General features: G+C 54.9%; 10 protein-coding genes and 1 non-coding gene across 17 annotated transcripts; 7 read left to right on the forward strand and 4 right to left on the reverse strand.

The window, feature by feature from the left end:
• The first annotated feature begins 27,075 nt into the window (after window positions 1–27,075).
• Window positions 27,076–41,257, forward strand: PRR35 (proline rich 35). Of its 3 annotated transcripts, none has more exons than XM_068699476.1 (3): window positions 27,076–27,597; window positions 35,183–36,994; window positions 37,722–41,257. In XM_068699476.1, the coding sequence occupies exons 1-3, from the start codon at window positions 27,386–27,388 to the stop codon at window positions 38,653–38,655; spliced, it is 2,958 nt and encodes a 985-aa protein (XP_068555577.1). In that variant the 5' UTR covers window positions 27,076–27,385; the 3' UTR covers window positions 38,656–41,257. The 3 variants fall into 3 exon arrangements, with proteins under 3 accessions (XP_068555577.1, XP_068555578.1, XP_068555579.1); XM_068699477.1 differs by having other exon boundaries at window positions 35,186–36,994; XM_068699478.1 differs by having other exon boundaries at window positions 35,283–36,994.
• A 4,359-nt stretch (window positions 41,258–45,616) lies between these two features.
• Window positions 45,617–49,941, forward strand: NHLRC4 (NHL repeat containing 4). Its single transcript, XM_068698796.1, has 2 exons — window positions 45,617–46,214; window positions 47,841–49,941. Exon 2 carries the CDS (start codon window positions 47,857–47,859, stop codon window positions 48,910–48,912), a length of 1,056 nt encoding a protein of 351 aa, XP_068554897.1. The 5' UTR covers window positions 45,617–46,214; window positions 47,841–47,856; the 3' UTR covers window positions 48,913–49,941.
• Window positions 49,942–49,988: 47 nt separating this feature from the next.
• On the forward strand, window positions 49,989–84,097 carry PIGQ (phosphatidylinositol glycan anchor biosynthesis class Q). 3 transcript variants are annotated; one of them, XM_068698791.1, is made up of 11 exons: window positions 49,989–50,312; window positions 53,338–54,038; window positions 59,660–59,791; window positions 61,003–61,123; window positions 66,253–66,379; window positions 67,389–67,542; window positions 70,696–70,807; window positions 72,595–72,675; window positions 73,596–73,710; window positions 78,037–78,098; window positions 81,812–84,097. In XM_068698791.1, the coding sequence occupies exons 2-11, from the start codon at window positions 53,365–53,367 to the stop codon at window positions 81,962–81,964; spliced, it is 1,731 nt and encodes a 576-aa protein (XP_068554892.1). In that variant the 5' UTR covers window positions 49,989–50,312; window positions 53,338–53,364; the 3' UTR covers window positions 81,965–84,097. The 3 variants fall into 3 exon arrangements, with proteins under 3 accessions (XP_068554892.1, XP_068554891.1, XP_068554890.1); XM_068698790.1 differs by having other exon boundaries at window positions 50,163–50,294; XM_068698789.1 differs by lacking the exon at window positions 49,989–50,312 and adding an exon at window positions 51,064–52,816.
• A 6,030-nt stretch (window positions 84,098–90,127) lies between these two features.
• Window positions 90,128–118,127, forward strand: RAB40C (RAB40C, member RAS oncogene family). Its single transcript, XM_068698797.1, has 6 exons — window positions 90,128–90,506; window positions 105,198–105,258; window positions 107,364–107,424; window positions 115,272–115,349; window positions 115,825–116,047; window positions 117,401–118,127. Exons 1-6 carry the CDS (start codon window positions 90,365–90,367, stop codon window positions 117,679–117,681), a joined length of 846 nt encoding a protein of 281 aa, XP_068554898.1. The 5' UTR covers window positions 90,128–90,364; the 3' UTR covers window positions 117,682–118,127.
• A 4,547-nt stretch (window positions 118,128–122,674) lies between these two features.
• Window positions 122,675–126,265, forward strand: WFIKKN1 (WAP, follistatin/kazal, immunoglobulin, kunitz and netrin domain containing 1). The gene is made up of 2 exons (XM_068698792.1): window positions 122,675–123,723; window positions 124,578–126,265. Exons 1-2 carry the CDS (start codon window positions 123,487–123,489, stop codon window positions 126,066–126,068), a joined length of 1,728 nt encoding a protein of 575 aa, XP_068554893.1. The 5' UTR covers window positions 122,675–123,486; the 3' UTR covers window positions 126,069–126,265.
• A 213-nt stretch (window positions 126,266–126,478) lies between these two features.
• Window positions 126,479–129,264, reverse strand: METTL26 (methyltransferase like 26). 2 transcript variants are annotated; one of them, XM_068698798.1, is made up of 6 exons: window positions 129,024–129,261; window positions 127,918–128,080; window positions 127,709–127,768; window positions 127,215–127,282; window positions 126,907–126,985; window positions 126,479–126,831 (listed from the first exon to the last, which is right to left on the reverse strand). In XM_068698798.1, the coding sequence occupies exons 1-6, from the start codon at window positions 129,215–129,217 to the stop codon at window positions 126,784–126,786; spliced, it is 612 nt and encodes a 203-aa protein (XP_068554899.1). In that variant the 5' UTR covers window positions 129,218–129,261; the 3' UTR covers window positions 126,479–126,783. The 2 variants fall into 2 exon arrangements, with proteins under 2 accessions (XP_068554899.1, XP_068554900.1); XM_068698799.1 differs by lacking the exon at window positions 127,709–127,768 and having other exon boundaries at window positions 129,024–129,264.
• A 258-nt stretch (window positions 129,265–129,522) lies between these two features.
• Window positions 129,523–129,593, reverse strand: TRNAG-CCC (transfer RNA glycine (anticodon CCC)). Its single transcript has one exon. It is a non-coding gene; the product is annotated as a tRNA-Gly (tRNA).
• A 1,265-nt stretch (window positions 129,594–130,858) lies between these two features.
• Window positions 130,859–134,878, forward strand: MCRIP2 (MAPK regulated corepressor interacting protein 2). The gene is made up of 5 exons (XM_068698800.1): window positions 130,859–131,018; window positions 131,172–131,250; window positions 133,784–133,911; window positions 133,988–134,089; window positions 134,405–134,878. Exons 1-5 carry the CDS (start codon window positions 130,967–130,969, stop codon window positions 134,461–134,463), a joined length of 420 nt encoding a protein of 139 aa, XP_068554901.1. The 5' UTR covers window positions 130,859–130,966; the 3' UTR covers window positions 134,464–134,878.
• ABCA3 (ATP binding cassette subfamily A member 3) lies at window positions 134,522–161,837 on the reverse strand. Its single transcript, XM_068698769.1, has 31 exons — window positions 161,720–161,837; window positions 157,518–157,610; window positions 155,317–155,581; window positions 154,570–154,697; window positions 154,279–154,444; window positions 152,840–153,099; window positions 151,878–151,994; window positions 151,445–151,565; window positions 150,823–150,996; window positions 149,972–150,153; window positions 148,906–149,052; window positions 148,247–148,376; window positions 147,723–147,877; window positions 147,360–147,515; window positions 146,834–147,044; window positions 146,375–146,525; window positions 145,672–145,770; window positions 144,789–144,981; window positions 143,696–143,999; window positions 143,160–143,433; window positions 142,716–142,920; window positions 142,068–142,287; window positions 141,683–141,841; window positions 140,721–140,893; window positions 140,144–140,278; window positions 139,802–139,996; window positions 139,017–139,204; window positions 138,725–138,895; window positions 138,427–138,614; window positions 138,263–138,336; window positions 134,522–137,710 (listed from the first exon to the last, which is right to left on the reverse strand). The coding sequence occupies exons 2-31, from the start codon at window positions 157,569–157,571 to the stop codon at window positions 137,579–137,581; spliced, it is 5,127 nt and encodes a 1,708-aa protein (XP_068554870.1). The 5' UTR covers window positions 157,572–157,610; window positions 161,720–161,837; the 3' UTR covers window positions 134,522–137,578.
• Window positions 161,838–167,643: 5,806 nt separating this feature from the next.
• On the forward strand, window positions 167,644–176,905 carry VRK3 (VRK serine/threonine kinase 3). Of its 2 annotated transcripts, none has more exons than XR_011101555.1 (11): window positions 167,644–168,173; window positions 169,298–169,350; window positions 171,174–171,240; window positions 172,053–172,137; window positions 172,630–172,729; window positions 173,093–173,185; window positions 173,526–173,658; window positions 174,370–174,490; window positions 174,794–174,911; window positions 175,752–175,900; window positions 176,575–176,905. XR_011101555.1 is itself a non-coding variant. In XM_068698795.1 (11 exons), the coding sequence occupies exons 1-10, from the start codon at window positions 167,651–167,653 to the stop codon at window positions 175,898–175,900; spliced, it is 1,386 nt and encodes a 461-aa protein (XP_068554896.1). In that variant the 5' UTR covers window positions 167,647–167,650; the 3' UTR covers window positions 176,575–176,905. The 2 variants fall into 2 exon arrangements, 1 of the variants encoding a protein (XP_068554896.1); XM_068698795.1 differs by having other exon boundaries at window positions 167,647–168,173; window positions 174,794–174,855.
• Window positions 176,906–177,222: 317 nt separating this feature from the next.
• CCNF (cyclin F) lies at window positions 177,223–189,869 on the reverse strand. Its single transcript, XM_068698788.1, has 17 exons — window positions 189,607–189,869; window positions 187,884–188,038; window positions 187,351–187,457; window positions 186,372–186,439; window positions 185,392–185,585; window positions 184,987–185,040; window positions 184,346–184,450; window positions 183,678–183,755; window positions 183,109–183,260; window positions 182,419–182,583; window positions 181,628–181,751; window positions 181,104–181,284; window positions 180,566–180,653; window positions 180,104–180,203; window positions 179,671–179,801; window positions 179,329–179,498; window positions 177,223–178,959 (listed from the first exon to the last, which is right to left on the reverse strand). The coding sequence occupies exons 1-17, from the start codon at window positions 189,617–189,619 to the stop codon at window positions 178,496–178,498; spliced, it is 2,349 nt and encodes a 782-aa protein (XP_068554889.1). The 5' UTR covers window positions 189,620–189,869; the 3' UTR covers window positions 177,223–178,495.
• Between the last annotated feature and the right edge of the window lie 18,025 nt (window positions 189,870–207,894).

A 207,894-nucleotide genomic window follows, 5' to 3' on the forward strand; every position in this document is an offset into this window, starting at 1 on the left:
GCTGGGGCTATGAAATGTTGAGTGCTGGGGACACCAGGGCGTGCTTCGTGGGACAGAGAGCACCAGGGAAGCTGCAAAGGGCACACTGTCCCCCCACGCTGCCTGCCCAGTGCTGCCCATCGCCCCGATGCCAGCCCCGTCCTCTCCACGCTCACGGCAGCCCCAGGCCCTGCGCTGCTCTGGCATTTGCCATCCCATCGCTGCGCTCCCCCTCGGCAAGGGCGGCCGAGCCCATCCTCCCTCCACCTGCCGAGCCCGGGGGGGGTCTTCCAGGTGGAAGCGAGGGTCCTTCTGCATCCCCACGTGCACCACGAGGTCCTGGCCGCTCGTCAGGACCTGGCACCGCCACCACCGCGGCTCCTGCGGCCGTGCCGGGGCTCGCGGGGTCTGTGCAGGGAGGGGGCTCACCGGGGAGCGCGGGCTCGAGCGCTCTCCGTGATTCACTCTGACTATAATGGGAGCTGCTGGTGAATATTTTATGGCTCCCACAGGGCAGATAGAACATATTGTGCATTTTACGCCACAAATCTCCGCCTAGAGACAAGAGGGAGGCTTGAAAAGAACATTGCCAGCGCTGCGCTGGGATGGAGGGGGCAGAGCTGCAGCGGCTGTGTGGGAGCGGGGCTGGTGCCGCTGCAAGGGCATCGCCGGGCGTCCTCTCGGGGCCTGCAGCTGCCCGTCCCCGTCCCCCATCCCCATCCCCGTCCCGTGCCGGGCCAGGTGGGCGCTGTGCTGCCGCAGGATCTCCTTGCTGCTGCTGCTCTCTGCGGTCGCTGCGGCTCTGCCTGCCCCGGGCTGGCCGGGCTGCTCTGCGGCTCTGCGGCGCAGGCAAAGTGCTTTGCCCGCGGCTGCGTGCTGCAGGAGGGGCCGCTGCCCACGCTGCCTGCACCGCGGCCTGCCTTCCCCTTCGTCAATAATGCAGGCCCTGCCCCGCACTGCCTGCCGGCACTGCCCGCAATAATGGATCGGGGACGGGAGCCATCGCCCCGGCTCAGCCCAGCACCCCCGGCCCCCTCCTCATCCTCGGCTGAGGCCGGTGCTCTGCCCAGAGCATCGCTGCGGGCTCTGAGCCGCACGGCGGGGTTTGGAGGGAGTGGGTGCTGCCGGGAGCACAGCTCGGGTCTGGTCCAAGCAGCAAACACCGCACGTCTGGGCTAATAGGGTCATGGACTGGGGGCGGCATGGGAACCAGGGCTTCTGAGTGCTGGTAGCAGGGTGCCAGGAGAAATCCCACGTCTCTGCTTCCCCTGGAGTCCCCAGGTGGGCAGCAAACTCCTCCCAAATTAAATATGAAGCCCGCTGCAGGGCAGCTCAGCCCCAGCGCTGGAGCTGGGCAGTGGGTTTGGGGGCTGAGCCCCCACAGAGCTTGCGGGAGGGGACAGCGACACATGGCCCTGCTGGCACCGGCACCGCAGGGGCTCCGTGCTCCAGGCCAGCCACTCAGGCCAGAGCTCCCACCCTGCAGCCACGTATTTGTGGGGCTGAGCACTGTGCCGGGCACCCAGCCCTGCTGCCCTCAAGCCCACGGGCTGTCCAGCAGGCAGGAGCCATTAGGGACATTGCTGGCAGCTGCCCGCACCGAGGAGGTCTCAGCGGGATGCAGGAGGCATCTCAGAGCATGGCAGCAGGGAGGTTGGAGACTGTGAGGCCCTGCAGGTGCTGAACACCCCTGTGACCCCAGCTCCCCATGCAGCTGTAATCTGGCATGTTGAGGACCCGATGCTGGGGGCAGCCAGACCCTCAGATGGGGGGCCTGGGTGCGCTGGAGCCCGGCTTTGCCTGCCCTGGGCACCCCCAACTGCCTTGGGGGTAAGTCCCCAGCCCCACAGCACAGCCTGTGCCCTGTCCCCAGCCCTGCCTTGTCCCCATCAACGATGGCAGCGTGAAGCCTGCCAGCATCTCCCTCTGACCCCTGCCACAGCACCCTGAGCGTGCTGGCAGTGCCACAAGGCTGGGTGACTTCACAGCATGGCCACAGTGGCATCCTGGCGGCTGTGCTCTCCCTGTCAGCATCCCAGTTGGGTTTCAGGACCACGAGCAATGCCCAGGCAAGCACAGCAGCATGGCCAGGCTGGGGGAAGTTTGCCAGGTTGGGAAGGAAAAGCCCCAGCCCGGTGGGGTGGCCGGGCAGCCCCTCAGCACCTCCTGCCCCGCTCGGTGTGGGGACGCGCTGGGACGGGGCTGGCTGGCACAGCTGCGGCTGCGGCCGCCGCATCGCCGGGGCTGTCACGGGCTGGGCTATCGAATCTGAAAGCAATTAAAGCCATCATCAGTGCTAGCTCGGGGCTGGCTCCAGGCTGCAGGGAAGCTGCCACAACAGATCATGCGCTCGATGCTGCTGGCCCGAGGACCCGGCTCAGCCCGCGCCTGCTCCCACCCGCGCCCGCGCCGTGGGGCAGCACCCCGCAAAGCACCAGCATCGGCCACCCCGGTGAGCACCCAGCGGGCGTCTGGCCCTGGGACGGAGCTGCTCCGGTCCCCACCAAGCTCCCAACCCAGCGGGGACGTGGCACTGCGCTGCCCTCCCAATGCCACCCAGCTCCTGCCACCAACAGGCACGGGGGCCTCTCCGCCAGGTTCAGCCACGCTCTCACTGCAGGGCTCGGTGTGCCAGGGGGGTGGCAGTGGGGTGGGTACCCCAAGGGTGCTGGGGGGGGGGGGCTCGGCTTCCTTCAGTCTCTCCCCAGGACCCCCAGCTGCTGGGGAACACCCCCCAGGTGGTGGGACAGGAGGGGAGGTGGGGGCAGCCCTGGGGGTTTGGGGGAGGCTCCCAAAGGGCAGGGCTGGCACCAAGCCCCCCCAGCCGCTCCCTGGCACCCCCAGCGCAGGGGTGCGACGGGTTCCCCCCCCCGTGCTGAACAGTTAAGCAGAAGTTTGCTGGTACGGAAGTTGAACATTGTCTTGAGGCACATTTTCTGTTTTTTCACTTGTGAAATATTTCTGTCAGAACCAGTTAATGTACAAATTAGCAGCGGTGGTCTCTCTTACGTCTTCTGACTCACTAATTTGACAGGGGGTGTTGCGGTGCCGGAGCTCGCTCTTGACAGGCAAATGGGAGGTCAGGGCTGGCGGCTGCCGGGCAGGGACCCGCGGGTCGGGGAGGCACCGAGCGGCCTCCCTGCGCCTCTCCTCCTGCCCACCGCCCCCTGCTATTCAGCCCCAGGTGGAGGAGTTTTGTCCCCAGAAAAAGAATAAAATTAAAATAAATTCCCCACAGAAGGCTCCTGTGCTAGGTGAGGGGCTGGGGAGGGAGCTCAGGGTGGGGGCTATGCCTTTGGGGTCCTGGGGACACGGGCACGGCCTCCTCCCTCGTTCCTCCTGGGCCAAGCTGCCCCTGGGGACCCGGCTCTGCGTTTACAGGAGCAGCCCCCTTACTCCTCCTGCTTTTTGGGGAGAAATGAGTTCATCTGGGCACACATCCCCTCTGCACAGAGTTACGGGTGGGTCGTGCTGGCCCTTTTATCTCTGGGGTTTATCTCTGGGGTTTGTGAGGGGGCAGGATCAAGCACCGACTGGGAGCTGGGGAACCTTTCTTGCCCAGCCCATGGCTGAAGGCTGCTCCATCCCTGCCCCTAACCCCAGCTGTGGGGCTGTGCACCAAGGGGTCCTGGCTGGCAGGGGCTGGAGACGAGCCCAGGAAGGTGACCGCCACCATGGTTTGTGCAGCTCCAAGGCACGCTGCTGCAGCCCAGGGTTTCCCCATTTCCCCTCTTTCTGCTGATGTTTCCCGGCAGCTGAGCTCTCCCAGCTCGTCCAGTTTACTCCTAAAGACACCAAATCCACCGGGTGCTGGAGTTGTACCCAGTGTGTCTGCATCCTGTGTGTACCAGCCCCCTGTGAAATCCTCCCCTTTGGGGTCAGATGGGTACCTGGCTGTTGTTTTGCAGCATGAGGGCAGCAGCCTGAAGAGTTTTGAATGGCTGCATCCTTCAAAGGCCTCACACCAGCCAAGCTGTGTGGTCCTTGCCTCTCCCGAAATTCCACTCCAGTTTGACATATTGCCCTTATCCCAAAAAATCGGAGCAACAGTTGAGGCCGCCAGTTTCACTTCATGCTGCGTGGAAGCAGCAGCTCAGCCCAGCTCGTGGTCTCCAGCACGGCCACCCGATGGCAAGGGCAGCCACCCTAACCCTTGTTGGCTGGTCCACAGTGGTGTCGTGCATCACCCAGCACCTGCTGGGGCCCGGCAGGGCTCAGCACCCTGAAGATGTGGAGCAAGCCCACCTCCAGGAGGGCCTGGTGTGGTTGAAAGGCAGATCTCCCCAACCCCAACCCTTCTGCACGGATGGCTGTGAGGAGTCCCATGGTCCTGGGCACCCCAAGGTGCACTTTCAAGGCTGTGGCTGTGAATGCACCCCTCACACCACCCGGGGCCCGGCACTGCCCGGTGGCCTCATCCCCCGGCATAGTCCAGCCCCGTGCCCACCACCTCTGCATGCAGCCCTGGGGCTCCCGGGGCTCACGGCAGGGACGGGAGCAGGAACAGAGCTGGTGGCACCGGGTGCCAGGAGCAGGACCAGGGCTGGTGGCACCGGGTCCCCGCTGGCCACCCCGGCTCGGGGCCGCAGGAGCAGCGAGCGCGGAGCAGCAGCCTCGCCGCTGCCTGGGAGGGAGCCGCCGCAGTCAGAAGCGGCCGGGGCGAAGCAGCTCAGGCAGCACAAATCGACTGTGACAGCCCCAGAAAGGCTGAGCCCGGGGGTGCGGAAAAATACAAGTTAGTTTCCTTTTCCTTACCATATGCTCCCCTTCAGCTGTGGGCGGCACGGTAATTACTGCCATCCACCATGCTGGTCTGCCTTGTCACACAGCCTGCCGCCTGCTCCGCACGCAGCCAGCGCTCAGCCTGCCTCCACGGCCCCCTGCAGAGCCCGCCCTGGCCCCGCTCACGCTGGGGAGTGGGATTTGGGTGCTCGGACCCAATTTTGGCCATTCCCGGCACGTGGCGGGGCATCAGCCTGGAGGCAGGAGGGCTGGCAGCAAGCTGCGGGCCCCGCTTCCCCCAGCGGCATCTCCCAAGGGCCGCTGCCACCCTGCTGCTCACTTTGGGTGCTGCTGCTTCGTCTCCAGCTGGATGGCAACACCTCTGCCCCCACAGCCCGGGAATCAGGGAATCGCAGGGTTTGGGTCAAAGGGAACCTTGGTGCCCACCTGGTTCGGATCCCTGCTGTGGGCACGACCCCTGCCCCCAGCCTGGGCTGCCCAAGTCCCCATCCAGCCTTGGGCACTGCCAGGTTTGGGGCACCCACGGCTCTGCCAGGCAGCTCGAGCGGGTGCAGGAGCACCGAGGGACCTGTGGTCTCCCTGCACGCACCTCTCTGCCTGTGCTGCCCGAGCATCCAGCCCCTGCCTCAGTTTCCCCATCACATCCAATCGCTCCCATGGCCTCAGTGGCACGTGGTATGGTTTAGCGGAGGACTTGGTCGTGTTAGGTCCGAGGTTGGACTCGGTGATGTTGGAGATCTCTTCCAACCTAGTTGATTCTGTGATTCAGTGACTCTGTGATCCCACCTGTCCAGGGAGGTGCAATGCGGAGGGGACAGCTGCAGCTGAGCTGCTGGAAGAAGCAGCAGCTGAGGAATTAGCCAGATTTGGGTGATTTTCCCGGGATGCCCTCAGAGGCTGGGATGCGGAGGGGCGGGTGGGCCACCCTTCACAGCAAAGCCACACGTAGGAGATCCGCAGCCCCTCAGGAGCCACAACTCGAGGAAGGAGAACATCCCACATGCCAAGCAAGGTCCTCGCCTCCCCTTCAGCACCTCCAAAGGGAAAACAACCCTCACCCACGCCTCCTCCTCCTCCTCCACCATGCCTGGGGGTGCCAGCACCCGGCGGTGACCGCAGGGCCACGTCTCGGTGCAGCCTCTCCGGTGAATCACCGGCTCCTCGAAGCCTTGTGCAGCGCAGGGGCCTTCACCCAGCCGTGGTGTGGGCCCGACGCTGATGCGATGTGATGGCCGCCCCGCGCACCTCCCCAGCCATGGCCGCTCGGGGCCGGGCCCAGCGCCTCACCAGTGCCGGCGAGCGTGTGGGGGGCACCCACCCGTGGGGCCGGGGGGGTTGGGGAATCCTCCACCAGCACCCGAGTGACCCCTGACGTCAGGGGAAGGCGGTTTCATGGCCGCCGATCACACGGAAAATCGCGTGTTTGGCCCCAGAGCCCTCCTCTTCCTCCCCCCCGGCCGCCTGTCCTATTTTGAAGGGCTCATTTCCTCGGCGCTAATGAAAGCGACAGCCGTGCAGGGCTGGTATTTGGGGTTATCACTGAGAATATTAATGGCTGGCACTCGGAGTTAACTCTTTGAGTCCAGCCAGAGGCCACAGCAGGGCTGCACCACTCAGCCGTGATGGAGCTGGGTGTCCCCAGCACCACGCCAGGGGCAGGGCTGGTGGCCGCGTCTCCGGGAGGTTTAATTGCCAATTTTCCACCTGGAGGGAGGCTGCTGACCCAGCTGCCTCCTGCTGAGGAGGCCAGCAAGCAGGGAGCTGGAGGCCGCAGGGCGAGTGGAGGCTGCAGCAGCGAGACAAGGGCTGGGGCAGCCGGGGAGGCTGGGACCCCCCCAGGTGGGACCTCCCCAGAGACACCAGCCAGGAAGCCTGAGTATGTTCATGGAGTCTGTGGTTGGCTGGGATGCAGAGATCCTCATGATGGCTTTGGGAACATCTGTGTGGGACCTCAGAGTCCCTCCTGTGACACCCCTTTCTGTCCCTCCTTGGCTCCACTGTTGCCATCTCATCTGTGTCACATAGCTTGGGACACTTTGAGGCACTGAGAGCAGTGTGGGCAGCAGGGCAGGGAGGGGATTGTCCCCTTCTGCTCTTATGAGACCCCACCTGGAGCCTGTGTTGTCTCCCTCCAACACAAGATGGACACAGACCTGTTAGAGCAAATTCAGAGGAGGCCACGGAGATGATCAGAGGCTGGAGATCCTCTGCTGTGCAGCCAGGCTGAGGGAGCTGGGGGTGTCCTATCCCCGGCAGTGCCCAAGGCCAGGCTGGGTGGGGTTTGGGCAACCTGGGCTGGGGGAGATGTCCTTGCCCATGGCATGGGGTTGGAATTGAATGACTTTTAAGGTCCCTTTCAACCCAAACCATTCTGTGATTCTCTGAATCTCTGACAATGCCAACGGAGCAGCCCACGTGCAGTCAGCCAGCCACCAGTGCCAGGGGGGACATCAGTGTCCCTTCTGGTCACCAGTCCCGTTGGGAAGGGGCTTGTTGCAGTGGTGAGAGGGGGCTTGTGGTGGCCTCCCCGCAGCGCCCAGCCTGCAGAGGACACCCACTCATGATGCCCCTCGGGGCGAGCACATCTCCCCAGCCACGTCTCAGGGTACCCCTGCAAAAGGAGAGGGGAAGGGGAGGTGGGATGCGCCCAGAGACTCCCGGCAGCACTTACAGCAGCTTCTGGGGAGGCCTGGGACTGGCATAAACAGGCTGGAGAAAACACAGGCCATGGTTTGGTGTAGGCACCTGCCCAAGCTCTGTGTGTGAGTGCTCAGGTGCTGGTTTCTTGGTTCTGCCACCGCTTGTGCCGGTGCCAGGTGGTGACACCAGGCAGAGCAGCCCAGCATCGTGCTGAGGGGAGGGTCGTGCTCACCAGAGGAACAACAAGACACCACCGGTCTTCAGCTCGGACATGAGGTTTTTTGGCAGGGCCCCGCGTGGTCAGGAGCTGACTGTCCGTCTCTAAAGCCCCCTCTAATTGGATGCATTTAAAGATGCCTCCCGAGCTGTCTTTGTCTCCTTGCGGCCAGCAGGACACACGTCCCTAAAATGACACCAGCTAATTAAGGCCGTGGAAGCCCAAGAACTCTTCTGTGCCTTGTTTGTTATCTGAGAGCCTGAGGCAACACTGAGGCCAACAGGACCCTGACAGGCAGCTGGGGAAACCTGGTAATGACAGGGCCACCAAACCAGTCAGGGAGAAAGAGGCAGAAGAATACAAAAATCAGCAACGACAATAACAACCAGCCACTCTAGCGGTGCCGAGGCTCCTACTGCGCCTTGGAGAGTTGGGATCAATGAACCAGAGAGCTTCTTCCCTGCTCCTCACCTTTTTCCAGGCACCTCCAGGCTAAAAGTGATGGAGGGTGGGGGTGGGAACGGGAGGGCGCTGGGGATGGAGGCTGCAGCGTGGAGGCCAGGAGATGAGTCCCTTACCGGCCCGTTTCATGCCTGCTAGGAAAACACGGCAGCACCTTTCTGGTTTGACTGGGGACCTGTCCCATCGCCAGCTGCCTGGCCTGGGAGGCTGCTCTGCCTTCAGAAGCCACAGCCCAGGGCAGGAGGTGTGTGCTTAGTACACACATACGCAGGGCTGGGCCTGGGACAACCGTCCAGGAGAGGACACCACCTACTTCCCCTCCCTGGAACATCTCACCCCTGCCATTATTCAGCCTCTGTGTGCCCACCCTGCTGGCCCTTGTTAACGCACTGCCTCCAACGTGATGGGTTTGGGCCTTCTGAGAAGGGTTCTCCAGTGGCATCTCACAGTCAAGAGGTGCTTCTGGATCTGTGCCCGGGTGGTTCTGCAGAGACATCCAGGGTGACGAGGGCAGGAGTGGGTCATCCCTGCTCTGATCACCTAAACCGAGCACTTCGGGTCTCATCTGGGCAGAGGCTGGATGTGGCAGTAGCTGAGGTGGTGCCTGTTGTTATCATGGGTGCTATCAGCCTGGAACAAAAGTACCTGGTGAGCTCCTTGGGTGACAAGGCAGCTTGGTGCCCAGAGGTGGGAAGGAGGGGCTTTGCTGTCAGCCTTGCCCTGCCTCAGCAGGGGCTGAGCCTGTGTGCCAGCATTTCCCCTGTTTTCAGCCAGCGTGAGGAGCATCCTGGCACTCAGCGCTGCTTCCAAGAACTGTTTCCAGCGATGGCTTTCTGGCCTGAATTGTTGTTTGAACCCATACCCATGGCAGGGTGGAGAGGAGGAGCCATTAGATTCAGTGCTGGCCAGGTCAAGGTGCTCGAAATGCCCAGCTCATGGGCTCTGCAGCTGGGTCATCCCACGGGGGTGTTGTGCAGTGCTGGGATGCTCAGAGCAGTCACGGTAGGCAATGCACTGCAGGGCACCAGGAGCTGCAGAGACCTGATCTGCCATAAATCAGTCCATTGGTTTATAATTAATAAAAAATAAAAATCAATTTTGGTTTTTAACCTTTATTTTTTTTTTCCTAGCAGTAAGCAAGTGGGGTAAAATTGTGCGCTCGGGAGCAGCAGATAACAGAGAGTCACCACTGGCACACGGGGCTGTCCCGGCTCTGTGTCAGCCCTGTGCTCCTGGAGATGCTCTGGGGAGAGCAGCGCAGAGCCTGCAGCTCGCCGAGGGACCAGGTGACACTTTGCTTTTCTCCCTCCAGTGACTTACGATTGTCTGAGCAGCCAAAGCCTGGAGTTTACATTATATGACAGGACAAAAATGTCCTATGGGCAAGGATCTAGGAAATCACACAAATAGCAATTTACTAATTTCATGCTGCCCACAGAAATGCTGAAGGCCTGGGGGTCTGGGAATGGGACGTCAAGCTTTTCTCATTTTGGGCAATTAGTTTCAATCCAGCCTTTCTAATGGGTGAAAATCCTTCCTCGCCTGAAGGCATTTCAGTAGCCTACAGGAAAAGGGCCAGGGTCTCTGTGTCGTCAGGTCTATGGATCACCAAACCCATCTCTATGGGTTGGGCTGCTATGGGCCAGCTCAACGGGGTTCCACCCTTTAAGCCAACAAAATGATTTGTGATGAAGACGGGGCAGGTGGGCAGTGGTACGGAGAAGCCTCCAAAGTTTCCATGGACATCATGGTACTAAGTGAGATTACAAAGGATGTTCGTGGGCTGCAGGGATGCTACAAGCAATTTTCATCCAGGCTGGGCCAGGCACAGCCAGAAACCACAGCCCAGCCAGCAACCAAAGTGATTCACCCAAATAAATGAGGATGTTTCTGTGCCAGGCTGGTGTCCCCTGCTCTGGGGCTGGCGAGGGTTGAACATTTGCCTGAGTGAAGACACAATAAAGACCCTAGGATCCTCAGAAAACATTTGGAAGTCTTCCTGGGGGCTGTCTGACGTGTGTGACCTGAGATTTTGGCCTAAACTGCCAGGGAATTGTCCCTGTGTGAGGCTGAGGGCAGACCTCAGGAGAGGCAGTTCTTCCTGGGGGGAGCGGGGGCTTGTGCGGAGGAGGGATGGGGGCACTGTCCTCCCATCGACTCAACCCCTCCTGGAGCAGCAGCTCTTGTTCCTCTCCACCAAATCCCATCAGAAAAAGCACTACAGGGCACTCCCTGCCCAATACCTCAGCAACCAAATCCAAGAGCATTCGTGCTTTGTGGCTGCAGTTTTGCTCTGCTGGCTCCTCCAAGCATTTTTCCTGTGGCTTTTGCCAGTAGGAAGGTCACGCTGCAAGGAGGCTGGGGGTGACCCTGGCAGCCCCACAGTGCCGGTGCCACCACCCCGGAGCTGCAATGTGCCACACTGGGGTGTCCTGGCCATGGACAGCCCTGACCTGCAGCCTCCCCATCTGCCCCACTGAGCCCTGGCACCTCCTCCCAGGGCAAGGCAGGGACAGTGTGAGGGTTCCCCCCGACATCTCCTGTCCAAACCCAGCTCCAGCTTGCAGCTCCTCCCATCTGGTGCTTTCTCCACACATTTGCTACAGCAGCTACTGAAAGAAACTCCACATTGTTTATGGACGCGCTGGGTGGACGAGGGAAAGGCTGTGGATGTGGTCTACCTTGACTTCAGCAAGGCTTTTGACACCGTCTCCCACAGCATTCTCCTCAAGAAACTGGCTGCTCTTGGCTTGGACTGGCACACGCTTCGTTGGGTTAGAAACTGGCTGGATAGCCGAGCCCAAAGAGTCGTGGTAAATGGAGCCAAGTCCAGTTGGAGGCCAGTCACTAGTGGCGTCCCCCAGGGCTCGGTGCTGGGGCTGGTCCTCTTTAACATCTTCATCAATGATCTGGATGAGGGGATTGAGTGCACCCTCAGTAAGTTTGCAGATGACACCAAGCTAGGTGCGTGTGTCGATCTGCTCGAGGGTAGGAAGGCTCTGCAGGAGGATCTGGATAGGCTGCACCGATGGGCTGAGGTCAACTGCATGAGGTTCAACAAGGCCAAGTGCCGGGTCCTGCACCTGGGGCGCAATAACCCGAAGCAGAGCTACAGGCTGGGAGAGGAATGGTTGGAGAGCTGCCAGGCAGAGAAGGACCTGGGAGTGATGGTGGACAGTCGGCTGAATATGAGCCAGCAGTGTGCTCTGGTGGCCAAGAAGGCCAACGGCATCCTGGCTTGTATCAGAAACAGTGTGACCAGCAGGGCTAGGGAGGTGATCGTCCCCCTGTACTCGGCTCTGGTGAGGCCGCACCTCGAGTACTGTGTTCAGTTTTGGGCCCCTCGCTACAAGAAGGACATCGAGGTGCTTGAGCGGGTCCAAAGAAGGGCGACGAAGCTGGTGAGGGGCCTGGAGAGCAAGTCCTACGAGGAGCGGCTGAAGGAGCTGGGCTTGTTCAGCCTAGAGAAGAGGAGGCTCAGGGGTGACCTTATTGCTCTGTATAAGTACATTAAAGGAGGCTGTAGCGAGGTGGGGGTTGGCCTGTTCTCCCATGTGCCTGGTGACAGGACGAGGGGGAATGGGCTAAAGTTACGCCAGGGGAGTTTTAGGTTAGATGTTAGGAAGAATTTCTTTACTGAAAGGGTTGTGAGGCATTGGAACGGGCTGCCCAGGGAGGTGGTGGAGTCACCATCCCTGGAAGTCTTCAAAAGACGTTTAGATGTAGAGCTTAGGGATATGGTTTAGTGGGGACTGTTAGTTTTAGGTCAGAGGTTGGACTCGATGATCTTGAGGTCTCTTCCAACCTAGAAAATTCTGTGATTCTGTGATTGTTACGGAGCTGAGGGCAAGGTCTCAACCCCCTGTGTTTTGTTTCTTTGTCTTTGCTTTGTGTGGATTGCCAGCAGTCTGAGCCTTGCCTTTAACTGATGAGTTTGGCAGCATGATTGTCTTGATACAGCTGGAAGCGTCTTCTCTTCTGGAGCACTTGCCCTGTGCAGAGCAGTTTTGGGTGAGAAGCAAGAGAAATGGTGTGCGTGTGCCTCACGGTGGAGGGTTTTGCCTCAAAGGCTTCAAGGAGCCCAGCTTTCCAGCAGAGACCCAGGCAGGATACGTGGTCCTGTGGTTGGCAACAGCATGGGAACACCCAGCCAAGTGAGAGCCCTCGGGGCAAAACTCACCCAAACAAAATCAGGGCCCAGCCCCTGGCTCTTGGGACAAAAGGTCGGTCTGATGGTCTCCTCCAGAAAGTCCCGCTGGCCTCTCCAAGCTGCACCTGGACCATTGCAGAGGACAACCCAGCGAGGTGCCCCCCTGCACCATCCCCATTCCTTTTCAGCAGCTCCCATCCCAGTGCTCTGCTGCCTTCCCCACTGCCACCCCACACTCTGCACCCATAGGGTGCCTGAGCCCTGTCCCCGTGCATCCCTGCCCCGCGAGCATCCTGCCCGCTCCCTGTGCCACCCCATCCCCACGTCCCCGCTGGCACGGGCGCCGCCGCCGCCGTCAGCCCCGGCCGTGCTGATGGGCCCTGACAGCGCTGCTCGTTTTCGCACCGGCGGCCGGCCGCCCGCGGGAGCGGCACCGCACGGAGCAGCTGTTCCCCATCACATCGCGGCGCGCCTCGCGGAGCTGGCAGCGGGTGCAGCGCGGCGGAGCTGCCCTGCTGCTGCAGGATGGAGCCGCAGGAAGGTTTCCCTTCCCAGGGCTTCCCTTCCCAGCCGGGTCCTCACGCCGCTTGGCCCCCTCGTTCTCGGTGCCTTCCTTCGGCAGCAGCGCTTCCCGTCCCTCACTGCGAGGGAAGGCCGGTGCTCAGCTCTCCTTATCCATTTTTAAAGAGCGAGCCTCATAAATACTTTGTAAAGCACCTTCTAGCCAGTGTGGGTTTTTTGATTATTTTTGTTCTTCCCCGGCTGCTTGGAAGGGATGTTCGCTCTTCTGCCTTTCTGGGCTGCAGCTCTCGCAGCTATCTTGCATGAGCTCTCTACTTTGAAGGCCGGCTCGCTGCCTCCAGTGCTCAAGCTGAGCTCTCTGCATGGTCGTGGGGAAAAAAACACCAAGAGCAGAGTTGGAGCCGGGGACACAGCCCCAGGACACGGCCAGAGCTCCCCTCCCGTGGTCCAGTGAAAGGGTTGGGTGCCCCCAGGGGTGGGTCACTGCTCCGGTGCTCCCAGACCCTGACAAGGCCTGAGAGGATGTGGGAGGGCTGAACAGGAGCATTTTCCCCACCTGGCGGGTCACAGAGAAGGAGGAGAGTGCTTCTCTCCACTCCCTGCACCCTTCCCAGATGTCTTGGGGTTGGTTTCTGTGACCAGTTTAAAAGGAAGATGAGTGGTGGACCAGGAGAAGACAGGCCAGGAAGATGCTTCCCTGCCTGGGAGATGTTCCCAAGCTGGGATTTGGCTGGTTCGATGTGTAACAGGTTATTCTCCTCTTTCCCTCTTTTCTGAACCAATTTGTTGCCTGGTACCAGGTCGGGCACTTCCCAAGCAGCCTGCCACAGCGCTACTCCTAGCACCAGCCAAACCTTCAGTCCTCTCCAAAAATGTGTCAGGTTAGCCGAAGGAAGTCTGTTCTCCCCAGATCGTGTCAACAGGCCTGGACTCGTCTTCAGTTCCTTGCTGCCCAGCTCCAGCAGCCCTCGACTCCGCCAGGTTTTGGTGCCAGAGGAGCAACCCAGCAGCTCCCGGCTCCTGCTTGCCTCCCGGCCCCTCTTCCAGCTCTAACCCAGCTCCGTGTTACCAGCTGGCTGCTGTAAAAGGGCGAGAGCCAAGTCCTCCAGCTTCCCACGTTCTTGGTCACATTTCAACCAATTTGGACAAAATAGTCAGTCTCAAAAGCGGTAACAGGTTTTGTGAAGCTTCTTGGCTTAACCAGAGGGACAGACCCAAAGAGCTGCCCTGCGTTCCCCAGGGAATGCTGCACCGGTGTGCCAAGGGACTGCCAGCCCACAGCAAGGGCTGGTGACGGGGACAGGGAGGTCCCGCTGAGAGCTGGGGCCAGTGGGATGGATGGGGCTGGAGGGAATGGGATGGAGCATCCTGGGGGCACAGAGGGAAAGCGAGGTAGGGTGGGACACGCACCCAGGGAGCACCCCAGGAGCTTGCGCTGCAGCTTTTTCCCTTCATTACAGCCACCTCCGCCAGCCTCCAAGCCTGGTTGCTTCTCCCTACCCCCATGGTAAAACCTCCCATGCAGTCTGTAGGGGCTCTTCCCATTTCTCTGCTTCTCATTTGTTTTTTCCCTGCTGGCTTGGCCCCCCCAGCCCCACCAGGACTTTCCCAGAAGTGAAAGGGTCGGCTCCTGCGCCTTTTTCTTCTGGCTTTCTCCCTGCCTCGGTGTTAATGGCTCTTGAAGGCAGCCCGAGCCCATAAGGCAGCGCAGAGTAACCTGTGCATTGAGCGGACACCCTCGCCCCCGGGCAGCACCCGCATGCGTGCGGCGGCGGCGCTGCTGCTGTCACTGCGAGGCAGAGCGAGGGGCTGGCCCGGTGACACAGGCTGCTGGTGGCAGCGTCAGCCCTCCGCCAGGTGAGCTGGGGAGGACGGGATCTGCTGAGGGCATGCAGGGCTCCGGGCTGCGGCTTTCCTCCCGCTTGGCTGCCCACCTGCCGTGCCTTTCCTTGGGTTTGGGGGTGCCCAGCCGGTGTGTGCTGGTCAGCCCCTGAAAACTGAGTGTGGGGGAAAAAATTAGGAGCAAGGGGAGCACACGCAAGCAGCAGGTGAAAGGAGATGCGGCAGAGCATCCTGATCAGGCGGGGACATCTCCCTCCAGCTCTGGAAGGGGAAGTTCCCCTTCTGCTCCGTCAGGTTTGGGGCTGGCGAGGAGATCCCTGGAAGAAGGGGTTGGAAATGAGCACTTGGAGCAGTGCACTTGTGTGTGGCTCTAGGATCTGGCCAGGTTGTCCCCTAGGAAGGGCACTTTGAAAAGAAGAGCGGCGAGACCCCAGCTGAATCCCTCTTTAGGAAGCTGAGCTGTGTGAGATCAACACGCCCGGTGTGGGAACCAGAGCAAAAGGAGGCTCAGTTCTGGTTGAAGCCTGGGTGTTCACCCCCAGGACTGAGGAAAAGCATCTTTCCCAAAAGTGCATCCATGGGCACGGTGCTCGCACCCATGGGTGCAGAGCCAGGCGGTGTGACCGAGTGCGGTCCCCCCACGGCTGGTCCCGGCCACAGCAACCAGCATGGCCAGCGTGCAGGGACAGCGTCTGCACGGGCTGGAAGGAATCTGACTCCCACCCCCCAGAAATGAAATCGGGCAATTGCCATCTTTGAAGATGTAGGAAAAAAAATAGAGAGAGAAAGAGGGAAACAGGGAAGGAAGGAAGGAGGGAGGGAGGGAGGGAGGGAGGGAGGGAGGGAGGGAAGGAAGGAAGGAAGGAAGGAAGGAAGGAAGGAAGGAAGGAAGGAAGGAAGGAAGGAAGGAAGGAAGGAAGGAAGGAAGGAAGGAAGGAAGGAAGGAAGGAAGGAAGGAAGGAAGGAAGGAAGGAAGGAAGGAAGGAAGGAAGGGGCAGGAGAGTGAGGCTGGCCCACCCTGCCTCCTGCTTGACCCTGGCTCTTGTGCAGAGCTCCAGCCCCTGCCCCTTCCAGGCACTGTGGTGCCAGCGGTGTCCCTGTCCTGCACAGACACAGGGTCAGCCCCATGGTGTCCTGCAGGCTGAGGCTCCATCTCTCCTGGCTGCCAAGAAATAGCCAAGCCACCCAGCATAGACCAAAGCTCAGTCCTGGGAGAGTTTTAGGGAGAAAGGCAGAACAAACAGTTAAAAGACCTGCCAAGAGGAGCGTTATTTATATGCCAGTCACGTGCCCCTGTGAAACTCTGCCAGTGAAAGACCTGTGGCAACCAGGACATCTGTGAAAGGGTTTAACAATGATGAACCAGAAGATTATGCAGGCAAAAATGCTTCAGATCTCCCTACCCAGCCCCATCTTTTGGAAGACGTGGTGCGAGCGGCCAGGCAGCCAGGTGAGCCGAGCTGGGAAGGCGCAGGGTGGCTGCGAGCGGCTCCTCTCACGGCTCCCCCGCTCCTGGTGGGCTCCCAGACCCCAGCCCCTGAACAAAACCACAAACCCAGCCGTTCCTCTCTCCGAGGCACTGGGCACGCCTGCAGCCACGCTGCTGATGTGCCTGCCAGGCAGGTGCCTGTTCTTTGTGGCCCAGATTTGGCAAGGAAATAACTCTGGCCACTTGTATTGGAGGTAGGTACAAGGTAGGGCAGCTTCAGGCAATCAGAGTGAAGATTTCAGCTTTCAATTTACACTACCCAGATCATCAGCAACACTTTTACTCAATTTTGGTGTCCCAGAGACCTTTGATTAGAGCAGCTCTCACTTTATTGATCTGAGGGGCACCCTTCCTCTTCAGTGCTGCTGCTCTGGCCTCATCCTTCTGCTCTGTTCTTCAGGTTACGGTGCCGTCCACTGCTGGTTTGGGAGCCCTTTGAAAATCTGCATGAGTATTCTGTGAAACACCTTTGGGAGCCACCTTTGGGAGCAGCATCCCGCTGATTCAGTCCAGCCCGGCTCTCCCGTGTCTTGCCCCTAACGCGATCATTTGTACTTGTTCAAAAGGGCGAGGATGAGGCACTCCTGCCACTGAACGTGGGCCCAGCAGTGAGAGAAGCTGCAGTCTGAGCGGGATGGCTTGTAGGAGAGCTGGGCACCCCAAGTAAATTCAGCACACGTCAGACAGGAGCTTTATTAATTGCAAGAGCTTTCAGGCAGCATCTCCCCTCTGCTGCCCTGTTCTCTGCTCAGGGATTGCAGAGACCCAGCCCGTGCTGCTTCAGAACAGCAACAACAGCAAAATACATAAAAATAATAAAAAAATCCAACGTTAATGAAGCTAGGCATCCACCCCCAGGAGGGATGGACTCCAAACTTCCCAACTACCCTGTACATGTTATCGAGGCCAGGTGATGGCACGGAGATGGCCGTGGTGGAGCTGGGAGCAGTGGGGCACCCGCTGTTATCTGAGCTCAGAAGTGAGCAGCTGGAAACAGCCACAGAGTGCTTTTAGTTGAAAGCAACGGTCTTTTAGTCAGGATAAACTTCTCACCAGACCTCTCAATTCTTAAATATTATTAATTTTACCACCTCAGGAGGAAGCCGTTTGTTTAAGGGTTGATTCACGGTGCTGTGTTTACTTGTGACATCTTACTCCAGGACTATATTTGGTCCTGCTCTCACCTTCCCACGTTTCCTTGGATAATTTTTAATTCACGGCTTTCTTTAACTCCTCTGCCCCGATTTCCAACTGTCCCTAGCTGACTGCTAAATAAGAAATACAGCATTAGCCTTCCTGTAGCTTGCTTTGCTTTTTCAATTCATGTGTCCCCTCCGTTCAGCACTGCTGGGAACCCCCTCCCTGTTCTGTCACTCAGTCACTGACCTGACCCCGGCACCTCTTAGTGCACTTCTCCTTCCCACCAGCCCACGTGTGGGAAACCAGCTGGGAATTAGCCAAGCACCTTTGCTGTGCTTCCCCTACAGAAACACGTTCCTCTGCCTTTGCTGGCTGACAAGCTCTTGAGTCCTCGACAGGTGATTACAGCTACGCCGATTGCTTGCTTTGGCGTTGAGCGATGTTTGAAATAAGCAAGACCACAGGGGTTACTGCTCAGATCCATCAGGAACGTTACTTCACTTACCCCACTATTTCAATCAACACCTAACGAGCTGCTGTGAGCTGCAGTTTTCGGCATCTCGTGTGACTTTGTGCAGCCCTCTGAGCTCACCCAGCGGCACCTGCTGAGTGGGAGGTGTCACTGCCTGCACCTGGGGGCTTTCTCTCCAGTGCCGAGATGTAAGGGAGATGTCCAGCTCCTTCTAACTGGTGCCAGGGATTTCACGCCTCTTTAGTTGGAAAGTTTTCCTTGAACCTCCAGTGAATTTAAAGGAAAAATGAGCTTCTGCTTGCTGCAGTCCCTGGTTCCTGATGTTGAATGTTTGAAAGTGCTGGAGAGCATAGGAAGTGCCTTGTGGTCACTGGGAGCACAGGACGTCCCCCTGGATTTCCAGGAGTCTGCACCAAGTCTGGGACCTGGGATGGGAAACTGGTACAACTACAGCAGCAGACACAGAGCTCGATCTCCTACACATCCTCCTAATTCTGTCCTCCTACCTCCACCAGAAAGAGGTAAGTCTTCTGCCCCCCTACACCTAGTTTTTGTCCAGAAGTGAAGACTGGCCTTTAAGCTACAGGGCAGCTCATTTTGTTGCTAATTTGCAAGGCAGGATGGTGACAAGACAGGTTTCTGCTGGGGGGGCTGTGACCAGTAGACCGGGATTTCCAGTTCCTTGGTTTCTGGGATCACACGCATCATGTCCCAAGGAGCTTGCTGGAAGGAAGACCGGATTTAGTTGGTAGCTCTCCAAAGCTGGTACAATAATCCCAAGGTTGGTTTGTGCCCATGGTAAATTTGCATTAGGGGACCTCAATGGGTTTTACCTAAAGAGTGAAGGGTCCGTAGGTACCAAGTTTCTTCCATTTCAAGAAATTACCTCTCCAAGAAAGACTGAACTGGATGAGTGGGGAAAGTAAAGAGAAGCTGTGACTTCTGCCAACCGTACTGCTCCTGCTCCAGAGGGGATGTGAAACTGCAGCACTTCCCTTGCCTGTGATTTGCCAAGTTCACCCAGGATGAAAAATTTGGCTGGAGAGAATGGACAAGAAGGGAAGAGAAGAGAAAAGAAAAGGGGAAGCTGCTATGTGTGGAAGGAGAAGAGGGCACAGAGTTGCTGTCTCACCATGTCCTCAGTGCCTGCCCCGTTCCTTGGCTGGGGATGCCTGCCTCCTCCTCCCAAACCTGCACCTTCAGCACGGTCTCAGCAAGTCCATGTCACTGTGACACCGTCATCGCTGCTACCACCTGCTGAGACAGCCTCATGGCCTCGTTCATGTCTGTGGAGAGCTTTGAGGTTCTTGGATTGGGAGGGCAAAGGGCTGGTATTTACTGCACAGCAGCCCCTTGCCTCTGTCTTCCAAGACCGCTTGGGACCCTCGGCCTTGCTGAGCTGCACGTTGCCGGTCTTCACCCCTGTTGCTGCCGCTTTCTTCCCCTCTCCCTCGCTCTCACTCCCCCTTTCTCTCTCTCCTCCTCCTCTCCCCGGCTCCGTAGCAGTTTCCTCGGGAGTGTTCAGCTAGCTGACACATTTGCCACAGATGGATGGTGCACACGGAGACAGCTGTCACTCCCGATTTGTGGTCTGCTGTGTGACAGCGGGACTGATGCCTTCTGAAAGGCCGTCTCGCGGAGCACATGCACTCTGACATTCTTCGAGATGAGCCCTACAGACACCTCTCAGTGGACCTCGGGAGAAGCTGGCAAGCTCACCCGTCCCGCTCCCCCCCCTCCCCGAAGCAGCCTGCAGGCTGGAAGAAAGACGCACGCCGGTGTGCGCACACACACACACACACACGGCCGGGCTCCTCGGGTGGTTGTGTGCCACCACTGGCCTGCCAGGTCCCAGCCCGGCTGTTTGCTCCTGGTGCTGGTGTATGAAGTCAGGCGGGCTGAGATTTGCAAGAGGGAAAGGTCACCAGCGGAGCTGCTCTGTTCCCTTTTTCCTCCTTTTTTAATCTCAGGAGGGAGGGACGTGGGGTTTCATTCTGCCGGAGCAGCTGCCTCCAGCCTCCGGAGCTCCCCTCTCGCAGCAAAAGCTGACGGATTTCCCAGCACCAGCCCCTCCAGGCTCTGTCTTCTCCATCACTCATGCTGATTTCCATCTCTGAAGATGGTCTCCACCACCGATGATGGGCTCCATCATGTATGACCCCCCCAGGATGGGGTCGCAGAGACATGGAAAATCCCTCCCAAAGCAGAGGGTTTCCTCCCAGCTCTCCTGTGCAGGTTCATCTCACCAGCTTGAAGCCAGCTGAAATGCAAGGTTTAGGCAAGGCTGGTTCCTCTGGGAACTCAGCCCCCTGCCCTTAGCCAGGCTGAGGTTCATGGCTTTAGGTTTAGGCCACCCATACCTGTCCTAAGCACCGAAACGTAGAAGCCAGATTTTGCAACACGTTGCAGAGCCTGCAACAAAGCCCTTTTAGTGGGACCTTCAGTTGGACAAAGAGAAGCAGTGGAAACAGTCTTCAGCTCCAGGCAGAAGGACAAAATCTTCCAGATGCTTGACTCAATGGGAGTGGGAACTGGTCCTTTCTTTAGTCCTCAAACAGAGAAAAACCTTCCTCCTGGAGAATGGATACGAACAGCTGACCACTGCCCAGCTGACTCGAGGGAGGTTGTGGTCAAGGGAATTGGTTTTCCCAAATGGAAACAGAAAGCTTGAAGTACAGCTGGAGAGTATTGTCTAGGGTCTTCTGGAACTGAAAGTGACCTGAGACATCTCCCTCGTGTTCAGCATCTGAGCCTTATTGAAGCCAGTAACTGCACAGGGTCATGCCAAAAGCCCTTCTGATGTGATTCCTGGGTGGTGTTCAGCAACAGAAACACAGAGAAGAGCAGAAAAGCAGAGTAAACGTGTACTAGACTTCACCTTTCAAGCATCCAACCAGACACACCCTGAGACTTTCTGAACCAGACGTGATTTCTCTGTATTTAGTGACTCTTGGTGAAGTTCTCATCCCAGCAGTGCCCGGCTAGGTCTGCACAAGCATCCCGTTCCCAAATCTCTATAAGCAAACAGCAGTGAGGGTGCACACAGCTGCAGGGACACAGTTGTGTAGGAGCAAGCCCAGGAAGGCAGCCAGAAGGACCTGGTGCATCCCAGGTACGTTGGCTTTGAGTTTTAAGGCCGAATGCAGCTCTGTTACCTGGGCAAGGACACTTTGGGCTCAGTGGGAGCTCGTGCCAAGCCAGCATCCGCACAGGATGGAGGCTCCTGCTGGTCCTCCTGGAGGAAGGTTGGAGCATTCACCTAGTGAGAGAGCTGGCACAACAGCTCCCACCATGGCAAAGTATCAGGAGAAGTAAGGAGGCAGCAAGGAACTGCAGCACAAGAACTGCACGTTCAGGATTGCTGGAAGAGTCATCGGAAGCCTGAAGAGGTTGAAGTGGACCCAAATGTCATTGAAACTAAGGAGAAAAAAGCATTTCCCTCATGAGGAGAACTCCCCACTTCGCACACAGAAAAATTCACCTGAACCGTTTCATCAGGCTGACCCTAATGGTGCTGTCTGACCCAAGATGGGACCTTCCCAGTCAAATGCTACCAGCAGCAGCCACAAGAAGGTGGCCCGAGAAAGGTCTGTGCTCCTCTCACAGCAGCACAAAGCTGTTTTTTTTTTCCCCGGGTATTTTTCAAGGAAGTGGCATTGCAGGTGAGAAAAGGCACAGGTTTGTGGGCAGGATCTCAGACCTGCTGAGCACACCATCAGGTCCCTGTGTGCAGAATGGCAGAGCAGCCCGTCCCGGCTGGGCTACTGGGGAAAGGGAGACAGTGAAAGAGAAGGGAGCAAAATTAACATTATATTGCATGAAAAATGCTTAGGTTTTGAGCCTTAACAAGATAAAAGAAAAAAAAAAAAAGAAGAAAAAAAAAAAAAAAAACAGAAATACCACATTCATAAGAAAAACAGGATCCGGTAATTATGGACAGAGAAATGATTCAAGGGCAGAGAAGCCACCAGGTGAAACTTGGTGGAGAATAATGTAAAACGGGGTTTTGTGCCTGTGAGAAACCATCCTCAGCACCACCTGGTATGGCCCCTGGCTGCAGGGGATGGAAGAGGGCACTTTGCCCTCGAGGAGAAACATCCTCGACCCTCCAGGACCCCCTGGCACCCACTGGGTGCAGCTGCGTCCTGCTGTCCTCAGTGCTCCCCGAGGTGCCCCCCACCTCGGGCGGGTGGAGGCGGCTGCCTCGGTCCCAGGAGGTCCACCCAGGAGCTCGATGGCCCTGAAGCCACAGGACCCGGGGCTGGGGAAGGATGGTTGGAAAGCCCCGGGTGCAGCCCGCTGGCCCCAGCTGTGCAGCAGGCAGGGGCAACGCAAATATTTTGCAGTCGGAGTGCCTGAAAGTGAGTCTGCGGCCCCTCACCTGCTCCGGCGGCGAGGCAGGCGCGGGATCAAGGCGAGCTCGCCTTCACATCTGGAGGCCTTGAAGAGCACATGAAAGGGGGCCGCTGGGAGCCACGATCACAAACGGAGAGCGGGGAAAGTTCGGGTCAGGCAGGGATTTCTGGCTGGTGGGTTTTGCACTGAGAAATTCTCTCTGTCTCTTTCGTGCTGATGAAGATCCTTTTTAATTTCCTTCCCCCTTTCTCCTCGCCGTCTCCCCTTCGGCCAGGCAGATAGCTGGGAGCCGTGCAGCATGTGATGCTGCCTCCCATCTAGGGGCAGGAGCAGAGCAGGACCAACGGATGGACGCCCTAGGGCCAGACTTGCAGACAATATATAACCTACTGCACGATCTAAAACGCTTCCCACTTCCACAGAGCGAACATCAGGCGGAGCAGAGCGGCGGCCGGGAGAGCAGCCCTCGTGCAGGTGAGTCCCCGCGGCTCCTCGCCTGCAGCCCGGCTCGGGAAGGGGAAGGTGCGAGGGACTCGTGCCAGCAGCAGCACTTCTGGGGTCGGGGGGTGATTCTGGAGGGGGGGTTTAATCCTTTTCCGTGCCCGTGCGAGTCAGCCGAGGAGGTGAGGAGCGGGTGTGCGGCAGAGCCCAGGCTCAGCCCCGCTCCCTGCAGATGCCGTCAGCTGCGGAGCATCCCGAGCATCCCGAGCAGCTCCGCTCGCTCCCATTCCTTGTGCCTGGGACACCCGCGCTGCTCTGGGACATCTCCAGGCATCGGGGCTCCCTGCACCCTGCCTTTTCCAACAGAGCAGAACAAGAGCAAACAACTTTAAAAAGCACTTTTTTTTTTTTTTCCTTTTTTTTCCTTTTTTTTTTTCCTAAGCCTGAATCCTTCAGCGCCTGCCTGGATGCCTTCACCTTCCTGCGCTGGAATTTCCTTTGCAAAGGAAACTGTTCCCAGCTGGGGCTGAATGGGGGATGTGGGCTGGAGATAACGCGGTGAAACGGCGAAGCAAACAAAGCACCCAGTGTCTGTCTGTCTGTCCGTCTGTCTGGGCGCGGGGGGGTCCCTGCAGAGCACCTGCTGGGGCTTTCCTTGTGCCGTGTGGCTGTTCTCACACGGGGGGCACAGACTTCGTGCCTGGGATAGTTTGTGCCCTGCTGAATGGCAGATATTCCTAGCAACAGCTCCACGCTCTCGATGCTCGTGCAGAGTTCTTGTTGCTTTTTTTTTTTTTTTTCTTTTTTCTTTTTCTGCCGTTCATTGGGGTTTTGGCTGTGTCTGACCGCGGGGTGGGGGCTGAGGAGCCCGGGCTGCATTCGGGGCTGGGAAACCTCGGTGAACTTCCAGAAACTTGAGCAAGCTGCCGCGGTCCCAGGCAGGCGGCTCTCATTGTGAACTGGTTAAAGAGGGGCAAAAAGGTTAAATTGAACACAATTGTGGATTTCTGTTTATATGTGCTAAAATTTGTGTGAGTGGAAAAAAGGAGAGGGGGCTAAGTTGAACCCGAGGAGATGCTCCTGTGCCTCAGTTTCCCCCCCTGCTCACTTCACCGCGCAATCCCAGCCCGTGCTGCGCAGCCCTGTGCCTGCCCGTGCAGGGATGGCATTTCTCGTTCTTTGTTGGGCAATCAGAAATTAGATCATAATTAAAGCTGCACTGCCGAGAGGGGACTCGGAGGACCCTGCTGGACAGGGACAGCCGGACACTGCAGGAGATGGCGCCTGCGGGGTGCTGGGGGCTCGTGGGACCTCAGCAGTCCATGCGGGGCGTCCTGCGGTGCCATCAATTTGGGCCAAACTCTCCATCATCTCCCTGCTGCCGGGAACTTTTCCTGGCCATAGGTGGAAATCCAATTCCCTTCCATAGCTCAGCACCACCAGGAAGTGCTGGGGAGCCCCTTGCCCCCCGCTCAGCCCCCCTTTCTTCTGCCATTCTGGCTTCACTCTGCGCCCTGCCAGCGGCAGCACATTCCCCTCTGCAAAGTCAGCCAAGCTTGGGTGACAAGCACATGCCACACAGGGTGCCACAGCAGAGATTTCGGGGTCCCGAACCTTGTGTTACACCCTTTGACAATCTGCAATTCCCATATCCAGCCTGCCCTGCTGTGGGAGAATTCCGGCTTTGGCAAAAGCTCTGCTTGCCCTCAGAGGGGTTAAAAACCCCAACCCGCAGTGCTGATTCTTCGCTGCCCACCAAGAGGGACATCAGCACGGACATCAGTGGGGATTTTTTTCCCCTCCCTGCCCCTCGCTGCTCCCTGCCACCGATCCCACGGGACTGATGCTGTGACCGAGGGGACCCGTGGCACAGACCCAGCTCCAGCCTGGTTTGGGGGCCTGCGACGTGCAAGGAGCCGCTGACGTGCTGCAGCGGGGCTGGCGGATGGGTCTTGGTCGGCACAGGAGGCAAAGCACTCGCTGGGTATTAGGTCCTTATGGTGCTGGCACTGCTTGGGGACACAGCCCCCAAATCCCACTGCCAAGCTGGGAAAAGGGCCCGAGCCCCCTTCTGACGTGTGCAGATTTCTCCATGGGGAGAGGCAGGCACAGCTGGGGTCCCCCAGGGGATGTCCCCCTCCAAGCCCCCCCCCAGCCTTGCAGATCTGACCCGGGGGCAGCAGCAAGTGACAGGAGGAGAGAAGCCACCCCAAAGGAGCCCACCAGGGGGGCGGGCAGGGGCTGCGGAGGCACTCGGCTGCCCCTGGGTGCCGGCACCTCTCGGTCCCCAGCCCCGGCACAGCAGCGAGCGGCGGCAGCGGGGCTGGCACAGCTGTGTGGCTTTCAGAGCTGCTTGATCGATAGCTGCTTCCTCGCGCTCCCCCATTCCCCCAATCCCCACATGCATTTTTCATGCTAACCCCTCCTGGGCAAAGGCTGTCTGCGCAGGAAACAAAACACCGCGAAACAAAACAAAACACAACCCAAACCCACTTTTGTTTCTTTGGTCCCCGGAGGTTGTTTTAGTTTAAGGGCCAATCTATATAGGTTCGGGGCTGGGAATATCTTTGCTCCACGAACAAAGAGGCATGAGAAAGCTCCCCAGGGCTTCTCTTCAGCCTCTTCAGGTTGGCCCAGAGCTGTGGAAGGCCGGGCTTTGTACAGCCAGCCCAGGCCTCTCAGGCAAGGCAGGGAAGGGGAGGCTGAAGCTGGGCTCCTCCTGGGCACCTCCTGCCGGCCCCACGGCCCTGCTGCCCCGTGCCAGGCTGAGCTGGCTGGGATGGGGCAGAGCCACCCCGAGCTGCGGCCCTGAGCACTTCAGGGGCCCCGTTGGAGCTGCGTGTGCTGAGCTGGGCTCCGACAGCTCCCGGGGCAGCAGCAAACCTGCGGGTCCCTGCCCGGCCAGCAGCATCTCCGACACACCGACTGCTCCCCGCAGCTGCACGAGCATCCCCCGGGAGAGGCTGGAGATGAAGGTTTGGGCATTTTCCAGAATCAGGGGGAAAAAAAAACAACGCTGTGTTTGGGCAAAGAGCAATTTTCAGGGAGAATCCCCTTTTCCTGCCCTGTTGTCCATGGGGAGGGGAGAGGTCCCTTTCTGCTCCCTGGTTTTGGGTGGCAGCAGGAAGATGTGGGATGGTTTGTGCATCGTTGCCAGCACCCCCTGACTCTCCCTGCTGGTACCGGTGCTGGCCTGGCCGCTGCAGGGAGGCTGCCACACATCTGTGCTGAAGGACAGGGCCCTGGGTGGGGGCTGGTGCAGGGACCCCCCCCGACCTGTGCTCCTCTTTGTGTCCCCAGCACCGGGCACCCCATGGGCTCAAACCCCATGGGACCAGAGCAGGGAACCCCAGCCACATCACCCCACACTGCTCCCAGCCCCGAGCTGGCATTCCCCAGCCCTCCCAACGCACCCCGGGGATGCGGCTGCACTGAGACATCTCGACCGGGTCCGGCGTACGGCAGCGAAAGGGCAGGGGCCAGGATTAGCACGGGGAGGAGGACACCTTGACCTTTCCAGCAGCTGGTGACGAAGAAAAGTTTCCGGCGACCTGTAGCAAGGCACCGGGCAGGCTCTGTTATCATCTCATCAAAGGCCAGCGTGCCGGCCAGCAGCGGGCGGCCACTGCCGCAGCGCCGTGGGGCTGGGAATTAACTCACCGGTGCCCGGCTCGGCCAGGAGCTCCTGGGATGCCGAGCTGGGACAGGCAAGAGGACAGACCACAGCCGTCCCCGTCCCCTCTGCTGGCTGGCACCCAGCACCCCCAGGGGGCTCAGACCCCATCAAACCGTTCCCATGGTTGCAGACCCATGGAGAGGCTCGCATGGGGGCTGTCGCCGTTCCCCTCACCAGGTGCCGGCACCCTGGGGTGCGGGGAGGCAGCCGTGCCCCAGAGCCGCCCCAAGCTGTCCCTCTGCTCACTGGCCCGGGGTGGGGGGTGGCAGCCGGCTGTCCCCGACCTTCCCGCGCGCAGATGGCACGGGCAGCCAGCACAGGTGGCCCTGTGCCGCGGCAGATTGGGGCCGGCTGCCTGCTACGCGCCCGGGAAGGGCTGCGTCCCCGCCACGGCTCGGGGACAAGAGCGAAGGCAGGGAGCGGGGAGCTGAGGGGGCAGCAGGGACAGCTGCAGGTCCCCACGCTGCTGTGCCCGCCGTGCACGGTGCCAGACCCGGTACTGGCACCAGAGCCCTGCTGAGCTGTAAAATGCTGAGCCGAGGACACAGCCCGGTGATGGGGAGCCTGTGGGTCAGCAGCGAGAGGGGATGCAGGGTCCCCTTGCTCGGCCCCAAAGAGACAAGCCAGGCCAGAGCAGTAGATGATTTGGGGAGGGTCGGATTTTCAGAAATTGCATTAAACTATGCACAGGGGTCCCAGGGCACAAGCTCTAGGATGATGGCAGGGCTGTCCCAGTACGAGGGGCTGCGCAGAGGGGTCATCCTGCACCGCTGGAGGCACGGTGCACGAGGCATCAGGGCACGGGCTGCAGCAGGTAAATGATTAATGCCGCAGAGAGCCAGCCTGGCACCCTGCCCATCGTGTGTTGATGGGAGAAGGTGACGCCAGGAGGGGAATTTTTGCACCCAGGGCTGCCCACGCCACCCCACGGGGGCGAGGGCTGGTGCAAGGAGCCGGCCCCGAGCTGCTCACGCACCCAGCCCCAAACCCGTGTGCCGCGCTGCCTCCCGAGCACGTTCTCCTCCAGCCCAGCTGGTTTTGCTCCCAGCCTGCTCCGTCTGCGCGCATTAAAGCTGTTTCTAGGTCTGAACTGCTTTTGGCAAGCCGGGCTCCTGTTGGCCTGTCCCTCTCCCCACCGCCCTCCCCAGCCCCGGCACTCAGCCCCACGCCAGCCCCCGGCCGCTCCCCCTCCCTGGCCGCAGCTCTGCCAGGGCCATGGCAAATCAGAAAGAAGCCTGCGGGGCAAATCGGTACAAATGAGACCGAGCAAGAGGGTGGGGAGGGACGGTGAGGGAGGGGGGAATGACTCCTGGGTTCGCGCTTCTGTTCCCGAGTTTGATGTTGTCTGCAAACAGCCCTGTAAATGCTCGGGAGCAGCATCCGCAGGCACCTGCCCCGCTCCTCTCCGTCCCAGAGCAGAGCAGGGGCCCGGCCGGACGCTCAGCGCAGGCGGGGAGCGGGCTGAGCTGTAAGTCCTGCCGATTCGGGGCCCGTCGGGGCGGGAAGGGGTTGGTGGACAAGGGGGACGAGGGGCAGGGGTGACCCCGAGGACAGCACCCCACTGAGGACCCAGAGAGGGAAGCTGTCCCGAGGCGAAAGCTGCCGTATCCCCCTGGTTTGCATTGCCCCCAGAAATCATCCCAGTGAAAACGGGGAGCCCGGCAGCGTGAGCTGGGGCTCAGGTGCCAAAGGGATGTGTGGGTGCTGGGAAAGGGCTGAGCAAACTGTAGGGACGGGGGCACTGCGGGGAAAGACACCGCTCGGCACGGGGCTTAAATCATTTCACAGCGCTGCTCTTTGATCCAGCCACCGAAATTTTTGCAAAGTGTCGCCGCTCCATCTTATCAAAGGCGCTCGGCACCGGGAGGTCATATGGGGCCTTTCTGCTTGGATTGCTCTCCTAATGACATGTCCAATTGCCTTTGCCGGGAATTTGCTCACGCGAGTCTTTGACAATAGAAAGTTTGTGGCGGATTTTGGACGCTTTCCCCGCTGCCGTGTGGCGTGCTGCGGAGGGCTGACTTTGCTCCCGACTGGGAAGCGAAGCAACGTGTCGGGGATCAGGCTGGGCACGCACAGGGCACGGATTCATTTGGCGTGCTCTTTCCCAAGGACTGCATTTTCCTCTCCGTGATCACAGAAAAATCAAGAAGAGCAATTTGTTTTTTTAGGCTTGGAGATGTGATAAATGTTTGTAATCGCAAAAGACAAACACAAACGGAGGGAAGGTATGAGACTTAGAAGTAAGACAATATTATCCATATTACCCATCTTTTTCCCTCTAAATTCTTCCTAACGGGAGCAAAAACTAAATGTAGGCTGAGGTGCTGAATTTTGAAGGTTAGTTACTGCGATGTTTAATGGTGCCGGATAGAGATATACCAGAGAATTCATACCAGAGAATGAATGTTTGCAATAATTTTGACAATTAAATCAATGGATCATGTAATGAAGAGCATTTCACAGCACACAGCATTCTCAGGCTCTTAAAAAAAAAAAAAAAGGGAGTAAAGAAATGAGGTGGGTAGGTCCCAAATGTGTATCAGCAGTGGCAAAGCCCAGGACCGACACGGGGCAGGCTTGGGGCACTGCCCCTGGGTTTTCTCACCCCTTCTGGTGTTTCAGAGCCCAGCAGTGCTGCGGTGCAACCCTGGTTTGGAGGAGGGAGGCACAAAATGACCCCTCCGGAGCCGACATGCGGTGCCGGACACACAAAAATGCGGCTCCATGGCTATTTTCCGTGGTCCCACGGCACAGAAGAGGTTAAAAAGCTGCCTTCCCAGCTTTACACCGGTTAATAACACCCAGCATCCAGCCCCAGTGGCTCTGCCTCAGGCCGTTAGCCTTCCCGGTCATTACTTGGCCATACAGACCCGGCTGGGGCGCTGTTGGAGGCAGGGTCACCTCCGGGCCCCAGCGATGCCGAGGGCGCGGGGTCCGGGCTGGGAGCTGGGAGCTGGGAGCTGGGAGCGGGGCGGCCCCAAAGGAGCAGGGAGCTGCCTCTATCCACGCTGACACAGACCCAACGTCCTCACCAAGGAGCAGAGCGGCTGCTGCTGCCTCCAGGGGAGCAAGTGGCCTGCAGCGCTGCAAATGTTCCTGCCCAGGACTAAATGTGCGTTTTGGGGGAGAGCCGCCCGCAAAGCGGCTGCGGGGAGCGGTGCCACCTCTCCTGCACAGCTATTCCCTGCTGGCACCGTGTCCCCTGGTGCTCTCTGCTGACAGCCAGCACTTCCAGCACGTTATCCCCCTGGAAAAGACTCATTTTAATTCTGTAGAAGGTTCTTTGGGGTGTCCCCCCCTTGCTGGCCCGGAGTCAGGGTGATCCCATGCTCCTGGCTGCTTCATCTCCTGCACCTCCAGTGGGGTCGGTCCCTCCCGGCCCACACCTTCCCTCGCTGCTCCCACTGCCCCTTCAGACAGCAGAGCACCACTTGCCATTCCGTTATTTATTCAGCAGCTGGAGGAGATTGGGCTGGATTTTGTGGGATGTGGTCTCCAAACTGCACCGGACCCTGCCCTTGAGGCTGGTGCTGCAGTCCCTGCTGCGTGCTGCAGAGCTGGAGCAGCACCTCCCACACCCCCCTCAGCTTCTGCCTTGAATATTGCCAGCCCAGGCACAGCCAGGGTGGATTTACCTGCTGCGAGGAGAAAAGGGGCTGTCTGCACAGGGGAGAGATGCAATGTTTATGGGATTTAGCAGGGTCTTTGGCTGTGGTCTCCATAAGGCAGGCAAGGAGCACGTCTGGGTGCGAGGCAGCCAAGAAGCCAGGTCCATGACACGAGATTGGGAAAGATCCTGAAGGGAGCAGGAAGCATCAAATGGGGACGGAAAGGCAGGGACGGGGAAAGCTGAGGGCAGCGTTTGTGATGTCCATGCGTGGAGAGCCTCTCCTGGAGCAGAGGGAAAGGAGGTGAGGGTGCAGCAATGGACGCGTGCAGGAGCAGAAGGAACTTGGGCTGCGAGGCAGAAGGTGGGCTGGGAGAGGAGGGGTGAAGGTTTCGTGCCCCAGTTCTCAAAGGAGATTGCACGGAGTTGAGCTGGAATACGCTGAATTTTCTGGTTGTTAAATGGAGAATGATTCAGAGGAGCAGGACGCATGAGCAGATCATACAAGCACAGCGGGTTCTTCGTGGGAGAGAGCTGGCTGAAGCACGGGGTGAGAGCAGGGTTGTATCGACAAGGGGACACCTCTGGGGTGCCTTAAGGTGACACTGTGAGAGCTGCCCTCTGCCAGCCCAGCAAAAGCGAAGGAAGGAGGAGATCTCCTCCACTTCTTACCCTCCCATTCCCAGTGCATTTAAAGAGCGTGAAATGAGTACGTGGAAAGTGGAAAGGAGGAGAAAGTGTCTTAGTATTGGTGCTCAGGGACTTGAGCACAGAAGTTTCAGAAGGTTGTGGGGCCTTCTGGAGGGTCCAGGGGAGATGAAATGCACCCCGTTGTAGGACAGAGCTCACTGCTCTGCAGGGGAGGTGGTGGGGTGCGTTGTGTCCCCAGCCTCGTGGGGACCCGGGCTCATAAAGGGTATAGAGATGGACCACCAGCCCCAGAGGTGGGCCAGGGGGAAGGCTGCGAGGACATCCCCAGGGCAGGTGGTCCCAGGCTGTGGGACACCAACGTGGGGCTGTCAGACCTCACATCAGGCCAGCGAGAGAAGAAGAAACCTGGGGCCACTTTCCCCTCTACCCAGCCACACATTTTCATCTGGAGACTGATGTTGCCTTCACATCTCCAGCTCTGTGTGCAATTGAGCCACGAAATCCACGGCGGGGTGCCCGTGCTCTCCTGGGGCTCCACGAGCAGGTGGAAGCAGAGGTGGAGGGAGAAGCAGGGAAACCCTGCGGTGGGGCCCAGACACGAGCTCGTGCGGGTGGCTGACGTGATGTGGAGAGACAGACTCACATCTCCTCAGCAGGACCTGCCTCCTGCCCTGGGGGGCTGCGGCACGGAGGGCTGCGGGAGGAAAGCCTTTTGTGGTGGAGAACGCTCGCCTCTATGGGGAGTAGCCTGGAGGCTCTCGCGGCCTCGTCTCATCTCTCCTGGAGCCTGTGAGCTGCGTGGCACGGGCGGAGGGCAGCAGACAAGGCTCCGACCCAGCGGCGCTTGGTTGAACGCTCGCCACCACGCCGCTTTCCACGGGGTTGCCTCGGGGGGACTTCAGGCTAAGTGAGGCTCAGGGAGAGACGGCTGCTTTCTGGGGACGGGCTGGAGGCAGAGAGCTCAGGAGAGGTGAGGGATGTAGAAACGCTTCTTGAACAAGGGCACAAGAGGGAGAAGAAAATTTGGACCCAGGAGTAGGGAAGGCACAAAGGTGCTGTGGCTCGTGCACGCAGCAGGGAGCGGGTTCATCATGGGGCTTGCAGAACTTGCTCCAGAAGGTAGCAGTGCTCACCGAGACGGAGCCACCTCATGTCATGGGCTGGTGTTTGGGGTCAGACTGGCTTGGGGGCTGCAGGCGGCCCTCACCAAAAGCTCTCCGTAGACACGAGCTTTCCAAAGCAGAAACTCCGGATCCTCCAAAATGCTGGAAATCTAAAGGTTGGGAATCCAAACGCGACCAGATTTTTAGGCAATTGGGTTTGGACATTTTGCCTGTAAAGCCGTTTGGGCTGCATAAAGGTGAAAAAAATATTTAGAGATGAGTGCTGTCAGCGGAGACCAAGCAGGAGGAAGGCAAACATCCAGGTGGGCATTGTCCCAGATCTGTTGACACAGGGACCCCAAAGGATGGCCTCACGCCGTTGTTTTATGGCACACGAGAGCAGTTCAGCTCTCAGCCCCCACACGGGTTGAGGTTCAGGGTGGTTGGGAGCTCCTGGGCCCCACGAGGCTTCCCCCCTCGTCCCAGTGCCTGCTGCTTTGCCATGGCCAATTGCCCTCACCCCAGCCTCTGATAAACGCTTAAAAGCTCAAATCACACAACCTCAGGCTATGAAAACAAAAAAAGGACCCGATAGCCGCTAATAGCCAAGTAGCCCCTGCAGCAAAAGCATGTAGTGTAGGGAAAGTGGTTTGCATTGATCGGCGGCTCCCCGCTGCCACCCGCTCCCTGCAAAGCCTCTCTGCCGGCTCCAGGCTCGGCACTGCTGAAAATGGGATAAAACCCCCCAGAAAGCACCAAATTGGTGGGTTCTGGGTAATGGCAGGAAAGGGAGGGTTTGTGGGGCTGGATCAGGGTAAGTGGCACATCCCACATCCCCTGCTGCAGGAAATGCTGCTGGCAAATTGCCCCGCAGGGACCACAGAGGTAGTGGCGATGCCCAGACCCTGGAGCACGAGTGGTTTAGACACCAGCGTGTGGGGATGTGTCTGGCCCCTGCGGTTGTCCCTGACACACAGGGTGACAGCTGTGTAGGGTGGAACCAGCTCACGAGACCACAGGACCCTCAGCCCTTCTCCCATGGCTCTTATTCCTTGTCATGTCCTGTGGGAAAGGCTGATGGCTACCGATTTCCATGGTGCTGTGGCTCCCTGGCAGCCTACGCACTGCGTTGGAGGACTTTGAGGGCAAAGGGAGGACAGCAGTTTGAGAGTGGGCTCCTTGCTCCAGCCAGAAAAGCTCTGAGGTGTCTGCAAAGACAGGTGTCAGGGCAGGTTCTCGGTGGCAGGGCTTCTCCGATGGACGTGCTGTGAAGACCTCTTTGAAGCAGCCCCCTCCACTTCAGCAGTGCTTTTGTCTCTCCCTTCCTTGATCAGGGTGCTCGGATATGGCTATGTAAGGGGGGAGAGGGCTGCAACGGCTGGCCCCGTGTCCAGCTTCAGCCTGGAAAGAAGGTGGTGAAGCAGGGGTGTGATGGCGAGCCTCAGACTCCCCCCACGAGGTCAGGGACTGTGGTCGCTGTCCTCTGCAGCCGAAATATTGGGGGGCATCGAAGGGAACTTGGGGGAGGAACCGGCTGAGGAAGCAGCACGGTGTGCAGGGAACTCCCTGCTGCAGGATGTTTTGGGGGCTCAACATTCCCGAGGCTTCAAGAGAAGCCCCTGTAGTTTCGTGGAGTGGGTGCCCCAGAAGCACCGTGTCTGCCCTGGGGATGAGCTGCGGTGGCTGAGGTTTGGGGAAAATTGGAGCAGTACCGTAGATGCTTGCCCTACATCCTGGGCATCTGTTTCAGTTGTTATTAGAGGCGTGAGCCGGGTGGGCTGCTGATGCGATCCAGTCCAGCTGTCCTTAATGTTGCATGGATCGCTTATAACCCTGCAGCTCAGGCTGGGTCTGAGATTTTTTAAAGCGCTGGAGCACCAGAGACTGCGTAGCTCTTTCCTGAGCATCTCTCCCTTCTTCGCTCCCTTTGTTTCTCTGTCTCTTTCTTTTCCCCTTGCCCCTCCGCTCCTTCCATCTGACCGTGCCCCCCTCCCCGCATCCTGGGGAGGAGAGCAGGGATGCTGCAATTCCCAGGCACAGGTGCACAGTCCCTGCCGCGCGCTGCCCCCAGGCACGGCCCCGCACGGCCGCAGCTGACAGCCCACTGGAAATAATGCGTTGTGGCAGAGCGAGACTCAGCAGACCACGAAGATCTGCTGGTGCGGGAACTGCTCAGCAACCAGGAGCCACAACGCCTGGCTCCCGGCTCCGCAGGGCCTGATCCAGCTCTGGAGATGCCTGCACTGCGCCCAAGCCTTCCTCCCCGACCCCTGGCTCTCAATCGGGGCATTTTCCCACCCCATCCCCGTCTTTTCTTCTGCTCCCCCCTTTCCGTTCCTCTCCGTTGTGCTGGGAGGTGGGGGTGGCCATGTCTCCCTGTCCCCATGCTCTGTGCTGTCCCCACAGCACCAGATACAGGGGGAACGGCTCCCGCAGCAGGGTCGGAGGAGAAGGACCAAGTGTACAGGAACGGAACAAGCAGTTCCAGTCTCCCAGGAAAGATTTAATCTGCCTCTGGTGTATAAACAGCAAGTGTTTGTTCAACTGACCTGCAAACGTGCGGCACGAGGCACGGCTCCCACTCGGCTGCTCCGTGTTTCTTGCCCTCGGATGAGGAGGGGGGACAGGGCACAGCCCAGTCCAGGGCCCGCGAGGCTGCACGGAGCTTGGTGGCTGGAGCCAGGAGTGATGCTGGGGAGAAGGGGGAGGATGTGGCCAGGTGCTGTGGCTGCGCGGAGGGCACCCATCCTGCACAGCCACCTCCACATCCCTTCTGCTCGCCTGGCTACCACAGCTCCCAGCCGTGACGCACGCAGGTGGCCGAGGTCTCAAGGACAAGCCGCGGGCTCTGGGCATGGTGGTGACCCCCCCAGGCAGGAGGCCCTGAGCACTGCCTGCACATCCCGCTGAGATGGGTCAGTTCTGTACCCGCTGCTCCCCTGTGAGCTTCAACAGGTTCCAATCAAAGTAGGGGACATGGGTTCATGGCACAGGGATTTTTTTTCTCAGTGGCAGGGTCAGCTTCCAGTTCAACCGGCACGTGGGCACACTGCTCTGTCCCCAAGTCCTATTCCCTGCCCCCTGTTCCCACTGCAGGCGGGATGCCTGATGACAGATCTCAGTAAGAGAGTGGGAAGGGTCCTCCGCAGGTCCTCCCTGTTCTGGCCTACAAATGCTCTTGCTGTGCTCCACGTAAGAGGTGGGTGGTGATGCCACCTGGTCCTGGTGGTGAGCAGAACGTGGAGGAGCCCCCAGCACATGAGAGCATCCTCCAGCCCAGCACAGCCACCACCTGAGTGCGGGGCTGGTGGCACTGTCCCTGGGGGCACAGGGCATGAGGAGGGCCCATGAGCAGAGGGTGCCTGTGGACGCTAAGGATACCTGGGACTCTGCAACCTTGAATCAGCCCTCGGGTGCTGCAGCCAGGCTATGGCTGGGCTGGGCTGGGTGCACACCGGTCCGGTGGGGACAAGTGCCCATGGCAGCTTGGAGAGGCCGCCTGAACCTGCCCTGGCCGCTCTGGTCCTGGCTGCCCTGCCTTGGGCCTCCCTTGGGCTCAGACCACGCTGTCCCCAGTGTCCCAGCTTGTTTCTCTGCATGGCCCCAGGTGCCTTCGGTGATCTGGAGATGGGGCTGCCCATATCCAGCAGCAATGTCAGGTTAAAGTCAGTCCGTCTGCCTCTCCCCAGCAGGTCTGTCTGTCTGACCATCCTCTCTGACAACGTCTGTGCACGAGAAGGGCTTGGCAAGGCTGCACAGCTCACCAGATCCTGCGTTGTCTCCTTCCAGGGCACGCAGCAGTCCCCGGGGAGGTGCAGGGAGATTCAGGCTCGGAGCCCCTCCATTCTCACCAGGAGCCGTCTCCAGGTACCCACTACCATGTCCAAGGATGACGTGGGCTGCAAGCTGACCTCTGTCTACAAGCACAAGGAAAGGAAGCCAAAAAAGCCCCACTACATCCCGAGGCCATGGGGCAAGCCGTACAACTACAAGTGTTTCCAGTGCCCCTTCACCTGCATGGAGAAGTCCCACCTCTACAACCACATGAAGTACAGCCTGTGCAAGAACTCCCTCTCCCTCCTCATCGAGTCCGACTGGCCCTACAAGAAGGGCAACCTGCTCCACCCCGAGCTGCGGCTCCTGCACGCCACCGAGGCCACCCGGCTGCGTGGGCGCCGGGACGAGCCGGAGACCTGCGACTCCTCGGCCACATTGGGAGGGTCGGGGAGGAGCAAGCAGCCCCCTGGCAGGGATGGGCACGAGGAGAAGCAGATGCCAGGCGTGGAGATCCTGCCTGCTGAAGGGGCTGGTGAAGAAGGCGGCCCGTTCCAGGAGGAGGAGGAGGATGTGGCTGGCCTCTTGAGGCAGATGGATGCGGGGGAGAAGAAGGAGAAAAACGAAGAGGCGGGTTGCCAAGGTGACCCAGCTGAACCAGAAGTGAACACTTTGGTCTTTGGTTTCAAGAACAAGCGAGACAAACCTTGCAAGGAGGTGGAGCCCGACTTCATCATCACGGATGTCTTCTCCCTCAAGAACCATGTCATGAAAAGCAGGGAAATGGCCTCCCCAGACCTAGAAGCTAAGCCAAAGCATTGCAAAGTGCCAAAGAAATGCCTGGCAAGCAGTGGGATCCTCATGGAGCAGTGGAAACTGGTGGCAAATGGGCAAAGAAGGAACACGCCTGAGGTCTCCCCACCTTGTACTGACAGCAACATCATCCCTTGCTACCCCCCTCCAGCGTACAGTGACTACCACGAACCTCAGGGCCTCAACCTCTCGCTTCTGGGTATTAACTACCCGCTGAACCCCAGTCTCTTCTCCTACCTGAGCCCCACCGTGGCCAACAGCGCGACCACTCACCCGCACCTGGCTCAGCTGCCCTTCCTGGCCTCCACGGCCCAGCTGATGCACCCGCACACCTCCCATTTCCAGCCCCTGCAGAGCCCCGAGCGCTCAGCCTTCCTGCCCCGCTTCTACTACCCCCTGCTCTTTGAGCACACCTTCAGCTCCACCGAAGGCAAAATGTCCTCCAGCAAGCCGGAGGCCCAGCAGCTGGTGGGCTCCGTCCTGCCCACGCCTCCCCAGCCCAAACCTCCCAGTGAGCCGACCAAAGCGGGGCTGCTGAAGGTCCCGGTTCTGAAAACGACTTTTCCTTGGCCCAAAGGCGGCAGGGAGGAGGCCGCCTCCGAGCTCAGCCACGGAGCCATGCTGGGGCAGGAAGAAGAGGAGAAGTGGCTGTCCCAAGAGAAGGAAAGCAACCCAGACTTGGGCCTCAACAACCTACGCAAAAAGCCGGCCACTGACATCTACCAAAATCTGGCAGGGATGAAGGATGGCACTTTTGTCCCCAACGCCATCCGGAAGGCAGAGCTGCCGGCAGTGACCTGTCTGGAGACCAGCAGCCCCGCGGGCAACAACCTGAAGAGGAAGCTTACCTCCAGTGATCTGGATTTGATAGGACCTGAAATGCTGATGCCTGGAAAACTCAGCTACCAGAGCAGGTAAGGTGTCTGATTTCTGCCTCTTCCTTACATCTGGCTGGCCCTAAGCACCATCTCCGTACCCTGCTGTATCCCCGGTCCACCCCTTGCCTCTAGACCATGCAGTGAGTCTCCAAGGGCTCAGCACACTCCATGCTGGTGGTCCAGCCACCAGACAGCCAGCTCCCACCCACGGCAGGGCTTTCTGCCCTCCAGGACCTGAAAAGCCTTCAGGTGTGTCCAGGCACCTGGGCTGTGTCACCTCTTGCTGCCCCTTGCTTTCCCCATCTCATACGGAGCCAGAAGCTATGTGGGGTCTGTGCAGTGTGGACCTGCGCTCCCCAGACACCAGGGAATCTCCTCTGGGGTCCCCAAGTGTCCCACAGTTGCTGGAACAATTGTTGACTATTTTTAAACATCCACATTTACATTCCTTTGATTTGCCTTCTGGTTTCAAAGCCCAGAGGGAGGGTCACGCTTCCAAACATTTCCTTTTACCCGGGGCTAGAAATGTGCACAGCTCCTTTTAACAAAATTTCAGTTCCTCCCCTGATTGTGCACGTCCAGCTGTGGCTCCAAGAAAAATGTCACGGTCAAAACCACAGCTTTTGGCACCCAGAGGAACCTTCCCTGGAGAAGCTCTCCGTGCTTTTCTGTCTCCACCTGCCTCTTCCCTGTTCTCAGGCTGGCTGCAGAGATCCCCCTCCAAGTGCCCTCCCTAGTGACTGTGTCCATTTCTCCCTTGCAGTGGTTCAAGGGCCAACACCGGCCACATCCCCAAGGTCCTGGATCACTGGCACACGGATGTCCTTGCAGGCTGGCCTGAGGAACCGGAGAGGGGCAACGACTCCGAAGTCCTGCCCTTGGGGGGTGCTGGCCCAGACCCCAGCCTCTGCAAGCAGAGCAGACCACAAGAGACTTCTGCCACCGTGACAGACTCTGAGGCTACGACCGTGCTTATCGGGGACCTGTCCAAAACCTTAGAGGAGTACCAAGAGGTGGAGAAGAAACTGTCAGATCTGGCGAAGGAGGACACTCCCGGGCAAAAAGAGCTGAGGGACCAGCTAGTCAAAATCCGAAGGGAGCTCTACCACATCCACCAGGCACTGGAGAAAGCCACCAAACCCCACGAGGGGCCTCTGGACCTCTCGGTGAAGAGATCCTCCGAGGGTCCGGAGAAGGGCCAGCAGGCCAAGAAGGAGCCATGCAATATGGGCCTGGCCAGCGAGAAGCTCCACGGCAAAGACCAGGGCACCCTCACCAAATGCACGGCCACGGGGGATGCTGGAGATGAGGAGGGGCTGCCGAGCTGCCTCCTGGAGGCCGAGAACAAAACCATCGACTTGCTGATCAAGATGAGCCGCTCCGAGAGCCTCCGGGCGTCCTCCTCCGAGGACCACCTGGGCGCAGTGATCAAGGCCGAGGTGCTGCCGCTCAGCGTGCCGCTGGAGCTCCGGCACGTCATGGAGCCCTACTACAGCCGCACCACCAAGTGCGAGGCAGACTCCAGCGTCCTGCTCTGCTCTGACGGCAGGTCCGGCGCCACCCAGGGCCCTCAGCTCCCGGTGGCCGCCGAGGACGGGCCCCTGGGCTGCCGGGCCATGCAGCGCTCCCTGTCCTGCGGCCTGCCCAGCGAGACAGACGCCATGTGCGTCCACAGCCCTCTGCATGCCGACCCCTAAGCCCACCTTGCTTGAAAGCTCCTGGATCTCACTAGCCACCTCATGCTTGACCTTCCTCCTGTCCCGCCTCTCCGCTCCCCCTCTTCCCCACAGCTGAAAGCTTCGCCACTGCCCGACCCCACAAGGCCCAAGAAAAACCTTGTGCCCCACAAGGCCCAAGGCCTTGTGCCCCTCTCCCCACCGTCCTCCTGGGCTCTGCATGCTCAACAGCCTCCGCTCCCCTGTCCTGGAGCTCGCTTTGAACGGGAAGTCACTAGCAGGCAAGAAAAGAAAGCTGCTAAAAGCACCGGGCTTTCAGCAGGAGGCTCATCCACCCTTCTCATCAGAGACACTCAGGGACTTGTGCAGCCCAGCTCCCGTGGCTTGCAGACAGGGGCAGGACCACAAATGGGTGTCTGCAAGGCCAAGCCTGAGTCCAGATGTGGTTGTGCTCAAACAGGTTCTGGTTGTCACCCTTGTACAGAGCAAAGCCGTGGCTGCTTCGTCTCCTGGTGGCTTCAGGGTCACAGCAGGCAATCGGTTGCCCAGATGGACCCACCCAGAGGACAAATATTTTCCACGCTGTAGACACAAGAACATCCTCCCAGCCACGATGACACGAAGAGGTGTGAGACACCTTGCCTCAAACCACAGCTCCACACTTGGGTGCTGAGCCCTCTGCCGAGAGGCTCCACGAGGACTTGCCATGCATGGGACTGCTGGGCTGTGGGGACACGTTCCTGCCCACAGCTCTTCCCGTGTCTGGCTCCTTCTCTTGCCTTTTCCACAGAAATGAACTTCCCTCCCTCTGTCCCCTCGGCCTCTCCCCATGCAGACACGATGCACGTTCCTCAAAACGACCCATGGCCCTGCAGGGTACCACTCCCACAAGCTCCTGCCCACTGCTCCTAATTCCACAAAATGTTGTTAAATGGGACAGCAAAATGGGTGAGGCGATGCTGCCGTGAACCCCACTGCTCAAGGGACAAACACCTGAAAAACAGCTGCAAGGGGACTTTGGGATAGGGGGCTACCTGGCCTGTCCCATGCTGGAATGACCCCGAGCAGCTGCTCCCCAGCTGGGTGGGGAGCCAAGCGCCCTGTCCCCTGCCACCACGCTGGGCAGCATCTGTTTTGGCCAGGAGGTCCCCATGCCTGGGCCAGGCTTTCCTGGGCTTCTTACTAGCACGGTGGGTATAGCATGCTCTCCTTGGCCCTTTTTCTTTCCCTCCACACTCCGTTCAAGAGATGGTGAGTTCTCCTGCCAGCAGCCAGGGCCTCCACTGACTTGACTTGGCTGCTCCTTACCACAATGAGAAGAACCCAGATGGGGGCAGGAGGAGAGCCAAAGGGGACAGAAAGCAATGCCACAAACAGGGGACCCATACAGCCCAGCACAGGAGCTGTAGGCACTGGCTCTTCTCTGGGCACAACGAGGACAATGCTACCGTGGGTGGCTGAAGAAGGCAAGGCCCACATGCAGCCTGGGGCTCCCAGGTGCTTTGATGGACCCAAGCAACAGAAAAAGCTGACTCTCCTCACCAGATTGCTCTCTAAACAAAGCTTGCTACTTGTCTGTGGGGTTTATTTCTCACTCGCCATGGCCCTTCTATGGGCAGCTCCACATCTTCATGGTGGGTCATGTCCTGCTGCTTCCCAGCATGGCCCTGGCTCCATAAGGTTATTGAAGACCAGGAGACCTGACCATAAGAAATCCCAGGGCTTCAGTGCAAGATGCTCGATCCTGGAGCCCAGGAGAGGTGGAGTTGGGTCCTTCTTTCTGGGTTTGAACAGTGCTGTGATCTTTGGGTGCCATAACATCACCAGCACAGCAGCCCTCTCCATACCAAGCACCTTGCTCACACTACCCACTCCCCCAAAGCCTATCCATCTCTCTCCAGCCTCTTCTGCCACCCTGTGCCGCTGTCACCCCATGCCCATCCTGCCACCCCACCCCTTCCCATGTCCTTCATCCCACAGTTTTCCCCTGCACCAGCATCTCCCCATCCCATCTCAGGGCTCCCTGCTCTCTCCCCCACACCAGCTTCTCTGCATTTTCCATGCCAGACCCCTTGCCTCTGGCCCAGGGAGAAGCACAGAAGCTGGAGCTCTGTTTTCCTGTGGTATCCATTCCTGCCCACTTGGCCCTTACCTCCCCTGAGAAACATCAGGACTTTTGGGTTCCTCTGCCTGCCCTGGAGCCCCATCTCCTTCCAGCCCCGAGCATCGTGCTGTGTCTCCCAGCAAATCTTGGGCACCTGTGAGTCCCCAAGAGACACAGCTGGGGGAGCTGGGCTCTGTGACCATCAGCCATGGACTTCAGCAGGAGGTCAGTGCCCAGACCACCAGGCAGTGCCACCTTTCCCCCTTTTCAGCTGCTGTATTGCTTGAACACAGGTCGCCTCCCCTCCATCCCAGCACCCCAAGCTGGGACCCACCCTGCTCAGCGGTGCCGGGGTGGCAGCCGGTGCCTGCAGCCCTGGCTGCATTGCTCACGGCCTCTCCCGCCTCCGCAGAAAGCTGGAGGGCAGGTGGGAAGCAGAGGGCAATCACACTATTTATTGTTCACAGTTCTACGAATGTACAAAACAAAAACCAAACCATTAAAGGGAAAAACCTCCAAGCGGGGGCTGCTGCCGTCCTATTTGTTGGTTCTGGGCACTGCAGCTCTCCATCCCGCCTCCAGATTTCGGGGGCTCAGGGTCAGCCTCTCGCCGGGTGGGGCCAGCTGCTGGCACTGGCTGCAGGCAATCAGTATTTCTGTGTGTGTAGGTTTCTTCTGCCGGATCAGCACTGAGACCCCCACCCGCTTGTCCCACCGCCTTGTCTGAAGCCAGCTGTCAGCAGAAATGCCACGCAGACCTGGTGTCTGGCTGTGGGGACAGTGAGCATGGCTGTCCCCGTCCTCAGAGCTGGCAGCATGGCACCGACATCTCTTCCTCCCCAGTGCTAGCACGGGAAGGAGCAGAGACAAGAACATGGGGTCGAATCCTGCACCCCCAGTGGCACCCTACCTCGCCCCCATCCCAGTGGTGCAGCACCCACTGGAGAGGACGATTCCCCTTCCATGGCCACTTGGGGCTGTCCCTGCCCCATGCTCCTGCTGCATGGCCCCGGGAGCCTCCAGGAGGCGGCCAGCCCATGGCACCCTTCCAGCCCCAAAGGTGGAAGCATTTCCCTTTGCATTTATAAAATGGATGGGAGTTGAACTACCGGGGTGCCTTATCCAGGCTGCAATCTGCACCCTGGGGGCTCTCAGCCCACTCCGGCTCGGGGCCCATTACACGGCTATTTGCTCACCCTAAAGGCATCTGATAGCTGACCATCACCCGCCCTTTAGGGCCAGCCCACCTGATAGCCATCTTCCTCGGTCACGGTTGACCAAAGTCCCCCAGCTCACACGTCTCCTCCCCCGGTTTCCTGCAGCACCAAGGCCGGTCCCCGTCACCCACTGGGGGACCCCACTGAGGCCGAATTCTCCCCCATGCCCAGCGAGGCCAGCAGCCCCCCTCTGTGGGGTGGGGGGCCACGGGGTCACAGCAGGTCCCCAGCACTGTGCGGAGCCCAGCAGCTCCTGGTCAGTGGAGCTGCACGACTTTTATGGGTTTCTTACCCCAGGTGGGTACAGCTGCTCCTTCTCAGGTATTCCTTCTCCTCCGGGTTCAAGAGCAAAGGACGGCTTGGGGATGGGGGGGGGGGGTAAGTTTCCTAATAAACAACCCTCCAGGGAAGGCTTATCTCGGGCAAGGCAGTAGGAGGAACAAGACGTCAAGGTTCCTTGTGCAATAAGAGGTTGTCACCCTCCCCATCCCACTGGCACAGGGACGTGGCCCCAGGGAAGCCGGGAGCAAAGCTGGGCCCCTGGGGGTGGGTTTGCTGCACCCCAAACCCCTTTCCCAGCCATGGTGGCTTGGCTGCGCCCAGCAGGGCCAGCAGCAAGAAGCAGATGGAGGCACAGCCCTGCGCCCAGGGGACGAGGGTGCTGCCACGGAAAGCCATGCTGGCAGCGTGCTCGCTGTGCCTCCCAGGGCTCAGAGCATGTTTCACGTCGAGGCACACAGCAGTGGGCAGCCGGGGGGATGTGACGGTGAGGTGGGAGCCATGCGTGGCGTGGTCAGGGTGCTGGGCGCTCACTCGTGGCGGTGGGCTCCCAGGTGGAACCAGCTGGGCACGAGAAGTGGTTCCTGCCCAGCACAACCAGTTCTCTCCTACCTCAGCGCGGGCAGGCCGGAGCTCGGAGCAGTGGAAAGTTACCGAACGTGGACTAAAGAAGGGCCAAGGTCGGCAAGGAGATTTCTGAGCAGACGTGTGAAGCTGCAGAGACGACTTGGAGCGGAGCTGCTCCGTCTTGGGCAGGAGGGGGCAACGAGCTGGCCTTGAACTGTGAGCTGAGGGCAGGCAGGGCTTGGAGCTGGGACAACACACCACGAATCGCCCCAAAGGGTCCTGCCCCTGCCTGGTGCTTCCCACCTGGGGAAAGGGGACAGGGAAAAGCATGCAAGGTTTTCTTTCTGCCAGAGTAGTGCGTGCTGTGGAGCTTCTCCAGGACCTTAAGTGAGGAGAAGTGGTGTTTTGAAAGTGTCCTAGAAGGTATCAGCAGGGCCAGGAGGGACCAAAATCCTCTGTGCCCCCTCTTAGGTCTTCTCAGTCCCTGCCCTGCCTGGAAGGACCTGCATGCCAGGAGCGAGCAGGGCAGGATGCAGCCCTCCCCACCTCCACCACCCCAGGCAGAAACGTCCCCAGGGCTGGTGGCACATCAGGGAGCGACCTGCAAGCAGCACAGATGTGCTGAGATGTGTGGCTGATCTGCAAAGCCGTGCAGGCACCATGCGCAGTGCTCCCTGCTCGCCCTGAACCTGCTGCTCACAGCCCTTTGCTGCAGCTCCTGGCATCGCAATTGCCTCGGTGGCACCGCTGCCTCCAGCCCTCTTGCTGTGTGACTGTCCCAGGGCTCTGCTGGGACCACAACTTGTGAGCTGCTGGGATAAGAGTTGAGCTCTCCATCCCCCTCCACGTGCTGTCAGAGTGGGCAAGCAGGCAGGGGGAGCCAGCCCACCTCCTCGGCTTCATGGGAGGAATAAGAGCACACAGGAGATGCAGGAGATGCTGGGCACCAGGGCCAGGTGCCACCCCAAAGCCACCCATGGCCCAGAACTAGGCTCCACCAGCCCAGGGACAGATGAGGAAGGGGTGCCATGGGGGGGCTGTGTCCCAGGCAGCCAGACTCACCCATGGGGCAGCTCCCACAGGGAAGGAAGGGGTTTGTGCCAGCACCCAGCTGCTCCACACAGCTTTTTTGGGGTCAGACTCAGCAGGGAGCTCGGTGCCGTGAAGAAGATGAACTTCCTAATCCTCCAGTGAGCCCCGTGAGAGCAGGAGGCTGTGCAGGAGGCACAGGGCTTTCTTATCACTCTGCCAAGGGAGCTCAGCCGCTATCAGACACGAGAGAATCTCCCTGGTGGGCCCGCTGACTGCCAGCGGGGACCTGGGGGTCTCACAGGTGGACACCTTGTCCCGGGGCTGGGGGCACGGCAGTTTTAGGACTTCCCACCCAATGCTCTCACAGCAGTGCCGGGACCCCGCTGGCTGTTGCAGAGAGGCACAGGCAGGGTGCGTTTGATCTTTCGATAAATTAATGTGGCTCAGCACCCTGGGTGTCCGGACAGACGGAGCCGCCTGGTGTCTGTGCAAAGCCACAACAAGCTCGTGGCCAGCTCTGGCACCACGGGCAGACGGACCCCTGCCCACCGCCCTGCTTCGGGTCTGTCCGTGAACAGTCTCAGCCAAAATCTCCCCACAGGGACAACGAGCCCTCCATGGACGCCGTGCCCACCCATGCCCCCTTCCCTCTCCCCAGCCCCACAGATGTCTTCTAGATGGGTTTGTGGTTGTTTTATTTTTCCACAGCTCCACATCTAGGTAGCAATCCCACAGCACCAACCTCCTGGCACGTGTCCACGGTGCCCGGTGGGTGCTGTGCCCGTCCCCTGAGCACGGGGACTGGCAGAGATCCAGGGCTTGAGCTCCCCGGTCTTTGTGCTTCACTTGTGGACAACTGAGGCAAGCCGATAGCCCCAAGTCAGGGGAGGAAAAACCCCAATGGGAGAAGTTCTCTGCTAATGCCTGCCAGTGCCATGCTCCAGGAAAGCCTGAATCGCTCCTAAACTCTCTTCCCCCTGCTCCATCTCCAGCGCTGGCCACCGCACCGTGCCCCTCGCTTTGAACCCTGCAGCTCCCAGTGCTGGCGTGGGCAGGGGCTGTGCCGTGACACAGGCGTCTCCTGAGGTCCGGGGGTGGCTTTGAGACGGGTTGTGACAGAGGCACGGTCCTGCAAAGGTGAACGGGAGCCCCAGGGCCAGGCTGTGTTTGTTTATCCTGGTGATGGAGCACACCACAGCGAAACAAAAGGTCAGGCCCTGTTGCCCTGGGAGATGGTTTTTGAAGCTTGCCTGCTGTCCTCAGATGGAGTGGCCCCGGTACTTGTCATGTCAGGTTATTTTTGTAATTTTGGCTGGTCTGAAGCAGCCCCCCAGACCCTGTGAGCTTCGGGAGCACACCGATAGCACCAGAAGGGCCCCGGGCAGCGAGCCAGGAGCTCCCAGCCCTGGGCTTCAGAGGCAGCTCCCCGTCCCACAGCTCCCACAGCCAGCCAAACCCAACCACCTCCACCTCCAAGCACCCCAAAAGGTGGCGGGAGCCTGATCCAAACTTCATTAACTTTGGCCCATCTGAGTACTGGACAGACACAAACTTCTTCAAGCCCAGGGCCACATTTAAGGCAGATGCTTTGAGCTCAGCCCCAGCCAGAGTGGACCAAGCACTGTGCAAAGGCAGCGCTGCTGGGGAGGGAGGGCAGGCTCTGACCAGCACCTTGCAGGTGGGGCCCAGCTGATTCTGCTTTTACTCCCCACTCCCTTTGCTTGAGCAGAACCCATAAATGCCACCTTCAACCCTGAACATGACCTTCCCCAGCAGAGGGGAGCCAGGGTTGAGCCATGTGGAGCTGGGCTCTTTCCTGAGAGATTCTCCACTGGACCTCAAACCCTGGCGCTGCAAAAATCCCCCGTCTGCTTCTGTGAGCAGTGGCACTGAGGCACCCAACCACACACGGCACAGGCTGGGGGCACACAGAGGGGCACAGAGAAGCAGTGAGACAAGCCAGGAGTCCTGATCCTGTGGGACTGTTCCTGAACCACCTCCTGAAGCTGTCTCACTCAGGTGCAGCATATCGCTCCCGTCACAGAGACCTCTGCATAAAAGCCCCAAATTGCCACAACACCTGGGTACCTTGGGGTCACTCCTCCCTGGATGCTGGAGGAAAGGCACCTTCTTTCCGGGCACGAGACCAGCAGGGAATAAAAGCTGCGTGTATCAGCCCTCGTCTTGCTGCTTCTGGTTGTCAGCACGAGGAGCTGTCGTGTTTATCCAGACTCAAGGGCAATCGTCCGTCACTAACAACACAAGGCAGCGCAGCACCCTCAGCCCCGCTGCCCCAAGCCTGGCGAGGGAGCAGGACAGAGCCAGCAGGAGGGCAGTGCCACCGGGCAAGGACGGGCAGCCCTGGGACGTCGGGACAGGAGGTATGAGCTGGGCTCCTGGCCATGCGTGCAGTCACTGAGCTGTGCCAGGGACGGGCTTAGGACCATGAACGAGCAGCTCAGGACACGCCACCGGGATGTGATGGCACCTTTGGGTGCCCAGCGTCAGGGGAGCGAGGTGGACACTCCTGGCATTGGGTGTGCTGCGGCAAGTCCACCTCGTGACTGCCCAGCTGGTGACTCAGTTTCCCCCAGTGTAAAATCAAATTTCTTGGATTTTGAACTTTGCTCGGTGCTGAAGGAAGACCCCAACACGTCCTGGCTGCAGCAGAGGTGGAGGGCTGCTGGAGGGCTGGTGGAGGGCTTGCTTCCACCAACAGGTCCCTGCTGCCGGGGGCCTGAAGCACAACCACTGTACCTGTACTTCAGGGAACAAGGTGGGAAAGCTGTCCCCAAGCCCCAGATCCAGAAGAAATTGGATTCCTTCCATATTCACACTCATTCCCTCTGTCGCCTAGTTGCATTTGGTATCTCTGCAAGTATTCGAGGAATGAATTTTCAGACAATTGCAATATTTGCACCTGGGAAGGGCAATTTGCCTCCAGGATGCCTTAGCCCAGTACAACAATTTAGCTGTGGTTTGGGGAAGCTTTACTTTTGCAGGCACCAAAGCCCACATGCTACCAGACACTCATGGGACCCAGGGTAATCAAAGTGAAGCAGTGGCTTGCAAACAACTCAGACCAGCTGAGCACGTCCATTTATAATAATAATGATGACCACATTTAAAGCAAAATTAACTTCTGTCTCTTCAGGAACTTTAATAAGGGCACGTTTTTCTTACCAGCTCCTGGCTGTGTGTTAGAAGCCATACGATATCCAGTCCCTGGAGAGCAGATAGCAGAGCAGGGCTGTGGTCTCTGGTTTTTTGGACAGCTCATTCCTTGGTACTTGTGTTCTTAAAAAAAAAAAAGAAATTGTGGTTCTCCTGGTGGCTCTCACATCTGCCAGAAAGCTTAACCTGTTTCTGAATTGGTTGCGTAGGCTGAAACCGGCTACCAGATCAATACCTCCCTTTTTCTTCCTGTCAAGGCATTAGCTGTTTCAGGAACAACTTAATTTATTTAGGCAGGGAGGGGCTGCCTTTAGCAAAGGCGTGCACTGGCCAAGTGTGAAATTGTACCACATGGGAGTGGAGGAAGAGTTAGCCTCAGTTTCTGAGGTGCTAAAGTGGACTGAGAATGCTTTGGGGAGATGTGGCTTACAGAAAACAGGGTCAAGAAGTGTTAAGGGCTGAGAGAAGCCACTAATCTCATGAACGGGAGAGGTGCAGATCACATCCAGCGCACTCACATGCAGGGCTCTCCCTTACGCATAAATCCTCGGGGCAGATCTGTCAGCAGACAAACTCCCACCAAAGCCCATGGACCTTTTTGGTTGCAGATCCAGCTTTCCATCTCTTCAATTTTTGTGCCGCTGTCCCTGTTTATATTCGGAGCACCTAGTTAGTGGGACAGGCTGAAATCTTGCCTCTGTTGCATGGGGGTGAATGCAGCCCAGCACTGACACCTTGGCCCTGGGCAAACAGCAAACACCTGGGCTCAGAGCATGTTCCCAGAGACAGCAGCAGGCAGGGCCAGTAACTTTCCTATCACTTCCTCCAAACAGGGACACGAGACTTGCCATGGACTACGCTCTGGAGACCAGCCAGCAGAAGGAGAAACTTCTGAAAGCCATCTACACCCTCCAGCTGAAGTCAATTGCCACGTATCAGACAGCCAGCCCTCTGCTGAGCAGCCAGCAGGGCATGGGCATGGTGACACACCACCACGTCCACCAGCTGGCAGACAAGACCAAAAGCTTGTGTAGAGACCTGGACAACATCAAGAACCTCCTCCACTACTGCCGGGACGACCTGGTCCGGCAGATCCCCAACCCCACAGGCAGCCGCTATGGGGGAGTAAGCGGAATCCACTGCTCCCTGGAGGGCTCCATCTACGTGACAGCCGAGGCTGCTCCCTGGGTCCACGTCCTCAGCAGCACAGGCAAAACACTGCAGTCCCTGCCCTGCCGGCAAACGGGGATGGAAAGTGGCACTTTCCTGCCAGAGGACGTGACTGTGACTCGCACAGGAATGGTGGCTGTAGCCGATATGGTAAACGGAGCTGTCTGGGTCTTCAACCCTCACACCAGCCCCTCCAAGGGGGAATGGATAAAGATCAGAAAGGTCGGTTCCCCCAGGGGCATTGGAGTAGACTCCACGGGCAAGATCTTGGTAGCAGACTATGCCCAAGGCCAAGTCCACAGCTTCGCGCTGGACCGTGCCTTCAAGACATCGAACGTCCGCTCGGTCCCCAACCTGCAGGGACCTCGCTACGTCAGCCCCGCGCCCAACGGAGGCTTTGTGATAAGCGAGGAGTGCGGGGACGTCAAGGTGTTCACGAGCAGCCATCAGCTCGTCTGCTCCCTCGGCAGCAAATACGGACACCAGTTCGGCAACCCGGCGGGGGTGTGTGTTGACGTGGAAGGCAGCATTGTGGTGGCAGACGAGCAGCGCCGCACGGTCCACTTGTTCCCGGAGAGCGGGGCTCCTGTCTGCTTGGTGTCCACGGGGCTGAGGAGACCTGCCGGCGTGGCCTGCTCCTCCTTTGGGCACCTCTTTGTGGCAGACACAGGGGAGAATTGTGTCAAGGTCTTTAAATACCACGTGAGGCCCCGCCAGCCCTTGGGGACTTTGTGACAACCCCAGCCTAGCGCCTGGGCAGGGAGCGAGGCTGGTGCCACCACAACCCTGAGGAGCGTTGGGTCTGCAAATGATGCTGCTCCCACAGCCAGGCATCGTCCCCACACTTAACTTTGTTGCTCTCCAGCTTCTCCAGGTGGCAGAAGCAAGGACTGGAGCAGCGAAGGATCATCTCTGTGCCTCCTGGGTCCACCAGAGCACCTAAAGGACTGAGTTACTCAAAACCGAGAGGGTGGTCATGTACTGGGACAGGCTCCCCAGGGCTATGGTCACTGCATCAAGCCTTCCAGAGTTCAAGAAGTGTTTGGACAGTGCTCTCAGACATGTTTTAATTTTTAGGTAGTCTTTTGTGGACCCAGGAGTTGGACTCAATGATCCTTACGAGTCCCTTCCAACTCAGGACTTGATTCTATTAAAAATGGTTGTGTGCTGGTGTCTGGGAAACTCGTTATCACCACCCCCTTGCGTGCCTCTTCAAAGATAAAACAATTACTTCTCTTCCACACACACTCATTTTCTGTGGCCACAGTTCCACCTTCCTGAGGCCAGCGGCAGAGCTGTGCTGAAGGGGTAAGGCCAGGCCTTCAGGAGAAGGGGAAATGGCAGGCAACCATTGCATGCTGCGTTCCTGACCTCTACAGGGAAGCAGCGACTACTGCACGGCGTAGGCCGCCTGTGTGCATGTGCAGTGTTTACACAGCCCTGGGACTGTGCTGACCCCCAGGGCTGGGGGTTTTGGGTTTTGGGGTGCCACAGCCCTGCTGCTATCAGCAGAGAGCTGGCAGGGTGGAGGGAAGGGTGTTTTCCTGTCCTGCTCCAGGCATTGCTGGGGCAGGGTGCACCACCAGCACCGAGGCCTCTGTGGATGTGCTGAAGGCAGCGGCTCTGCTGCAGGGCTCTGAACCCACACAGGGCACCCAAACCCTCATCCCTCACCCCCAGTGAAGGGCTCCTTCCCCTTGCTGACCCCACAACCCAGGAGCGTGCCTGCAGGGGAGCTCAGCACCGCTGGCTGCCGGCCAGGGCATTCACAGGGGCAGGGTGCAGGGAGGGGGAAGGGGGTGCCAGCAGCAACGCCGAGGCCCTGCCCTGCCCTCCCCGGAGCGCTATCGGCTCCCAGGGCTGCTTATCAGCGGGCTCAGCCGGCAGCAGCGCGCCCAGCCCGGGGAGAGCCTCGGGGGCAGCACCGCAGGGGGAGCGGAGCCACCAGGGGCTGCGGCGGCGGCTCCGTGAGGCCGGGCCTTAAAACACAAAGCGGGGAGCGGGGCTGGGAGAAGCCGGGGGAGCGGAACGCGGCGGGGCCGGGCCTCGGCCCTACCCGGGCCGGCTGCGGAGCGCAGGAGGCTCCGGGCTGCCGGAAGAGGGCGGGCGGCGGAGCGGTAGGCGGCGGGCACGGGGTGCGGGGCGGCCGGGCCGGGAGGGGACGGGAGGGGATGGAGCGGGCCTGGAGCGGGCCTGCCGGCCCCCAGCGGCCCGCTCACGGCTCCCGGGAGGCCCGGGCTGAGGGGCGGAGGGTCGCGGTGCTGCACGGGGGCCTCCGTCCCTGCATCGCCCCGGAGGGGGTTTGGGGTCGGTGCCGGGGGGGCGGCAGGAATGGGAGGCTCTGGGCGCATCGGGGCTGCCTGCACGGATCCCAAACGGCCCCTGGGGGGGGCACAGATCCCAAATAGTCCCCGGGGGGGCACAGATCCCAAACGGCCCCTGGGCAGGACCTTCCCTGCCGGCCCTGCAGCAGCCCCCGGGCTGTGCTCCCTAACCCGAGCTGCAGCCGAGGTGTTTCGCTGGCTGAACGTGGGCTGGCTTTAAAAGCTGGGAAAGGTAAGGGGAAAAGCAAAATAGGAAGGATAAGAAGTGTTTCTCCTCCGTGAGAGTTTTTCCTGGGTGAGTGTGGCCGTCTCTTTTTACCAAAACAAAACAGAACAGTGGAAAATAAATGTTTTAATGAAAAGAGCCGGTTGATAATTCTCACTGCATGGCCAAGCCTGTAAGGTGGGGAGTTGTGCAGCAACGTGGGCAGGCTCGTGGCGATACGCTCAACTCTGACATCTCTTGAGGAAAAAGAATAAAAATGTAACTTTTAAAAAGATATCTGTCCAGTGTTACAGGTGGTAGCTTTGGTAATTAAAACAAGCTGGGAAAAAAACAAAACAACACATTCAAGGTCTTATTTTCATCAGTTTTCTCAGGGCTCTTTAAATTATCCAGCTCAATTTCAGGATTTTAAAATATTCAGTTATTGGTAAACTTTAGTTGTAAACTTTTTGGTGCTGCAGTGCAGCTAGGATGCGCTCACTCTAGCTAAACCTGTATCATTTTAAATAATCTGTGAGCTTATGTATGTAGGCACATTCCCAACGTGTTCAGTCCGTTGATTTATTGGTTGGTTTGTTGGTTTTGAGCCCCTGTATTTATATTTGTATCTTTTATTTTATTTTACCTGGGAGTACATATGAGACAGCAAAAAGAAAATGCATTTTCAAACCTAAATCTAACTTCAGAGTGTTTGTAAAAGAAAGAAATATGAAATGCAGGGGACAGATTTTATTTCACTTTTTTAGAGCCAGTCTGTTTAATTGTGTGTGTTAGCTTATTTTCACCAAAAAAAAAAAAAAAAAAGCCACCCTGGCCTTAGCTGTTTCAATAGAAGTGAAAGGTAAGCTTGGATGTCTTGGTTTTAGTCCGTTTGGGCTCTAAGAGTCGTTAAATATTGGTGAAAGACTGCATTTTTCAGTTGGACTGCAGGTCTTTTGTCTTTATCACACCTGGTGTCCTGCACCTTCACGGTCTCAGGACGTCACATCTGCCATTTCTCTCCCCTTCTTTTGGTACATTTTTCCACTTCACTTCCTCTTCTGCTGGAGGCTTGAAACCCTTTGGAAAAAATATGTATTATTTAAGGTTCTCCTGAGATCCTGCATCCTTGCAGGCTCCACGTCTCTGCAGTTATCCCTCTGGTCAAGTAGGAGGAGATGTCAGTCCTCTGTGGCCTCCAAATGCTGCTCTCGCCATGGGCAGGAGGGCCCTCAGTGCCTGCAAACACAATTCAGCAGCACGCTGCTAACAAAATCCCCCGCGAGCACCTTTACACCTGTTTGAGGGGAAACGCTGGGGTGAGCTTTGCACTAAAAGGGAGCATTCAGTCCCAGAGAAACCTTGCTCCTTGCAAGCACAGCAACTGCGGGGCTTCTCCGCTCGGAGGAGTGAGCTGTGCGCCGAGAAAACTTCACCTTTGCCTCAAGGGGCTGACAGCTCATCCGTGAGCAGATTTCCTACCACTGTATTTGGGAGGGCTGTGGGTCTGGCAGCAGGTTAATCACTTCCCTTTGCCGCTTCCCCATTGCCTACTCCGTGCCCTAGCAGATTGCCAGATGCTGGGATTTACGAGATCAATTGTCCTGCATTAAAAAGAGAGGAAAAAATAAAAACACCAGGGACCGCTGCGTCGTGCACCCTCTCTCCATGTTATAAACACGCTCTGTGTTTCTCTTTCCAACTGACTGGGTCCCTCGCAGAGGAGCCAGCCTGGGGGCCTGTGGAGTTTTCACATCTCTAACAAAGCACTGAAGGACAGAAAAGGACAGCGGGCGCTGGGTGCTGATTGTTCTGTGCCAGCGCCCTCCTTACAGCAATTATATTTCTGTTCGAAACCTCCACCTTATTTAAAGAGACGCTGTCAGCCGCCTCGAAGCTCCTTTTTACAAAAGACCTATAAAGCCATTGGGATGTTTTCTTAATGACCTGAAGAAAAATACTTTAGATAAGGGACATTGATAAAACGGATATGCCTCTCCTGGTTTGGGATCTAATGCATTGACACTGCTATGTAAACTTTAATGAGTTAATCAGGGTAGTCCAAGCTTATTGTCTTGGTTTCCAGATGAGGGGAGGGAGACTACAGGAGGTGAGTGATCAGTGGGTTTGTTACAGAACACGGCTCTGGGTTCCCAGCTGATAAAGGAGGCTCTGAAATCGTCCTCCTTTGTAGCATAAAGCAGTAGTTCATTGTCAGTAATAGGAGGAAATATTCCCCAGAGGCACTGCGGTGTGATACTGCCTAAGCAAGTGTGGGAAGTGCTCAGGAACATTCAGTGTCAGAACCGAGCTCCAAAGCTGGATGGATTCCTGGTCTCGGTGGTCCAAGAGGCCAGTGTGCCGTGGTGAAAGGCTGCTCCGGGGCTGGGAGAGGGCTTTGAAAACTTCACTGCAAAGACTGCAGATTGTCAGGGACCTCCTAGATGCTTCTCTGATCGAAAGGCCTGGTGGCTGTCACTAATGTCATTGACTTGTTCCAGTGCAGAGACAAGTAGTTGGACTTAGTGTTTTAAAATTCGGCTGGGCCCCCTTACCGGTGGCTTTAGCCAGCTGAGGTTTGCCTTGCATTTAATTGCCATCCCCAAGTTTTGTTTCTGTGTCTCTTAGCAGGTGTGCTGTTCTTCAGGGATCGCTGACATGGTACTGAAGGTGTTCTTCCCTTCGTGCTGCTCCTCAGCAGAGAGCGGCATTTTGATCGGGCGCTGGATCTCGGAGCAGAACTCTGCAGTTATCCTTGCGGTGGTCCATTTCCCTTTCATTCCCGTTCAGGTGAAGCAGTATCTCAGTGAACTCCAACGGGTGACTAAGGTCAATGTTTCCGTGCTTGGCTCATGGAACAACAGCAAGCAGGAGAAAGAAGAGAGCCTGAGCGAGTTCTTGGAAGACCTTGGGACAATATTCTCCCACGAGCCCTGGATTCAGATAAGCAAAGAGGGAGACAGCAAATTCTGGAGCTGTTCCACCCTTCAGAAACGATCTAATAACCACAGGGAAGAAGAAATCATCTTGGTGTATTATGACCAGCGCAAAGTTATGCTGTCCTGTCTGCACCCCCCTTTGGACACGGCTGCCTCCACCGCCCAGGAGGCGGAGGATGCTTCGAGGCTCTCTGCCATCTTCGACACCGTGGCAAAGAGCAAGGTGCTCTTCATGACGGACAGATACGACGATGGGCCCATCAAGCTGACCCACTGGCAGTCGGATGGCGTTGAAGCCAGTATCATCGTGGAGCTGATGAAGCAGGCCTCTGTGCCCGCCTGCATGCTGCTGACATTCCTGCTTTCGCTGATCTCTGGGGCCTGCAAGAGCAGGTAGGTGGCGTGGCATGGGTTAGCTTGAGTTTGTGAGGAAATGTGGTTCATACCACATTCATACCACATTCATACCACAGTGTAGGGTTCCTGCTCAACCCCAATAGGAGCACTTTATATAAAAATCAGTTTACTCATCAGCACCATTCGTGTTGTATCTCCGGTACTGTTTTTAGTTCTACGGACCTCGTGTGCCTCCAAGACGTCTCCTTTTCTGCTCTGAGGTCAGCAGCCTGTAAAATTACCCTTAGGTGGTACAGCAGGTGATATAATAGGTATGGACTGCAGTGCAGGGCAGGTGGACGTGCCTCCTGTGGGGCTCCTTGGTCCCAGCTGCATCACAGCCCCTCTCCTGTGCCTTCACCCCGGCAGGCACGGTGCAGGGGCTGGGGATGGGGCTGACGGACCTAACGCTGCTGGCAGGGACCAGCCACAGTGCAGAGCTGGCTGCCAGGAGGGGAACCCGCTGATACGAGTCTCAGATGTGAGAAGGGTGAAGGGAAGGGCTGCTCCTTGTGCCAGTCACACCACATCCGCAGACCAACCCAGTATAAACCAGTGGTGTGTAAGGTTCTGTGGGCAGCGGCATGCAGTGAAGCTCCCGAATGAACCTGCTGGTGGAAACAGGCTGCTGCAGAGCTGGTATTAAAGCATGGGGAGCTCCACTGAAAACAAAGGGTTCAAGGTACCCTCAGTCATGGTGGAGCTCTTGGACGGGTGGGGGGGCTCTCTGGGGAGGCACTGAGCTCTTCCCCATTGCACTAGGGGTAGCTCAGCCCTACTTCAGTTTTGTCACAGCTGAAACGTTGGTTTTCCAGCTGCCACATGGCTGGCAGGATGACGTGAGGGTTTTCTTTACGGCTCAATAGCCACGACTTCCTGCTCCCTGTTTGCTATGAACACCTCCATAGCTGTGAAACATCAGTTCATGGTGTGTCTCAATCCGTCATCCCTCTAGGAGACACTGGTGTGGCTCTGGGACCTCACAGCAGGTTACAGGCAACGCTGGTCTACGGGAAGCCTTGGTGAAATCCATTAGTCTAAATGATGAAACAGAATAGGATGCGTGGCAAATGTGTGTGCTACAGAGGGCTTCTGAGCAGGCTGTCAGATAACACGTCTGGTCAGCCAGCCCGGCGAGGCTGTGTCAGGGCAGGGACTGCAGGTCAGATCCCGTGCTGCAAGGGGACACTTTGATTGATCAGATTTGGATAACAGCTACTACTGTATTCATGGATAAATCTTCTCAAGTGCAGCCTAAGGGTGTGGGGAACGGTCTTTTAACAGGTTTCCAATTGCATGATGCTGTCGTGAAAAATTACAGTGAAACTCTTCATATGCAAGGGTTTGGTGAGCAGCTGGGTTCCGTGCTTTGGTATGAAGGAAGAAGTGCCCATTGTTAGACTACTCTGCTGGAAGACACTTCAGGTCAATCTCAGACGTGATGTGATCAGGGACCACCTCCAGGGATGGCTCTGTGGATGCTGAGCATGCATTTGGCTGTTAATGGACATGAAGGCAGAGCTTTGTGGCTGGGTAGAAGATTGGGAGTCAGCTCTGAAGGTCATTTGCCCTGCGTGGATTACGTTTGACAACCAACAAGCAGGATGATCCTTTCCCACGCAGGCCCTCACAAGCCAGCCTTGCTCACCTTGATCAGCCAGGTCCAGCCCAAGCCTCACAGGTCTCCAGAAGGCCATAGGCCAAGCATAACTTGGGAGCTCTCTCCCATTCCTTGCAGTCTGACAGGCTGGGCACAGATACTGCTGCCCAGTTTATCAGCAGCTATTCTGATTTTTTAGCTTTTCCTAAGCCCAGGGCAGATATTTGGAGGCAGAGCAGCGGCCGGGCTAGCAGCCAGCTGTGCATAGCAGCCAGCAGAATGCAAGGTTTGCTGTGCTTAAACCTAGGTTGAGCTTGTTCTTAACCTTGGGACATAGTTGTAGGTTTCTTTCTTCTTTGTTTTATTCACCCGTAGTATCAGCGTGATATTTGCTTATTTTACTGAGGTTTTAAAACATCATTTTTGGAGGAAATAGGTTAGCACCCAGCTTTCTGACAAACCTCCTGCTTGACATTTGAAGTCATTTAGCACAATTTGGTTCCGTTTACCACGTGCTGTATGGTACAGCCTCATTGTGCCAACATCTGCAATGCAGAGAGGGTTCAAGGATGTCAAATGCACGTGTCCTTCCCGTCCTCTCCTGTGCTGGGCCAGCCCGTACCCAGCGTAAAATGGGGTCTACCGAAATCAGAGCAGGTGACAGTGGAGCCATTGCCCGAGGAGATTTCCTGGGTGCCTGCTTTCACTCGAAACGTTTTGTGTGACTTAGGCTTTAACTAATTTATAGCAATTAGTTATTTGATGTATAATAATGGTGCCTTTTGGAGAAGTCACAGAGGCGCAAGGCTCTGTTCCCTGGTGCAAGGAGAGGGTCCTGCACAGACAAACAGTGAAAGATTCTCACTTAAGAAGTTCCCTTCTCCCTTTGCTCGACGTGTTCTCCCTTCTGGGGCTTACTACAGGATTTCTTTCCCAGATCTTTGGGATGTTAAAGGATGGTCAGCTTGGAAGAGCTACAGGAAAAGATCTGTGATGTCCACGCAGGCTGCAGGGGCTTGGGGCTTGTTTGGCTGTGCCACTGTTGCGTATTTGTGCTGGGGAAGCAGGGCGATGTGGTTCCAAGCCTCAGAAAGCGAGCAGCAGCCCCGATCCACGCTCACCAAATGTTCTCTCGTCTCACGGTAAGGCACTTCTTCAGCACCACCTCGTGCTCCGGGGTGGCCACTGCAACTCCATCTTCAGAGGGTGCAGAGTTCCCATTGCCACTGACGGTCCCCAGTGGGCTGTTTGGAAGGTCAGGGTGATTTAGTACCGGGACAATAAATTCTCTGTGCTCTGGTTTGTTTGTTTGTTTTTAAAAGTCCATTTACTTGCCTCTTACTGACACTGGGACCTCTGGTTCCTCACCCAGAAGGGAGGCGTTGTTCCTGCAGCTTCTAGCAGGGAGCAAAAGGCAGCTGCGGGTTCTGGAGCTGTAGCATTTGCATGTGATCTGGGTCCAGAAAGATTGTTTTTCATCTGATATCTGAAAAAAATCCTTGGAGAAAAAAAATTGAATTGGAAAATTGAGTTTTACTCATGCAGGCTATGTTAATTTATTGCTAAAATTCCTTATATGTGGAAGTATCCCAAAGATCTCCTGCTGTTTAAATAATGCAGAGATACGTCATTCTTGTTTTTTTTTATGAGTTTGATTGGTTTTCCATCACACTTGTAAAAATCATTCCGTATACTGTGTGATGAACAGGTGGCAGCATCTATGGCAATGCAGAGTCGGTACGCGCTGGGTAGGAGACGCCACAAGAAATATTTTTGGCTTTCTTCATCAGTCCCCTTACAGATGGGAGTTTCCAGAGCACATCTTGCAGCTATTATATCAAGCTTTTTGCAGTGTGTTTGTATTTTGATTTAAAGAAACGTGTACGTACTTGCCAAAGAAAGTATGTTAAGTGGAGTAGAGGTTGGCTCGCTCAAGTGGAAGGAGTGAGAGAGTCAGCCATGGTACGGAGAAGCAGAGAGCCCTGGTGCATCCCTTCCAACATGTGGGGCAGCATCTTGGCCTGGCCTGTTCGAACAGCCATGGGGTGCTCGTGGGGATCTGTCTCACCCATGTTCCCCAGGCAGGAGAGCAGCAGCGTGCCCTTCCCTTTGGCAGAGGACAGCAGAGGTGGCACAGCTGGGAGCTGCTGCAAGCTGGGGAGCCGTGGAGCAGCACGGGGCCATGAGCCATCGCCTGCCACCTGGCTCAGGGTGCTCTGGCAGCTGCTGTTTTGACCAGTTTTTCACTGTCAGCCTCCTGGGCATAATGGCACGGGCACAGCATGTCCCCCTTCCCCCTGCTTTGCATTTCAAGTGCGACCCTCTGCTTTCGCAAAGGTTTTCCAGGAGAGAACTTGGAGCCACCGGGCTGGGATATAATGGGAGGAGAAGCCTCGCCTGCACCTCTGCCTTGGCGAATCTGCAAACCCAGGTCTGTGAGGTGGGGGGTCAGTGCCCACCTCCCCGGCACACGTCGGGTGTCACCTCCTGGCAAGGCAGCTGAGAAGCAGCGCGCTGTCGTCTCCAAGGTGGGAGGCTGCGAGGCAGAGCTGAGTAACTCGGAGGCCTCGAGTTGAGAAGGATGATTCACGGCACACTGCATGTATTTCAGGAGCCAGCTATCTGAAATCTGGGGGGAAGGGGACTTCAGGACTCTGTTAAACAGAGAAACCATGCCTGAAGTCTGGTTGAAAGGGCTCAGAAGGGTGGGGGGAGCAAGGGGATAGCAGCCCCGGTGAGCCAAGCAGGGTTTTGAACCAGCCGTACTCCCGTGGTTTGTGTAGAAGGCATAAACAGCAGCCAGAGCCTTGGTCTGCCTGTCCTGATGACACTCTGCTGCTAAACTACAGGCTAAATTCCTCCTGATGAGGTCTGGGGCAGGCGTGTGCGCTTTCATGGACGTCTCCAGGCTGTGCTCACGAGCAATCCAAGCAGCTGTACAATTTCAAGAGCAAAGCAGGCTACCGGGAATAATTTTAGCATTCAGAATGAATGTAAACTGAAGGAACATGCCAAAGCAATAAAACGAGTAGGTGAAAGAAATAACTAAGAGTGAATATTGATTTCTGGACCTTTAATGAGTGAACCAACTGTTGTGGACAGGAAAGAAGCGATCCCAATTATGTGAACATCAGAATTTATTCCCCCCAACAACCCCGGTACTCTGTGTCACTGCACTGCTATTAAGCACGCTGACAAACCTGCCTCCAGTGGTGTCATTTTGGACTACACAAATCACACTTGTTCCTTCTTTTGTATGTTGTGTGGTAATAAAAGTAACTCCCAAAGATAATTGAGCATCATTTAATACTTTCCTTCTGAGTCATTAAAAAATGAAACATGTGACTGTTCCCTCCCCTACAAGCTTAAAGTGGGTGCTGACATTCAGTATTTAATTAGGACTCCAAAATTTGTTATCTGCATAGTGCTGGTCAACCTTGCCAAGGGGGTGGAGAGAAGATAGGAGTGAAGACCCTGAGAAGGGCATTTAAAAGTAATAAAGAAAAAAAAAAAAAAGATGGGGAAAAAGGGACAAACTGTAGGGAGAATGCAGCTGTCCTTTATACCAAGCTCACTTGTGATTTTACTAATCACGTTGGGGTCTGTGAAGCAGTTGTGCTGTGCTGTGTTGTTGCAGTATATACAGAACTGCCTCGATTCCAGTCTCCTGAAAACCTGGAGCAGCGTGCAACCCTAGTGCTGTATCCCAGAGCCCAGGGCGGGATCAGTAACACCTTCTGCCTTCCAAGGAAGAGCAAGGCACTTGGTTCTGCAGAATGGAAATGAGAGGTTGGGTTGTCTGCTTTAAATGTCTTGGTCTGGGAAAGGTTGCTTTAATTCTGTTAACCTTTAAGAGAGTGGTGAATGTGTAATATTCTTTAATGGTAATACGTTGATGCTGTTTCTGGTTACATAACCTGACCTTTACACTGAATGTTTTGCATGGAGTTTGTACAAACAACATGCAGCCTGCTATATGGCAGAAGCAAAAGAGGAGGTTCCTGTTGTGTTTCTGCAGGATGCTGAAGTTTTGGCCTTTGTCTTTCCTGTGGAGCAAACTCTCAACTTGTGAGCAGCTGGCACATCGCCTGCAGCACCTCCAGGTCATCAGCAGCAACAAGAAGGCTCAAAACCAGACCCAGCTAATGAGGTATGGAGTACCCATAAAGGCATGCACGTCTTTGCTCTAGCCCTGTCTTCTCTGGGGAACCCAAACCATGGATCCTTTGCCTGCTGCAGGGATCTGCAGCTGGCCTGGCTGACACGACAACACTGTGGGGTCCTCGTTGCACCACACTGCGTTGCCTTGCTTGGTCTACTCTCTGCTAGTTTGCAGATTTCTGCCTTGTGCTCTGTTTTATACCACTTACACCTTTTGCCAGATGTATGCCTTCTTCCCTAGCTTGGGAAAGACGACTGGGATATTGCCCCCAAAAAGTTTGTACCGCACCCACATGCAGGGCGTTGCTAGCAATACTCCCACAAGCTCACTGCTTTCACATATGTTGCCAAGGTTAACCAAAACCTGCAATCAGTATTCAGCGGCACTTTCCAAAAGAGCAGAAAGGTTTAAATGCTGCCCTCTTTCACCCACTCTTTACGTACTGGAGACCAGAGACTCCAGCAGCAGTAACAAAGTCAGTGTAACAGAACAAGCAAAGGTGAAGCACAGTGAGTGGAACAGGGAGAGGCAGGGATTTGAGACAGGTCGTACTGAATGTCCTATGGCCATTACACAGCAAGCCTTATGCTGTGTAGTTCCCTGATCCTGCAGGAGTAAACTTAAAATGCTTAAAATGGATTAGTAGATTTGAAGGCCAAAAGTAACTGTGATTGTTCAATCTGGTTTCCAGAATAACTCATGTCATGGCATTTCATTCAGAAACTCTAGCAGTGAGGGGCAGCTTGGTAGCCCTTCTGGATGTTTATGAACCCAGAAACACAGTTTATTACATTGCTTAGTGGTTCACCTACCACTAGAGGTGGTACTTCTTAGAAAGCTAATCTCAGCATGGATGCTCCAGGTGACAGTGCCCTTAGTACTGTTAAATTCCCGCTGGGTGTGCACATACACTTTGTTTAATGTTATTTTTCTTTGTAGCTTTAACCCCGCTTTTCGCTCCCCTTATTTAAAAAAAGGTTTCATGGTGTGGCAGGCTCGGAGTCACTTGGCGTTTGGCCCCAAGTAGCAGCACATCAGTGAAAGTCAAAAGCACTCTGCACCACGTTTCTTTAGTAAATTGTCCCGGTGTTCCTGGGACATGAAAGATGCTATGTAAGTGAAGCCAACAATTGTCATTGAAACTTGAAGTGCTGTCCTTTTTTTTGCTCTAACGTTGTTTCTTTTTATCGTGCATGCAGGAAAGCCAACATCTTTGTCTCCCTGCTGATTGATGTGGCTCTGGGAATACTGCTCATGTCCTGGCTGTACAGAAAGAACCGGATCGGTCACCTTGCTGACACCCTCATCCCCGTGGCTGATGTAAGTCTGCTCAGAGCCATTCCTCTTTCAGCTTCTGTGGGTACTGACCAGCTCTTGATGCCTGAAGTGCCTGTAAGGAGGCAATGCCTTAAACACAAGGATTTCAGAGAGAGTCCTGTCTGAAGTCATGCCAATTAGGTCTCCGCAAGAACAGTGAAATCTTCAAATCAGGCCTCCTGGGGCTGTTCAAAAGGAACACAGCTCTGGCTTGAGTGTGCAGTAAATAGTAATTAGATACTTACTCGAGGATTGTTCCAGCTCCCAAAGTAACAATTATGGCTTGGGCAGAGCCGTGCAGCTGCAGGTTGGAGTGGTTATCAAGTTCACAGAAGTATCGTCAAGTTGCTTTATGGGGCATTTGGGAAAAGAAAGCTGTAACTTGGGTTGAATCTGATAAACTGCTGAAAAGTCAAACCTGATAAGCATGCAGCTGTTCTTGTGAAGAGGAAGTTCATGGGGAAATCCAAAGGTATTCGCTAGTCAGGATGCAAACACCTGAAATCCTAAGAACTCTGGTGTGCAGATGGTAAACAAGGAGAACTTGCTGTGTCCTGTGCTTTTCTCAAACAACTCCTCTTGCCCACTGAGATCCCTCAGCATCAGCATAAATTCATGAAGAACAAGTATGACTCATACTGCCCTGCTTTTCTGGTGGCTCATTTTAAGTGCTTCACTCCAATATATCTGCGTAGTGGCAGAAAGGAACATATAATGCACTTCGGAGGCTGGAGGCCAGACCATTAATCTAAAGTTAGCTCTGGTTTTAGAGCTTCTGTGTCTTGGGAATACATGTGCAGCCAACGTTGAGCATTGTCATGCAGCTGCACAACCTAATCCTTTCTCTGCTCACTTTTCTTTCATTTCTGGGACAGAAAATGAATCTTTCCATTGGTTTCTTTCTGGGAGCTGGAAGACATCCTCTCATCGCTCTTTTTCGGTTTCATGGTTGGGAGGAATTTTATTCTGATTAGAGAATTCCAGCAGCAATTTGTTTTTTACTAATCCTGTCTTTCTTGGAAAGAGATCACAATTCCCTTGACAATGATCTGCTTGGTCCATGTCTAACATTTTCATTGTCACAAGCCATATGTCTCTGATCATTCTTGTACACGCTGTGCTTTCAGAAAATGTGTATGGAGTGTGTATGGAGATCCAGCATAGCTGTGAATCATTATTATTGCTATTTTTGTTGTTTTTCATAGTCAAGCTTAAGGACTGCATGTTTTAAGGAGTGCTGCAGACGTTACTCAGAAGCAACGTTGGGATAGGAAGGACTACATTTCTTCTGCAATACACTTACTCCCGTAGTATTTGAGCTAAAAGCTAAGAATCATTTTGTAAGTCTTATTCCTAAGTCTTCACCCTTGCAGATATTTCAGCTGGAAAAGTTTAAGTTCTCTAAAACTCACCCCGTGGGATTATTCCAAGTGTCCAACTCTCAAAAATCTGATTTCTTAACAATCTGTAAAGAAGTGGCTTTTGGCTGTGTTCCCGTTTGCGCAGGTGGCTCCAGGAGGGGTTCCATCTGCCCGGTGTCTTTGGCAGATGGACGCTCTCTGTGCTCAAGGTGTATCTGATCCCAGCACCTGTCCTGGACAGCCTCGCTTGTGAGAGTTGCTCATTCATTCCTCTTTCAAAAAATTAGCTCATCTGTCACTCCACTTTCATATCGTAGCACCGGTTATTTTCATCACATCTCCTACGTGTGCTGACTTCATTACCTCGGTGTCACCAAGAGCTGTTTGCTTACTTTTCTGCAAGTGAGAACTTCCCCTTGTATGGGTGGCCCTGTATGGTTTGTGCCTTTCTTCTCCACAGTATCTCCAAGCTTATCAATTCAGGCCACTTATAACTCCTCTGACTTTCCAGCTGTACTTTCTGCTTTCAAGCTTATTAGATTGTGGATGTATAATTGTTTGGAGTCCTTTTACTGCCTTTGGTAGGCATCGATTTATGTACATTATGTGCAGGCCTTAAAAAATGCAGTTTTGAGTGATCCCAAAATATACCAATGACTTCAGCGTGTGGTGTGCAAGCCAGCACCACTTCTTTTCCGGTATGACAGCAAAATCTCCCCTTAGCCATTCAACAGTAGGTTTCCACTTTGCTGCTGAGTGTCCATCTGGTACACATTATTCCCATCACTTGGGCTTTCTCAAGTGCTTGTGCTGCCAAATTCAGTAATGCAAACTTTCCCCTGTGCAGAACGAGTTACTATTCCTTCCCTAAAGCTCCTTGCTACTCTGCTTTGGATGTGCCCTACATCTGATGATGGCATTGACCTTCTTACATCTCTGTATCTGCTAGTAAACAGAACATTATATATATTTTAATAATCTTATCATAATATGTATATATGTACAACCTCATTGTAACCTTATGGATTTGACTGATTTTAACATTGGCAATTTTTTAGCTGTCTGGGGGCTGGAAGCAAAGCTTTTTTTTTTTCTTTTCTTTTTTTTTCTTTTTTTCCTAGTAAACATCCTTCTGGAAGCAAGCAGGTGCAGGTAGATTATTTTGACTCTCAACAATTGCCAGGGTCACAAGCTCAGCCTGCTGACGTGAGGATCAAGCCGTGTTCCCTAGCTGTCATTCGTCATCCCCTGATATAATGGTTCTCAAATCAGCACTTAGCTAGCAATTGTTGATGATGCACAAGACATCATTGACTGCAGCTCCCACTTTCACAGCTTGATGAGCTGTGCTGTGCTGACTGTAATAACAAGTTGCCTTTGTCAGTAAATGAAGCAGATGTGATTCAGACACCTAGGGAGTGACTGGGGAGTAGCTGTATGCAACACGAAGGACTGATTTTGGAGCAGGCTTTAAAAAACAAGAATGGAAAATGTGAATAATCTGCTCTCTGTAGGTGCCCTTACAGCTCCTACCCTCCTCCTTCCTCTTGCTCCCACCAGGCTTCCCAACAGCAGTCCTTGTTTTTGCCTTCCACAAAAATATCCAATTCAAAGTGCTACATTTTTTTTCTGTTTTGAGATGAAGAACCGCTTACAAACCCTCTTTTTTATTTTTTCCTCTTTCACCTCTTGCATCCTGGCTGTGTTCTCTTTTCCTTAGGCTGTAATCTCTTTGAAACAAATATTTATCATAGATCATGCCTCCAAAAATGTGACTGGAGCTTAGATCTAATTGGATGCAAGTTCCTATTCAGTTACGTTTTCCAATATATAAACAAAGCTAGTAGAGAGAATGCTGCCTGGAAAATATTCTTAGGTGTTACTTTATAAAATCACAGGTAGGTGCCTGGCAGGGAGTGCTTTGGCTCTGCTTTCAGTGCCTTGTGCAAGATGCTTCACTCAGTTTGCCGTGGTTGTCACAGCACCACGAGACAAATGGAGACAAGCAAGAAGAACATGGCTGTGAAGATTTCCCATCTAGAATATTGCCAGCCAAGTTAGCTTTAGTCTCCAGTTTGGTGATGTCCTTACACCCCTTTATGAAAGCACTTCCATGTAATTCACTGTGTCTGATTTAGTAACACTGATCACATTCCGTATGCATGACTGCAACAAGAGGATTAGACTCCCAGTCACCTTTTACGATCCTGCTTGCTATTGATCAGTCCTAAAATATCTGGCTGCAAAATAGCTTGCAAGGTTATGCTTGAGGCCTGTGTTTTGAAATGCTTTGCCCAGCTAAATAGCAGCAAGCTAGGGCACCTTCCCAGGGTTACGTGCCCCTGTCAAAATTTAGTGGTACCGCTGGAACTGGAAGCCTTCAGAAGCAGTCAGAGCTGGAAAACAGCCTTGCTGAAGGACTGCTTTCAAGCATTTAAATATTTCATTAAAATCCCCAAATGCTTTTTCCAAGTTACAAATCCAACAGTTTAAATATTAAAACCAGTCTATTTATACAGTAGCTAAAAGTTCTCAGTGATGGAGGTAAGATCTGTGGGTTCAAAGCAGTTCTGACTTACTGCAAGATATTTTAAGGGACGTTGAGGCAGAGGGTAAATGAAGGAAATAAAAAGGCAATCTTGTTCAGGGGATTTTCGGATAAAGTGAAGATGGAGCTCTGAGTTTTGCCACTACACTAAAAGTAAATGCTTACAAATCCACTTTGCGATGATCCAGATGGTCAATGAAATGTAATCATTTATTGGAAAACATTTCCTCTTAGGGAAACTTTCCCTACAAATGATGGGGAAACGAGGCTATAGCACATCAGCTTCAGATAGCAAGTCTTGACTCTTATGCACACTTATTTACTCACAGTCTCTGCTCATGTGGGACAGTGGGTGAGGTCACTTCTTCCAGGTATGTTCCCCACCTCTTTGCTGCCTCCAGCACTCTCTGAGGAGCAGAGCCCCACCATCTTCTGCCCTGCCTGCTGCAGTCAAAGCAGTGTGATGCAGAGAGAAAATCAGTAAATAATTTGGGATTAAATCACCAGAAATCGAGAGTCAAAGCCCTCTGTGATTTGGGAACAAACTCCATCAGCATTGTTCTCAGTGATTCAGAAGGCTTCTTTTTTACTGGGATGCTGTGGGTATCTCTCTCTGAAGCCTGCAAGTGAGACAAGACAGTGGTTTACCACAGAGTAGAAAGCAAGCTAGTTTGTATATGAAGCACGTTTACATAATTGTGTTTTCTAGCCTGCTGTAAACTCATACAGGTTATTTCATTGTAAAATTTTCCTGTTTTGTCCATGAGCACACAGCCATCCTGCCCCCTTGCAGATCCTGGCTGCTTTCCCCATACTGAGATTGCTCTTTCAGTTCTGACTTTTCAGTTTTCCGTCCAATTAAATTCGTTTGTACTCCAGCATTTGCCATCTATTTCAAGAATACTTATTACACCAAGAAATCAGACTACAAGTCTACCAAACACATCCATGAACAAACCCTAGGCTCATGTTCCCAGCAGAAACCATTTAAGCAGTTTAGCTCTCTCTGCTGTTATGTTTAGGTTCAGTAAAGAGTCATTTTCCAATAAAGTTGTTTCTGAGTTAACTAGTTTTCTATAGTCCTTTGATTTTTTTTCTCCATTGCTTTGAAGGGTGGGGTGAAATAGTTTTTTGTGGGGTAACATGTTCAGTACACTGGACTTGTTTGATGTGGTAGGAATTTATCTCAGGCTGCTTACGTGTTTGCTTCCATGTGTTTGTAGCATGTAGCTGAAGAGCTCCAGGACCTGCTCCAGTGGCTAATGGGAGCACCAGCTGGACTGAAAATGAACCGAGCTTTGGATCAGGTGTTGGGCCGTTTCTTCCTTTACCACATCCATCTTTGGATTAGTAAGTGCAGTTGTTTAACTTTTCAGCTTCCCTTTTCATCTCTTCCCTCCCAAGTGCTTAATGTTTGCCTAGAGGTGAATGAATCAAAATGCACTCCTGCAAGTACAGACTCGTCTGTGAGTCTTCCTGCTGTGGGAACTCAAGCCAAAGTTGGATTCCCACACAAGGAAGTCATGCATATTAAACAAAGTGCTTGTCGTGGTGCTTTGCAAGAAGTGCAAGTCACTATGGAGCTTGGTTTCTTGGTGCCATAGGTGGTGAGTGTCCAAGGGAAGGTTTTAGGTCTTACGTAGGCATTGCCCTGTAAGAGGCAGGTGATAGGATAGGGAAGAGAAATGTGTTTTTGGGATGCAAACACAACCCCTGCCCTGCCACTGACTTCAATTTAGTTTTTTAGAGCTTTTCTATGTGTATTCCCTCCTTGAAACACCACACCGCTGTTATCCTTAGTAAGTGTCTTGATAAAGGAAAATAGTCACGATGGGAACAAGCTCCTTAGTTATTATACTGACGTAGTCTACTTGACATTCAAGTAAGAGACTTTACTCCACTTCAGTGATGAAAGCTGCTGTGTGTCTCTAGACTGTTTTATTTTACAAAATGTCATTTGGGATGGTTTCTGTGGGAATAAGAAGAAGAGAGATCACTTCAGTAAAGCTTGACATGTGCGGTTAAAAATGTAATCAGGAACCTGGACACAAATCTAAAAAAGTAGGCTCTGTGTGGAGCAAGGTGACTGCTCTGCTCAAGCTGAGCACATCCTTGCCTTCCTCACAAAGCTGCCACACCTGAACACAAACCCAGGGGAAAAGAGAGCTGTTTTTTGTCCTCCTAAGCAGAAGATGGCCATCTAAAGGAACTTTCCAGTTTCACTTCTATATTTTTGTGGCTATGATTTCTGGAGCAATGTTTGAACAGAGGGGAGAAACCAGACGGGGAGAAAATCAGTCCTTTGAGACTGTCATCATAAAATGTATCGGTCAAACACTGACCCTGCAATGTCCACTAGGCTACATTCACCTGATGTCCCCATTCATTGAGATGATCCTCTGGTATGTCGGTCTGTCGGCTTGTCTGGGCCTGACCGTGGCTCTCTGCATCCTCTCTGACATCCTTGCACTTCTGACCTTCCACATCTACTGCTTCTATGTCTACGGAGCAAGGTAAGTTATCTCACTTGGCTGTGTGTTGGGTATGTTTGTGGAGAAAGTCTGATGGACATTCAGGGCCTATCGTTATTTTGTGGAGCACTGCACCTAACAGCTGTCTGCTGCGGCAGCTATTGATTACCGATGGAGTCAAAGCCTCTTGCTAAAACCAGATGGACACTCAATGTACAGAAAGCATTAGCAAAAAGCAGGGACTGGGGATACCTGGGGCCACTGTGGCTTGATTCCTCACCAAAGAATCCACAAAACCTAAACCTTGATATATCAAATCTATGAGATAATGAATCATCTGATCCCAGGCCCAGCTCTGCTACTAGGTACATTCAGTCCTGCTGTAGTTCTCTTGAATTCACAGCTTAAGCCAGAAATTAATCTGTTGCTTTCTTTTATGCATGTAGAAATGATAGTCACAGCAGTGCAAGCAATCTATCTTTCAGTTCTCGTTTTATTCTTAAATATTTACTTACTGTTTTAGTGACCTGGAAAAATAAAACTACGCGACAGGTAGAGGGCAAGTTCACCCTATCCCTTTGATTCAACCTCTCCTAATACTCTTCAGTGGCACCCCACTCAGTGGTTTTTCAGGGAACTAGAGGAGATGAGGAAGAAAGGGAAACACTTGTTCTTCTGGAGAAACCCATAAGTCCCTGTCTCTGCCTGGCTTCAGGGATTCTTGTCTGGACTGTGGAGCCCAGGTGGCAGCTTTGGGGTTATGGCAGGACTGTGCCACCATCCTGGTGGCATTGTCTGGGCCTACTGGAGGGCCTCACTAGGGAGCTAGGCAGAGGCTCTGGGGGAGCGTGTGGCTTTGGGGCACCTCCTGTGCTGGGCACGCTGGGGTTACTGTGCAAGCAGTGCCTGCTGACGAGCTCTGTTCCTGCCCTCCGTTAATAAGTGCTGCAGCAAGGCATCACACAGACCGCTGGAGAATAGCTGCTCTTGCCAAGGAGACGAGATAGAAGGTAATGAATAATGGAACCTTTGGCTTATAAAGTACAGAACTGCTGTTGTTCCTCCCCAGGCTCATAGCAGAGGGCTCCGCATTGCAAACAGCAGAAATAGAAGCACTTCAGTTACATGTAGTGTAGGGATATGAATTGGTTCTGTTGTGAGCGTAGGGCTTACACTCGAAATCAGTCATGTCAGTAAAGCAGAGTTTCTTCCCAACACCTCTAGTTCACTAGAATTTCTGTTTTGGGATGTGAAAAATGCCCTTGGTCCCTTCCAATTGTGAGTGGAAACAGGAAAAGCATTTTCTCTGCTGATTGTTTTCCCGTCGTGAGCTGCAGGGAGCCTATCTACCAGCCTGGGCTGTGTGTTAGAAGCGTAGAGCAGCTGTACGCTACCTTGCTGCTGGCACCAAACTGTCCCTGCTGTGCTTGGTGTCCCCACAGAGAGCCAGGAGCGGGTACCAGTCGCCCACACCAGCACAGCCACCGCAGCACCTTCGTGCAGCTGGTGGAACAAATGCTGGCTCAGGTGCTGCTGAGCTCTGAGCTCCACCTCTGAAACAACCCATGCAGTGAGACGAGAGCGGGCATGTGTGTGCAGGCAGCGGTGAAGGTAGAGCAGGTCCATCAGGTCCACACGCCTGGTGTCGTGCTGGGGCATGCAGGTGATGGGCAGCCTGCATCCCAGCCCTGTCAGGTGTGCGCCAGCAAGCTGGAGGAGTGCTCCCGGCACCCTCTGGCCCCGAGATGAGAGCGCTGAGCTGTGCCTGCCAGCCCAGGCACCCTGCCAGTTCCTTGAAGCAGTTGGTGTTCCTCAAACCAGATTCCTCGCTGGGGGAAGACTCCTCGCCGCTGCTTTCACAACACTTGTCTTGAAGGCTCAGCAGCCTCCGCACTTGAAGGAGGCTGGGTGACCGGTCTGGCTGCCGGAGCTCAGGCTCTGCTCTGCCCCACGGGTTGGTTCTGTCCCCGTTCCTCACAGCCCTGAATGTCAGACACTGCTGCCCAGGGTTCTTGGTGACTCTTCTCCCTTCCAGGGGCTCTTTCTTCCTCTGTGTTGTTCTGTAGATGTCTCTGTTTCCCACCTCTTAGCACCCCAAGCATCTCTCACCGTTGCCGCTCTCCTTGGAGAGCTCTGAGTGTCACAGCACCGAGTGAAACAGCCTGAAAGGACACGGTAGGGGTGCCACCAGCCGTTTAGTAGATTTCTTCCCACTCTTGTGGATGAAGGTGCAAGGGCTCCAGTCCCCTCCCTCGCCTCTCTGCTGCAGAGGCAAAATTGAATTGTACTGATGCAAGTGTGAAGGACAGGGCCTTGGCCACCCCAGCCGTGGCAAGGGGAGGTCTGAACCCTGCAGCTCTCAGCACTGCATGTATGCCAACCTCTTCCCCAGGAGCAGACATCCAGAGACTTGCCATAGGCAGTGGGCATGGCGAGGAGGTTGCCCTCCAGCAGTGCGGCTGGCCCCAGGACAGCCGAGCGAGTGGTTAGCATTTTATCTGAGTCTTTTCCCCCTGTACTCGGCTCTGGTGAGGCCGCACCTCAAGCACTGTGTTCAGTTTTGGGCCCCTCGCTACAAGAAGGACATCGAGGTGCTTGAGCGGGTCCAGAGAAGGGCAATGAAGCTGGTGAGGGGCCTGGAGAACAAGTCCTATGAGGAGCGGCTGAAGGAGCTGGGCTTGTTCAGCCTGGAGAAGAGGAGGCTCAGGGGAGACCTTATTGCTCTCTACAGGTACCTCAAAGGAGGCTGTAGAGAGGTGGGGGTTGGCCTGTTCTCCCACGTGCCTGGTGACAGGACGAGGGGGAATGGGCTTAAGTTGCGCCAGGGGAGTTTTAGGTTGGATGTTAGGAAGAACTTCCTTACTGAAAGGGTTGTTAGACATTGGAACAGGCTGCCCAGGGAGGTGGTGGAGTCACCATCCCTGGAAGTCTTTAAAAGACGTTTAGATGTAGAGCTTAGGGATATGGTTTAGTGGGGACTGTTAGTGTTAGGTCAGAGGTTGGACTCGATGATCTTGAGGTCTCTTCCAACCTGGAAATTCTGTGATTCTGTGATTCCCCGGGTGGATTTCTCCTGCCACACCGAGCTGCATGGTGCTGTGGCTGAGTGGGCGCAGGGGTGCAGTGGTGATGGCTGTTTTCTGAGGCAGCTCAGGAGCTCGCAGCTCTAACGCGCGACGTCTTCTCTTTGCCCAGGCTCTACTGCCTGAAGATTTACGGCCTGTCATCTCTCTGGCGCTTGTTCCGTGGGAAGAAGTGGAACGTCCTCCGGCAGCGGGTGGATTCCTGCTCCTATGACTTGGACCAGGTAGTGCTGCAGCACCGGGGGCTCGCTGCAGGGCACTGCCTGCAGGCAACGCGGTCCTGTTCTGCTTTGGGTAATATTGAGAGGGAGGCCACGGGAGGCTCAGTGGTGCCCAAAACGAGCACATTGTGCAGCGCTGCATCCTCTTCAAGCAGACCCTGGGCCCTGCAGCACCCCTGCACTCTGCACGCTCAGGTTTGCCCTGCTGAGCTTTGCTGGGTGCTGCGGATTCTCGTGGCTCCTGGAGCCCAGGATTGGGTACGGGGAAGGAGGCAAGTTAAGAAGTGGTGCCCAGCAGTGTTGCCGTAGGAACAGACTCGCCAGCGTTTCTATTAAAAGGCCCCGTTTCATTCACACTGTGCTGGATCCTGGCCCACACGTTCTCGCTCAAACAGCAGAGGCAGTTTTTTTTTTTGTCAAACACTGTAATCTCTATTGAAATTCTGAAATGCCATATGAAAGTTCAGCAGAGCCTGTCTGTGCCACACCTGCTGTTGCAAACATCGCTAAAAGAATAAAATAATATTTGGTAACTTCCAGGGCCAGTGCCTCTCTGTTGCAACAGATAAGCTAGAGCTTCTGGCACTGCAGTGGGGGAGCTAATTTTCTTTTCTTTGGTGCAAGAAAAGCAAGAGCCTCTGTGTCAGGCTGCCTGTTTACGCCAGGGTTCTGCCCTGTGTGCTTTGAGGAGAATTGGTTTGGCACTGCAGGCTTCATCCTGCTGCTCCGGAGGCCAGTGGGAATTCTGTCATTGGCCTGAGTGGGACGAGGCACTCAAAGCTGACCTTAAAAGACTTCTGGAGATGCTAAGCAACTGCAGTGCAGTGACAGAGGAGGCGAGAAGCAACTGCTGTGAAGAGGATGGGTTGGACTGCGATCTATTTCTGGTTACATGCATAAAGCTGGGATGTTGATCCACCTCTGTGACAGGAGTGTCTGGGTTATTTGCTTTCATAACATGCCGTGGCCACGGTCTCTTCCTGCAGAAATGGCAGTGCCCTGTGTTCCTGTGGCCTCTCTGTTCTGGAAGCTGTGACTAAGAACTGAAGAGTCAGATCTTTATTTGTCATAAATCCGTATTTCTCCACTGATTCTAGCTGGAATTAATTAGACTTCAGCCAGCTGGGCCAGCCCAAAATGGAAATAACTTGTTCTGTGGGCAGCAAAGCTAATGACACCTGCTTTCCTATGGATTTTTCTCCTTTATATAGTCTAAATATTGCACCCCCCACTCGGTAACTCTAACTTATTTCCCACTGAGCAGGATACTGAAGTCCTGTGGCTGCTGTGGAGCTGCAAACATGCAGAGTGGGCAGCCAGCTGCTGCCTGTGGGAATGGTTATCTACCCAGCTCTCCTGAAACAAGGAGGAACAAAAATACTTCTCAAACGTCTATAACATTCCCTACCCTTCCACCTTTTTCTGGTAAAAACTGACTGGTGGCTTTAAAACTTAAAGGGGTAGAGGATGGACAAACAGCATGGTCACATAAGCCCTGTTTCCTAAGGAAGCCAGACTAAAATAGGAAATATTGGGCATTGTCTATAAAGGAAAAGTGCTGTCAGGATCCAGCTTGTTTGTCTTTCCAAACGTAGTCACAGAGAAGATAGCCTCAAAAAAGGCCCAAAAAGAGAAGTAATACTGAAAATATTCAAGGTAACAGAGTTATTCAAATAGGGAATACAAATAAGTTAAGAATCTTGCAATCTGTCATTGTTTCACCATTTCCTATTTTTATTTTATTTTGCCATTGCTTTACTAATGATTGTTTGTGTTTCTTTTTCCCCCAGTTATTTATTGGCACATTGCTATTTACAATCCTGCTGTTCCTCCTGCCTACAACTGCACTGTATTATTTGGTGTTTACCCTGGTAAGATTTCATCCCTGAAGCTAATGGTATTATGTCTTCTGAGGTCTTTTTTTTTTTTTTTTAATGCTTCCTTGTCATTTACTGTCATCCACAAAGAGAATCCAAGATTTATCTGAGTGTTCAGGAAGGGTTCTCACACAACCCATGTAGGCCACGCAAGTGGAATTCAGGATACGTGTCTGTGTTTCTCCAAAGGGAATTCCCAGCAAATCCAGGTCAGCAGGACATGCTGTTCCCCTGCCTTCTTTCACCCAGAAGTTATTTTTAATCTTTCCGTGCCATGTCTGGGGTGACGACCCCTCTAGTTTGATCCAGAATAACTTCTTCAAGAAGTTAACCTTCTGTGTTAAATGCTGTCAGCCAGGCTTTGCTTGGAGGATTGGACTTCCTTATTTTTCCTTTTTCCCCCAATACAACCAGTCCTATCTGCAGCCTGCCTGAAGCACAATTTTCCACAGACAGAGGCCTTCACATGATTTCAACATCTTTTATGAGCTCTCTCTTCTCAGATGAGCTTGACAGCAAAAATAAATGCTGTCTGACAAAAGGAGGTGCTTTAGTCAGGGGACATAAAGCACTAAGCAGAAAGCTCATTTTTGACTGCTTTGCTTTTGCTTAAATGCTCTACACGGGGTTTCTTCAAGCAGAAATTAGCTACTTCAGCTCATTGCTGGAGAGTGGGAAATTTGCATTCACTGATGGAGTTCACTAGAAATGGAAACCTGAATTCTCCCTCTTAGGCTCTGACAGTTGAAAGTTGAGATGGTCAAAGAACATCATGCAGGGCCTGTCTAGACATCAGACCCACCTTGGGATGCTTTAGCTTACACACAGGGTCAGACTGCAGATTAACTCATGGGTTTTCAAGGGTTACTTCTCCTGTTTCTCTGCGATTTGCTTATTAAACTGTTTTTCTGTAGCTCCGTTTGCTGGTGGTGATCGTGCAAGGCCTGATACACTTGCTAGTTGATCTGGTTGACTCTCTGCCTCTGTATTCGATCATCCTTCGGCTCTGCAGATCCTACAGACTTGCAGGTAAGTCCTTCAGCACTGGATATGCAAAAGGTCATGGATTTTGCATTATGCATTTCATTTTGATGGAATGGATAGCTTCTAAATAGAAAGATGCAGAGGGCTGGGAAAGAACCCAAGGCATAAGTCATTCTGTTGTCCATACTGTTAAATAGCTCCTGCAAGAGCAAGATGAGAATGTCAGTGGAAAAACATTTGATGCTGAATCAGAGTCACGAGCACTTTTACAAAGCCTGTGATAACGAAAAGTGACACCCAAGCAAACACCATTCAAATCAGTTCTTTTCTTTTTTTTAATTTCAGTTCTAGTGTATTAGGCCAGGTAAAACATCTGAGAGGTAAACAAGGTGTTAACCTGGTGTGTTTTGGTTATGAAACAAATGGCAAAAATACTTGGGAAGTCTGCTCTTTCAGTGGGCTGGATTGACAGAGAATGTGAATCACTGGAGCTCCAGTTCTCAGCTGACTTTACAAACTGAAGTCCTGAACTGAGATGTTTGGTTCAACTTCAGAGGTCTGGGGAGGTTTCAGACAATCATTCCCTTTTTGAGATTAACCTATCACCATTTTTAAACTATTTATCATTTCTCACCTTTTGACAACAAGCCATGGTTAGTATCAGAGTAAGGGATCATTCTGAAATGGATTTCACTGTCAGTAGATAGAGTTGATCCGGTTAAAACCAGGCCAGTCTAAATCATTATCTTCCATCCATTTAAAGAGCATGCAGTGGGAATTTTAAAAACAAGAAAAAGCTTTATCATCATCGAAAGAAAGCTAGTCATCAAAAGTAAAGGAAGCCTAAGGGAACTGGGACAACATACTACAGGGAGCCCTGTATGTTGTAGTGGTGCCAGGTTTGATTTTGGGAAGGTAGAGCTGAGCGATGTTACCAAGGCTGTTGTTTTTCCATGCGTGCTTTCTGCATGTTCCTATGAATTTCCTGCTAGAAGCTTCGTAGCCTTTCAGAGCTGCCTTTGGAGAACAGGAAATGCTGCTGAAGAAAACTCATCCAGTAGACAGCAGGTCATAGGTTAGAAGGAGATCTTGATGCCTCTGAGAGTTGTAAGCCCCTGTATTCTCATCAGTCTGGGGTTACTTCTCAGTTTTGGTAAGCCAGCCACCCTTTGCAGGGTGATAAGCTTCCGCCCAGGTAGAGGATTGTCTGCTCAGTTTTTTGTTACCAAACTTTTGCTGCTGGCTATTTGTTTGTTTCTCTTAAACACTTTAAGAAAGAGAACACTGCAATACCATGCTGTCTGCTAGATGAAGAGGCATCTCTGAGAATTTCTGCAGCCTGCACCAGAATATAAAACAGAATTGGAATGGTGACAGATGGAGCAGTTGAATCAAATTTAAAGGACTTTAGAGAGTACACATCACTTGATGTCCCCACTGCTTAGATTTTGCCTCCCTTTTCAGACTCAGATTAGTCTTCTGGTGTGTGTTACGGCTGCTGATTTTACAAGCACCATCAACATGGTTCTACCAAAACAAATGAATAGCTTTTCCTATCAGCAAGGGTTTGGCGCATTGTTTAAGTTCATCTCAGTTCAGTGCTGGCATCCGGACTCTAAGTTCCTTGACTCAGCCTCTGAATTAACAAAATCTGATATTGATGAAGCCTGGGCCAAGGTAAACGTACAATCTAAATCCACACACCAGAAATTAAATCCATATTTTCTTTCCCCTCATGATGTGAAATTCTTTGGATTTGAAAAAATTATTGTAGCTACATCAAAGCTGATGTCCTCTGTGCAGGAGTTCTGACTGCCCAGGGTCAGCTCGAGGGATGACACCGTGGTTGGGATGGATACAGGGTGATGCCGATTTAGAGTGTGAAGTAAGGCGTAGCAATGAGGTCCAGGCTTCCCAGGCTGCCCCACACCCAAGTTAGCAATGCACTGTTTGACTGTGAACAGGTCATTTCATTACTTCTCTTTCACTCTTGCCCGGTGTTGATTCACATCACAAACTTTGGGGCAAGCTCTGGCACTCTCAGGATGGTTCTGTAGGTCCTGTCTTAGTGCTGCCTCCATAATAACAGGAACACAAACAAGCACTGAGCTTGCTCTGCTGCACTGTCATGTGAAACAAAACAAATGGGGTCATGTCCTTACCTCTCTTGTGCTATTGGTGATGCCTGTGTGCAAAAAATGCTGAACCGTGAGCTCTGGAACTAGCTAGCAATTTCAGAGGATAGCTGAGGGTTCTTCTCTGCTGGAGAAGAGAAGATCTGGAGTAAGATCTTCCTGCTCTGTCTGTGAAATTAATTGCTCAGAGGCTTCTGAGCATTATAGCTTATAGGTTATTCTAAAATAAATTTTTATTTTCTTATATAAAGTTTAAGACTCTTGATCAATTAAATAATCACAGAATGGCTGAGGTCAGAAGGGACCTCTGAAGATCACCCAGTCGAAGCCCCTTGCAGAGCAGGATCACCTAGAGCACCTTGTGCAGGACGGCATCCAGGCAGGTTTTGAATATCTCCAGAAAAGGAGACTGCACAACCTCTCTGGGCAACCTGTCCCAGTGCCCTGTCACCTGCCCAGTAAGGAAGTGCCCCCTCATATTCAGACGTACCTTCCTGTGCTTAAATCAAGAGACTGTTAGTTTGCACAGAATCATTAAGGTTGGAGAAGCCCTCCAAGATGATGTGGTCCAACCCTCCCCCAACCACCACTATCACCCGTATGTCCCCAAGCACCACGTCCAGCCTCTCCTTGAACACCCCCAGGGACAGTGACTCCCCCACCTCCCTGGGCAACCCGTCCCAGTGCCTGACTGCTCTTTCTGAGCAGAAATGTCTCCTCATTTCCAACCTGAGCCTCCCCTGGTGCAACTTGAGCCCATTCCCTCTGGTCCTATCACCTGTTATCTGTGAGCAGAGGCCGACCCCCAGCTCCCCACGCCTCCCTTTCAGGCAGTTGTAGAGCAATGAGGTCTCCCCTGAGCCTCCGCTTCTCCAGACTAAGATCTGTGGAAGGGGTGTGTGTGGCCATGACTTAGAGAAATGGCATTTGCTGGTTTAATGGCCTGGTCTTGGAACAGGCCTGCAGAGTGCTAGGCCACCCACCTGAAACTTCAGTGCCCGCTTGTTTCCCTTTCTCACAAATTGCCTGCCTGAAGACAAGTTCCTGGAATGCCTCAGACACCTCCTCTTAGCCAGAACTCAATGAATCACTTTGAAGACTTTTTCTCTTCCAGCACATTTACTTGTTGAGACCCAGGGTACTCCAACATCTTTTTGAAGCCCGTGTTTCAGTATAACCCAGCAAAACAGAGATAATTCCTCTCTGCCCTGTACATTGTGATTTGGGAAGAGCTCTCTGCTAGACAAGAGCGTTCGCTCCCCAAAGGACAAATAAAACTATATAATTTCAGTTAATTCAAAGCTGAAAGGAAGAAAGAATTTATTTTTTTCAATGTGCAAGGGTCATACAGATACTGCAGTGACAGTGCCTACGCAGATGAAGAGCTTTATTTCTGTTTGTGCTCCCGAGTCACTGTTTGATCTGTGGCAGTTCGCTGCGTTGCTCTGCCTCATCTTCTCACCTGTAGAAAGGAATGACAGGGGCACACTTGGCTGGTGCAGGTGTGCTGAAGATGGATTGGTTTTATTTCTGTGATTTGTCATCTTTCAAAGAAAAACGCCTCTTCAGACGTAATGGTTACCTTTCTTTGAAGGATTTCATTCAGTGTTCATGTGCAGTATGTCACCACTGGAATCCGAAATGTTTATTTATCTTTAAAGTACTGGGACTCTAGCAAGTCCAAAAGGGAATATAAAAGTGGCAGGTTTGATGGGCTTAGTAGTGTGTTAAAAACATACGAATTCTGGTTTTAATAGGTACTGGGAGCTTTGAAATGTTTATAATGCCTGTAGGCCAGCCACTTTCCTCCCTTAGTCTGAAAGATTTGCAGACATGCTGTATCCCCCATGAGTGAAAATTAATGGTGATCTTTGCCTCCTGTTACCTGAAGTTCCCATCCTGATGGAAGTTTGGGAACAGAGACTGATTACTGCAGACCCTGTCATCATCAGTGCTGGCTGGCTGATTCTGGGCTTTGTGCTTTCTTCGGGACTGCATTTTAAACCCGGAAATCAGAGGGCTGGTTTTAATGGAGCTAAGAGAAACATCCTTTGTCATTACACGTAAAACCATTTTAGAGAGAATCTGTGTTTCCTGTTGAAAATGGGTAAGGGTTCACAAATCAAGAAAGGTGCAAAACTCCAGTTCTAGGAAATCAGTGCTCAGCCAACAGAGCTGAACAGCAAATAGCATGGGCTTTTCTCTAGCTTGGTTTCTTTGTTCTGCTTCTTTTCAGCTGGTGTGAAGTTCAGAGTCCTGGAACAGCAGGATGGAAAACCTCTTCGACTCCTGATGCAGGTGAGTAAAACCATTCAGATTGAAAGACAGTGAAGGGCTGGGAAAAGATTTTGCTTTCCAGATGTGTTGAAAAGTCATAGCTGTTCTGTGATGCAGTCAGGATGAGTGCATGGGTGAGAGAAGAGAGGGAAGGGCCTCCTGTTATTCTCCTGAGTTGATTCTGGCAAGGTGTGTAGGAAAAGGTTACCTGCACTTTTGTAACACTGCATTTCCACGCTCTGTCGCCAGATATAATAAAGCAAATTTTTTCTGAAAAGAAATGATGTGATGGTAGCATTGGAGTTGTCATTATACTTTCATGAGTGATTGTGAAACTCCTATTTCTTGACTTTGCAGGACTACTGCTGTATCACAACATGACTTTTCTTGCTCTTTGCATCCTAGGAGGAAAGTCTGAGAGGCAGCGTATAGAATTTATAAAAACCATTTGCACACTGGTGGAACACGTGGGAAGGAATTAACCGAATTAACCATGGCTTCCCAGTTCTTTTGCTTTTTCCATCAGCGGTCCAGTCCTTGCCCTATTTCAGCATAGGTCAGATCTGCACAGAACTGGCACATCATCTAGCAGTGATTCAAAAGGGAATCCCTTCAGCAGATGTCTTCTGGGGTGAAAGCAGCATTTTCAAAGCATTCTGTCTTCCCACTTCCTTAGTTCCAGTAGGATAGTGGTGTATGAACCAGAATCCATCATTCTCTGTGCCCAGAAGAGTCCGTAAAAAGGAAACTGTGGACACCAGTGGTGAGGCATAGGAGCAGCTGAGCAGACAGTTTGGCACCAGTGTGTTTGTGAGCCAAGGTAGATGGCTTCTCCAGAGGAAAAATATCAGGCCTTAGATAGAGAGCAGAGGCAGTGAGTCATATGAATATGATGAATTTTCCTTGGACCACTGCAGAAAGATCCTTTTGCTATCTAGAATATAGCACAAGTCATCATTTCAAGATGTGGAAGTGCTTTAGTGGATGTCTCTTTTGGCCTTCTGTTCAAATAATAATGAGCACAGCATCAGTAAAGGCACTTTTTTTGTTCTCTTTGTGCTGGTGGAAATGAAAAATGAGCTTATGTCAGAAATTCTGCTGAATATACCACTTTATGATAGGTCTTTTGAGAGGAAAATCTAAAAAGCCTATTTTTAAGTGACATGCTAAGATTCTTATGTATGGTACATGCTGATGCTCCTTTCTATACATTGCACCGTGGCTTTGTCCCCTCCCCGTGTGGTGGCCCTGTAGAAGCATGCGTGATGGCAGTAGGGTCATATGCATGTAACTGTGCCCCAAATGATTTAAGCTATAGGTGACTGATACGTTCACAGCTGCCCTCTGGGGCACTGGTAATGGATTAGAAATCAATAATGCTGGTTTTGAGCATTCATGTTCAGCTTGTGGTTCAGCCAGGGGATTATTTTGACTTTTAAGGTAGTGTCGCTGGAATGCAAAGTCCAGGCATAGGCAGGCAGAGGGTAGGGGATGACATTTCCATCCCAAATGCTACTTAATTTCTCCAGGAGTTCTTACGTAGTTCAGTATTTTCTTTAGTGTTTAAAATCATTCATTTTGGTACACAAGAAGAAATATTTCTGGCAGCGTGGCTCAGCTGACTGATAGCCCAGCGAGAAGACACGACGTGTTTAATTCATCTGTATATCTTCTGCCAGAAATGTCATCTTTCACAGCCGTTGCTTTGAAAAGGGTTAAGCAAAAGAGGAAAGGAAAAGGGAAGAATTATGAAACAAGGGGAGCACATTATATCAGGATATAATATAAATTAATGTAAGGATATAACATAAATTTGAACTGTAATAATTGCATAAAAGGACCTCGTATTGCCACTTCACTAATAACCATTTGCTTTTGTTTTGGTTGTTTCCATTTATCATAGGAGAGACAGAAATATCTATTGCACTGGGCTTAAATTTCCTGTTACTTCTCAGTAGGCAAGTGTTACCACTCAGCATCATCACTGCCTAGAGATGATTTTCAAGGATAAACGTGTCCAAACCTCCCAGCCCACATTGCTAATAGCCAGGGGCAGGTACACCGAGCATCTCCCTCATACAGCAGCAGTTCCTGTCCTCCTCCAGTATGTTCTCACTTACAGCATACTGTTTTGTGTAGAACTGATGAAATAAGCAGAAATAGTTACTCAAGTTTTACTGGTTATAGTGGTGGTGTGTTTTTTAATTGGAGCAGGGGAAGGTTTCTTTGGTCTTTTTTTTTTTTTTTTAAGCTGTCTGTGACCACGATGTGATTAGGTTGGTTACAGTCATGCATAACATCCAATAAATGCTGTGGTCAGTCCTTGGCCATAAGGCTGTGGAGTGTGTTTGAAATATGAGCTGCGGTAGTTTGGGTTACACATACCTCAGGTGGGATGAGCTCAGCTCTTGGGTTTCTGGTACAAATGTTCATTTTGATGGCATTCAGAACCAGCTTTCTGTGCATCTGTTTGAATCTGTCCCACAGCTGGACCCCACTGGCTCTTCTTTGGCTTCTCTCAGCCTCTGTGAGCTGCTGCTACGACTTTTTTTTCCCTAAACTTCTTAGGGATGCTTCTGGACACAAGCATTTTCTTCTTGTCCTTCAACAGTATTGTACAATAAAGACTTGGCAAAGGTCTCCGAGACCAATTCTAGTGAACTCTGCTTAATTGCTGTTTTCTGGAGCTCCGTCTCATAGTTTATCCTTCCCCTCTTCTTGAACACCAGATAGGTGAAGCAAACTGGTGGTGTAAGCAAACTCCCAGAAATCTGGTCGCTCTTCAGTGGGCAAAGGAAATATTCGGCTTCTGACAAAGTAGTGGCTGTGTGTGGTTTTTTGCTGCCTCTATCCTTTTCATGTCTGGATTTTCTACCACAAATTATAGTCTCTTTCTTCTTTCACTCATCTGCATGGTTTGTTCCAGCATAAGTGGACCCTTTCACTAGAGGAGGACATCCTTCCACGTGCTTCTGTTGCCCCTTCTCCAGCTAACAGATCTGTTCGACTCCCCCATCTTCCAAAAGACCAACACAGCAATTTTGTCACTGCAGTCAGAGGCTAGGAGCTTGTGTAGGTAGGGACTGCAGGCAGATCGTTTTCGGGATGGTGATTGAAATCAAATCGAAAACTGTGAATTCAGCCAAAGAGACTTAATTTTGAATGGTAATGAGCAGCCCTTTGCGTGGTCTGTGTACTGCTCTGCTAGAAGACGATTCCACCACGCGTTGAATAAGTGACACCAGGTTCAGCTCAAAGTGTAGCTGTGGGCCGAGGGCTTAGCGGCTTGAAGTAGTAGGCCAGTAAAAGAGATGGCTGAAGTGACACATTATAGTTCTTATAAGTTTTAGTACATCCCCAAAGGAGCATTGCATCTGCAGTGGGAGGCCCCCATCTCTCCAACCACTGCAGTCCCTTAACAAGGTGACAGCCCCACACCCTTGCAAACTGAGCAGCGCTCTCAAATCCTTCAGATGTTTGCATCTGCTTCTCTGCTGGGAAATTATTTGAGTAATACTCCTTGCCAAGCTGGATTTGTTAATGTTTCAGTGCATTGTTCAAGGCTTAATAGATGTGACTAGCCAGAGAGGGAGTTTGGCATTTTGTGAGTAGTGGTGTTGATGTTCCACCAGAGGCTGGTTCTACACCAAAGTCACACTTACCTGCCTCAACTGCCTGCACCTCCTGCTTCAACGCATTTTCATTGTTGCTGTCCCTCTTTCTTCTCCTCCTAGATCAACCCTCTGTCGTATGGCAGCGTGGTACAGACATACAGGCTGCCTACGTACAGCTGTTACCCTAAGGATTCCTGGGCATCCCTCTGCAAGAAGCTGTTCCTTGGAGAGCTGATCTACCCTTGGAAGCACAAAGGAGAGAAGCAGGACTAAGCAAAGCAGAAGAGCCAGGACCGAAAGGCTTGGTCAGAAAAACGCATTGACTCCTAATGCTTTTGGACCAAAGGTATCTCAGAGCTAACAGCTGCTGGATCCCTTTAATTAGATGTTGTTAATGTGGGAGGGGCTGCATTCTTAAAGGCAAGTATTTTTAAACATTGTTCTTCAACTTTCCCCTTCCCCTACACTACGTTTGAGTTGGTTTGGTTTGCAGGCTGTTTCTTGGTAATGCAGTGTTATCCTACCCGAGATGTCTGCCTGCTGGCACCAGGGGCTAATGATTTTTTTCTGATGCAAAAGGTGAAACCCATCAGTGCCTCCTGGAACCAGCATTGAGTGTAATCAAGGAAGTACCTGTTGGATGGTTTCATGCTGTATATATCTTTCCATGTAAGTTCACAGGGTCGCATGAACCAGCCCTCCAGGTGGTTCAAAGTCACAATGTTGAGGTACATTCTACCAAAGGGTATTTTGGACCTTTTATGCATCAGCATTCAAGCCAGCTGATCAAAGTGAACACGGAGGATCGGCTTTTAGAGTCACACACTGAAAATTGTACAGTGGGATTATTCAGGTTCAGGGGATATTTATTCCTTTTCTTTTGGTTGGGCTTGGATTTCCCCCCCGCCCAGTGCAGCACCGAAGCAGGTATGAGCATAGAAACAATGGGACTGGAGCCCCAAAAACATAGACTGTGGTTCATTTGTGCCTACATGAAATGCAGAGGATCTCATCGACATTTTTCAAAAGCAGATCTGGGGAGAGCTGAGCCCTGAGCTGACACCAGAACTGGAAGTGCAGGGCGCACAGCCTCAAACCCCAGCCTGCCCAGGCTGACACGGCAGCGAGCCGTGGTAGCTGAGAGCTCAGGGCCCTGCCAAGGCTCAGGGCTTCTTTCTCAGTCGCAGTCCAAGGCAAACACAGCTTTGCTGAGTCCGGCTCCGGCTGCGGTGTCTGCCAGAGGACTGCAGCAGCCCGGCTTGGTATGCAGCTCAAGCAGCGCTGGGAAGCGTGTGCTGGGTTCCCTTGCAGGGTCAGTACATCTCCCTGTTTCTCAGGGCCCAGATGAGAGCCTCTTCTTGTGCTGCCTCATCTTTTGCACTTTCTGGTGGTCAAAGAGTTTTTGTAGTGATTTCAGATGAGGTATTTAAAGCCACTTCTTCCCCTGTAGCTGTAGACACGTTTGTCTCAGGAGGATTTTCCTGCTTTGGATGCTACCTCTGCAGTGCAGCAGTGACTGGCTTTGCTGCATCCTGTTCTGACTGCGTGCTTATTTTGACATCTGTTCCCCTTCCCAGTGAGTCTTCTCTTCCCTGTCCTGGGGAGAGTGCTTCTGTGTACAAGAGTGCGATGTCCTGCTGTGTACTTTGCTGTTGTGCAGACAGTTTCATACAGTCGTTACCTGAAAGTACACGGACTCTGGGTCTGCGAGCTCCTCCTGCCCTGACTGAAACTGATGTAGTGTCACGGCACCCTGCTGCTGCTTTGCACTCCCCAAATGGCTGCATTAAATGGCGTGCTGGATCCTTTCCTCTTCTCCTCGGCCTCAGAAGGCTCCGTTTGTCCAAGGGCACAGAGGACAGAGGAGGAAGATGTGTGTGCTGTGGCGATCTGCACCTCCACTCGCAGGTTAAGAATTTCCTACCCCAGCCCCGTGTCTCGTCTGTGTGCCTGGAGACAGCGCAGCAGAGCAGGATTGCAGCCCCAGGAATGTTGGCTGCTTTACAGCGTCCCTGGCAGGTACATTTCGTTTGTCTGTAGCTGCTGACAGCCTCTGGCACTGCAGCCACTGCCTCTGCAGTCACAGCTTGATGGAAGGAAAATGCAGCTCTGTAGGCAAGTGTTTGGTCCAGACATTCCTTAGCAGGCAAGCACAGAAGCTGCCGAGGTCTGGCAGTTTTCTTAAGGGCATGGTGAGGGAAGGCAGCACTGCACAGGCACTGCTACCAAAAGGTGATGGTGTGGTTCCTTTGTCCAGGGCCCTGGTGGCAAAAAGCCCCTCCGCCGCTGTTGCCACCTCTGGCTCTGGATGGGCCACCACTAGCTGCAGAAACTGGAGAGATTCTTGTTGTTCTTTAACGATCAGTGCTTAAAACTCGTGTACAAATACAGCATCTTCTTTTGGAACCCTGTTGTCTGAGTATTTCTTCCACCCCAGGTTTGAGTAGGTGCGGGCTGTGGGTCTGAGAAATGGTTTGTGCTTCAGCTAAGTCACCGTCCTGGAGAGCCAGCCTTACCTGCCACTGAGCAGGGCACATTTACATTTCACCTCCTCTTGTGTTTCCATTGGAGTAATTCAACAATTTTCCCCCTGCTTCCTCCCATGCCTGCATGGTTTGGCTTACGAACTGCTGAGGGCCACTTTATTATTTTTGGTACCATGGAAATAATAAAATATCCTGGCTTTTGAAATTTCTCTGTAAGACAAAACAGCTCATGATGGTCCTGATCCTGGCTGTCCTTTGGGATCGAGTGACCTGAAAGCACCAGGGACAGCACAAAACAGCAAACGTGACCTTCCTATTGGGGACCTGCCAAGCGTGTCAGACTTTCCAGCATTGGGTCTGTTCGCTAGCGTCTGGTACTGACTCTGGGGATGAGGAGATATCAAAGGGACAAAAAGCTTCTCCACAAATTGAAGCCTGAATCTGCTGTGGCCTCAAGTACCCAGCTGGAAGTACCAGCCCCAGGTGGGGGCGATTCTCCAGTGTTGGGCAGAGCCGGTGCCGGAGCTGTCCTGCTGCCTCTGGTGCTCGCCGTTCTCCTTGCCTGTGATGGTGTCCGAGCCTGCGAGTTTCTTCTGCTGGATATTTGCCACGTCTCTGTTCTTCCTTTCCAGTCGCTGATGTGAACTAGCCTTCCCCCACCCTTTTCCGATCCTGCGCGGAGACATTACAGCGACTTAGCAGACATCCTGCTCAGGAACATCTGACCTTACGGCATCTCTAATTAGAAGGTGGGATCAGCATCGTCTGCTACAGCAGTGCAGGCTGGCATTTCCCTGGGGGACAGACTGCTGATAAGGTTCTGGCACTCATTTATTGTGCCACAACTTACAGCAGGCAGCAAGCCATCTTTGCCAACCATCATTCAAAGACTGTAATCTTGCAGGTTTTTTTATAATACTGCATTTCCTTATCATTATTATCATTCCTTTTACCTTTTGTTTCCCAGTGCTGGCACAACATCTGATGTGCCTCTTTACATAGGCATGATTTTTGCGAAGGAAAATGTAACTCACTGCATGTAAAACTCCATCCTAGACAGAAGTTCTGCCTCTGAGAAATACTTTCCTTTCCTAACCAGAATAGCCTGTGACGATGCTGAAAGGAAATCTCGGTAATTACACTGCACCGAAGACTCTGTTTATGGTTTTGGGAGGCTTCCCTGATCCTGCAGCTAGACTGTGCCTTATTCTCCTGGCACATCCAAATACATCGTCAGACCCACGGAAAACGAGCATCGCACGTACGTATAACCCCCACGTGGGCTCCCACGCAGCAGCTAGCAGGGAGCAGAGCAGTGCAGCACGCAGAGAGCCCCGGAGCCAGCGGGAGGGCAGGGCAGGGTGACTCCCGCTTGGCTCTTGCACCCAAAGGAGCCGTGTCAGCCTCACTGGCATTGTGCAACTCCACAATTAGAATTGACACATGGCACAGAGGCGTGTGGGTCCTAAGCTCTGAGAACACCTTGCTTAGCCTGGGAGCAGCTCCTCGGCTCCAGCTGCACCAGGAGCGGTGTCTCCGGTGCGAGCCAGGCCCTGGGCTTTAGGGACAGGGCAGTCTGTCTGCCTGCCCAAGCTGCTCTAATTTCACAGAGGATCCACAAGGGTAGGCAGTTTTCTTCTGTTTAATAGTGTGAAATGAAAGCAGGCAAATCTCCTGTTTGTCATCACGCAGATGATGAGTTGCTTTCCTCCTGCCATGTGTCGCCTGGTCCCAGCGCTGCGACAACACCTTCCTTATCTCAAGCCCTTACTGATTTACCCTGTGCCCAGACCTGTTGATTACACCGTCGTGAATCACAGGGTAGCTGAGGCTGGATTGGGGCTGTGGACCTGGTCCAACGCCCCTGCTCAGACAGGGCCACCTGCAGTGGGTTGCCCAGGATTGTGTCCAGATGGATTTGAACATCTCCTGGGAAGGAGACCCCAAAACCTCCCCGTGCAACCTGTGCCAGTGCTCAGTCACCACGAATAAGTGTTCCTGATGTTTAGGCCATTTCATGTGTTTTAATTCATGCCCATTGTCTCCCTGTGGGCTGTGGGGCAGACCCCCCGAGGCTGGCAGCGTGTGGGGCTGCATGGAGCTGGGAGCTGCCTTTGCGCAGTGCTCTGGGGCTCTCCGTGGGTACCCCGTGGCAGGATGCTGGTGAACACAGCGGGGACGTGCCTGGATTTCAGCAGATGACATGAGGCCACCGGGCTTTCCAGCTCATTCAGGATCTTCCAGGTTGTGTTTTACTGTGCAGGATAAACATGTTCAGAGCAATCCAAACCCTATGTGAGCAGCTGATCTCCCTTCCCAGATGGGAACGGTGCACCCAGCCCATCCCCTTTGCATCTGGCCCACCTTTTTTCTCTGGGAGCTGAAGAGCTGCTCAGAGAACCTGTCCCGTGAGCCCTGGTGGCAGCTGGCAGCCTCCCTCCAGCGCTCAGCCACGTTAGGGCACAGACCTCAAACCCAGAACGCGCCGGCTGCTCGCTTATTATCCCAGCAAGCTGCGTGTGAGGAGGCCGCATGCAATTATAAATGCTGAAGGCAGCAGGATGTAAACCCTTCGTTTCTAAATGGGGGCCGTGGCACTGAAAGCAGGCGGTGGTGCTGGGCACGCTGCGTGCCCGGGGAAGCAGAGGAGCCAGAGCCTGGGCTGCATCCAGCAGGGCTGGAGGGAGGCTGCATGTGCACCTCCTGGCCGTAGCAGTATTTAAGCAGCATCTGGGACTGGGGAAGTTCATGAGAACTTCACAACTGTTGTAGTCAATCCTTCTACTTACAGTCTTTCCAGTTTTAAAATATTTTTTGAAGTTCTGAAACATTTGTACTTTAATTCGACGTGTGTGTTTGTATGTGAACATCAGAGATGATGAGGACGTCTCGTGCTGGTTAAACAGCACCGGCCCATTTTCTGTTTGCATTCGCATCGGTTACCAAGTGCTGGGCAGGAGCAACGTGCTCACATAGCAGCAAGGCAGCGTTTGTTTTAAAATGCCCCTGTTAGCACCATTCAAAGCACGGCTATCCTGCTCAGCAAACAGCTCTGCTGTGTGCCCATCCCAGCACCATTTGTGCAAAGGCAGGGCGATGCTCGTGGGGTTTGTACTTGCTGGTCCACATGCAGCAGGGACCGGAGAGGTTCTGCAGGTGCTGCTGGGTGACAATACGGGGATGGAGATGTTTTCTCTGCTGACAGGTGTGGATTTTTTGGTTAATTAAGCCTTTTAATCGGAACTTAATTGGATTTTCATTACACTGGAATAAAGATGTTGGGAGAAAAATCAAGCTCTTCCCTCTCGTTTCTGCATGCCGACCCCTGCCTGGATGCCTGCAGCAGCGGCTGGTGCCGCGGGGATGGAGCAGGGGGGCTGCGGGAGGGCTGGGCTGTTCCCCCCGGCCTGGCCGTGATCTCTGTTCCCCACACACATGGGGTAATTCACCCACTGCTCCCCCAGCTGAGTGCTCTGCTGAGGCCAGGTCACAAAAGCCTTGCGAGGAGGAGCAGCGATCCATCAGATCCTGCCCCAGCACTGGGAGATGGTCATGGCCATCTTTCCACTTTCCCCGTGGCTCAGTTTTCTGCCAGCTCGTCTGTACCACACGTGGCTGCTCGAGGTGAGAGGCAGGACAAGGGGACAAGCTGTGCCATCTGAGCAGGGATATGCCTGGGAATGGGGTGCTTGGGGCTGCTCCTCTCCTTTCCACATCAGAGCAGCCAACACCCTTGAATTTACTCCTCTTCCTCTTCTCCTTTTTTCTTTTTTCTTTTTCTTTTTCTTTTTCTTTTTCTTTTTCTTTTTCTTTTTCTTTTTCTTTTTCTTTTTCTTTTTCTTTTTCTTTTTCTTTTTCTTTTTCTTTTTCTGTTTCTTTTTCTTTTTCTTTTTCTTTTTCTTTTTCTTTTTTTCTTTTTTCCTTTCCCTATCCTTCAGCAGCTTGCACCAGCTGCCTCATGCCCACCAGGCAGGGTGCAGCCAGCTGGGTTCACCCCGCGGCATCTGCCTGACCTCGTGCTGCTGGGAGCACCCGGAGCCACCTGGGTTGCCTTCTCCTCTCCCACAGGGATCACTGTCAGCATGGGATCTGCTTGGTGTCCCAGCAGGGCGATGAGGAGCACTCCAACAGCCATACACCTCGCCTGGAAACCTTGGCCCTGGAAAGAGCGGCAGGAGGAGAGGCAACGAAAAGAGAAGCGAACTCAAGGAGACGCCTGCCTGGCCTCTTCCTCCCACAGCTTTGGGTTGGGTGGGGTGGGAGCAGCACCACGGGGAATGACTTCTCTCCTCTGCTGCGTTTGGGATGGCCCAAACCAGGCAGCACTGGGTGAGGATGCCTGGGCCTGCTGCGGGGGGGTGATTTTGTGCCGCTTTACGCAGCGCACCAGGGCCGCGGCTACGAGCTGCTTCCTCATGCATTTTCAGTGACTGCGGGGAGGTTATTTTAACAAAAGCCTCATCAAAACAAGCCCTCCCGAGGGAGCTGAGATCGTGCGTCTCCGAGGCAGCAAATGAGCTCCAGCCCTTCGGCACGGGGAGGGAGCTGGGCTGGGACCACCGAGGCGGGGGCACGCGGGACTGGCTCCGTGCCCACCGCCAGGCCTCACCCCCCCGGCTCGCCCCCAGCCCTGCCGCAGCGCTGGCTCCCAGCCGCCTGCCAGCCCCCGAACAAAGGCAGCGAGCGGCCTGGGATGTGGCAGCAGGCTCAGCCTGGACAGACGGACACAGACAGACACACAACAGGGTGGGGAGAGCCAACCGTGCCCCCGGGGAGCAAGGCACGGAGCTGGCGGCCCCAGGCCCGTGCACGGTTTTCGGGTCTCGGTGCCCGGAGCTCGTCATTCGGCTGAGGGCTGGTGCTGGTGGGCATTCCCCCTTCTGCTCCTGTTGTAGGTTGCCCCACTTCTGGGGTGGCTTCCAAACCCTCACAGCTGGAGCAACCTGGTGCTTAGGGACGTGGTTCAGTGGGTGACACTGGTGGTAGGGGGACGGTTGGACCCGATGATCTTGGCTTTCCCAGCCCTAATGGCTCTGTGGTTCTGATTCCTGGCAGAAGAGGCTGCCATGGGGCTGCCCAGCGTCCCGTGCCTGCAGCTCCCTGGCCCCCGAGCCCCTTCTGACCGCCCTGCTCCCTGCCCAGCGCCCCCACCTCTGCCCCCAAACCCACCCACCCCATCCAGCCCATCGCCCTCCTGCTCCACCCAAGGGAATCTGGGGGTGCTCCAGGCATTAAGCAGTGGCGCTGAAGGGAGGGGATTCTCTGAGGGCTTGTAAGGGTTGAGCTCGTGCTCCGTGCCCTGCCTCCCCTCGCAGGCTGTCATACAGCGGGGGTCCCGGCCTGGGGGGGTCTGGCCTGGGGGGGCACCTCCACCCCCACAGCTCTTTGGAAACGACCAGAGGAGAGGTTTGGGGGTGCAGCAGGCAGAGGGGCTGTGAGACGGTGTGGGGCTGAGCCCCGCTGTGGGGCCAGACCCTGATTCCTGATCCGCCAGAGCCGGAGCAGGAGCTGGGGGTCCATGGGATCCCCCTGGGGGGCTATGGGGTCACTCGGGGGGACCATGGGGTCCCTGTGGAGATCCAGAGGGTCCTCCTGGGGGGGGACAATGGGGTCCCTCTGGGGTCCATAGGGTCCCTGTGGGTGTCCATGGGGTCCCTGGGGCTGTCCCTGGGGTCCCCCTGCCCGGGTCCCGTTGTCCCCGCGGGGGCAGCCCCGGGGGGCGCGGTTCCCATCCTCGCCCCTCCGCCCCCCTCCCAGCCTCGCATTCCCATCACCCCCCGCGCCGCCGCGCCCGCTCTTTCCACCTCCCCCACCCGCGCGGGGCACGCCGGGACTCGTAGTTCCCCACCGCACCTCCCTCCTCCCCCCTCCCCCCTGAGAGGGGGCGGGGCTAAGAGTGACGGACGTTCCTCCCGACCTATGGCGAGGCGCGCTGCGAGCCGCGGGGGCGGGGCCCGGGCGCCGCCTGTCCTCGGGCCGAGCGGGCGCCAGGCGGAGGCTGCGGCCCGGCCCCGGGGCGCCCGGCGCGGAGCTGAGCGCGGGGCCGGGGACCGGGGACCGAGCACCGGGGGGTGGTGGTGGCGGGGCTGTGGGGCTCAGCCCTCAGAGCTGAGGCAGCCCCGGGCCCGGCGGTGGCGGAGCAGCAGCCCTGGAATGCGGCCTGAGCCTCCCGGCCCAGCCAGGGGCGATGGGGACGCAGGGCAGCCCGGTGAAGAGCTACGACTACCTGCTGAAATTCCTGCTGGTGGGGGACAGCGACGTGGGCAAGGGCGAGATCCTGGAGAGCCTCCAGGACGGGGCCTCAGAGTCCCCCTACGCCTACAGCAACGGTGAGCGGGGGGCTGGGGGTGGGTTTTTGGGGGGGTTGGGGTGGGTTTTTTTGGGATTGGGGTGGGTTTTTTGGGGTTGGGCTGGGTTTTTGGGGTTATTTGGGGTTGGGTTGGGCCCTGTGGGGTTTTATGGGGTTGGTTTGGCAGGGTTGGGTTTGTCCCTGTGTCCCTACAATGCCTCCCATCAGGGTGTGCTCCTGCCCATGGGGTTCCCCCAAGGGCCTGGCGGAGCTGCCGGTGCCCCCCCAAAGCACCGACCCCATAGCTCAGGTCTATGGGGTCATCACCGAGCCTGGCTCTGCCTCACGGCCTGCTCGCAGAGCCCGGGCTGCTTCTCCATTATCTCCACAGGGTTAAGGCCAGGGCTGAGCCGCGCCAGAAGGAAGCGGGGCCCGGAACAAAAGAACGGGAGCAGAGCGGGAGCGGTGCTGCCAGGGCAGGGCTGGGAGCGCTGGGGGCTGGCTGCTGAGCACGGCTCGGGGTGTCCCCCTCCTGCAAACACCACGCTTATAATGCAGCCCCTGACACACCATTAACTACAGTGTCACCAGCCCGTAATTAAGAGCCAAGGAGTGGCGCTGTGCTATTTCCTGCGTCCCCTCGCCGCAGTCAAAGCGTAACCCGGCCTGGCAGGGCGCAGGTCCCGGGGTGGTGTCCAATCTGTCATCCTTCTCCCCAGCCTCCATGCGAAATAACGGCCCCAGGGGCTCGACAGAAGCGGTGCAATTCAGATCCTGCCCCAGCGCCGCAGCTGGCCCGAGGGCTGGAGCAGTTGGTGGCTGTTCTGGCTGTAAACAGGGATCCGGGAGGATCGGGAGCTTTTGGGGGCTCTGAATTGAAGCTGGCTGAACGCAGAGCGTACAGGAGCGGTGTGGTTCTCCTCCCGATGCTCTGCTCAGCCCCCCGAGCTGCTGCCATCTCCGTAGGAGCTGATGCAAGAGCGCACCTGCTCTGCAGATACTCACGGGGAGGCAGTGACTCAGAAGTCAGGGTAGTTGTGAAAGGAGAGGAGCAAATTCTGGAACTAGGAGGCTGTGGGATCATTCAGCTGTTTGGATGTCTGGCTGCGCTCGTGCGGTTTGCATTCGAGGAGATGCTGGGCAGCTGCCTGCAGCCTTTGCATCCCCGAAGCACCCTGAGCAAAGCGCCCGCTGCACGGGGAGGGGTGAGGAGCGTTTGTTTTAGGTGCGGTGTTAACGATGGAGTTGTCTTCCAATAAAAATGTTGTTTTGAGGCTAGTGATGCAGGAATAATGCGGACAATTGGAAAGGGAGCGTGTGGTGGGCTCCCTGATGCATGTGCAGAGCCCAAAGAGCTGTCGCTGTGGCTGCAGCAGGTCTATCTCTGTACCTGCTCTTTGTAACAACGAGGTAACACTGTCTATTTCTTGAAAAAGAAATAACGTTTTCAAAACCTCCCCTCATCTTCTGTAGGCAATTGAACCTATTGCTAATTAGGGAATTGGGTCACGTGCTGTTTTTATTACAGCAATCTATGCCTCGATAGTCTCTGTTGCTTCTGCAGCTGCATGCCTTTTGGATAATCAGATTGAGCAGCTTTGAAATCGGAGTGAATTTGATACCAGAGAGATTCCTGACAGCCCTGGCAGTCGGGTTTCCTCCGTCTCTGATCAGCTGGGCTGTGCGTACCGGCAGGGGAAGCCTCGCCGCGTGCGCTGCCTGTGCCCCGACGGAGACTGGCCCTCGATGCGCAGGCACATGCCTGTTTTTTTCTCTCCTGAAGACAAAACTTGCCCTGATCGGTGTGAAAAGGAGCGTGCTTTAGGTCGCATGGTGACAGGGATGTGTTTCGGCTCATGTTCAGATCCCTTGTACCCAAGCTGTGTTGGGGAAGGGGTAAGCAGGGTGCCCACGAGCTGTCCCATCAGGGTCATTTGGCCAAGGACAGCTGTTTGGATGCAGGCTTTAGAAATGCAGGGTGAAATACCTTCCTTTGGGCTCTGGGGAGACACACCTTGTAAAAGGGAAACTGTAAATGAAGCCCTGGATCTTTTCCTGCTTGCCTGCCCTACACCTGGTGTCTAGAAAGCAGTCAGGGATTCTTCGCTCCGCGAGCAGTGAGGTGTTGGAGAAGTGGGCGGCCAAGGGATAAGAGAGCCCTTTTCCTACCAGCATCTCCTTTGGGAACTCTAAGCAGCAGGGAGCCTCTGCTTGCTCCCACCCGGTTCTGAAAGCCTGGGGGGCTGTGTGATGAGTCCTAAAGCATCGTGGCTGCTTCTCTCTGTCCTCATCCAGGATCCCAAAGCCCCGCTTCTCAGTGTCGCCCTGCAGCGTGGCGCCCTGTGCGACACCAGACACCAGGCATGGAGCTTCTGGAGGCTCAGCAGAGGCAGTGTGAATGGAGATTTGGTGTCCAGCTCTCACCTGTGTTCCTCACTGGGTTGCTGCTGGAGCATTGAGAGCGTTGGTGTCGAGGAGCGTGAGGCTGAGCGTGCTCCCCGAGAGGAGCAGGATCTGTCCCCCGGGGCTGCTGCCTGTGCCGTGTGGCTGGGCATTGGCACCCCTGCCCCAGGAGGGTTTCTAGCTGAGGTGGAATTGTGTTTTGCTGCTTCTTGCTCAGCTTCAGAAAGCCCTAAGCAAGCATCCTCCCTAGTATTTTAGGGAAAACGTGAGCTTTTGGGAGAACGCTACGGTTCTGATTTCTGAGCTTCCAGCGTTCTCCTTCCCAGCTTTTTCTCCCTCAAACTTCCCAAATCTGCTGCTGTGGAAGCCGGCTGCTGCTCTCAGAGCCCCCTGCTACTCCTGGCAGCTGGCAGACCTCACCCACGAGCCAGAACCCTGCCTTTCCCCAAAAGCTTTTCCCTCTCAGCTCTCAGCCGTGCTCCCGAGGTGCAGCAGGGAGGTTTCCAGCCCTGCGGCGGTGTCCGAGCTGCCTCGGAGCAGGCCCACATGCCTTGCCCACAGACAGGAGCCCCCTACACGGCTCGCTTGTCCCTTCAGTGCTTTTGCTGCCCATGAGGGTCCTGTCCTTGCCCGTGGACGGGTGGAAGCCGGACTCTGCGGGGCTGCGAGCGCTGAGCCGAGCGGCGGCCGTGTGCTCGCCCACAGCCAGCCCCGATGCCCCATCAGCGCCGTGTCACCCGTCCTCTCGGGACCATCTCATTGTCGGTGTGCTGAAACAATCCTGCCGAGCTCGTTAGTTGGCTTGCTGACGAGGCTGCCCTGCGCCGTGCCGCAGCCCCACGGCCTGACTCACCCGGAGCCGCTGCCCGGCAGGCGCGGATGCCGCCGCGGCGTGGGCCAAGGTGCTCGGCGTGCAGCAGGAACAGGGCCTGGGCTGCCCTCAGCGCTTAGACACGAATGCGAAGTGCTCCCCGCTCAGCCTCACGGGATCCCATGCTTTTTCTGTGGCTCAGTCTTCCCCCTCACCTGCTGCTGCTCCCATGGGAGAGGGGAGCCGTGCGCTCGGCAAGGAGCGGAGCATGTTTCTGAGCAGATGGTTTTGATTGGAAGGGGAATAGATTTATTTTTTTTAATATTTTTTCTGTTCTCAGTTTGTATTAAGAAAGTCGTGAGGAGGGAAGCTCAGGTCTGCTGCGCTCTGGTCTCCGTACAGCAGCACGGGAAGGTGCCGCTGCAGGGCAGGGATGTCACCGGCCCCTCCGCAGCGGGACCCCGGCCCCGTCTGGGGCTCAGCACCTGCATTCAAGCACAGCTCGTGGTGCTGTGGTACCCGAGGATACTGTCATTGAGTGACCCACCTCTGGATAATCAGAAGCACGCAGGCGAGCAGTTCTGCTTAAAACATGCAGCTCTGTACACCTGACAGCTCGCTTTCCCTCCAGAGAATACGAGCAAATATTGCGGGGTGCACCCCTGCTTGGCAAGATCTGGGGCAGGGCTGTAGAAACGGGAGTAATGCTTTATTCTGAGGTTTTAGCACTCTGGTGGGAGTTGGATTTGAGGCAGGATGTTCTGAATGGAGCCTCGCCATCACGTCCCTGTGGTGGCTGCAGGATGGCTCTGTGGGGAGCGCCTCGGCTCAGACAGGCTGATGGTGCTGCTGGGAATCTCCTCAAGGTACTGAAAGAGCAGAGAGGGTTTGTTACAGCAGGTCCTCGCGGCTGCCAGCGCTCACATCAGTGTCCTTCAGGAATGGTTTTTTCCGTGGTCATCAGGGATGCAGAACTGATCTCATCGGAGCAGGCGTTGGGTTGGAAACCACTCCGGTATCTCGTAGTTCTCCCTCATTTACTGTTCCTTTGTGTAAAATTATTTCTGAACGTGCAGTCCTGCAGCTCTCTCTGCTCCAGGGGACCAAGTCCCTAGCAGGCCTGGATGTCTTCTGCTCTCTCAGGTCGGGACGGAGGATGCTCAGCGTGTGAGGCTTTGTGCACGCGTCGCCTTCCAGCAGGGCTGTGTTTTTGCAAAGCTGGGCTCTGCTGAGCTCTCAGTTGCCTGGGCAGTTCTCACTGCCTCTAACACCGCGTAAAGGCTTTGCTTTAGGTGGCTGCTGTGTGCCTGAGCCTCAGGTCCACGAAGGTGATGTCGAGTGAGTGGGATGAATCTGAAGCGGGTGGGATGCTGTCCTAATAACTGGAATGAAGTTTTTCTTTATATTTTTTGAGCTTGTTTTTTAAACGCCAATAGGTTTTGATTTTTCTAGATCGCGAGATGAACTTGTCTGCGTCTGTTGGCCTGTGCTTTCCTTGGCTGTAAACTGCAGAGGAAAACCCGTGTAAAATGTCTCCTCCTTCCCCGCCCCAGCCCCTTCAGCTTTTGTTTCCAGCTGTTCCCTGGCACGTTTTCCTCAGGCAGCTCCCTGCCTCCCTCTCTCACTGAGGAGCAGAGCATCTCTCTGCTGGGCTCACAAAGAGCGACGCTGCAAGCTGAACTTTCGGAGCTGGGGTTTTACAACCTCGCTGCTCTCGTTTGCTTCCCCAAACTTTCCTCTACCCCTCACCTCCCTCCGGCAGGCTCATCACCGTAGGAGCAGCGATACGGATGCCTTCTGTCGTACCAGTTTCTGTTTGATTTCAGGATGAGGAGGAGGAAGGAAGCTCTGAGGCGAAAATCCTCAGCCCGTTTTTGCTGTTTTGCTGAATGCTTTGCTTTCCTGAGGCAGCCTGGAAGAAACTTTCCTTGGGGCATGGAGGGCCACCGTGGCGTGGGTCTGCTCCACACCACCCGCGTGGGTCTGCTGCTTCCTGCAAAAGCCGTGCTCACAGCAAGGTTGTGGCATAATGCTTTATTCCACTTAAAGGAAACAAATATATATTTTTTTTAAGCATCACTTTAACTTACTTTCCACCCCTGCTCCAGAGTTGCCCAGCCCATCTGGGGGTTATCCTGCCACGTTCCTGGCTTTGCACAAGGTCGCTCCCCGCACACTCTCACAGAGCAACGACTGCCTCTTGGTTTTTGCTGCTTTTGGCAGCAGTCGGGCTGTTTTGCCCGTGGTTCTTGTCCCCAGAACCGTGCGTGTGTTTTCTGTTGTGTGTGGGATTTTTTATTTATTTATTTAGGACCGTGAGGTGTGCTGAGCCGATTCTCAGCTCCGTACAGGGAGCCGGCAGTGTCTGTGCTGAGGCACGAGGAGAAGTCGTTCAGGGCTGATCCTACCCGGCCAGAGCCCTGCCCGTGCTGCTCACTGCACGACAAAATGCAGGCACGTCCTAAATGTCTCCTCGGGTCAACGTGTGCCTGTTCTTGTGGGGGCTGTCTGCGTTGTAAGGGTAACGTGCTCTCAAGGTTCAGGTTGGAAATGAGGAGACATTTCTGCTCAGAAAGAGCAGTCAGGCACTGGGACGGGTGGCTCAGAGAGGTGGTGGAGTCACCGTCCCTGGGGGTGTTCAAGGAAAGGCTGGATGTGGTGTTAGGGACAGGGTTTGGTGGGTGATGGTGGTAGGGGATGGTTGGACCAGATGATCTCGGAGGCTTTTCCAAGCTTTATGATTCTGGGATTCTGTTCGGGCTGCGAGCAGAGCGCTCGGCAGCGTGCGTCGGGCTGCGCTCACCTCTCCATCAGGGCTGGCTTCATCTGAGGGATGGGGCATGGCACCAGGCAGTGGTGCTCGGCCGTGTCAGCCCTTCAGCAAGCTGTGGCCTCCCTCCTGGGATCCCGGGAGCCCCGTGCCTCCGCTCCCCGTGTAGGCTTCAGGCTGCCAGCCTCCAAGCACGGTGCCACCATCCCTCATGGGGACAGCCTTGGGAGCTGGTGGCAGCCAACTCCGCAAGGCCGGCGCTGTGGAGGTGTTTCACGCAGTCACTTGGGCCTTGTTGAATGGTTTTTTTTTGTCCCCAAGCGTGCCTCGGTGTTTGTCTGGTGGTCCAGCAACAATGCGGATTGTTGTGGTGCCCTGCGATGCTTCCTCACAGGCCGCCTTTGTCCCCGCGTGCAGCTGTGCCGCTTTTATGGACATCTGAACTGTGAGGCATGAAGAAACTCTTTTTGTCCGTGGGAGCTTCTGTGCATAAAACCAATCTTGATTTTCTCCTAAAGAACAAATCCACTCGACATTCCCGATTCTGGACTGACTTCTGGCTGTTTCCGTGGCGTCCCGGGTGCCCGCTGCTGTGCTGTGAGCTGCAGGAACAGATTTGCTCCTGGCTCCAGGCGCGGTTTTGGATGCGGATGTCACCCGGAGCTGAGCGCTGGACCCCGTGGCCACCGGGGTGCTGCGGGGACGTGGAGCAGGCTGCTGGTGGGTGCTGTGCAGCTCTGGGCTCCCCGAGCACTCTGAATGCATGTTTTACTTCTGGCTGGTCACAAAACCAAAGGAACAGTTACTGCTCGAGGTCCCTGCTCAGGGACCGGGGATGAAGCTGCCTGGGAGCAGTCTCTTGGATCTGCGAAGGGCTTTGTGAAGCTGTGAAGCACCCACAACCGAGGTGAGGTGCTTCCCGTTCGACTGCACAGCAGGGATGGGTTTTGTCCTTCCTGCTTGAGGAGGAGGAGGCGATGAAGGGCAGAGCAGACGGCCGCCACCTACCCCGCTCCCCTGTGACCAGCACGGAGCACCACTGGTCTCCTGGGTGCCCAGTAGGAACCGAGACCTCTTGGTCTTGTTCCTGAGGTGGCTTCTGCTCCACAAGGCGACGCAGGGCAGCGGGACAAGGACCTGGTTTCGGACCCTCAGCTCCAGCTCTGCCAGCACCAGCTGGGGGCACTGGGCAGCGATGCTCTTTGGGAACCTCACCACCACGCTCCAACAGCGGTGCTGCGAGGCTCGTGTCCGCGCTGGAAGGCACAGAGCTGCAGGGACTCCATCCTTCTTCTAAGCCGTATGTTTTGACCTCCGTTGTTGATGAAGATAATTTGTTATTTGTCAATCTAAGGAGTGGGTAATTGAATGCATGACTCAAGCCGATGAGCTCATGTGTTGTTTGGAAGGGTTTTTTCCTGTGGCTTACAGCTCTGAGCTGACTGGCTGCATTGCTGCTGGTAATGCGCTGCTGTACACGCTTTTTAAGGTCGGATGACTTCATTAGTTGTTATTTGAATGGGTTGAATTTGTTTTTTTCGTCAGCTGCTGTTTGTGCTCATAGCACATTTTTCTAAACAGTTTGGTATAACTTCCAGATGACGCATCCGCGGTGCGCAAATCCTTCCCGTGCTGGCCCCGACAGCTGCCTTCTGCCTGGGATCAGGGTTTTGGTTTTGGCATAGCAGTCATTGCATGTTGCCCACTGACACCTTCCCTAGCTTTGTGTGCTTTGAATTTCCGTCCAGTGGCTTACAAGGACCTTTTGGGCTGCTGTGACTCCTGTGCTCATCTGCCTGGTTTGACTAGCAATGAAGTGACGGCGCTTTCTGCTCTGACCTTTGCCCACAAGTGAACAATTCTGGTACAAGTCTTCAGCCCTGGCTGTCCTTTGCTTGTAGGCTGGTGAAGGCACAAAAAGCACAAGTCAAGGGGAGACAAAAAACAAAACAAAAAAAACAACTGAAGATAAGGTATTGGGAACTTTCAATGGTGCCGGCTTCATGTTCTGTTTCATGCTGCTTGGAGCGACTTGGCTGCTGGGTTCGGTGGCTGTAGGATGACTGTCACTGGCCATATTTATCACCATACACTGCTCTACAGAGGACGAGTGCAGGATGTGAGCTGCTGTGTCCCAGGTGGCCCCGTGCTGCTGCCCTGCCGGTGCTGTGCCCGGCTGCTCCCCGTGCCCGGCCGGCACGCACCAGGGCAGGGCTTTGGGCTTTAAAACCCAGCCACGTCGGTCATGGCTGAGAAGCTTTTTGTTAACATCTGTAGCACCCAGGGACTTGGCAGAGCAAGCAGTCGTCTTTGGACACTTCTCAGCTATTGCTGGCATTTGGGCTAAATTAAGTTCTGCGCTGACTGCTTCAGGCTGGAGCAGAGAACCGAAGCACGCCGGCACGGAGCCTGCTGTGTGCGCCGCTCGCTGCGCTGCTCCTGGTGCAAGTTTAACACCTTGTTTGTTTGTTGTTTTAACCCACCTGAAAGGTCGGCACGAGCCACGCGTGGAGGAGAGGGAGGGAGCTTTCAGCAGCTCATGTCTCGCACGCAGTGTGTGTTTCCCCTGTGGAGGTGGGCTGTGCCTCTCCGGTGTGCACAGGTGAATTTGTTCCTTTCCACGCACCGTGGTCTGAGCTCGTTTGGCCGTGATCAGCACCATCTGATTAAGCTGTCCAAGGACCTCCCTGGCTCTGCCTGCTGGGGATGTGTGCTCGGCTGCTGCCCCTTGGGCACGGAGCTGCTGCTGGTCCTCCTCCTGCAGTGGGAGCTGAGAGGGGTTATGGTGCCACTGAGCCTCCTGCCCTGCTCTCACACCTTCTCCTGAGAACTCAGAACTGCGTGCAGTGTTCTTGCTGGTGTCCAACACTTGATGTTAAAGGTTAAAGTCAGGTTTACCCATCTCTGCTTAGCTGCATCTCTGGAAGTCCTTCCTGCCAAGAAGCTGCGCTGGAGATCTGCTCTTAACATCTTCCTTTTACAAAAAGGAAGAAAAGACTATATTCTGGTAACTGCCCTATATTATTTCTTTGGGCTTATGCTCTAAGTGTTTGTTTTCACTTCCTCAAGACCAGCCATATGCTAGATGCTCAGGACTTCTGATCCATCCTTGTGCATCAGTAAGGATTTCCATGACACTGGTACTATAGATTTGTTGCAGTCTCTCTCCATAGTCTGCCACGCTGACTCCGAGGTGTTCAGCGCTGCCCAAGGCACAGGAGAAACAGGGTATGCTCAGTACCCTTGATGTTCTCCTATTTTACAAACACAGCATGTCTTTGTGTGTGTTTTTTTTTGTTTTTTTTTGTTTTTTTTTCTTTTCAGGTATTTATTTGCCAGGTGCTCACAGAGAACTACATCACTTTCTCCTGAGCATCTTCAGCACAGAGCATCACAACCAGCTCCTCGAAGCCGGTTACCTGGGGTCACCAGGACACTGCAGAAAGTTAAATCTCGGACACGTGTGCTGTGTTTCTGACTCCAGCTCTGCTTTCCCCACAGATCCCAGCAGTCTCTGGCCAGGGTAGCGTTAAGCCTCTTCCCCTCCCTAATGGGGGCTCCGCGATGGAGCTGGCTGAGGTTTGCTCTTCGGGGTTTCGCTGCTCATGGTGTGCTGCACCCTGCTCCAGAAGCACCCCACGGGAGTGGGGGAGGACGTCTGGGGCAGCCGTGCAGAGGGGAATTCTCCTCGAGTCATGGCCATGAGGAGGTGCTGGGGTTTAGGTCCCAACATCAGGGGCTGGCAATCTAAGGAAGCTTTACGAAAATCATTACCTGAGAATTTTGATCTAGACCTACACAAAACCAGAAGAGTTTGGGTGAAAATGCAGCGTCCTCAGACAGCTGTGGTGTTGTGGCTCTGGCAGTGCTGATGGCAGAGGTGCCCCGTCCCAAATGGAAATGGGTCCCGGGCATGCTCCAAAAGGCACCCCAGTGGCACAATGACTGCTTCTGGGTGGCTTGGGAGCCTCTACTGGAACTTGCCAGTGCAGCAGGGTTCCTCTGCGGGTCCCAATGGGTCAGGCACATCGCCTTCCTTGTGTTCCCCCAGACCTCAGATGCCTTTGTTTCTTGGGAGGGTCACACCATGGAGTTGCTTTTGCTTGACCGTGTCTATGGATGAAATACCAATCTGTCTAAAAGCAGTAGTTGGGCAACGAGAGTCTACTCAATTTATCTTATTTTCCTATTTATATAATGCATTGATTGAAGGTCCTGACTCATCATTGAATACCTCAAGTTTTGATTGCTGACCATATATAAGCCTATAGTAGAGCATCTCCAGCGCAGAAAGCAAGCTTGTCTTAAAACTATGTCAGCACCTCACTCGAATGCATTTGTTCTTTCCTTTGGGAAGTTCCTGAACGTCACCTGGGATGCCTTCTGCCCCAGATCCGTAGGTGAGTTGTGTGTTTTGCACCACGGATGCAAGCTGGAGGTTCTGCACTGCAGCAGGCTTGGGGAAAGGCTGGAGGCAAACCCCTGGGAGCTTGCTGCGAGGTGGGGCAAGCTCCTTCCTCCCTCTGCTCCTTCCAGCAGCACCACCTACGTGTGTACACGGGTTTGGTGGGGCTGGCGGTTGGGGTTGGCTTCTCAGAGCCTCTCTGGAAGAGGACGGTTGATCGGGGCTGATAACAAACCTGAAATGCAGTACTGGCACCTGCAGTGGCCTCGCTGCCTCTGCTTACGGAGAGCTGGACTTGTTTTCATCCCAGCACTGCCTGAGGATCACCTGGGAAATCCAAAGGAGAGAAAAGCCATGGGCTCTCCTTACTGCTGAAAATGGAGAAGGCTTGGCTCAGACCCTCCTCTTCAAGAAGAGGAAACCTGTTTGATCCCCTGCATGGGCGTTAGGGCAGGGTCAGTCCTGAGTCTGTATCTGCCAAACTCTCCTTTTTCTTTCTCCTGAAACAAAATCTTGCATAAAGCCAAGAAGCTACTGTGCTTACAGCAGTGACATTTACAGAACCTTGGTTGCTTAAACTATTTAAAGCAATTTTTGTGATATCTTACTCTGTTTAACGGAAGAGCTCGGGCAGCATGAAATCCCTGCTCCCATTGTCTCTCTGCCTTTTCCAGTGCCACTTCCCAGTCCGTGTGCCTGCCTGCCCGCTGCCGCCTCCGTTTTGGTCTTGGTGTGCTGCTGCTCCTGCAGAGGGGCACAACGAGGGCACCAAGTTCCCAGGAGAAGGGATCACAAAGCACTGCCTGTCACGTGCTGGAAGAAAATGCCCCTTCTTGGCGTGGCTTTACTTTTTCTGCTTACGTCAGGTGTAAGCTTGAGCTGGAAGGCCGAATTTTAACTAAGCCAAGTTTTGTTTCAGCTCTTGTTGATGTGAAGCATCCTGTGCTCGGCATGAGTAATCGGGAACAGGTCAGACATTCCTACATGCACCCTGCCTATTCCCATAGGAAAGTGGCTTGTGTTTAGGTTTCCCTTGTACCGAGTGGCAAAGGGAATAAAGGTTTGGGATCCCTTGGAGCCCTGCCTGGGAGCGATTACCATGCTCGTGCACGAAGCCCAGCTCCGCGGAGGGGAGAGGAGAGGGATGTCTGGCAGCAGCTGTATGACAACAGATCGCCTGGCTGCTCCGGGAGCGAGGCTGAGATGGCGTCAGCATCAGTAGGAGCCTAAAGCAGGGCTGGAAAAATAGCCGAGGAGTCGAACTGAATGCTCAATTACACAGAACAGCCCGGACTTGTTCTCCAAGCGTCGTTCGTTTTGTTGCATCATGCTAGATATCGGTCAGGAAGGAGATGGGCTGACACGAACGAGCTCTCGGCGAGGCTGCTTTCTCTCCCCACAGCGCTGCTTGCCCCGTGGGGCTGTGGTGGCGAGGTGGCTGGTGCTGCATGAGCCGCAGGAGCATCGCGTGGGCTTTGCAGCCACGCATCCCTTCCGGGGGATCAAAGCCTGCGCCGGCGGAGCTGAAATGTCAGTCTCGAAATGAGCTGTGCGCTGCTGTGCGCAGAGGTGATGCTCAGGTGGGGGAAACCCTGCCAACTCCAGAAATGAATTTTTTTTTTAAAAAAACTTCCCTTCACCAGCTTCCGAGCTGCCTCGAAACGAAGACAAAAGAGCAGCCGTGGTGCTGCCAGCAGCCTCTGTGCGACAGTGGCATCTAGCGGCCGCTGCGCCCCGCGGGGCGGTGGCCCCTGTCCCCACTGTCCCCAAAGCCCTGGGACAAGGGGGAAGCCCCAGCTGGGAGCTGCTGCAGGCAGGGCTGCTTGGCGAGCACCTAGGAGAAGGCTTTTGTAGGGAAAACCCTCATCCTTCCTTCCCTTTGTGCTGCTGTGCTCAAGGAAGTGGCTGGGTGGTGGCCGGTGCCAGCGGCAGCTTCCCCAGTGAGTCCCGTGGGTTTAGGGACATTGGGGACCCGTGGGGGCAGCAGCACTGCAGGGCCCTGAGTTTGGCTTGCATGGGTGGGGACTGCACGTGTGACCTGGGCTGAGCACTGAGCTAACCACAGAACAGCCCTAAAAAATAAAGATAGGTAGAGATGTTGCGGTTGCAAGCCTTTGTCCTCCCCAGTGAGCTAGTAGGTGGGGTTTTGCTGAAGACGTGCAAGGTACAAAGCGCATCGCTTTCTTCCAGCTTGCTTTACCAGGTGTGTTTCAGTACTGAACGTAGCCTAGAATAAAAAGGCAAAGCAGCTCTGCTTTTCACCTGAATGCACGTTAATTCCTTGGGCTGTCCGGGAGCGTGCTGCCTGCCTCCATCTGCGTATTTTTGTAGGTGTCAGACGCTGCAGTGAAGGAGCACCAGGTATTTTCCCTGCACACCGTCAGAGCAAGGAGCAGTTGAAGCAGGAGCTCGGGAAGTTTCTGGCTGGTGCTTTCTGGAGGCTGTGTGCTTTGCTGGTGGTTGTCCCTCCCGAAGGGCTGTGTTACTCTGATTTGAAGTGCACGGTGTAGTTTTGAGTGGGAATGGTGGCTTTGGGAATCGGGGGGTGTCAGGATGCTCCCCGCTGGCTGCCAGGTGGGTCTGCTCGCTGTCCCTGGGCATGGGGAGGTTTGTGTTTGCCTGACAACAAATACAAACCATTCCCTCGCCTCTGGAGGAAGATAAAACGTAAAGCGTCTCCTTTCTGTGATAAAGCGCTGGAAATAGTTGGAATTTAAGATAATTATCTTTTATTGCTTTTTATAGCACCCTGCGAAGACTGAAATCTAATTTGTTGTTCACTAACGGGATTCCTGCTGATGGCTCAGGAACAAATCCATTTGCTTTATTGACCAACTTGCCCATTTGCTTGTCGGGGATGCGTTCTTGCAGGGGAAGGGAAATCCAGGCAGGAACACGAGTGGGTCTCTAATTTAGGGTCACACTTTGGTATCTAGTGGCTGGAGGAGAAAATGAAGCTGATGCAATCTGAGTGGAGGTGCATGGAGTTATTAAAGATGTCCATGAACTTGTTCCTGCTTTCCAGGCTGCCTCCAGACCCCACAGCTGGAGCCCGTGGGGCAGCCGCTTCCCCGGGCACGTCCTTTTGGCTGTGCCCCCGCATTTTGGTGGCGGGGAGCAGCACCCTCAGCTGGGTTCAGAGGTGCTGCTTGCAAGCCGAGCTGCCCTGCTGCAACCTTCCTCTCCACAGGGCAGGGGTGCAGCCTGTCACCAGGCTCTGCTTTTAAATCTCCTCCGGTGCAAATGGGTTGCTCTTTGGCACAGCCCGGGGGGGCAGTGCTGTGGGGCCCCTGTTCTGGTACTGGGGCTGTGTGAGGAGCCCCTGTTCGTGCTGTTTGGTGCGGAGGCAGCGCTCTCTGAGAGCCCTGCTGGGCATGCCCCCGAGCTGCACCAGGAGCCTTCTCTGAAGCTGCGTCAGCCTCACTTCCTGACCCAGTTCGCAGCCCCCTGTGACCCAGATATGAAGCTCTTCAGTTCTTTTTTTTCTGTAGAGAAGGGAAAAAATAAAAAAGGTATGGAAATGATGGAGCCTGCCCTGACTTGGTGGAGCTTGTAGCTGAGGGGCTCCTGGGCTCGTCCCTGGCTGCTTCTTGGAGCTTGGCACGAGCACCGACTGTGCCCCTTGTTATTCTGCACTACGAGCTGCTGCAGGAACCTGAAGGATGAGTGTAGGTGATGACAGAGAAAGTAATGTTGTTCCAAAATGCATCGGTGTTGGAGTCTCTTCATCTGCCAAGTTTGAGTTTTCACTTTTGAATGAAGTGAAAAGTTTTAATTCCTGTATTTTTATTAGCAAGCGTAGCAGGTGAGCATGCCTTGTAGGAGTTCTCAATTTTTTGTCTTCATAGTTGGAAAGAAAAACTGTATTCTCTGGACAGGCTTTTCAGCATCACCGCCTCCCAAAATGTACTTTGAATGTTTCAGGTAGTGATGTTCTTTTGGGGTTGCTGGGTCTGCAGGTCATGCTTTGAAATTGTTCATCTCTGGCTCACCCCCCAGAATCCTGTAATGCCTGGGATAACGCTGCAGAGCGCTGGATCTCCTACAGCTGGAGCCCTCACAGCTTCTGCTCAATAATGGAGAAATAGAAAGCCTCCTAGGGGTTAACAGTATTTTTAGGGAGGAGGGAGAAGAGTTCCACAGGAGTAAGCGTTGCTTTGAAGAAGAGATCTGCTCTGTCAAGGCTGTGTAATCCTTCCTAACCGTGTAGCAGAGCAAGAAGGAGGAAAACATCGCTTTATGTAAACACGAAATGATGGATGTAGGTGGGCAAAGCAGATTTCTTGTCCATCTCTGAAGACATGCTCAGTATTTACTCAACTTTGTTTTGTTTTCCTTCTAGGAATTGACTACAAGACCACTACCATCTTGTTGGACGGCAGGAGGGTGAAGCTGGAACTCTGGTGAGCTTTGATTTTGAGCTGCTTTGGCTGTGAGCACGTTACTGGTGAGCGGGGCAGCCGGTCCTGCGAGTGGGATGCGGCACCAAGGTGTGGAGAGTGCAGAGCAGCCCCAGCCAGGTGGTGAGGCTTGCTAGCTCCTCGTACCAGAGTGTTATTCTGGCGAATCAGACCCCTCTCCATTCCTGAGCAGCACAAGCAGCTTGCTACCTTTTGCCGGAGTGGTCCAATGTGGGGCTTCCTCTCTCATACCTGGCTGTGTTCCCGTGCAGATCTCAGTCACTAGGGGAATGGTGGTATTTTGGAAATAGATACTTCCCTGAAATCCTAGGATGAGAAATCAATATGAGAGAATTGGGAAGACAAAAGGGGTGAAGCCCTCAGTTCCTGTGGAAGCCTGGGTATTGCTCAGGGACTGGAGTAGAAATCTGCAACAAGAGCGATGAACAGACCTCTCAGCCACAGAGAATGGTGAATCCCTGGAGAGCAGGGCTTACTGGAGTGACCTGACACTGGGATGGAGATGTGAGAACACTGCACACGAGGGGTGGTTCCTTCCTTATCTGTCAGCGCTGGAAGAAGACCTGGAGCCCTGAGGTTTAAACTGCTGAGAAGCTGCCTCAAGAATCCTGTAGATGAGATAGGAAGGACAGACAGGCTGCCCTCGTTCTACGTTTCACCTGGATCTAGTAGGAAATGACACAGGCCCTAAAATATTAAATTAAACGTCTACCAAAGCATGTATGAAATAACTGGAATGCTAATGATCCATGTGACTGGTTAAATTAGGGAAGAGGAACAGCCTTCCCTAAACAGGAAAGAGGAACAGCCTCAGTGACTGACTCTAACAGCGTATAACTTCATGGCTTAATTATAATCCTGATCTCCAAGGAGCTGAATGTCTTCATGTTTCTAACAGCTAATTTATCTCTTCTACCCATATGTTTATATATGATTTTAATATTCTTTTGTTTCTCTTGTAAGACTTCTATTTTAACATTTCGGCTCCATGTATATAGTTACCCACTGCTTCCCTCCTGAAATCTTCATTTTATAGTATAATCCTACAGTTGGAGAGATAATCCTAGAGTTGGAGAACCAGCCCAGAACCTTACCTGAAAAGCTGGTAGTGTTGGTTTATGATGTCTTAATGCAATCTTTTACCATTACTTTCCTCATGCAACCAAATATCTGATTGTTAGGGAAGGAGATTAAAGCACAGGCTGCTAGGCTGGTGTACAGGACCCTGAATGACTCTCTTAAAGCTTGAAGTCACTGCCTTTTTCATTTATCTGGTGCATATCTGGTATGAGGGATTCATTAACTTCCTTGGTGGTCATTAACGTGTCTTCACTGGGCCAGTACGAAGCAAATAAGGCCAACGCCATCCCATGGCTCTGACCACCCTGATGCATTTCGGAGTATACTGCTTAAATCAGCCCAGCGTGCTGAGCTCTGGCTTACCGTCCCAGGTGCTCCCACAGGCACTGCTCAGTGCTGGTAACGTAATCAGATTTCCTGCGTCAGGAGTTGCAGTCAGTGTCCAAACAGCCCCTTGCTGTGACAGCATTTTAGAAACATTTTTTCTTAGTCTTGTTTCTGAGCTGTGTTGGGTATGCTGGTCCAGGTTTGTTAGATTCAGGTGTATTCTTCCTCTCACTTTGGTTAAAACACGTTGGAAAAAATCCACGAGACAGTGCAGGACAGTCTCTCCCATCTTCTGTGGTCAGGTTCATTTTATGATACACCAGCTCCTCCGTGACAGATCTGAAGTCTCATCCGTACTTTGAATTCCAGTGGACTGTAGGGAACCAGGGAGAAGATGCTTTGTGCAAGAGAAGAAAACGGTTTATGTGTTTGTACATCACAAGCACAGTGACAGTGAGGAAGCTCTGCATTGACTGTAACCAAACGTGGTGATGCACCCAGCACACGTCTTCAGATTCTTCCAAAAACACCTTGCAGAGCAGTTCGAGTACCATGTGTGTTCTAAGAACTGATGAGATCTACCCTGGCTGGTTTCTAGTCCAATGAGAGATTTTTAGTTTGTGTTTTATTTTTTTCCTTCCTAAATTTCACAGGTGTAATTTTAGTTTTCTTTGTTGCAGGGACACATCAGGGCAAGGAAGATTTTGTACCATTTTCAGATCGTACTCTAGAGGAGCCCAGGTAAGTGCTGCCCTCAGTTATTTGACAGGAGCACACTTTCTTTTTCTTTACGATGGCATTAAAATTTTTTACAGCCTTAAGAGCTCTGAGGAGAAATGCATCAAGCATCAAAAAGATGAGAACTGTAAATACGGAGAGGTACCACATGTGTTCCTGAAGTCTAGTTCTGTCATTTCATGAAACGATGGGAAAGATGGGAGTGAGTGGTACTTTCCTAGACAGCTGTGGAAAAGGGCTGTTGGAGGCTGTTGGTTTCCAGGCAGGGGCTGTGAAGGTGGGGTTATAGAGGACATGGCAATTCTGATCTGAGATCTCCCTTAGCTTTGATGTGGATGCTAACTTCCAAGGTTTATTAGGTTTGGTTCAGTATGACAGCAGCTTTCCCAAAGGAGTTCTTTGTCTGTGTTGCCTCCAAGTCAGTTCCAAAAATAAGGTTTCTCCTGCTTGCACGTAAACTTGAAACTAGAGCAGCTCAACTGGATCTTATAGACTCCTTAAAACGTGAAACTGTGTTTAAATTTTGAGCTGCTTCTTTGGGGCTTGCTCCAGAATAACGTTGGTTCTGAATGCTAGAGAAATCTTCCGCTCCTTTGGAAAAATTGCTGCTAGTTAATAATGCTTTCTTGTATCAATAGCCGTCCCCTGAGTAACATGGCAGGGTCCCCCTAGGTAGAGCCTCAGGAAGTTACATGAACGATGGTGTTTTGCAATTTAGAAAGTTGGGAAAATTCTCTTCCTTCTACGCACTGAGTCCAAAACTGTACATGAACTTAGTGACCGAGCCACTGGGAGATTTGCCATTTCTGCTCAATCTCTGCCACTGTTGCTCTTGGCTTTTCACTTCTTGTAGCTGCGGACTTGCTTTGCAAACTGGCAAAATCCGTCATGCTCTCTTTCCCTAAGCTGTTCTGCATATTCACTTGGGCTTTAGACATGAAAGCACTTAGCCTGGGATGCGCCGTTGGTATCTCCCCCGGTGTCTCAGTCTTGTCTGTGCACGCCTCCGGTGCTGTGCATGGCTTTGAGGCAGCTGCTTTGAAGAGGAGGCCAACTTCCCGGTGCGGGGTGGGGAGTGCTGCGGTGTGCCACAGGCGGTGGGAGAGAGCAGGATCTCCTGCACGCTTGGTCCAACGTGGGAGTTTAAATTTCCCTCTGTCCATGCTGTTTCAGAATACTCTAGCGCTTTGGTCCTAAAATACAACCTGTGCTTGAGATGGTGTCCCTTTCCCTCACCATGCCATACGGTGATCTGGGGCAGATGGGAGAGATGAAAGTAGCGATGGGAATACTTGGATAGATGAAGTAGACGTCTGTCTAGAAGCTGAAGTGGAGCTGGAAGGCACCTAGAGCACATCCATCAAGTTCCTGCAGCCTGTTTGCTGTGCTATTCCGTCTGATGCTGGATGGGATAAGGTGTTGTATACGTGGCCGGCCTTAAGTTTGAAATGGATTGCTTTTATCTTCTGTGCTCGCAGTGAGGCTCTTGATCTTCTTTGCTTTGGAGGTAACATCTTGCCCTTCTGTTTTATTCATCAGTGTTGCTGTAGGAACTCCCACTTTAAAGTCTGGAAAGCTCACCTCATCCGTCTTATCTGCCCGCCTTTGTCAAGGTGTTGGTTTCAGACATTCACAACAAACACCATCAGCCGGCTTGGCAGAGGCCCTTTTAATGTGAATCCTCTAATGCTGAGTGCTGGGGCACGCAGCAAAGTGTAGCTTATGCTTCAAGGTCTCAATTCTGCTTGTGCCACAATTCCCTGTTGCAAAGAACTGTTGCGGTGCCTCGGTCCTGACGTGCCACAGCAGTCAGCCTCTACCCGTCAGAACAACAAAACAGCCCAAGCAGCAAGCCTGCCCAGGGGAGGAGGGGAGCTTCCCAAGTGAAAAATCTCCACTGCCCTCTGAAAAACATCCCCGCGTGCAGCACTGATCAGCAGGTGCCTTTTGAAGGCTGGCAAGTCCTGGTGCAGTCTTCTCCAGGTGGCTTGAAGGAAAACTTTTGGTTTTGGCATCAGGTGGTTGGTGTCCACGTGGCAATCCAGCAACATCCCTGCGTTAGCAGGAATACAGATTCTGTCTCTTGCACGACTCTCCGCATCTTTCAATGAAAGGAAAGCATCTTAATTTAAACTCCTAATGGTTAACCAAAGCAGCAGTGATGTTAAATGTGAACGACAAACGTCTTTGCAGGAGCAGATCTGAGTAGCTGTAGTTATTTTTGGTGCGCAGAAGCCAACTTCAGCACAGCTGGGCAGTGCTCTCCTTGCTCGGAGTGAAAGCTGCTGCTTAGAAGATTGCCAATACCATTTTATTGACAGCGTAAAGGCAGCGTAGCCCTGTGTGGTCTCAGGCAAGGGGAAAAAATGAAGTGCTCCTGTGCTTGCATTCTTGGAGGTGTACTTGATGCTGTGTGTTGGACTGCTTTGCTTTTAGTCTTTCTTCTCTTCTGTCTTGGTATTGTCAGACTTCAAGACTTCTGCTGTAGAAAGCCTGATGCAAATCCAGCTGGAAGCAAGAGAAACAGCTCTCTTTTTTCTTTTTTTAACTTACCAAAAGCTCAGGAAGAAGAAATACAGCAGAGAAGAGAGATGCCAGGGGGGGAAAGCTCAGTTTAAAGAGCGGTGTGATACTTGTTCAAGAACAGCTTGGTATAAACTGGCAGTGAGCACCTTTATGCTGAAATCCAGAAAAAGTTTTTTTGTTTGTTTTGGTTTGTTTTTTTTGAGTAGAGGATGGAGGCTCCGAGCTGAGCTTCCTGCACGGAGCACAAGGGGAGCTTTAAGAGTGGCTCAGAGCTGGGCGTCCAAACAGGTCTTTGAGAGGCTGCTGGGCGAGCAGGAGGCTGGCCTGGCTTTTCCCAGGGCTGACTGAGAAGAGGGTAAGTGCATCTGAGTGGCGAGTGCTTCAGAAAACAGGCAAAGCAGCTGCTTGGAATGAGAGGTGCCTTCAAGCAGGGGAAGCGCACCTGGCTCCCATCCCCACCTCGTGGTTTCTTGAGTGGAGTGGTAAGAACTTCTGAAATTAAACCCTGCAGAGGTTGATTGCCAAGGGGAAGATCAGCCTGCAGACAGGAACCAGACCTTCTCGTGAGCCCCCCTTCCTGGTGCAGCACAGCACGGTGCTGTTCTCTGCTCAGCCTGGGCCGCAGGCAGCTCCCTCCCAAGTGGAAGGGCTCTTCCCGAGCACCTGGGTGCCTTCACTGGCTGTCCGTGGCTTAGTTTCCACACTGCTGTTTAGACCTCAAAGTAGTTCTGCTGTCCCAGATGAACTTTAAGATGGCTTTAAATGAGGAGCAGCCCCTCGTTGAGCCACGGCAGACAATCCCGTTTACCTCTGGATTTGTGGCTGCGGTCACAGATCTCTCTTGCTTTCCCTCCCTGCCCTGCCTGGCAGAACTGATCTCCTTAGGGATGCAGAGAGCTATTTGGCTCAAGGCAGGGGCTTGTGGCACACTGTGCCTGGGACCTCCATCCTTTTCTCTCCTTGCTTCCCTGGGGTCTGAGTTTCCCTTCTCCTAACCCAGCAACTTTCATCATCCCTTCCCCGTTGGGGCTTGTTGTGCCAGCAGGTCTGCACCATGCTGCTCCAGGGGCTCACCTGGGGCACGAGAGGAGCCTGGTGGGGTGGGGGCAGCATCACCCAGACCCCGTTGTGCTGACTCCAGGGGCAAGGTGGAGGTGGGAACGCAATGCAGAGGTGTTGTGGTGTCACTGACATGCTCTGGAGGGTCCCAGGTTTCAGAACAGCACTGGCATCTCATCTCGTGCTACCCATGTTGAAGGTGAGGTGGTGCTGAGGTGTGCTGGTACCTTCCCACGCTAACCAGTTCCTTGGCCAAAAGAAGAGACCGAGGTGTAAGGAGTTACCTAACTCAGCTCTTGTTCTGGTTTTGTGGCTCGGGTCTAATGAAGGTGGGTGACAAGCAGTGAGCATCTGCTCCTGGGAACCGCTGGGCTGCAGCTCTCAGCTCTGCTGCTGGCTGTGCCAGAGCTGTGGCACGTGCTGGGTGCTCTCACAGCTGCAGAGCCGTGATCCCCTTCTGCTGGGAGGCAAGAGCTGTGTGACGTCCAACTTCTAGCCCCTTGGGAGGCTTAGCTGGGAGGTGGCACTTGGCCTTGGGCTTTGCAAGAGGAGCGAATTACCTGGAACGTCAGGAGCATGCAGAAGAAATTTTATATTGCTGCAGTGTGGTGCATGGGGAAGGGTATTTGGTGATGCTTAAAGGTGCTTCAGAGATCTTTTGGTTTGCTCTTGGATTTCTGGTCTTTGGCTGTTTCTGCTTGGCAATAATGCCCCAGCACACCCACAGAGGAGCAGGCACACCGGCATCAACTGCTGCGTGCAGCAGCTGCTCCGACGGCTGCTGGGAGCCAACGCGTCTCTTCCAAAAGTCATCGCTGAAGGCAGCAGGAATCCTGGTGGCACATCCTGATCTAGCAAGGAAGACGCAGATCCAGTGTCACTTCTGATCTCCTCGTGTGCCACTGACTTAAACTGCTTCTGGAAACGCGGCTTGCCAGCACGTCCCAGACAGTGTGCTGGATGGAGTCCTTCAGGAATAGTTTGTCTACAGAAAGTCGTGCTCAACGTGCAGAAATGCTCCCATCTTCCAGCAGAGCTGCAGCCCTCACAGAATAATGAATGCCGTCGAGTTCTGCTTAGGCAGCTGATTTGAGCAGTTGCTGTTTATCCTGGTCGGGGCATCTTAGCATGCAGGGCGCTGCTGGCTGCTCCTGGCAGCTCAGCGGGCTCCGAGACGCAGGCGCTGCTGCGCCTTGCAGCATCCTTGGTTGCTGCACGTACCCTACCTGCCCCGGGTCACTCTGAGGGCTGCCCAGCTGCTGGGGGAGCTGGCCCTGCAAGGCGAAACATTTATGGCAAGCTCGGTGATAAATAACCCCCACGACGTGTTAACGCTGTTGGGAAACGCTCTGGCAGCAGGGTGTAGCTGTGCTGCGAGCCAAGGGCTGCGGTGCCAGCTGGAAAGCTGCGGCTGAGCCTGGCCCTGACGGAGAAGGCAGGACAGAGTGTTCTGCCTGCCGTCACTGCCAGATCCTTGTTTGGGGCTGGATAGTCCTACGGGCTGGAGAAGTGCAGCCGGGGGGGGTGTTTGGGCAGCTTCAGCTCTGCTCTGCCTGTGGAGGACACCAGCGAGTGTCCTTCCCTGGCTGCCCTGTCCCCTGCTGAGGCTTTGGCACTGCTGCGAGCACTCAGTTCTCCCAGCCCTGTTCTTGCAGGGCTGTGTGAGCAGCTGGAGCCCCCTGCTCGCAGCTGAGAAGCCTGCTCTGCTCTGCTGGGCGAGCACACTGTGTCTGCCACCTCCCAAAGCGCATCGCTTGTAAACCTGCGCGAGGCACCTGCAGCAAGGAGGCAGGGGTGGGATTTGATTTCCCCCTTTGGTTATGGGGATGGATCTTTGTGCAAGCTCCTGCTGAAAACAAGCTTGATTTTGGCAAAGTTAAGTGTCCACATGTGCTGCTGGATACGATAGCAGATGATCTCTGTCTTCATGGCACCGTGCGCTCATGTGGAAATTTGTCACTGCAGTGCTCAGGCTTGCAGCAGTCCCAGCAGCGTGGAACAAAAGCAGAGTGGAAACGAACTTGGAAAATTAACTCTGAAAAGACCTGAGACAGGTCAGCCCACTGTTCTTCCACCCTAAACCTCTAGGCAGGCGGGGGAAATGCTGTTTGAGGGTTGGTGAGGGCTCCAGGATACCTTCACAAGGTGTTACTGCAAGACACGGAGGTGGATGTCTTGTGAAACTAAATATTGAGAGGGATGGAGACATTCGAGTGCTGACAGCCATGGAGGCACTTAGGGAATGGTTTAGGCTGCAAATGGGGATCTGTTCGTCTTTCTAGCTGAGTTGATTAAAATTCTGCACGCTTTTTTATTTAAAAAATAAAAGAAAACCTGACAGATCTCACTTGGAGCTGTCTGCAGAGCTGGAGCCAGCTCCCTGTCCGCGTGCGTGTCTGCGTCCTGCTCTCTGCAGGGCAGAACACTGCGATGACAGCGTGCTCTGGGGATGTGTGCCCTGGAAATGTGGTGTCTGGAGCACGTCTGTGCCACCTGGGGAAGCCCAGGGCCACCACGGGCTGGGCACTTCTGGGGCTGCTTCCTCCAGTTCGTGCTGGTGAAAGCAGAGCTGGTCTTAAAGCCCGTGCTGGGCAGGGTGGGACAGGATCAAGGCGTTAGACAACGTGGCCTTGGTGTCTTGTGGCTTTGGCAAGCTTGACTTGACAGTCTGAACTCCAAATGTCACGCACGGAGCTGTGTTATGACCTTGGGGGTGAGCTGGCAGACGGTGTCTCTCCTCGCAGAGAGCACGGCCGTGACCTTCCCCCTGCTCCCGGGATCTGGGGGCTGTGTTTTGGCTGGTGGTGAATCCGTGCTCGTCTCCAAAGCAGATCTAGGCTGGAGCTGCCAGCAAGCTGAAAAGCGCTGTTCTCCTAGAGCGAATTTCTGGCAGAAGCAGTCTTCACAAACTAGGTCTTGGTCTGTTTCCCTTGGCTAAAGGAAGCCGTCAGTCCAGAAATCAAATAAATAGACTTCAGCTCTCTGGCAATTTGTCTTGGAAGGGGGTCATCAAACGTCTTCCTTTGTTATTTCCTGGTTATCATTCATTCACATGCACGGCCTTGGAAGCCAGAAGGCAAAACAGATGTAACAATAATTAAAAGAAAGCTGAGTCTGGCTTTTTATTTTTTCAAAATGCACTTTAACATAATATATCCTGATAGTAGGTAGTTCTTGATTGGCTTCTTGGAAAGCACTAGCTTGGGTTTCTGTGAGCTTTTTTTATTTGGGTGAAAACTGTTTCTTCCTAGACTTTCTTTTCTCCCGTCAAGACTTAGGAGAAGCCCATCCCGGCTGCCAGCCCTGCAGGTGGCCAGGCAGTGAGATGTGGGTGGCGTTAGGGAAGGTGTGTTTGGGCATGGGGACACAGGAGGCACCCTTTTTGATTTTTATTTTTTTCAAGGGTGCTGAAAATACTGTGCCACAGCTCGTGGAGTTGCTGGAGTTCCCAGCTCCCAGCAGAGGGTGGCTGGCAGCTGACTTGCCCAGCACCTTCCTGGTCACGTACCAGCACCGAGGCAGCTCCCCGTGCCCCCAGCTGCTCCTGGGCACTGGGCACATTTCTTGGGCTGGGCTGCTTGAGGCTTACCCCTGCCTCCTCCCTCCGGCACCTCCTTGGTCCTTCTGGGTTTTGCAGCTGGCGCTGGGACTGTCACCTTGAGCTGTGCACCCTGCAGCAGGACCTGCCCTTGGTGGGTCTGGTGTGGGTGCCAGGCTGGAGGTCTCTGTCCTCCAGGGCTCTCGATTGCTGCAGTCACTGCACTGCGTCCTTGGCAGCAATGGGAGGACCGAATGAGATGGGTTCTGGATGGAAAAGGAAAAGGTTTTGAAGATGGGTGAGCTGCTGCCATTCAGGGCAGGGAAGAGGGAAAAAAAACACACCTGTTTCTGCCTCTAAATGTAGATCAGGTTTGTGGCAGGAGGAGGGTGTGCAAAGCAGAGCCTTTCTCCTCTGGATACAGAGTCATTGGGGCAGTTCCTCCTCTGCAGAGCCTGCTGCTTTGCAGTGGTTTGGGGTCTGCTTGGGCCAAAACAAACCGGTGTCTCTTCCAGAGCTGCTTTCTTGTTGGAAACGGGAGTAAAACCTTCCCCAGCAGGTCTAAGTTAGTACAGACGTGTTACGTGAATTTTAGGCCTAGTAAATGCACAAATAATGTGACTGGAGAAACCTTTCCTTAGCCTTTTAGGTTCTGGGCGTAGCAGTGGTCTTCCAGGTGCATCTCCCTTTTAGTTTGCCTTACTGATCGCGTGTTTTCTTCCCTCAGGGAATTCTCCTGGTGTACGACATCACAAACCGCTGGTCCTTCGATGGGATAGATCGATGGATCAAGGAAATAGATGAGGTAAGCCAAAGGGAAGAACCCGTGGAGCACACCAGCTTCCTACTGTGCCAGCTGTGTCCCAAAACACGTGTGGAACTGTGGGGGGAGAAACGTGGTGCTCGAGGGCAGCAGTCCAACAAAACCCTGGGGAGATGCCACCTCTGGTCTGGGGACAAGCGTGGCTCGGCTGGGGAGAGGAGGTGATGGCAGGCTGCTACAGGCAGAGGAAGGCTTTAACATCTGTCCATCAGTATCGGTTCGGTATAAACCTGGAGTAGCAGGAAAGGGCTTGGGAATGGCAAGGAAGATGGGAAAATTCCCTCTAAAGTGGACTGTGGGAGGGATAAATGAGTTGTTTTCATCGATTGCTCAGCAGTCAGAGCAGCCTCTCTTCCTTTGCCTGTCACTGCTCTTGAAGCCAGGTAGAACACCGGGTGTCAGCTGCCGTGGCTAAAGGCAAACCGTGACTTTCTTTATTTTTTTTTCTTTTTTTCAGCATGCCCCTGGTGTCCCCCGGATCCTGGTGGGGAACAGGCTTCACCTCGCCTTCAAGCGGCAGGTGCCCACGGAGCAGGCCCGGGCCTACGCGGAGAAGAACTGCATGACGTTCTTTGAGGTCAGCCCCCTGTGCAACTTCAACGTGATCGAGTCCTTCACGGAGCTCTCCCGGATCGTCCTCATGCGGCACGGCATGGAGAAGATCTGGAGACCCAACAGAGGTGAGGAGGGTGCTCTGCGTGGGCAGCTGGAGGGGATGAAGGAGAGAGGGGTAGGACTGCCTGGGTGGGAGGCTCGTGTGCTTGGCCCCGTGGGGTCTGAAAGCACCTGGTGAAATGGTGAAATGCTGAAGCTGAGCTGCAGCGAGCTGCCTGGGCTGGTGCCGGAGCCCTGCAGTGAGGGATGGGCAGCTCCAGAGGGCAGCTCAGCATGTCTGGGCTCTGAGCTGCTCTGGGACATCCTGCACCTCTGCTTTTACTCTAGATGAGGCTGAGGGTGATTACTTGAAAGTAGTGCAGTCAGATGGTTGTGTGGGATGAGCCCGAGTGTAAGCAACTCTGTCCTTATCCCTGCCTGAGCCTGTATCTCCTGTTTTGGCAAGACGTGGGGGCAGAGTGAGCCCAGGGCAGCACAAGGAGTTGAAAAGGGATAAACCACGTCCCTGCTGTAGGCATGAAGCAGTGGGCTGGGATGTTCTGTGCATCAAGGTGCATGTGCTGCAGGGCGGAGGGCAGCGAGCAGAGCCCACCTGATGTCCCAGCCCGTTGAATTAGAAGCGAAATAACCCTTAGGCCCCACGCTCCTGGCTGGAGGTAGCAGCATGTCCTGCTGGCAGGCTGAGCAGCAGGAGTTTAACACCCCACGAGGGATGACCTGCCTTCATTGGGGTCCTGCCATCCTGCTCGCTAGGGAGGGACAGGGACGATCCCACTTGCTGGCCCCACTCACCAAAGTGTCTGCCAGACTCTCCCAGAGGGCAGCACCCCTACCTGCTGCCTGCCTGGGAGCAGCAGAGAGACTTCAGCAGCCGGCTGGAGGTGAACGTGTGCCCTCCTGTGGCCGGCTGCTGGGAAATCCCATCCCAGCCGACTTGCCAAGGCAGATCCACACGGTTACGCTGAGCTACGAGGACTCTGGGAAGCTTGTCCTGGCTGGATGGGATCCCGCTGCTGCAAGCACCCCGCAGAGAGGCAGCTCGTGGCTGCTGCTCACCCAGTAGGTCCCCAACGAGAACATCCTACATCAGGGCTGGCCAACAGAGTAAACTCCTTCCCCAGCTTCCCCTTCAGGCTGCCCAGGGGAAAACCAGGCGTGGGGCAGGGGCACGAGCCAGCCCAGCATCTGAGCCCAGGGCTGGCCTCCTGCAAAGTCTGGCCTCCGCAGGCAGAGCCTACCTGAGCCCTACCCCACACCTCCCCTGACTAATCTGCTCTCTGCTCAGGGCTCCCCTGCAGTCACTTTTAGCTCTTCTCCCCTTCTAAGCAAAAACTGCACGTTGTAAAGAATGGCTGCAGGAAGGAGGCAGCCCTTGAGGTCTCTTGGGCCTTGACTGTGTGGTCTTTTTCTCCCACCAGTGTTCAGCCTGCAGGACCTGTGCTGCCGAGCCATCGTTTCCTGCACCCCGGTGCACCTCATCGACAAGCTGCCGCTGCCTGTCACCATCAAGAGCCACCTGAAATCCTTCTCCATGGCCAACGGGATGAACGCGGTGATGATGCACGGCCGCTCGTACTCCCTGGCCAGCAGCGGCGGCGGCAGCAGCAGCAAAGGCAACAGCTTGAAGAGATCCAAGTCGATTCGGCCGCCCCAGAGCCCCCCACAGAACTGCTCGCGCAACAACTGCAAGATCTCTTAGCAGGACGGAGGCGCCGTGAGCTTCGAACGTGTCCGCACCCACCCACCGATGTACAGATGTTTGCACACTTCACCCTTTTCGACTGGATCCCTTCGGATGGGCCTCGGCTGCTCCTCTGCCGGCGCGTGTGAGCGTTGGGAACGTGCTCACGTTTGGCCTCGCATGTGAAGCGCGGTGCCGGCCGGGGGGGAGAGGACTCTGCCAAGTGACCCTCCAAGAATGCTTTGGGCTTTGCCTCTCGGCCTGGGGTGGAAAATTCAGCAGCTGCCGGGTTGGGGAGGGGGGAAGGGGAAAAAAGCTCATCCAGTTTCGATGGAGAAATGGATTTAATGGCAGATTGAGAGGCTTAAGGGAGTAGGCAAGGAGAGTCTGTGCTGCAACTTTAACTCTTGGACTCCTGAACAGATTGCTGGTGCAATAGCGGCTGTTGGATGTAGTAAAGAAAATGGGGACAGGGGACTAGTGACCGTTTCCACCAGGATGTTAACCTGCTGTTGCCAAAAAGAAAAGAGGGGAAAGAAAAAAAAAAAAAAAAAGGCAGGAGTTGGCCGATTGGCAAGCTGAAGGAAGCACTCTGCTTGCCTTCTTCGTTTATTTATGTAAATAGTATACATATATATATATCACTTGTTTTTTAAGGTTTTTTTTAAGAAGCAGTCAGGGAAAATTTTATGCAGCCATGTAAATAAAAGCACGGGATTAACTTGACCAGTGTCAGCAAAAGGGGAAAAATGGAGGATTTTAAGATGAAAATACACAAATGCTTTAAGAGACTTCCAGTCGCTGCCAGGATTTATGCTGGGATTTTTAAATACTACATATGCAGAAGGAAAGAACGATTGGCGTGTTAACGTACCCCAAGCTGCTTTACTCTGATTGTTCCCTAAAACTTGAGTGCCGAAGGCAGGGTGGGATTTAGAATCGATTCGAGGGCAGAGCAGGGGCCTGGGGCTGGATTTTGTTTTCAGCGGGCAGGACAAAGAGGCAGCTCTGAGGTTTGAAGCCACCCAGGCGACCGACCGACGCCTCAATCAGGTGCACGTTAGAAGATGTGAGGAGATCAGGGGCTGAGGAGCAGCGGGGGGAAGCCCTGAGCCTAAAGCAGCAGGAAGGTGCCGACCTTGTCCTGTACTGGGAGCAGCGCAGCAGAGCCCTGCCTCCACCATGCGCTGCGTGCACCTCCTGGATCCTCGCATTGCCACCCCGTGAGACTGGCCCTGAATCCTGCCTTTTTTGCTTTGCTTTCCCAAAGATGCCCTGCCTGAGCTCGTGCTGCTGTGGCTCCTCCTGGATGAAAGCGGGCAGGGGCAGACGCAGCTCGTCCCGCTGGAGGTGAAGGAGCAGCAGTGGGGCTGCGGCTGGGGATGGACGCTGGGCGCCGTTTGCGCAGCAGGGCAGCAGTCACCGGCCCCCACGTCCCGCCGTGGTGAGCGTGCTGGGCTCGTGGCCACGGCAGGGATCAGGAAAACCGGCTGCTTTGTCCTGTGGGACTGCTCCTGGGTTTTAGAGGACGTGCAGGCTCGGTGGCGAGAGCCTGAGATACGCGCCTGGGGCAGGAGAAGATCTGTCAAACAAAGGCATGCGCATCCCTGGCGCAGTCCCTTGGCACTGTATTGGTTTGTGATGGAAATTCACCTGGAAACTGAAAACTCACGCCTAGACCTTACTGCAGCAGAAGAGCAGGGCCTGGCAGCGGTGCTGAGCTGTGCTGACGGGTCCCTGCAGCCAGCCAGGACGTGTGGATCGCGAGCACCATGGCAGAAAGTGAACTGCTCTTCGTCTCCGCGGAGGAGAGCGGCGGTGCAGTGCTGCCATCTTCCTCCTGTTGTCAGCAACTCCTTGGGGCCTCGGCGTGCTCCTCTCCTCTCCTCTCCTCCCGAAGCTCCCCGTCGCCTTGCACGGGCAGGATGAAGCCGCAGCAGTTTCTGCGAGGCTGACGACCCCCTTGGTGCAAGCAGCAGGCGGGCGGGCAGCCCCCTGCCCTGGGCGAGGAAGGAGCCTTCCCCCTCCCCGCTCCGCGGAACAAAACCCGGCGCTGGGGTGGGTTTCTTGGCTTGTCCCTGGTGTGCTTTATTGCCCAGCTCAAATGAGCGGGGAGAGAATTAAACCCCGGGCAGAGGGGGGGAGAAGAATCCTTTGTAGTGGTGATTTGGCTCAGGAGCAAAGCTGCAGCCGATTTCGGCACGGAGGCCGGGGGATTTCTGGAACCTGTCTGGGACGGCTGGCACCTGTTTCCCATCACTTAACACACAGCAGAAGACAATCGCTGGCTCAGCAGCCCGGCGGGCTGGGGATATACGGCCAACAGGTGATGCACCCCAGCCCTGCAGAAGGCAGCTCCTCCTGGAAAACATCTCCTGGGCAGCGCGGGGCCGGGCTGCAGGCGGCCTCTCGCCTCCGCAGCAGCCAGGCAGCGGCGCGCGAGGCGGAGAGGCACGAAGGTTTCCTTCACAAAGTCACAAAGCTGCTGCATGTGTAGAAAAACTCGACGTACCTCTGCTTGGTTTTGCTTTGAGACATGCGGCACCTCCTGCGCCTTTTGCCCAAAGCTGATTTTTTTTTTTATTTTTTATTTTTTCATCCTGTAAAGTTCAAGAGATCCCGTCTGGAGGGAGAACGAAAGATTCACCCGGAATGTTTGCTCAGCAACTTATTTTATTATTTTTTTTAATTTAAAAAGGAAAAGAGGTCCTTGCATCTGATGTCAACACTAGTCTTTAGCTGCTCTCCAACACTTGTACCATTCCTGAGGGTTGTGTTTTGGTTTTGTTTCTTGGACTGTCCTTTTATTTTTTTATTCCTTTGTACAGTCAATGTTGTTCAACTGATTATACATGGTTTTGTTTTATATAAATTAAAGCCTTTTTTGTTTTGAACTGCCAACCAGGAGGTGGAGGAGTTGTATCAGGGTTTTTTTGGGGGGTGTGGGAGGAGGCTGGGAAGAGCTGTAAAAGAAAAAGTGGTGGTTTTGCCCCAAACTGGGCAAAAGCAGGTGTGCTTGTGATGCTGGTGTGTGCCCCATCCAGCAACAGGAGCTGACACTGATCTCAGCTTCCCTTTGGGGAGGTGGGAATCTTAAACTCCTGACGCTGGTTCTGGTGTTTTGCCCTGCTCCATACACACAAAAGCTGAAATTGTTCTCATCAAAAGCTCGATTGTCACACCATGGCTGAGGTTGGGTGGCTTTAAGCAAGCGGAGCCCAGCCTGGCAGGGGCTGAGTGCTGGAGGAAGGCGCCGTCCCCGTGGTGCTCGTGGGTTTGTGCAGCCGCCCCATGGCCCTGGGAGCTGGGAGCTGGAGTCCAGAGCCAGCAGCTTGCTGCGGGGCTGGAAGGAAACTTCTCCTCGCCCCATCCTCTTCTGCTCCCAGCCCACCTCCCCGTGACCTCCCTCTTCCCCTGCCTGCTCACTTCCCGAGGATCAGATTTTCCACTTCGTACCAGACCGGCCACGCTTGTTTTAACAGCTTAAGTAATTATTGCTGGGGCTGGGAGGGGGCAAGGGGGGAAATCAGATAGCGTCTGCAGCCTGGAAAACCCTGAACTAAGGTAAAAGCTTGGCCGGGGAAGAGTCACGGAGCCCTTTTTGTTCTCCGGGTGGCTTCTGGCAGCGACTGCGCCTCATCAGCACGGTCTGGCCGAGGGCTGTGGGTGGCTTCAGGTGGGGGAAGCGCCAGCAGGAGCCAGCTCTGCGGGGGGAGCAGGGCAAGGAGATGCCATACACAGCATGCTGTGGCTCTGGCTGGTCCCGTTGTGCCCCCCGGGTTGTTCCTTGGGGCTGTGGGGTCGAGGCAGTGCCCCCCTGCCCCTATCCAGGCTGCTCGGTGCTGGGGTGCGGTGGCCGCGCTGCTGGAGCAGGAGCTGTCGCCCTCACTAGGGCTCAGGGCTGCTGAGCAAAAGCCACCATCGGTGTCTGTGACCTTGGAAATGACCCCCAAAAATCCCCGCTCTGGTGCACGATGCCTGTCTGAGCAGTGGCTGGGGCTGGGAGCAGAGCTGGGCACGGTGATACAGCCATGGGAACAGCAGATGAAGTCCCAATTCCTGAAAACCTTTAGATGATGAGGGTTTCTAGCATGCTTGTTCTGGGGGGCAGGAGGATTGCCTCGTCGACCCCGTCCTGAAGCAGCAGCAGCACCACCGGGGGAGGTGAGGGCTTGGAGGTGCCCGTCCCGTCCCCAGGGTCCCCAGGTGGCGATGCCCCCGTGGCTGCACCTTGGCTGGAGCGAGGGGGGATTTGGGGCTGGGGGCGTGTGGGGTCTCTGCACAGAGCCCTGTGGCTGTGTATGGGGGGTGCAGGGGGCTCCAGGCTGCTGTGCTGCCCCTCGGGCTGCTCGGATGCAATTCTCCGTTTGCAAAATCTCTCGCCAGCCTCCCCGCTGGTGTCCCAGGGTGGCACAACCCCCCCTGCACACCCCAAACCAACTCAGCCAAGGGGTTGTCTGCACCTGGAGGATGGGATGATGCCCAGGGGACAGCCTGGACCTGGTGTTGATTTGCCCGTTTTGCCACCCCTCAGCACTACGATGGGCTGGGGGTTAAAAAAAAGGCTAAGGAGGGAGCGCACCCAGCTCTGCCTGCGCCTGGCGGGGGTTTGGTGCTCATCCAGCTCCCAGGTCAAAGCTCGGGTCGCGGCTTCTGCCAGTGCTGCAGGAGTTAATGCTCCCCAGGCCGCTCCGAGACCCTTCCTGCCGCAGGTCAGTCTCCAGCAGGGATTAAGGGAATCTGGCTGGGAGCAAGGGCCGGCTCCTGCCAGCTTAGGGCCGGCTCCGGGAGGTGCTGTGCAAGGCAGCAGTGGGGTTGCAGCCCCGGCGCAGGGTCCGGCCGGGGTCTGGCACGGCCAGGAGCTGCCTCCCCGGAGCAGAAAAATACGGAGCGTAAAAACCCAGCTGCACATCATCACCGGCTGCTGCTGGAGCGGGGAGGGAGGGAGGGCCGGCTACAAACCTGGGGGTTTACGGGGGGCTGGGGGAGCCCGCAGGTGCCCAGAGGAGAAGGCAGACGTGGGGTGGGGGTCCCAGAGCAGCCCCCAGCATGGCCCTGCAGCCCCCCAGCCCCACTGCCCGGCCGCTGTAGCCCGGATCTGCGGCCGGCGGTGCCGTGGGGCTGGGGGCTGCGGCTGCTTCCCCGCCAGCAGACCCGGGGTGGCCGAGCCGCGGCGGGCAGACAACAGGCTCTGGCTGTTTTCTCATCCTGCAGGAATTCGGCTCCATGGGCCGGGCATTTTTTTCCCCTCCTTTCACTCTCTCTCTTTGGAGACTTTCCGCATTCTGCCTTTGATCTCCCCCCTGTGTTTGCCCAGTCGATCGGCTCAGACGGGGTTAGAGGCTGAGGTCAGCGCCTTTTCCATTCCAAACACCCAGAAACATCAGTGAGAAGGGAGGGGATTCAGATTACAACCTTCCCGTCCTCCCCTTCCACCCCTGCCCCACACGCAGGCTGCACCCCAGCCCCACTGCCTGCTCCTGGCCGTGCTGGGAGCCTGGCCCTGCCGCCACCGCCACGGCTTTGGGGTGCCAGGCATGGAGTGAGCCCCCCGGCAGCACGGGGACACCACCGAGGCTGAGCCACCACCGCACGATGCTGTCCCCATCACCCTGAGGGCTCAGCGATGGACGGAGGTGCCGGGCAGCATCCCCGCAGAGCCAGCACGCTGCAGGCGCGCTAAACCACAGCGGTTTGGACCTCATCTCCTCCTCCTCTTTGTCCTCCCTGCCTCCTTTTTGATTTTTTTGGGGGATTTTTTTTTTTTCCCTTCCATCCAATGTGATTTGTGCCGAGCCTCGCGGCAGGGCACAGGGCAGCCAGATGCCTCGCCGGAGTTTTGGCCGCCCGGGACCCCGGGTGCACGCAGGCAGGCGGCAGCTCGGCGGGGCTGAGCCGATGCTTGCGGTGCTGCTCCTGCCCTTGCTGGCCGCCGCCGCCGCCGGGCTGAGCCTGCAGCCGGCCAGGATGCGGCACCTGGGGGTCTGCCCCAACCAGCTGAACCCCAACCTCTGGGTGGACGCGCAGAGCACCTGCGAGCGGGAGTGCCAGGCCGACCAGGTGAGCGGGGGGCTGCGTGGGGGCTGCGGGCACGGATGGGATGGGTTCGGGTGCTGCTGGGGCTGCACGCAGCTGCTTGGAAAAAACCCATGTGGTTTTGTGGGGCTGGGGTGTCCCCAGGGGGTGCTGGTTCCCAGTGTGTCAGGATGGCTGGTCCCAGTGCCGGGGGCTGCAGCCGGTGCCCCGCGTGCTCAGCCCCTCTGCAACTTCACCCTGCCCTGCACGAGCGGTGCCCTGGGGCTGTTCCCAAACCCTGCAGCAGGCAAAGCTACGGCTCATTGCCCCACCGTGTCCCCCCCAGCCACTCTCCATGTCCAAGACCTCCCCCCTGCCCCATACACCCCCAGGATGTCCCCAGCTGGTTGTGGGACCACCGCTGAGATGAGGGGTGTGGGTGCAGTGGGACTGCTCCCCCCACCAAGCCCCTCAGCTCTCCCAGTGCTGCCCATCCCAGGGGACTGACCACGCTGCAGTCCATCACTGCAATGAGTTTTGCCTCCCCTCAGCCAGCCGAAGCTCGCAGGCTCCCCGACCCACAGAGAGTGGGGTATGGGGGGGGGACAGCACCGGGTCCCCTCTCAGTGCACCCACAGTGGCAGGGCCTCACCGGGTGACCGGGGGGGCCTGGCATCGCTGTGCAGGGGGGGCTGTCTGTGCCTCACCCCCACCATCCTGGGGGGCTGAGTTCAACCCGGGTCCGGGCACAGCTGTGCAGGGAAGGTCCAGCTCAGACCCAACACCCAGAGGAGCCCAGGAACGATGGAGGCTCTCCAGCAGTGGGAGCATCCCCACAGTGGTGGCACGGCGCTGACCCCTCTCTCCCCTCCTTTCCCTTCCCTTCCCCTCCCGGCCAGGACTGCGAGGGCTTCGAGAAGTGCTGCACCAACGTCTGCGGGCTGCGCAGCTGCGTGGCCGCCCGCTTCGCCGACGGCAGCCTGCCGGCAATGGAGCTGGGCCGCGGGCCCTCGTGCGAGAGCTTCGTGTGCGCGCAGCAGGGCTCCGACTGCGACATCTGGGACGGGCAGCCCGTCTGCAAGTGCAAGGACCGCTGCGAGAAGGAGCCCAACTTCACCTGCGCCTCCGACGGCCTCACCTACTACAACAAGTGCTACATGGACGCTGAGGCGTGCCTGCGCGGCACGCGCCTCACCACCGTGCCCTGCAAGTACATCTTCACCTGGCCCGACACCAGCCCCGTGCCGCGGGAGACGACGGCGCGGCCCACGCCGGGCGCTGGCCCCGAGGTGCCGGTGCCCCCCGCCCTCTACAGCAACCCCTTCCACCAGGCCGTGCGCGCCGGCGGCACCGTCAGCTTCCGCTGCGACGTGAGCGGCCGCCCGCGGCCCGACATCACCTGGGAGAAGCAGAGCGACCGGGCCGAGAACTTCATCATGCGGCCCGACCAGATGTACGGCAACGTGGTGGTCACCAACATCGGGCAGCTGGTCATCTACAACGCCCGCCAGGAGGACGCCGGCATCTACACCTGCACGGCCAGGAACGCCGCCGGGCTGCTGCGCGCCGACTTCCCGCTCTCGGTGCTCAAGAGGGAGCCCGGGGGGGCCCCGCGGGCCAGCAGCCCCCAGCCCTTCCCCAGCGCCGAGTGCCTGAAGGAGCCCGACCGGCGCCGCTGCGAGGCCCTGGAGGTGCGCTGGCACTTCGACGCCAAGCAGGGCTCCTGCCTCACCTTCCGCTACGGCGGCTGCGGCGCCAACAGGAACCACTTCGAGACGTACGAGGAGTGCCGCGCCGCCTGCCTGGGCAGCGCCCGGCCCACCTGCCTGCTGCCCATGGTGCAGGGCCCCTGCCAGAACTGGGAGCCCCGCTGGGCCTACAACCACCTGCTGAAGCAGTGCCACTCCTTCGTCTACGGCGGCTGCGAGGGCAACAACAACAACTTCGACAGCAAGGAGACCTGCGAGGACGTCTGCCCCTTCCCCAAGAGCCTGCAGTGCAAGGCCTGCCGCCTCAAGAGCAAGATGGTGCTGAGCCTCTGCCGCAGCGACTTCGCCATCGTGGGGCGGCTGATGGAGATCGTCGAGGACCAGGACTCGGGCATCGCCCGCTTCGCCCTCGAGGACGTCCTGAAGGATGAGAAGATGGGCCTCAAGTTCTTCAACATCAAGTACCTGGAGGTGACCTTGACCGACATGGACTGGAGCTGCCCCTGCCCCAACATGACGGCCGAGGACGGGCCGCTCATCATCATGGGCGAGGTGCACGACGGCATGGCCACGCTGGACCCCAGCAGCTACGTCCGGGCAGCCAACGACAAGCGGGTGAAGAAGATCTACGAGCTGATGGAAAAGAAAACCTGCGACCTCCTCAACCGCTTCCAGGACTAGGGGCGAGCCGGGATGCGCAGACGCGGGGGCTGCGGGGCTGCAGACCCCTGCTGGGGGGGGACAGCATGCCCAAGCCCGCATTTATTTAGCAGTTATCACCATTTTGTAGTTCCCTCCCCTGTAATTTATCTGTCCGCATGCCCTCCCCATGTACCCCCAGCCTGGGCAGCAGCAATAAAGGACTGGGCTGGGTTGCAGAGGGGTCTGCCCGGCCCCCCACCCACGACAACCTTCCCGCAGCACCGAAGCCTGGGGTGCAGCGTGATGCCCTCGAGCGGCTGCGCGCTGCAGGGCTCTGGGCAGGGGCTGGTGCCCCACAGCCTCAGTGCTGGGGGGCGGTGATGGAGGGAGAGCCCCCACCCCAAATGTGTCTCTGGAACAGGGACAGTGCGTGGCGGCTGGGCTGGAGCTCTTGGGAAGCTGCTGGTGGGGCGCAGCCCCCCCAGACTTTATTGGGGGCAGCAGCGTGGTCCCATGTGGGGAATGGGGTCCCACAGCTCGGCACGGTGCCTGCCCGGAGACATGGAAACCAGCACCGGGAGAGAGCTGCCCCCTGCGCCCCCTCCCAGATTGTGCCACCCAGGGAGTCCCACAGAGGAGCCAGAGGAGATGGAGCCGAGACCTCTGGCCAGGGCAAGCCGTGGCACTGCGCCCTCGTTGCCGTGCCCAGCCCCTTGCGAAGCCGTGCTGGGAGGTGCCCGCAGGGCGCAGCGGGTTACAGCTTGCGGAAGATGAGGCTCTTGTTGTTGGCCGGCATGTCCACCTGCAAGCACAGAGCTGGGGTCAGGGGGGGGCCACCATCACGGGGACCGTCCCCCCCCAGGGACTCAGCACCTACCATCCTCTCCAGGCGCATCCCGTTGGCCTCAGCCAGCTGCCGCAGCAGCGCCGTGTCCCGAAGGCCCCAGGCGGGGTTGCTGCCGGGAGGGGAGGCACCGGTGAGCCAGGCGGACGGGCAGGCAGACACCTCACCCCCAAAATGACCCCAACTCCCAGGGGTGCCCCGAGGAGCCCCTGCTTTAGGTCTTTTCCCGAGGGATCCCACTCGGAGGGTGGGCACGCGGTAGGCAGTGCCAGCAGGGTGGGCAGCGGGGGCAGCCCCAGGCAGGCTGCTCGGACCCCCAGCCCCTGGCTTCCCCCTCCTACCTCTGCCTCAGGCTGCGGTCAAATTCCACGTTGCTCTGGGGACTGATCTGGCCATCCACAGCGTACGGCTGCCGGGACACAAAGCCGGAGCTGTGGGCTCGAGCCACGGCTCCCTGCTGGAACCCCCAGTCCCTGTCCCTGTCCCGCAGAGGCCAAGCAAGAAGGGACACGGCCCTGGAAGGAGCCACAGATGTTGTCACCCACCGCAGGGCTCCCAGCCTCTGCTCTGCTCCTCTGCAGAGTGTTTTGGGGTGACGCAGGAGCGCTTACACCCAGCAGACAGCACCCCTGCAGTGCTGGGGGCGAATGGCCAAAGCAGCCCCACCCCGAGCTCACAGCGCTCCCCAGAAGATCGATCCCCCCTTAACTTGAGCCCCCCTTTTCCCAGCCCAGGGAATCCCCCCCCTCTGCCCCCCAGCAGGAGCTCCGGCATCCCCAGGGCCACCCCTCACCCCATTGCCGTGCCCCCACCCGGCCCTTGGAGCAGCACCCACCCCGTAGGTGAAGAGCACTCCTCCGGGCTTCAGCAGCACCCCGGCCCCCTTGAACAGCCCCTGGGGAAAGAAAGAAGCAGGAGCTGGGTCAGGGACACCCCCCCGAAGCTGATTTCCCAACCCCGGGCACTGCAGCCTTCACCCCGAGCCCCCCAATAAATACAGGGAGCTGCAGCCGAGCCCCCCACGCCCCCAGGGGCACCGCTCACCTCCGTGCAGCGCAGCTCCGAGATGTGCATCATGTTGATGCTGACGACGAGGTCGAGGGTGGCGGGCTGGCTGCCCCCCCAGGTCTCCCAGCCCTGCGAGACGTCCAGGTAGATGGGCGGCAGCATGTTGGGCACCTGCATGGCCTCTGCGTAGGCAGCGATGCTGCGGGCACGACCCCCCCGTCAGCCCCAGCGCCGCCCCCCACCAGCACCCGAAGCCCACCCGCCCCGTGGGGCTCCCAGGTGGAGTCTCTGATGTCTCGTAATAAGGCTGTGCCCGCATCCCAGCAGAGGAGGGGGGCACGAGCTTGGCTCTGGTGCTTCAGGGGCCGCGGGATGAGGGGGCACTGCATGAGCCTTGCCTCCGCTCACATCCAGGGAGCTGCTTTAAGAACACACCGAAAAATCCCAGAGAAACCCTCTAGACACCGCTCCCGGGTCCCAGCACTGCCTCTTCCAGCCCCATCCCCGAAGGGCTCAGGGCAAGCAGCACAACCCCTCCACCCTGGCTCTGAAAATCAGCCTGGACGTGGCCAGAGAAGGGCTGGGAGTGCCCCACGGAGGTCTGGCCCTGCGCTGAACCTCTGCCCCCGCCTGGGGGGTATTTTTAACCAGGGCAGCGAGTGCTCGGGGCTGCTCCCGACGAGGGGACAGGGTGGAAGGACGCGGGCTGAGCCCCCCGGCCCCGGCGGCTATTTCTGCCCCTCTGCAGGGAGTGATTTGCTGCTGGGGAATTCCTCTCCTTTTAAGAGCCCGCGTTTATTTTGGTTTCCTCGCTGGAAAACCGAGCCCGTGCGGCGCTGCAATGCCTGGAATGGGCATCTGGGCAGCCCCGCAGCGCGAACAACCGGGGGCTGGCGGCTCCGTCGGGGGGCTTGTGGCTCTGTGGGGGGGCTGGTGGCTCCTCGGGGGGCTGGCGGCTCCGTCGGGGTTCCCGGCGGTGCCGGTGGGCAGTGGGGCGCGCATCCCCTCGGCGTCGCATGGCCCCCCCCGGGAGCCACCCAAAAGCAAACGCTGCCAGCCGGAGACCCCCGGGGGGGTTCAGCCCCAGCTCGGTTCCCCCCCGGGAAGCCCGGAGCCGCCGTCCCCAGCCCCTCTCCTCTCACCTGCGCAGCGCCCGCGGCTCCACGTCGGAGGGCAGCCAGCGGGCGTGCGGCAGCGCCCGGGCGCAGTGCGCGGCGTGCAGCCCCGAGCCCGCCCCCACCTCCAGCACCCGCACGGGGCCCGGCCCCCCCGCGTAGTCCCGCAGCACCGCCAGGATCGGGCCCTTGTTGCGCTCCGCAGCCGCCGGAGCCAGCATGGTTGGACGGGGCGGGCTGGGGGTGGCACGGCTCGGGGAGGCACGCTGGGGAGTGTAGTCGCAGGGCACGGGACTACAGCTCCCAGCCCGCCCCGCTGCTGCCACCCTCCTTCCTCCTCCACCCCCCCAAAAAAAAAATAAAAAAAATAAAAAAATAAAATAAATAAAAAAATAAACGACAGCCGCCCTCGCCGCCGTCCCGGCCCCGGGACGTGGCAAAAAAAAGGCCGAGGTTTTACGTTAAAAGGTGAAAAGGGAATTTCGTCGAGATTTAAGAAAAATAAAAGATAAGAAAAAAAAAATCCTGCGCCGCCCGGGAATCGAACCCGGGTCGCAAGAATGGGAATCTTGCATGATACCACTACACCAGCGGCGCCGCTGGTTACAAAACCCAGCCCGGTCCTATTAGAGTCTATCCCAGCCATGTTTCCCCCCCTGCAGTGACCCCCGACGGCCCCCAACGACCCCCGACGGCCGCGGTGCCCCCGCCGAAGCCCGGGGTGCTGCGGGGCTCAGGATCTGTGCGTGGCGAAGCGTGGGGAGGGCACATGCACACAGGGTGTCCTCGGCCATCTGCTGCTGTCTCGGGTGGGGAAACTGAGGCACGACCCCCCCTGGGCAGCAGGATGGGAACACCGAGGTCCCCCGGGCTGCAGGGTCACAGTCACGTTAACCAGGGCCTGCTGTGTGAGGTATCCTGGAGGGGTTGGGGGAGCTCTGGGGGGCCACCCAGGGGTGCCCAGCACCCTGCAGGATCCGGCCCTGCTCATCCCCACTGCACGAGTGGCACGGGAGGGCTGTGCAGACCCCAGAGCAACCCCACCACCCCAAGTGTTGTCCCACAGCCTCTCCCCAAAGCCCCCAGCACTGCCCAGGGCAGGTGACACCACCCAGACATGGGGCCACCCCCAGCCCCACGCCTCCCCCCATGCGTTCTGGCCTGCAGACCTCGTGCACCTTCCCTGTCCAAAGGTCACCTCGGCACGGGGACGGGGCCGCAGCCACCCAGCCCCTTGTCCTGTGCTGTGGGGTGGCCCCATGGGGTGCAGCTTTGGGGGGCACACTGCTCCTGCTCACACAGCTCAGGGACCTCTGGGCTCAGTGGGTGGCAGCACCCAGGGGTGTCCCCGAGCCCTGTGCAGATTTGGGGACACAGAGTGCCAGGAGCGAGGTGCTGCCCCCACCCAGACCCAGCCCCCCTCACTGTCCCCAAATGCAGAGGGACAGGGGGTGGTGGCACCTCTGCGGCCCAGGACACGCGGTGCCAGCCGCAGCGCTCGGCCGTGCCCTGGCACCTCGCGCTGTCCCCTGCGTGTCCCCTGCACGTCTCAGCCGCTGCTCCTCCTTGTCCCCATGTGTCCTCCCAGGGGTCCCGCGCGTGTCCCCCGGGTGTCCCCCGGGTGTCGCACGAGTGACTCCTTGCGCCCTCCCCGCCCCTGCGCTCCACGTGCGCCCTGCGCCCTCCACGTGCCCGGGGCCCCCCCGGCCCCCACGCGCCCCACGCGCGCCCCCCTCCCCGCTCCCCGCGTGGGGGACACCTCGCAGCTCCCCACCCCCACCCCCCCGAGCCCCGAGCTCCCACGGCCACCCCCCAACCCCCCCCCCACGGCCCCGCGCTCTGCGAACCGCCCCCTTGGAGGGGGCGGTCCCGGTTAAAGGCCCCGGGGGGGCGCCGAGCGCACTCGGCCGGCAGGAGCGGCGGGGCCGTGCCGGGCCGGGCCGGGCCGTGCCGTCGGGGGGGGCCGCAGGATGTACACGCTGACACGCGGCCCCAGCAAGCTGGCCACGCAGCGCCGCACAGGTAGCGGGGACCGGGGAGGTTGGGGGGGGACACGGAGCAAACAGAAAAGGCGGAGGCGGAGGGAAGGGGGGGGGGGGGCCGAGCGGCGGTGCCGGTGCCGGTGCCCCCCCCGGCTCCTCGCCGCCCGGCTCTGACGGCCGCTGCCGCCCGCAGGTCCGACACAGCAGCCGGTGGAGAGCAAGGTGGGCGAGCCGCGGGGCCGGCTGCAGCCCGGTGCCTGGCCCCCCGCCAGGTGAGCCCCTCGGAGCGCCGTGACCTTGGGGAAAGGTGACCGCGGCCGTGCGGCGCCGGGACGGGACGCCACGGGGAGGGAGGGGGGGGCGGGACGGGGCACGGAGCCCCCCGGCAAGGGAGGGAGCGTGGAGGGTGAGGGGGGGAGCGGTGCGCGCCGGGGAGGGGGGTCCCGGTTGGGGGCTGCCCCCCGGGGGGCTGCGGGGGCTGAGCGCCGCGGGGAGGGGGTGCGGAGCCTCGCCGCCCCCCCGGGCAGCGCTAAGTGCGAGGTCGATCCCTGAAAGCCCGGGGGGGCCGGGCTGCGAGCTCCCCCCCGCCGGGAGCTGGGAGCCCCCCGCGGCCGGCCCCGGCGGAGTTGTGCAAGCGGCGGGGAGGGCCGGGCAGGGAGCGGGGCTCAAGCGGTGCCCGCTGCGCCTCCAGCAGCCCGGCAGGGCCCCGCTGCGGTGGGTTACGGCCCCCCCCCGGGCTGTGCTAGGCCCCCCCGGGCTGTGCTCGGCCCCCCCAGGCTCTGCAAGCAGGGGGCTCCCCCCGGCTCCGTGCGGTTTGCCGGCTGCGCAAGGCGGCTCCTGCAGCCCGGGTCTGCTCCCTGCCCTCGCCACCTGTCCCTTTCCCTCCCCAAGGAAGGGGAAAAAAACCTTTGGGATGGGCTCCCAGCTCTCAGCAGGGGCTGGGGGAAGGGGGTTAAGCGGCTGGAGGGGGGAGATAACCTCCCAGAAGGAGGGCACTGCTGCTGCAGGCGTGGGGCTGGGGAGCTGGGGCGAGCCCCGGGGCTGGCTGTAGCGGGAGGAGGCGATGCTGCTTTCTCCCCTTTCCTCCATCTTCAAGAAATGCCTAAGAAAAGCTTCACCTCCAGCTTGCTTTCTTGCCTGTCATCTCATAAATTAACTGCTTGAACCGCTCTCCCTCCTCAGGGCAGGCTGCCTGCTCACACTCCCAGCTCCCCGCAGCAGGTGCTCGAACGTGCTGGGTGCCCTGGGGCTGTGTGGGGCTGGGGTTGGGGCTGCGGGGCTTTGGGGGAGCCTCCCCCTGCCCCATGCCTTGGGGCAGCTCCCGCAGGCTGCAGGGGCACGGGCAGGGGCTGCCTGCTCCGGCTCTGCTGCTCTGCAAACCATGTTCCAACCCCCCCCCCCCACGTGCTCTGGGGCCTTTCAGACTTTGTCCCGTGAGAAGCGTGACCGCTGCGAGCGTGTCCTGCCCCGGAGCTGCTCAAGGGCAGCCCAAATACTGAACCTTGGCGTGCAGCACGCTGCCCAGCCTCGCTCCAGCTCCTCAGTTCGGGTCTGGCTGCCTTCGCAGGGTTTCCAGACGGGTTCGAGTGTCCTGCTCCGGGCAGGAGGGGTGCCAGGTCGCGGGGAGCCCGCTGTGGTCCCAGTTCCCAGACCTCTGTCCCAGTTCCCCCAGTGCCCTGTGGATGTGCTGCTGGAGCCGGGCACCCCGCTGCTGCAGCAGGAGGAGCGGGGCCGCTCCAGCGAGCTCGGCATCACGAGTTCAGATGTTTGCCTGTGCTCAGAGCACTTCCCACTGCCCAAACAACATCTCACTCCCATTTTCCTCGCGTTTCAGCAATTCCTCTTGGGCAGCAAATTTCCTTTGTGCCAGGGCGGGAGGGGGCAGCTCTTGCTTTTGCTGTCAGCTCCCCTCCGGTGCTTGCAGGCGCAGTTCCCCTGGGGCTTTCCTCCACCCGTGGTGCCCTTCACCCTCCCAGCTCCTCTCGTGCTGGGTGACCTTTCCTTGCCGCCTGTTGCATCAGTTTTAACGCTTCCCAAGGTTTGCAGTCCAAGGCTGCCTGGCCGGGCACGTGGCCGTGCGCTACCCTCATTTAATGCCTCCGTGCCTCGGTTTCCCCTCGCCGTGGGGTGGAGGTGTTTGTCCTGAAGCACTCCAGGCTTTGCAGAGCTGCAGCAGCTGGTGGGTTCCTGGTGCCACACGTTTGTGTGTCCCCTCCTGTGTCCCCTGCATGGCTGTGAGGGGCTGTGTGTGCCTCCCTGCACGGCGGGGGGGTGAGCAGCACGCCGTGCGCCCTGGCACACTTTTCCCCGTTACTTTTGGGCCCAGCCTGCTTCCCTGTGCCCCCAGCCTAGCGAGCGTGCCGTCACCCTGCAGCAACCCTTCTGCCTTCACCGGGGGCACAGCCGAAACCTGAAAAGCAAAATGTCCCTGCTGGGCCCGGGGACCTGCCCGTGGGCACTGCCACCTGCCTCGGGGCCACCCGCGGCCTTCTTGCACCTTCAGGCCCAGGCTGGAGCGGGGGGGAGAAGGAATCGCTGAGCGCTGCCTTCGGGACCTGGGTGCCCACCCTGTCTGTCTGTGTGTCCGTCCTGCCCCTCCGTGCTGTGGGGTGATGGGGAGGGGACGGCACGGAGCCGTGGTGGCCCTGCCGCGCGGCCGTGTCCCCGCTGTCCCCTGGCAGCCCTGTCGGCCAGGCTGGAGGCTGGGGCTGGCTGCGTGTGCATTGCTTCCACGAGCTCCTGCGGCACCCGTCCAGCACCAGCTCCTCCTCCTCCTCCTCCTCAATCCTCGCCTTGCCCCCGCAGCCCGCTCCCGAAACTCGTCTTCAACAGAGTGAACGGCAAGCGGCCCCAGGTGCTGCTGCCACACACCACAGGGCCCGAGGAGTGCTACACGGCGGCCCACGAGGAGAACGTCCGCTTCGTCTACGAAGGTGTGGGGGGCTCTGGGGGGGCCCCGTGGGGTGCTGGCTGCTGGCCCGGGCCTCACCCGCTGCCCTCTGTCCCCAGCCTGGCAGGAGGTCGAGCAGCAGCTGGACGACAGCCAGAGAGGGGAGAGCGCCCGCGGGCCCGTGCAGTACGTAGAGAAAACCCCGGACCCCAGCCTGAAATGTGAGTGAGGGGTGGAGTGGGGTGGAGAGGGGATGTGGGGGGGGTCCCACAGGCCCTGCTGGAGGCCCAGCCTCGCTGCTGCCTCGTCTCAGAGCGGTGCCTCCTCCAGCCACCAAAGGGGGGCCGATGCCATGTAGAGAGCCCCCAGTCCTGTCCTGGGGACCCCATAGCCCCAGCCTGGGAGGGGGCTCCAGGGAGGGGGGATCTCCGTGGTGTTTTTCCCAGCCACAGGGAACGCACACTGGTGGGAACACGCTGTGCTCTGCTGCCTTCTCCAGCTGTCCTCCTATGCTCTCTCCCTCCCCTCTCTTTCAGACTTTGTTCCCATCGACCTGGAGGAGTGGTGGGCAAAACAGTTTTTGGCCAAAATCTGAACCGTATCATAAAAGGGAAGAAAGTTTTTTTTTCTTCTTTTTTTTTTTTTAAAAAAAAAAAAAAAAAAAAGCTAAGAGCCTCTCTGGTCACACCCTGGACTCGGTGGTATTTAGGAACACCTTTTTACAAGATGTCAGCGACCCCGTGACCCCCCTCTGCCAGCCCCCCGAGGACGGCGGGACCGGACCACAGCCATGCCCGGCCACGCGCCCGCTCCCTGCGCAGGGCGGAGGAGCCGCGAGCGGCCCCGGCCGGGATTCCTCAAGTGCCACTTCTGAGACGTCTGCGGCTCCGGCAGCCCCCCCGGGACACTGCGGTGCCGTGCTGGGGCCAGGCAGGAGCAGCCTCCCCCCCCCCAGGAGGACAGCAGGTGGCTGTAGCAGGACTGCCAGACAATAAAGCGCTCAAACTGCCTGTGGCGAGGCGCTTGCGGCATGGCTGGGGAGGATTTGCTCGGGGGAGCGGCTGAGGCTGAGCTGGGGCAGCCCCCTGGATTCCTCCAGGCCCTCCTCGGAGCTGCCTCCTGCTTCTTCCACCCCGTACAGGCCGAGGGAGGCTGCTGTGGGGGCACATTTGGGGTGGGGGGTGTCAGAACCGCGCTGTGCATCGTCTCTCCAGCACATCGGGTTAAAGCAGCAGGGAGAAGGGGGCGAGGGCCAGCACCGTCCTGCAGGGGAAGGGGCGGGGGACACTTCCCCCAGAGGGGTGCTTGCAGCCCCAGCAGTGAGTGCAGAGCCCCCTGGCCCACCACCAGCCCCCAGTTCCCTTCCTTTCCCAGGCTGGAGCCCACCCCTCTGCCACGGGACTCCGGCTGGAGCTGCCCCTGACTCTGAAGGAGGCCAGCAGACACCCACTGGAAAAAAAAAATCTGTTTTATTCCTATGGTGGGAACAAGAACAGTGCTGCAGCCCCCCCCTGGGCACAGCAGCCACATCCCCAATCCCCGCTGCTCCTGCCTGGGGCCAAGCAGCAGCTGCACCCCCGGCATCCCGGCCCTGCAGGAGGAGAGGTGCGGGACGGGGCCTTGGGGGATCCTGGGGGCCTTGGGGACCACCCCACAGCTTTGGCTGTGCCTCAGGGTGGCCGTGCCCACCTGGGGCCAGCTCCAGCACAGGCCAGGAGCGCTCTCGGTCCTGTGTCAGGGACCTGCAGGCACCCAGCACCCCGTCAGGACCCTCCTGCCCCAGCAGGACCCGTGCTGGGGGTGCGTGGCTGTGCCACACAGCCCTCCTGCCCCACTGCCCCCCTCTGTGGGTGCAGCTCTGCCCTGTCCTACTCATCTCCCTCTGCCCCCAGTTGGCACCACGAGTTCAACACGCTCTGGGCAGATCCAGGACAGCCCAACAAAGCAGCACACATTTTCCTTGCAACTGAGCAGCTCGGAGCAGGGGAAGGTCGGGGGTGCTGGGGTTTTCCTCCCCGGCTCCCTCATTATCCCCCGCGTGGTGTGGGGATGCTCCCAGCGAGCAGATCCCCTGCACCCACAGCCCAAGGGGGCTCCTGGGTGCCGGGGGGCTGCTGCTCACCAATAAAAACAGACTTGGTTAAGATCCAGGGCAATTCTTAGTAACATGATGCACCATCATCTTCAACAACAACAGTAGGCAAAGGGAAGGACGGAACAGGAAAGAACGATTTGGTTACAGGAACGAAACAAAAACCCAACCCAAAAACGTAGCCCAACCCCTGACAATGCAATCACAGGAAGGGAATCAGCACCCCTTGCCATAAATATTAATTCATTTTAGTATGTGCAATTGTGTGTATTACTATAGTGCAAATAGCTCTGCATTGATCGCGGAGCAGCCAGCCAGAAGGGGACTGCCCGCAGGTGACACAGGGACTAGTTAGAGACAGACAAGAGTAAACACGTATGGAAAACAAACAAACAAAAAAAAGCAACGCTGGGAAACACCAAAATTAATCCCCGTTGCTGCCTCTGGGCTCTTTGCTCAGCGGGGGCTGCAGCCCAGCACGGTGAGGAGGGGGCAGAGCAGCAGGACCCGGGCGCACTGAGCGCATCGCCAGCTCCAAGCCTCCATCCTGCAGCCTGTGGCACAGGCTGCAGGGCAGTGCTGCTGTTTCACCCTTTTAATGGACGCACCACGGAGCCAGGCAGCATGCCCAGGCAGCCTGCAACACCTCCACCCCATTGCTGCCTCCTCGCTGAGCCCTGGGGCAGGATTCATCACGTGCTGGGCGTTTCGCCATCACTGTGTCCTCCCCTGGTCCAGCGCCAGCCCCGCACGGCCTCGCACTCTGCTCGGGCTGCTGCCCAGCTCGCCCGCACCCATGGAGGTTTTTGGGCAGCAGGAGGAAGAGGAGCTCTCGGGGTTCCCTTTTGCCATGGCACCAGGAGCCTGGGTGGTGGCACCAGGGGTTTTGGTGCCAACGGAGACGACTCAGCACACGCTGCTCGCGCTAACCAGGGCTGTGCAGACACAGCCTGTCCTTCCTGCCTTCCCTGCACCTCTCGTGCTCGGGGTGGGAGTTTTGCTGCTGGGGAAAACCTGCGGCTGCTCCTCTGTGTCCCCTCCAGCTAGGGCAAAGCGCCCCCGAGGGCAACCACAGAGCACCCCAATTAACCCAGCAAACGTTTTGGATCTAAGCTATTCAACAGCATCCTGATAAACCACAAGCAAACCAAAACAGCGAACAGAATACAATTCAGCATGCGTGCACAGACCATGAAGCAACCTCCTGGTGCGTGTGAGTGCCGGGCAGGGTGTGTGGGGGGGGACGGGACGGGTGTGTGGGGACCCGAGGCTCCTGCGCCCCGCTGCCGATGGAGCTCCAGCCCCAGCCCACAACGCCTGCCTGCACCCGTCCGTGCCTTCCCCAGCTTCGGGGGCTTTTTTTTTTTTGTAGATGGGGACAAATGATGACGAGTGAAGTGTCACATGCGCACGCAGGCACACGCACACCCGTGCACACGCACTGCTCGTGTTCCCGAGAGCAGAGGGTACGATTCCATCCTCTCCCCACCCCAGTGAAAATTTTCTTACATTTATACATTATTTAAGACACACGCTGATATATAAATTACTGTCTCTATATATACTATGTATAGGCAGCAGGGCCAGTCCATGGAGAAGGACACCAGGGGGCTTTTGCTCATTTCCCTCTGTCCTCTGTGTAGTGCTGGAAGCGAGTGAAGCTCATGAAGACTTGCTCCAGGGATATCTGGCTAACCGAATAGTCTTCTAAGCGATACTTCTCTTTGGCTTTCTCCAAGGCCCCAAAGACCTGCACGGGACAGCACAGCAGCACCAGTCACTGCCAGATCCCTCATCCTGGGGAGAGCCACAGCAGGCTGCGGCTGAAAGAGCAAAGCTTTTCCCCATGGAAACCACGGGGCAGCAAAACCTTTCCTGGCAGGAGGGTGGTGAGAAGCCAGGAGACGGATTATTTAGCAGAGCACCATTATTTAGCAGAGTACCCGAGCCCATTAAAAAAATGCACACGTTTCCTGGGCTGGGGTCCAACAGGGCTGGTGGCTCTGCAAAGCCACCGCCTGCAGCCCCGGGGAGCAGCAAGGAGCAGCGAGGCTCAAACCCCGCAGGCCCTGGAGGGTCTGTGCTGGCTCACGGGAACCTGTGCTGTGCTCCCAGCAGGGAGACGCCAGTTGGGATGGATGTGATGACCAAACACAGCCCCTCCTGTCACAGAGCCTTCAGGAGATGCTTGGAGATGAACACAAGCAAAATCAGCGTGTGAACACGCAGGAACGCAGCCACCCCCCCGGCCACCCTTACCTCCTCCTGCAAAGGGAGGAGAGGTGCCCCAGCAACCCCTTACCTGTGCCCAGCTGAGGTTCTTGTTGGTCAAGTGGTAATGCACCATGCCCTGGTGCTCGTGCTTCAGGACACTGCCTGGGAGAGACCAGGAGAGAGAGGCTCTGAGCTAAGAAACTCCTGAAGCTCACCAAAGCCCCCGGCCCCCAGCCCGGCAGCTCCCGGTACCTGGGAAAGTTTTCTCCACGAAGGCCTTGAAGGCCTGCAGCTCGCCTTCCTCGTCGCTCCGCGTTTTGGCCAGCAAGGTGTAGCCGCTGCCGAACTTGCTCTTCAGGTGCTGGGGGCTGCCCAGGCACTTGAACTGCCCGTTCACCATGATGGCCAGCCGCGTGCACAGGGCCTCGCACTCCTCCATGCTGCGGGACACGAGGGGGGGATCGTTCAGGGGGGCAGGGGTGCCGGGACGTGCCGGCTCTGCCCGCCGCTCCCCCAAAACCTCGGGCCGAGCCCTGGCCGGAGGAGTCACCTGTGGGAGGTGAAGATGATGGATTTGCCACACTCCCGCGTCCGCGTCACGGCGTCCCAGAGCAAACGCCGGGCCACGGGGTCCATGCCGGTGGAGGGCTCGTCCAGGAAGATGACGGGGGGGCCGCCGATCAGGGCGATGCCGGCGCTCAGCTTCCGCTTGTTGCCACCGCTGCAGGGGGAGACGGAGAGGGGCCCGACATGAGCACAGAGAAACCACGCCAGGAAAAGTGGAGAGGACCCCTCGGAGAGGGTGTGGGGGCACGCAGGGGCGCGTTTGAGGCCCTGCTCACCTGTAGGTCCTGACGAGCTTGTCCGCGTGGGGCTCCAGGAGCAGCCCCCTCAGCATGTTCTCCACGCAGCTGCCGATGTAGCGCTCGGGGATGCCCCGCAGCCGGGCGTACATGCTGAGGGTCTCGCGGCCCGTCATGTGCTCCAGGAGGGCATCGAACTGCGGGCAGTACCCGATCCGCTGCTGGACCTTGGGGGGGAAGAGAGGAAGCCAAGGGGGTCAGCTCGGCAGCAGGTCTGCACCGCGAGGTGCCCTGGCACCCCCAGAGGGTTGCTTTGCCCCTCCGCGAGGTTACGGGCTTTGTGTAACGGGGATGGCCAGGGCTGATGGGGTAGGTGCACCCAGGGATGGGGCTGAAACCCCCGACCCATGCTCCGGGGTGTTTCGGGTTGTGACTTATCTCTTGCCTTGCCACAGGGAGTGGGCGATTCCCAGCAAGGAGAGACCTAGCAGGGGTTTGGAAGCATCTCACCTGCTTGTTTTAGGGAGACCACCGTCTGACCGTGGGCACTAACTCACGTTTTTCACGTGCCCAGTTGCAGAGCTAACCCATTTTAAAGCTTCTGCCACCCTCCCAAGGTTAGGCTTCCCTTTGTTTCCTATCTGTTAACGCAGTGGAGAGGGGACTGCTTCCAGGTGAACAAATTAACGGGGAGCCAGATGAGAACACCGCATCCCTGGGGCATCACATCACCCCTGACACTCGCAACCATGCCCTCCTCAGAGGCACCTGGAGATGGCCCAGCCCAGCAGGACACCAGACACCGCCCCTGCAGCCCTCGGTACCTTCTTGATGTTGGCCAGGATGCTGTGGCCATCCACGAAGGCATCCCCTGACGTGATGCTCTCATCACCTGTCAGCATCTTGAACGTGGTGGTTTTGCCCGCTCCGTTGAAGCCGAGGAGACCAAAGCATTCCCCTTTGCTGACCGCCAAGGAGATCCTGTCCACTGCCAGCAGGGACTCCCGGCTGTCGTAGACCTGGGGGAGAGCACAGCACAAGCGTGCAGGACACGGCACGTGCCAGGTGCCCCACGGCACAGCCAGGCTGGCGGGGGCTTCACCAGCCCCCAGGGAGCACGGCTCTGCTCCCAGCAGGATGCCCAGCACGGACCACGCTCTCCTCACCTTAGTGAGCTCCTTGATGACCAGGGGGCTGCTCAGAGATGACAGCAGCTCTGGCGGTGACTCCAAAACCTTCTTCCTCTCGTCTGCTACGTCACGGTCCTCGGGAAGCACGGACACCCTGTTCAGCAGTGCCACCTGAACGCAGGGACAAGAAGCACCGTCACCTTGCTGCTGGGGGACAAGGGGCTTCCTCTGGGCTGGCCTGGCAGGAGCCACCCCCTCCATCAGCCACCTCCAGGGCACCCCACTCCAACCCACACGCCCCACAGGACCTGCCCCTCGGAGCAACCCGCCCCACGGCTGCTCCCCAGGGAAGATGATTGAGGTAAAAAGGCCAAGAGCCCGTGGGGTTTGGGAGCTGCAGCTCCTGAAGCGTCCCAGCCAAGTGACACTTCATGCAGAGTGCCAAATGGAGGCAGAAGCAGAATTTGGAGCCCTAACCACCACGAGTGACCCCACGAACCCCCAGCATTTGGGTTGGATCTGAGCAAGGGACACAGGCCTGTCTCCAGCCCGCGGGGACTCCTGCTTTGTCACAAGGGCACCTTGCTTCTCCCCCCCACGTGCTTCAGCTCACCCATTTCCGCCGCCTGCAGATGCCACAGACCAAAGTTCTCAGCCTCCAGAGAAGGTTGGTCTCAATGAGGAAGAGGAGGAAGAGGAAGGAGAAGCCCTGGATGGTCAAGGAGGTCAGGTACCGCCCGATCCCAGGCGACTCCCAGGAGAAGTAGTTCATTTGATAGCTGATATCTGAGCAGGGTTGGAACAAAACCACACTTGGATCAATCCCCACTCTGGGGAAGGGCAGATAAGCTTCAGAGAAAGCTGTGAGCTTTGCCAGCCCCATCCCCACCCCCACCGGGCTCCCTGCCCACAGCTCTTTCCAGCACTTCCCACAAGAGGATTCAGGTCCTGGAGGGCATCTGGCACCAAGGTGCTGGGCACAGACACAGAAGACACCGAGTCACTCGTTCAGGACCGTGCCTGGCTTTTCCTGACTAGTCCATGAGACTTTCCCCAGTCCACATTTTCCTCCAAATCACAGAATCAAAGAATACCCCGAGTTGGAAGGGATCCACAAGGATCACCGAGTCCAGCTCCTGGCTTCTCATTAGCAAGAAAAAAAGGTTCCTTATCTAGATCGCTCCAATGCTGCCCTGTTTTTGCTTTAAAATGGCACCTGGAGCTACTGCCCAGGTCGGGTTCGAGGCCTGGTGACACTGGAGCCACCTCCCCAGGTGAGCATCTCCTTCCCAAGCCCCAGCCAGGAGCACCCTGGGGACAGGCACCCCCACAGCAGGGACCCAGATGCCGTTGTGGATTTTTTAGCCCCGTCCCCACCACAAACCCCACTCCATCACCTCCAGCTGCCACAGGGCACATGCAGAGCAGAGCTCACCTCCAACTCCAGCTGGATTTCCTCCAGAACAGAACCAGAGCTGCCCACAGCCCTGCTGGACCCACACCAGCCTTCCCAGCACCCCCAGCCCCACAAGAGAACCCCAAAAGGGGCCGGCCAGGACCAAGGCAGAGACTCACTGAATGCCTTGCAGATGAAGATGGCTTCAACGGAGGAGGTGCAGAACTGAATGAACTCGTAGTTCTGGTAGAAGTCACTGATGCACTGGCCCAAGCAGTAATTGGGTAAGGCCAGGAAGACTTTATCCAGGGTTCTGGAGAGGTCCACCAAGCCCAGCTCTGAAAGAGGACCAGAGGAGGATCAACAGGCTGGATTTATCTGCTTTTAGAGAAAGACCCTGACGCATCTCAGAAGGAGAAACAACACATTTTGTTCTGCTTAACGGGTGAGAAGGGGCTGTCTGGGGGGGTTTCTGCTATGTGGCCCCAGAGCCTAAGTGTGAAGGAGTCCCCTTAGGGCTGCATCTTCTCGGTGACTGGGTGTGCAGAGGGGGCAGCCACCCACCTGGGATGCTCATGATGGTGACAGCGAGGAAGGTGGCTGTGCCCGAGAGGATGTTGAAGATGGTGAGGCGGGTGTAGGCAGTGGCTGCCACCGAGAAGAAGAAGCTGAGGAGGTACATAAGGGGGATGATGGCCCAGCCATAAAGGAGGAAGATCAGCATCACATCGACGAGGTGGCTGTCTTGCGTGAAGGCTTGCACGTCAAAGGCTTGGAATATCACCTGGGGCACAGCAAGGTGAGGAGAGCACACGTTTGTCTTGACTGCAAGCGATGCCATCCTGCCTCCATGGCCCAGGCTGCACCGCCCTGACCAGGGAACTGCTCCCACACAGCTCCTGCTGGCAGCACCAGCAGCCCATGCCCGTCCCCAAGGAAAGCCCTCTTTCTGCAGATTTTGATGCCTAAGGGTGAATTCAGGGAACTTCTCTCCATGCTCCCACATGTCAGATTTTCTAGTGCCAGTGCCCACACCTTCTGCACCCAACCGACCTGGATCAGGGGAGCTGGGCTCTACCAACACACATCCCAGATCTCCCAGAGGATCCACAAGAAGCACCCGGAGCTCATCTGGGAGATCCCTGCAACTTTCCATGAGCTGTGGGGGTTTCACTGAGGCAGGAGGGTGTTGGGCTGTCAGCAGCGACCTACCAGCATCAGAGCGCAGGGAATGAGGAAGTTGATGATGTCCCAGAGCAGGGCGGACAGCCAGAAGTTGACCACGTAGACGCCGCTGACGAACTGGACGTGCTTGGCCTTGATGGCCCGCTCACTGACCAGCAGGAGGGCAAAGGTGCTGGCGAGCGAGGCCATGCCGTACAGCAGGTTGATCGCAATGGCAAACCCGGTCTGGCCCCTGCGGGAGAGCAGCAGGGCTGGTTAGGACAGGAACAGCCTGACAGACCGACACGGAGGCCGCACGGGGCCAACACACCTTCACCGTGCGTCCCGTGGAGTCTACACTAGGGAATGCCCCAAAAAAAAGCACGTCTCTGTGGGACGAGGGCACAAACAGCCCTCCTGGCACACCACAAACCTCCACCCACCCTGCCAGACACCCTAGCAGGAAAGGAAGCACCACGCGATCGGACGTACTCCATGAGCTGGTCTTTGGCCTTCTCGGTGATGTTGCGGGGCTGCGGGTAGTTGGTGACCGTGATGGAGGCGTTGGGGCCTGCCAGCACCCTGAAGACTGCGTTGTCGGCCAGCATTAGGGCCGTGGCGGGGGAGTGGTAGGCCTGGTTGTTGAAGAGCGCGGTGACCATCGTGCGGTTCCCAGCTCCTTCGAAGGAGGCGGCGGCAATGTAGTGCTCGTTGAAGGCTCCCCCCTCCTGGGATGCTCTCGAGATGAGGTACTCCTCCAGGCCACCTGCCGAACACCGCTGCTGTTACAGGCGGACTCCAGGCAACGAGAGCTGACCAGGACCACCTGGAGAAACCCCCTGGTGGCCCACTCGGCCCCAAAAACACAGCTCTGCCCGGGTGAGGAGGGGAAGGAGCCCACCGTGGGACCCTCCTGCGCAGGACAGGATGCAACAGGGTGCATCAGGTGGGACCCCAGCTGCAGGGGAGAAGCCTGCAGCCCCCAAACACGTCGCTGGGCACTGCCCACGTGCCCTGCCAAGCCTTACCCAGCACCGCCAGCGGCGCCTGGTGCTGGGCATCCAGCAGCTCCACGTACTGCTCTGCCAGCTTCTGCGACAGAGCCGAGGTGGCCGGGACGGAGAAAGGCACAATGGTCTGGCCGTAGGGCTCCAGCGTCAGCCTCAGCAGGGAGGAGTCTCTGGGTCCCGGGAAGGTCTTGGCCACGATGAGGGCAAAGGCGGTGAAGATCAGAGGCACGAGGAACTGCGCTGCCACCATCTTCCAGTTGCGCCAGCTGTACATGGCTCGCTTCATGAACATGGCATAGAACTGCTGGCAGCACAGGTAGAACTGGCAGGGGAGAAGGCAGGTCAGAGCCGGGCCCAGCACCACCCCGCACGGCTGGGGAGGGAACGAGCCCAGGGCCCCCTCCCTGTCCCCCTCCGGCCCCCAGGCTGTGCCACCAGCTGCTTCCAGCAAAGGGGGTTAGCAGGGCAGCTGCTTGACTTCGGTGCAGCTGGTCAGCCGTTCAGAATCCACTTTGGGATCTAAGGGCTCAGAAAAGCAGCTTCAGACACGGCCTTCACCTCAGCCCAACCCTCAGCACGGGAGGTTCTCAAATAGGATTGCTGCGGCACGGCTGCCTGCCAAGGCAGCTGAGAGGCCCGGAGCTCCCAGGCCCAGCGCATGTGAGCGCCTTCTTTAGTTTTTAAACCATAAACATCTTTCTCCCTCTAGTGTGTGACGTGCCCTTGAGAAGGACAGGGCAACTTATCACAGGCACGTAGGCAGCGGGCCATGAAGGACTGCGGCAGATCTGAAACACCCAGCGAGGGAAAGAAACCCTTCTCATCTCCCTGCTGGAAACGCCAAGGGCTGTAGCAAAAGCAGATGAGAAACACTTGGGATCACCCAGACATCTTCATAAGGTGGCACCTCTACAGAGCACGGGATTAACGTGCAGGTTGGCAGTGACCAACCCCAAGCGACCCTTAAAATAATTTGCACCCAAGTTTAGGATTCCACTTCTCCACCTGCTACTTCCAACTCACACAAGGTGAGACGGGGCTGTGGGGGGGCTCTGTCCGGTAACCCCACTGCCAAGGTCCTGTCCCTGGGGCCCTGACAGCCAGCACTCACCCCGGTGTTGAGCTTGATGCTGGAGCAGTCCTCGGTGATGAGCGCTCCGCTGTCGTCCGTCATGTCCGTCATCCCGCTCAGGCTGCTGGAGTCATCCATGGCCCAGTCGTTGGAACGCCTCTCGTGCTGGTACTGCAGAGCAGGCAGCTGGATGGCCTGGATGTCCATGCTGGAGTCCACCAGCTTCCCAACTCTGCACCAGGAGGGACAGGGGAGGGTGAGAGGAGAACCCAGACGGGATCAAGCTGGAGAAGCCAAACCCAGGAGACAAAACCCACATGTGCTGTGGAGAGCCCAACACAACCTGCGTTGGATGGAGCCTTCCAACCTTCCTTCTCACCCCAAGGCAGGTGTTTTTCCCCCAGTCTGGACATTCAGACACAGAACTTTGGGAAGGGCCCATGGCAGAAAGGTGCTGCCTGTATGAAGCTTCTTCCACAGTTGCAATTGTGTTTTTGTTTTTTAATCCATTAAAAATCAAATGTTTGTTTTTGCAGGGAAAAGGTAAAAACATGACTTAGTGGGACTTCAAACCGACACTTGGACTTGCTGTTTCCAGCCCAGAGAGCTGGGGGGCTGTGCTGGACACCACTGCTGCTGATGCCCATGGGGGCTGTGCCACAAGACAGCTGCTGGGACTGTCCCAGCGCTGCTCACAGAGCCCAGGCCACCCCTGCCCACACGCTGCATGGTCCCAATCCCATTACCCTCTGGAAAACTCTTGCAGGACATGACTAAGGCACGTGGATTGCGCAGCCAGCCCCGAAGGGTTCCTGACCACCACTCTTGGTGGGACTCAGCTCACAATGGATGACCCAGCTCATGCCCCCACACATTGCTCTTCCCACCAGCTGGACCACAGCCCAGCTCCCTGTCCCCCTACCTCAGGAAGACTTCCTCCATGGTGGTGACCGAGGCACCGTAGCTTGCGATGCCCAGCTCCTCCCGCTTCTGCTCCAGCTCCGTGAACAGGGCCTCGAACCTGGAAGGACGAGCGAGGTGTCAGGCTCTGCTGCTCATCCCTTCTGCTGCAGCCAAAAGCCAGCTCCGGGCAGATCCCCCTGCTCGGGGGCACCGGGAGGTGGTTTCACAGACGGCAGACAAAGCCGTGCAGTGCAGCACCCATCCAGGGGCACACCCTGGGGCTTGGATTTCAGCACAGCCACAGGTGAGCAGAGGATGAGAGATCTCAAAGTGATGGTTTGAGTTCTGCAGCCAGCTTCAGGGCTGCCCGCAGCACTGTGTGTCCTTCTATCCCCAGGAACAGCATCTGGGCTCCGTCTTCTGCTGTTCTCCCTTGTCAGCCTCATCCACCCTTGTGCCACTGCCCCATCCAGAGAAACCAACGCCCCCAGCCTCCCACACCCTGCCCAGGCAGTTTCTGCATGACAGGCATGGTGGCAGGAGTGACGTGCCGGAGGACTGCCGTGAGAAGAGGAACCCAACTCAACTCCTCAGGACCAGCACTGCAGCCACAGGCTCACACACACCCACAGCTTCCCAGGAGATGCAGAGAGCAGAGATCCCCCAGTGCATGGGGACAGGGGACCCGCTTGGGGAGGGAGAGCAGGAGGTGACACCATTACCTGTGGGTGCTCTCTTTGGGTAGGATGAAGGACAGCTCTGCCCCGGCGTTGCTCTCCATGGTGGCGTTGGGCACGTACTGACAGATGAGGCGGGAGATCTCCCCCAGGTTACAGTAAGGCTCTTTCACCATCACCATGTGGTATCCTGCCCCTGGGAAGAGGGGAAAAAAAGAGGGTAAGACCTGGCCCTTCAGTGCTGGAGCACAGAGAGGGGCTGCCAGGGGGGCTGCCAAGGCACTGCAGGGCCTTGCTGGCTTTGCATGGGCTGTGGTCACAATGCAAAAGCCAGCAAGAAGGGCTGAAGGCAAGCCAAGGAGCAAAGCTTTCACAGCACCAGCCACCTCTGAGCGACCAGCTGTGAGAAACAAGCAGGGTATGGGCCTCAGGAAAGGCGTAACAGGATGACGGGGATGCAGGGAGAGGACAAACACTGGCACAGCCCGCCTGCTCCTTCCTTACCGTATTTACGTTTGAGGAAGAGCGAGGAGCCGCAGCACTGCAGCTCGCCCTTGGCCATGATAGCGATGCGGTCCCCCAGCAGGTCGGCCTCGTCCATGAAGTGGGTGGTGAGCAGGATGGTGCGGTTGCTCCTCTGCTGCTGGAGGAGGTCCCAGGTGGCTCGGCGAGAGGCTGGGTCCATCCCCGATGTTGGCTCATCCAGCATCACCACCTGTGTGTGGGAGATGGGTGCGGGTCAAAACGGGTCTGGGAGAGGCACGGTGGTGCTGGAAGGGGTAACCCTGGCACCCATGAGCCTTGAGACCCCGAAGTTTGTCTGGGGGAGTTCCCAGGCAGCAGAGCTGCACTGCAGCTTCAGGACATCAGTCTCAGAGCTGCTTCCCTTCGTGGCAGTGCTTCCACCTCCTCCTCACTGCCCCTGCAGCTCCTAGCACACAACGGGTGAGGGACAACCTCAGAGCTGCAAAAAAAGCCCATGTTACCCCAGGGAGAAAGGCTCAAAGCGAGCCCCACCGCGGATGCTTGCCTTGGAGTCCCCGATGAGGGCGATGCCGATGGAGAGCTTTCTCTTCATGCCTCCGGAGAGCGCCTTGGTCAGCGAGTGGCGTTTGTCCTCCAGGTTCAGGATCCGCAGGACGTGGTTGATCTCCTCGGGGCACTTGGAGGCTGGGAACCCCTTCAGCTGCTCGACAAAAAGAAAGAGGGCTTGGTACACCCGCAGGGGGCAAGCATCCCTGACAAAAACCCTTCCCACCTCACCAGCAACCGGCTGCTAAGCCCCACCACGGCCCCTGCTCCACACCCAGGGCCTCGCCTGCCCGCTGACAGCCCCATGAGCAGCATGGGGTGCTGCACCACGAGCCCCAGGCTGCCCCAGCCCCAGGCTCACCCCCGCATAGAAGTGGAGGTGCTCCTCCACCGTCATGTTGTCGAAGAGCACGTCGTGCTGGGGACACAGCCCCAGGCTGCGGCGGATCAGCACCATGTCCTGCGAGATCTCGTAGCCGTTGATGTACGCCTGCCCGCTCGTCGGGGAGTACAGACCTGCGAGGAGCAGCAGCAGAACCGTGCTGAGCCTGCACGGCTGAGCTGGAGGAAAGGGCAGGGCCCTGCCGTGGCCATGAGCCCCCCCAGGTGCTGCCTGGCCAGCACCCGCTGAGGCTGGGGCATGGAGCTCTTCCCTCCCACCCACAGGGGAGCTCCAGAGGACACCCTCAGGCCGATCCCCCAGGCTCCCTCCATCTCCCCCAGGCACTGATGTGCCTCCCAACACCCTGCCGTCCCCGGCTAACAGCTCAGCAAACCCAAGGTGCTCTGAGGAAGGGCAAAACCCTCCCCAGGCTCAGAGAGGAAGCACAGAGAGGACCCCACCCAGCCCTGCCCAGCAAGCCCGCGGCAGGACACAGCCCCTACCTGTGAGCATGGACAGAGTGGTGGTCTTCCCAGCCCCGTTGTGTCCCAAGAGCACGGTGATCTGCCCTTCGTACATGTTCACCGTTAAGTCCTTGACTGCCTCCTTCACCTTGTTTCCCACTCTGAAGACCTGCAGGGATCATGTTACTGAGCTGATGCTGCACTCAGGGCGGGTGCTGTCAGGCCTACGCCCTCCAGACAGCCCAAGCCTGTGACGCTCACGTGGGGTTGAAGACCCCTGGGTGAAGAGGGCAGTAAGTGATGGGGAACCTCCCCAGAGGTGGGAGCTTTCAGAAAACCAAGCACCAGGTGCAACGGGCACTGCTGCTGCATGGGCAAGCACAGCTCAGCCCGGTGGGACCAGGACGGAGAGCCCTGCAGGCCTGCTGTGCTGGAGGAACGGGGACCACCATGGACCATGGACCACCACGCAGGCCATGCCTACTGCCCTTCCAGAGCAGGGATCAAGGCGCCCCATGAGCTCAGGGTGCTGTGAGATCGCTTGACAAATTGTGGGAAAAGGCCTGAGCTGTGCTCCTGTCGGCCACCACACCTGGCTGCTCCTTGCAGGAGCTGCACGGCTGGGGACTGCTCGAACGCTGAGACAGCACGGGGGAAGGGAGAGCACGGGACCAGAATTGGTGCTGGGCAGGCAGTACCTTGGAAAGGTGCTTTATTTTGATTCCTGACACGAGGTCAGAAGGCTCCTCCTCGATGTACTGGCTCTTCAGGGCTTTCTCAGGGTCCTCCTCCTCTTCCTTCTCTTTTCCCACGACCGTCCTGGGGCGCCCGCACCAGTACGAGGGCTGACAGGAGAAGGCAGAGAGACATTCATCAGCCCCCAAAACCCTGTATGCTCTAAATGGAAAAGGCCTGGGATCCACTTGCTGCAGTTACACCCTTTTTGACCTGCTTCTCTAGGAATTAAGTGTCCAGGACCTTAAAACCCTGTGTAAACAGCAAGTCAGCATCTCCCGGACCTAGGGCATCCGAGTGCCAGCACACCAAGGTGCCCAGCACAGGGCTGCACTGGGGTACTACTGCCTTCTGCCCCAAATCACCATCCCAACACCCGCATCTCTGCTCCACCAAGAGCTCTGTGTGAGTCTAGCTTCAAGAGGAAGTCGGATGCTCGAGTGCAATTATGCTGGGATAAGGGGGTTTAGAGGGGAGGAGGAAAAGCCTCCCAACGTTCACGCGATCAGAAGCGATGTCTCAGTGCAGCTCAGGCAATTCTCAGCAAGCAGCTGAGCTGCAGTGACCACCACGGGGCCAGGCTGGGGTGACATCAGACCTGGCAGTGAGTGCAGCACAGCCGACGGGTGACAACTGGCTGGCCCTGCAGCTGCAGCCTCCCCAGGCCAGCGGTGACAGCACGGGACAGACCCCGCTGCACCTTGCTGCTCAGGGTGGTCTCAAGTGACTGTATCTGCTGGCCCTCACCTGGGTCTTCTCTCTGATGCCTTTGCTTGGGGCATGGAGACACGGTCAGCAACACCGTGCGTGCCAAGAAGTGTTGGGACAAAGATTGAAAGACAAGAACTACGTCTTGCAGGTCATGGAAAAAAATCTGGCTGCATCACCCTTGACCACAGATGGAAGCTGGTGGTGCCACCCTTTCGCTTTAGTCCGACCTGCTGCACAGCCCCAAACCAGAAAACATCGCTGAGTAATGCCCCTAAGTCCTGCTGGAAAGGGTGGAAAGGGTGTGCAGGCAGTGCTCACCGTCAGGAAGAAGTACCAGGGCTGCGGCACGCCGTACTCCCCTGGGAAGACAGCCTCCACGTACCAGGCCACCAGGCCATAGAGCACCGAGTCCAGGAGCAGCATCCCCAGGACTTGTGCCAAGGTGAAGTTGTCGTCCACGCTGATGGGCTTCATGAGGTCCCTCCACTGAATGCCAGTCCCTGCAGTGACACAGGGCACTGCTCACCCCTGCCCAGGGCACTGCTCACCCCCAGAAGGATGGAGGGGAGCAGCAGCTGTTCCCAGGGCTGTAAGATAGCACCCCCGACCCTAATTCCGTGCTCTATAACGAGAAGCACATGCACAGCCCAACAACCTCCATTTCAAATACATAAAGACGTAGCAGAAGCATACTAAATCTGGAGGCTCCCACCCTGTCCCCTGCACACATCACCAACTTCTATCCCATTCTCCATAACTGCCCTGGGAAGAAACCATCCCCTCTCTGGCCACTGCAGCCTCCTCTTAGTCCCACCACTTTGCAAAAATGCTGCCTCTGCTGGAACCAACAGCGAATTCTTACTAATGTAGAAATTAAAAAAAATGGTGAGGAAACACAGTAAGTTCCCATCCCTTGGAACAGAATTAACTCTGCCACCAAAGCAGCATGCGACAGCACTGTGCAAAGCACAGACTCCATTTGGTGACTGCCAGACGCATGGGTTTGGAGAGGGCAGAGCCTTGGTTCTGACAAGAGCTGTGGAGCACCCTGAAATTACCCATCCTGCTCACATCCAGCCGCCCCCTGACTTCTTTCTGCCCCTCAAACCACCTGCCAGCCCGTCCCGACCCACCGCAGGAAGCTCTGACGCACCGTAGGACGTGCTCACCTTTTCCTTCAAACATGCCGATGAGCTGCGCCCCCATGGCCATGGCCACGTTGGAGATAAGGCAGGACGCCAGCTTCTGGCTGTGGGACATGAGGTCGTAGCGGGGCGAGATGAAGAAGTAGGGGATGTAGGAGAAGAAGTACAGGAAGCCACCAGCAGCTGCCGCAACATTTGCTGTGAGCACAGAGAAAAGAGGGAGGGAAAACATCAACCAACTTCCCACCAGCTTTCCATCCACAGAGATTCAGATTTTTTGTACAAGGGGGGCAGGATGATGAGTTGCCCAACCCAGTGCACTCCGGGGCTGCAGCAGCTGGATGAGGCCCTAACACGTGAGCCCATCTGGTTTGGGAAGTGCCAGGGTACACTTCCAATGCACAATGTGGAAAACGCAGCCAAAAAGGGAGGAAAGGACCCCCCTCCACATATCAAAACAAGTTGTTCTACACGCAGCCCTGTGCAACCTCATGTAACTCTGGAGCTGGCCCTGCTTTGCACGCACTGTTGACCTCCAGAACCCCCTCCCAACCAAAATTAATCAAAGGTCTTACAGCACAACCCCCTGGGCATTGCGTGGCCGACCCACCCAGCCCTGCATGGAGGCGGGCGGGGAGGAACTCACCTCTGGAGAAGAAGGTGCTCACCATGAAGTTGAAGGAGATGGAGGAGATGGAGAAGATGGCGAGGAAGGTGAACACCAGCGTGGGGTCGCTGTTGGTAAGCACCGCTCCTTGTTCGCTCACCTGCCAAAAAAACGGGGTCAGGCGTGTGGCTGGCACTGCGAGCCTGGTGTCCTCCGTGGGGTAAAGGCAAAAAAAGGCAGGTGGAGACACCCAGACCCTCCCAGAGCAGTCCAGAGGAAGGAAACGGGGTTGTTCTCATGTGATGCAGGGTCTACGAGGCAGGGGATGCCTTCAGGAGAAGGCCAACTCCAGCCTCTGTGACACACGGGGACAAGTCCCAGGTCACCGGGACAGCCCAGCCCGCGGCAGAGGAGCCCCGTCACCCTCGTGCCCCGGCACCGCAGAGCTTCTGGCCCGAGGGCAGCCACTCACCTTGACACAGAAGAGCACGGTGACGAAGAACACGGACACCAGGAGGAAGAGGAAGAACATGAGGAACCAGGCGCTCCAGTGCAACCAGTTGCTGAGCCCCATCATGTGCATGTACTCCTGCAGGGAGGTCACGCCGTCACCCGGGGCTGCTGCCACGCTTCCCGGGCAGGGGAACACGGCCACGGCAAGGGGAGGTGGAGAGGTGGCAACCACTCTGCCCCCCAGGACCAGCGAGGGAAGCAGCAGCCCCGGGTGCCCTACAGGAGCTGTTGGCCGAGCTCCCCCCTGCCCACGCACCACAGCAGGGAAACACGGGGTTCCGAATTGGAAAGACAAAAGTCCCGTTTCCCACACGCTGATCTCCTGCGCCCACGAGAGCTGCCTCTCTGTGGGCTGCCCCCTCCGAGCACCCTCACACCAAGGGCAGCGGAGCGCAGAGCCTCGTCCCAGCAGCAGGATTAGCGACATTCCTCGCACTGCCTTGCTAATCCCTGACTCCTGCGTGCTGGCTCCGAACCCAGCAGGGATTTAACCTGGAGTGCTGTGTCCTGTTCTGGGCTCCCCGCTACAAAAAGGACAGGGATCTCCTGGAAAGAGTCCAGAGGAGGGACACAAAGATGATACGGGGCCTGGAGCATCTCCCCTATGAGGAGAGGCTGAGAGACCTGGGGCTGGTCAGCCTGGAGAAGAGAAGACTGAGAGGGGATCTCAGCAAGGTGTATAAATCCCTCAAGTGTGGGAGACAGAGGGATTTGGCCAACCTCTTTTCAGTGGTTTGTGGGGACAGGACAAGGGGTAATGGCCACAAGATAGATCACAGGTAGCTCCGCACCAACACGCGGAAGAACTTCTTCACGGTGAGGGTGACGGAGCACTGGGACAGGCTGCCCAGGGAGGCTGTGGGGTCTCCTTCTCTGGAGATATCCAAGGCCTGTCTGGATGCCTACAGACCCTTGCATTACCTTCAGCTTCTTCTCCTTCTCGTGCACGACGGCGCGGACGATGTTGAGCGAGGTGTAGGTGAAGCTGAGCATGAGCAGCAGGGGCAGCTGGTTCTGGATGGCGAGGACGAAGAGGTCGTTGACGTAGGGCGGGTAGGGGAAGCGCTGCACCACCACCGTGATGTTCTCCAGCAGGCTGGCGGCGCTGGCGTTGGCATGGTACTGCATGATGGCCCTGTCCACAGCATGCTGCACCGCCAGGAAACCTTCTCGGATATAACCTGCACGGCAACAACACCATAAAGCAGGGATGGGCGCGTGCTCTCCAGGAAGCAGAGAAGAGCACGGCGCCTTTGGAAGAGAAGCAGCCTTTACAGAAGGAGGGATTTCTTGGGAAGAGCAGGAAACATAAGGAGAGCTCATAACAGAAGGAAAAGTTACTATGAAAGCACTCTCTATCATTCCAGCAGATGCTGGGAAAGATTTAAATCAGAGGAATTTAAATCTTTAGCAATCATCATTTAAAAGAGCTAGCAGAGATCCTCGAAATAAACTGCAATCCTCTTTCTGCCCACGTTTTTATTTATCTAAGATTCTCGGTCATTGTTAACCATCAACAATGCCACTGAGCAGAGCTTATTTGTGGTGTTTGGTTTTTTTTTTTTTTGGTAAACCAAGAACATGGGAAACTACAGTATGTTCTGGTGAGGAAGAATATATCCCATTACGGACACATTTGGTTTAAAAATTTTGTGCGGTAGAAAATAGTGAAAGATTTATTTTTGTTTTTTAACCGTTCTATTGTTCCTTGGGATTTCTGCCACGTTACTGAAATTGACACTCAGATTCTGTTCAGAACGCCCCAAGAGAGCATTTTGAAAGTTGGCTGCTTAAAACATGCTAGACAGGTAAGGAAAAGGTGAGAATGTGAGATTACTCGGTGTTATATATTAACTCAGTTGCTAAACAAACACTGTAGTGAGAGAACTGATCCCAGCTTCTGGTCACCCCGTCCTGCAAGATACTTGAACTAGCAGGTATTGTTCTCTTGTGTTTGGATTTATTTACACTCTGTGAGCAAGAACAGTCCGCCTGCCTTCTCAGTCCTTCAGTCTTTTTCTTGATGTTGCCGTGAAATCAGGAGGAAGAAGACACCAGGCTGGGGGAAATATCCCTTTCACAGCCAGAAAGGAAGCTCCCGAAATCAAGAGCTGGGCTGGTCTGAAACTGGTGCCGGTTCCAGCAACGTGGCCGCTGCCTCCTGCTCAGGCTGTGGTCTGGCTTTCATTAAAAACCCGCGCTCAAACCACAGAACTGCTCTATTTTAAGCATTTAAACAGCACGATAAATCCTAGATAGTTTGGACCCTGAAATATATTTTCCTGTAACCCATTTAAAAATAGAAAAGAAGAAGATCCACACGCCCATCTCCTCGCCTGACGGAGCAGTGCAGGCCTCACCTGGTGTTCCCCCATCCGCAAACTTGGCCTCCCGGGGGCCGGGCAGCTGGAAGAGTGGGAAGAGGTAGCTGGTGTGCCAGTCACGGTCCAGGTTGGGGTTCAGGCCCGTCTGCTCGCTCCGCGGGGCGTTCCTGGGGCTGTACTTGAAGCGCAGCTCATAGTCCACCTGCGGGGAGGACGACCACGTCGCGCACCGACCACAAAGGGGCGATTTTGGGACCCGTCCCAGGAGCAGCAAGGTGCCGGGGGCTGCATCCAGCCCCGCTGTCCCTGGGGTCCCGCAGCACTCACCTGGAGGGGCAGCGGGGCCGTGCTGTGGTTGAAGCGGTGCTTGAAGACGACAGCAGCCAGCACGCTGCCCGAGCGGTTGTCCACCCTGACGTACTCCTCGAACTCCCTCTCCGAGGCAAAGCCCTGAGCTGCAGGGAGGAAAGCCGGGCCGTGAGCTGCCGGTACTCAGGGAGCAGAAGTCAGATTTCCTTGCACAGAAAAACCTAACGTTATTTTCAGTTTGAAACATGAAGCGCTAAGATTTTCTGTGCAAGGAGATTTCCAAAATGCTCAGCTTTAGGGAAGCGACAGCCAGTTTTCTTCAACTATTTTAAGCCAGTATTTTTCTAGATAGAAACTGCAACAAGATGTGACAAAAATCAGAACTAAACCCTGCAGCTTTACACAGGAAAACCGTTGCCTTGACGTTCTGACAAAACCGAGGCATCCTTGGAACTGAGCGTGGGTATTTAACCGAATGGAAGTTTGTCCGAGAATTTCTGGTCCCAGGGTGGAAGGCAGACTGACGACGCCGAAATTCGTCCAGCTGGATGCCCTTTTTTCCAACCTCATTTGCTTTACCCATTCCCTGTAAGACCAGGCTGCTGAGCAGAGGGCTGTTCTGGGAGACCTCCTCATCCCGACCGTCAGAGCACAGGCGCTGCCCCACCACCCACGAAGCTGAGAACATCACACCCCATCCATGCCACCGCGGCGGTGCAGGACGGAGCCGCGACCACGCACGAGCTGTGGCCTGGCCCCGCTCACCTCGGATGCTGATGGGTAAAGCTCTCTCCACCGCCTCTGCGATGCTCCTGACGGCGCTGCTGTTGGAGGGGACGTAGGCCAGCTCCCAGGGGTTGCTCGGGTGCCGGCGGTAGAAGAAGCCCGGCAGCTCATCCACGGACTCGGCGGGGTAGATGGTGGCGTTGGGGTGGCTGATGGAGTGCACCCGATGGCGAAGCGCGATCAGGATGGCAGCAAACAGCAGCGGGAGGCAGATTTCGATGACCGTTACCAAAATCTGCCGTTTCTGCAGAGAGGCCAAGGGGAGGGGAGAACAAAAACCACACCAAGATGTTAACACTGGAAGCAGAGCGAGTGCAGCAACGACGATCGGGGTGCGCGAACGCCGGGTGCCTGGAGCGCTCCTCGCTTCGCCGCGCTGGTTTCGCAGCCGGGGCTTTCCTGCAGCTGGCCACAACGAAGGAAGCAGCCAAGTTAACCACGAGGCCAGGCGGGCTCTGACGGCCGCACAGGAGGTTCCCACACCTCCCAGGACTCCCCAGCCACAGCGGTTCCTGTCCCCTTCCCTAACCTCCGTCCGGCTTTGAGCCGCGTGCCTTTAGAGTCAGCCTGAGCTCAGCGCGCGTCCCAGGCAGCCCGAGCACCACCCTCCAGCCCCTCAGTTCTCCCCCGGGGCTGCCTCGCAAGACTTCAAAAAACTAAATGCCAGCACGTGCTCAGCCCGGGCATTAATTAGCATTTTAAATGGGGCTCCTCCATTTCTGCTGGCAGGCGCCCAGCCTCTTGCAGGATGCTTTGCGGCGCGGGGGCAAGGAGCGCCTCCTCCTGCAGCCCGAGCTGCCCACAGGCAGGGCAAACCCATCTCACCCGACCTCAATCGCTGCAGCCACGGCTCCTGAGATTTCTCTGCATGCACCCAGCAAGCCCCGGTGAGATCCGTGGCACCGTGGGGCGTTTGGGGTGCAGCCCTGCCTGCAGCAGCTCCTTCAGATCCACAACCATCAGCCCCTGAGCGGCGCTGCCCAGCAGGTTATAACCTCTCTGCAGACTGGAGGAAGGATTTATTTTTCAGACGGGAGGGGAAAAAGGAGCAAGCCGGGCAGCCTGTCAGCGCAAGGAGCACGGAGTCAGCCCTGGCATCGCAGGAGGGATGCGGAGGCTCTGGGCTGGCAGGGGAAAGGAGTGTTCCGAAGGCAACGCTCGTAGAAGCGAGTGTTGCAGTTGTCTGATGGTTTTATAATGCAGCTCTCGCAGACCAGCAGCCTCCTGCAGATTTACTACCATATTAACCCTCTAATAGTCCCTTGGACTTTCTCCAGAAGGGCTGCCTGGCTCCGTGAACTTGGCGGCTGATGCACATTTACCAGCACGAGCTTTTGCTACCGCGGAAGTCGCTCACGCTGCCGTGTTTCAGAGGCACCAGGGACACCCATCCACAGCCACCACCACGAACGGCTGCTGCTGCCAGCCCGGGGCAAGCCGTGTGCCCCCACCCCGGCACCCAGCTCCACGTAGAGGTGTGTTCCCCTCCCTGTGCCGGGAGGGGATGCTCCTGGTGGGACGCTGCAAGCTGGCCCCGCTCCTAGCGCCGAGGCAGCAGCCCAGCTCACCCTCCCCTCTGCCCCTTTTTACTTTTACACAAGTGCTGATGTGCAAAATGGGGACTGAAGCTGCCCAGCCTGCTGCTCCCTCCTCCCGTGCTGCCCAAGCCTGGTGAGAGGCACAGCCACGCTGCTCCTGGGGGCTGCAGCCCCTTCCTGCTGTCACTCTGCTGGGCAAGGCTGGCAGCAGGATGAGAAGCAAGCTCCAGGCTCCCTAAATCCCTCGGAATTAGCGGGCTGCCACGCACAGAGCTGGGCTGGGAGCAGGTGCCAGGACAGCGGTGGTTTAAGGCAGCCCACGCACCCCTAAAAGCTGCTTCTGAGGACAGCGGAGAGTAATGGGGTAAAACCATCTGGGTCGTGGTTTACAGACACCGCTCAGGACCTGCCAAATCCTTTAAGGATTTGTGTAAGGAGATAGCTCAGAAAAGCCATGCCACACAGGAGGGCACGGGGGTTATCGTGCCCACGAGCAAGGAAGCTGAACTCTGCCTGATTTCAGAAGCGAGGGTAATGGGGAAGTGTGGGCACAAAACCCAAGAACCGGGACGCCAGGAAAGCTCTGATGTGACCACGTCTGGCAGTGCCAAAGGCAGTGCCCCCCAGGAGCGCCGTGCCTACCTGCAGGATGTAGTTCTTCCAGAGGAGCAGCCCAAACTGCCTGAGAACAACCATCCTCCCATCGGACGGGGACCGCCGCCGCTTCGCAGGACTCTGAGGAAGAGGAGAGAGCAGTGAGCACGGTGCCCTCGCAGACCCCGGCAGCTCCCCACCGCCAAGGCTCAGGAGCTTGCGTGGTGGGGCAGAGGTTGCTGAGCCCCCCCAGGGCAGCAGGGTTTCATTTTGCCACAAGGAGCACCAGGAGCTGAGGATGATGATGGTGTGAGGAGACCAGGAAACATCCCAGGCGTCGGCAGCAAGGCTGAGGGTGGCTATCTCCGCTCCCAGGACGATGTCGCAACAACCAGCTCAGCCCCGAAAGAGTGGAAAATAACCACAGTGCTCCCTCCCCAAGGGTCACGAGGAGCCCTCGAGAGCCAGAGGCGCCTTGGGTTTCTGGTGCTATCTGGTCGCAGCCATGCGCACGGCCTCGAGGCAGCTGCAAGCATCTGGACACGCAGCGAGCGAGGCTGCTGCTCGGAAACCCAGCCTGAGAGCACCAGGAGGTGTTGCAGCCACGTCCCACGGAGCTCCCGGGGCGCTGCACCCAGCACACGGAGCAGGGCAGGAGCCCCACGGGCAGCGCCGGGCGAGCACGCTGCTGCCCAGGGCTCTGCAAGACACCCCGAAGGCTGCTGCGCAAAGGGAGCCAGCGCTCGGGCAGCTGCACCCCCTCGTAGGGGTGCTTCAGGCAGGGAGAAGCTGTAGTGAAGGGGTGTGAGCACAGGATTACAGCACCACGAGCGGCCCGAGGCCGGCCAGGAAGGCACTTGTCACCCCTTCTTTTGGTTCAGATTTCAGGCTGCGCCCCCGCCTCCCGCGACGCAGAAGTGGTGGTTGTGCAATGGGAACAATGCTTGCCCAGAACAAACTCTTGTCCCAGAGGAGAGGCAAGGTTGAGAAAAGCACAGGGGAGAGAGGTCGGCGCCCCAGGGTGCTGCACCCCAGCCCTTCCCCTCTCTGGAGGAACCCACCAGCCCTCCTCGCACTTCCAGCTGAGCCATCGCTCGTCGGGCACGCAGGGGTTCCCCAAGGAAACTCTCCAGCCCCGGCAGGAGTTGAGCTGTGCTGGCACTCATCCCATCACCCCAGTGCAGGGGGTCAGCCCCAGCACGAGCAGAGCCAGCCAGCATCACGGCTGACCCTGGGATGACGAGACAAGAGGAGGTAGCACGGCCCCGCCAGCAGCTCGGGATAAATGCCAAATAATCATCTCACAAATCCCTGACCTCAAAGGTCTTGTGCCAGGCAGCTGAACTCACTTCATCACATCACGTTTGGCAACTGGAGCCGGGAAACGCAAACCACAAAGTCGGGGCAAAGGAGCTATTGAGCCAAACAACAGCCCTGCTGTGCTCGGAGGCTGAGCCCAGCAAGTCCCCTCTTCCCAGCTTCACCTCGGAGGTGCCCTGTGCCACGAGGAGCCCCGTGCTCCAGCCCCAGCCTCACGGCTTGGTCCAGAGGCTGGCAGCCACATGAAAGGACAGAAATAGCACGGGAGATGCTCGGCAGCAGGTTCTCCAGCTCTGGAGGGTACAGCACCAGCTCCCCGGGTTTGGAGGCTTGCTGCACTCGTGCGAGCAAAGGCAGCCAGGCAGGCAGGCTGTGTTTTCAGCAGACGCTGCACAAAAGCATCGCCTGCAGACACGGGAAAGCTGGCTCTGAGGGGCGGCCACGCTGCTCCGTGCCTCACCCGGCTGCCCCTGCGACACAGCCGCCTCCTCCTCCTCCCTCTGGCCGCAGTGGGGCCGTGCTGCTGCCACCGGGATTGCTTCCTGCGGCCAAAAGCACCCACAGGCAGCTGGGCCCCCGGAGATTAATAGCACCCATAGCCTCGGTGGAGAGCTGCGAGTACAAGGCGAAGCAGCCCAGTGAGGCCAGGGGGTGGTCAGTGACCCACCTGGCCAGAGCTGGGTAAAAACATGCCACAAGCACAGCGCCAGCAGCTGGGAGTATCAGAACGGCAGCAAGAGCGGGTTAAAATCCACACGGATCCGTGGATAAAGCAACAAGCAGCCATTTGGCCAGCCTGCCCTACATAGCCAGGTCCCCGAGCCCTCCAGGTGTCCTCCTGGCTTGGCACACTTCTGTCCAGCCCTGAATCAAAACCCAGGTGCGAGCTCTGAGCAGAAAACCATCTGCTTTTTTCCCCGTTTGATACAAAGAAGTTCGATTCTTGCAGTAGCAAGCAACATCTGCGCCAGACTGTCCTGCTCTGCGCAGTAACCCAGAAAAAGAAGAAGAGCTCCAGAAGGAGCCCGTCAGACACCCCCCTCCCAGGCGGCAGGCAGGGGAGGAACAGCAAAGGGGATTTTGCCAAGGTGGCTGCTGCTGCTAGATTTCGGTTAAAACAGACCGAAGCCCATCCCAGGCCCTCTCTGCCCCAGGTGACACCTTAGCAGAAATGCCACGGGAAGGGCTGGGACCCCCCAGCCCCCAGCCCCACGCGCAGCAAAGCAGACGACAGGACCCCCGTGCGCCCACACGAACCACCTGAACACAAAAACCTCCTCCTGCACCTCCTCGAAGGGCATCGGGAACAAATCGAGGCAACCAAAACCATTGCTCCTTTGTTTCACAGGCGATCCGACAGCGACCTACCTGCTGCTCGCCCTGCCGCACCCTCGGACACCTCCCGAGCGCCCGCACGGCGCTGCTGCTCCCAGCGGGGCTCTCACCTCTCTGAGAAAGTGTCAAGCACCTCTTGGGTAACGCCAACGCTATGCAACGTTGGAAAACTCCAGTATTGCCAATCAAATCTGCCCACCCTTTTTTAAGTGCCCCAAGAAAACCCACCCCGAACCGTTTGCTGGCTGCGGAACAAGAGCAGGAAGGCGCTCAGGGCTGCTCTTACAGACAAGAGCGCAAAAAGAAAAAAAATGGTTTCCCAGGTTCTGAGCATCCCCAGAAATTATTTTTTCAACTCAGAACGTGCAAAACCTGAAGGGAAAGCCTTTTTTTTTTGGAAGGCGCTCCCTGGGCAAGCTCTGCTGCCCCAGCAGGCCCCAGCCTTGCTCCTGGGGCTGCTCGATGCAGCGATCCAGCGGGATGGCCACCCTTGGGAAGCGGGGCTGTGCACAGGCGGATCCGTGCAACCATGGGAGGCACCGCGTGTACCTTGCAGGAGGACACCACGCAACTCACCTGCAACCCCGCGGTGCCGGGGCAGCTCAGGTTACCCTCCAGAGACGCTCTCCTGCCTGACCTCAGCGCTCGCTCTGCCAGCCAGGACCGACGAGCCCAGGGGGAGCAGGAACACGGCCAGCTTGGGGAACGCGTGGTCCCCCAGTTCCACCTCCCCAAAAAGCCCCCGCTTTCTGCACCGCAGCCCCGAGGGACAGCGAGCCGGCTGAGCACAGGGCTGGCCCCGTGGCCACCCTCCTGCCCACGAGGACCTGGCGGGTGGGGATCGGGGCAGGAGGACGGGCAGGGACGGTGCCACATCGCGACCCCGCTGCCATCGCCCCGCAGGGCCGGGTGAAGGCCGTGCGCTCCTGGGCGCAGCGCTCATTTCCGCGGCCTCGCCTCATTTCTGCTCTTCTGCTGCCCTGTTGCCATAGGAACGCGGCCTGGAAATGGCAGACAGGGCTTTTTTTTTTTTTTAAATCGCTTCTCCCCCCGGCTCGGGGAGGGAGCATCCCCGGCAGGCTGGGGGGGCTGCAGCAAGCCGGGGCCGGGCACGGTGCCGGCAGCCACGTCCCGGGCTGGACGGGGCAAGCTGCGCACAGCGTTTTGGGGAGCCGGGAGCCATTTCCAACACCTCCAGCCCATCCTGCCTCCAGCAGGGCTCCGGCACTGCGTGCCCCGAGCCGCCAGCTCCCGGTTGCCGCCTCCCTTTTCCCGTTTCGCTGCCGCAGGAAGCGCAGGAGCCGTGCGCCCGGCAGCCGACAGCCCCAGCGCACTGCGGTGCGCACGGAGCCCGGACCCCAACGCGCGCCCCCGCGAACCGGCACCGGCGGCTCCCGGAGCGGCCCCACCGTGCGCGCCCCCGACGCTCCCCGTTCCCCAAGGGCGAGCACCGGCAGCGGGCACGAGCGGTGGCGGCGCCGCCACCTCCTGGAGACCCCCCTGGAGACCCCCCCGGGGACCTCCCCAAGGGACCCTCCCGGTGCTGTTGGGGCTCGGCCATGGGGTCGGAGCCCCCCCCCCGGTCCCGCACTCACCGGCACCCCCCGGCCGGGCGGCTCCGGCCTCAGCGCCGCGCCCCCGCCGCCGCCATCCCGGGAGCCGCCCCGCCCCGCGCACGCGCCGGGCGTGCGCGTGCACGCGAGCGCGCGCGCGCGCCGGGGCTGCGCCCGATGGCTCCGGTGGGGGGGGGGGGGGACGAGGGAGCAAGCGCGTGCGCGAGGGGTGCGCGTGCCCGCGGGGGGACCTGCGGCACCTGGGGGCTGGGGAGGGGGCCCCAGGGGCAGGGCTGCAAGGGGGGAGGTAGGGAAAGAAATGGGGAGCCCAGGGGGGACGCGTCCCCAAAACCAGCCCCAGGCACCCCCAGCAGGGCTCGTTGCAGGGCTCGGGGGCAGGAGGATTGGCAGGGTGGGATGGGGATGGTGTGTGCCTGCACTCCGAGCACCAGCTGGGGCTTGGTGGGCTCCACGGGTGGCTGGTGGCCTCCTCGTGGCTTTTCGCCATCGCTTGGGACCACGCTGCAAACATATTGCTTTCGACCTACTGCAGGTGTAACGGGAACGGGGTGGGCAGAGCGCTGTGCCCCCAGTGCCAGGGAGCTCGGCAGCGTGGCCGTGGGTGCTGGGGGGTGTCTGGGGCAGCTGGTGGCTGTGGAAGGCAGGCCCACGGCGCTGCGGCCTCGCGTCAGCTTGGGTTGAGCCAGCCCTGCCGCGTCCACGCCCCTCCTCCAGCGTGGTTTGATCTTCCCCAATTACAGCTTCCCCGTGACCTTCCCTATTGCCTCACTCGGCTCTTCTCCGGGCCTGGCTTTGAAGGAAGCGGAGCGATTAGATCAAAACAGAAGTCTTGCCAAAGCCGGTATTTACAGGCTCCTCGCTGCTCCTGGAACAGCAAATGAGAGATGTTGCAAGGAGGCAGGGTGACATCGCGGTGACTCAGCTGGTGCTCAGGAGACGGGAGCAGGGCCAGGGCTGCCCTGCGGAGAGGGGCAGCAGCACGCCAAGGTGCGAGGACCGAGGCTGCAGTCGGGTGCAGGGCACGGAGGACTGGGTAATCCCATCCAGGACTGGGCACGGGCAGAAGATAAACCACAGTGACATCCTTCCCACCTCACTGTGTCGGAAAGCTGGAGAGGGCTTGGTTGTGGGTGTGTCCCCCCCATGGCTCCGTCACACTCATCAGCAACATCTGAAAGGATGAGAAGTCAGCCCCTGTGCTGGCACAGCTGCTGAAACCTGCTGGTCACCTCCTCCTTCCAGAAATTCCAGTTTGCAACCATCTTCCTGTGTCCAACATCAGCCCAGCTGTCCCCAGGGAGCCTCTCCACGCTGGCAGAGCGGGGTTGTGTGTCCCCGAGCCTGGGGACACCACCCTCAGGATGGCCCCTGGGCTGCATGGCCGGGGGCTGAGGTGCGTGCTGAGGATACCCACACTCGGCTACTGCTGGGGAGCACTGTTTGGTGACACTGGTGTCACTGTGCAGCACCCAGGGATGAACCTGGCCATGTCCTTGTGCTCCCCGCCACCTAAAGAGGAGGAGCTGCCAGCGACACTTCCCTGGACAGCCCCAAACCACGAACCAGGGTCAGAGACAGGCAAACAGAGCTGACTTCTGCTGAGTTCACTTCCCATTTTGTCCCAGTTTCTTCCCACTTGTTGGCTTAGCTGCAATGCTGGCTGTTGCAATACCGGGGACCGTGTTTGTTACCCCAGAGCACCACCTCCCAAGAGAAGATGCCAGGGATGTTCCTTGTGCAAGTGGGGAGCAGATCGGCACCTTGCTGCTTCAGAGCCTCAGGGTGAGCATCCACACATTACGTCTTGCAGAAACTGGGAGCACTGCAGGAAGAGTCAGAAGTTCACCTAAAACACAGCTTTAGAGGAAACCTCATACACTGCAGCCAGCGCGGCTCACGCAGCAGGGGTGGGCAGGCTGCTGGTTAGGCAGGTTGCCTTTAGTCTTAGGAAAAAAATAGAGACGTTTTCAGAATAGAAAAGCATTCCAAGGAATGATGAGCTCTAAATGAAAACCAAGTCAGCTCTTAAACTGAAAATGATCCCAGGAGGGCTTTTAGATCAAGGATGGTGTGGGGTCTGTGGGCAGTGGTGCAGGGAATCATCCAGAGGTAAATTCATATCTCTGCTCCTTCAGCAAGGGTCAGAGGAAAAGAGACATTGAAAACAGCCTCCAGGGCAAGAGGAGATGCAGGTGGTGCTCTGCTGTGCCTGCAGCCCTGCCAGGAGGAGCAGGCAGCCTGGTTTGGGTGAAGATAAGGCATCGGTGAAAGGGACAGCCCGGGGTGGGAGGCGAGGAGGAGCTGGTGGAGGACCGAGTGTGCAAAGGGCTGGGGGAGGCACGGGACCAAGCAAGTGAAGGTGTGGGGTGCAGTTAGGTGCTTTGGGAAGCAGTGAGGTGCATCGGGAACCTGCAGAAACCCCCGGGGAGTGGCCCAGGAGACACAGAGGATGAGGGAGGAGGGCACTCCACCCAGAGAAGTTGGGGACAATGTGCCCAAACTGTGGGCACTGTGTACAGGAGGAGAAATGAGAAATGTGACAGCAAAGACGGTTAGCTTAGGGATATGGTTTAGTGGGGACTGTTTGTGTTAGGTTAGAGGTTGGACTCAATGATCTTGAGGTCTCTTCCAACCTAGAAATTCTGTGATTCTGTGAAAGACATCCCAAATGACTGCATCTGGAGAAGCACAAGGAGGGGCATCCCCTGAGCCATAGACTGGGAAAATCCTCCGTGAATCCTCCACAAATACATGTACATGCGTCCCTGGTCTCTGCACACTTTCCCAGCCATCACCCACCGCTGATGGCACGATCTGGGCTTTAGTGTGACCTGATATGGCTGGGACTGTGCTTCATTAATGCTGGGCTCAGTTCTCAGCAGCAAGCCAGGCCGTGCTGGTGCTATCACGGGATGGCAACCGCTGCCTCGGCCAGGAGCTGCCAGGCTGCAAAATGGGCACAGGTAAGGGCAAAAACCCTTGGCACGCTTACATAACCTTGCCAGGAGGAACTACGTAAAACAGAGAAACTCATGAGGAGAAGTGAAAATGAAATACAGAGGAAAGTTCTTGTAAATGATGGGGAGATATCATCTAGCCAGTGTACCACCAAGACACAGAGGTTCTGCCACGGTGAACCTGCTGGGGGATGGCTTAACAGCAAGGCAAGCTAGCCAAAATGCAAACAAATAGTCAAAATACACCAAATAAAATTATTAGAAAACTGGCATTTTCTGTTTCAAACAAGGAAAACAGCAAGATGCAAAGCCCTCAGCAAGTTAAAAGCCACGTTCACATAGACAAAAAATATTTTGAGCGTAATTTGCTTACCACACAAAAATTATAGCCAGGGTTTGCAAACCCGTCAGAAAGAAGAAGTTTGCTGGGAGCCCGCTGTGGCTGGCAGGGATGGGGCAGGTGTGTGCTGGGGCCTCACTGCAGAAGCTCTGCACGACGTTAAGGATAGATTTACAGCGAGCTTTTGCTTGTAAAGTAACTGCTTAGGAGTTAGGAGATGGTGTGGGTATAAATGGGCATGATGTGTGCCAGACCTGTGCTGGTCAATACGTCCACGAGAGAGCAGCTCCTGCTGGCGATGCGCAGGGCCTCGGGGTGGTTAAGATGAAAGCAGGCTGTGAAAAGCTGGGGAGGGGTTGCGTGATGTCAAGTGGCTGAGCAGAAAGACTTAAAATGTGATTCAATAGAACTGAATTCAAGGCAACATAAAAAATAGTGCTATGTGTACGCACTGACAGGCTCTCTTTTTTTTTTTTTTTTCTTTGATACTAGCTTGGGGGCTCTTGGAAAGAAATCTTAAAGAATTCCCCTTTTTTCACACACATTTTCCCATCACTAATTTTTCTCACCGTTTTTTCTCGGCCTTCTGGGGTTTGACTTTTTAAAGCAATATGTATTTTGGTTTACTGAATGGATTATTCTCTGCCCAAATTGAATGTAATCAGGTCATGATCACCGTTCCCTAGGCAACCACCACCAGAATTATAGAGCTATGATCATGAATTAACACCGTTTAAAAAAGTCAAAAACAACAGCAACAGAAAAAATTGTAACTGCAGGGCTTAATAAGTTGTTGCTGAAACATGACATTCACGTCGGGGCCACCAGCTGGTGGCTTCGGTAGGGAAAAGCAACGATTATAGATCTTAATTCAGGAGCGAGGTGAAGACGCCAGCAGCCTGTAAAGGTGCGTTCAGCCAAATCTGATGAAGGAAATTCTGACGCATAGCTCTGATTAACAAAGGAATTGTTATCTGCACCCATACGAGGGGCAGGAATAGCTAGGACTGAGAAGAAGCTGGCGCACTGGGGGGTGGCTGCGGGGGCAGCCAGCTCTGCACACCCCTGCTGCACCCACAGAGCCAGGAAAAAATGACAAAGTGACCCAAGCGTGTGCTGTGTCCTGATGAACACCGCAGGTAGGGACGTGGGAGCCCGGCCAGCCTGCTCCACGGCTGCTGGCAGCGTCCACACGCTTCAAAGGCAGATGGAAAAGTGCCGGCAACAGACGGCAGCAAACAATCCGAGTACGTGCTGGGCCTCCTCCGTCGCTTGGCGCAGTTTGGGCTTTTCTGGGAACACTTCAAGTGCTTAGCGAGTGTTAGGAATGTTTTTGGTGTTTGGAGGGGCTGGGCTGGGCAGCCAGCCTGAGGTGGGACGAGGTCTGTGCAGCACTCCTTGGCTGGGGGAGTCTGTCCTGAGCCGGGCCCTGGCATGGGGCTGATGCCAGGTGCCATTTTATTCAGGCAGCTCCTTCCCAGCCCTGCCATTTTATTCAGCCAGCTCCTTCCTGGCCCTGCCATTAATCATCCAGCTCCCTCCTGGCCTCGCTGAGCTGCCATGAGGGCAGCTGCTGCCCCAGCCTGCTGCCAGCCCGCTCCCTGCACGCGAGGTGCTGCGGGCTGGCCAGGACGAGGTCTGGAGGGCGATGCCATCGTGACAGCACCCCCTGTGCCTGTCCCACCAGCACCTTCCTCACACGTGGCCCTGTTTGAGCCCACCCGGGGCAGAACGGCCGCAGCCCACCCGTATTTGTTGTGTTGGCCCCGTGGGGCCGGCCTGAGGTGCACGGCGTGCAGTACAGAGAGCAGCAGGCCTTGTTACTCCTCCCAATACTGTCTGATTAACCCCAGCACTCATGAATTTTGAAGAACCCGTTTTGTAGTCCTAAGTTCACTTTTATGTAGCTTTTTATTATAATTTCTTAAATAACAAACCAATAACCCAAAACCAAGAAGGAAGTAATGGAAATAGCCTCCTTCCTCCAGTGCCAGGACCTGGGAAGGCTGGTCGAGGCAGCAGGGGCAGCCCCTGGCAGCATTCCCCTTCCTTCTCTTTCTGTCCCTTCCCCTTCCTCATCCTCATCCCCTTCCACTTCTTCATCCCCATCCCCTTCCCCTTCTCCTTCCTCATCCCTTTCCCTTTCCCCTTCCTCATCCCCTTCCCCTTCCCATCCTCATCCCCTTTCTCTTCCTCATACTCACCCCTTTCCCCTCCTCATACTCATCCCTTTCCCCTTCTCCTTCCCCATCCTCATCCCATTCCGCTTCCTCATCCTCATCCCCTTCCCTTTCTCTTTCCCCATCCTCATCCCCTTCCGTTCCCCATCCTTATCCTTATCCTACCTCCTTCTCCTTCCCTTTCTCCTTCTCCATCCTCACCTCCTTCCTCTTCTCCATCCTTATCCTTATCTTAATCCTTATCCTTATTCCCTTCCTCACTTTCTCCTTCTCTTTCTCCTTCTCCTCCTTCTTCCCCTTCTCCTCCCCTTTCCCCTTCCCCTTCCTCATCCTCTTCTCCTCCTCCTTCACCCCATTCCTCTTCCCCTTCCTTATCCTCCCCTTTCCCCCTGCCCACCCCACCACACCCCGACCCCTCCGTGCCGAGGAGCCGCCCCCCTGCCCCGTCCCTCCCCGTCCCCCCCCCGCCCCGCGCATGCCCGTGCCGGGCAGCAGCGGCTCCTGGCGGGCCCTCAGCGGCGGGGCTGCGGCGATGCCGGGCCGCGGGCGGCGGGGCCGGGGCCGCGCTGCGGGGCCGCAGCAGAGCCCGGACCCGGCTCCGGCTCCGGCTCCCGGCTGTGCCCTCGGGCCCACCCGCTTCTGCCCGCAGTGCGGCCGCGGCGTGGAGGCCGCCTTCAGGTTCTGCCCGGCCTGCGGGGAGCGGCAGCCGCCGGCCCCGGGGGAAGCGGCGGCGGCGGCCCCGGCGCCGTGGCAGGCCCGGAGCCCCGCGGCCGGGCCCGGCTCCGGCTCCTCGTCCCCCTCGGGGGCCTCCCGGCCGCCCCCTTCCCGGTCCCCGTCCGTGTCCCCGGCGGCGAAGCGCGGCTCCTTCTCGCCCCGCAAGCCGCGGGCGGTGGCGGCGGTGCCGTTCCCGGAGGCCGAGGTGCTGGAGGATCACGGCAAGAGGCGCTGGAGGCTGGGCCGGCTGCTGGAGCACGGCGGGCCCGGGCTGATGTACGAAGGTGCTGTGGGGACGGGGAGCTGGGGGTGAGGGGGGCACGGCCCGGGTAGGGCTGGCAGGGGGTCCCCGGGGGCTGTGGGGCGGGGGCTGGCGGCCCCACACCGGGTTTTGGCCCCGTGGGGTCGGGGATTTGTGCTGGGACCAGAAGCCTTCCAGGCCGTGCTGCAGTTTCCTGTTTTTTTAGGTTCACAACCCACAGGCCGTGAGCCCCATGCATGAGTTCCTGTGCCGCAGGTGCTGTTGGGGCTGTGTAAATGTCAGGTGGGGATTTTCCCCATTTCAGGGCCAAAAGGAACCATCAGGGCATTGTCTCGGCTGCTCAGTGCGTGCCGAGCTTTTCTCACCACTCCAGTTGTGTATTTCCAAGGGAAAAGTTTTGATCCCATTCCCCACCGTCACCCTGAACACACTGCTCAGGAGGAATTGTCCACACCAGTAAGCTTTGCCCCATGTTTGGCTTTAGTTTCCTTCTACTTGCTTATGCCGCTTCGTAACAAAGGCAGGGCATCCACAGACGTGATGGTAGGAAAAGAGCAAATCAATGCTGTTACTGCAGTGGAAGGTGCTGTTACAGAGACACCTTTGGGATGATGAGCAGCTGATAACCTGTGTGTAGCATCCAGGCTGCGAGCAGCAGAAAGGAACCTGCCCCAAGGCAAAGTAATGGGTGCACATTTTGGAGGAGGAAGGTCACGTGCATAATAACATTACGCAGAGGAGGAGGGACTGCGATCTCTTACAGACTGGAAAAACTACATAGTGAGCCAGAGGGAACTCTCATCAAATTAATTTGGGGATGCCTTTGAGATTCTACTAATGACTTGTTCTTTGCGTGCCGTCTTCAAAGCACCCCCCTACTGTAGCCATGCGTAGATGCTGCTGTGACTTAAGCAGATCTGCACCTGAAGCATGTCAGGGGTGCTGTGACTTCTGGAGCAAGGTAAGAATTATTTTGTGGCAGTATGGGAAGGCGCTGTCACGGAGGAAGCTTTTGCAAAGTCCAAGCGAAAGAAGCAGAGGATAAGTAAGAGTCGGGCTGTGCAGGCTGTGTTTAATGGCATAGCTGACACTGCGCGTAGCTCTTTTCTGTGCTTCTGTAACCACATCTGTTCCATCCTTCCACAGCACAGTCAGCATCTGGAGCCTGTCCTCAAAAGCAAAGATTCTCCCTCAAACTTGTGAGTTTTGATCTGTTTGGGTAAGAAGTAGTGTGTAGTGCTGTGTCCAGGGCCTGACCCACCCGCCTGCAGGGCTAGAGGTGGCATTCGGGGCAGGTGGGCAGAGAGGCCCCCTCTAGCCTGAAGCTGTGCTGCCTCGTGGCTTCACTGTCCTCATCTCTGTAGGTAAAATCCCTCAGAGGGAGGAAAATAACACCATTGCTTAGGAGATGGATAAAACTTCCCAGGAATCTCGTGCTTGGTTTTCAGTAGACGTTGGCTGTTCTGCTAGAGGTGTGAAGAAAAACAGCTACAAGGAATTCATTTAAAAGCAAACAGACAAAAACCCCTTCATCCCAGAAGACTGCCCCTTCAATCCACAAGGCTCAGTAATCTCTAAACCTGAATTTAGTGCAGTAGGATAGAGTTCTTGTTCCATTAATGTCAGGCCTGCTTTCTTCCTGTATGGCAAGGGCATAAATCCTGCTGAAATCAGGGGGGAACTGGAGATGACAGCATTTGGTGGTTACGCTGAGGTTATACTGAGAGACTCTTAACACCAGAGCACATCTTTAAATTAAACAGTAATTAAAGTTATAATTCTAAGCCAGCTTCCTAGGCGCTTCCAAAGATTTGTGTTCTCCGGAAACGTGTTATTTTCAGTAATAGCTGTTCTGCAGCTGAAATTGAGTTGGTGACTGATGGCTCTGTGGGGGACGTGGTGGTGCCCACTCACATGTGCTAGTAAAATTATTCACTCTTCTGTCAGAGGAGAGCTACATAGGAGGGTGGAGAAAGAATAGAGCGTTAACGAGAACAGACAGCTAGCTGCCACAAAACTAGAACCAGTAGGTGGGGATCTTTGTTCAGTTCTGTACATAACGCTCCCAGCTCCTGTATTTTGCACCTTCTGGTGTTTTGATCAGCAGTCTTCTGACTGCAGCCCAGCCCTGGTGGCTGTAGCGGTCTGTAGCATAGCACACGAGAGCATTTGGGTTCAGGTTGGCTTTCCAGGCAAGATGCACAATGAAATATCTGGAACGTGGTCGTTGGTGTTGTCTGGAGACTGCTGATCCTGCAGAAAGCGGGGCCACTTGTGGGTGGGGTCTTTGGTATCAAACCAGCCAGGATGTGAAACGGCTGCCTCCTCCCATGCGGAGCATCTGCCCTAAGTTAGCGTGCAGTGTCCTGAGCATATTTCTGTGTATGTCTGTGTAAACGTGTGTGGGCACACAGACGTGGATACGTTGGTTGTAAACCATCAGGTCACTTGATAACAGCAGTAGTAAATGAGCGGTAGTGCTGACTGATGTAAAAAGGATGGATTTTAAGAATCCAACACATTACCCAGACACTTAGGAAATGTTGCGAATCCTTGTCTCGTTTTCTGACAGCCAGCATAAAATGGAATAGCTTTGACTTGCCTCTTCGCAGAAAGAACCTCATCTGTGCTGTGGCTGTGAAGGTTGCCTCTGTCTCCTAACATAACAGCTTCAGGACTAGAGCTCGTTCTGGGCTGCCAGATGGTTCACGTTGTCTAGGTGCTCTTAACCGATGGATGCTTCTTAGTGGTAGTGCTTGAAACGTGCGGTGTGAGAGCTGCTCCCTCCTTCCATGCTGACGCTTGGAGTCGGTGTGGCTGTCAGGTGCAGCATTAAATAGCGAGCCAAAAGACCTGAACTCTCTTCTCAGCTCTTCTGCTGTCTGTTCTTTTGTTTTTTGGGGATAGGAAGGGGGAGGTTTTAAAATATTTAGTGAAGATTTTATAGCAGTCTTGCCCAAATTTGCCATTCCAGCAGGGGGTGTGTTGCTGAATTAACGCATTTTCTTTCTGTTTCCTTTAGGATGCCAAAGATGGCAAGATCTACAACGAACAGAACTTTTTCCAGCGAGCTGCAAAGAAAGACACAGGTTGGTGCTTCTTGGAACGGTGGGGACGAGGCTGCTTGTTAGGAAAACTGGCATCACTCTCGCGTTGGTTCTGTCAGTTTCTCAGAAGGCAAGGCTAGAATAAACTGATTTGTTGCTTCATCTGTGCCAGAGTGCTGAGCAGTTCAGCCAAGAGCCTGCTCTCCCAGGCTGTCCCTGCCTTCAGGACACTGTAATATTGGCATTTTGAAGCTCTCTTGCTCTACCCAGGCTTCGTCTTCATCTCGGTGGTAGCTGTTGAATCCTGCAGCCTGGCTGGCCGTTGCTCGCTCTCTCTTCTATGCTGCTTCCTCATTTCTGTCAGCTGCTGTCAAGTATTTACTCAGTTGACTCAAAAACCTCAGCGTGGGCAAATATGACCAGGGAACATGGACAGGTGTTTGAGCAGGGGTTTTGGGGGAATTCCTGACAAACCTACATTTCTGGGAAGACTGCAATCAAATCCTTCCCAAGCCTATGTGTAGAATTTGCTTGTCCATCGCTGCTCCTGACTCTCTCTTATTCCCTTCTTGTTTTACATAGCCCCATAGCAAGCACATGCTTTAGCCTGCTCTGGTATTTCCAGCATCCCTGCTGTCGTATTCTTGCTCTGCAGTGCTGTGTTCATTGACATGCTAACACCCCAGCATATTAGGCTGGCATTTCTGGGACAGAATCAGTAGGAGAATGACTTTTAACTGAGCTGCCCAGGGCAGATCAGGCCTTTGGAGAAAGGCCATCCCTGACTGAGCTCCTTTGTTTTGGAGCTCCTTAGCAGCATCTGCTGCATTTTGTCCTCTTCTCTTGCCTTCTAGTGGATAAGTGGAAGAAGCTACACTCTTTGCCCCTGCTGGGAATCCCCAATTGTGTTGGCTTTGGACTGCATGCAGATAAATACAGGTGAGGTGACTGTGAAGGACGCAGCTGAGCGCTTTTGTCCACAATTGCCATCCTCTTGGGCTTTTTCTTTCTTTCCCTCTTGCTCTCTGCTGTTTCATTTCTTGCTGTCCACAGGCTCCTAAGTATGTATTGCTCCTATTTCATTTATTACCAAAATTATTTATTACCAAAAATTATTGCCTCTCCCAATATTCCTTCAGTCTTTGTGTTGCTGGTGAAGTCATTGCTTTTGCTGCTTCTGCTCCTCAGGCCCAGGGACATCTTATTGCTGCCTTTTAAACTTAACTCAGAAGGGGAGACGAGACTTTGTAATATGTGGTCAGCGTGTCTCTCCTTTTCATAGAGCTTTTTGTTATATATAAGAAATGAGAAAAGCTTTGCCCACGTCAACATGAAGTGGGAGACAGGTCTAATCCAGGTAGAATGCTTGATGAGTGTCTGTTGTAGGGTTTCTGAACCAGGTAGGTACTGCCAAGTCCTTGTCTCTTGTAGGTTTTTGGTGTTCTCAGACTTAGGGCGAACTCTTCACTCCATCCTGAATGATGGCGTACGCCTGAATGAGAAGGCAGCTTTTCAGATCGTAGTCCGGCTGGTACGTAGAGAACCAATACTTCCCAAGGGACTTGTTCAGAAAAGGCATACAACTTTTCCCCTAATCTTATAAAGATGTTTTAAAGCTAACACAGGGGCTTGGCTGGGGTCTTAAAGCAGCGTCACTTGAGCCTGTTGTTGAACTTGAGTAGCATCTCTTGAGCAGTATGTAAATTTGAAGGAATTTGAGATAAGGAGAATGAAAGAAACCTGGCACTTGAAAATCAGAATCTGTGAGACGTGATGCTAATGTGTACCTGCACACAGCTTCAAGGAACTGTGTTAGAAAGTCCAGTTTAGGGAAAGCCCGTGTGCAGAAGGAATGCATGGGTCTAATACGTTGACGTTTTCTGTTTACTTGTAGCTAGACTGCCTGGAGTACCTTCATGAAAATGAATATGTGCATGGGGACATCACGGCTGAGAACATCTACGTGAACCCGGAAGACCTCACGCAGGTATGGAGCTGGAGCCGTGCTGCAAGGAAATGGCAGTGAAGGAGGGCTGATGAAGCAGGACAGAACACCCAGGATCCTGCTCTTGAGCAGGGGAATGATGCATTCTGTGCAGTGCTCAAGCAGGTTTTGTAGTGCAGGATTGGGGAATTCACAGGTTTAACACCTGAAGGAGTGGACGTGGTACCTGCCATGTCACCTGGAGTCTGCAATAAGGAGATTCCTTGGAGGGAAGTTTCAGGCTCTGTCCTGGAGACCTATGGAGGAAGAGGAGCAGATACACAGCTCGGGGTCCTGGCCCCAAGCAGTAATGCTCAGACGCGTGTTTCTTGGTGTCTTGTAGGTGACCCTAGCGGGCTACTGCTTTGCGTTCCGTTACTGCCCAGGAGGGAAGCACGTGGCTCAGCGCGAAGGCAGCAGGACCCCTCATGAAGGCACGATAGAGTTTATCAGTCTGGACAGCCACAGAGGAGCAGGTCAGTCTCTTTCTGACACAAGCCAGTCAAGCTTGCCACAGAGCTGTTTCTGTGGCATTGCTCTCTGGAGCTGGCATTTGTTAGTAAAAATGCCTGGAAATCATCACCTGCAACTCAGCTTCTGGTCGGGCTGTTCCCTCTAACCTCTCTCTAGGCTGCTGTGCTGGGACTTGCCAGGTTACTCAGCAACAGCAGCAAGAGGTGCAGGGATGTTCCTGCTCCATCTGGAGCCTTGGCTTTACTGCAGGCATGCAAGGAATAGAAAACTGGGCTGCTTCCTGCTGGCTTAGCAGGGATATGTTTCAAACCAGACTGGATCCCTGCCCAAAACAGAGTTGAAGCAAGCCGGCTTTGCTCTGACCTTGAAGCAGTGAGAGCTGGAAGGGTATTTAAATTAGCCAGTACCTCTCTTGGTTGCAGTGTTCACACTGTTCACAAATGTTCGTCCAGGGTCTGGGATGTGCTCGTTCAGCTGTGGGCAGCAGGCTCTCAGAACTGTCGATATCCTCTAGCAGTGAAACTCTTGCATTTCTGTACTTCAGCTCCTTAGGCTTGTGCCCCATCACAAGGCTGCCTGTTTTACATAAAGAACACTTGAAATAGAGACTTCTGAGGTTGTGCAATGAGTGCTAGTCCCTACTTTCGTTTGAAGAAAAGGTGCTAGCCTCCCAAACATTTTTTCATGTGTCAATCTCCCTTCTTTCCCGTCAGGACCATCTCGACGGAGTGACTTGGAATCTCTGGGCTACTGTCTCCTGAAATGGCTCTGTGGCTTCTTGCCTTGGTCTCATGATCTGAAGAACGTGGAAGCTGTGGTGGAGAAGAAAGAAAAGTAGGAGAAATCTTCTGCTCTTTTGGGAAATGCTCAGCAGAAAGTGCTGAGGAATGTTCTGTGACTTAAAGAGAAATCACATGGTCACAGTACGCTATTGGGATGTGGGTTAATCTACTGTAAAGGCTGAGACTGGAAATAGGTGGCCAAACAAAAGGGTTATTGCTGAAGCCAGAGTTCGGCACTGTTTAGAACTTGGCCACCTGAATTCAGACTTTTTATGTCCCTGTTGTTAAAGGTGGGCTGCTTGAGGGCCTGCTCCTTTGCTTCTCATCTGACAGCACTCTGCATTGATTATTCCAGGTACAAAGCAGATGTGATGTGCCTTCTCCGACAGTGCTTCAGCGGGCAGAGAGCGATTCCAGGTGTGGGCTTGCTTTCCTGGGGGCTTCTTGTGGAGGGAGGATTGACTGTACTTGAGGTCAGAGCCTTCCCTGTGCTGGCGTGCTAGCTGGGATGGCTTCCAGTGGTGATGGTGGCAAAGCATTGCATGCAGCAGCTGACAGGCTCCTCCTGTGAATGAATCCCTTGTTTTCTTTGCAGCAAAACAAGGAGGGTTGCTGCCCATTATCTGTATTCATGAGCCTTGCTGAAGAGGCAAGTGTTCTGGGGGCTTTAAAAATGCAGGATTTGGGTCACTTCCCCACCCTATCTTTGAGTTTCATATTAGCCTTTTGTTTTCATAGACCCACAAAACAGTTTGGGTGAGTAGGGACCTTAAAAATCATCTGGTTTCACCGCCCACATAGTGAAGAATTTCTTATATCTGATCCAAGTCTTTTACTCTCTTTTAAAGACTCCTTGTCCTATCACTATGCTCCTGGCGGAGTCCCTCTCCAGCTTTCCTGTAGCCCCCCTTTAGGTACTAGAAGGCCGCTGTAAGATCCCCCCAGAGCCTTCTCTCCTCTGAGCTGAAGGAGGCAGCTCTCTCAGCCATAATGGAAGTGCTCTGTCCCTCGTGGCCCTCCTCTGGACTCACTCCAGCAGCTCCCTGTCCTTCCCCTGTGCGGGGGGCCCAAGCTGAACACAGGGCACTGCGGGTGGTGCCTCCCAAGAGCAGAGGGGGCGAATCACCTCCCTTGTACCTGCTGCTCCCACTGCTCCTGAGGCAGTCCAGGTTTTGTTTTCCTTTCTCTGCAGCTGGCCAAGGCAGGTGAGTGAGCTGGCTACGGGGAATGCAGTCTGGAACGGCTATTTGGCAGCTTTGTAAAGATGATGGGTGGCCGTGCAGCTCCGGGCAGTGACATTCCTCATTTTGCAGATGCCCTTCAGCGCTACCTGCAGCAAGTAATGGCACTGGAGTATGAGGAGAAGCCCAACTATGAGTTCCTGCGGCAGCTCTTCAAAAAGCCACTGGAGAAGATGAAAGCATCAGCTTATGACTCCGTGGCTATCACGATAGTGTCCTAAGTAAGTGTCTGTAGTTCAGACTGCCACAGTGCAAAGCACTTGTGCCCCTGTGCTGCTTTGAGTAGCACAGTGCCGTACACCCTGGGGTGCTGCAGGCAGCAGCAAGTGGAGGTGAGAAGAGAGTAGGGTGGTCTGTGAACTCACCCAAGACCACGGGGCTCCTCCTGACTGTGAAAGCAGCACTGTTATTTCACTGTTCCCTCTTAAGAGGCCAGTCCAGTGCTATGCAAGGCCAAGCTTAGCGGTTGTCACGTCTGTTTCTTTGAGGTTTTGTAGAAAGGCATAATACTTGCCACCTTCTTCCAGGTGCAATAAAGGCTGAAGTTTGCAGGGCCCTGAAGGTGCTAACAAAGTACAGATTGATGTGGTCCTTTTTAAAAAAAAATAAATAAAATCCAGAATCTGGGCTGTACCTTTTGTAGTTCTTTTTCATAAAGCCAGCTTCTAGTGCAGCTATGTAGGCACAAGTGCTCTATTTTGTCCATGAAACACTTCATGCCAAGGTAAAGGTTTGATAAGAGATACAATACAAATAAATACGAAGACAAATCTACGTCTAGTCTGAGCCTGCCTCACTTAAGGCCTCTGTATTAAGCAGGAGGCCCAGGAACAGATTTCTGGGAATGAATTGTACAAATGCTGGTTAATATTCCTGTTTGTGCCTTTTCTTTTAGATCAAGGAAACTTGGACTGGAGAACAGAGTTCAAAGCTTTCTGCAGTGTGAGCCCCTTTTCAGAAGACATTTAACTTTTACCTACCTGGTTTAGAGAGAGACTTTTTAAAGGCATTTTCCTCTAATTTTAATGTAACGTGCTACTGAATGCTGAGCCACTGCTGTAAGAAGCTACTGTGAAGATGCTCCTGCGTGGCAAGTTAGTGTAAACAGCTGGAGAAGTGCACTCTAGCCACCAGGAGAAGGGCACAAAGAAACTAAATCAGGGACTTTTTTAAGTGACAACAGTGGCAGTATGTTGTTTTATAATAAACTTTAGACAAGCACCTAAGGCCCCCTGTCATGCAGTTATTTGTCATGTTCAAGGCATTTCTGGAGGCTTTCTTTCTGGGGATGCTATAGAGTTGTGATGGTGAGTTGAGCCCCATCTAATTTTTTTTTTTTTTGCCGTGTAATGGCAGTTTGCAGGATGCTCTCCCAACTGCTCATGCTGTTCATGTAAATAGCCTACAGGCTGTCCCTCTTGGAACTCAATCCTAACAACTTGGCTCAGAGCTAAACCCTGACTTCATCCCTAAAAGCAGTACCTTAACTCGCCAAGCCCCAGCTCAGTGCAGTAGGCAAACGGGATACCATCCACAGAAGTAACACAAGGAGCCATCTATTTATACAAAAAAAAAGTTTTATAAAAAAAGTCACTACATTGTGTGTATCTGAACTGTTGCCATCTGCCACAGTAAATTCTAAACAAAGGAAGAATCATGGAGTCCAGTTCCAGTGTTAAGTTCATTGACATCTCCTGGAAGTCTTATACCTTGGTATTTGAATGCTCACCATGTTTTTAAAAAGAAGGCTGTTTTCCCAACATTCACAGGCTGACAGAGCTTTAACCAGGGTTGGCTAGGCTGGGGTCAGCATCACTACGGATACAGCACAGAAGATAATGTTTTTTGTAAGAGAAGTAGATGCTGCCTTTGTGAATTAGGATCCAGTTACAATAAAAATTAAGTTAAGGCTTTCTGTACGACAGAATGTTTGCCATTACTACCTTGATGCCTGTTTCTAGTGTTCAAGTGATTTGTGCTTTATTTCAGGACACGTTAATAGAAATAGCAAGGAAGACTGTGCAAGACAGGAAATGAAGTTTTGCCACTGGCTGGAGGTGGCAGCTTAACCACACAGTTCCAGCATAGACTAACAGTTCACGGAGATCACATTACTGTAGCATTGGGCAGTGAAGCATAAGGCACAGGAGGAGGATTTTTCAGGTGAGGGAACATATGGCAACTAAGGCCTGAGGCAAATAGGGCTTAAAACCATGTGAGAGGTAGGTTAAAAAAATAAAAGCTCAGACCTGCTGTGAGCCTTCATTTACCTCTTGATTGTATCCATAAAAACCTTAGATCAGTGCAGCAAAGAGTATATACACACACACAGACAAGGGAAGCACCAGCTGACTTGATATAGTACCTGGCTGGAAGAAAAAGGCAGCACAACCTCAAAAAGGTTTTTCAAATGGAAGAATTCAAGCATAGTGTTACATCTAGTAACTTGGCAACCAAAAATAAATTCCTTTCTTTTATAGTGCCAGGCCTCACAGTGAAGCAAGGGACATGACAAGTTTCCTATCACCAAGAATTAACTGGTGAGGTATGACAAGCTATAACATTTCATCAGTGGAAAAGGATCTTAATTTGCACAGGACCAGACAATAGGGGATACTTAAAAAAAGACAGATATCAAGGAAGGAAACAGCCCAGAAGTGAGCTACAGAATTAAAAGACAGGCTTGCAGATCATGATAGGCAAAGTTGAGGGGAAGGGCTCTTTTTGGAGGTATTGTCAATTATTCACTATCATCCCTGTACGACTATGACAGAAATACTGTTTCCAGGAAACCTAGAGAAGTAAAAAGCGTGAAGTCAGAGGCTTAAGAAGCCCAAGTTCACCCTTTCTTCACTGTGTTCCGCTACGTTTTTTCGTTTGACTTGCCTTCTGTCACACTTGCCATCACTAGACCTAGCACAGACTGACTGTAAACATGATTCCAAGTAACGAGGCAGGCATGGCTCCTTGTTCATGGCGCTGCCAAGAGACAGTGCTGAGGTAGGTTTGAGAGGTACTCCACAGCTGCCTTCTACAGAAGATGTAGGACTAGCACCATTGATGGAAGAGTAGCCCGAGCTCCCTTCCCGGTTAGGGTTTCTTGGGGCAAGATATGTTGAAACTCTGTGAGTGTCATCTGCTGTCTTGGCTTTCCTCTGCGGTGCCGCATGCTCGGACCACTCTGCAGAGAGGTTGTCTTCATCGCTGGAGTCCTGACAGCAGTGCTCCGCTGGGTCCACATACACCACCGTCACATCCAAGATTCCACTGGGACCTGTCACTGCAAGGGTGATAAAAGGGAAAGGTTGGTTATGAGTTGGGCATCACCAAGCAGGCATTCAGCACAGTCAAGCAGAAAAAAAAACATACAAATATAAACTGCCTACTGTTGTATCTGAAAATACTGTCTTGAAATGCTAAGCCACTACCAAAATCCCTCATTATGTTCTGAAGCAGTATGTTCCTTTTCTTCTGTATATTCCTAAAACAGTTTAACAGTTATCATCACTGGGGGAAGGGGGAAAGAGTTCTTCCAGCTGACCTTCTGCTGAAAGTTCAGGCTCCTGGTGCCTGAGGAACAGTTTTAAGCAAAGATAACAAGCGAGTTTTAATTCTTGTCTACTTTTTATAAGGAGAATAAAAGCCTCACCATCTCCATCTCTCTCGCCTTCGCTTTCCTGATCACCTTCATAACCTGAGCAGGAATCTAAACTCCAGTCCAGGAAGTTGTCTAGAAGGCTTTCTTCCTGGGTGGACAGTTCAGCTGTAGGCGTAGTCACAAAGCTGCCTCTGTCATCCTGAATGCTGTCTTCCCTCCTCCTGTAAAAAAAGAGATCTACTTTTCCAGCTCTTAATAGGTATGCCAATTAAGGCGATTACAGAAAAAATGATCTTATCTAAGAATAGAACCTCAGGATACCAGAGAGGAGGAAAGAGGAGGAAAGGCTCATGTTAGTCTTCAGAGACATTTAAAGCAATGACTTATACTAGCCTTTTAGTTCTTTTTCCAGAGGGAGAGCTAAGGAAAGTCTCAATTTCCACCACATTCGTGTGCAAAGGACTGGGCTCCGGGTCCTCCTGTTTCACACCCAACACTGAGCAAAGCTGGCTGTAACTCATCATCTGAAAAATAAAGGGTCAGTAAGAATTAGATCAAGTGATTCCCTCTGCCAGGAGACAGCTATTTTATCCTTATTTTTCTAGAAGTAAGCTATCCTGGTGAGTTCTTCCTACATGTTCTCAACCCTACAGTTACAATCCCAGCAGGGGAAGTTTAAAAGCCACAACTTTACCTAGTTGTTCTTGCTTCCAAAAACCTGAAGTTAAAACCCACTTCCCCTTATGTGAAGTTTTGTACATCCTGCCACATGGTAGCTTTGCTCTGGGTCTCCAGCTTCAGCAAACGAAACAAAGAGCTAACCCACCTTTTCTTTGCCTATTTCTTCATAACGCTCATCTTCAAATCGTTGTTTCACAGCAGTTAAGGACACCTGCCTATAATCCTTTGGGACCTCATCATGGAAACTGCAAAGACAGATTGAAGTCCTAGTCTTAGAATGAATTACATGAAACAGTGAGAGCAAAACCTAGCAGTTTATGTGCATTCCCTCTGCCCACCTTAGCTCTGCGCTAAAGAAGTTGGCATTTCACCAGGGAACTAACTTGAGGAGCACCAGGTCTTTGTAACCCGGGGCCACTACCAGGACAAACAGAGTAACTGTCAGTGAAGCAGCCCCTAGACTTCAGTGCCTCATGGTAGAGGGAGCGAGGCAGTTTCCCAAAGCCAATTCCTTCACGGGGAAGGGCTGCCTATGGATGCAGCATGGCTGCAAGAGCTGGAATACACACACTCGTGTTTCCTCCCAAAAGAGTTCCAGAAGTCTTACCATTTTTGGTGGAGGCTTAGCACACAGGGCAACAGGTCTTCAAGAGAGAAGCCAGTGCACTCAGACAACTGGCTGGTCCAGGGATGTGCTAGAGAAGAGAACAGGTATTACCATTTCATGCTCTATAATCAGATATCTTTATGGGATAAAGATCAAGCGATAACAATTGCCATGAGCTTCTGCCTCTACACAGTTTAAGTTAAGAATTAGCTTCAAGGATAGATTTACGTGAAGAACTTAAGATATACCTAAATATAATCCTACATCGTAGACAATGGCAGAAATCTTCAGACTTGTTTAAACACTGGACTTGCATTGGCTGATGCTAATACTCTTGTTCATCAGAGCTATTAAGAAGTCAAATAGACTGAACTCAGCTCTTAATTTTTCAAATTTTACACCTGGTTCTCTTCTCCACCCAGCCCCCCCAAAGTGACTGGGACATCTTGGTTAAACTCCAAGTAAACAAACGAAAGGCACCCTAAAAGGGAAAGGCAGACTGACATATTACAATCTGCTCCGAATGGGCTTTCCTTACCTTGACCGTGTAGTATCTTAGCCAGCAGCAGTGCCGCAGCAGCCAGGCGAGCTGGGGAATACACAAAAAGGCTTGTGTTTAAGAGTGACAGTTCGCAAATGAAGCTGTAAAGGTGCAGAGTTCTTCTCTCCAGTGAGACTATGTTTGACAGTACTTCTTTGTAGTCCACAATAGTAGGTATCTAATACAAAGGATAACAGAGGTTGGCAATATAAGACAAACACCAAGTATTTAGAACAGTTGTTTCCAGAAGACATCATTTTCATTCGTGTTTTCTTTCCTTTTTTAAATACTACACTAACATTGAAATATTCTCCAGCAGAAAAGTGTCTTCAACTTGTCTCAAGAGACCTAAGTATTAATCTCTACAGAAAGAGAGAGAGCTTTGCAGCTGCATGCTCTTAAACATGCATGGCCTCCATAGCTAATAAAGAACATCTGCATAAAACAATAATGTCTTAGATAAGAAGCACTAATTACAAGAGCCCTACAGGCAAAATATTCCCTCCACTTTCCAAACTCACCCTTATCTTTCCCTCCAGGGCAGAAATGATCTCGCCCATCATCCTCACAAGGTCTTCATATTTGTATGTGTTGTCCGTTAGCCACACAGCTTCCCGTATTGTCAAGATCTCTTTGCTGATGAAACTGCAATATCAAAGAATACTAACAGTTAACCCCAGAAGAGAGTGAGCTTGTGCACTTATGCACTATTTGTTTCTTTCTGTGGCCAATAAATGCATTCAAGAAGGCCAAGGAGTTAAACTTTAATAAGTACCTTATAGAGTCAAGCACTGATTGGGAAAGAATAAATAGCAATTCTTCATTTATTTCACCTTTTAGCTCAAACCACCTATCAGGACATTGCTAATTCTTCATTTATAAAACCTTTCTTAGGTTAAGATACAAGATATTGAGGTAATTAACAGAGAAGAATAATTATCCACCGCACCCTTCTGTTCATCTGAGCATAACAGACTGAACTAGGTAACAGCACTGCTGCAGTTGTTCCTTACAGGGTTACTCATGCTGATGAGAGTGTGAAAGATTTCAGTTATTGATGGAATGCATTTAGGCTTATCCACCACTATGGAGTTGTTTTCATATTAAAAAACATGTTCAAGGAATATTCTGTGCCTCATTTGCAGAGGCTGGGACTGTTTGTATTTGAATTCAGTTCAAGCAGCAGTCATTGTAGAGGGAAGCCAAAGATTCTTTCCAGTACTATTATTAGCATGGGGAAAAAAGCTTGAGCTGCACAAATGAATTTGAATGATCACAGTAACCACCTCTCAGCATGAGTCAGAAACCCTACCGTGTGCAAATAACCATGCAGGCTATTCCCAGAAGTTGGAGTCGAGATCGAGGTACAGGTCGCAGCTTCAAATAGCGATCCACACATCCCACTGTCATGTGCAGGCACAGGCAAGAGAAGTCTTTCATGGTAGCCACTTCCACCAGCCAATCAATCAGGATATACCTAGATGGCAGAGACAGACACATCCCACCCAGTTAGAAGCCATTCAAATCAGTCCCAAACACCCTCCCTTTCCCTAGTTTTCTGAATTCCTCCTCCAATTAAAAGTTCAAAGACGAGACCACAGCCCTGTTGAAGTGCCTGACCACCCTCTCGGTGAAGAGCCTTTTCCTGGTACCCAACCTGAATTGTGAGACAACTACTGCTCCACTCGCATGAGAGGGCACGGCTGTGGTTACACAACTCCACACTGTGCACAAGGCGTTCCCACCTACCCCCAGCCTGCCCCAAGATGCTTCCTCCATCCCCTAAACAGAAGGCCAGGGAGCGTGCCCAGGCACCGGAGTGCAGAGTATTCACACTGCTGAAGCACTAGCTTGCACCTGATGGCACATAATGACCTGCAGAGGAGTAAAGCTAAAGATTTCATCTTCCAACAGACCTCATTCTAGGTGTGCTTCCCCTCTACAGATGTAAAGGGAAATAATTTTTTGCTGTGTGGCCTGACTCCTGGATCTGAGTTTTTACCTCATTGTTTCATTTATTCTTTTCTGCACAGTGAAGATACTTTGCTTGCTGATAGGAAGGGAGGCTTGAAAGATCTGAGACACCATTTCACTGGAAGATTTTGGCTCTAATCCTAGCTGGTTTCCATTCCCACAAGCTTTGGCTAAAGCTATCTGTAGTAGAGAAAACACAAAAGAAAGGGTTTTTACCAAATGCAAAATAAAGCAGCTTAGAATGGTCCTGTAATTTTCCTGTAGAGAAGAGGGAACAAGAGAAACTACTTGAGAGAACTGCTAGATAATTAGTAGTTGTTAGTCTGCCTAAAATACCCAACACTGCACACGTAATTCAGGGGCAGGCTTTTATGTCTATCACAAGCTTAACCCTTGGATTGTACCAAGGAGAAGTGCAGGATTTTCCAAAGGAGGGTGATTTGCAGAGTATATATACACACACATATAGATATTATTCAGCAATTTTGACCCTGCTTCTGACGGGAGAAGTCTAAGCCTATAGTGACAGCGCATAGATAAGACCAAATGAAGATAGCTTTCTGGTGTGGGGGTTGAAAAAAAAATAAGTTATCTTACCTGTGCTTCCCAGCAGCCCTTTGCTGCATAGTCCCGTAGCTTCCTGAGACTTTGGAGGTACCTGCCGGGATCTGACATCTGTAGAGGAGAATGTAAACACATTTCAAAAACCATTACCTTTACAGAACAAACAGAAGGACTGAAGTACTAATATCCAGAGAAAAAAAACAGTACCCGCAGGTACCTCTATTATTTCAGCAACCTGCCTGTTCTGTTTCTCACCATGACAACAACACTGTTTTTAAGAGAAACTTTCTTCAGCTCTTGCCCAGGGTCTTGCAGGAAATGAGACGGGTTACAGGAGATTCCAACATACTAGTTTTGGCAGTTGTTTTTTTTTTTTTTTTTTTTTTAAATGACAACACAGGCTGTCTCCCCACTCCTTTTCCCAAGTGAGCAACCTGATCACTGGCCAGCAGCCAGCAGTCTCCATGCCTTTAGTAGGCTCACTATGAAAGAACTGCTAACAGCTTTTACAACTACTTGTAGACTCATTTACTTTAAACACCAAGACAGACACCAGAGCTCATTTGTGAATGTCCTTACTATTCTTGGTTATGAAGAAGGTAAGATTTGAGAAAGTGATGTCTTTCTCCATATGCTCCTTGCACAGGACAAAGGTTCAGACACTACAGTGAAAATGTTTTTTGAGAAACAAAATTACTTACAGCAACCTTTCTGTTACTTTCCCAAAGGAGGTAGGAGCTGTTTAAACAACCCTGCTTTGAAGATTCTTCAAACATTTCAAGGGACTCTTTCCTTTTTTCTTCATCCTAAGAAGGAAAGGCGTGACTGTATTTATGCTGTCCAGACAGATCCCAATACTTCAGAAGCTACAGAATGGCTCTGTACTAAGAACTGGAGAGCAGAATCAACAACTTGTGAGTCCACTCCAGATTATGAGGGCTGTTCCAACATCCACTCAGCATTTAAAGATTCCATCTCAGGAAGCAGTGGTTTTCCTCAGCCAGACAAAATCGTTCTACCTCGTTCACTACTGAAGGCCATTTTTATGTGTTTGATGCTCATTATGAATGGAAGGCTTCCTGTAAGACCCGACCACACAGCAAGCCCATGATCGTGCTAAAATTAATTTAATTGTTTCTAAAATTGGATAAACTAAGTTTATAATGTTCCTTTAAACAATTATTGGGTTAAGCCCATGAGAGCAGAAATTGTTACGCCACTTGAGGAAGATAAGAACATTTGGATGACTTTTCTCTTCTTCACTCGAGGCAAACACAGCATTAGCATCAATAAAAGTCATTTTCAGAATCCTCAAACATATCAAATCAGAAACACCGCTCACCTCAAAGAGACTCAAGACCTTAGCCAAGCAGTAGAGAATAGATCCTTTCTGAGCCTGAAAAAAAGCATCAAGATAAAGTACTGCTAAAGATAAACAAGGAACAATAGCAACTTTTTGCTATTAATTCCAGAGTAAAGTTGTTTGCCTTTCATTCTTCCTGCCTACTTTTCTCAATGTTTTGTCATCTTTGAGACAGTACTGAATCTCTCAGAAGACACAGCACAAGGCCTCTGGTACTCATGATATACTGCGTACTTTGGCAGCAGATTCATTAAGATGATTGATCCACAGACACTTAAACAGCAAGAGCATAGGAGCTCCTTGGGGAAATGAAAACAATTTTTCCAAAAGAAGTAGGTGCAGCTACCAGCCTGTCTTAAAGTCAAGGGCAGAAGGCAGTCTTACCTTCTCCAACTGACACTCTGCTTTAAGACTCTCAAACACCACAGCTTTACAACAGCTTCCACTCAAGGACCAGGGAGGACGAATAAAAAGCCAGATAAACGGGGCTGCAGACACATTCAAACGCTCTGCCAGACTGAAGAAATGAGACGCCTTTAATCCATTCACTTCTGCACGACCTTCATCAGAGATGGACACTAAACAAACAACAATAAAAAAAAAAAGGGAAAGAGTTCAGAGTTTATTCACAACATGGTTTTGGCATTTAGTCAGGCTGAGAGAGAAAATAAGATACCACCAGGAAAAGATTGGATTGTATTTTCCCCTTAAAGCTTTAAAGATCAGGGAGATGGCAAGAGAAGACAAATCTTATTATAATTAGTCTGTAGGAACATAAAGCCCTAAGCCCAGGAGGCATTCTACAAATACCAACACTCAAAGCAATGTTAATTCCTGTCACTGCACAAACGAATTAGTGTGCAAGTTACCTGCCTTGCTAGCACCCTCAGCAAGGAGGTTCCTCCTGCCAGCCATCAGTCCCTTTTGTTACAACCAGACTAGTTAAGTAGCCAAGTTTGACCAGGAGTTTACAAAAGATGACTTCTAAACATGAATTCGTAGACTTTGCACAGACTCATTTTGTCGCTTTAAAAGCCCCGTGCACCATACACCACGGCACTGAACAACTGGCAGTTTAGTGCCCAGTTCTTAAGTTGTACTGAAAGATAAAACTGAAGAGGCATGATGACACAGGAGACCTAACCACATGCTTAAGAAAGCAAACTGGCTCTGAACATCACTGCTCTAGAACCTGGGTACAAAAAAAATCAGTGCTCAAGGCACTGGAGAAATAGCTTTGCAAGTCGACAGTGAAAATTATGAGGGGATTAGTCTGATCTGCAGCTACAAGCCATCAGTTCGTCTTTATTTCTTTCCATTATGCCATCTTCCCCAAGGACCCAAGCACAAGCTCCCACACTTACAGCCTTCATTGTACAGGTATGCTATTCCCAGCTTCACAGCAGCTTCAAAGTTACCCCTTTCAGCAGCCCTGAATGGGAACACAGAAGATACCTCAGGTTGAAGTCAGTAGGTGTTTTCAGGCCCACATCATCAGACAAGTTACTTCAGTGGAGGCCAAGCTGTGAATCTGCTGTTCACCAGCCACCAACATACGTGTTTTCACTACGTAACTTAAAGGCAAATTATGCTGTGGCTTTTCTTGCTGCAACCCTTTCATATGTCCATGCCCAGGATAATTTGACAATTCACAGGAACAGTTTCCCAATCCCAAGCAACATCCCCAATACAAGATTGCAATAATACGCTTCAGTACTTGCGCCATCAAGGACATGCCTCAAGCCCTTGTGCTCCTCCCTTCCAGACCAATTTTCAGACAAATCTTCTTCAGAAAGAAGATGATACATGCATCAGAGCAGAGGCAATAACCAGAAGCAGAACAATTAGCATGACATTTATATTGATTCATCGCCTTCAAATCAGATGAGTAAGACACTCTCCTTCCTTTTTATGGTGCTTCCTTTTTTAATTTTATAAATTACCCATTTAAACTGCACTTGTTTTAACACTGAAGTTTATCTGCTTTTTAATACAGTGGGTTGCACAAGAAGTGACCAAAACAACCAGGACCCAGAAATACAGTTATGCTCTTGATCCTATGATCTCACTTGCACGTTCCTATGGAAGCACCTGTAACGTTTCAGTTAATGTGTCGTGTTCTAACATGCAATACTAATGCCCTTGGAGAGAAATAACTTCAGTGTATGCAATTATTTGCAGCTTACACTTGAAATCAATAATTCTTCATCACCCTATGGAAAGACTTCTAAAAAAAAGGGTAGTCAGATTTCTCACTTGCAGTGAAGATTGATTAGAGCTGCGTATCTAGCTTGAAACATCCTCCTCTACAACTTCAGGGGAATATTGATTCTTAGAACTTACCTTTCAAACACTTTCAGGTTTTTTGGAGAAGGCCATACATCTTCAAAACTTGCACATGCCCAAACACTAGCATGATTATCCACAAGGTATTTAAGATGTGAGTGCACCTGCAGGGTTGGGGAAGAAGTGTAAAATAATAATTGTTAAAGTAAAGTGACCAAAGGAGAAATAGTTCTTTGTGATCTGATTTTATATAGGTAACTAATTAATCACAACTTCATCGTAACTCTCTTCCTGTCTAACCATCACTAAGGCAAAAGATGCTAAACCAAATCAACTTGTTCAGTCCCAGTGAGTTGGCAAGACAATTTCCACAGAAAAGTTGCACAAATCAAACAAATATCACTGCTACAATTTTGAAGCTTGAGTACCAAGAAATAAAGTTACTAGGTTACCAAATACCCAGCTACTGCATGTATTTTTTGCCTTCCTTCAGGTTTACTTGGACACAGACTTTCCTGTATGCAGTCCTGGCTCCTAATGGCAGAAATAAGCCATTGCATGTGACAGAGGAGAAGCACTTGCAGACTCACAGCTCTGACCGAGAGGATGTCCTCAGCAGGAAGGCCTTTCAGAACATGAAACAGAACGTCCTCGGGCAGGCTTAGCAACGTCAGGACGCGGGGCCGTTTTCTTATCCTCCGCTTTGAAGGGAAAGAAAAACACCTGGAGCACCTACAGTGAATCACTGGGAAACAAAGCCACAGAACACCTCAGTTAGAGATGGAATAGCACAAGAAAAAAAGGCACTTACAGCGTACATGCACACATAAACACGCATCTGATCAAGTACCTATTGACTGCAGCATATAATACTTCTTCAAACAGTAACTGTAGAGATTGAGAATGTCACAGAACGCTGTAAGGCTTAGCTACGAAGAAGCGACTGGTTCAATTTTTTTTAGTTCAGTTTAGTCAGTTAAGCTGAGATGCTGAGGAAGGATGGCTCGTGCCATTCAGCTCAAACACTCCTCACCCAGGAGAAGCCTCCTGCGCCCTAACTCCACCGTTTGCCTGTTTAGTTAAACTGTCACCACTACAACTCCATTTACCTCCCCCACCTCCCAACTTTTCCTCCTCAATTGATAACAGACCTTGAAACGTGACCGGCTCGATTAGGAAGTTAAGACCCACTAAACCTGCTGACGCCAGAAGCCCACCTTCCTGGGCAGCCAGTTGCTGCCATGGGCACTCTGAGAAGAGCCCTAAGAACCAGGAAACCTTTCTCTGAAGTCTTCACCGTTTTGTAGAGCTCACAGACCAGGGCGCTGGCTACTTCTGTTGCTCGTTCAGAGTTCACCCTCACTGCCGAGAGGGGCGAACCCAAGGGGAGCACAGCGTATTGCTCTCTGAGGACAGGAAACCCAAACCTTTCTCCGTCTACTACTGAGAGCACAGTGCTGGGCTGCCACCCGGACTCAGGGCAGGCAGAGGCACGGGCAACAGAGGCCACTGCTGAGACTGAAGGCGGCTGAACGTTTCCTTCACAGATGAGGGGCTCTAAAACTAAATTCTGAAGTGAAAGCCTCAGCCCCATGAATTAGAGGGACACCTGAAGGTCTTTGTTTTGGCCACAGAGGGCTTCTTGGTTGAACTTTTCAAATCTGGTTCAAGCCTCACACAAAAAGAGGTTATAGCTGGGAGATTTATTTAGTTTTCTTCCTAAAGAAGCTTCCTAGGAGACTCCCTGGCTCTGCTGGAGACCCCAACACGGTGCTGCCGGCCCTATTCTCACCGGCTCATTTCTCATGTGGAGATATTTGGGTGTAGGTGCGAGCAGCACGGTAACACCCCGAACCGCCCTGCCTGATCTGTGGGGGCCGAAGGCAGCAGCTGGGCCCTCGGTACCGCTCCCTGCCTCTCCCCACGGTGAGAGAGACGGATAGAGGGGGAGCACGGGGGATTTTTAGGGGTTGTTCTCTCCCTTTTCCCTTCCCCTCGACCCGCTCCTCTGCAAAACCCCGCACCCGGACAGCCCCGGGGCCCAGCGGCTCCCCCCACACACACCGGGAAGGGACCGGACGGGACCCCCGCACCGCCCCCCGGCTCCACAGGCCCCGGGGGGAGCCCAGCCCAGCCCAGCCCGAGCCCTCCCAGCGCCGCCGGGGCCCGGCCGCCTCCGGGAGCCTCCCCGCCGGTCCCCCCCCGGCCTCCCCCACCGAGGCCCCGTCCCCGCCCCGGTTTGAATCCCCCGGGATCCGAGGGGCCGCGGGGGGCTGCGTGTGGGGGTGCCGTGGCGGCGCGGCCCGCACTCACCGCCCGCCTTCATCGCGGAGCCTCCCCGGGGACCGACCGGCGGCGGCGGCGGCGCCCGGAGCGCTTCTGAGGGGACGGCGCCGAGGGGGCGGGGCCTCACCGAGCAGGGGGCGGGGCTTAGCGGTGAGGGGGCGGGGCTAAGCCGTAAAGGGGCGGGGCTTCGCGCTGCCCGCTCCGGCCCCGGGGCCTGGCCACGCCCCCTCGGCGCTCAGCGAGGGTCAGGGAAGGAGCGCGCGGCCGGCCCCGCCCCCAAGCCCCGCCCCCTCCCCTCAGGCCCCGCCCACCCTGGGGGTGGTGCTGGCGGAAGCCCCGCCCCTTTCCGCCGCCGGCCCGGCTCCGCTGAGCGACGCCTGCCGGCCGCGCGCACTTTTTTTTTTAAACCCAGCGGGCCTCCTGATTGGCCGGCGGGGCGCGGGGGGGCGGGGCCGGGCCCGCCCCGCGGGCCGCGATTGGGCGTCGAGGATGCGAATTCGAATCGGGGCAGTTGGCGGTTCGAGCACCTCGCGGGCACGGCGGCTGCGGCGCATGCGTGCGGAGAGCAGGGACCCCCGCCCCCCCCCCGCCCCCCCCCCCGTGTGCGGGGCGGGCGTTGCCATGGCAACCGGCGCGGCCTGCGCGCCCGCTCCCCTCAGGCGGTGCCAGGCGGGGCCCGCACGGCCCAGCAGAGCTTCAATAAACTGTCCTATTTGTTAGAGTGTCTCTGAGTTTTATTTAATAACACCCCGAGGTTTTAGGAGCTTATTTAATCACACAACACATTCTGGATGCTCCCACGGGAGGGGTTTTGGGGGGCTCTGAGGTATCTCCAGTGCTCCAGCTTGGTGCTGGGGGAGCCCAGCTGAGGCGGCTCCGTGCCGTATTTCGGGGGGCTCCACGCCGCTGTGCTGGGACAGAGCCCCTCGTGCCCACCCCAGAGCTGTGCAGTGACCACGGGTGTGAATACAGCCCTGAACGCAGGAGCTGCTGTGGAAGGCTTCCCCCCGTGCACATCCACCACCTCCATCCACAAAGCTGCCTCACGGTCCTGGGGCATGGCAAAGTGGCATCGAGTTCTCATTAAATATTTAGCTCCTTTTAGCTGGGAAGTGTTTTGAGTGAAAGAGTTAATCACGCTGTCAGCTTTTGTTCCTTATTTCTTCTCCCCCTCACAGCTGTTTCTGTCAACTAAAAATAAGTTGAGCCAGCAAACAAAACATGAATAATCGCGTAGAAAGCTAAAATACCACCGGGAGATGCTCCGTGAGTCATGGGGCAGAGTGCCCTCAGGTAGATCTCATCCCTCCCCGAAACTGGAGCAGCAGAGGAAGGCACGGGGAAGGGGGCAGCTTACAGCAGAAACCCAGGCAGGCACACAGAGCTGGGAGCTGGCAATGCGGTGGCAGGAACCCAAAGTCTGTGACTGTAGATGCAGGAAAGGTTTGGGGCAGGGCATGGCAGCAGTGCTCTGACACCCGAACTGGTGAGCTGGCCCCAAAGCAGCTGCAGCTAAAGGGATGCTGCTTGCCAAAAGCCAGAAGATACCGTTCTCCCAGTGCTTATTACTGGAAAGGCATTGCTCAGTTACTGGAACAACTATGCCGACCTTGTGTGGGCCTGACACAAAGTCAAGGGAAATTAATGTGAGAGTCTCTCTGTGGCTATCTTCAGAGGGTTTATAGCGGGTTTACAAAGACAAAGGACTTCTAATAAGATACATTACTCAGAGCAATATTCTGTCTTTTCTGTGAAAGTGATAATTATGGTTTAGATTTTCAGCAGTGGTGAACTTTGTCCTGGTTTGTCCTCTCTGGAATCCGATGGCAGAACATCCAGATGGCTTTATCCCTGACATACAAGATCAGAGGCAGACCAGTGTGCAGTGGGATTCGTGTTGCTTAAACATGGCCATCTGGCAAGAGCTTTGAAACCCTGTGGTGTCTGCAAGCCCTGCCTGGAGCCGGCAGGTTGGGATGGGAGAGGGACCAGGTTGGGATGGGAGGGGGACAAGGCTGAATGCACCTCTCTCACACTCCTGTACTTCTCAGCAAGGCATGACACAGATATGAGTCTTTCCCCAAAGAGAGGAAGGCTGATTCATGTGTGTTTTAATCACTGTTGCCTGAGCTGGATTTCCCTTGTTTGCCGTGTCTCCACTGAACAGCAGAATGTCTTTCTTCCCTTCACATCTGTTGGCTGTGGAAGTGAAGCTAAACACAGTGAAAGCCTTTTATTTGCCTCAATTGTTGTGATTTAAATAAAGCTCAACAAAGATGTGAGGTGGTTCTTCTGGGGGCAACAGATGTTGCCATGCTTGCTTGTGCTTCAGCCAAGGTGTTGACTCCTCTCATGAAGTGATTCAAGGGTCTGAGACCATGGCATCTGAGCATTATGTGCATGGCCAGCAAATATGTTCCCTTGGCAAAACATCTTTATTTCCAAGGCATGGTCTGTTAGTCTAGGAGACAATTTTCTTACAGAGGAAGAGACTCTCTTGGATGCCTACAGCCCATCAAGAGCCCTTTCTCCTGCAGGCGCTGGGGAGTTTGCCTGTGGCAGATCGAGCAGGAGGCAGTCGAGGAGTCCTGCCACCACAGTGGCGGCCCCATCGCTTTTCTGGGCAGAACAAACAGGCTCGTCAGAAATGTCTGTCCTCTTGGTTTCCTTCACGCATAGAATCTCTTGTTAGATTTGGTTTTCCTGTATTAGTCTTTAAGTTCCCATGACATTTAAAGTATCGTCTGTAAGTTTGCTGAAATATACCTGTTAATAAGGCATATATCAACTTGCATTTTTTAAAATCCATTTGTGGATTAAGAGGATATACATGTATTGCTGCTGCTCATCAGTGTCCCCTTTCTCAGGAATTTCAGCCTTTTAAGCCTCTTCAGATGGTCAATTGTGAAAGTCTTTTTAGAGCTAGTATATTTTTTCACCATAATGTTTACATGGACTGTGATTAGATTCATATACGCAGATTTCAAGGAGAGAGCAGAGATGAAGAGTTTCAGTGAAATAGGTCTTATCACAAAATGATAACAACGAGTGCAGCATCCCATCTGAAGAACAAATTAACAAGCCACTTAATTTAGACATCCAGAATGTGTTCATCTTGTTGCAGACAAGCAACTGAATACTAAAGGTTGTGTTGCATGCCATTGCCAACATAATTTCATTAAGCTTTACACTAAAACAGCACTTGTGTACACTGCACAGTGGAGTGCCAAGGTTTGCAGAAGTTCTTCCCCCAAGACAGGCACTGTCCAAGATAGTTCTGGAGCCAAAAATGAAATGCCTGTGGTATTACAGTTTACAAGGAAGCTAATTAGCAAACTGGAAACCTAAGAGTAATTAGCTCTGCTGCAGCAGCATCACAGCTCTACTGCCTTCAGGATCTAGCATTTCTGCAGGGGCTGATGTGGTGCCATTTCAAATCTGAGGATGCCTGAGGCTAGGAAAGAAGTGGGCACCCAGGAGTCATTTTGCTACGATTTTTACATAGACCATGATCACTCACTCGATAAATGTGACAGTTTTATGTTATAACATCTGAAGAATGCATTCGGTCAGTTGCAAAAGAGTGTCTTTTCCACAGTTCAAAGGGCAAACAGAAGCAACCACAGGCCATTTACTGCATGAAAGGCTGAAATGCTCTATGAATTCTCCTGGCAAATATCATCCTCTGCTGTAGTAGGACTAAATTACCGAGAGGATAGAGGAACCAATTTTCTCTTGAAAGAGCCAATCCTCACTTGAAATAGTGGTAGCAGCCTTTCAAATTCTCTTGTCCTGCTTTTAAGAGGGTGATGTAACTCAGCTCTTTATTACACCTGTAACACCATATAATGACTGCTGGGCTGGAGATGGAAGTTGCTCCCCACGCAAGCTTTTCCAAATCTAGCTGCAAATTGGGTGGAAGTGTTCATCTGAGGCCCTTAGGTGAGACAACAGTGGCTAAAGTTTTAAGTCAGGGTATCTCAGTGTATCCTCTAATGCCCACTTCCTTGTACTTTATGTAATTTCAGCATGATAGTAGTGAGTTTAATTTGAAGTCCTGGATTGGAGAATATTTTTAGTTTGTACTAACATTTGTTAACAATTCAGTTGGGTGACAGTGCAGCAAATCTGCAATGAAGGGCAAGGACAGAGCAGGATGCCTGTAATCATCCTTTCTCCAAACTGTATTTCTCTTTCATAGGGAACACACTTGAGAAACATCCTCAGAGTGAAAACCTCCCCTTTCAAACCAGGACATAAAACTACCACGAGGTGGCATCAAACCCATACTATGGGACATGAGACCTTCAGCTGTTGGCTTGTCTTTCCAAATCTGAGGACACCTCAGTGCGGTCCTAACCCGAGGAGTGCACTAGTATTTTAGGAGCAGAACGTCTTTGTTTCACACATCTTCGGGCTTAGTACTGCTGTGTATAACCTCATAGCCTTCCACGAGAAAATGCTACTCAGTGCTAATAAATGAACACAAACACGGCCGTTTGCATGAAGCAGGTTAACACAGTGATAATCAAAACTGGGGTCTGTCCGGAGGAACAGTGAACGTAGCTTCTAACAAGTGACATGGCAAAAGGAGCCTGTGATGGGCTTCATTTTCCTGAGCAGGGGACTGTGGTTCCCAGCATTTGGTGTGCTGGTGACCATCCTGCGTGGCTGCTGGTGCCCTCCACCATCTGCCCCGAAGCTGCAGGGGACATGTGGTATGGCCCCAGTGCCATGCTAGGGAGCTGAAAGAGGAGTGTTATGAATAATGGACGGGCACCACTTCTTTAAAAACGTATTTGTGTGGGAGGGGAGCGCCCGGTGCCGATCAGCAGTAGCGGCAGGAGTGCTTGCACAACACGGGCAGGGAGCGGGGCTCCATCTGCCAGCCGAGTGCTGCCTGTCGTCGCAGAGCCAAAGGCTCTTGCTGTGACCAGGCTTTGTCCTCTGGACGCTCTTGCTGATATGAAATATTCAATTTACATCTTTTTATTAAAAAAAAAAAAAAGTAATTTTGAGGTACTTGGCACAGATGCTTGCAACGCGCGGCGCCTGGGGGCTGAAGTGCCGGGCCGGAGCTTTGGTCTGTGCTGGCACATCATCCTGCGAGTCTCTGAACACCAGTGGGGAGGCCAGGACCTCTCCTCTCCCAGAGCTTACCTGGAGTTAAAAGTGCCTGGACACTCATAGATTTTTTTACACACACACACATACACACACACGGGTTTATTTTGGGTCAGACCCCAGAGCTTCTCCGCACATGCTGTGGTGTTATGGGCCATGGAACAGCCTTCACTACTCTGCTGCATGTTAATAAGCACACTTAAACAAAGAAAAAAGAGGAAAGGAAATAAAAAAATGTACCTAAGCAGTTTCCAGCCCAGCTTGCAGGCCAGACCGCAGCTCAGCGCTGCCAGCACTGGGTCCCTGGGGAGCCCTGGCCCACCTTCCATGGGAACCCCGGGGATAAAAACCATACAGCTGAAGCACAATTTGCCATGACTAATTAAGCATATTTATATCTATCGTGTACACAAGTGAATGAAGAGACCACACATGCCCAGCTGGGCTCCAGATTGCTGCGTATGCAGCTTGTTGAGGTCTAGCCCTATACGTGCTGCTGAGCTACGTACTGCCAAGCACTAATTCATCGCAGAGGGTGGTGAACACCCCGAGCTTCAGGACATGTGAAGGAATACAGCCCTCATCCTGCGTGGTGCCTCGCTGATTACACGGTCTCAGCCACTTAATACTGGGTGTAGGGTTGTTTTTATTTCCTGTAAAGAACATAGCGTTTGGCAAAAGAGGAGAATGAGAATGACAACTGTGTACACATTTCACATATTTCTAGTATTATTTCTCCTCCAGAGGAGAACAGAGCTGTTATTAATAATCACCTCGCCAAGTTTCTGAATTGATATTTTGAAGTGAGCTGAGTATATAATTTAAGAACCACAGGCAAGGGAGAAAATGTGCTTTCAATTGAATTTGAAAGGGGTGGAGAGTTGATGATGCAGGGAGATAAACGACAGCGATTCTGGAGGGCAGGAGCTATAGAGAGGAAAGCCATAAAACAGACGTTTCCCAGACTTTGCAAAGCCAGGGGCAACGCCAGGGCTTGAGGCATGAGAGGAGGTGCAAGAGGGGGAGACACAGGCGGGTCAGCCCAGAGCCCCTTTTCTCGGAGTGCCCTGCCTGGAAAGGGGCTGAGCATCACAAGACCTGGGAGCTCTGCGGGTGGCCAGGAAGGAGCAGCAGCCTGTGCCCGAGCTCTGCTGCCCCTCACCCTGCCAGACAGACGTAGGGACATGGTGAACGTGTGGTTATTGAGGCAGCAGCAGCACAGGCAAGGCACGTAGTGGGGGAGTGCGCCTTTGAGAAACGCTCATGCAGAGTGTGAAGAAGACAAGCTGGAGGATAGTGTAAGCACTTGGCAGCTTTCTGTGTCAGTATTTCCTCTCTTGTAATCTATGACCTCCTCCGGAAATTAAGCTGCTGTTTAAGAACAGAGGAAAGGAGTGAGCTCTTTCACCATTATAGCTCCAAACCCTCCGTAGTGTGACTCAGTGCCGTGACGTCTGCCGGAGCATCCCTCCAGTCAGCCCGAGACGAGGGCTCTGAAGGAGAAGTTGCGTGGGACTGGGGTTGCTCTCTGTAACACCAGCAAAATTAATTCTCCTTCCTGCAATGAACAAAGTCCTCACCATATAACGTTGCCCATGGCTAACCCCATGGTGGATGCTTCCTCTTCTTGCCTGCATGCCAGCGCAGGCCTGCTCAGTCAACAGGATTTGTATTTGTCTTATGACTCGGCTCAGACCCACGGTGCTGCCTGGGCCCTGCAGGAGCCCGGCGGTGGCTGCTGAGCCGGCCTGGACCCACGGCACCACAGGACCCACAGGTCACTCCCCTACACATGGGCCTTGCACATACACAGCCTCATCCCATCCTTGGGGCTCAGTGCCCTGTGGCTGAGGCCAGCTCCAGTATGGCACAGATGCAGATCCTGGGGTGCAGTGAGAAGACTTCTGGGGGTCTTCAGAGCTGCTGTAAGCTCGGGCTGCTGCCCTGCGTGAGCTTGCAGCTCTGGCCATGCCTGATCATGTCCCTCTCTGGTTCAGACCCAGGCCTGCTGACTTGACATCCTGCCTTGACCTCGGACCAAGCCCTACTTTACCGAGAAGTGCTGACCCTTCCTTCCCAAACAGGCAATGTTTTCTCGGTGGTAGCCTACGTCAAAATATTGTTTGGATGGTGATTAGAAGGCTGGAACACAATCTGCTGGGACTCGACTTGGGTTAAACACACCCAGCCACTTTGAGCCCTGTAAACAGTGCAGCTTCCAAGGAGCTAGCAGTGGTGCATCTGCACCGCTTGGGAAATACAAGCCTCAGAGTGCTGCAAGCACAAGCCATAAAAACGTCAGCCACCTTTCAGGCTCCGCTTCAACAAAAAGCAGATTTGTGCACATCCACAATGGAAACTCATTTCCCTGAGCTTTGCGATGCCAGGATTTCGTGGTGTCTTCTGTTACACTTCAGAGGCAATCTTTAAAGGTAGATCCTTAGAGACTCAGATTTTTAATACAAAAACCAAGTGGAAAATGAAATGCTTGAGAATATCCTTTAAGAACTCAACAGAAGGAAAGAAACATCTTTCCCTCATGTCTTTCTCTTCCTGCAAATAGGCAATGGCATTCATTAAATACAGGTCTAGATCCCAGAAGGAATTTGCCAGCTAACTGCCATTGATTTTCTGTACGGATATGTAACTTGTTTCCCAGCACTGTGCTTACATTGCCCCCCTTTGCAGCAAACTTTGCAGGAGTGTAGGAAAGTATCTGATTGCTGCATGTCGTTCTAATTGCAAGAAGAATGAACCGTTAGCACATTCTGAAACAGTTTGACTAGAACAGAAAACAGAATCAAGCTGCAACGCTACCATCTTTGTACTTAGAAGGGTAAGGGTGAGAATGAGGCTGGCAAAAATCTCCCACATGACTTGTTGTGCAATGGAAAGTTTGGGATTGCAGAACAGATTCAAATTGGGCAATTTATGACAAAATTCTTTTAAATTGTTAATTGACTTTTTTTTTCCAATTTGGGGCAAATAATATATATATATTTATAATAATTTACAGGCACACCTTTAGACAAGTGGAGAAATCGCAGCACCTCTTGGAGTCCATGAGGCATGGAGAAATCACTGCAGGACATAGGCACTTTCTCTGCTTTTAGTTAATTGCGACATAAAATGTGGCTCCATTTTGCCTGCAGCCCCAGGTACTTTTGTTTCAGTCTGCTTCCCAGAAATTGCCTCTCTGAGTCAGTATGAGCAAAATGTCAGCCTCCTGCGGCGACAGGCACCAGCCACAGGCTCAGCACAGGTGCAGACATTTCTAAAATCTAGTTCAGAAAAAAAGAATTTGTTCCTTATTTAGTTGATACTCCTTACCCTACTGCTGCAGTGGATCAGTGTGGGGGCATCCTACATGGTACATCCAAAACGCAAGCAATTATCCCTTGCAGGACAGGCCATTAAACATCTCTGCAGCCCTTGGTAAAGAACCCCATCAGGTGAGGAGATGAGTGCAGGGTGGTGATTTGTCCCTCTGCTACCATCTTCTTCTGGCTGGCCACAGTGCCAAGAAGTGCAGCAGTAGTCATGTATTCCTATGCCTCTCAGGCTTTTTGGTGTTTCAACAGCTGACCTATATGCTGTAATGCCATTGCTTACGTCCTGTCTGGCTGGTGGCCGCACGTTTGTAAAGGGAGCTCTGGATTTCTCCTGCCTGAATCCACACAATAGTGCAAAATGTGACCAGAAGCAGAGAGCATGTGGAAGTTCCTGCCCAACACAGCTGCCAGCCTGCGTCTGAGAACATGAATAGTCCCCGTGCCGGTTGCATTAGGGACTTGTATACATTAATTAAAGCACCCAGCCCAGGTGCTGGCAGACACCAGTCCCGGGGGAACCTGCAGCGAAGGACAGGCATCTCTGGCACACAACCAAGACGCCGTGCGGGTGGAATTGCTCTGCAGAGCTCCCCAGGAGAGGCACCCCAGTTGCTAGGCTCTGGATGCATGACAGGGGTTGAGTTCAGGCACAGGTGATGTCCCTGAGGCTGGAAATGCAACCTGCCTTATACCAGCCAGAGGCTGATAATTCAGCTGCTGAAATAGCTTTCCTCTCACTCTGGCGTTAGACAAAGTTAAATTAAAAGAGTCTTCATGCTAAATTACACTCATGTTTAATTACTGTTGTTGGCATTACATTATCACTAAATAGTATTAGCTGCAGGTGAGACCCTGCTGCTTCTGGCACCGCACAAACACTGCAGACTGTTTCCTGCCTAAAGTGCATGCTCACGTATCTCTGCACTGACAAGTGTGGCAATGCATTTAAGCTCTGGTCAAAATCAGAAGAAAAAAAATGACCTATGCAGGAAATCCAAGTAGTCATATACAATAGGTTTGGGAATCACATTTTTCATTTGTGCTGTAAATCAAGATTATTTTTTTTTTAGCATCCTGTGAAATAAAAGATTTGCTAGGGAGTTCTGGCTTGAGAAAAGGAAGTCACTGATATGCTTGCAATTACATTTCTGGCTTTAAGAACTGCAAGGATAGAAGTGATTTCTGCAAGTGGGCTGAGGGTGTAACAGAAGAAGCTTGGCCAAGCAGAGCCAAAGAGGCGAGCATGGGAACGCATTCAAAGAGCTGCTCCGGGCTCAGGCGCGTAACGTTACTGACAGCTGGCCAGGAATACACCACGCACGCTGCCAGGTCCGGGCCCTGTCCAAGGAATCTGCAACCCAACACTGGCAAACTTGAAGCCAGGACATCACTGGGGCAGGAAGGGGAGTGCGTACGCAACAGGAAGGAAGAGAAGAGCAATAAGCCCAGCTGCGGAAATGAAAAGGTTGCTGGAGGGCTTTGGGAGATAGCGAGTGACTGGCCAAGAGGAGACGCGAGGGAGGAGGGGCAGCCTGAAGAACAGCAAAAGCAACAAGAGACAGAAACACTTGGGGGATGAGAATGAAGAGCCAAACGAATTCAGACTTATTAATATTACTCACTGAGAACAGAAACAAGTGTTTAAGTGTTTGCTGTAAAAGTTCTGTTGTCCTGATGCTGCTGTGCCGAGTCCTACCAGCTCATCACCCCGTTCTGTGTCTGTCCCACAGCATCCCCCAGCCCAGGGTCAAGGTCAAGGCAGAGAGCCCTGTGCTGCTTCCAGTGCTGGGCAACAGCCTGAAACAGTCCTGAGCACTTCCAAGGGCTGACCCCGAGCCCTGATGGTACCCAGAGGTGCGGAATCAGGCCAAAAGTCTCTGAATGTGCCTTCCAGGGCACTGCCCCAAAGCTCCCAGAAGCTCCACGGTTAAAGTGTTACCATCTTCTGATAGCTGTCTTCAGTAATTACACTCGTAAAATCCCGTTTTCTTTGTGGTGATGCTGTAACTCAACAAGCTGGAAGTATTCCCAGAATGGAAAGAAAACTGTATTCTGAAGACAGTTATTTTAGACGTTTTATGAGACACCCATAGAAAAAGTAACCAAGTTCCATCCAAAGAGGCAACGTTGGATGAAGCATGGACCCTTCTTCTCCCGGAGGGGCACCACGGGTGTTTGACAGGCCCTGTTGGTGGCGGTGGGCTTTTTCTTGCTGCTGTACACTCCTTGCAGTTGACAGGGCCATTTCCTGCCCTTTGTCGAAGATGGATGTTGGTCAGCATGGCCTGGACTTCCCAAGCTGAGATAAGAGCCAAGTTCCAGGAATTCAAATGCTCTTGGAGAAAGGTGCTGAGAAGTCTCTTTCCTGCTGTATTGGGTTTATGTGGCAAGGTTTTGGTAGCAGGGGCTGCAGGGGTGGCCTCAGTGAGAAGGGTCCAGAAGCTGCCCCATGTCTGATAAGAGCCAGTTTCTTCTGGCTCCAAAGAGACCCACCACTGCTCAGAGCCAAGCCAAATAAGCGATGTTGGTTGTGCCTCCATGAGAGATGATTTAAGAAAGGGCAAAAAATGCTGTGCAACAGCAGCTGGGAGAGCAGGGAGTGAGCACCAGCCCTGCAGACACCAAGGTGGGAGGGCAGGAGGTGCTCCAGGCACACAGCAGAAGTTTCCCTGAGGCCTGTGGAGAGGCCCCTGGTGGAGAAGGCTGTCCCCCTGCACCCATGGGTCCCACATGGAGCAGATCTCCACGCTGCAGCCCCCCCATGGGTGGAGGAGCCCCCGGTGGAGCAGGTGGATGTGGCCTGGAGGAGGCTGCAGCCCATGGAGAGCCCCTGCAGGAGCAGGCCCTGGGCCGGAGCTGCAGCCCCTGGAGAGGAGCCCACGCAGGAGCAGGGGGTCTGGAGGGAGCTGCCGCCCACCTGTGGGGGACCCGTGCTGGAGCAGTTTGCTCCTGGGGGATGGACCCCATGGTATGGAGCCATGTGGGAGCAGTTCTTGAAGAGCTGCTGCCTGTGGGAAGCCCACACAGGATCAGTTTGTGAAGGACAGCATCCCGTGGGAGGGACCCCTCATGGAGCAGGGGCAGAGAGGGACTGTGAGGAGTTGTAGCATCAGGGACTGACCACAGCCCCATTGCCCGTTCCCCTGTGCCACTTACAGGGAGGAGGTGGAAGAGGGTGGATGGGTGGAAGGTGATTTTACTTTGCTTTTAGTTTCTCGCTGCTCTAGCCTGTTAGTAATAGGCAATAAATTACATTAACGTCCCTGCGCTGAGTCTGTTTTGCCCATGACGATAATTGTTGAGTAATATCCCAGTCCTTATCTCAGCCCTTGAGCCCTTTTCATTGTATTTTCTCCCTTTGAGGAGAGGGAGTGAGAGAGTGGTTGTGGTGGAGCTCAGCGACCCGGCTGGGTAAAACCACCACACCTGTCACTTGGAATGATGCTGGGGAGCTGCTGGCGTCAAGGCAGCTGCCCTGGCCACTGACCAGCAAGGAGGGACTGCAGAAAGCACTCCCGAAGCTGGTGTGATGGTCAGGGCAATGCACAGCCTCTCTGCTGAGAGTGCAGAAACCAGCTCCTGGGTGCATCGCATCCTGCCCGGCAGCCTTACGTCAGGGTTCAGCTGCTGCGTTCTTGCGTTGTGGCAAAGGTCCCCAAGGGATAAAGCTTTCCTGGAGAGGTTTCGGGGGTATCAGCAAGAATTTGTTCCCAAGAAGCAAACAAGTGGAAAAAAAAAAGAGTCAGTGAAGGGTAAAAAGTTAAGGTTGCGACAGAAAGGCTTCAGATGCTCTAGAGTTATCGCTTCACTTGCAGGACCACCAAGAGCCTGTGGCAGACGGCCTCCTAAGCTGTACTAATAAATGAAATATGACTTCAAAGAGGTCTTAGGTTGGCACTAGGCAGAGGAAGCAAAATAAATTCCTGGGAAGTTGGGTTTGCCAGTGGATGACTCAGACGAAGTGGATGTGGCCTCCTTCGGTGCCTGGGGCCTTGCTGGGGAGCCATGGGCCTGTCCTTCATCCCCGCGCTGTGAGCGGAGCAAGCCCGCAGCACCCAAGCAAGGCACCCCAGCAAGGTGGCTCGAATGGAGCTGGACCTTGCGTAGGGCTTCAAAGGCTTGTTTTGATACGCACAGGGGGCAGTAACTTTATTAACCAGCTTTATTTCACTGAACAGTCTCTCCATAAACACAGCCGGTACAAATTGTGTTCAAAAGAGCGTGTTAAAGGCATTAGCTGAAGATTGGCTGAGGAAGTTATCCATTCCCTAGTGATTAACCAGCAATTTCCTATCCATCATGGCCCAACACTATACTCCATTAGACTTTATGAAACATGCAGGGTGTGTATATGCAGAGAACACGGTAATTGCTTTAATTACAATTCTTTTGATTGGTAATTTTCATTCACTGTTGAGAATGCTGCCTGCCCCTGCATTTGTGGAGAACAGCTTTCATCCCCTCCTCAGGAACATGCTTTGCATGAGCAGCGGCTCCTCAGGTCCCCGCCACACTTCCCAGCTGAAGAACAAGAGGTGCATCTGTGTGTGTGTTTGCATGAGGAGGGATGTCATGTTTTGCTCTTTCCTGTGCTCCCTGTAATCTGCGTCTTCACAACCACAGCACAGCTTAATTTTCGAAAGCCAGCAGGCAGACCTTTTTGCCTCATCTGTTCTCAGACGAGCTCATTAGTGTTGCTGCTGTCTTTCACTTCAGTGCTTTCTTTAATCAGATCATAGCAGTCCCAGAGGATACCTATTTCAATTGCCAGAGCAAACGATTATATTTCCAGAGCTCATGTCTGAGAGGAAGGATCACCCGATGCCATTGAATTAGGGGCAGAGGCAGGGACAGTGCCATGTAGCATCTTGGAAGAGTGCAGAACCTGCATGGAAAAAGAGTGGCAAAGCCATGGATGACACTGGGGGGACAGAACAGTTTTACCTGCTTTTTTTTTATTATTATTATTATTTTTTTTTTTCCAGATGCTTGGTAAATAACTTTACTGAAGGGTGATCTGAAATTGAGGATGGAACATATAAAACTAGCCAGAGAGACTGGGCTGAGGTGGCCGTCCCAGCTGTGGGTGGCACATGGAAGGTGTGGAGCTCAGCAGTTCATTGATGAATCCCAGGAGTGACTCGAGCAGAGGGAGCTTCTCTTTCCCAAAATCCAGTTCTGACCTCCTCACCTCAGCTCCTCCTCAGAGGTGGTGTTCCCCAGGACATCCCACTGTGTGTGAGGGCAGGGCACCAGAACCAGGCCCACTGGGGGAGATCAGCAAACCCATGGGGACAACCACATCGGAGAGAGAAGAGCAGGGTTGGGTGAGGAGGATGGAGTCTCTTGCTGCCCTGCCAGCTCCCTGGCATGGGTAAGAATGGGCACCATGGCACGATCATGCTTGCATATATCTCATACATGTTTAGAAAGACACATTCTTTGGTCATGCAGGAGAAGGCAGAGCTGAGGCACAGAGAACCAGCATCCTTTGGGTGACCACCCATGCACGAAGCACCATGTGGTTAATGATTGACAATTTGTGCTCATTAAGAGTCACCCAGCAACACTTTGCTGATGTAAAGTTAGAAGCCACTCTGTCTTAATCAAGTGCTCCAAGGGTATGGAAAGAGCAGGATATTCAAAGCCTGTGATGTGCTCCAAAGCACTGGGCTAAGAAGCTGGCCGGAAAAAGCAAGGACTTTGAAAAGAAGTTATCTCCAAAAAAATAGAGACAAACTTTTTGTATGCATCTTCACTGCAGAGAAGTATCTTAGGGGCAGAGATGCAGCACATGACTAAATGATTAGTGGTCATGTAATGAAATCTGTATTGGGTTCATGTCTAAAAATGTTTGTCCTGTGCAATGTGAGAAAGCTGTACAGCCAGGGCATCACTTCTCTCCCTGGCAGGGAGAAAGCGAGGGCTGTGAGCCCCTCACTGCATGGCCAAACCAAGGGCTGGTGAAGGCACTGGGAAGGCAAATGTGCTCCTGGCCCTGGACTGCTGTTTGCTATCATAGGTGGCTTTACCCATGAGGGCTGGTGTCACCTGCAGCTCAACCTGGAGACTGTAAGGTTGAGGGGAACTTGTTCATGATTAAAAAGAAAATGTACTAGGGAGACAAAATATGTTATTGTAAATGGGACAATGAGGGATGGGTGCCGCAGACAGCTGGGGACAGAGCGTGAGTGACTGCCAAGGCAGAAGGCATCTGTGACACACTGCATTTACAAAATACACATAAAATACGAAAAAAGGATGGGAAGCCTGCTGCAGCCTAGTAACCCTATCGGAACAACCTGCGTAGGCAGTGTTCCGACGCTGATTGAAATCAAGCCAGGTCAGTGGGATTAACAGCCTCCTCTTGGGAATGTACCAGGGGAACTCCGCACGGCTGCAGCAGGCTGAGCCCCCTCCGGTCAAGGTTTCGTCAGCAGAAAGGGGCCCCGCTGGCAGCCCCGCGCCCACACGCAGCCTCAGCCATCCCAGGCTGGGCTCAAGCAGAGCACAGTGCTAGGGGCTCGCTGCTCTGCCTTGGTCCCCGCAGAGGGTCCCTCCTCCACTCTTAGGCCAAAATTTGCGCTCTGCTTCAGGTTGTGATCCAGCAGAGGCAGCCCTGGTTCAGGCAAGTTTGGCCTCTCAGCGGAGGTGTTTGGCTGGGCTGTGGCAGTGGAATCCCTGGGATCTGGCACCAAAACGGGGACACCAGGGACCTGGGCACAGGCAGGACTTCAGGCACTCCTGGGAGAACCTGGACACCTGGGTTTATCACCGCCACAGCACGAAGCAGGTCTTGTTGTAGAGCGCCTGGCATGAGGCTGAAGCTTGTGCCCCTGCACCTGGTCTCATGCTCTCGTTCCTGGCAGGCAGCTGGTGGCTGCACCCTGCAGCCCAGCTTTTCAGGGCTGAAAGGTAGAAAAACATTAGAGCAGTGGAACAATAAACATTCGTGAGGCTGCATTAAATATTAACTTGATAGCTTTTTCTCAAGCAAGATTAAAAAAACAAGAAAAGAGAAGTGATGCTGAGGGTGTTGACACGAAGCTAAACACACTCCTGCAGCTCCTGCGGCGGGCATAGCTTTGCCTCAGCAAGGTTCAAACATCATTTGAGAGGTAACAAAGAAGCATTTGTGATGCCCCCACTTCTCTCCTTTCTTCCAGGCTTTGATCAGCAGAGGCTTAGTTGAACCGAGGGGCGTGCGGTCGGTCACTTGTTCGAGCATCGACACCGGTTCCACTTAGCCAGCCTCTGTGCGTCTGATGTGCAGCCCCGAGACAGATGCTGATCTATTTACACTCTGTTCCAGACTTGAGGCTTTTAGTCTCTGTAACCCAAAGAGCTGGAGATTAAGTGTTTTAATTTAGATGGAAGCTTAAGGTGTGACAGAGGCAGACAGCCCCCAGAACAAGGGGCTGAGTTGCCACAAGCTGTCTGAGATGAAGCACGCGGGCAGAACTGAGATTTGTCTACTGACACTGAGGTTCTCTGGAGTGGCTTGTGAGGGTTAAAGAACTTGCTACAAAGACCTGGGACTTGTAGGACAAACGTTCATCTAAGGATTTCTGTCTAGGATATCCAGGGAGACAAGGTCAGGAAAAAACCTCTCAGAGCTGACCTGGCCTTCCTGTTCCACCTGAGGTGCACAATAGGGAAACGATAAAGGAGCAATGGGAAGCTTTGAGAGCTATTTTTTTGCCTTTCCCAAGCAATTCAAAAGCTTCACAAATTGCAAGTGAGGGTTGTGCCTCTAAAGCTTGCTCTGTGTCACTCCTCGTCTCGTAGGAGAGCACAGGTTCGGAGGGGCAGAAGACGAAGTGTTTCTGTGGCCAGCACAGACACCGTGCCAGCTACCAAGCAGAGGCGGCTTCCATTTACTGTGAATCATCACGACACCTTATCAGAGCACCCAAAGGCTGTGTTAAATCATCATCTTCTGACACACGGCACCGCAGTCCCTGCCCTACAGCCCAGTTTCAGCAGGGGATCTCAGCAAAGGATTCACCCGGAATCACACATGGGGCCCGGGGCAGAATTGGGAACCACTTCCAGATGTCCAGTCCCGAAGGCAAAGCCTTACAGTCAGCTTTTTGCCACCAGCAGGAAAGTTTCTTACACTGACTTCCTTGTGCTCCTGGAGAAATTGTGTCGTGCACAAGCTGCTGGGGAACTGCAGCCTGGTTTCCAAGAGAGCGAGACTTCCATGTCAGGGCCTCAGATCTCTCTCTCAGCCAAAGGCTGTTTTCCATCTGGTTTTTGCTTGAATATTGCACAATGCTTAGGCAAGAGGGTGGGAAGATTCCTGTTCTCAGAGAGAAACCAAGTGAAATGTCAAGGGGAACGTCCTTGCAAGCCTAGCATTTAGTATAAATATGCATGAAACCCCAAGGCTGAGTCCTTTTGTTTGAGAGAATGTTAATAATAATCCACCCTGCACATTGCAAGGCTGCAAACCAGGGAATAGTAACCACATTCACAGTAAAACGACACATTTTGTAATAGAAATGGAGGAAAATTCTGGGCACTGCATCCTTTCATTAAAACATGAAGAAAAAAGATAGTTTTTCTCCTTTGCTAGGCCTAGGAGTGCACTCTTTTGTGCGGCCCCAGCACTTGTGCGCTGCAGCCGGGGAGAGCTGCTCCTGGAGGAGCCCAGCTCAGCTGCAGAGAGCGGTTTCTGCAGTGACAGCAGAAAAGTCCGAGGGCACCGGCTGCCTCCCTGAGCGACAGTGCTACCCTGCATGAGAGAACATGGGCCTACTGAGAGTTCAGGTCCGGTCGCAGCTGAGATTTATGGCTGCAGTTACCAGCAGAAGACGGGAGCCTTCCTCCGCTTGCAGAAGAGCAGAAAATTGCAGAGCAGCAGAGCAGGGGCTGCGGTGCCACTGTGTCCATCAGCAAGTTTCTGGTTACAGCTTTGCCCTCTCCGTGGGCACCGGTCTCCCTGCTGAAGATGGATGTGCTCCATCTGACTCCTGAAACTGGAGGAGAGGGTAAACAAACTCAGCACGGGAGCCAGGGGATGTTCCTTTTCCATCGGCTCTCTGAAATGTGTAAGGTGGCGTACGGCTGCCAGGGAGCCTCCTGGGCTCCGACATCAGTCCTATCAATCAGGAAGGTCTCCAGGTCCTTGCCAAGGCCAGTACAGTGATGACTCTGACTTGCGCTTCTGTGCTGGAGCAAATTTTCGGCAGTCACCTGGTGGTGTCCTTCCTGGGAGCATCCCACAGATGGGATGAGAGGATCCTGTGTGACTCACCCCAAGCAACCTGTGTTCCACCAGACTTTTACGTTCGCTCCCCACGGGACCCCGTGGTCGGGTTTCACACCCCTCGGGACAGACGGCCCCGTCCTGGCCTCTTCTCCTCCTGTGTCACAGGAGGAACGCACTCTCTGCTCCCTGAAAGCATGCCTGTGCTCAAGCACCTGGTGGTGACACCGCATCCGATGGACGGAACGAGGCTGCAAACACTAATCAGACCCTGCCAGGAGAGGAGATCAGCTGGATCCAGTGCTCCTTCCATGGGTGGCATTGTTTCACCCCAGAAATAACTGTACTTGGTCAGGGCTCAGTGGCTATCCATCCCCAGCAGCCTCTGAGGAAATCAAACTGAATTAAAGAGTAACCGAGCACTCGGCAGGTGGCAGCTGCTCTGTTAGCAAACAAGCAGAAAAAAATCAGGAAAGGGAAAAATGAAAGAGAAGGAGCAAGCAGGAACAGAAGTCAACATTTCAGATGCAAAATCTTACAAAGGAAAAAAAATCAGACTGCATTATGAAAGCTGAGTAAGGTAACACAACAGTGGGGGAAAGGTTTGCTGTTTTAGAATGCTTTCTAACAAGTGCAGCGTTTCCA

Source organism: Anas acuta, chromosome 15 (genome assembly GCF_963932015.1).
Source record: "Anas acuta chromosome 15, bAnaAcu1.1, whole genome shotgun sequence".
In the NCBI taxonomy this organism is placed as follows: Eukaryota; Metazoa; Chordata; class Aves; order Anseriformes; family Anatidae; genus Anas; species Anas acuta.

Coding starts and splice junctions, on each gene's coding strand:
- PRR35 (XM_068699476.1), top strand. CDS start 27,386: ATGAGACCGAGCAAGAGGGTGGGGAGGGACGGTGAGGGAGGGGGGAAT. Junction 27,598..35,182: donor GGCGGGGAGCGGGCTGAGCT/GTAAGTCCTGCC, acceptor GCCTCTCCCCAG/CAGGTCTGTCTGTCTGACCA. Junction 36,995..37,721: donor AAACTCAGCTACCAGAGCAG/GTAAGGTGTCTG, acceptor TCTCCCTTGCAG/TGGTTCAAGGGCCAACACCG.
- NHLRC4 (XM_068698796.1), top strand. CDS start 47,857: ATGGACTACGCTCTGGAGACCAGCCAGCAGAAGGAGAAACTTCTGAAA.
- PIGQ (XM_068698789.1), top strand. CDS start 52,793: ATGAGGGGAGGGAGACTACAGGAG. Junction 61,124..66,252: donor CCCTCATCCCCGTGGCTGAT/GTAAGTCTGCTC, acceptor ATGTGTTTGTAG/CATGTAGCTGAAGAGCTCCA. Junction 72,676..73,595: donor ATTATTTGGTGTTTACCCTG/GTAAGATTTCAT, acceptor GTTTTTCTGTAG/CTCCGTTTGCTGGTGGTGAT.
- RAB40C (XM_068698797.1), top strand. CDS start 90,365: ATGGGGACGCAGGGCAGCCCGGTGAAGAGCTACGACTACCTGCTGAAA. Junction 90,507..105,197: donor CCCCTACGCCTACAGCAACG/GTGAGCGGGGGG, acceptor TTTTCCTTCTAG/GAATTGACTACAAGACCACT. Junction 105,259..107,363: donor AGGGTGAAGCTGGAACTCTG/GTGAGCTTTGAT, acceptor TCTTTGTTGCAG/GGACACATCAGGGCAAGGAA.
- WFIKKN1 (XM_068698792.1), top strand. CDS start 123,487: ATGCCTCGCCGGAGTTTTGGCCGCCCGGGACCCCGGGTGCACGCAGGC. Junction 123,724..124,577: donor GGGAGTGCCAGGCCGACCAG/GTGAGCGGGGGG, acceptor CCTCCCGGCCAG/GACTGCGAGGGCTTCGAGAA.
- METTL26 (XM_068698798.1), bottom strand. CDS start 129,217: ATGCTGGCTCCGGCGGCTGCGGAGCGCAACAAGGGCCCGATCCTGGCG. Junction 127,769..127,917: donor CGGAGCTGCGCTGCACGGAG/GTGAGCGGTGCC, acceptor TTCTTTCCCCAG/GGGCTGTTCAAGGGGGCCGG. Junction 126,832..126,906: donor GGATGCGCCTGGAGAGGATG/GTAGGTGCTGAG, acceptor CTGTGCTTGCAG/GTGGACATGCCGGCCAACAA.
- MCRIP2 (XM_068698800.1), top strand. CDS start 130,967: ATGTACACGCTGACACGCGGCCCCAGCAAGCTGGCCACGCAGCGCCGC. Junction 131,019..131,171: donor GGCCACGCAGCGCCGCACAG/GTAGCGGGGACC, acceptor TGCCGCCCGCAG/GTCCGACACAGCAGCCGGTG. Junction 133,912..133,987: donor CGTCCGCTTCGTCTACGAAG/GTGTGGGGGGCT, acceptor CTCTGTCCCCAG/CCTGGCAGGAGGTCGAGCAG.
- ABCA3 (XM_068698769.1), bottom strand. CDS start 157,571: ATGGTTGTTCTCAGGCAGTTTGGGCTGCTCCTCTGGAAGAACTACATC. Junction 138,337..138,426: donor CGTGGAGAAAACTTTCCCAG/GTACCGGGAGCT, acceptor GGTCTCTCCCAG/GCAGTGTCCTGAAGCACGAG. Junction 137,711..138,262: donor AGAACCTCAGCTGGGCACAG/GTAAGGGGTTGC, acceptor TGTCCCGTGCAG/GTCTTTGGGGCCTTGGAGAA.
- VRK3 (XM_068698795.1), top strand. CDS start 167,651: ATGCCCGTGCCGGGCAGCAGCGGCTCCTGGCGGGCCCTCAGCGGCGGG. Junction 169,351..171,173: donor AAAGATTCTCCCTCAAACTT/GTGAGTTTTGAT, acceptor TGTTTCCTTTAG/GATGCCAAAGATGGCAAGAT. Junction 173,659..174,369: donor GGACAGCCACAGAGGAGCAG/GTCAGTCTCTTT, acceptor CTTTCCCGTCAG/GACCATCTCGACGGAGTGAC.
- CCNF (XM_068698788.1), bottom strand. Junction 181,752..182,418: donor TGCATGGTTATTTGCACACG/GTAGGGTTTCTG, acceptor TTGATATTGCAG/TTTCATCAGCAAAGAGATCT. Junction 181,285..181,627: donor CCCTGGAGGGAAAGATAAGG/GTGAGTTTGGAA, acceptor CCTTTGTATTAG/ATACCTACTATTGTGGACTA.